Genomic DNA, 264,450 nt, shown 5'->3' with positions numbered 1-264,450 from the left:
CAGAGAAATGAGACTGTAATTTTGTAAAGTAGTGATGCACTTAATTCACTTGTTTAAAGGCCAATTTTTCCCATTTCAGGTAATTAGCCATCTGACCTTTTAATTATCATTTTTACTTCTAAATGCTCTGAAATACAAAAATAGTTTCCCATCAGTATGATAAAAGGCTGATAACTCAGAAGTTCCGATTCTGGATTGAGTAAATGTATCAGTTTGGTGCAAATTGCATCCTCAGCACTGCACAAAAATGGATGAGCACTGCTCTAATCCTTTCCAGTTTTTAATGCAGGAAAAATACTGAAATCACGACTAACCAGAGGTTTGTAGTGTTGACTACTTGCTCAAGAGCATTCAGTTGCATTTTCACCTGTTATCATAGTGCTGACTTGCAAAAGGAGACCAAAATGATGTGGTCAATTAAGTACTTCATGGTAGGGAGGAACATGGACAGCATTTCTATCTCCAGCATTGGGTTACAGTCATTGATCTGTAATGAATACTTTTATTACAAAATTAGACTTCTTAAAGCAGGATTATAGACAAGAGCCTTAGACTTTTCAGAACAACTGAATCACCAGGCAGTTTGTAGGAACTGGTTTTGTTTGAAGAAATGTTAGTGGTCATCTTTTGTTCTGGGGGAAGGTTATAGAGGGAGGGAAATTGGGAAAGCTTTTAATTTTTATTAAAACATGAAGTTGCTTCCTGATTAGCTTTTTCATATTTCTTTTCAGTCAATAATAAAGGCCTACTTTAGTTAAGAGAATTGAAGTATGAAAATTGTTAGAAGCCTTCCTAGTTCCAAGGCAAAATGGGTCTCAATTTTGTATTAGGTACGACTAGCTTTTTTATTCTATTGTTGCTCTTTTTTTACTCTAGTTTTGCATTAGATACTATACACTAGCGTTAGTTGTTCCCAGAAAGTAGAACCTTTAACATCCTGAAATCTCTCAAAACTGGAGATAACTGTGCTTGGTACCCAGAGCTGGGGCACAGAATATACCTTTTATTGCTGTGATCTAGCAGACCAGCAGAAACTCTGGGGTGAAAATTTCAGTTAGGGAAGAAGCAATACATTTTAATGTGATTACCTTAGATTCCTGCTTTGCTTGCTAAAGGAAGAATGCAAAAGGAGTTGGAGTAGTTGCAAATTGATTTAATTAAAAATTTGAAATATTTAGCCACCATCAGTAAGATCCAGTCTGAACCAACTACACAGTTAACAAAAATCAGAGCTTTGATCGGAAATCAAATAAAGTGATGCAGAATGCCATCAAACAGTTATTTAAGGTAACAGCTGCTCTACATAGATGGATCATAGTGATGACTTCACTATGGAAAGGAGAATACATCTTAGCTTTAAAAACCTAGCCTATGATTATGCCATTAGCATGCTGGAAAATGTAAAACTGCATGCAGAGTGATAAGAGTAAGGGCTGGCTGTGAAATTCCCTGTGCCATTTCTCAAGCAAGTGGCTGTGCTTGGTTATCTGCCTTCGTGTTGCCCAGTCCTGGGCTCTCCAAAAGGATGCCCCGTGTCTCTCTTTGCTCTCCTGAACGTGCTCCACAGGGGACCTTCCTCCTCGCTGCTCTCCTCAGAGCTGAAAATCCCAGCACCCATTTCTGTGCCGATTGGAGGCCTTTCGTAAGGGCCACTTCGGCATGAGATTTTCTCCTCTTGGCACACTTGCCCTTGTGGAAACTTAAGGCTTTCATTGAAGAAGGCAGAAGCCATGCACTCGGCTGCCGTCTTGTCACAAGCACATAGGAGTTTCTCACACAGGCTCCAACCAATACCTGAAAGAGAAATTTCAAAATTAATATTCAAAAGCAGTTACAATTAGTCAACGTGTAATTTGTCACAGGTCGATGAGCTTTGAAATAAAATTTTCAAATTCACTTTTAATCGTCTAAATATGCCCAACAGTGAGGTCGGAGCAGCTGAAGCTGTGACTGGCTTTTGCTGAATTTGTGAATGTAAAGACACCAACAGGTGTCTTTTGTCATCAGTCAAAAAATACAAATGCAATTCTCTCATCCTGACCTGATCACATCTTGCACAGTGATGTAGTAGCCTTTACCTCAACTAGGAAAAATACTTCAGCTTTGGACTAAACATTAACGAAATGTTGTGAGCCATTTTATTCTGTCTTCCTACTCAGAGCTAGCACATCACAGGTATGGTGATACTCAGTCTGTAATACTTTGATACAGTGTCATCAGAAAACAGCAAACATCCTCTAACCCAAACTTACATTTTGGCGTGTGATCAAAACATACAACTTCAGATCTTGAGGTTCTTTCTGCATGGCATCCAAGTTTCTTAACTTGTTCCATACAACAGTGATGAGAGAAGCAGCACCTAAAATAAACAGTAGATGTAACTGGACAATATTTCATTTTCCTGCATCAATCACAGTGCATTCCTAATTACTTTATCTATTTATTTTCAATGACCATTAAAACTAAGAAATTACAGTTTCCATATCATGGAAAAAAAATTCCATGAAGAAGAAAATAATAACATCTGCACTTTACAACCACCTTCCTAATTCATTTGGTATCAAGTGCTTAAAGGTGTTGCAGTTTTGTTTGTTAGTTTAATTTCAAGATTTAAAATAGAAATTGCAACTGTGTCCCAATGCTCCATTAGCATGGTCTTGAAGTGTTCAAATGCTGTTGGCTGAATGAAAACTGCAAGATGACCAGAGCCTTCACTAGCCTTGATCTAGCCTACTTTATCATGTGTGGGTAGTTTTATTTGTGTGCAAGTTCAGGAAAATTTTGTGTGCTGTACACTATACTTAGACCCCATGTGGCTCCCAACTATTATGAATTTCACCTAAGGAGAAGGTTAATTTGTAAATTAACTGATGGCAAAAGGCACACTGATCTTCATTGGTCCATAATGCCCGAAGCTAACCGCAGGTTAGAGAAGAGCCCACACCTGTCCAGGGCATCAGTAGGATAACCTCTGCCATCTTGTCCACAGTAGCAACCATAAGACTCAAATTCCTCTGGGCACCGCTCAGTTAAACAGAACAGCATTTCTCCTAGCTGCGGCAGCTCCCTCTTCACTCTTCCATTTCCTCTGTCTTGCAGAAAGGTTAATCGTTCGCATACTATAAAGCAAGAAGATGTTATTTCACATACCATGTTTTCAAAAGTTGAGGGCTCTCTTCTGATGATAAAAGTATTTTGGGAACCATCAATTATTTTCATTTATTTTTATTTTTTAAGACAATGTAATATTATTTCAAAATCAGTGCTTCAATCCGCAACCTATGCCTTTTATAATACCACTGAGCAAGTCAGCAAGAGAAATGGGGGGAAATATTTAATGGAAAGAGAGATTCCCTACACAGATATAAAATACAAGTCAAAATGGGTTGCAATGAGGGTAGTTTGCAACCCTTTGTAATCTTTCATATTTAAATATTACTTCCAGAACATTCAAGCCCAGCTGAGAGAAATGAGAATTCAGTAGCTTCTCTCTTAGCTAATTCAGAAAACGGAGTCCTAATGACTCTATATCACTCCACAGTGATAGCTGGGCAGTGACTAAATTGTGCTGAAAGAAACAAGTTTTGTCCTAACCTTTCAAATTTTTATCTGAAATGTCATCCATGTAGCATTAAGAGTATATTCAAACAAAGATGTGCAACAATTCCTTCATGGTACATGTCCATATGCACATGTCTGACTGGTTCAGAATAACTATAATCTTTAAGTGTAATACAATCCTACTTTTTGAAATAAAGGTACATTTTTCATTAGATGTAACTGAAAAAAAATAATCTTAATTTACCTTTTCCTTCGGGTCCATTGGGTCCCCTGTCAGATGGTGCCAGGTCCAGAGCTACCCCAGTGGGAGCTGTGCCCTGGACACCTCTTGCAGGGCTTGTCTCTGGAGATTACACGTGCCCAGGTTAGACATATAAAGATTAGACTTGCAAATCTAGAATAAACTTCTACAAGTAATGTGACCAGAAGTGCATGTTCTAAGCCATAATCAATTAGTATTCTTCCAACATTTGCTTAATTAATAGACTGAAGACTATTGATGGTTAATAAAATTTTCCTGGTCACTGTTAGAGAGTGAACTGCCCCTTTCAGTGTTGAACACCCTGTGTCCTTCTTTCCCTGTTGAACACCCTGTATCCTTTGTAATCTAACCAGCTTTAGGGAGAAAATTATGAGTCGGTGAGAAATGCTGGTTCTTCAGGAAGCTCTGAACAGAACGGTGTAAATTATGTTAGTGCAGATGCAGTGCAGCCTGTACTTGCCTTTTCCTTTCATCCGTGTAGATGTGCCTGCAGGAATATTCTCAGTAGGGACAATTTTGACTTCCACCGAGTTAACATCTGCTGGGGAGGAGGCTGGGGAGGTGGTTCTCACTCCCACAGGGACTACAGCTTCTGAAAATCTGTCCTTTCCTGAATAAGCAGAAAGAGAAAAGCAGAAGCATGGAGCAATAAACACTCAGATTTCCATTTCAGATAGCAGGTCAGGGTAATATCCTGGGGCAAGTGTGCTGTGAACTGATGGTCATAGAGAAAAAAATAATCAAGATGAAGATTAGAAAAGCAGAGTATCGACACTGATCACTTCTTCACATATCTTGCCTTTCAGAAAAAAAGTTGTGCTTGTTAAATATGACCAAGGTAACTGCTAGACTGGGCAGGAAGAGATTGGTTGGTTAAGAGATTGGTTACTTTTTAGTTAGTTAAGTTTGTTGTTGTTATTATTATTATTATTATATTTTATTATTATTATTATTTGTTCGTGGTTTTGTAAATTTTATATGTTGCATACTGTGGTAAAGAGCTATGCCAGTTATAAGGAAAAAAAAATGGGTTGCTGATTAGTCAGCCATACTGAGAAAAGAAGTGCAAGTGAGATAACATGAGATGCCATTTCTGAGTAAACAGCCTAAAAAAATATATAGTGTCAGTTCATACAAGGGTACCAAAACTAATAGCATTATTAGTGAAGGTAGAAAATGATTTGACTGATGCAGAGCTGGGCAAATGCAGGATTTACTGCTTTGTAACTGTAAGGAGATATTAAGGGGAAAATAATTTGAGGTTAAATAGCAGAATAATTTTAGGGAGGTTCTTTATCCTGTAAGTTACATTGGTCTTTATTTTTAGATTATTTTAAGCTGTAGCATTGACCAGGAATGTTTTGTTGAATTGGGGTGTTATTTATCTTTTTTTCTTCTTCTTTTTAAAATTTCACTATTAATATAAGCTAATTTGTAAATGAAAACTCTATTTTCAAATGGAAATCAACTTGTTTCATTTTTTTTCTAAATGTTAATACAAAGAACATGTTATTTCACATACAAAATAGTTCATTTTCAAAGTGACTATGTGTATAGTTTACACAATTTGAAAGCCCTTCCTTTTACATACCCCAGCTTAACTAATTAATTGAATTCAACTCAAATTCATTAATTTTATCCCTCTGAAGTTCTGTTTTTAGTACACATTGAAAATTAACTGTCTGAGGATCAGAGAATGGAAAAAAAAGGGTGAAAATACCGCTAAGAACACAGGGAAGCCCATGAAAGGATGCAGGAAGGGATCAATAGCAACATGCTGGTCCTGATGGCTCAGCAAGGTGCTCATTTCGTGACGCTTTGTTTGACAGTGATGTATTAAAATGAAAGTGATTCCTGCTAAATGTAGATAATATAACCAGAATTTGGGATATTCTGCACTTTGCCAAGAACAGACATTACAGATAACCTTCTAGTAGCCATGCAGACCTGCAACACAAGACATGCATATTTAGATATGTTCAAGCTCAGTGATTCTGAGCAGCACTCAGTACAGCAATGCCATTTTTCTGGTCTAGGAAGGAGGACATGGGTGTTTTCCAGAGAGTGCAATCTGAGTCAAAAAGCATCTCCTTCTTTCCCACCATATTCAATGTCATTTGACATTTTCTGGTGTATTTACTTCTTTCTGAATGATCATTTCCACGTAAATGGGCCATTGAAAACCTCCAAGACATGGTTCTCCACTTTTAGCTGTAGCTAATGGCATGAGTGTGCTTATAGCAATAATAACTGTAAAAGGTGTAAAAGCTGTTAGACCTGGAAAGAGTTCCATGAAATTCTATGTATTAAAGGAGGAGGTAAAATCAAAATGAACCCTTCAGGCAGCAAATGCTAGGAATGTAATTTAAAGGATCAACCATTGTATCAGAAAATATATTACATGAAGAGGTTTTGCAAGTACTTGCATGAGGAGTGCAAGCAAGTGGCTGGAGGCAATGAACAGCAAATACTTCTCAGTGTGATTTTACTGACTGTGTTTCTGCCACCTGACCCCAATCTAAATTTTCTTCTCCAGCAGCCCTGTCCTCACCATGTGTAATTTTGAACTGTGATGCTTCAGGTATAGTACTGCTATGCCAGTCAAAGGAAAAGAACAGCTCAGAGTCGCTGACCTTTCAGCAAGGGGACAGGAGGAGCAGGAGCAGTACCTCTGGGGTTCTTTGTGATAACTAGACAAAAAGCAGAGGCATCGTGGTAGTGGGATGATACCTGCTGCATCTCTGCAGTGTGTTTCCTGAGTGATTTTTAGTGAGAATGTTATATACTTTAACCAAATATCATTATTAACCTTTCTTTATAAAGAGGGTAACTAGGAGAAACAAAGTAGTTTGCTCAAGAATATTCAGGTCAGCAGAAGAACTAGAGGTATTATCCAGAAATCCTGAGGTGCAGATTTTTGCCTATGACAACAATAAAGCCTAATAAACCAAAACCTGTTATCACCTGGAGCCAGGAGTGCCCAATTTATCAACAAAAGTATAAGCAGACTCTTACCTTCCACATTGAAAGTCCCCAGGACCATCTCCTTGGGCTCAAAAGAAACCACTGCTGAGGACAGAAAATGTAAACTCAGAGAAGTTGCCAGCACAGACTTATGAAAAATCAAGCTGATGAGAAGAGATTTTTCAGCAGAGAAGGAAAGACCCCCAGCATTTCATTTATGGAGATTTGCCTGGTCTTGTCTGCAGTGCATTGATCGTTACAGACAAAGTGATACTCATAAAATAAGCTCATTGTACCTTTGAATAATGTGCTTTCAAAGAAGCAACATAAATATGAATGAAGCAGAAAATTCCTTATTAAATCCATCTGACAGACTACACTGGAGAGAATTAAGTGTAAAATCCTATTGTTGTGCACAGAACAGATGCATGCTCCTTGTGAACACCTTGTGTTTGACTGCATTGTAAATCAAAAATGGATGGGCAGCTACAAACCCAGATCCTTCCTTAACCTCTGATTTATTTGTTTACCTCATATGCTGATTTTTATATACCAGCTTATTTTTGATAAATTATAAACAGAGCTATCAGGTAATCAAAAAAAAAAATTAATCTCTGCATCTTTTTTGTGTGTGTGTTTTAGTATGTTGTGATATAAGGAAGTAGGTCTTTGCCTTTGAATGCATTTCTGCAGAGTATTTAGCTTCGGCTTAATACGGTTCACACAGCAATGTTGAAGCTCCTATGGTTTAAAATGGGGGCACAAGTAGTTAAATGGAAATGGTTCTCCAAATATTTCCTTTGCAGTCTGACTAGATATGTTATCTGTGTTATAAGTTCAGCTTTCTAAAATTTCTATTACAGGCTTTTATCCCTGAGCAATATATCGAGCTTTATGATGAACTATGCCAGTTCAGAGAGCACGAGTGATTGGTTTGGGGGAAGATTGGTGCAGATGTGCAAATACTGCGCATAGCTACTGCTTCATTTTGTATGATTAAACTCTTTCAAGACAAGGAGTATGCAACTGGCTGTGGGTGCAGCGGTTGGCAGCCACACAGCACAGCACTGCCAGGCAGCCTCCCTGCTGCAAGTTCTCTTCCCAGGGAATAAAGGTCTGTTCTGATGAAAGCAGGTTTTGCCACAGAGTTCTCAGTCTCAGCCCTAGGTAAACTTCGTGTAAACACCAGTTAAGCATGTTGAGCACACAAACTGAAAAATTGCACCTTCTCATTCAGTCCTGAATTGGGTCACCAAAACATTGTGTCTACTTTTATATCCGATCATCTAGAAGGGCTGTAAGAAAACAATCAGCCTGTTCTTCTGTTTTGTTCTTCCAGCTTTTGGAAGCTGAAAGCAGTGCTTCTTGCACTGTTAGTTGCAAACCTTCTTCTACGGATGCTGTTGCAGCCAGTGTTTTGTCAGTCCTGTGATGAGGGAGCTCTGCAAAAATAAAAGTATTCTTACTGCAAAGAGAATTGTGGCTTAGGATGCCTGTTAGACAGGAACTTGGTGTAACATGGTCAGAGTCAGCAGAATGAAACTTATTTGCAAATATTATTATGATTGTACTTTTCATAGGGCTATATTTATGATACAAATATAACAGGTATGAATCGAATTATTGTTAAAGTAACTATTAAAATACTTCCTTACTATCTATTGACTGCTGATAACAAATCCTACTCAAACAAGTACATTACAATTAGAAAAAGCCCTCAGTCTCTATCACAGTTTTAATCTAAACCAGAAAACCGATCAGCAGTGAGCATTCTTTACATTCTCATTTCAGCAAATGCTTAAATATGTGTCCTGTTGTGAAGATATGAGGATAAGAATTAAATATTTATACATGAAAAATGTTTTAATCCAGGCACTTGTCTAAGAATCTTACTGAAGCATGGCTTCCTAAATACTCGATTTATTTTTCTCAATGTATACATTCATCTTGATTTAATATACTCCAGTCATAGAGTTAAAGAGGTGGGGACATACCCTCCATGTGAAGTGTTGTCAGCTCTCTCTTGCTAGTTGTTTCTGAAAAGGAGAAAGCTCTTAGAGACTAAAGTGTAAGAAAGGGCTTTGTCAACATTTTATCTCAATAGTACAACAAAACAGGAGTTCACCGGATTTATTCCTATTAAAGTAAAGGTTTAGGCAAATATATCCCTATCTCATTCAAATTTTCTCTGTAATAAAGAATCAATATTTTCCTGGAAGTTTTGCCTTTTTTTTTTTTTTTTTTTTTAACAAAGCCTGAGCTGGACAGAACAGACACAGAAAGATAATAATATGAGCAAACACTAAATAAAAATGTTTCATTCAAAGGATTTATTTTTTCCAGTAAGAATTAAAATCAGGAGCCTAAAATTAGCAGAGATATTCAGTGAAATAAGATGTCATCTGTCTTTATCAGCAAGAGTAGCATGATTTTCCTGTTAACACTTGACAATTTCTCTTTTATTTGTAACATGTTGGAGCTGCCATATTTTATATTAGAGTCATCTGATCCCAGTGAAAGATTACTGGCTTACACAAAGCAATTTTCCGGCATCAATACAAACTTTGCTGTGGCATTTTCTTCTCCCTTGACCTCTTTACTCAGGGATGCACACATGCAGAGCCATAAACATGTATAGCTGTCCTTAACATTGACAAATATAAACAAAGGGATGAGAAAAACTAGCAGAGCTTTTTCGTATCTGGCTCAGCTTGGGTGTCTGAAGGTCCTCCCCCCACCATGCTCTGGTTGCAATCCATATGAATTAAGTTTTTAATCCAGCTCTGTTCCCACAGGCCGGGTATTCAGTCTTACCAGGTTGTAATTTCAGCTACAGAGCACAGGTCAGTGTATGACAATGGAGATAAATATCCCCTTCACCTTTATAGGGGATTTTTCCTTCCATAACGGAAAACAAGTAACAGAGCAGACTGGGTCTATTATTTTTTTTTCCCTTCTAGTTACTTTTTGCATGCTTTAAGGGGAGATCTAGCTAGCAATACTGTCAGTTTCACATTCCTGCTGGTGACCTCAGCAGGTTGCTATAACCCTAAGTAGTACCCAATAGCCAGATTGGCAGGAGCCTCCTGAAAAAAAATAAAGAAATGCTCATGTCTAATTGGACTTTCCCTTTTGCGGTTGTGACCCTTGCCTCTTGTCCTGTCCATGTGCATCTCCAAAATGAGTTTATCTCCTTCACCTCTGCACACTTCCACTTGGTAGTGGAGGAGAGCAATAAGACCCCCCCTGAGCCTTCTCCTCTTCCATCAGATTCTCCAGCCCCCTTCTGGCCTTGCTCCAGTATGGCAATTAGCCTTCTTTTTCTCTTCTTACATTAATTTGAGTATCAGTAAATGGAAAGGGCACATGAAATGGAGAACAGGACAGACCGCCAGATTTAGTGCAGGAAACCACCCAGCTACTGCTTCCTTCACCTTCGGTCAAACCCGATGCCAGCGGAGAAGCTGGCAGGAGGGAGCAGTCGGTCAGATCCTGATTGTTACCTGTAACCAGAGATGGACAGAGGGAGACATCCAGCCCATTCAAGGAAGAGTTAATATGGGTGCTCGCAAAACACTCAATGGCATCTTTGTCGCATGTGCAGAGGAACTGTTCACAGGGATCCCCAGTTTCTGGAAACAAAACAACAATCCAAACAAGGCGCTATTGAGATATCTTTTCCCTCCACCTGTTTTTCCTCCCTGTAAGGCTTGTGTCCATATTCATTAGCGCATACCTATTTATACTGTGATTCTTCACGTTAAACACGTTCACGTTTTGTAGTTTGGTTTTGAAACACGGCTCTGTGTAGCCTGCACGGCTGGCACAGAGCACTGGAGCAGCTCCTACTACAGAGCAGCAAGGAGCGCAGAGCAGGGCTTTGCTGCATCTAATTTTTCCATGGAAAACTTAAGCCAGCTGATACCGAGTTTGACATTTCACAGACTTCATTAAAATAGTCTGCCTAACCCCAGGACTTCACAGTCCTCAGGCGAAGTCTTTCATATAAAATGTGGTTTGCTCCTTATAAAGGCTATGAAAGAGTTTCCTGAAAAATACTGTTTTCCTACTTCAAAGCCTTCTACCTTTCAGAGCTTCAGAAAACATTGATCTTTCAGAGGGTTCTCACATCTTTCACATTTTTGACAGGGACTATTCATTTAGTCACTTTCTTTTTTCTTCCTTTTTTTTTTTTTTTTTTTTTTTTTTAGTTTGAACAAAATGTTTTCTGATTATTAAGCATAGAAAGAGCTAGAAGAAACACTACTGATGTTTAAATGTGCTTGGGTATTTATAGACTGGTTCAGAAAACAAAAATGGTTTTAATTTGGAACAAGAAGTGTAAATTGGATCAGATCATTATTTAAACAAGCTGTGAAGATCTTGGTTTTGTGATTCTGCTCTTTTTTGCTGGTAACCTCAAATCCTGTTCTAGAATATAGTCTTTCCTGAGTGCTAATACTAGGTGAAAAATTATATTAAAATGATTAGGGACACTCTACACTCACTGAGATTTTACTAGTAATGCATGGAGTAGCTCCTTTCACAACAGTGCGGTCTCTGCCCTTGCTGTTTATGCTGTTGTGCCTGAGGAGTGTATGTGACCCTGTGGACAAAACTTCAGAAGGAGCACTGCTTTTCAGGTCATTCCTCAGTATCATCTCCATTCCCGATGTGTGGAGATATCTCAAGCAATGCTCCATGGTCCTGCAATGGAGCCTGGAAACCTCATTAGGAGGCTGCCTGTTAGAGGAGTCCTGATAAATCCCTGAGCAGAACACTTAATCCCTCAAGAATCCACAGAGATGTTTTCTGCTTAATTTATATGTGTTTTTTGGTAGATGGACCAGAGTGAGCTTCTCAGCCACAGCGCGACTCTAGTATCATGCTTTTGTGACAAGGTAACCTTACCACAGGTCAGGTTTTCAGTAGAGCAGCTGACATCTGTAGAAATTTTTGATGGGTCCCACGTGCACTCCATCTCCATTGCTTCCTCATAGCATTTGCGGTGCTGGAAACAGCATCTTAAAGAGTGAAACAACACAAAGTTCAGACAATTTATTTTCCTTCCCATTCAAGGTCAGCCTCCAAGATCAGCAGTGGTCCCTAGGATAAAGAAAGGCTGAGTACTGCTTTTCCCCAAATCAGTCTGGTGGGATTACAAATACAAAACTCAGTGGTGGGAGCAGGTCTGCAGGCTGTGGGACACCACGCTTGCATTTTACTGCTACAGTACTTGAGGTCCCACAAAGACGCTAGAAGCAGTTTCAGTACCAAATCCAATGCCAATGCCCAAATATCTGCTGACAGCACACTGCCAGACAGAGCCCCACAGCTTGGCTTTGGAGGTCCTGTCTCCAGCTCTGGCACAAAGTTTCTCACTGCAGATTTGGAGAACTACGCAGGACCCAGCATTCAGAGGTAAAGGTCTCTGCAGTGCCTTGTGAATCACTGTGTCTCATTGGGGCTATATAAATGGGTGGGGTGTTATCCTCTCTTTCTTGTTCTTTCTCCTCAACGCAACAATTACAATTAAAATAAACGATTTAGCCATGAGAAGGGGCCTCAATGTGTTTCTTACAGCATAGTGAAGCAGCTTTCTCCTACCGCTATACTACACAGGCAGCTAGAAACCTCACCTTGTCCTACACAACTACTGTCAGGCAAACCCCAAATACCTGCATGGCCACTTTAGCTGTGAGTAGCAATGAAAGTTCAAACAAAACAAGATCCTCACCAGTTCTCTTTTCACTTCTCAGAAATATAAGTAGTAACCACTTTTGGGAGGGTGTCTTGAACCAAGAGACCGTATCTGTGCCAGTGGCAAAAGAATCATCAGTCTACATTTGCTGCAAACTGCAGTGGGGTTGCCATGCAGCTAGGGAAAGCTCACTGAGGGACGGCTAACACCTCTGTGCTCTTTTTGTACTGGTGCTGCTCTGCATTGAAATAGAGCTGAGTGAAGCAAAAGCCCAGGTGCTCAGCTCTTCAGGTATCAATCCATTGAGTTGCCTCGAGCTCTCATTTCAGAATGTCATTGTGTTTTGTTTTTTTTTTTTATTTTTTTCAATAGCAGGGTTAGATCTGCATTTTCCCAGCCATCCCATGCTGGAAAGTGGATGGACTAATTTCCATCTAGCTATAGGCAATAGCCATTGGTGTCTTCACTCAGGAAATTATTTTATTGCATTGCTGTAAATGCCTTTTTTTTTTTTCTCTATTTAGACGTAGATGTATCTCAATTTTCTTTTAATTTATTTTCCTAACTCCTGCTGGTAAAAGTGTATAGCCATTTGATTTTCTTGGCTATTTTACCTGATGTTATGTTTTTTTTTCTCACTAGCCCAGCCAGGGTCTGGAGCAGTATATCTTCAAAGCACAAACTGGGGTTTGGATGGTTTTGTTACTAGTGCATGGTACCTGGAAGAGCTTTTGAGCTACATTGCTCTTCTCTGTGCCCAGATGCTTCAGTGTCTCATACCTTTGGCACAGACAATCAGGGCAAGGTTTACTTAACCTCTTATCTGCCACTTGAAGTCACACTTAGCTGTAACCTGGTTCTGTTGATGCTTTATATCCCCCAGATGCTAACATTTCCATTAAAGTCTATGTGTGCTTACACTGCTGATGTATTACCCTGCTCCCAATAACAGCACTTTGGTAAGGCTGTAAACCCACTGAGAAGCTCAGATTTACATAATCCCACTTGTCTTATTAACAGGCCCTCCAAGTTTTGGCACCACAGTGTGATTTCAGGGTGAGATTGAGTTCCCCAGCACAAAGAAACAAATGATGTTTTGTTCATAAAGATATCACAGAATCACAGAATTTCTAGGTTGGAAGAGACCTCAAGATCATCGAGTCCAACCTCTAACCTAACACTAACAGTCCCCACTAAACCATATCCCTAAGCTCTACATCTAAACGTCTTTTGAAGACTTCCAGGGATGGTGACTCCACCACCTCCCTGGGCAGCCCGTTCCAGTGCCTAACAACCCTTTCAGTAAAGAAATTCTTCCTAACATCTAACCTAAAACTCCCCTGGCGTAACTTTAGCCCATTCCCCCTCGTCCTGTCACCAGGCACATGGGAGAACAGGCCAACCCCCACCTCGCTACAGCCTCCTTTAATGTACTTATACATAGCAATAAGGTCACCCCTGAGCCTCCTCTTCTCTAGGCTGAACAAGCCCAGCTCCTTCAGCCGCTCCTCATAGGACTTGCTCTCCAGGCCCCTCACCAGCTTCGTCGCCCTTCTTTGGACCCGCTCAAGCACCTCGATGTCCTTCTTGTAGCGAGGGGCCCAAAACTGAACACAGTACTCGAGGTGCGGCCTCACCAGAGCCGAGTACAGGGGGACGATCACCTCCCTAGCCCTGCTGGTCACAGTGTTTCTGATACAAGCCAGGATGCCGTTGGCCTTCTTGGCCACCTGAGCACACTGATGGCTCATATTCAGCCGACTGTCCACCATCACTCCCAGGTCCTTCTCTGCCTGGCAGCTCTCCAACCATTCCTCTCCCAGCCTGTAGTTCTGCTTGGGGTTATTGCGCCCCAGGTGCAGGACCCGGCACTTGGCCTTGTTGAACTTCATACAGTTGACCTCAGCCCATCGGTGCAGCCTATCCAGATATGCTCAGAATTTAGAGACACGTGGGTAAGAGATACCAAGAAGTTGGGTTTGATCCTTACTTTATTACAGGAGTGGCCATTCTTCACCACCAGTTTAAGACAGCTGTGCCACCGGTGAAATTATATGCAGGTGTGGGAGGATGTTTTTATTTCTAGGAAGTGTGTCTCCACATTGAAGTGTGGTGAAACCCTTAAATCATATAGGCAGGTGTTATGCTTCAGGATATCTGACATGCATAAGACTTACTCATCAGCTTCATCCACGGGGAGCCCTTCCATCTCAAACCGGCAAGAGCAGCCGTAGTCTTCAAAGTCCCTGGGACAAAAGCCACTAACACACTTCATTTTGTTCACGAAGTTGAGCAGGGCAGGGAAGTTAGTGAAGATGGACTGTAGCCAGGTGAAGTGAGAACCCAGGCAGTCTGGAAAGAGAGCAGCCATAAATGCTTGATGCACAGAGGTGAGCCAGGCAGGAACACACCTGGGTGGTGGGAACATGAAAGCAGAGCCTAAACAAGGCACTAAATGGGGGCATCAAACAGTGCTTGATATTCAGCAGTTTTCAGTATTATTACAGTCTGTGGAGAAATCTACAGCCTCAAAAATCCCTATCCCTTTTCAGTATATATAAAAGCAAACTCCACAGCTGGAGTACAACTGGAACATATACTTACCAAAAAATAATGCAACGCTTTCCACATTTTGAAAGACTCCATTCAGTAATGTGGCATTATCTAAATGAAAAAAAATATATATTTTTTAAAAAAGTAGGTGACAAGAATGGCCCCCAGAACACCCCTGACCTTGCTTCTGTTGTCAAAACACTTTGAGATAAGAGTTACTATCCATTTGCTAACTGCATGCTACCCTGCAATGTTCTGGGGCAAGAGTTATTCCCCACTGCAGTGCAATACTATAGAAAATAAAGCTTAAAACATTCTTACTCAAGATTCTTTCAGGTGTGTTAAGAAGCTCTGGCAGAAATATCGGTGGCTCCAATTCTTGGCCACCTACCTCGGCAAACAAATTTGAGAAGAAAAAAGATTTTAAAATTGAAAACATAATAATATACTTCATTATGACACATACACTGCATGCATTTTGAATATCTTCCTACACCAACAAGCTGATATAGAAAAACAATGAAACACTTTCTTGGCTCCATGTATACCCTGGGGAGTCCAGAAGCATACCTGTAAGTCACATTGGCTTCAACTTAAAAATCAGCCTCTGTTAAACTGTGGTGTGCTAAACCTCACATTCCTGTGCTCTTCTGAACAATAACACCTGCTAGAAATTATTATTATAATTGTATAAAACTGCTTTAGTTGTCCAACTACATGCATTGTTCCAGATGTTTCTACTTTGTAACCCTGTGCTCTTCAGCTGTTGGAAGTCAAGAGGTTTGCACAGACACCTCCACAGCTGTGTTTGCTGCATGCCTTTAGAAATCTTCCAGCAGAGATGGGAGCTGTGAGCCCAGTGCTTGAGTTCAGGGGAAGCACTCAAAGCCTGGTGGATGGAGCTTGGGTGGAATCAGTCCTGGGTTATGGAGAGAAGCAGCAGCTGACTTACCTTCTCTGTAGCATTAACTGCATCTCCCAGGCAATTATTCTATAGATAGCGAGACAGCTTTTGTATTAGACATATTAAGTGCTTCTCCACGTGATGTTTCACTTTGCTGTTTCACCAAGGTGCATAAGGGTTTACTGTCTAGATACATCTCCAACTATTTCAAGCCTTTGCTCTTCATTTAGCTAACAGGTCAGGTCAACAATTTTTCCCACCAAGATGATGTTTGCTAAATGGTACAAACATAGAAAAGAGAGACCTTCTCATGTAAAAGCGGAAGCTTCTCAGACTGATTTTGTGGAGAACTTACTGCCTGCAGTTTCTTCATATTAAGTCAATATTTTTTGTTTGTTTGTTTGTTTGTTTTTCACATTTGAAGATGCCACAGTATATTTTCTGCAGGTTTTTTTTTTTTTTTTTATAATACCTTGAATTAGGATAAAATATAGTACTCTTTCTTGCCTGTCCCACATATTGTCCTTGTTCTTATTTTCTGTACACTTTTAGGAGAGAATGTGTTACTTTGAATTGATTTAAACTTAACGTTATTATTATTTTATTATTATTATTATTATTATTATTAACAGATGAAAACTCGAGGGTATTTATTGGCTCAAGTATCTAAAGACTGAATTAAAAAAAAAATGATTTTAAAATCATGGCATAGGTTATCTCTCAGAATAACTGGCATTAGTAACTCTGTCCATTTTTTCTGTGAAAGACTCTGGGAAAAAGCTGACAGTTACTTTGTTATTCTGTTGTATTTTCCTGCAATAAATATAGGTGTAAGAGAATGAGGAGGAAAATGAGTAATTTTTTTATTTATTTTTTTTTAGATAATCCTTGATTTGAAGTTTAGCAAAGGATTAAGATTTTTATTTTTATTATTTTTTAAGACTATATAAATAGATCTTCTCAGGAATCTCAAGTTCACTACAACTTGCGGAGTGATCAAGATGTCCCCAGACATTGTCAGTATACCTCCAGCACTACATTTGTCAAGTTTGGTGGCAGAATAGGAAGACGTTTTTCCTTTTATGTTATTGTTTCCTGAAAGCCTTAGCCCCAATAAAAAGCTTTTAGATGAACAGCAAACAACCAGAAACGTCCCGCATTGCAACAGGATGGAGAGGAAGAGACTGCTTTCCACAGACCAGAAAAAGCCTCTCGATAAAGGCTGGTATTACAGTACTGGAACAAGTCTATTGAATGCTTGACAGCCACAAGACAATCAGACTCGAGCAAAATAATGATGTGCCTACCAAGAGAAACAGCATTTAGTGCTATAGATATGTGTACACATTAAGCCATGCTTGCTAAAGAAAAGCTGCCACTTATTTTGGGGTTTAAAACCTGTACTTCCTCTACATTCACAAACATCCTTGCCCAAAGCCATGGTCTGTCAAATGTATCTAGAGCCAGGTTTTGAAACACTGTTTATCTCCATAGCTCGAACTCATTGTTGATGTGTAGCCATTGATCATCTAGGCCTTTCAGCAAAGTTTTGGAAAGCATGAAAACTCCATAGACTTGAAAAGAGGCAGTGAAGAGGATTAATAAAGGCACATTACAGAGCTGCTGGAAGATGTCATTCTTCCAGCATCCACCATTTGCATGTAATTCTTCTCAGCAAACTTAATTTGCACACACCAAATTAACTCATAAGTCTCTGACATTCCCCTTGAGAAAAATTCCTACCACAGGGTCAGCTGCTTGGTAAACTTTTAGTTTTTCTAATCCTTTTGTTACTAAGAATGGTATTTCTGATTGTCAGTGAGTCAAGATCAATGAATCAATGTTTGCTAACAAGATTGTTTAATTTTGTTTAAATTTTGGGGTAGGGACAATGAGAAAATACCTTCTGCATTAATCACGCTCTTTTCTTCTTTTTCTATCATGTCTTTTGGGGCTCATGTTCCCACCTTGTTCCTTGTATAGTCAGTGAAAGATTGCAGTACAGAAATAAATCTTTTAAATCACAGAGCACCCTGGGGAGGTCAGCTTCTCTCACCTTTCTGTTCAACCTGCTAAATGACTTGGCAAATGTCCTGAAAAGACTTGTGTGATACATCAGCCCTTGGGCTTTCCGGTTGTATGCATTAGCCACGGAGTTTTGTTCATCATTCAAATGCATGTAAAAATAGATTCTGGACTGTGTCTGTGATGTTGATACTCTGACAATGCTTTTCAGAAGTGTTATACAAACAAAGCCCATAGAAAAATAAATAAATAAATAAATAAAAATATCAGTGTGCCTCCAGTTGTTCTTGCAGTCATGTTTAATTAAAATGTCAAAATATAGGGCATGGATGCATTCATTATAATACTTGGGGAGCAGAAACATTGATTGTGCTAGGAAAAATAAGGGTGCAGCAAACCCAACCTATTTGATTTATTCAAGATAAATCACATTAGCTCCTCACAAAGATACCAATTCATGCACAGATATTTGTTTCAATCTCAACATAGAGATTTGTAGAATGGATCCCACATAAGTATAAATCAAGAACCCTTTCCAAACCCACAAATGGTCTAGGGTAACAATTCAAAGCTTTGTGCTTAGACTGCTTAGCTGGATGAAACACATCTAACAACTGTGGCACATTTTTTTGAGGCTTTGAGCAAAAATGTCTTTCAAACACTATGTCAGGAAAATTTCTGGGTGCCCAGATATTTCTGAGTGACATAGATATTCACTATAGACATATATAGATATTCAGACTAGATATTATCAATATATGTAGTCACATTTACATCTGGAGACTAAAATCCCTTCTTTGAGACTAAATATCCCTTCTTTCTTCTTATTTATTTACTTTTATTATTTTTTCTCCTGTAAAAAAAAATGGTGCTTGCATTTTGGCATTCCCTGTCTTTGTAGTGGGAAAATGCTGAAACTGTTATTGATTTCTATTCATACAGTAGGAGTCTTAACACTTGTTTTCAATAACGTAATTTCTCCATGCATTTTGTGTTAGAACAGTTTCTTTACTGTGTTGTAATGCATGTGACACCTTAGAAGAGAGGCAATGAGAGAAGGTGAGGTAGGTCATTGTGGAATTTTGTGTGTGCAAAGGTGCTGGGCTTTCTTTTCACTTCAGAAGTAACATAGAATCATAGAATCATAGAATATCCTGAGTTGGAAGGGACCCTTAAGGATCATCAAGTCCAACTCTTGACACCGCACAGGTCTACCCAAAAGTTCAGACCATGTGACTAAGTGACTAACCCCACAGAACAACCAGAAATTGTGTAAGACCTTCTATGAACCCTTTTCTTCACCTGCACACGGCTAATTATAATGACATTCCCACACAAATGCAGGGATTGCAGAAATTTGAAATGTTTTCTCATTTCCATCCCTTTCACTAGATCACTTAGAAGCTCATTCACTTCATGACAGCAAAATCTGAAGAGTTATATGAAGAAAAAATAAATTAAATTAAATTAAAAAATCAAAGTAAAATTTCAAGGAAGAGCTTTAGCTGAGCATGAGTAATATTTCAGGACCCACTTAATTTTTATTTTTTTCAGTCTAAAGGACTTAGATCATGACCAAATGCTAGCAGAAGGGAAGTTGCAATTTTTTGTTTAAATATTTTAACCCTACTAAATGTTTCTTGCTTTACAACAAGTTCTGAGAAAAAAAAAAAAATTACAGCTACTCCATAATTACACTTATTTCAGTGCATTTGAATGTTGAACAACAAGGTTTGAAGGGGTAGAAGGTGTGTTTCTAGAGTTCTATTTCTATGTGCACATAAAACAGTATTTAGGAATAAATGCCAAGTAATCATAAAGAGTGAATGGTGACTTACCACTGTGCAACACCATTGACATAGACACCAGAAGAATTGCAATCATTTTTGGTTTAATCCAAAGATAAGAAAAAAATCACACAGAAGACTGACGTGCCTGATGAGTTAAATAAAATATTAGGCAGAATGTTATTTCTTGAATCTGAGAGTAGGAAGACATTAAATTAGAAAATTATTCTTTTATAATCTGGACACATTTCTGCTTGATGCAATATGTTTTTTATCCTTATCATAGGAAGTGTTCATATTGCAGCAAAGATTAGTCTTACGTATGCTCCACATTTTATCAACACTCTTTATAAACCTGAATAACAATATCTATTTGGGTATTGATATAAGTTAGTCATCAGGCTCCTCAAAAGTTCCATGGACAGAGCAAGTCCATAGAGCAAAAAAATGGTGTGCTTGAAGTATCTTTTGTTTTGCAAACAGTTTTCATACCTTACTTTATCTAACAGAATGTTCAAACTTCTTATAAATGAACAAAAATTCTGGAATTGATTCTATTGAACCCAGTTAATTTGTACTCCTACATATTAGTTTGTTTCACGTCATGGAAATCACTCCTACTTTGTAGTCACACATTTGCTCTGATCTGTGTTGAGACTGATCAAATGCATCATATATTTTACTAATCACAAATTCTATATTGCTTGAAGATCTTCAAAATCTGGGTATGCTTGTCCTTTTAGAAATGTAAGTAAGAAATTCTTCTGAAGCCAAAAGCTTTGCACCAGTATTCATTAAATGACAGAAAATTGGTTTTGAACTACACTTACAGTTCATCCCCAAATTAGAATAATTTTCTAAGTCAGGCATGGAGGTTTTTTATAACCAAATAAACGAACAATTATTTATCAGTTTTCAAATATGTACCTACTGTTGATTTCTGGTTTGTCAAGTATAAAGTCAAATATTGCATTCATTTTTATTTAAAAATCTTGTAATATTTAATCAGGATACGAGGTTATAAATCTAACAGCTCTAAATATTTATAATTTGCTGTCTGAAATCTCTTACCTTCACTTCAGTCTTACCTGTACTCCAGAGTGCTGAATAACTTTTTTTTTTTTCTCTACATTTTCCTCCTAATTTCTGTATTATAGAGTACATCTAGAAAAGCTTACCTTGAGGGATATTATTCGAAAGCAGTTGGATGAAAGACAAATGGATTTCAGCAAAGTCAGTACTAAGTGATTTATACCTGCTTGGATATATACCTCACCCATGTGATCACTTCCTTTTTCAAACCCACTTCAACATTTATTAATTAATCCTTCCATGAAGTTCCTAAGAGTCATTATGCCCACAGAGTATTTTAGTAATATAGCTCCAGCCATGTAAAGGATCTATACTGAGAGGTCTTTTCTGCAGGTGCATTCACCGTATAGTAACTTGCCCTAATACTCTGTGGCTGTAATTAAATAACAATCATTCCACTGTTATTAATCACAAAATCTCTGGGGCATGTGAATGTGCCTTAGCAAGAGGTAGTGTTCAGTGGTGAAAGATGAGTGAAAATTTATACAGCTTTAAACACTGGCATTCCTCGAGGTTGAGAAGTCTGCTCTTGTCTATCCACTGTGGCTCTGATCCAAAGCTGAGTGAAATCCAGGGGAAAGCTGAATCAATGAGCTGTGGCTCATTGGCTTTTCCTCCTCAGGAAGGTGTGCTTTCTGCCAGGGTCAGACACAGCTACCTTTCAAAAATACCTTAGCAAAGGTGTTTTTTGTTGTTGTTGTTTTTTCCAGAGATGTGTTTTTGGTGAAAGCTACTTCATCTGTCCTGAACTTCAGCAGGTGGCTGAAGTTGAAGCTGATGAGAAGACTTAGGTCCCAGTTGACATGGATGGTTCTAGTTTGTTGCTGCAGATATCCCATCACACACTCTCTGTGAGATGCACACCTTCAGTACTCACCCAAGGCCCTCCCCAAGGCTTGCTCAAAGCCCTTTCAGAGACGCAGTCTAGACAAAATTTTCCCAAAGTGCTGTAGCAGAAAGCAGTGTCAACAAGGTCTCCCAGAAATATCAATATCTCATCCTGATCCTCCCAAGACATAACTTGGACAAGAGGTCACATGGTCAGCAAATTAGGATGCCACAGCACTCTTAACTTCATTTAAGGCACTTTAGGCCAACTCTCCACTGAACTTTACCATAACGAAGAGAAAAGACTGGCAAAAGAACTATAACAATATAAAATATAAAATATAACTATAACAATATCTACATGAAGAAAAGTTTTGGCTCTTCCAAGATCCAGTGAACTACACTTGTCTGTATTGGTTCAGTACTGACATCTTGCCAGGAGAAGGACAAATATTTCTTGGTCCAGTCATACCAGCTCTGTGACCAGCTCTATCAAGGAACTTTAGACAAGAGGAAAATATGGCAGAGATTATACCAGAATGATATGAAAATAGATTTCCTACAACCTCCATGAGTTTTGATGTTTCCAGCTGGAGTCCTCAGCTACCTCAGGGGTTTCCTGTAGTGCATTTTTACTGTCTTGATGAAAAATTTCAACCTGACAAATCAGAGTGGGTTCAAGTGGGCATAATAGTAAACACAAGTCCTTTGAATTTCTGATGAATGGTGATGAATGCCATCATCTTTTATGAACTTCTGGCAAGGCATTGAGGCGTTTCAGGAATGAAAACCCTGGAATATGGAAACACGTTGTGTTTTTTTTTTTGTTTGTTTTTGTTTTGTTTTAAACAGAGTCTTGTTTTTTATTCCTTTTCATATTTAGATATTTAGTAGGTTTTTTTGTTCTTTCTTTTTTTTTTTTCTTTTTTTTTTCCCCATTAATTTTCATTATTCTCTTGGGCAAGCCAAGCAGTGAGTCTTAAGCAACTGTGACAAGAAGTTTGTCACTCAGGACACGTGCCTTTAGATCTTTTCACAAGACACCTTTAACTACATGGCATTCACTAATTCTCTCCCCATGAACACATTCAGGCAGTAGTTCCTAACCCTTTCTAGGACCTTAAATTGGAGACAGATGTGACCTACATGCAGTGCCAGACATGGCACTTGTTGTACCACACAGAGGTTAGTTAGCACTCTGCCCTAGGACTCACATTATTCCTGCAGCAAAAATGCAGAAGCCAGTGATTTCTGGACACAAAAGCCTCCTGTAGCATGGAGACCGTTGCTACAACTCAAAAACATTAAAATAATAATAATTAAAAAAAAATCTTCTCAAAGGGAAGATTTTGACAAAAATATATTTCTTTCAATTATTGAAAACCAGGAAGTCAAACAAAATCATTCTTCCTCCCCCACCTTATGTTCATCCTTGCATGTCCTTCTTCCTCAATTCTCAGGAAACGTAATGATGATAATGACTGTAAGAAGCAATATAGATTTACTTTTTTATCATGTCTTCAGACTTTACAATGTTTTTGTGGGTTTGAAAAGCAGCTGTTGCACAAAGTTGTTGTCACCCAGCCCTTCACAACAGAATTGATCTTGCCTTGGGTGAGGAGAGGTGCTGTGGTGCAGCTTTGCAGTATCATGGCCATATTTAACACTCCCTCCAATTTACACATCCACTATATCTTCATGCCTTTCTTTCACTGGCCTACATTGCAATATCAACTGCAATTGATGCTACTCCAGTCTGTCCTGCGCTTTGATACGAATGAAAGATTAATGCTTCCTTTGTGCCATTGGGCACAATAAATTAACCTTTTTTTGGGGAAAGAACTATCTTTCTCTGGGGTCAGCATTCCCTATGGTGCCACCTTTCTCTTACACATTATATTACTTTGAACACAAATTTCAGTGAAACATCAATGCATATCAGCTGTACTGCAAATATTCCTCTTTTGTTGGATGTTGTAATGACTTGATTATGTACTTTAGGCTGACTGAGGAATCATATTGCTGCAGTGAAGCAAAATACAGGACTGTGCCTTGTTTGACTATTCTTTTTTTTTTTTTTTTTTTTTTTTTTTAATAATTGTATTTTAGTTTACCAGAGGTGCAATTAAGGAAGAAAAGTCATGATTCTTGCTGAGCTCACACAAATGTGTCACAGAGTGAGGGTACCAGAGGTGTGAACATTTCCGGTTGAGCTCTGCACGAGATGAGTTGCTGAAATAGTGGGGGTATCTTGATTCAGAATCATGGACAGTCTGCATGGGTTTAGCCCCCAGGAAAAAATAAAAAATAAAAATGTTGTCTTTAATATTTCAACTTGTTTTAAAAGTATCTTATATTTGCTCATTTTGATAACTTTGTGTTAATTTTAAATTGTACTAGAGGAAACTAATTACATGCACTAACCAACCATATAAGAGTCCTTTATAAAATAAAATTTTAAAAAGCCTTCCAATGTTTTTATTGCAGTTACAACACTTGTATAAAATGCATCTGTTTTTACACATCATTTTTACATTGCTTCGAGGAAGACAGATTCCTAGGTTAACATCCAATTAATAACTTGTCTTGTTACAAATATTTGTAAATAACATATCACAATCTGATTTTTCTTACACTGAGAAATGAAAGAGACTACTAAAACTGCCACCGATCATCTGAATTCCAGTGAAATTCTTCAGTGCTCTAAACTGATTTACAGATGTTTTTAAGGCATTTCTGTTTTAATGCTGGAAGAACAAAGGAAAATTGCAGTCAGAACAGGTTTTACAAGGAGAATAATAACACTATACATGGTTCAATAAATCTCTTTTTAATACCTTAAAAAATCTTCATCAGGAGAAATAGCTATCTGAAGAAAGTCAGCAAATACTCTGTTATATATTCTTAAGGTATGTAGAGGTTTAGATAGAAAACATACTTACTGTGGGAATAAGCAACTCTTTTGACTCGTTCACAGACATAACTTGCATTTTTCAAGAACCAGGAATAGTATTCAACACAGTACCTAAAGAAGTAAAGTTAGGAGAGTACTGTCCTGCTATCTGACATAAGCATAGCTGAATGCACGTCATGCTGCTAATATTGCACTTTGAACATAGTAACAGAGAGATTCTGACCTCACCTATGCCATTAGATACTTGGAAAAATTTGGCTGAGCAACATTAACCTAGTCTGACAATTGGAGGCCAGATCAGTGCCCTGGGGGCCCACATGGGACTCAGCCAGTAGCCACAGACTTAAAAGTAAGTACTGGTGACTGAAAATTGTCATTTTTTTGCAAAAGCATGAAGGATTATTTTAAGAAGACAGAAGCAAGTGAAACTGCTGTCAGATTTTACCTCATGGCTTCCTTTCTGAAATATTTTCTTCGACCAACACAGAGGCACAGCTGGAAAAACCTGCACAGCTCCATCACACAAGGATTGATCTTCTGCACTATGACTGTGACAGGAGGCGAAGTCACACGGGACTCTTTGAAGATCGCTTGTGGACATCCTAGGAAAAACACAACTGTGAAATAATTCATAAATTTTTCCCATAAAATTTCCTACAATTACTTATCTGGGCTAAGGGACATATGCAGATTAAAGAGCTCACATAGGTATCTTAAAATCGAGTTGAGTGCGGCAGATAACTGAATAGAAAGCCACACAGTCTGGCAGTTGTTAGACTGATAGCACAGATGTTCTTTTCAATTTATTATTTATCATTTCTAGTTATTAAAGTCCATGTTGCTTTTATTTATCACAAATATAAGGAACAACTCTAAAGATGTAATTTATTTATTGTTACCTCTTTAGGTGGAGGTTCAGTTGCCATGGAAGTATCAGTTTTCCACAGCACAATGCAGTGAGATGGACAGCACCATATACTTATTATATTTGATATTTTCTATATGGATATGATACTTTAATGCAATACCCATTTCCATTGCCATACTCTTTAATACACACACCCTCTAAGTCTGAATCTTAGGCTAAATACAACGGCGATAATAAGCAGTCAGTCTTTCACTGTTCTTTTCATCTCCTTTTCAGCCTAATTAACAAAATAAACATGATTTATATGGAGGTTATGGCTTTCTTTCTGTCTATTTCTATATTTGTCTGCCATTTTCCCCCTCTTGCTTCCAGTAACTTGAATCATCATCTAATTTCAGATAACTTTTTAGAGAAAATTAAAAATCCTCTGGATAAATAGTTTCCTACAGGTTTCTTGAAAACTACCAAGAAACTGGAGGAGAAAAGGTCAATTTTTGCCTGTATTGAATCATTTCTCTATTTTACTCTTGGTCAGCTGCCAGTTGGTTAATCTATGTTTGTTTTTGTTTGGTTGGTTTTCCTACAAGTGACCATGATTATATTAATTTAACTTAAGAAAAATGCAGGAAAATTGTGTAGTGAGGGATGGACTCCCTCTCCCCTCTCTGAAGTCCACTAAAAGGAAAATATCTAGTTTATTCTGTTCATTGAATCTTCTGCAGTCAGCAGTGAGAGAGAAACATTTGTACACCAAACAGTTCACCCCACCAGAAAATGCACCTGTGCCAGGCTGCAGATAATATAATATAACAGAATAGGTGATGGCAGGTTATAAGAATTGCTATGTGTTTTTTTTTTCTTTCTTTTTTTTCTTTTTTTCCCCAATGTGAAATACAATCTCCTTTCAGCCTCCCTTTCAATTATATAAAAGAGAAAACAAAGCAAGGTGAAAATGAGGGAAACTTAGAAAGGGTAATGCAAAACTGAAGCTGCTTTCTTATATTTTTTTTCAGTGTTTTTCTTTACCATATTAAGAGAAAATATAACATTAGCTATAATCTTGTTTTCTTGAAGCCATACTCTGCCACACATCATCTTGAGTCTTTGCTGTTAGTTACATTAACTTAGTTAACAGTTGTGTTATGGTAGGTAAAAATCAAAGGGCTTTCAAGGAAAAATTAATGTGTCATTTAAACTGTGCTAAAAGGCTAGGAAGTGGCTGAAATGTGTGTGGAATCAACTCTCCTTTGTGAATTAAATATTGTCACTCTTGCAGAGGAGGTGCTGTGGGGAGGCACACTTGGGTCACTGTGGTGTGCAGATCGTGCTGCCCCCTGTGTGCAGCAAGCCTTCTAAAGGTGCTGACCCTGTGCCAGAGTTCCAAAAACTGAGGGACATCCCTGCAAACACCACTGGAACTGGAAGAAGATAACCAGGGACCATGACAGGAGAAGCCACATTTTGCATGACCTGGGTGTCCTTCTCCCTTCCACCCACTGGGGTGGAAGAGCCCAAATGTGGGGAGCAAAGGCAGCAGCTGTGGGATTGCTGGCTGGCTTTTTCATTTGTGAAACCAGCAGCAGGCTTTGGCCACATGCCTAGATAAACTGTCTTACCTGCAGAGCATAATCCCCTTAGACAGTGTAATTGCATTTCCAGGTTCACATGTCTCACATACTTTATAGCTTTGGGCCATCTTATGTTATGCGATAGGAGAGGTTACAGAGGTTAAATTTGGACTAATGAAGTTCTGTTGAAATAAGACTGAGTTGTCTAGTGCTGACAAGAAGTTTAATATAAAATGGCATCCGTGGGCAGAAGGAAAATAGAGGCACTGCCAAGCTGAAAGAGATTGCTACGAAACAATTTGTCTTCTGCCAGAGCTTGCCCGAGGTAGCAGAAATCATGGAGGAGTAATGGGCAGACCTTGCAGCTCTCACGCTCTTGGTCCCCTCTGAAAGAGGACCACTGGCTGTGTGTCACAGACAATGCGTTGTAATTAGTCAGTGACGGGCAAGAAGGAGCCCCATTTCCCTCAATCTCAGCAGTTTTGCATGATCGCTAGCACTTGACACATCTTGACATGTCTTGATTTTTTCCACTTACTGGCAATTAAAAATGACCGATGTCTTGTTTTAACAAACAACCTTCATGTTAATAACTGAACATCAGAGCTTGCAGTGATGAGTTTTTCGCGTAAGATATCCATTAAAAGGGATGTTAGAGTTGCTTGGAATAATTAAAACTTCCTAAAAGCCACCCTCCAATGAATCTCAACATCTCCACCAAGGTAGGTACTCACTATTCCATCGAACAGGTGTTAGTGCTTTGCTCAAGCTGTGCATTTTGCCAGCAGAAATTCAGCTCTATCTAAATGTAAATTGAATGACTGCAATTTCAATGTGGACTCATTTATGTAGGGAAAAGAAGTCAAATAAAAAAGTTGAAAGTTAAACAAATTGCTCTGGTTTTCATTTCTAACAATAATTTCATTTTAAAATGATGTATTTACATAGTATTGCATTTAAAGTTGAAATTCTTTTTCAATTAATATTAGATTTAATTTTACGTGTATTGGATACTACACTTACATGACAGCATTGAAATCAATATTTTCAGTGCTTCATAGTCATTTTTTATCTCACTGTAATAAATTTCTAATTTTTTTTTTTTTTAATTCCTAAAAATTCAGATTGAAGCAAAAAGATTTATATGCAGGAATTTATCTTAAAAGTTTCCTTTCTAATATTTTTATTTTCTAAGATAATGGGTTAGTCAATACAGACAAGAAAGCACAAAAACCAGTTTCCTATGCAGAGCTTTGCTCTTGCCCTTTTGAAATTACTACACTACTGTTGCAGGTAGATAAGTGACCAGTTCTTGCTGCACTAAAGAGCCTTTTCCACTAGGAACCAAATATCACCTCTCTTTGACACTGAGATTAAATTTTGCCGTCAGTGAAAAGCAATATCGTGGTTACCGTGAATAATTCAGGCTTACAATATCCCTCTCTGCATGCTATAATACACACTCACATATTTTATCAGTTGGCATGCAATAAATAAACAAGTAAATGAATAGATCCACTTTTGTGATTTAAGAAATGGCTTCATGGAATAATGTCTTCGTCTTCAGAGTACTGTGGCTGCTCTTCACTGCTGTGTGACCCCACTGTTTGATTTTATTTTTTTTTCTTCTCAAAATGCCATGATTTATATATGCAGCTATATAGCCTCTGCCACGGTTTCTGACAGACAGCAGTTTTGTGACTCTCCATTCACTGATTGCAACCTTTTCAAAAAGGTCTGGTTCCCAGTTTAAGGTTTTATAGGGTTTATAGTGCTGCCCACTAGACAGTACATTGCAGATTAACTTCTGGACAGCACACACCACAAATCCACTCACAGACTCCAGCAACGCTGTTTTCTGTGTGTGTGTGCAGAGTTATGTCTCGGTGGACAAGAATTACCATAGCATATTCATCTGATCCCTATTAAGATAAGAAGACATAGTTCATCTTAAATTCTTCCCTTTACACCATCAAGAGTGTAAAGAAATCAAATTATATTCATGATATTATACTGGTTCACTTTCTTCATACAATGTATTTCATGGGGGTTAAGATGAGGATGCTTTAAACAAAAACTCTTTAAACAGAAGTGAAAAGAAAGAAATATCAATAATTAAAAAAAAATAAAAAGTTGAAAGGATAACTAGCTCCTTAACAGAATGGTTTGAAAGGCCTCTTAACATCAAGAACTGTTTCTTGTCTCACCACCACCAAGTCCTCTCCTTAGAAATAAATCTCAGTAGACAGTGTTTTACTGAAGTTTTTCCAAGCCTCCCAGGCAACAGATTCCTCTCCATCCTCTTTGCCACTGCCTTTCTTGCAGGTCTTCCCCCACTGTGTTTGGTCATTTGATGCTGTTCTCAAAATCCTTTGTATTCATAATCATTATTTTTAATTAACTACAATAACATCAATAACATTATTTCCTCCAAGAATGGATGCCCCACTGAGTCCTACGCTCTCAAATGCTTTCTTTTCCTAATAGCATGATTGAAAAGAAAAAAAAAAAAAGAAGGAAAAAAAAAAAGAAAAAAAAAAGAAGAAAAAAAAAGAAAGAAAAAGAAAAAACAAACAAACCAACTTCTGCTAGTAAATTCAGACAACCAAAACTATGAAAAACCTGATCAGAATCAGTAAAAGCTACAAAAATTAACAGCAGAGGATGCTATTCTTGGGTTGCTGCAACAAGCAATGACATCAAAACCAAGGTAAAAAGCAGACAACACCAAAGATATGTTACTTCTCTCCTATTATGTGATTATTCCCAGTAACAGCAAACTGAAGAGCTACAACAGGACTTTTCTTGTCTGACACAATTGTGCTTATCCCCTCACAATAATCCTTTGCAAACAAATAAAGGTGGGTTAGAATACAACAATGAGCAGACAGAAGTCAGTATTTAAAATACCATTACAAACTGTGAGATTAACAGACAATCCAATGAAAGTCTTTGGCTTTAAGCCTCAAAGCAATCCCAAACAAAGACCTGAGGGTTGCCTGCATGGAGCTGGAGAACCAGCTGCATCTCTGATGTTCTGGGTTGGTTCCAGTAGCACAGAAGGAGACCACAAGGCTGCAGAGTGTCCCTTCACCTGCTGCTGATGCTCAGTTTTTCACTTTGCCTGTTCTGTTTTGACAGGACAGCAGCAGCTTTCTTGGTCAGACTTATTAGGAATTCATATCAAAGACATACATTTTTGTTTAACAATATCAGACAGTGCAGCTTATTTTTCCATCATCCCCATCAAAATATCACAAGCCATATAATCAGCACTTCTTTTTTTTTTCCATCCTTGCCTACTGACCTTCTGAATTTGCTGGCCCTAATTTGCTCAGATCATTTTTTTTTTTCTTCTTCTATTTCCTCTGTGTTCATACACACCATCTTAAAAGTATTATTTGATTGGCATTTTTGTCCTTTGGACAAATAGAAAATTCTTCTGTTTTTATCTATAATATCAAGACTAAATGATACTGAAGAGCCCCTGTAATTTAGTCTGATATATTACCATTGCACAGCCCAGCATCTATGCTTTTGGCATTAGACAGTCACTGCACAGAAACATGAGCGGGCAAGGAAGAGATTTCCAAAATCCCCTCTGGCAGTCCTCACAACCAAGCAAGACTCGTGTTCCTGCTCATCCTCTCCCAGGAACAATCACATCTCTGGTAGCAACACAGTCAACTTCACCGTGGGGACCAAAGACAGCCTCTTCCCAGAGCATCCCATCTGTTTGTATCTCTATCACAGCTCGGAGCAGCCAAATAGGTGGATTTAGGGTGCAAGAGGCTGAGAATACAATCCTAATGCCAGAAAACCTTGGAAATGAGCCATATGTTTATTCTGGTAAAGTGGGGACCATTTCTTCCCTTTCTAGTCTTCTTTTCAGCTGCAGACACTGATCCTGAATTATGTGCTACAAACTGACCTCAGTGGTAGCTACCAAGTTTCTCTAAAAAGATCATGTTAAACTGAATAGCAGATAATCACAATCCCAGTCTGGAATATAGGTATGAAGATTTTGTCTGGATCCAAGTGCAGGCAGTGTGGATTTTCCCTCCAAATACAGCAGCAATATGAAATCATAATAATGCTCAAGTGCTTTTCTATGCGAATACCAAAGCTGGACCGTGTACCCCAGCATATCCCTCAAATTTACTTTAATTCTATTAATTTACTTCCTAAACTCCATTAATTTAATTCCTTAATGCCATTAGCATTCTATGATTCTATGATTAATTAGCAGGGTAGCAGGGAGTGCAGTGCTTAATCAGGAGCTGAAATACACGCAACTTCTCTTGTCAGGAGAATCCTGCCCTAAGGTGTTGGCATTAGTCCACTGGAAGAGTTATTATTTCTTCCCTGTGATAAGCCCGTGAAAACCCAATTCAGAATTTATATTCTACCATTCTACCACTCCTGGCATTGTTGGAGCAAGCAGAAATTTTCTTCAGGTGACTGCTGATTTTGACTTTGATTGGGATTTGCAGCCAAGATTTATTCCCATTGTACTTCTGTACTATGCTTCTACTTTGCAAATTTGGGAGTGAGCAGCCTGGACTCATTCACATACTCAGAATCCAAAGTTGGGGATGGATTCTCCCAGAATGCAGATTCCCTTTCTGGAATTGTATCAGGGCCACTTTTTCAAAACATGTAACGTCTTACTAAATACCTTCATAGAAATGTACTTTTATCGCCTACATGACTAGATGACACTTATAAGTATAGTGGCATATCATCATATATTTACTACACTGAGCTCCTAAATTCCAATTGTTTTGGAATTTAGGAAAAAGGAAAAGTTCTTCCGTAAAAGGAAGAACTGAGTTCTCCTGAAAATCTAACTGATAACTGTCCTTCTTTAGCCAAAGAGGAACTTTGCAGAATTAAAAATTTGAGGTAATTCTGAAGATTGCATGTGGAAGGGATTGACTTAATCATTTTATTTGTACCAACAGGAGGATTTAAAGCATGACAATTTCTTTTGGAATAAAGGAATTTTAAGATTTCCCAATAGCCAATCCATATTAAAATTGACATGTAGACTACACAATTTAAATATAATATAATTTGTATTTTCAGTGTAAGACCATGTATGATTCAGAAATATGGAAGCAATCCCTTTGATGTTTTGTGTGTTTTACATTCATAAAATATACTATATAATATACTATATAGTACATTAAACATACACATTGTTTCGGCATGTGAAAAAGTGTACATGGTTATACTTTCAAACAGGCTACTATTTTTGCTGTATGCTCAACTACTACTTACGGGTAATTGAGTGAAGTTTCACTGTCACACCAGGCCGGTAGGGTGGAGTAGACAGTACAGAGGAAAGCAAATCTGAAGGAGGAAGAAGAATATAAAATGCTGTGACATGCTAACGAAAAAAAAAAGGAGAAAAGGAAGCTTGATGAAGAGTAAAAAAAAATACTGAAGTTGCAGACCACTAATACACACTTCTGTAGATGTTGATGCATAAATACATTCACACTCTCCTGTTTCTATACATATTATTATTATTATTATTATTTATTTATTTATTATTATTTTAATTTTCATGCATGTGCTGACCAACACACTGTTATTTTCCCAGATCAATCTCACCTGGCTCTGTTTGCATCTGTTTGCTGGCTTCTTGAGGAGGCATGGTCTGCATCCAATATGCATATATATCACCTGTGGGAACAGAAAGACACACCACATCATTCAGGAAATTTGTTATTTGTCAATTGAGAAGAATATCCTGCTATGTATGAGACTGCTCAACGGACAAGGGTCCTTACCCAATACTTGCAGTGGCTTATAAAAATGTCATGATGAAAAAGAAAGGTCAGAAGCTGTATTTATTAGAACTTGGAAAGCACACGGGCTAAAGAAAGAGGATTTAAAGAAGATATTTTTAGTAGAGACCTAGAGAATCAGCTCTATTTTATGGTCGGTTTTAGTTTTGGTGTTCCCTACCCCACCCCTGCCCAGGTCTATTCAGTGGATTTGGAGCAAAATGTGAGCAAAGAATTGAGTGGCAGATCTGTCCACGAGAAGCAGGACCTGTGTTTTTCCCCAAACAGTAGGAACTACGGGATGGTCCCTCTACGCTATGTTTGCAACTCTACAGTAAAGAAATCTACTCACTAGTGACCAAGAGTGGGTCTCCCTGAAGGGCCTCCTAACATCCACCTCTGAAACATGGTTTGGGTTGGGCTTTTGGCTAAACTCCAGAGCTAATGGGGTAAAGTAGGTTTTGGTCCTCTGTACAGAGCTCACCAGGGCTGGTCTGAAAGGCTGATGATGAGGCCAAGATCTCCTCAGCAGCAGGAGGGGTTCCAACTGTGCCTCTTGGTCCTGAAGCATCCAAGTGCAGCGATGGAAACCCTGATCCCTTCGCACCAACTGTTTTTGGCCATGGTCGGGACCTCGTGGTGGGAATGTCCTCCCCTTTCAGGGCAAGAGGGGTGCTGGTAGCTGGAGAAGCAGGAGAGACAGAGGGAAGGCACCATAAAAGTGCCTTCTGGTGCCCCATGGCAGCAGAGAACGTAACATGCTGGGGGAAAATACTACCTAAAATGCTTCAAGTGCTTCCACTGGCAGCTGAGATTCAATTTTTCACTTCATTTTAAAAATTATGGTTTTTATTTTTTTTTTATTTCCAGGAGGAAATATATGTTCATGAGGAGTAGCAATAAAGTTGGAACCTTTAACTGAGGACATAGAATTATAGAATGATTTGGATTGGAAGGGACCTTAAAAAATCATCTAATTCCCGCCTCACATTTCAATGTCCGAGTGTTCATAAACAAAAAAGAAAGTGTGGTGGTGTGGTGTTCCAGTGTTCCTTCAGAGTGTTTTTTTTTTGTTTGTTTTGTTTGTTTGTTTGTTTTTTTTCCTTTCTTCACATAAATTATTTTTTATTTCCTAGGCTTTTTTACTGTAGAGGAAAAGATGAAAGCTCTTGTCTATGTGAAGGGAAGCAGGCAGGTACTAGAGCACAGATAGTGGAATTGGAGAACTGATTACATTTTTGTGGCAGGAATAACAACCAGTAACTCATAAGTGAGGGCCATATAAAATCAAAGATGTTATCAATTTAAAATCAAAACCATTTTTTTTTTGTTTTGTTTTAATTTCAGTGATTTTAATTAAATAAAGTACATAAAAATGCCAATAAGAAGAAACAAAACAACAAAACTTTTTATTGGTTTAAAATAGACAGTTATTTTTTTCTTTACTTCTCTGTCTCCTAGAGAACTCCTAGATCACTAGTTGAGACATTAATAAAGGAGAATATAAAGGTCTGGCAATATTCACTCACTTTTAAATGTCCACTTGTGTTCTACTGATGGATCCATGGTTTTGTTTGAGTCTTCCTGTAATTTCATGAAGCTTGAAAACATTGAATCCAGATCTTAGAGGTAAGAGAAGATAATGTTAGTGCACTCAGCATTCATAGAATATCATACAATAAAAAGTAAATAAATCAGGTTCTGGTGCAAAAGGAATTGATGTATTTTTAAAATAAAGTTATTGGCAAAGTGTCTTGTATTTATTTATTTATTTATTATTTATTTTAAATTTATTTTTAAACAGTTGAGAGGCTTCCTACAGCTTTCAGCACAGGTGAACCTGCCACTGATTTCCATGTCTTCCTGTTTTAATCCACTGTTAAAAATGAGAAATACTGGCAGCAATAAGAGGTCAGTATCTACAGTCAGCTCAACCTGGCAAAGAAGTTACAGGTGGAGAAGCCATGCAGCACGCTGTCTGAGTATATCTGACTCCTTTCCAAAGGATACTCACATAAATTCAGATTACTTGTGCTGAGAGCTAAGGGAGATAACCATTTAGTTCAAGAATATTACAGAGCCTTCCCATCCCAGTGCTGAATCCGATGAAAGTTCTGATCCCAGGAGCTTTTGTTTGCTCTTCCAGTAGAAGATGTCATATTCAATAATTTAAATGTTTTTAAATTTTACTTATTTTTACAAGATGAAAAAGGAGCGTTCATTGCAAGTGCTACCTGGGCATTGTTTTCACTGTTGTTGCTGTTTCTTTTTATTCCCCAGGATGTACTTACCCAGGTCAGATGATGTGTTACTGGAAAATGTGTAATTAATAACAGGGGGCTTCTCCAATATTTCCCAAAAGTCAGACAGATTTCTCCCTGCAAATATAAATGATTAAAAATATGAAGACAGACTTGTTTCTAGTATAAGTCATCATTGAAAGTAAATAGGACAATATTTTGAACTAGAATGATTTTGTCATTTACCTGTTTGGCCTGTCATCACACAAATGTAGATACAATCTGAATCATTGCTCTGACGCACTAAAAGGCAAAAAAAATGTAAACCAGGTCATTGTTACCAGTTTTCATTATATGATATTATCTTAAACAGTGAAACACAAACCCAGAATGCTATGTGGCTACTACAATTAGTCAAATATTTTAATTCAGATTTGACTTTGACAAAATCTTAATCTTAATCCAGCACCAAATCCAAATGCTAACATTTCTAGGAGAAATGTTTCTCCTAGTATAAATTTTTAATTTAATTAAAATTCTTAATACAAGCATTTTTACAAGAAAAAAAAAAATCAAAAAATATAGCACGTAGGGTCATAATTTCCTAAAATATCAGTGTTCAATAACAATTCATCAAACTATCAAGTAAAACATATATGTTCATAGAAACATACATCTCTATACTACATATTTTAAATTTTATATATATGTATAGATTGTTCCCCTAAGGAGACTTTGTTTTACAGCTGCAGTCATGCTTTAGAGCATAAATGCTGCCAAATAAGAGCAATAAACTTTTATATGCATTTCTATGCTTGTTTCCATGTCAGAACTAAATCACACAAATAAGACAATGACAAATGTTTAAGAGGAAATGCAAACCTGAGAGAATAGAAGTAGATTTGAAAATTTCGGTGAGATAACTGGTGGAGTTTCCAATTATATCAACAAGTAAAGCTGTAAAATCTAGACAACAAAATTCAGAAAATTTATATTTGAAAACATATTCAACTATCCACATTATCAGAAATCATTTTTATAAGTGATCATATTTGGATATGTGCTTGTACATGAAAATGATTGAAATATGTAAAAGTTCAGAACTTTTCTGCTGTATAGGAGTAGACTTAGGAAGCCATTGGATTACTCTGTGGAAATACGTGTCAAAGTTTGTATGCAAAATAGCACCAATGTACGTAAATGAAAACTTAAATAGAATCTATCTGTTCAAGAGAGCTATTTAAAGTAACACTCTATTAAGGCTGCTTAAATATAGAAGAAGAGCCCAAGCCTGTAGGCTCTGTGGCAGTGATTGCCTATCTGCCACATGGGACCATGTGGGGACATGTGATTGTCCATCTACTCTGAAGTCTGCTTCAGAAAAACAGATACTGTTAGCTCAAAAAATGGTTAGTGGTGGAGTTTTTATTTATTTATTTATTTATTTATTTATTTATTTATTTATTTATTTATTTATTTTTAAACTAACAGGTTCTAGCAGTAACAGGTCAACATTCTAATTTAGGGAGTGACAGACACTAGCTCTTGCAACCTGTGTTGGGCCCACAATTTCCACTGCCTGGGAGGGTGCTCTAACAATCATATTTTGGATTTGGGACAGGAAGATTTAAGTGTCTGCACCGTCTTCCAGTGCAGACTGGGTCATTATGCTACAAGGCTTGTGAGCTGTGTGTGCCCAGAAAAATAACCACAAAACTCACTGTTTCTCTGTTGAAGGGTCAATAGCATTTGACACTTAATTAAACAGCTCTATGCAGGCATTAATCCTTACTTTTCACTCCTGTTTGGCTTATTGAGGTTACTGGATTCTGTTGGTATAAAGAAACCCTTGTTTGTCTTCTGTGAGTCAACTCAGGAGAGCGAAAGTGGCCAAGATAATGTATTAAAAAATGCTAAGTTGTCTGTCCTGCACTGCTTTTTGTACTCAGAGAAGGAAAGCAAGGTCCTTCCACCAGGCAAGCCACACTGCTCACTTGACTGATGGCTCCATCGCAGAGTGGCCGGTTGGGTGCAACCACCTGAGATTTTCATCAAGTTTCCCCAGAGGTTCATAGCAACACTCCTTATGAGTAATGGCTGCTGACTTCAGTATGGTGATGCTATTTGTACAAAAATAAAAAGCCTGCAGAGCTCAGGCTGCAGCCTTCAGCTCCTAAGGAAATAATTTACCTTAAGCACATTCAATTGCCAACCTCTTTTGTGTACCTACCTGCCAAGTCATTTGTCACATTGTTTAAACAGTAGCAGTAATGCATAGGAAACTTGCCAGGGTCAACATTTTTCAGGCTAGAAACTGTGGAGAGAGAAGGAGAAAATGGGTATCTTGATGCACGTGCCACGTGAGAGGAACCGCTCCTGTGCGGAGCAAAGCGCTGAGGCACTCACTGTTATAAACGGTGACTGACACTTTGTGGAAGGCAAACGAGCTGTAAGACGTGACACTCAGCAAAGAGAAGAGTTTTTTGGTACCTGCAGAAATACATGCCCATGCTATTAGCATTTGGAACAAATTATGCGAACAGAATGTTTCGGCTCTGCTCATTTGGTTTCTAAAAGACTCCTGAGGTGCTGATGCTCTACAGCTGCCTGAGACTCAATTCCTTTTCATTTCCACTGGGGGAAGGATCATTGGTATTACATTTTTTTTTTTTTTTTTAAGTCAGGCAGGCAAATCCGCACTGGGTTATACAGTGCTTTCTAAAGGCATCCCATAAGTAATTATGCTATGCCTATATATAAACACTCTAATTTCTAAATTCTTTTGGGGTAGACAGCTATCTGCACTATAAATATGCAAGTGTAGCTTGCTCTGAGAGTTAATTCTGGAGGCAGAGAGCATGCATTTATGACTTCCCCTGCTAACACCATCAGCCCTTTATCTCATTCACCGTGGGGCTGACTGCCTGCGTGACCTGCCCAGCCTCTGCAGCATTACCTCTGAGTGCCGTGCTCAGCATGCCGTTCACCAGCTCGGTCAGGTTAAGAGCAGCCAGATCCACAGACTTTGCAGGCAGCTCTGGAAAAGAAAGGGTCTCTGAGCAGCTGGAAATGGCTGCTAATCCCCTGATTGTGTACAGCAGAAAGCTGCCAAAACGGGAAAATGAAATAAGCGGTTTATGTATTGAGGCACACGGAAAGAAACTGTGGTTAGGAAAGGAATATTCCGGGAGTGCAGAGAGAAGTTGAGAAAATAACAAGATAGAGCAGGCAGTGCAATAGCAGGCCAAAATTCAGGCAGGGCTCTGTGTCCCCTGCTCCCTTGAGCATGCCCTGGAGCAGGCTGCCAGGAGCAGCAACCAGTCCTTGCGTTTTGGTGCCCCCTCGTGATGGCCAATGTGCATTTTCTTCAGAAATAAAAGCGGGTCTCTCTGTGCAGATCACAAATGGAGGTAAAAGTACCTGGGAAATCCCCAGTGCAATATAGAACGGTGATGAAAACACAGATATATATATATATTTTTTTCCAGCTACCTTGATGGCTACACCACTACCATAGATTCAACTGACTGCAGCTGAAACACATTTTTTATTTAAAAAGACATTTTCTTCCTGTTGATGTTGCTTGTCTGTTTTTCCCAAGCTGAACTTTCAAATATGATATTTTGCCTCCCTCCCATGAAGTCATATAAACGTAGAGTGCTGTGGTGCCTCTGTGTGTGCAAGGAGGAAGGTCTGTGTCTGCATGGCAGAGAGAGAAAAAACAGAGCAGGATGGAAAAAGAAGCACAGAAAGCCAGGACGAGAACAAAATCAAATTTGTGGAGAAATATGATTTTCTAATGACATCAGTATCGTTTTTAACCTGTTCCAAACTGAGTGTGTTAAGGCAAATGAGACTGGAGATGACAGCCCTGTCCTACAGACCATGGGAAGAAGAAAGAGACAACTCCACCTCACATTGCTGGAAGGACAGAGGTTAAAATGGATTAAGCAGGGATTTTCATAGTCCTGAGGAGCTGCCTGTGTTGGGGTTAGGAGCCCATGCAGTAGTGGTGGCTTTGTATTCACAGACTCCACAGGAGAAAGGCCCACCCGCCAACACCTCCCCGCTTGGTACAATATCTCCCACCCCATTAACACCCACACACAGGCTCGAGGGGAATCCTCAGGGGTTGCTTGTTACCTGCAGTAGCCAGCACCGCCGCTTGCTTCTCTCTCTTATGTTCTCTTCTTATGCATGAAGCTGTGAAGTGAAGAAAGAGACTTGAGGAACTGTTTTCCCCGTTGTGCTAGCAAGTGGCCCTCAATTGAGCTCTCCATAAACATTACTTTGCTGCTGTTATTCATTATAACCCAGGCACCCATGGACATAAGCACTGCAAAGCAGGACACTGAATATGTGTAACAGCAGCTGATCAGTTGCCTAAGAATAAGGATGTCCCAAAAAATCTGTCAGGTCCCCTAGCTGCCAGCTAAAGGAGGAGAACAGATTAAATATCAGAGCTTGTCCCTTTAACTCAAAAATCAAAACAAAATACTGTTTTTGCAGTCTGAAACTGGACTTGCAAGCAATACATTGCAATGTACGTAATGAAGCTTAACCAAAAGGGATCTACGTAGGCTGCGTGCATGTTTGTAATTCAGAGCAGGTGTTCAACTGAGGGCCACTCTAAAGAGACGTGATCTGGGAAACAGACTGGGGTGGGGCTCAGGAGTTTGGACTCACTTCAGTGACCAACAAAGAGATGATACAAAGCAGTGATTTAGCCATCGCAGGACAGGTTGAATAGCAGGACTTTTGTACTTAAGCTCCCTGTCCCACCACTGGAGATTTGAGAGCCCCCAAAGGGTAATCCAGAAGGCTCCTCAAATGAGCCAGCACTTGCTAACACTAAGCTCTCACATCTCTCTGAATCTTCAGTATCTCAGTCCATCCAAGATCACCAGAGAGAAGTCCTCTCCTGTAATCTGGTGCTGAGGGGGGCTCGCCTGGTGAAGCTGGTGATGCCCCTCTCTGCGTTATAGACTAATGGGCAGAGCTGTCACCAGAGGGTAGGAGACTTGGGGTCAGTTTCCTCTTCAGCAAGAGTAAAGCTGGAGGACTGGAAACAGCAGAAGAAAGGGTTGTTGAGACTACATAATCTGGTCATTTTTACCCAAATTGGTGAAACTTGGATGCTTATCCTAATTTTTTCAAAAATTCATGCCTTCTGCAGGATGGAATCTCATGATACACTTCTTATCATTCCTTCTTTATGTATGAATGCATAAAAAAGAAAAACAACCTGTGGATAATCGATGTTACAAGGACTGTAAGTCACGCCTCCTGATATGGTGCTAATCAGATGAGCCAAATTTATGAGACTTATGAGACAAATTTATTTAGACTGTCAATCTAGCTGGTAAGAAGTCTTCTAAGTCTTCTTTGTCTTTCTCTATAAAACCTTCTGACTCCATATTCATGGCTCATAAGTCACGAATAAACCTTTGCCATCACCTGCCTTGTCCTGCTGTATGGCACCAGTCCTGGAGCCCCAGCCCATCAGTCTTGCCTACGGAGGGAGAAAGAATACAGAACCAAGTCTGCTATGGATATGGGAGTGGGGAAATACTTCAGGCTATGGGAACAACTGGAAAAGAGATATCTTGGTGATTCCCTGCGGAGCACCAAACCACGTCCTTACCTGTGTTCCAAACCAGAAAGAGACACAGAAATCCCAGGCTCATCTTTGCTGGCACATGCCAACAGAACCACCGCATTATGAAGTCTGACTCCCAGTGGCTTTGGCAGCTCTAGGAGAAAGAAATGCTGTTTTGGTATTGGTAGTGTTTGTAGTGTTGTGCAGTTTTGTCTAGACCTTGTCCCAGAATGATGTGACCATGAGAGTAATATGGATGCAAAGAAAAGATTGGTGGCATAAATGGCAAAGAATCAGAAATCACACAATCAGTATTTTTTTTTTGTGTTTGTATGAGTATACAATCTCTTGCTCTGTGAGTACCAATTAACTGTCTCTTTACTGGAACTTGGTGAGGCTGTCTACAGAGTCTTCTTCTCTGGCAGGATGAACTGTACCTAAAGCACAATGACACACCAAGTACCCACTTTTTTATTGCTGTTGAAATGAGATGACATTTATTTAGGTTCAATCAGTTATCAATCAAGCTCCTTTTCTGAAGAACTGTTGCTTTCCCAGGCATTCTTAATCTTGTATTTCTACAGTTAATTATTCTCACCCAGCTGTGTCCTGTGCTACCTTAGAGATGGCTAGAAAAAAACAGAAGGAAGGTCCTTGCTTTCCTCCATTATTATTATTATTTAGAATATTGGAAAATACAAAATAAATAACTAGCTGTCAGAAAAGTAGGGAGTGTATGAAAATTAAAAACAACAACAAAAAAACACTTTTTTTTTTTATTAATATATCAGCCATCTCCTCTCTTAGTAGCACACAGTGAACCATTATATTGAAGACAGCACTTCTTGATTAACAATCTATTGCCATCATGTTTAAAATCTTTCTCATATTTAATTCACTGGAGGATTAACACAGTCTGAAAATAGTTTTGTACTTAGCAATGGTAAAGAAAACCTGCCTTGGGAGGATGAAATGATACAAAGCTTTTCTGTGTCTGAAACATCTGTGTTTGCTTGTCTGATGACTCTAAAGTGTTTAAGCACTAGCTCTGCAAATTCAAACAAAGCTCTGAGAAGCTATTCAGGTAATCCTTATCTATTAGGTCTATCTGGGTGATACTTTCTGTTTGGCCCCAAACCTAAGCTCATCCAGTTTCTGCATACCATGTACTGAAGAGTGAGGCTGAGGATGAGAGAAAGCCTTGGTCAAGTCTCATTCCCCAGATTTCATAACCCATCTTCTTTATGTGGGCTCAAAAAGTTATTCATAGGCAGAGTCCAGTGTCCAGTGGACAGATTTAACATCAACAATCCTAAACTTGGTTCTCCATGTAACGATGTTCAGGATCTGAGCAACAGGTAGACTATAGACCATGATTGTAATGCTGGCCTGACACCCAGGGAAGTTTAGCTGTCCTTCCACTGTCCAGACTACGAAGCTTAATGGGACTTCTAAGAGATTTTTCTCTGAATCTATGGACTCTTTAATAGGGAAGACTAGCAGGTTTGCTCAAGTCTGCTAACATGCTGACATGATGAAAGCAATGCTAATGTAGTCTGCATTGAAATAGGTATAAAACTAATTCAGACTTCTGGATTCTGCTCATTTGTGTGTCTCCCATTCCTCCCCTTTTGATTTGACCATATGAAATGGAAACGAGTTAGCAAGAGATACTCAATAGTTGTGCTAAAGGTGAAGAATTGGTGCTTTGCAAAGTGGCTGCTGGGGAGAGCAGGCTCTGGAGTTCAGGTGAGTTTGTGGAATGGAGAGCTGGGTGACCATGTCATGGGGAGGTTTGTCACTACACAGCTTTTGGAGCTGGAGGGCTACGGTGGCAGGTGCATGTAGTCAATGGAAGTGGCCTGAGAGCTCTCGTCAAGGGTGTGTTGTTGGGCTGTGTGTTTGACGGAGGCCAGCAGCAGTATGTTTTGCTGGATTTTTGTTTGTTTTTAAGAGAAATTCAAAAATTTTTATTCCTGTACTATGAGAAGTAACTGACACTTTAGCTCTGCGAGATCTCCTTTAGGATGAATCAAGCTTCACAAGGACAGTTCAGTGTTTATGGGCCATACACCTCCCCCTGAGCGTGCTCCTAATGACCCATTCCCTGCACATGGTGTATGACCAGGCTGCACTTCCCATGCTGGCTCTATGCATGATGGTCCAAGGGACACAAAACACAACCAACAGCCGTGCTGCCACTGCATTGCTCCTGCAACATAAGGCTAGCCTTGGCTAGAGGGTCTTTGTTGCTGACTGGGAGAAAAGCCCAAACTTCTGCCCTTCATGGGGATTTTGGCTGTGTGGCAAGAGAGAGACCCAAAGCTAGGAGGTGAGAAAAAAGGACTCCCTCTGCTCCACTTCATCTCCCCCTACAGTTACCAATCAATGCTTTCACCGAAGTGGGAAGACTTCATTTTCAGGACCTACTTTGAGGAGAGTGGGTTCTCCTGGGTCACCATGGAGCTAACCCCAAAGTCCTTGTTGTTCGTAAGAGTATTTTGCAAAATGATGTGCAAGAGCAGATGTTTTCTACGAAGATTCACAAGTAAAAGGGGTGATAGGCTGTAGATAACTTCATATCAAGGATTTTCCTTCATTACTAATTTATTTAAATTGTCCCAGAGCTGTTCATGCTGGTAGAACAGGGAAAACATCTGGCAGAGGACTCAATGCAGCATGTGAGAGAGCAGGGCCTATATGAAGAACATGTTTCCAAGAGACTGGGCAGGGGCTAACAAACACATTGGAAGAGAGGGAAGAAAACAAGAAGCTGTAAAAAGAGAAACAAAATAGAGAATGAAGTACAAAGGTGTGCTTAGAAGTATCTCGTGGACACTGAGAGACATTTTCCTGCTCATCTAAATGTGCAGCTCACAGTTGTCCTCCTAGCTGAGGTGCTCCTCCAGGCTTACCACCACAGCCAAGCTTCTCCACGTACAACGCTGCTTTGCAGCAGGAATTCAGAGCAAGTGTTAGTGTGGCCATTGCGCCTACACATAGCCGAGATTACATTCTATAGGCTACGGACTCAATCAAGTAAAATATTTGGTGATTGGGACAAAATGCAAACATAACCTTAAAGGATGGATCATAAACCAAATCCTGTCTACTTCTAACATGAAAATATTAAACAATATTGCTATGGAATTAATGGAAATTTCTCCATTCATGTGAAGGCTTGTTTCGACTGGATGTCTGCTTTAATTTTCTGCCCATTACAAGCTTCTTAAAAAGAAATTGCAGAGAAACTTTAGTACTAAAACAGTATCTTGGAAAGACTGCCACTAGTGCTCAACAGTTAGCCAGTGGTTTAAATTTGAAGCATTAGGTTTTAGCTGCTTTCCAAGATCTTTTCCGAGCATTACCTCTCTGAACATTTGTGCTGTCCAATTAAATTTTAAAGCCATCTATGACAAATATTCCTAGAATTTCTACCTGAAACATCTTATCTCTCAACAGTGTGCATATTAGTAATATTAACTCTTATGATACACGTCATGTTTGTGTTATTCTGGTTATCTGATTTCTAATTTTTAATCTACCAGGGACAAGTCTTTATTACTCTGTAACTGTATCTCTTTTGTTTGCCAACATAAGCGACACTACTGTGATGACTAAAATACATGTCCAGATTGCAAATATGAAACCCTCCCAATCACTCCCAATCACTAAAAATTTCTATTGCAAAAGATAGCGAGATTTGCAGGTGTTAAAGGAACAGGGGCCACACAACCATGAGCAGACAGATAAATTCCATAAACTGACTTTCAGTTAATATTTTTGTTCCAAAAATGTATCTGATACAAGATGTAGATCAGGCCTTTAGGTACAAATTCCCTTTTGCCACTACTGGATACTGGATACATTAATACAACTTTTGTGTTGGTTTTAAGCTGAACAATATTACTAAAATCCATTTTACTCAGAACTGTTGATCCTCCAGAGTTCCCTGACCTGCTGAACTGGGGGTTTAATCCAGTTCAGACTACCTTTATGCACTCATGAAGAACTCTTATTAAATGCCCCTGTGCTATTCTAGATTTTGGGATTAATTAACACGGTTATTAGCTATGCTTCATTGAAATCATTTTAATGCAGCAGGTAACCATGAAGTTTGAATTGTTTTCATTTATTTATTTTTTTTCCCCTGTATAAACAGCTGTCAAGTAATTTTTCCATATCTTCACTTTAAAAAGAGTGGGACAGAATTTAATAGACCAATAATAATAAAACTCCCCGAGTATTAATTTCCTTACCTTTGTTCAGTCTCACCATCTAAAGGTCACCTCTCATTTTAAACACACCATGATACACCCGGTCTAAAGAAATATTCCATGTTAATATGAAAATAAGCCTCTGTTACAATTACACACTTCATTAGATTGCTACAACCACTTTTTAAGTTAAGGTTTATTTGTACCAGAATTTAAGCAATCCTCTAATGAAATTACATTTTATTTTCTATATTCTCATTCAGTAATAATAGCACAGATATTGTACAATATGGTTCCCTCTAAGTACATTTGAAATGACAGATCTGGAATAATTAATATCAACTTACCCGACTTCTCTTGACAAAGATGATTATCTTCAAAGCCTATATAATACTGGAGGCTATCACCAGGTCTTAATAACCATTTAGTGAAAGACTTTGAGTAGATAGGCTTGATAATCTTGCTTTAAAATCCAGTGAAAATTGTCATCCTAATCCCAGAAATACTAACTAAAGGTAACACAATCATAAGCAAACACAATACCCACTGGAATCCCTCATGGAATGACTCTGTGGCACACCAGGTTAGGACTAGAAGCTCCTTTTGGCAGTAATGATTTGAACTGCAAAGTAGAAAGGATTTTTTTTTTTCCCCCCTTTTAAAGGGACAGCTCATTTTACTGCAATTAGGCCAATGACACCTTTACAGGGAGAGGTAGGCCAGATGAAACCCCTTTGATAAAGTTTTATCCATGCTTGGGATAGCAATTTAAACAAGGGGTGTTGTTGAGAGAATATGGAAGAAACTAGTGTGTGTCTTAACTGTAGAAAATCAAAAGGAACAAAATGACAGATTAAATCAGAAAATTGTCTGGCATTGTGTTGAAGTGGCGGGGAAGGAAGAGCAAGCTGGTCACAACAATGATGTAGAGCAATTTTGGTGGTGTTGAGTGATATTTAGCATAAGCCAAGAGATGATCGTCACTGGAAGCTGTGAGTAAAATTCTGTTCCATTTGCTCCAATGGCAAGTGATCCCTCTGAAATCAGTGGATTTAAGCCCAGCTTGGTTAAAAGCAGATACTTTACCATAAGCCACTGCAACATGTGAGGAATTCTGTCATTCAAAACCTTATGATAATTAAAGGAAAGAGAGGAAATTAAAAGGAATTTGCAAGCAGTCAGTCAATGGACTAAAAGGTGCTTTAAGAACCAGTTTAAAACCTCAGCCGAGGAGTACTCTGACCCCTGCTAGAGGACAAAGAAGACCTGGCAGATATCATGTATGACAAGGTGGCTGTACAGGATGGTCCCTGGCCTCTCCTCACCTCCCATATTCGTCCTGGGAAATGTTGAGGCTGCTGGCTGGCCTGGATCAGGAGTACTCCAAGACTTCCTATCAATGTCATGGTCTTATTAATGACAAAGGCATTTGGGTTGTAGGTCTGTTCCCCAGCACTACTTAATTGATTATTGTTGATATTGCCTGAGTAACTGGTGTGTCATCAGACTTGTTTTGTTTGTACTTTATTTAACTCTCTTCCTTTAATTGCATTGTCTCACTTTTTCACTTCCACTAATTATATCAGAAAGAGCTGTGCTGTTACCCAAAGACACTTACTGCAATGGCTAAAACACTGTAGTCCTCCAGAGTGTCAGATAAAAGAAAATGATTTTGCTGGGTTCTGATTTCAGTCATATACTTTCAGTTCTTGGTTTCCTACAGAAAAGAAATTTATGGGTCATGTTATGTGTGTGTTAGGGTGGTGTCTCCATCTGTCCTACAAGCCCAAGAACTTCCAAAGCTGGAACACAACGTGTAACAATTATATCTGGCAAACATTAAACTTAAACGTGTACACACACATGCACATTCTTACCTTTATCTTCTTTTACTTTGCTTTTCATAAAAAATTAAAAAAAAAATAAGAAAAAAAATATTCAGTGTGGTGTTATTGCATCTAGAATTATCTAATTCTATCTGGAAGTTACTGATATGATATACAGGAAAATTTTTGTGAATCGTGACTAAATGCTGCAGCTTGAGGAACTTGGAAACATCTTTTCTTTGACAAGACTTACTTTGCTTTTACTGACTTAATTACCAGTTGCTCAGTACCTCATCAACAAGACTGGGATGAAAGTTCTCTCTGTAGCGGCTCACAAAACCAGGTATAGCCAAGAAAATGTGTGTGCTGGGATCTGTTCCAACCGTTTGATGTTTGGCTATGAGGATAATTTGACTTTCAGCAGGTTTTCCCTCATGCTGTGTTTTGCCCTGGGACCCTGTAATTTTAACTTTGCTCAGCTGCAGAGCGATGCTCAGGTGACCGGGGAAGGTGCTATTGTTCAGCCCCAACTTTGACTCTTCAGGACAATGTGGTGTTCTCACTCAGAGCATCACTCTGAGCAAGCAGCTTTCTCAGGAGTATAGTCTTTACGTGCCTTCTTTTTTCAGTGCCTCTTTGTGTGGCAGAGCTGTGTCCATAACTGGCATCTCAAAATCCAGAACAAGTAAAGTCATTTTTAGTGTGTTCTCAGCAACATAATATATACGCGTAATTCATATAAATTACCACGTAAAAGCATTCATTTACTGAAAGCTACACAGAAGTCCTCCCTTAATACAAGTTAAATAAACACAGTTTCATGCCACAAGCCTTTGATTTACCTGTAAGAAAGAAGACTGGGAAGGAGGGAGAAAGCAAAGTCCGAATGTTGGTGCTTTATCTCCCTGGGCTGGGAACACAGCATGGAGATGATGCACTACTTTTTTCTTGTTAAAAGCATTGAACCATTTTTGTTAAATGGTTTCAAAACACCATGCTACGTAAGCAGTTGCAATGTGTATGAGTGATGGCAAGGGCTCCAGCATCATGTTCTTGTGACCTGAGCCAGAGTTAGCACCCAGCATCCCCTCCCACTTCTACTTTTTAGAAAATCTTAGCACTGTTTTTCTAATTATATGTTATTTATTTTTGCACAAATTTCATTAAGTACAATTCTCAAATGTAATCATGTTTCTTTGTTACTCTTCTTTCGGAAGAGTAAAATAAATTTAATCTCTTAAAGGGAAATTATGTATATATATTAACTTCTATTTATTCCTGTCCTTAAAATGTCTTTCCCATTTGGGGACATTTATTTAGAATTGCAAATGAATCCCATTCTTTATAATAGTATCTTTTTAATCTTTTTCATTAAGATTTTGCTAAGATTGGTACTAAGAACACAAAAGTCCCTGAAAAGAATGAATACCAAACTCTACAGCCATTTAACTTGAATGCTTCCAGTAAGAAAGTTTTATCTATTTGTATGTCTAAAGTAGCTAAAACATTTCTTTAAATTGTCAGATATTGTAAAAATTTTGTGAATTTAAGCATATTATTAAGGAAAGGAGGAAAGGGAGAGAAACAGGAAGAAAAAGAAGGTGTGGAAACTGAAAATTATATAATGACAATAGCAAGTAGTTATCACAGCTGATGTGGAAAAGGTCTAGGAGTTGTTTTTGCCATATTACAAGGCAGAAAATGACCTCAGCTGGAAGATTAGAAAGATGTTGTTTCTTGAACACATTTTTTTTTTCCACCTGTACTCTGGTTCACTTGGTTAAGCAGGCCAAGATTTAGCCACCCAGAATTTTGTCAGCTGAAGACTGCTATTGCTTGTCCAACAGAAGAAGAATTAAATGCGTAAGAACTGAGTAGCTGTGAGAGCTGAGTAGCTGAGTAGTAACTCAATTTCTCAATGGAGTTATTGGCATATTGTGACAAGAAAAAAATATAGGAGAGTCAGATGAGCTGCCTCAGTGGGTAGAGCAAAACATATTTACTGAGTTATACTCATTGCACTCTCATTAAAAGAACAAAGTTATTGCAAGTATTTGTTGAGGGATTTTTGAAACAGCAAGGAGGCCATGACTTGCTGCAGCTGAGCAAACCAAGCTACCAGGATGACTATGAGAAGTTCCCATGACAGTGTTCCCACATCCCACGATTGAGGAATTTAAAAAATATTGTTGCCAGCAGCTGGCTTCAAGGATGGGATCTACGTGACTGCTAATCACAAGAGGGTTGTTTTCTTGCAGGTGGCATTGTTTTCTTGCAGTTGTTTGTCTGAGTGCTTGTGTGAGACACTATCCGCCCCTGTTAAGTTTGCTATCAAAGTCAGGCTATTCAGTTAATAAAGGGAGAGCATGATCTGACCATACTAGTGTCTGTCATGTTTTCGGCTGTTCTTCCTGCAACAAGCATCTTTCTTCAGAGCTCTGTCACCAAATGTTCATTCATAGCATAAATGTTTCTCCAGAAAACGTAGTGAGCACAACGGCTGTTGCATTGACTGCATAAATTGTGTTTCCCAGTCTATAAAGCAACATGGAAACTACAGGGAATGTACTGAATCTCAAAACAAAGTTCATTTTTGGTGGGCTTCTGATGATTTTGTTTTCTTCTCTGCATAGTATAGAGATCCCACGAGATTTTTACAGACCCATGCAATGTCTTGCATTGCTCCTTTGGGGCTTCTAAAAACAACAGTCAGAGATCGAACACTTCACATTTGTAGATCTTGATTAGATAAAAAGAAGTTTCAGCAGTTCAGAACTTAGAAAATATTTAATGATTTATCCAGTGTTTTTATTTCTGATATACGTGTCAGACACACAGCTGTTCCCTGCAAACGTACCAAAATATTCACAGCATGTCTTACATCATATTCTCTTTTCATAAGCCCTGGTCTGTGTTCTGATGACCATCTGTGTCTGACACAAGGAAAAGGAGAGAAGCTGCAGTGCTGTCCTGAGTCCACTGGGCTAACAGCCATCAGGGCCATATGCCTGAAAAACCTTCTTGGAGTGCAATTTCTTTAATGGCAGTCTAGCTGACCTGCTGGTCTGTGCCATGCTACTTGGCTGTCTTGACTCCTTCTCTGCTCTGTGGTCCAACAGAATGCTTGACGTTAAAGGGCATTTTTTTTTTTTATTATTATTATATATTTTTTTTTCTGAGCTAATTTTCAAGACTGTGGAAAGAGTGCTAAAAATCAAAAGTCTCTGATAAGTCTGATAAGTACCCTGAGAAGTAGGGGAAGGATGCACTTGGAGAAGAATGCACTTGCAGAAGTGAATAAGCCAGTACCCCTGACAGCATTGCTTGGCTATACTGAAGGCATCAATACTAACCCATTATAAAACATTCAGAAGCCTCAGCCATGCTCTGCTCAGGCAGAGAACAACTATATATCGTCTCAGCAGTCCCATATAAACATAAGAAGAGTCTGAAAAAGTGGAAATCTCCCTGGATACAAGCTGGGCTCTTGTCTGAATATAGACATCATATTTTGTTCCCATTTTAGAAAATTGTTTCTTAGAAGATTTCTCTGAGCATCCTGGTCTAGTGGGAGGTGTCCCTGCCCATGGCAGAGGGTTGGAATTAGATCATTTTTAAGGTCCCTTCCAACCCAAACCACTTTATGACTACGATTCTTAGAGCAGAACCAGTGCCTTAGTGAAATCCAGTGATTTGGCATGTGTGCATATTTGGGTGGCTGCCAAAGGGAAATTTTAATGCAATATATTTCAGTTCAGGTGAACAAAAGCTGAGTGGTTCACCTATTGTGTCTGTGAAGTACTCATTTAAATGTCATTACTGTGGCTGTCTGTTTTGCTTTGCAAAAGAATTCTACTGCATAGGTAGCTATTCAGTCAGCTGTTCATTGCTAAGTAATGTTAATGCATGGTAATACTGCCTATAAAATGGTGTGAATACATTTAAAATAGCTTTGTATTTGCCTGGAGAGAAATGCAGAGAATAAAGAAAATGCTTGTGTCATTCTTTGAGGAAAACTGAAGCCAAGATATTCATAATTCCATGCTTTAGTTGATTTTTTTTTTTTTTTTAATATATATATATTTAATATTGTCAATCTCTGGAAAAATTGATAAAATTTGTTTGTAAGAGCCTGGCAATGATCCTATTTAAATTTAACCATTTTAAAACCAAAGAAACAAAATAAAACATAAACACTTGGAAACAATTGGATCTTGTGTTACTTTAAGATTTTTTGAATTACTCCTGATTTACAGAGGTGTAGAACTTAGATCACAAACTGGATTAATTGCTGAATACATTTTTACCTACCACAAAAATTAAAGAAAAAATTTTAGTTAAATTTCAATTTTTAAGCAGAGGTTGGTGAAAATCATGATGCTGATGACACAGGGAATGCCTTAAAATTATGCCATTGGGTCCAGCCATATTTTGGAAAAAGTTTATGTGCCATGTGCTCTCCTTTTGTCTTGTTCAGGACAGTTGCCTTTCAGCCTTCTCTCTGAACTGATTCTTTGCACATCTCAATCTCTCCATTTTAGGTTGTATATTAGGATAAATTTCTTTACTGACAGGGTCGTGCAGCATTGTAACAGGCTGCCAAGGGAAGTGGTTGAGTCACCATCCCTGAAGGTCTTCAAGAAATGTGTAGATGTAGACCTAAGTAGCATTTGTGGTATGGTGGTGGACTTGTCAGTAGTAGGTTAAAGGTTGGACTAGATGATCTTAGAGGTCTTTTCCAACCTGAATGATTCTGTGATTCTATGATTCTGTGAAAAGATATGATTCATCTCACCTCACCTAGCTATCTAAATTATATTTGTGTCTAAGTGGGTCATATTGAATTCTGTGGTTAAGAAAAACGCTGGTTAAAGACAGGCACCGCCCGAGAGAGGCACCACCTGAATCTGGTTCATTTGCAATATGACAGACTGAACCGTCCTCTGAAAAGCACTATTTTCCATCTATTCATTGCAAAAACTGTCTAACAAGAATAAAAACTTGTATCTTTGTGCGTTGAACTGTTACATGACTGTTGTCACTGAGAAAAATCAGACCTGCTGCACCTGATATTTCTGATACAGATGTGTATGATATTGCAGTTCCTTTTCCTTCCAATCATAGTGCTTTCAGGAAATATTTCCAGCTGAATGTATTTTCCACTAGTTTTCATTTTCCCACACATTTATGACCAAATATGTATAAGTTGCATGGCTACTAAATGAAAGGAAGTAATTAATAATTCAATCTACTATGCATTGTATTATAATGGACTAAGTACGGAAGAAGGATAAAGCTTACTCATAGTAAAATTTACTTATAGACTTTATATAGACTTTTACTTATAAACTTCATATACACTTTATGCTTTACTTATCGATAGCTTACTCACTCCTGCATGGATGATCTTTGCCAGTATCTGCTGGAAGGACATTTGATATCATGTTCCCTGAATGTGTGTGAATATATCACGCTTTAAATTGAAAGAAATTCCTCCACGTCATAATTGAAATTTCTATTTATTAATAAGTGGTGCAGTTTTTAAAGACAGAACATAAAAAATCAGTTAAGAAGTATTGTTTGCATAATATATTGAAATAAACATATTAAAGTTGTTCAAATATTGGACAGTGCCAGAATATAAATTACACATACAGTTTAAAAATTACAATAAATAATATAAAGAGCACTAAAGGCCACTTGTAAAAAAGTTGTGTTCCCTTGTCAGCCAGAATCTGAAAAGCATCTTTGTAGCATGGAGAAAATTTCAGTGAGCAAGGCACAAATACTAGTAATAATAAGATGCCATAACTAGAAAACAAAATGCAGTTGTCTATGTAACCTTCAATCTCAGCATATTCTGAAGGATGGAGATAGGATCCTGCTTTTTGCTTCACTTTACTTCAGAGGGAAGCTGCCGAAAGCTGAACAGGGAAGGATCAAATCTTACAGCCTAAATAATCAGAAGTAATAGTGATATCCAGTGTGTTCATTCTCATGGTGCCCAGCTAAAGACACTTCAAAATGGCCCCTTCTTCCTCTGCACCTCTGGAAATGGTCTTTTAAAGGCAATACCTGTGTTCAGTTGGCCTTCTGAAAAAGTGATACCACTTCAAATTCATGAGGTGCTGTAGAAAATTTTCATTTGCTCTTGGCACCTAAAGCTTAGTGGAGGGGTGCAAGGATCTAAGATCTGTCTCTTTCTCACATGCTTTGCACTAAGTGGGACAAATCTAGTTCCTGCAAAAACTGGACTCCCAGCAGGGATGAATTTGCTTCCTAATCTACATTTTCTGATTGCTTTAATTTACATTTTCTGATTGCTGATCCTGCAAACTGATCGGACCACGGTGCTCACCTGAAGGCCATGAGTCAGCCGTCCTGCTACACAAGGGTTCAGGCAGGAATTAGTTTGTGGAATTTCTGGGCCACAATTTGAAACAGAAAAATATATAACTATTTCCACTCTGAACCATAACAATGCAGCAAAGTTAGAGATAAGAATCAAATAAATATACCCAAAGTCAGCTCAGGGAAAGATACTATCAATACCTCTATATGTGTAGTCCCCAGTTATTTTAACAGGAGCCAAACCAACTAATTTAGCACAGGGAAAAGCCAAGGTAAGGACAACAGCCATTACCTGACTAGTTTTTTTCTTAAAGGAGCAATTTGCTAAATGGAGCATAAACCACATTTTCTACAACAGTGTGCTTAGCCTAGACATTCACTTCTGCATTAATGAAATATTCTTGGTTTAAATTTAAATTGTGGAAGCCTGACTGATGATAATGTTGCAAAGAGAGGTACAGAATGTAAACACATATTCACTTTTCCAAAAACTTACAGATAAGCTTCATTTACAGTGACAGAAAAATCAGTGTAAAAATATCTCAAAATCATTGAAATTCATAAATAAAGGCAGATTAGGACCTAATTCTGACCCAGTGCATTTGTTTGAGGCTTCTTACTGACTTAAAGGAGAGCAGAGAAAACCCCACACTTGCTAATTATAAAAATCATTTCAAGGTCTGAAATGTATTCTTGGTTACTCATAGGAGTCAGCAAAGAGCAGATCCCAACAATTAATTGTTTTCTTATGTTAACTATATATAAACAAAGATTCCAGAAAGATTTAACTCCAAGAAGACTAATAGCTGAAGACTGGAATGCCACACACTGATGAAAGACGGGTATGAAGAGTAATAATGGACCTGGATGACTCTCCCACCTGAAATTGTTAATAATTTTTTCTTTATTTGTGGAAAACCTACTCTGAGAAACAGTCTTAACCTTTTAAATGTTTCCAGGGTTAACAGCCACAGATACTTTATTTTGTTTGTTTTGCCCAGTATCTCTGGCAGACACACAAACTGCAACTCCTCGGTTGACACGCTTCTTGGACTCAACCTAAGCTGGAGTTTTATGAAGTTTTGGTGCACATCTCAGATCTGGGAAGATTTCCAGGTCTCACCTTACTGGTGATATCTAGACACATTTACATTGCCACCACAAAGAACAGAATGAATGCACTCTGTTTTTTGTTTTGTTTTGTTTTTTAATCCAGATGATCTAGAAAGACAGTGTTGCTGAGCACATTGCCTTTCTGAAGTGACCAGTGACTGGTTTCAATGGAAATAAGTGTGTTGGGTAAAATAAATAATAAAATAAGCTAGTAAGACCATACTTGACCCTCACCTAGTGTATTTTCCAGAGGACCCAGGGATGCCCACTGTACACAGCCTTTGTGAACTTGCCACCAGCACCTTTAGGATGAAGCAGGCCCTAACTGGTCACTTAGCAGGTCGTTAAATATTTCATGATGTAACTACAGACACCTGGCCCTGTGTTTTTAACCTACTTATGTAAATTGATACTGACAGTGCATTGCAAATGCAAATTTGAAGGTAGTTCAGCTGCTGCAGTGCACAGATTTTAGGGTAGCCCAAATCCTGATTTCCCTAGGGGTGCACTTTTGTGTGCAGATAAGACTGATCCCAATCCCTGCCTCTGCTTGGATTTTTTCTTAAAATTAATGTACCTTTATAATGAGTTGATTTACAACTTTTCAGCCAGGATTAATACTGAGAAAATATTCCTTTTATATGACCTGGCATAGGAGAGATTAGAAACCTGAACTGAAGAACTGGAGGGAGAATTGAGCAGAGAACTGCATGGCGTAGCCACTGTCAAAGGTCTTCACAAACAAATTTCTCAAATTGCACTTGGCTTTGGGCTGTCTTGATTTTTGATTTCTCATCTCTAGAAAGAATCTTAAGAAGGGCCAAACTCCACTGAAATCAGTAGGAATGTCAGGCACTTGGCATACTAGAAATATGAAACAAGCTTGTCTACCATATACTTACACACAACTTCAGAAGAAGTCTAGCAATGTTAATATAAGTTTTCATTACTTTTCATTCATCACATGAGGGTTAAGTTTTATGACTCACCATTGATATATATTATTACATTAAAAAGATTGCAGCAACTACAGTATAGGTATTTCCTAGAATCATTGGTGGCCAAAAGTTTTTTTCTCAACATGTCAGATTACAGTGAATTACACTTTCATCAGCTAGTTTTATTCTCTTTGAGTTTAGCCATGAAACTGCAGCAAACACAGACTATTTGTCAATTAAGTAATTACCAAAATTGTATCTTGTATTATCATAGTTACTGACCTCAGAATAGCCCATGGACTCAGCTCAGTCTTCAAAGGCTGTAATTGGTGTGCTTTGTTTACTCAAGTAACTACAGCAATTTCTTCTCCTTAAAGATTTGGCCCAGAAGGGTGTATCATGATTTTAGCTAAAAAGCAGATCCAGTCTTAAGAGTACAAAAATCCTAATCCTTTAGATGTCTCTTAAATAGAGAATAAATAATAGAGATGAAGGCAATGCCTACATCTGGAAAAGAAGAGAAGATGCCTGGATGAGATGTCAAAAATATGAAAGAATCAACAAACACAAAGTTTACTATAGTGGTAAAAACCCAACAAGGTGTCTTTCACCAAAGCAAACTCTATCCAGGCCTGTGCCTTATCCAGTTACAGATACACATGGGAATCCCAGTAGGGTGCATCTCTTTCTTGTGTTTTAATTGTATGTATCAATGATGCTCAGTTGTATAGCTGCAGTATAACAAGCAGTCACTACAGAAAAATCACTTTCTAATGTCTTTTTTTGGTCAAATACTTATTTCTTTGCTGGTCGGTGCTCTAGCCATGGTAGTACTCATTAGACATTTGGAGTGGCAGGGATGATTCTTAACAGAAAGTGGACAGGAGCCATGGTAGAGAGGCTGCACCATGGATCAAAGGGGTGGAGGTGAGAGCCTCATCCACTGACTGTGGGTGTTTGTGACATGCCTACTTCTAAGGAAATCACCCTCAGCTCCCTTTGAAGTCAATTGGCAATTGTAGATAATGGAGTTAAAGGTCTGATTAATCCTATCCTAAAGATGATGTATGCTTTGGTTCTTGTACCCTGCGCTCACTGACTGTATTGATGATTTTTCCACAGCTGTAAAGTGCATAGCAATAAAATTTGACATCAGATGGACACTATTTCATGGACTCCTGAACTGAGATCAGGTGAATCCTGCATAGGATATTTGGACAGATTGTTTGCACTAGCTGTGCAGATACTACATTCCCATTGTGGTGGTGAGATCTCAGTTTCATTTTTGCCTTGTGCCCAGTGGGCTGGATGGTTTCCTTGCTCTCCCTCAACACGTTTTCCAGTTCCCATGCAAAATGTTTGGCTGAGGCCTAATGAGTATATTTATACCTCTGTTGCTCAGGGACAGGACACAAGAATTATATTTATTTATTTGTACATTGATGTTAAATATGATACACATACATGGATTTGGAGCAGTCCATTTTGAAGAGAAACTGTAAGCCAAACCCTGGCATCTTCCTGCACTGTGGAACCCCCAGGGAACAAAACAGAGAGACTCTGCTCAAAGCACCTGACAAATATTAGAGAATTGAGTCTCACAACTTGTATATATGTAAGTATAACTCTGAATTAACAGATGGGAAACTGAAGCACACTTGCATTATGCAGCTTACTTAACATCATGTAAGACAATAAAAGAGTGGAGAGTAGAAACCTGGGGTTCCCTACATTGAATACCTTTTGAATACCTTTTTTTTTTTTTTTTTTAACAGAAAGAAACCTTGTCCCCATAAGAAACCAATGGGCTTGGCAAAAGTTTTTTCTACAAAACAGTATTGTAGTCGCACTTCCAGTAATTTTATAACCACTAGTGGAGATTTTCAAAGTATCTTGAGGAATTTATACAGTAAATAAATATCAGTGACTAACCTACCCCTAGTTTCATTTGGCATTGTATTTCATGGGTAGTTGTATAATAGAACACATGAGAAACATTTAGTTTACAAAACTGTTTCAGTAATGTTATTTACTTTGACTCAGCTTTTTCCCTTTGACTATTAGATCCTTTTGGCTAGGTTGGATAGAATTGATTTACTTATATTGGAAAATGGATTCAGACTTTTTATTTCCACAAAAGGATATTGCTTCTGGAACTGTTTTGACTTTGCTGCTCATTTTACAAAGCGTAGCAAGGACCATCATATCTTGGCTGTTATCAATCCACCTTGTATTGAAGAGTATCAAATAGATATGTATCATAGAAGAAATCAGCTGTACCATTTATATAGGGTAAAGTCATGCAAATCGTGCTCAAAACTAAGCTCCTTAGTTTTGGTAGCATGAAAAAAACTGCATTAGTAAATTGTATGAAATGGTGCAGAATGACTACCACTAATTACACATGCATCTTATGCAGCCATTGGTGTTTTGAACTAGTAAGCTTTGGGTGTAGAGTAAGAGAGATATACAAAGTATGCTTACATTACATGGAGAAGTCAACCAGTGACTAACCCTCCCCGACTTTTAAACTGGCTTATTTGAAGGGGTCCATATTGAATCTGAAATCCCATCCCCTGTTGAAGACAAAGGCATGGAGCCACTTGGTGTAAAAGGATCGGTGTCTGTGTCTGTTTCTCCCTCTGCTAGGTAGCGTTTCTCTCTCATCCATGCAGATCCCCCATTGGGGCCAAATGGAAAGTCATCTCTGTCTTGGGAGATACTGAAGCCACTTGGGGAGCGCTCAAGTTCCTCATGGTTGACAGAGAGAAGGGACAATGGCGTATCGCTGTCTCTTGTTAAGCTCCTTCTCTGCCTTGGAGACACTTTGTCTGAGTAAGGGCTTTGCAGGTCTCCTTGGGAGTGGTAGCTAACCTGCGAGTCCATCAACGTAAATATAGGCAAAACTGTTGGCCTTTCTGCATATGAAGTTGAGGAAGGTGTGGCTTGCAGTTTGCCAGAGTTTTGCCCACCCGTTGATAAATGTTGTGAATGAGTCATATGACCATGTGCTGAGAAACCATAAGGACTGACTTTGTTGACTGGAACCTGCTGGAAGCTGTATGGAGTTTCATGAGCACACTGCTCAGTGTATTTGTATATTATTGTTTTTAATTCAGAATACTTATTTTCTTCTCTCTTCTCCTTCGCAGGAGAAGCAGTTTCTTTCAATGGACTTATCTCAGCGACTTGTATTTGCAGCTGTTCCATATGATGCATATGCATATCGACAAGAAAATCCAGTTTCTTCCCCATGTCATTAACCTGAAAAATACCAATTTTATCATATTGTCTCAGTATTGTTATTTAATAAAATAATCAATGCTTTCATAGGTATGCTTCCCCCACAATTATGTGTTGCCATCTTTACTGGTCATGAAGGCAATTAAAAGATAATCATGAGACAATTGCAAGATAATCATGACTTTTTCTTGGAAGCTGGACTGCAGTGGATGTCAGTTTATATACTAATTGCCTCAGATTAATTGCTTATGAATTGTACCAGCATTTTTTCTGTATTGTTGGATATTTGTCAATCCACTATCCAATGCAACATTATGATCAAAGTTGTGATAGCATACTGTAAATAGCTATTACCAAAATGCAACAGAAGGAATTACCTTTGCACACAGACCTCCTCTCTAACTTAATAGTTCTACAACATAAGGGTTAAATATCAGCACTAATTTTCCTTTCTCTTTTGATAGTATATTGCACCTGAACATCTACATTCCACGATAAGATCTGTTGTGAATTAATGCAACTTGCCTCCATCTTAGTTATGTATTTAAAAATGAGAGTGTCATGTTTTTCTAAGCATAGGGTTAAAATGCATAAAGAAGACACAGAATATCCTGTGGAGGCAATAATTTTGAGTGCCAGACCCTGCAAGAGAACATTGTACTCACAGCAAAACACCAGCCATGATAAGCACGGAGTGAAAAAGTCTCACTTAAACATGCTGGTATGGGTCTTGCTGCCATACATAATTACAACCATTCAACAGGTCTCAAAATTTACTCTTCCCAGGTAATTACATTACTTCATGGAAAAATAATCAGATAGTTTTTTGATCATTAGTACAAGATCTTTGTGATGCTTGATCGCCAGCAATACAAATCTGCCTGGGTCAGACAAAGAATGACATATAATTGATATCAGTTTATTGTTTCTGTACAAGCACTTCAGTGTCCTTTGTTGTCATGAAATTACATACCTGTCGTTCAACTTTAACAAATTTTCCCATCATACTTTGGTCTTCAGTATCTGCTGTAGATGCTTTGGCTACATATGGATCATTTCTATAAAGAATTAATATATCTATTAGTGTTCCATTTTTCTTTGCATCACAGTGAGTAGTTTATATCAGAAAACAGAAATGCCATGTTAGTGGTATACTAACATAGCTCATTGGAACCCCATTTAAGAAAGGATTGGATCTGGTTATTTGCAATACAAATGGAATAAAAATATTGCTCTGTGCAATTTCAATGCATTTCTAAAGAATAGATTACTGATTTTGTGTTTAATTTTTTTTTTTGTGTGTGTGTTCAAAATCGAGACTAAGATTAAGGCAAAATAAAAGCAAACAAAAAAGCTCAAAATGGCAGTCAATGAAATTGATCTCAGAGTTGGTGGAAAAATTTCAGATTTGTGAAAAATGTTGCAGTCTATTCTGATAGTAGGTTTACAGATGGACATATGTTTTGAAATCTAATTCTTTCTAATTAGTTTGTGTGAAGACTTTGAGTATGAGTTTCATGGTTGAGTGTTTTTTTTCTCCATTTCATTAAACCAAATAGAAAGTGGCAGAGACTGGAAAAGCTGAAAAGAGAGTCTCGCCTGGATATTTAAAGTAGATTACTGAATACATTTTCTTCTACGTAATTTCCTACTGCTCATCTGTCAGATGAAGTAAGCTCAAGAGGTAGGAAGATAACCTCTGCTTAACTAAAGAACCTTGATTTATAACATCATGGGATCTGAGATGGTCATTGTCAAGCTAAATCTTTATCTAAACGGTTCCAAATCAACTTCAAAGGAAACTATGTCTTTCCGCAAACTGTGTCAAAGTCTAGAAAACTAATTTATAGGCTCCTGTTCTTAAGATGACTTAGAAAAAATATGTCCTAAAACTTTTGTTTTAACAGGTCCAGTTCTTGTCCTCTCTTTTTGACAAAATTCAAAAATCACAGCTGTGGATATATCTTAAAGCAGAAACTATAACTAAAACATGTCAGATTTTGCAGGTTGGGTTATCACTGATATGGCTCATGCAAATTTTGCAATCTGCTTTGTTTCCAAAATCATCATTGCCTCTTTCCATATAAGTAGGGCTCTGTCTTCATATTTTCATGTTTTCAGATTTTTCACTGGGTGGGATAAACCAGATAGAGCCAAGTTAATTTATTTTTTGTAAGATTACTTTTGTCCTGAGAAACCGTAACAGCTTTGGGGACAGATTGTTGATGGCTTTGTGTGGTTCTTCATGGGTATTTATTGACAGATTGATAGTTGTAAATAACAGAAGAAAAAAAAAGTCATTTATTATTGAATTTTTGCTACCAGGATTTCAAGAATACAATAACATGCTGTAACATTCATACCCAGAAACCTGTTGTTGCAATTTATTTTCAGCAGTTCCCTCTAATCATTGATTTTAAAGCTGCATCATTGAAACTCCATGTTTGTTGTCGGTGGGGGCTATAATGAAACTTTTTTCACTTCAGGAAATTTTAAGTTTTAATTTTACCTTAAAACTGTTGGCAATTTTTATTGAGTTTTTAACTGTTTTCACTAGTTGGGTGTTAGAAATTCAGCACTTCAGCAATCATAAATACATATTCTGTATAAAATCACATCTGCAAACCACAGAGAATCTAAGCTAGACAGTTAAGAAGCCATTAAGTTTATATTTCCATTATACATAATTCTTAGGAAAGCTAGTCTCATTCTAATCAACATTTACACATATGTATCTTATAGCATCATATCCGCTTAGTATTGTTACTATAACAGTGTTCTTTCTGGATTAATTAAGTGCATGCTTTTTGGTATGAGCAAACATTTATATCTGTTATGGTCTGTGCAAAATACTAAGCAGAATAATTTCACCTGGGAGACTGTTGTGAAGGGTAAGAAAAAGCTCCTCCCTTTTGGGATTTCTTATGCTTGGGAGTAGATGGAGGTCCAGGTGTAAAAATCATATCTACTCTGAAAAAAAAGAAAAGTGCAACTGCATAAGTCCACCTCTAAATGCTAGCACATGATAGAAACAACTATGGATCTCTGCAGAAAACAGTAACAAAGACTCAAAAGGGAGTTTTGGAAGTAGAGCTTAAAAAAGATCAAGGCAAAACTTGCAAAGCTAACTAGGTATTTCCTAGGCACCCAAGCATTGCAGGGACATGTTGTAGACACAGATTTCTAACATCATGAGCTCTCTTCAAATTTCTGAGCTCAAAAAATATTTTTGTATATGTTAATTTACATCTGAGCAAAGGGGATGTGAAACCTTCCAGGCTAATTTGTTTTTTCACTCATATAAGGTCTTTCACCAGGCACAGGTCAGCAGAGAATCCATCACAAAGGAAAGCTCTATGTAGTGTAATTACTGCTTTTACTGATTATCTGTGCAAAGGAGAGAAGGGGGAAAACTTCCCCATAATCAAATTAACCAATGGTCAAGAAAATTCTCATGATTTTTGATTTCCTTCTTCTAACTATGAGCCAGTGCTCTTTTCTACAGCTATGCCAGCTAGCTGCTCACTCACCTTTACTCTTTGGGGAAGAGGAAAGTGTAAAGATGTAGCTTCTGGATGGCCTTGTACACAAATAGACCAACTATGCTTTTGCCAGCACTATACATTTTCCCCACTTCACAGAGGATTCTTACCTTGCCTGAAGATACTTTATTCTGGAAAGCATATCAAGATGCCCTGCTGAGTATTGCTCTATCACATCCTTTACATCATAAGGCCTCAATGTCTCCTTGAATTTTTTTTTATAAAGACGAAACTGTAGTATTCTGTGAAATAAACAGGAAAAAAAATAATACTAAGTTCTTATATAAATTCCATAATGACCATTTGCAGCTTTATCAAATAATTGGTGAATACTCTGGATGTCTGAAAAGTGAAGTTGCTCACTAGACAAATACTAGAAAATAAAACATAAGCAGAGAATCTCCAATATCATACTATGTTTTAAACATACAATAGGTGGCTTTTCATAGCTAATAGGCTAGATTTTCCTAAAAATAATTATATACACATGATGTATCTTTTTCAGTACCATCTTCATAACTAGAAATTGTTCAAAGCAACTTATGATATGGAACTTGTTTTTGAACAGCACAGGTCACAGGAGATGTTGAAGCTGAAGGCAAGGTTCAGCATATTGTAAAGCTAATTTAGAGTGTATATATAGTGTTGAATCATTTTCAGCTTGTTTTTCATTTAGCACCTAGGAAAGTTTTTGATGGGAAATGTTAACTTGTTATAAACGTGGAAGTTAAGTAGTCAGCAGATCAAGTTGTGAAGAAAAAGAAAAAAATGTTAGAACTACTTGAAGTGCCCTTGAAAAAGTAGCAGTATAACACTATTGTAGTAGTGGTAGTAGTGGTGGTGGTAATAGTAGTAGTAGTAACAATGATGATGATATAAATTATTATTAAATGTCCTAGTAAGTAATAACAAAATCATGGATATAATAAGGAAGCATGACGGCAAGATTACTTGAAAACTGTTTTGCAATACTTTTGCAACCTTTTTTTTTTTTTTTTTTTTTTTTTTTACTTACTTTCTGTTTATACATTGTTCATGTGTGTCTTGGAAAATTAAACAAAGAGAAAAAATATATATGTAAAGAAGGAAAGTATTTTTTTTTTAATATGTTTTTGACTTGGAATTCACGGATTTTCTTCCTCAGTGTAATCTTCATGTTTTTCTTGGTCTAAATTGTGGAATTACTTTCATCAGTTATGGTTCTGACCTGTCTTTTATTCAAGTTATATGATAAATATATATATAAGGACTTTCATTTAGCAAAAATAATTCTAGCATGACTTTTAAAATCTTTTTGGACTACTTAAATTTGTTGCAAATAAGTCTTTAAATGTCCAAGATTTCAAAATTTTACCTATGCCTATTCCAGCCAAGATATATATGATTACACCAAAACTATACTTAAAATAGGAACCACACTGTTAGTGATTTAAATTTAAAATCTTCTTGATTATGGCACTGGAAACTCGTTAAGAGGTTTTGTCTGAAATAATTACTTCCTATTAACATTCTGGGTCTGGATAAACTGTACAGGGAAAAAGAAAAGAAGAAATAAATAAATAAATACATAAAAAAGCTTGGCATCTTGAGTCATAATTGAGTTTAAGAGGAAATTACATGAATCAATTAAGTTTACACAGAGTGTGAGAGAGGAAGTTTTGCAAAAGTAATACAGAGTCTTATGGAGTCTTAGTCTTATGCAGGTGGGGACTGTAAATAAAAGGCAGTGGTGTATTCTTTGAAAACAAGGAGATATCAGGGAAGGAAAAAGGGGAAGATTGTGGAGGAATCAAGGATGAAGGAACTTTCAGCAGGAGGGAAGCAGTCATGGATAACAAAAGCAAAGCCTGTGGCATATGGCTTTTGGCATGCTTGAGAAAATTTGAAATTTTAATATCTAGTTTTTCTGCACTGAGCTGGAAAGCAACAAGGAGAAAATACTGCTAATTTTAATTTTATCTGTAAATATAATATAATGCAGTCTTGGATTATTGGTAAAAATAAAATGAAAACAAACAGACACTATAGTTATACAGAATAAAATAAGTACTTAGATTCAGACCACTCATCAGTTATGGAAGCTCAGATGAGAGCAAAATGGAGTTACAGATAATTATATGTTGTGAAAGAAATACCATGTATACAGTGTTTTTCTTTCTCAGCCATTGCCCAGTTATTACAGACGTCTACTGTCGAGGAGAAGAGGAAGAATCTGACATTGGTTTTCAGTTATAATCCAGTAACACAACCTGTTAGTATAATATAGCATCCATAAATGGGGGAAAAAAAAAAAAAAAAAGCTCTTCAGAAGCTGTTAATTCAGCTCCTGCAAACGTATATTCTCTGGTAATACAGGACTTACTCTGTGTTACCATCAACTGAAAATTTGAAATAATACCTTTCATCACTTAGTAGTTGATTGGAAGTTATTATGGGCGGAAATAATCCACACTGAAATGGGGAGGAGGGCAGGTTGGCTAAGAGCCCTTGCATGGATTGGAAAAACATACAGTCATAACCAGTGACAATGGGACATTCATCTCATACACCTGCAGCTGATTTACAAACATTTCTAAATGTAGAATACACAATCATGTTCCCTGAACCTTTTTGAAGAAGATAGTTTGGGACACTCTAGACTTGAAATTCTTCTACTGGAAGGTGGTAACTCACTGAACTCACCGGTCTAAAACAACTGGTAGAATAAAAAAAGTGACTGCAATGAAAATAGAATATTTTTCCTCTGGGGGCTTTTTTTTTTTTTTTTTCCTTTTTATGTGTAGAGTAGAAAATTCACAGTGGAGAAGTAACAGAGCATAAGTGAACAAATTTCATGTTTTTGATGTTCTAAGCACATTACCAAGCCTTACCAGGAGTTTTTTAACCCCAGGGATAATATCTTGTGATGCAAAACTAGAGGTGACATATGTGACAGGCTGAAGACCGATGAAATGGAGACTTCAGCATCTATTAAAGCATGACAGACAAAAAATATATTGCAGACTCATACAATTGTAAATAAAGAAGAATTGAGTCAGCTAAGGATTTGCTACTAAGCTAGAATTCCAGCTGTACATAAATGTTACACTCAGTAACTTGGGCAAGATACTATATTTACAGCATATTTTAAAGATAAGCTGTATACTACATTGTTTTATAACAAATATGTTTATAGTGTCTTGCAAAAAATGGCATAATCAGTGTTACTGAAAAACATTTTCCTTTCCGCATATTTTGAAAGAGGACTTGTATAGGACTTTTTTTTTTTTTTTTTTTGCCTTTCAGTTATCTAGAATTATCCAGTCTATAGCATTTATAGTTCAAGTATTAAACTATGAATAACAACGAATCAACATGCAGCAATACAGTGGTGTGTTTTCCTGAAGCACAAACATTCAAAATCAAAGCCAAGCACCAAGAAGAAGTCAAAGACATTTACCTGACAGCTCGGATGGCTGTCTTGAATGTGGGGATCATATCTTCCATGAGGAAGTCACTACTGTCGCCTCTCTCTTCTCCCATGGGTTCCCCTGTACCTGCATCTGCAAGGCAGGTCAAAAAAAAAAAAAAAAAAAAAAAAAAAAAAAGGCGTGAACATCTGACTGCACAATATACAAAGGGATAAAATAAGTGTAATTTAATAAGGAAACATTTATTGTGGCTTCCTCTTTCTCTAGTCAACTTTTGAAATGATTTTCTTAATTCTGCTGGGATAGTAGTAGATCATTTGAGGCATCTCCTCTCAGATTCCAGCATTTTGAAAACATTGAGAACTTTTCTTCCTTTCAAATAAATTTAGAAGTTCCCACTTTTATGAATGTATATGGTGAAAAGTCTTTACCAATCTTATTTTACTTAGGGCTAGAACAGCTGTAGAAGCTACAGGCCAAGTTCTCCTACTTGCACTACTCTGAGCTCATGTTACTTCATGGAGGAGGATACTCAAGTCCCCAGCATGGACACCCAAGCTACAGCCATGGTAGTATGGATAGATGCACAGAAGCCAGCTGGCACAATAAAGGAGAAACTGTTCTTTAGACACCATTTAGACACAATAGACAATAACAGAAAAATGTGTTGAGAGAGACTGAGAGGAAAAAATATCCTCTCTTGTGGTATGGACACCACTAAATATAAACCTGCCGAGGGGCAGCAGTCTTAGGGAAAGTGGAAAGGGAACAGCAGTTCAGTCTATAAAATGTGGTTTTAAGGGATTTCAGTGAGGAGGTATTTGAGATGCCTAGACACAGGCTAATGCATGCCTGGATACAGTTTAGCAGGGAGCTGCCTTAGCATAGCATCCCTGATAATTAACAGACCCATGATGTCATGTGCTTTTGTGGGGACATCAGTTCACTGACTGGTGTGCCCTTTTGTTCAAGTTCAAATGGGTTGACTCCATTTATGGCCAAATCCAATATCAATAGCTCTTTTTTGGAGGGCCACTGCCTTATTTCATGTACTGTGTTGTCTGTACACCAGCATTCATTTCCTGGAGCTTCCCCAAATGTGCCACATGAAACCAGGAGGTGGCAATGCTTGGCCCAGAAAGTCACAAACCTTCAACAGAAGATGCAGAGGAAGAAAGTAAAATGAAGAGAAAAGGGGAGGGATAGAAAGAAATCAACACAGATGGGCTACCTTCTGAGCTTTGCCAAAAAGCGTACGCTTTCATTCGGAATGCAGTGCGAAAACGCTCCTTATTATTCAAGACAACATTCTTAGGCTCTTTTGAAGGACTTTCTTCAATGGCATCTACATTCAGAGGGGTAAATAGCTTTCCTTTAGTATTGGTACCACGAACCCGATCCAAGAGACCCAGCTTTTGGCTACAAAATAAGCAAAAGTAATCATTTTCCTCCTTTGTACACTTTTAACTTGTTTTCATGATGCTTTAAATATATAAGAGGCTAAATAAATGTTTTGTACACAAGGACACTGCTGGGGCTACCGTAATACATCAATGTCTTTGTAAGCAACAGCTAAGCTCCACATGTAATTAACTGCTTTTTATGAGCATTTTTTTGTATCAATGTTGAAAATGTTACCAGAGGGTTTTGCTGTCCTCTCTACGTAATGTATCACAGTGCTTCAGCTCCAGTACTATGTCTGAAGCATGAGATTTATTATTAAGAAGAGAAACACTACTACTTAGGCAGTTCTATTATCTAATGACAAGGATGCTTGGCCTTTCCTGTTCAGTGCTTCCTTTTTCTACTGGGTCCATGGCAGGCTATTAAATGTGACTACCAGGAGCAGAAGAAAAGTCAGATGTGCTGTGAACCAAATAAATTATCAGCAAAACACTGGAAAGGCATTGCCAAGCAATTACTAGGTACATGGTAGGGCAATCCACCTAGTTCTCTCCATTATTCAATTTCAGTCATCTCTCACTATTATAGGAATTGAGGTGTTGTAGACAAATAGTGGTAAAGTGACATATTTTGTTCCTCTGATGATTCCTTACACTGTCCTCTTATGGATTTATGGACCAAAGATCTTTGCCCTTCAGTGACAACTGCACTGAATTGCAATTGCATCTGCCTGTCATCTTACCAGCATCATTAACCCTTCTCACAGCCCAATGACCATAACAGTCTTAAAGGCAATTACCAATGTCACTGGAAACAGCAGCACAAAAGAATTTCCTAGTTAGTGCATCAGCTTAAATACACTCTGAGAGATGATATAAATGGTTTATTTGCTTGTTCATTTTACTACTAAAAATATCTGTTTATTGACCATTTGTTAAAAAATATAAATGAGGGGCTAAGGTTTGGGAAGAAAGCCTACTTCTAAACCCAGTCTTGGGCACTTCAGTGTGGGACAGCTTTGGGAAGAGATGTCTTGTGCACACATAGTAAAGAGGCACTTCTCTGTGGGAGAGCAGGTCAGAAGGGTTGAGCAGGGGGAGAGAAGAAGCCACAGCACCTGGCAGATTTCTGAGAGTCACGACTGGGAGAAGAGCTGAAGGAAGAGTTGCAATGGTGGCCAGAAGAAAGAGATTTCATAGGTATGCAGAGAGGTTTTTGTATGGTTTGTTCAGCTGAAGCCACTAAACTTGACTGGCATGAAAGAGCAAGGATGGGGAGGGTGCACCCTGCAAGGACATAGTGGTCGAAGACAGAGACTTGTGTGCAGACAATGCAAGTGAAGGGTCTCACAGAATGTTTTATTCTTTTTTAAGGGGTTACCTTGATCAGATGGGTTACTTTTGTGTTCTACTGATGTCTTTGTAAGCTAGGGGTCTCTGGTGCTACTGGTGCACCTCTTTGCCAGGAGTTGTTTCTACCTCAGAGAGGCAGTATCCTGATGCAGTATCCCACCACAGTGGAAGTTCTTGGAATATTCCTCTTAAAATGGCAAAGGTGAGAGGCATTTAAAAACATATGATGTCTTTGCTGTTTTCATAACAGTACTGACTGTAGTAGGAATACTGCAATTTACAGCATACAAAGTTCCTCCTTCATTTGAGCATTGCAGATCACAATTATTGCAGGGTATTGTTGTTATTGTTGTTGCTGTTTTTGTTTGTTTTAATATGAATTAGTGGTACTGTCATCTTTACTGTCAGATTCTTATTAATAAATCTTTGACCTAGGACGTAAGAAAATATGGGTATTCCTGCTTTAGAAGACTGAAGCACTAAAGATTACTGCAGACTGTTTTTTGGGGCTTTCCAAATCTTGTTGCTGACATCACAACAGTTGTGAATACAATTTCTGCAGCCTAGTAAATTCAGACACTTGCACTGTCATTGTCTGCATGAAGTGTGCAGGTGTGTGAAAGTATGGAAGTGGCAGTTAAGAAAGAATTGTGTAAGTATGGAGACACAACTAGTCCTGATATATCAGCAGTGCCAGGACTGAAGTCAATGACGTGAGAAGAGAAAATAATGTATTTGAGTGAAGAAATAGAGCAGTCTAAGTGAATGGTATTAATGTTACCAAAAGTTTATCGTAGTGTAGTTTCCTGAGAAATTAATGGCTATGGGGAAGATGCACAAAGTGCAGACAAATGCACACAGCAACAATTGCTTCCTTCTTTGGAGTAAAAATTAAAGATGCTACTTCTTGATACCTGTGACAAATTAGTCACCATAGAATATGTAGGGTAGTTTAATGTTAGGCCCTAAGCACTTATTTAAAAAGTAGTTTCCATAGTGTTTCTTTTTGGCCTGGACTTTTGATCTGGCTGATCTGCTACAGTGTTCTAAAAGGCTAAACTTATGATGAGTGCAAGATCCCAACAAGTGATTTGCTTTCCATTCAGACAGAGAATCCTGTGATGTCTTTTCTGCATTACTGCCATTTATCTACTCTCTCAGAGGCAGTGTTTGAGAACAACACTGCTTTGCAAGACAGATATCTTAACTACGTGGCACTGCTGTGAAATTTGGATTCTTCAAGCACTCATATATCATACTTAGGAAAAAATATTTACAGGAAAAGAATACAGCTAGCTTGAGCAAGTTTTGAAAGGGCATGACAAATAAAGTTGGGAACAATAAAGGCCAACTGAATGACTTGAGTGGGTTTTGGAGGGCAGAGTAGAAAAAACGCTAAAACAGATTTTACTGCAAAGGAAGGCACAAAAAATCTAGTTGAGTGATAACAAAGAGTCAGATGGGAAATATAAACTGATGGGCATGAGAATTAGAAGGAGTGAGCTTGTGAGGTCATCAATGTGAAGAAAGATAGAGCTGTTAAGCATGCTTGGCAAGGCAGTGATCTTTGTAGGATGAAGGAGACTGTAATGTACATTACAAAGAGGAAGAAACTCAAGAATTTTTAGGATGAGAACATCTAGAATGAAGAATTTTCATCTAGGTAGGAAACAATTATATGTACAGTAGGGTTGTTGTGAATATCAGTTTTTTCTGTTGGGAAGATTAACAGATTACCAATGAATGACACATGAACCTCAAATGAAGGTGGGGACTATATTGCACTTATACTTAGGATTTCAAAGTTGAGCATTTTAGTTCAAGGGCTTCTGCAAAGACATTCAACGATGTGAAAGAAACTCCTAGAAGGATGAAAGCTAAAAGTGAAACTCAGATGATTTCAGATGATGAGATAATTTTGTCAAAATTGGCCACACACAACACATTGCCTTGGAGCAACCTACCAAACTTCACAAGATTTGATTTGGTAACACTATATAAAAGTTCTAAATGGAAAAATATGTTTACAGCAGAGAACTTCAAAGCCAAAGAAGCAGAAAGATAGGTGAGACAGAGGGTTTCTATTGTTTATAAAAAGCTGTTAAATGTTGTATGAAAAGATAATTTTCATTACATGTGGTCTTTGAGTCTCAGAAATTTGCTCAGTCCTTCAAAATACATGTCCAGATCTCTCAAAGTTTGTCACTTAAAATTCCTTTATCAACTGTCTTCTTTACCAAAAGACAAGGAGGCACATAATGTGTTACAAGGTTTCACACAGATCAGATCAGCAGGAAAAGGGTCAGTGGACAATGCAAAGAATCCAACAGATTCATCTTGAATTTTATTTATTTTTTATTTTTTTCCCCAATGTAAGGCTCAAAATATCTGCCATGAACTGACCTCAGAATAGGAGTGATTAAGATTTAATATCTTCCTCACAGATCAAAACAGACCAAAATATTCCATTGCATTCAGCACAAAAGACTACTTATTTGTCTTGGTGTTCTTTATTGCATATCTACTAATCTAGTAACAATTTATTTATTTATTAATGGAGGTAGATAATTTGAACAGAAAGCGTTCCTAAATTCTCTTTCTAAGGTAACTTTCCCCATTAATAAGTGTCATTTCAAGAAGAAACCATTGTCCCAAGACTGTTGCTCAGGCATCTTAGGTTTAGCAGTTAGAACTCCTAAAGTTTAAAAAGTTGAATTTTTTGTCTAAGATTGACCTTTAGAGACCTTTTTATGCTGAGTGGGACTTTATTAACCTACTGAGATATGTTTCATTTTGGGGAGACTTTTTAACTGGGGGAACTTGTCTGTTAATTCTGATTACAGATAGATCTAGAAGAGAATTCATTTTAAAAGCAGATTTCTAGTCTCAGCTAAAGTTACGTAAGCTGAAGCTTTTATCAATAATTTAATGCTGATAATTAACCCTTAAAGTAACATTCAGACAGTATGTTTACACAATAATATAGACAATTGTGTTCATATCCAGGCAGCCAGAGCAGTAGAATACTCAGAAAATCATTAATCAGCTTCACATGAAAAAAATACAACAATATGTTGTATATAAAACAAAACCCAAGCTTCTTTCCAAATAAATGGATAGCTGTCATCACGGAAACAATGGACTTTATTCTCATTTCCAGGGGATGAAATCTGGGTCTGCTGGGGTTTTTGTTTACATTGTGCTTTTTAAAAACATTTAAGAAACATTTGTTTTCATGACACAATCTCCTTCAATAAATCAGCATGCGCATGGCTCAGTCTCAGAGTATGAAGCATGCGCAGATCACATCATCCTTCAATGAGAGTGGCTAGGACAGTGGTTCCCACCTACAGGTTTACATACTGCTGCTTATCTTTCAGACTCCTCTTACTGATATGAGCTGCTCTTCCTGTCCTTGGGGCAGTGGTCTCACTTCATTTGGCTTCCTCACATTCAGGAAAATATGATTGTGACTTCCAGTGTAATTCCAGAAGTTGTGGGGAATAACACATCTCAAAATATGCTGATATAAATGCAGAGTATTTTTTCTATCTTGTGATTGCTTGCCTTGCATGTCACTGCATCTGCTCCCTTGTGTTGGAATAAAAGTTTTCCCCAAAACTTCGCCTTTAAGGTAGAGTTCAAGGATGAGAACTTCATAACTATGGAAGATACAAACCACCACAAAGGGGAAAAGACATGCATTGCAAACAGTTTGGCTTGAAATCTTCACAACTAAAGAACAATTCAGCTCTCAGATTCTTGCTCTTCAAGAGCAGTGGGAATTATTTTGGAACATCTGAGAGAAGAATTTGCTTGCTGAATATACAAGAGATGGATGGCTTCTGCAGAAGATGTTTTACCCCTGCTCAGAATAAAGAGTGGGAACCACTGAACTAGAAATACTGTTTCAGAAACAGTCATGCAAGGAAATAATGCAGTTACATCCCATCATGCAAGCCAGATACTCTCCTCTCTGTTCTTTGCCTAGTATTGGAGTTTCATAAGCAAATGGTACATGTATGAGAAGAAAAATAATGAATTAATAATAAAAATGAATCAAACACAGCCCTCTTCCATGTATTAAACACTTTCAGCTCACATGGAGTAATAATATTCAGAAAATCTTTCCATATTTTTGCAGTTTAGCTAATCTGTAGGTTTATTTATTCCTGGTCTCAAGCAACTGGAAGCAAAAACAAGTCATGTTTACTTCAATATTTTTCTACATTATCTGCTGTCCTTATCTGGGTGAACATAGCTTTGGGAAATCAAGCATTCTAAATGAAGTTTTCAGAAATATTCTCCTTTGAACTTCTCCCAGTGGAAATTAGCACGAAACTAATATTATGAGGACAACAATGAGTCCTGCTGAAAATCTAACCCTCAGTAAATACATTGAACTGATCTCTAAGAGTCTATGTCTTTTCCCAACAAAGAACATTTTGCATTTCCAAAGTACTTGAAAACTTTAGCCAATCAGTTTTTCCTTTTAAGGAAATCAAATAACATTAATTTCTATAGAGAAGAACTCACAAAAATGTTCAACCTTAAAATAGTTGACTCTAACTTCCTGAAAACTAATGCCTTCTTTAAAAGCCACTTTGCACCATGGTCTAAATTTACAAGTGTCTGATTTATAATAGGAAAACACCCCATTTTAAGCAACTTTTCCTCACCCTCTTGTGTTTTATGTTCTTATTGGTATTTAAGTGTAGGCATAACTCTAAATCCAAACTCACCTACCATTCAAATTATTTGGTCAGAAACATGAGCACAAGTCCTTACTTAGGCTCATCTTTGATGCCCCTCAGGAAGAGAAAGAGCTGTTGTCCACACTAGAGGCTTTTGCTGAGTCCTTTTTCTCATATGCATTCACTAAAGTGAATGGAAATGGGCAAAAATAAGCAGTATCATGGCAATCCATGGAGAAAATAATCCAAATTCAATTCTTTGTGAAAACAGGATGGATATTTTTCACCAAAGGCTGCAGCCAGAAATGTAAATAGAAACCATGTGGATGTTGACTCACTCTTTACTTTGCAGTGAACATTTCTTCATGTATCAACCACTAGAAGCAAACCAAACTGAAAAAATCAATGTCTCTCAAATGTTTTGCATGGGCCAATCATTCAATGAAAAACGGAGTGCTTCACTAGCAGCTCTCCAAAAGTTGAAGGGCTTAGGCTAGGAAAGCTGTGTTGTGTGCTGATGATTTCATGTTTGTGGAATGAAGCAGAAATGAGAAGAACAAGCTAAAGTTGAATGGTAGGAAGATGTTTGTGCAGGATAAAATAGAATGTTTGACATTTTAGTCAAAATCTTAGTATTTCCAATGGTGTGTCCTTCAGATTTCTGAATTGCTACCAATTACTTCTATGTCCCATTGCAGGAAGATAAAGTTCTTGCCCCACATTTCAGGTCACGGTTCAGCAAGATGTTTAAGCATGTCATTAACATTACTGAGATGATAAAAATCCTCCACTTGTTTTCCATTTGCTGAACCAGTACCTGTAAATAAACATGCAGGGATGTTGATCCATTAAAATCAAATGCTATGTTACTTCTATGTATTTGTATTGACAGGGTTGGGACTGCAAAATAAACAGTTTTCATCTATTACAGAATGTTTTTCACCCATAGATTTCTGAATGCTTAGCAGAGTAGGTTAGTATCATTTCCATTCTATGAAAACAGTGAAAAGCAGTTGTTTCTAAGCAGTTCATTGGCAGAGCCAGGACTAGACCCAATGTTTTCTGAACAGAAGAACGATGAACTACCTGCAAAGTCATGCAAGTTTCTTTTTATGTTTAAATAATGTTTCAGTCTTATCTATCATTACTTTTCATGGTAGTTAGATGAACTACTGTAGTCAAAACAGAAAGTGCAGGCAGAGAATGGCATGCAAAAAATATGAAGAGTGAGACTTGATTGTTACTTGAATGTATATACCTAAGTTTTCTTGTGAGGCTTGATCCAAAGAATGACTCCCTACTAAACATGACATTACTGTAAAGTGAAGAAAAGTTATTAAGATGAGACGTTAATGATTACCCATGAAAAGCTCTATGAAAAAGAATGGGAACATCCTTTTGTTTGTAGTTAGTGTAGTGTACAGATCAGATTGGCTTTTTTCCCCTTTCTGTTTCAGGAAGTTGCATTAAAAGGAAATGCTGACAGTGAAATTTTCCAGCCTTGAAAAGAATGATTTAGTTGCATTATATTGTTACTTCTGGCAATATAAAAATGCACCACATTATATGCATTCTTTTATACTCACAGAATAGGCAGGACTAGTACAGGTTCTGCCACTTAAAGATCTCAAAACATCTTTCCAAAGACAGAGATATTATTTATCTTGTAGACATAAGGAAACAGGGATCAATGACTTTTCTGCAACCACGTAATGATGCATCTAGGAATAAACATGTTCTCCTGATGTCTAGTTCTATGTATGGGAAATGCTCTGTGCAGAAATTAAAAACCTGATTAGGAACAAGGCCCTAGGAGAAAGTTTAAAATCCTTCACTAAAGTGCCTGTATATACAAATGATTCAAAATTCATACACTAGTCCAAATCATTGCTAATAGCTGGTAACTGTGCTGAAAAAACAAGGCCACAATTCCAAACACATATGTAAAAAACTTGGTTCAATGTAAACAACATGTCCATCCTGTAAAGGCCTGCCCTAAATGTTGGGAAACATAGGTCAGGCACCCAAATATTTCCTGAATGAGAGCACTCCAACAGATATGAACATTCATGTATTTTTTCATAAATCTTCCTTCTTGTAAAGTAAATGAATACATACAGAAGTGCAACAGCACAGGAGTCTTCAGACCAAGTGGGAACAGGAGGTCCTCCTTTCTCTCCAGGTACAATTACTACCTGTAGTAATTCCACGTGCTCATAGTTTAAGGCATTGATCAAGGATTAAAAAAAACAGTGGCACCTGTAGCACGAAGTCAGCAGACTCCCCACCAGTAAGCAGTGAAAAGCACAGCCCCTGTTCCTCCTGGTTTGGGAGCCTGTGTAGGGACACCTAGTGAAAGCGCTGTTCTTAACAGAGCAGCATGATATATACCACGTCCCTTCACTGCTTATACAATCCACCCTACTGTCTGGGTCAACGTGCTCGTCATCATGTCTCACTTCTTCAGTTTTAGTTTCAAGTAAGCTTCAGTAAAACCATGGGCTGTTGCCACACTTTCATTGGCTTTCTGCTACCACAAGTGCTTTCTCAAGGCCTTGCTTTGGGTTACAAGTTTTGAAATGGACTCTTCCACACTGTTGTCTCCCCTGTGTTTCTTCCAAATGGTCTAAGAACATGGAGTTGCATCTCCCTGACAGTTTGTCATCCTGCTTAGAGGAGAGGTCCTCAAAGGATCTGCCATGGAGCTGGCTCTGTGGGGTTCCTAAAGAGCTTTTGAACTACAGAATAGAAAACTTGATGCTCAGAGCACTATCCATCCTCACAGCCTCATTTTTATTAACTAGTTACGTTTTAACTCTTCTGGGAAAGATTTGGACCAATTCTTCTTTCTCCATTATCAAACACCATTTAGAAAATGAACTTTATTACTACAGCTTGTCCATTAAGTACTCCACTGATGCAAGATCTTGGAGACAGAGTGTACTGATGGGCTGCTCTCTCCACTAGGACCACATTTCCTTATTGACCTTTTATTCCAGTACAGCCTCCAATACAAACTCCAGTGGAATACAAGTAATACTTTCCACACTAAATCACTGTAGGAAGACTTTATTTATTTATTTATTTAATTACATGGTCTGTAAATAAGAGCTTTATGAGAGATGGGAGGTGGGAATGTCAAAATAACCAGATTTTAGGTCTCAGTCCTATGTCTACTCAAGTCCATGGATGCTCCCAGAAGTACCACCATTTGCCAGTTTACCTGGAGAGCTTTCAATCCCTTTTAGTGAATGATTATTTCCATTAAAAAAGTCTTGCTAAAGCTCCAATGCAGGATTAATGATAGTTTTGGTGAAGGTCATTCTTATATAACAACATAAAAGTAATGCATAAAGTGCTAGAATGAGGGGCCCCGGGATTACAGTTTTAAAGATTCTGTGTTGAGAGTCATAATTTTCATGTTTTAATCCACTGCATCAGTGTTAAATGGCTTCCACTAACATGCAAGTTAGAGCAACTCAGAAGCTACTTCATGAACTGTTCTGTCATTGCAGGTGCAGGAACTTTTCTAGAAGGGCTGTGATTGACAGTAAACTTCAGTAATCATTCAGTTACACCATTTTAATCTGCTCTTGCATCTGAGTCAGAGCATGGGTTGGCTCAAAGTATAAAGTTACATATTTAAAAGGATTTCACATCCTAAAACCTCTCCTAGATATTAAAGGCCAACACTGGAAATGCCTAAAATCTCCAGACTTCTGCATTAATGAAGCTGAGTTTTCTCAAGCCTGCCTAGCCTGGGCAGTGTCATGGGTATGTAATAAGATTCAGAAAGATCCAGAAACTAAGAAGCTCCATCCAGGTAGTTTTTGAAGAGGAGAAGGTTAGCCCATGATGATGGTGATAGGATTATTGGGAAGCCATCCTTTTCCCAATAATTAATGACTACAGCACTTGTTGAATTGTAAGGAAAACTGGGTTTCTCTGCTCTGTTAAAGGAGATTTGTACCCTCATCATTCATAGGAGAACACCAAATATGAACCTGTTTTTTTTTTCAGCTTCCTTTGTTGAAGCTATGCTGTGTTATATAAAAAGTTTAAATAAATTATTAAAAATATATTAAAAAATATAAATAACTTTTCATCAAGTCTGGGACTGAAACCCAAGCCTCTTCTCTGGCAGTTTACAAAGTCTACTACAATTCTTGTTTTTCTTCTCTGTGTTTTAAATGGGGATGGAAATGGAAATAGTGACATCATGACTCTTTGTGGAACTATATATCCTTTAATATCTATTGACTTTCATTGTGGGTGATCCATTGCTAGTAGTTTAGCATTTAAGTCCTTCAGGATCTTGACCTAAAAAAGTTGAAATATTTGATGCGCTTTTGAATCTGTAACTTAGCTGGAGGGTTATGAAAACTTCATTTCCAAATATATTTGAGACCTTGCAGGTTCTCTCACGGTGACTGACCTGTTGTAGTGCTCAGTGACTGATCAGTATTAGGACTGGTGATTCTTTCATTCTCTTTGCTCATAAATTCCCAAAGTTACTGGGAACTTCCCCATCTATTTAAGCAGAGGTGGGAACAAGCCGTCAGTCTCCATGTAGCCTTTTTAGTACTGCCAGAGAGCTTGACTATCCTGCTGATCCATCTTAGCCTTCTATCTTACCATTTATCATCAAGAAATATGTGAATGTGGTGAAATAACACAGAGCTGATCCCTTACACCACAACATTGCTCTGCACAGAAGCACACATGAAGCAGAACTTTAAATTCACACCAGAACAACCTAGATGCTAATCCCTAGCTCTAAAGCATGGACCAGGAGAAATCTATATAGACCATGATTAATCATAATGAACAATAAAGCTGTTTACAGACAATCAGCAAGCAACACTTTGCATTTGTACAATTAGCATTTTAGCTGTGCTGTTAAATTGGAAAAAAAGCAAGCAATTAGAAAATGGATTGGTTAATCATTTTTAATGACTATCTGTGGTGTTAGTAGCATGTTTTGGTTAACAGCTCATAAATCCACAAAGAACCATTTAACATTCCCCAGTAACTGGATTAAAACAAGGCTATAATAATGACAGCTACATACCTGGCAGTACCATCCAATTGCTCTTTCCTTTTATACAAGAGCAGAAGCATGACAAGAAAGCAAGGGGAGAAGAATTACATAACAAATTCAGCAGATTCTTTTTATAGAAATTGTTAATCTATTGCTAATCACTTATACTTTTTCTGTTCTGTGACCATTACTGACAGCAAAAATAAAAGTCTTGACACTTCATTGTAAAGTACCCATAAAGCAAAGAAAGTGAAATAGCTTCTTGAAACTAATCTGTGCTACTTAGAATGGCAATCGAGTCTTTCATGAGAACTCAGCTCCCTTGCCCTCTCTCCCAGGACCTTATTTGCAAAACACCTATTAAATTTCAGGTTGCATTTGAATCACAGAAGAACCTACATACAATGAACAAGCTTGAAATCACAGTAATGAGTCTAGATGCCAGGTGAACCTGAAAATTACTCTCTGAGCAAAACCTGAGGTCAAGAAACCCTCTAGAAATCAGTCTGTAGTAGATAATGTGGGAATAGATACAGAGTGAGGAGGGATAACAAAAAGAAATGTACTGAGCCTTAATTAAACACTTGTTTTTTCTTAGAGATTTCCTTTGTGACCAATGTGAGATTAGTCCTAAAGAAACATATTGTAGATAAAACAAAGAAAGGGATAATATTTATGATTTTCCCTTTATGAAGGCAGAAGCCTGAAAAGTTTCTTCAAGTCAGTTTTGAGCAACAGCTGGTGCTGCAGTATTAGCTCAGTGAGTACAGCTTACCTGTGCTCAGATCTCTCACCTGAGCAGCGGTTTAAGAGCACCTTTTTTTAAGAATGATATATAACAGCAAGCCCAGAAGGAAAGTCTAAAACATATCTTTAGTTTGTTAATGCCCATCATTAGCAGCTGACAGTCTATAGCTAAAAGTTTTGGCTCTCATAGGGCCAGTTTTAATACCTCAAAGTGAGGAAGGGGCCTGTTTGACAGGCCAGAAAAGTGAGGATCAGACAGATCCATCCATTAGTATGTGAACATAGATTAAGTATGAATGTTTGATGCATGCAATGCTTTCACTGAACTCTGGAGTGGTGATTAAAATTAGTATTAAAAAAAAAAAAAAAAGAACTCTCGACTATCCAGAAAAGTTTTATTGTGTACTGTCAATGAATGGCTTCAGTGGGAGACAGTTTTAGACATTCTCTGGCTGTCCTCCATTGAATTATACCTGTAAGTAATTGGTATTGTCAAAAGGCAAGGATTTAATAAGAACTGATTTTTTTCTTGTGTCATGGCCACCTCCATGGCAACATAATTCTCAGTCTGGTTGAATTGGAGGGGAAATAATTTTCACTATAGCCCATATCTTAAAATACAGAACTGCATCCTAGAGGGTGTGAGTACAGGTGCCTGTGAAACTGAGGACTCAAACTTTCTTGGGATCAAAATTATGGAGGAAGAAATTGAGATATCCAGGTCAATAAACTCCAAAGTCTTACAAAATAAAGCTGACTGTGAGGCAACCATCTCCGTTGTTTAGCCTCATGAGAGGCTAAACACCAAGGGAGATATCCATGTGCTCCCGCTACATCCCACTAAGGGAATGGAGAAGAAATGGATCCAGAAACCAAAAGCGTGTTTTTCACTCTCAAACAGGAATACATTAATTGGCAACTCTCTGATACGTACAAAAGCCTCATTATATACAAAAATTCCATGTTTCCTGTCATGACTAATACTTCACAGAAAATGGTGATGGAGAGGTGGACAATGCACTTACCTAAAAAATGGAAATGATACAATTGATTCATAAAACCTCCAGGTAGCAACTAGATCAATCCTGTTGGGGTTAGTAGCATAGTATCTCCAGGCAGCCTGGAGACAGCAAGGGAGAGACAATAATTAGTATTAGGTAAAAAAATTCCTCAGACTGAAAACAGCCATATTGTTTCAAAGAATGTAATGATTCACCTGAGTTACTATCTGTAAATTAATTACTAATCAGCCATACCAAATGAGTGTCACTATATGGCAAAATTATTAACACAGGTTTATGATCTGGGAAGCCTCCTAAAGGAGACAGGACATGAGGGAGAATCACCAAGACAAACAACACAGCATACCTGACTAAACTGACTTCTTTCTTCTCTTGTAACCCTAAACACTGCTATATGTGTCCAGTACTTCCAGAAGTGCTTAAGCTAATTTACTATCTAATGTAACATCAAAGGAAATTTTGTTGAGCAACTTACTACTTCAGCACTTAGCTTCATCCAAAATTCTCTAAGCACAAAACTACAAATATTGTGGCTAAATTAGCTAGCTTCTAAGTGGATATACTTTAATTTAGAAGGTGGATTCCACTCAGTACTCATTCTTACAGTCTCTTCTGTTTTCTAAGCAGTGTTTTTAATGAAAGCTGTGTAATATGCCATTTGACCTTTTTCTCCTGAGTACTGGTTTGATCATAAGCAGTTCTGAGCGTCATCACTTCACTCTGATATTACAAGAAGTTTCTCTCTCCTTCTATGAAAATGCTACCATTTGCTTCACTGCCCTCAGGGTGTGCTCCACACCTACACTGAGCAACTCCTGTCAAATTCATCAGCCCCCAGATGAATCATTTTATGCTTGAATTTTTGAACTCATAGAAAAGGCCAGAACAAAAGTCCAAGTGAGCTAAGAAGACTCTTCCCATTGATTCATTTGTTCTTCCAATAATGTAATGGAAGATCCAACAGAATGTTTCAGCTTTTACAAACCACACATACTATTTATGTAATTTGACTTGATTGAACCAGTCACTGTCTATTGTGTTACTTCCATTGATGTTTTCACATCAATAACAGCATAACTTTGTTTACACATAAAACACTCTCTCAAAGGAACTGGCAAAACCTGGATTTTGCAAAGAATTTGTTTTTAACAGCTTGTTTTCTGTGATTTTGTGGCATTGACAGAGAAGTTGGTTGTTTTCCAGAAACTAGCAGATGAGTGCCTTTCTTCTAAAGACACCTTTCTTCTAAAAGATATTCTGGCAGTTGAAAGATTCCTCAAAAACTGCAAGGACCACTGGATTGTCTAACTCAATGCAAAAAACCAAAACAAAACAAAAAGCTACTCCTTTACAGATACTTCTCGACTCCAGCAATGGGAAATGAGAATTTGGGTGGGGGAAAGGGGTAGTCCTTGTTACATGATGTAACAGTCTTCATAACCAACATCTTTTCAATGAGAGAAGTGGTTGCAAACCTGAATGAGTTCAGCTGCTGGCTTTCTTCTTTTCTCAAAATGTTTTTGACGATGTTGTTCCTGGACCTTCAGTGCCAGCCCTGATCCCAGAATGCCCTGAAAGCATAGAGTGATGCAAGATTTCAGGCATTTCTTACTCAGGAAAAGTGTAGGGAGGAAGGAAAGGGAACATATGAGATTAATTGTTCTGCAGAGATGCATGGGTTAAAGGATGATCACTGCTCATCTACTCAGATGTAGATCTCTAGCTTGTAAATATTTAGAGCTAGGTAATATGGTCCCATCACTAATTATGAAATCAATGGGCCTCAAATCCTTTAAAAAGTTGTCTTGTGTGGCTATGTCAATACCAGTAAACTAACCTGGGCCAGGATACAGGCTTCTGAACTATCCTGTAATCACCCAGACTGTTCACTTGCTGGATTGATTTTGTCCTGTGCCAGCTAGCCCTGTCTCAGAGAAAGCCCACACATTCAGGAAGTATCAGGATGACATATTATTCCCAATAGTCTGTATGCGAAGTTGGGAAGAAGATTGTTTTATAGCAGTGTGCTACTTGCCACCAGAAAGCAGAGCACGAATCAGTTATTTACTAACATAGACCAGCTCGTGTCTGAGTCCTCCTTTAAAGGGAATTTTATTTTAACTGGCAGTTTTGATCACTTCACCTTTTTGCAAGCATACAGATCTGGGCTGTAGCTAAGAGGGTAGGAGGAAGGTACTTACTGCAGGAAGAGCAAAGAAAGACACTCCAATGAGAGAGAACGTAGCTGCAATCAGCCGGCCCTCCCATGTCTTGGGGGTCTTGTCACCATACCCAATCGTAGCAAGGGTGATCTGTGGGCAAAATGACCAGGCCTTCCCATAAGCAAAACAAAGCCAACAAATTGTCTTTAAACATCACCATCAAACCTGTGTAACTCACTTAGCTCTACGGGTGCTCACACACAACTTCTTAAAACGGGATCTTTATGATGGACCAGCCAATTTTTTTCATGGTATCCTAGTCCAGAGGCACTGCACCTGGGAGAATGGATTTAGTTTTAAATCAGCTGCCTCTCTAGGATACATTTGCTGAAAGGGAATTGATGTGGCACAAACAGTGAGCCCACTGTCAATGCACAGTTAGGAATAGGACTTTTCTATTAACATTTTGCAGAGCTTTAACAACCAGTCAGAGCTACCTCTTTTGAAGCCCCAGTCCCTACAAAGCAAATATGATTTTCTGAGAACTTATTCCTTTCTTGTACGTGTGCTAATCCTTGTTTTTCAGACATGTACATTTTCTTACCACTAACACTTTACCTGAAATTCCTACTAGACAAGGATATGAAAATATCCAACTGTTCTGTGCATCACCTTTTTGGTTAATGATGGAAAGGGGGGAAAAACAAAACAAACCCACAACTTGCCACTTATAAGTGAAGTGCATTAAATAATAATAATAAAAAAATGTTGAATCTTAGTCACAAAATGATACAGACAACTTCCATAACTATTGGTAGAAAAGAAATATAAATTCTATACACCAGGTGGCAGAAATCTTATGTGATCAAATAAGCAGAGGCACAAACCAATACTCCACTCTTCATGAGAAGCAACAAGATCAGATGTATTAAGGGTCCCTCTTGCTCAGTATCCTACCCCCCATGGAAATCCCTCACATATTCTTGAGAAATGCATATAAGACATAAACAAAGTGTTCATTATCCTTCGCAGAGACATCTTTCTACCTTTCCACGCTTGAATCCAGAGAACCCCTCCGTGGAAGGGTCTTGCTGTCTCTTTATAGACCTAACTTCCATGAATATCTACCTACAGTGGCCAAACCTATGCTGTAGTTTGCTAGACCTACAAAACAATCCTTTGGCCAGATCTGCTTTAGCCGTTTGCTGAAGGATGTAGCTCTCACAAGCAGGATACTGCTGTTGTGAAAACCAGGTCTCCCATAGGGATAGGCTCTGCCAGTGCAGTTATACAGACCCTCCTCCTCTGAGAGACTTCTCAGAAGCTAGGAACACAGACTGATTTCTGAAGAGGCTTTAAGCACCTAAGAGCCTTTGTCTGACTGAATATCAACAGGGATATCAATTCTGACAACTGGCTTTAGGGGTATCCTTACTATTGGTAATGTTATACCAAAAACATTCACCCAAATTCAGCAGCACTTATACTGTGGCCCTTAACATCATCTCTGATTATATACAGTTTTTAAGATCATAAGGTATTTTTGGAGTCACTTACCAGTCCCCACCACAATGCATCTGCATAGGTTTCAAACTCTTCCTTCATCTCCACACCATTAGCATCCTTTTCAGGCACATCTTTTTCAACCAGATAAACAAGAAACGAGGATAGGATGAGCGTCAGGAACCCGATGTACCAAGCAGTGATGAGTTCCTGCAAATGAAACAGATGGACAATGGAGGGGCTGAAAACAGACTCAGTACCCCACACTGGCAGAGTAAACGTCAGAAGAGGAAAGAAGCACTGGAGATAGCAGCAGAGCTGTCACTGCTGGCTTAGTCACAGTCCATGATCAGCCTGGCTCAGCACTTACTGGCAAAGTTGCAGTTCTGCGTAAAGCTGGGTTAAAAGTTTAGCTGCACTATGACACAGGGCTCTGTCCCTGACCTTGAGTCTTCTTTGCTTTTAACAGTCATGCCCATTCCTACTGCCCCCAGGCTGGATTTGTCTTGTCTGGCAAATCAACAGTTCTGCCCAAGTTCCACCTCCAGAGTGCCAAGGCTGTAGAATGCAGTTCCTTCTCTTTAGGCATATTAAAGCAGATTTCAAGGTATGTTTTCAGCCTGGAATGATGCAATAAAAACACACCTTTAAAAATGTTGGTGTTAAAACAAAACCTGACCTTGTTTTGGAGGGACTGACTACAGTGGAGTGTGTGGCTAATCTCATTAAGGTGGGAGACTCAGTGAACCAAATTACAATCCCAGAAATGTCTGAAACAGAGCAGAAAGTGTTCACAAGCAGCTAAAAATCAATATTCCACTTTCTTTCACCTTCTGAGAATGGCTCTTACCAAAGAAAGTGTTGTAGCTGAGAATTTCATAATTGAGTCTTGAGATAAGTCAACTTCTTTTCTGATTTCTGCTGTGCTACCACAAAATGTAATTTGTTGTCTATCCTTGTTATCAAAATTGTTTCTTTACTGTCTTCCAGTGAAGCAAATTTCTCTCAACCTTTTCTTATCTCTCTCATTCAGCTGAGACCCAAAGGGTAGTGATGGGGAATAAACGAGGAACAATTGGAAAAAAATCTCACACTGTGAAGCCTTAGACATTTCTAGACAATGTCTTTGGCATGTATATTTCTTCTATGATCTCAGTTTCCTGAGAAACATTTTTGACATAAGTGTTTATGTGCCACCTGCCTTGTAGCAAGTTTGTACAAGGAAGAAACAGAAGTTGGTTTGAAATGAAGCAGGGTATCCCTATCAGCCACTACAAAGACGCAAAGCCTAATTATGCTGTGCCAGCTGGCATTTTAATTTAAACAAAACAAGCCAAAAAAACAAAAAACAAAACAAAACAAAACAAAAAAACTAAAATGTCAGGAATGTCATTTATGGATACAAAAAAAAATAATAAAAAAAGTAAGTAGCACAGATTATATGCAGTTTTTCTACACCCAGTGCAGATGAGAAATCTCATCTACAGGGTTTTTATGCAGATAGTTTTTAACTTGTAATAGTGTTTGGTGAAAATGCAAGATCACAATGTATCTGTCGGGTGTGAGACAGAATGTCTGACTATAGCATCAAGTTAGACTGAGGAAAGATGATTTTAGAAATCCTGTCTGTCTGGATTCACACTGTGTGCATCTTTGTATTGTCTGACCCATGTTTCCAAAGAGAAATTATACCAGTAGCTCCTTCTGAAACCACATTTCTGCTAGCCAGCCTCTTTCCAACCTTCTGGAGTCCTGCTCCATCTGTTAATCAGGCAAGCCTGTGAAGCCACTAAAAATACGTTGCAACTACAGAGGCATTTCTGCCAAAGATTTCAATATATTTTACCATTAAAAGGATGTCCTTCCTCATATTCTGTGTCATGACAAAATTCCTGTTGTAATGAACATGGGAATGAACACTCAGTTTTGTCACTTCCCAACACCACTATTGAGTAGAGGAAGACAGAAATGGTTCATAGAACGGAAGAGGGAATAAAGCTGAAAAGGTGAAACAAAAGCCTGCGCTAGAAATAATCCTAAGGAATTGCTGCACCTGTGCTTCCCCTCTCTTCCACTTTAAAATCTCTCCCCCAAGACACAGGTAAGTCCTTCAAGCTCCTCACTTACTTTGCTATGTGCACAAATGGCCGATCCCAAAAGTTTCCATGTGCCACCCCGCCTGTCCATTCGGAGCATCCTTAAGATCTGAAGGAAGCGGAGGCTTCTGAGAGATGTGGCCAGAACATTGCCCTGGTTCCCAACAGCAACCACTGGCACTGAAGCAATCAGCACAAAGATATCTGCAAGGTGAAAAGAACAACAAAGCCTGCCAATAAAAGTGGCCCCATCACCCACTTCTTAATCCCATCTGGTTGTGCTGCAAATTTCCCTAGGCGAATCTTAAAGCTGCCTCAAAATGCCTCCTCATGCCAATTAAACAGATATCTGCACCTGCAGCAGTCAGAGTCATGCACAAAACCCACCAGAGAGCCTTGTAATCTATTTACAGATCAATGAACTGGACTTGAGACACTGGTTGAGCTAGCTTAGGGATGCACGAAAACAGTGTTGTAATGCTGACAGGAAAAAAAAAATATCTTATGTCCCTCAGGAAGGCCATAGTGAACACAGATTTATAGGTCAGCAGACAAGAAATTCAGTTTTTGATGGTGCATCTAGTATTCTCTTGGCTGAGTTTTCCTATTAAAATCTTTGTAAGCACTCACAGTGCCGATTCACTGATCAAATGAAGAGGTCTGAAATGCAAATCACATTGATTCTTGTTGGTGGTTGTTGTTGCTGTTTTTTTTTTTTTTTTCTCTTTCCTATTTTCCCCTTGTTTCCTCCCAATTTTTGATCTTACACATGTACAAGTAAAAAGTGGTATCAAAAGACTTCAAACGTTCTCTAGGCACTCATTCTTTAAATTGTCTTCATATTTTATTTCCAGCCAAAAAAGTGGCACCAGATGGATTTCAGATTTATTCACTTTCAATTACTCTCAAAACAAACTTGTGCCAATAACAAAAAGAAGAGATGACATTAATAAATCCAGTGGGGTCTATTCTTTTCTTTACTCAGATCTCAATGCAGATTCATTCTCAGAGTGAGATGGCACTTTTATTAAGAAGGCACGAGGTAATGTCAATCCCACTTGCTCACACAAGCTCTGCTGCTCTCACAATGCTCTTAGAAATATAAGTATTTATACAAAAGGTGCCATTTTTATGCACCATCCATTTCAAGCTATCACGGATGCACAAATAAAATTTGTTCCAATTTTCTCTATCATCTAGACCTATAAGATGAACAAAAGGGAAAGGGTAAGAGGGTGGTATGTATTTGTATAACTGCAGCACCACAGGTCCTGAGAGTGATATGTGATGCACAAATAGCAACCAATAAGTTAGTTGGCCCAAATAGCATCAAAAAAAAAAAAAAAAGGGAGTCCTGAGAAAAAATGAATGAATGTGGGTGTGCATGACAGGTGCTCAGGGCAGGGTGAGATCCTGCATATTGGCTAGTTGGTTTGTGGACCCAATGGGGAGTTTTAGGAGATTAAAAGGTGAATAATGAGTAGTTTTATGGATAGCTGTATGTGGTGCCTTCCAAGCTTGAAGGATAACATGGGGGAAATCACAAAGAAACATTTTTGCAAATGTAGACCAATATTACAAAGGTAAAACACAAAAAGTGAGTATGAAAGGGGGCTGGGAAAGATGGCACAGATCTGATGAGCTTTGAAACTGAAGGCAGATAATGTATATTTTGGGACGAACTTAAGAAAAAAGCCATTGGGCTTAGGACAAGGAACATGGATTTGAAGGGTAGTAGTATCCATTTGCTCACATTGGCCTGCCACCCAAGAGTCTCTTGAATGGATTGGTATTGTCAGGTACTTCAAACAAGTACTCCATGCTGGACACAGTTCCTAGCACAAAGGGCTGGGGTGATTTCAGTGCTTTTTTTTTTTTTTTTTAATTATTATTATTATTGACATTCACCATTTCCTGGACACCCTCCCAACGTGGCTCAGAAGTAGAAGGACATAATGAGGAAAACAACAGTAGAGCGTGTATGCCTACCCAGCATGCACAGAGGCTTTCTGGCAAATTTGAGTCTCCCCCTCCATCCTTTGTAGCGACAGCAACACCCAGCAGCCCAGATTCTTAAGGCAAACTCTGCTCCAAAGATGAAAATGGCAAAAGTTTCCTGTATTAAAGATGCAAATGAGATCATTATACAACAAATTTGCAGTAACCCTAGACACATGGAGATAGCTGAAGCAAGAAGAGGAGGTGCAAGTGTTGAGAGAGAGAGAGGAAGGAAGCAAGTAGGAAAGAGAATATAGATTGATGAGGGTCAAGGCAAAGTGGGACATAGCTTTACAACCTGATAAATTATCTGTGTAAAGGACGCGCCTCTGCTGTTGGGTATGTGTTGAAGTGCATACCCTGCCCTGACAGAAGGACCATTACTTCAAAAAAAACTACCAACCAACCAAATGAAATAAAAACAAACCAACAAACAAAAAAAAAAAAACAAAAAACCTTCCCATTCCCTATGAAATAAGAATACATGTGACTGCAAAGCTCCCTGTGCACTGCACACCTACACCCAGTTACCCACCAGCTGCTCCCTCATGCAGCTATGGGTAGAGAGATAGGGACAGGAGCAAGTGTATTCACATGGTCATATTTAAGGCAATAATAAAGGTATATATAAGACAAATTTAAGGCATATATTACCCCTTTAAGTTTATCATGCACAGAAAAATAGGATTTTCTTATGGGCTGCTTTAGGGATGGGGATATTTTCAATTCTTTTAAGTGTCAGGAGAAACTGGGAATGAGAGAACTTCTCTGAGGTGCTCAGTGGAGATGGCCCAAGGGCATTGTTTGTGCCTCTGAATAGCTGACAAGGAAGAAAGGGGGATTTTCCCTGATACTCATACCCACACTTGCTGAGTGCTTCTGAAAAATCACTGAAAGCCATGTGAAAGCAGGCAGAGAAGAAGAAAAATTGTTTCAGGCTTTCTCAAATGTGAAAGGTTAGGTCAGAGCAGGGTAAGAGGGACCAAGAGCAAGATTCACATACCCTAGGGGATGAAGGTGTTTTCATACAGGTACTTTTTGAGAAGGAACATGCAAGTGGAAATCACCCTCTAAGCCTCTTCGTGTTTAATTCTTATCTACACCTACATGTCTCTGGGGTACAAGGAGAAAATAGAAACTGAGATCCCAGAACTACTGCCGCTGGGCAGTTCACCTAGGGATGCTTTTCCACAAGACCAGGCTAAGTGAGGCAGACTGCTCTCAATTTCATGATATCTATGGGACCAGAGGAAGTTTGTTAAGGTAATTTTTATAAAATGATTAACATGTAATTTTTATACTTAGTGGGCTTTTCCTATTTTTTTTTCTCCTTTTGCCAAGTGGGAGGCATATAAAAATGATGTTGACTGGGGATTCTAGCATTTATAAAATAAGCACACTGGAAACTCAAGAGAAAGGAATAAATTTTCTTCAAATCCATTTTCTCTCTTTCATGGATACTAAACAGAGACACTGCTGGCAACAATTTCAGTTATGCTACTATCAGGCATGAGTTTAAGTCCAATGCTGACAAACTCCTCCAAAGAGATGCTGTGATTTACAGAATATTATAGAATAAATCAAAATTATTCAGAGATCCTCCCAATTTTTATTTATTTATTTATTTTTCAAAAATGCTTAGTTCTGGCCTGGTCAATGGGAAACTTATTGGTCCTTCAGTGAGAGAACTGTTGGGTACCTGCTGAAAATTCATTATTTAAAAGTTTTGGGCTTGTGTTTTTCCTCCTGCCTTTCTTCATTTTTACTCATTTGGTGTAAACTGTACACTTACATATTCTCTGTACCCTTATAGATTCTCTAGTATGCAAGGCTATAGTATATATTGGCCCCAGGACCAATGGAAGACATTTTACTGCATGCAGACCAATTTTTCATCGCTGCTGAAGGAACAGATTTGCACTGAAGGACATTAGCAGGGTGATGCACTGGCCACAGACTACTTACCAGCAAGAGGAGCCAGTCTCCTGAAACAGTTTCATATTCCTTGAAAGTTGTCAGGACAGCTAAGATCAAACACCCCAAGACAATCAGAAACCTGGAGTGAAAAAAGAAGAAATCAGGGCATTGTTATTGCTCTGTATTTGCATGGGACATTTTGCCTACAAAGTCCTAGATAAAGGTCTTCAGGAGGTGACTCCTTCAACTTGCATGAGCAGTGGGGTGAGCTCTCATGAAGATCAAAGGGAACTTCGAAGTCATGGAAAAATAATGAGAAATTCCTAAATCAGAATAGCCCTCTAAAAACACACACGAATTAGCTCTGTTGCATTCTTCACAAAGAAAATAGATAATATTGCATTTTAGGACAGGATTATATGATATGTAATACTCAGGAGGTCTATTCCAAGCTGATGTGCTGTGTGCTTCATAAAATGGCACTGCAGTTACAGAGAAATAAATCTACTTGGCACATGCTGAGACCTGAGAAACAGTAAATGCTTCAATAAAATGCAGCACTGGGACAAACCTTCCCTTGAAAATAACACTGCTTTTCTTTTTTCTTCTCTTTTTGCACTCCTTTTTATGTAGATGAAGAGATGAAAAGGCTTGAAAAAGAAACAATAGAGAGGGTAAAATTCTGCTCTCCAGTAAACCTAGTACGTGATAAATCACTGCCCTTGCGCTATTGTCTGTGAGGCCCTAGAACACAGAGATCTGTCAGAAAATTTAACTCCCACAGCTGGTAAATCCAATCTAGTCCAATCTAAATTCACGTTGATCTGCTTTATAAAACTATTCCCAGGTTCAAGCTATTCAAAATCTTTTATACATAAAGAAGTAAGAAAAATCAAGGGAGTCTCGTAAGTGATTGCTGTGAAGTAGAGTGGGAGAAGCTCATATTCTAGTACTTTATGTACCCAGATCATGGGCATTTGAACGTGTTCCAAAGCCCGATCAGGAACAGAGGGGCAGGTGGCCCTGGAAATATTTCAGAGCTTAGTGAATAAATTGGAAGGATGTCTCTGTAAAAGCTCTGGATCCTTGACTAGGAATCATCAGAGAAATGATAGGCATTAGGCATTGAAATCAGCCAAGGGGTGGAAAAACAAAAACAAAACAACAACAAACAACTTGTTAAGACTTGAACCGTATTTAGTGTGTAATTCCTGTTCTGAAATTCAGCCTGATACCTAAAGTGTCATTTCATTTCTTGCTGAATAAATCCCTGCTTTCTTTCACTGGGTGAAATGTCCAGAGCCCAAAGTCTGGGGCTTGGAGGCAGAGGGAATGATGGTGGTAAGGAAAGAAGGCTTAGCTCAGAGATGCACATCCTCTAACCTGTCCTGGGGATTTGTTTCCTTTGTGTATGGGGAAACCTAGGGCTAAGAGAGCATATTCTGACATTTTACAGAGTTTCTGCAGCTGGAACAGAAGGGGAGAGGCAAGCTCCAGGTATCTCTCCCTGCCTTTTGGGGAGGCATTTCCTCTAAACACCATTAATTAGTACCTTCATGCAAGGAATGGGCAGCAGTGAAACACCTCACAGCAAACCCTGAAAGATTACATTGCTGCCGCTTTCCGAGCCTTGTTCAGCCTCAGGTTTCCTATGCCAGGATAATCACCTGGAAATTTTCAGATCAGCCATTTTGAGCAAGGTTAGAACAGATCTAACTGGATTTGCTTGTGGTAACTGATTCTGGATTTCATTGACAAGTTTCACCTTCTCCCATTCACCAGCCATGTTCTAGAGCAAGGCTTATGTTTTTGGTAGAAGACAGTGCAGAATGTGTATTTTGCCATTAACCTACAGCCACGCTCATGCCACAACCAAGGCTTTAACCAGTTAACTTAGCAATTCTGTGATCACACTTGCTTTGTCACACCATAACTTGCTGCCCTCATCTTGAAATTAATCAAGACCCACAAGCCAGATACCCTACACCTCCCTGAGCAAAATGGTGAGAACTTAACCAAAAAAAATGTGATTCCTTCAATCAGCTATAAATCAGCTATGATTTGCCAAATTACAGCCATTACAGTGGCACCATCACTGATCCTCCCTTTGAAAGCTTGAGCTTGAGCTACATGATGCTTTCCATTACAGACATTTCTTTGCACCGTGTGGAAATTCAGTCACCCATCAGCTCATAAGTATCACTTAAATGATTTAATGAAAGGCAAATAACACTGAAAACAGTCCAAGGAAATTACATCATCAGCTACTTAAGACATGAATTTATGGTATCATGAAACAGAACAGCACTGTAACATAAAGATGATGTGCAGATTTTTGTTCAAAAGCAAGACAGAAGATAATTCAGTAGTGAACCTGATCTAGTGGGTGGCGTCACTGCCAATGGCAGGGGGGTTGGAACTAGATGATCTTTAACGTCTCTTCCAACCCAAACCATTCTGTGATTCTATTCAATTAAATAATCGTCTGCCAAAAAATGTCTGTGGTTTTACCACTAGAGGGTATCGGTGCTCCATATACTAGACAGATCCTGCTCATTCCAGTTTTACTTCCCCATGAAACAAACACATTGCAGGTGACGTTCAGGTGATCGCACCCCTGTATTTGATGTGCAAGAAAATGAATCTCGCAGTCGTGAAAAAGCTTGTTCGTGTTCACTAAAAGATAACAATAACAAACCACAAATATTGGCCTGAATGGGCCAGAGGCACTTCTTGCTTAATCACTCTGTGCAGCACAGCCCACACTGCAGGTTCTGCTGTTCCAAGTGAGAGCCCACCTTCAAAAACAACAGATCGTGGAAGATAAAAAAGGAAAACGAGGGTGGGAGGGTGAGACTGGAGATCACAAGTCACCATGAGTGATTTCAAAGGTGAATCCCAGCAGGGGACATGGTTTAACCCCCCGTCTGTAAAAATTTTCTGAATGCAGCCCAGAAGTGTTCCTGCTGAGATGCAACTTCTGAGCAGGAACCACTATCCCCCCAAAACTCTCAGCCCACAAAGCCAAGATGCTGCTCCTTCCTGCAGTAATCTGGGGTGCAGTGATGAAAAGGCTGTGCTGGGACACGTAAATGTAATCCATCTTGGAAGCATTAGATATCCTCCTACCTCACTGCTTCCGAAGGATAAACACCCACTGCAAGTTAATCAAATCACATCTCAGCAGTCCTCATTTACCATCTGAAATGATGATCATGTTCAGAGCACATTGTGAATTTTAATCTCCATTGATGCTATGAAACCCATTCCTTCCCTGCAGCCTGTCCTGTTTCTTTCTGATCTTGGTGTTTACAAAGTCCAGAACTATTCTTAAGTCCTTTTTATAGAAGATGTTACATGGGCTTTTTTTTTTTTTTTTTTTTTTTTTTTTTCCACTCTCTGTTGCTCAGCAAAGATGGCAACAAGGCTCACCTTCACCAACTGCCAACTATACCTTTTTTTCTTTCTTTTTTTTTTTTTTTTTTTTTTTTTTTTACTCATGTTGATGGCCTAGTAATCAGAAAAACTCAGACTTGCTTGACCATCGCTGAGCCTATACAGTCCCATGGAAATAGGAAAATAGCTGAGTCTGTACTGTCTAATCTCATATTTTAGAGGCAACACCATGGGCCTAGTTGTTAAGTCTGACTCTAAAATCATAAGGGGCAAATCACAGCAAAAGAAACAGTGCTGAAATCACAGGGGATGTGCAGAGGAGAGGCTAACAGTGACCTGGGAAATCATTTTCCAGAAAGGGAATCTGAAATTTACAGTTATAATGAAACCATCCAAGAGACATATTGCACTAAGGGTTAGAAGAAATAAATGGGTTAAAAGTCAAGGTTTAGCAATGAAAATTGAGTCCTATTAAACCTAAACTTTCTAATAACAGAGTTTCAGCAGGTGGCAGTCTGCACCTCTAGATTGTAATTTAGATATGCTAAATGAGGGTCTTAATTTACTTCTTCAGATTTAAAATTAACCTGGCTATCATTTTACATAATTTTTCACAGACCATTAAATTATACCTATTTGCAGGATTATTCCTAAAATCTTGATTATTTTGTTGTATGTGTAAGTTATAGACCACCAAATGGCAGTGCTCTTTTGTCACTGTCACAAGTAATATGCTATTCTAGGTAATAAATGTTCTTGCTATTGGGAATCACATTTAACACTCATATTTTCAAATCACACTATTTTGAGTTATTAAAAAGAGTATTCCAAAAACAATACATATTTCTTCCAGGAAAGAACAAGTAATTTATGACCATGCTAGATCATTAAACTAATCCTTCTTGGATGAACATCACAGATTGTTTTGTTGATAAATTTTGATTTCTTTTAATGTTTCATATTCTTTGAATGTTTCTTCCATAACTGTTTTTATATGAAGTCAACATAATGCAGATCTAACTGAGAACTTTTATATTTTCACCATATATAGGTTCTTGTCATGTATCCTGTTCAGAATATCTTCCTTCAAATTTTAACAGATCACATAGTAATTTGCTTATAATTTATTCCAATACTTAGCAGTTCTTTTGAAGCTGTCATGAGGACTAGATACATCATAGGCAGGTCAAACAGTATTTGCATCTGCCATCATTTTAGCAATTTTTTGTCCTATGTGAAGATCCTTGCCATTACATCACAATCTGTCTGCAAGAATTTTCTTGAGTATATACTTACATGCAATATTAATTTGATTTTTTATAGCTCTTTGCTATTATACATGTTACTTAAGCTAACAGTTGTATTGATGGAGTCTTGATCTTCTATAGTATCATCACCTATAGTGACATATATAATAGGACTATCTGTGGACATCAGCAATCAAATTCCTCAAGCAGACTTACAATTAACAGAGAGAAACATATGCTTCTAATATACAACTCATCTTATTTTGAAGTAGACAGTTCAAACTGGTCAGATGTACCTACAGAGATTATTTCTTCTCTAGATCTGTAAGAAAACCCTCTAGTGACTCATTCCAATGTGAGGGTGGTCAAACACTGGAAGAGGTGTCCTAGAGAGGTGGTTGATGCCCCATGCCTGTCCTCACTAATGTGCTTTAACTTTTGGTTAGCCCTGAAGAGGCCAGGCAGTTGGACTAAGATGGTCTCTGAAGGTCCTCTCCAACTGAACTATTCTATTCTATTCTATTCTATTCTATTCTATTCTATTCTATTCTATTCTATTCTATTCTATTCTATTCTATTCTACTCTACTCTACTCTACTCTACTCTACTCTACTCTACTCTACTCTACTCTACTCTACTCTACTCTACTCCATTCTATTTTAATTCTTTCAGTACCTAATGTGGGCTTACAGAAAAGCTGGGGAGGGGCTCTTTATCAGGGACTGTAGTGATAGGACAAGGTGTAATGGCTTTAAACTAAGACGGAGATTTATATTAGATATAAGGAAGAAATTATTTACACTGAGGGTGGTGAGGACCTGGAACATGTTGCTCAGAGAAGCTGTGAATGCCCCATCCCTGGAGGTGCTCAAGGCCAAATTGAACAGGATTCTGGGCAACCTGATCTAGTGGGTAGCAGCCCTGCCCATGGCAGTTGATCTTTAAGGTCCCTACCAACCCAAAATATTCTATGATTCTATTCTATGGAAATGTTTACTGTGTAAATTAGCTGAATGCCACACTTGATGTTCAGCACTATTTTGGATTTAATTACAAATCCTATATTTTAATAAAGTTTATATGGTTTTAGTACTGAAGGAATTAGCCTACTTGCTTTACCAATCCACTTCTTACACAATCAGATACCTCTGAAACCCCTTGTTGCAACTTTAGATATTATACTTACATGTGGTCCAGAATCCCACTTGCAAGATAATAATCCAGGCTCTGGGAAGGACAGCTTCTTGAACAAATACTACTAAGATATCCCCTTCAGTGGAACAGTGCATAGACTTGTATTTGCTTTCACATCTTCAGTACCATTTATTGCAAACCCATTGGAATTTCCAGTCTCCAAATGTTCAGTTGAATCTGAGATGGTTCTGCTTTGCTCCATTTGGTCCTTTCTTGTTTTCCCTTAAAACTTGTGAACTAGTTTCATTATGTTCTGCCACCTGGTAAATGCTAATGGATTTCTCTAAGATTGCATCAGGAAAACCCGGAAGAGCTTTGCACTTTTTTATTTTTATTTTTTTAATTTTTTTTATGATTCCTGATACAATATGGTCCTAAAAACAGGGTTCCTACAAGCTTTCCTAAATTTCATATTGGAAGGGTCTTTTTTCCTTCAGTTATTGGCTTTGGCCCATAAGGATTAAAATTGGATCTCACACTTCTTTAATTTTCTCCTTATTTCCACCCACCGTCTTTTTCTCTGTATCCAAATTTCAGCTTTCACAGAACATCTGCAGTATCCTGCACTGATTGTTTTATGGTTGTTAATGAGAGGCTTGAGTTGGGATGTTCAATGCTAAAGAAAAAAAAATATATATCAAATATTTGAGAAAAAATCTTTAGAGGGAAGGGAATGCACATCAGACTTTCACAGAGCTGAACTCACTATTTAATTTTTCAGTTCTTGCATCTCTTCCATTTCTCTTTCACTGCATCTATCAATTTTGCTGCATGCATATGCACAGCTCTGTGCAGGAACCCCTGGTCCAATGCCATCAGAGAGCAAGAACAGGGTAAAAATTACACATTCAATGGGCTAAATTGCACTCTTGCTATACTGTAATGGCAGAAAGAAGGAAAGATTCTCCACATATATCAGGAGGAAACCCTGAGAAGCAAGAAGAAATCCGCAAAGGGTTCCTGGTCTCAATGGGACACTACCAGATTCAGGAGACAATAACTGGTAGCCCAGAATGACATCAGTCTACTGGTAACAGAAGGGAGGACCATTATCAGTAGAAAACTGAGTTAGGAAAACTTTATTCACACCTAAGCAGTCTTTTATGTCCCTGGGTTCTGTATTGGCAGGAATTCCTGTGAATGGGTTTCATTGCCGGTTTCCTAACTTTGGAAAGCTTTTAAAAAGCAAAATCTGGGAAAGGAAAGCTGTGCTTCACACAAAGGAATTTAAGGCACTAAAAAACAGCTTTTAAGTCAGATGGTTCCTTCTTTCCTCCAAGCCAAGAGCCTGCTTAAGGCCTCCTCTTTTTGTTGCCTTTTCTTCTTGTCCATTGCTAAAAACATTTTACTTTGATACCCTTTTAATTTACCATTGACAGCTTTCTTAAAGAGTCTAGAATGCTCATACAAAATAGTTTGGGTTAGCAACATCAGATATCATGAATACCACCATCATGAATTTTCTGTTTTAGGAGATATTGCAGAACAATGGAATGTCATACTTAGCATATAAAAGTGAAAAATATAAACCCTGAGAAATGTCTGCCTGATAGTTCTCAGCTTGGAAGGCAAGTGTCATCCACCAAAACACCATTTCCATCTTGTCTTTGAGAAAAGTCTTGAAGATGCTCTGAGGGTCCTAGCATTCATACGTTCCAAGAAGAGGCCCAGATGTCTTAACACATGGGTGATTAGGGACAGGTTGCAGAAGCAAAGGGTAGGTAATAACAGAATTAGTTATCAAGGAGTTAGATGTGTTGTGTCCTCCTGTGGCCTGAACAAGGTTGGAAAAGACTGATTGTTGCAACTAAATACTCTGAATTGCTCTGTTAGTGGCTTTAAATTCTATTTTTATATTAAGTGAATGACATTGGACTGAACTATTGTTTGGGGCTTTTATCTGCCATGACTAGTATGCCTGTCCATGGCCTTATCTCTCTCTAGCAGCATGCTGCTAATTGAGTTGAGACACATAGACTATGAAACACGGTGGGCGATGCAACACAAAACAGCAGGAACAACAAAGAGACAAACTGCTTTACCCAGCAGCCCTAGCTACAGTAACTGCAAATCAAATGGGATTCAGAAATGGCTCTAACAGGACATTCTCCAAAGGACTTTAGCAAATTTGTGTGAAACCACTTGAAAGTAAACTTTAAGATTCATACATTGATTTCAGCTAAATTTTGTGAAATACACATATAGGACATTTGAAAGTCAACCTATAATTCAGCAGTCAAATGCCTGAAAACCCTGTAAAGAAGTAAAGTGAATTTAGAGTATATAATGAGTCTAAGGTAAGAGTATTAATCATCCACATCAATAGTTAAACATCCTGAGTAGGAATTTCCAGGAAGCTGTCTTTCTAAACATCACCAACACTGTTGTGTTCAGGGAGATGAAAGATCAAAAAGTCCACTTCCAAATGCAACAAAATCTCTGAGATACATCTCTCACACAGACATGCACTGGTATCAAACTCTTCCCATTTCTTTTAAAAAGGGGAAAGAAATGCTTTATGCACTCCCAGTTAATTTTTAGGAAGCTCCAAATAATGCAACAATGGCGAAACATCTGAACCCATTGTCCTATCATTTGCCTTCACTGCACACACTGTTGTGATATTTTCTGCCTCCCCATTTGAAATATCTGAAAATCAAAAACTGTAGGGGAGAAAATAAAAAGAACAGTCAAGCAACTTACCTACCCTTTCTTCTACCTGACAAAATTCCCTTTTCTGACAGGCATGCACATAAAATATATTATGTTGTCCACCAGCAATATTGTTGGGAGTGAATTTCTATCATCAGCAATACAGCTCCATCCTCAATAGCCTCTGTGGTCCCTAAAATAAGGTTTCTAGAGTGATAACATTAATTTGACAGCTGGCCAGATCCCTAGAGTGGGATGAAAAGAGAATCTTTACTATTTACCATTTACTTCTAACCGTTTTGGAGTTCTGATGACATATCATTTTTTTCTATTTTGGAAAAAGCATTGCAAAATAACATGCTTTTTAAGCAAAGCTAATACTTCAAACATAATCTAACTTTTTGGATAGGTGGGATCACCACATGAAAAAGTAATTTCCAGTTTGGACTATGCCATCTCAACATCCACCATACACTCAGCTCTATGTGTACACACTGGTACTTAAGACAACGATCTCAGTTTTTACATGGAGTAGAATATTCAGAAGAAATGTTTTCATGGTGGCATTTCCAATTGACTTTTTTGTATGGTCAGAGATTTGTCACTAGGTATGAAAAAGATGCATGGCCACACATGAACTGCATCCCCTGAAAATGGGATAATGTATAATTAAATATATAATATATTATATGAATAATATGTTTTATATAATATATGTATATTTATAAAAGTGTTTTTTCAATGTTTCATCTTTAAACTAACGAAAGCATGTCAGTAAAGTATGTCAAAAACTTTAAAGTGATTCAGTAAGGGGATCCATAGAGGCCTTGCCATGGGGAATTTCTATATGATCTGCACCTCCACGGGAAAGAGCAAGAGTGTCTGCAGCTCCCAGTGGGTTAAAAACCTATGGTGTTAACACAGCCACTGAGGTCAACAGAAGAACAGCTGAAGCATATAGAATTAATAAGTTGTATGTGCTCCACTTTCACCTCTAGTTCCCATTCATTAGTGAATTATGAGTTCCGTTAGCATGGCAAATGAATCACATCCTCCCTGAAGGTGAACTGCAGATAAGCACTTTAGAAGTCATTGTGCCACCAAAACTCTGTTTGCACAACCAAACATTAGCATGTGGTATTTGTACCTATGTAAATTTGATGCCATTTTAAAGTATTTCTGCTGCTTTGCATTACCATAAGCAATTAATCAGCATTCAAAATTCAGAACAATCATCTATAAGCATGTGATATTTCATTTGAAGTCTGAAGTTGAAGTCTTTGGAGAAGGTTATCAGCCTTTTCCAGATCTGCCCAATTTTATTTCTGTAGTGTTTCACCAGCATCTTTAACAATGTTGTTAAATGTAATGTATGATGGCCCTTTTGCTCAACTGACTTGTTAATATCTCAGATTACATTATCCTTGTTTAACCTGACAGTTTCAAATAAAGACAATCCTATAAAATCTTCAGAAAAAAAATGGCAATATGGAAGGGAATATTTTTATTTGTTTTTCTTTGAAGAAAGACCTCTGTTTAGTCAAGTCATTTGAAATAGAACAGAATTCAGCATACGTAAGTATATTCAGAAAAATAAAACCCAATTTGCAGTAATGGGAAATTCTGCATGCAGAATACAATCTAGCAAAGCAGTTAAGTCTGCACTAAGCAGCTCTATTGAGACTTGCATGTTTATATCCTCAAAGAAGATGAATCTTCAGTTCTTTCCTAAATGGAACAGCTAGCTTGACTGAAGGAGAGTTCTCTGTAACAAAGAAGTAATGGGCACAGTGGGACATAGCCTTGACAAGACTTGCCTATTCTTAATCAACATCCACGAGAACAGGACTTCCTGTTCCTAATTTGAGCTTTTCCACTTCCTTCTGTTTTGGCATCAGTGCAGAGAGGGTCTGGAATCTCAATGTTATAATGAATCTGTAAGACTAGAGAGTTAAATCCATTTTCAGGTACAGCATAACAGATCTGACCAGCAGCTAGCCAATAAAGCTCATTCAGTGAGCTGAAGTGCCCTCTGAGCTCTGAGCTCATCGACTGTACCAACTATTTATCTTTACTGGAATTGCAGATACTTAACTCACAAGTAGGCACACAAAAATATTTGGATGCATGAATTTAATTTCTTAATCACAAGTTGAATCTCCTCTGATTTAGGTGAACAGAAGCAGAAAGCCTGAAGCAGAAAGCAACAACTCTGATGTTATGCTCACAGTTTGCAATGCCTCTGCCAGTCCCAAATACCAGGATGACAGAGGGGGTTTGCATCAGACATACAGAGCATTTCCCTTTTGCCAAGCCTAATCAAGTGTGGCAGGGGATGAATGTCAGGTTTAGGCTTTTTAATCAGCATTCCAAATAACAGTGATGGTTGAAATAGACTTCCAAAGGGTTTAGAAAGGCAAATTTTCTCCCACCAGGACATCTCCAAGGATGGGGTGACACACTTGCCATGTGACTAGATAAAACATTAGTAAGTGAGCACTAGGCAGTAACTCTTCCTTGGATGAACTGAACAAAACAGACAATATGTCCAGTATCTCAAAGCACTGATTATATATACATGTAGATATACTGCTTGCCAGCAGTAGTAGTCATGCAAAGGCTCAGAAGACTGCTCTATACTCCAAACAGTCTATATTTTGTTTAAGCAAGAAATAAAGGTTTAGGGATACGTGCCTTTTTTTTGTTGTTGTTGTTTGTTTGTTTATTTGTTTTGTTTGTTTGTTTGTTTGTTTGTTTGAGTGTCAGAGTGCAGTTTTACCTGTTTGCTTGCATTTTGGTTCGATAAATATCAAGCCAGATGCACATGAAGTACAGTCCAGGATTTACCTCAGCTTGTTGCAGACATTGCCAGTGCAATCTCAGTGTGCTTGGCTCCCTTTAAAGTAGTACGGAAAACTGGGGACCTTAAAAGCATGATTCATTTCCTCTATTTTAGGTATCTACTTTTGGATTAGATTAACTATGTATTAGATGTGTCTACTTGCCAATCTAGAAAAAGCCCCAGGTGACTAGGTCAGATGAATCTCACTCACAATGTCAGATAACAAGCCATTGATCAAACTCCAGATTCTATCACAATGTAGGGAATGATAAAAAAGAGGTAAAAGGGAAGAAATTTTTCCATTGGGTCTCAGGGCACAAATGTCTAAATACAACCTTTAACAGCAGGAAGAAAAAAGTGTCGTATTTTCTTACTCTATCTTCCCAGTGTAACCACATATAGCATGTTTGACACTCAAATGTTTGCCAGACTGAAAAATGAAAACTCATTAGATGAAATCAAAATTAATTATGAGATATTCTTAAATATACTTTTCTCTCTCCCTTATTTTTGCCCCTTTATGTGTAAACATTCTAGTGTTTTTCCATAGCTAAGACAACTATTAAAGCAATTCTTTCTAAAGAATGAAAGTTTGTTTTCTCCTATGAAAGTAATGTTAGAGGAAAGTTGAAGAACCAGGTATTGCAATCCCCACTTCACCCAATAAAATTATGAGAGCTGGTAACTATTAGTCTACAAATTATTTGAATTCAGAGAGTGCTTTGGTAAGTTTGATGATAAAGTGAATTACTCACAAGGACAATGCTCAAAAGGTTTTGGTGGTATATACTTCACATTAAATTCTCAGCACCATTTCAGCCATTGTGACATTTTAAAAATAAACACAGTTACAGACAGCTTTCTTGTAAAGTTATTAGATGCATCTCAATGACCCCACATTAAGTGTATTCTAAACAGATGTAATGCAGCTGTAGATTTTATCTAACACAAATGATTCAATATGCCTGTAATAGAAAGCATATAAGTTCTGTATGCACCATTGTTGGAGTTATGGGGCAGCCTGAGAATATCTCATGCTTTAGCCTCTTGAGGGAACTTTTGCTCCCTCCTTCCTCCTGCATGGATCACTGCGTTCCTTCTTTCGCAGAAGGTCAAAAGGATACAAAAGCATGTGAAATCTTTCAAACCTAAGTATTTTTTTTTCCAAGAATTTCAAATCATTCTCCTTATATGAGGCACAGTTCCTTCTCTGTTTGTGCCACGCTGTGCGTGAACAGCCTTTCTCTAGGATCTGGGCAACTAAAGTAAATAATGCAGCAATTACCTTGTACATTCAGTTACATCTTTCTACTTTGCTCCAGTGCTTAAATTCATAATATCAGCTTTATTTTTTCTGTCACATTTTAGTATGTGGAAAATTTTATGCTGGAGGATGCTGTCACATACACATTTTTCCTTAGTTCCTGAAAGTGTCTGCTTGGCATTTCTGGAATGGCTTTTATTCATTCATTAGTTTACAAAGCACATGTATGTTCATTTGATCTTTATTACTGCATTAACCTTTCCATTATCCAAAAACGTACCTCAAAAGCAGAGTCTATATTACAAACAACAGGTCCAGCAGTGACTTTATAAGCTGATTTGGTAGCAATTCCTATCAATCAGTTGATGTCTCACAGACCCAAACTTCATGAGATAGATAAAAGAAGAAAAAAGAAGCAACAGCTAAAAACAGATTGGATTCAGGGGTTATTAGCTGCTCTGCATTTGCTTTCACGGTACAGCAAGCTAAATAGATTGGGTTCACACAAACAATTGCTTCAGCTAATTTTCCTAATTGATATCAGTGCATTGTGTCAGACATTTTTTGCATATGTGAGTTTCCTTTATTTTCTACTTCCAGCTAGGAACAAATTGAGGATAGATATATTTTCTGGGATTTACTCATTAAAATCCAAGTTACATTTTATTTCACATGTATATAGCCTTTTCAGTAGAATATGTAGTATTTTTGGGAGTGACCAATTATTATATCTTAATGAACCTCTAGAGTCAACATGCATCAATATGGTATGTTTCCAGTGTTTCTAGTTTGCTTTTAGTTTTTACTGTTCTAGTCTGTTATCAAAAGACAATCTCCCTATGCTGAGTCTGTTTTGCCTGTGGTGGTAATTGCTGAGTGATCTCCCTGTCCTTAGCTCAACCCATGAGTTTTTGTTTTCATTACATCTTCCCCCCCATCCTTTTGAAGATGTGGAGTGTGAGAGCTGTGTACTTATCATAGAATCATAGAATCATAGAATATCCTGAGTTGGAAGGGACCCTTAAGGATCATCAAGTCCAACTCTTGACACCGCACAGGTCTACCCAAGTTCAGACCATGTGACTAAGTGCACAGTCCAATCTCTTCTTAAATTCAGACAGGCTCGGTGCAGTGACCACTTCCCTGGGGAGCCTGTTCCAGTGTGCAACCACTTGTGTTGAGATACCTACTGGTGTGAAATCACCACATCCAGCTACCAGCATTCAGGAGAACTAGCATTAAGTGAAAGCATGACGAAGTTTTCCTGGGTTATCTGACTGTCTACTGTTGCTCCAGGTTAACAGTGCTGCTCCCAAAGAAATTCTAGCTGGAGAACAGTCAATGAAGCCTTTAGAAAAGTTTTTCATTCCTTGTTGCCTAGTAGCAACTGAGAAAACTTGAAATATCATTCTGAACATCCAGGTTGGTGAATTAATCAGACAACAATCTGCTTCCAGTACCATCGTATCCTGGCTGAAGCTAGTTCAGGTATTTCTACATCCCACTGAAACCTGTCTCATAGTCACATATTTATTTATTTATTTTTGTTTCTTAAATGCAGTACATATACAAAGGCCACCATTAAAGTAATGACAGCTTGAACAGAAGTGTCACAAAATCCAGGAAGTTTTTGATGTACAGGATGACATACTTCAAGTATTTTATCTTCCTCTTCTAAATTAAGCCAAGGAACAGAGTTGGCATCAGGAAGGATTATCTCTTTCACACCACACTAGCAATGAGCGTTGGCTTAGGCCTGGATGTTTTCTTTCCCCTGGAACATAAGGCACTGCCCATTTCTTAGGCTCATCTGAAAATTATTTTGTTATAGCAGAAAATGATAAAGGGCTCATTCTTCCTCATGTACATTACAGTTGAGAGTGCTGGTCTTTAATATAGACTGAAGAAAACAGCTTCAGGCTCATCACAGAGGTGTTGTTGTCATTGTGCAATGCATAAGTTGATAGTTTCAGATATTGCCTAGAGAAAACACCTAATTTTCTGTGATTGCTTATGTCTGAAGTTGTTTGTCATTGTAGCCTTTTCCAATGAAATGGAGGACCCCATCTTCAAAGCCAGAAACCTGACTCCAGTGGTTTTAACTCCAGCATATGCAGTGGCCATGCCATTGAAATGAATACAGAAAGAAGCACATCTGTCTCCTTGCTCCATCTTCTTGCACTTCCTCCACTTTCACTGCCCCGGCATCTATCCTTGGTTCTCAGGACATTGGTAAGAAGCAGATGAGGGAGCACAAAGTGTCAAATGTAAAGTGCTAAATAAAGGAAGCAGACATTGGTAGCTTTATCCTCCCCTCCCTTCACCCTCTTCATAAGGATTAAAATATCTTCTGATGAATAGAGAGAGTATCTTTTTTACGAGAACTAAAAATATTACAGGAAATTAAATAGGGCTGTGAAGATGTTAAATCGAGAAAGTATATTCAATCATTGTAACATCTTTTATGTCAGATTTGGTTCTGATTTAAGCTCAAAACCTCACAGCAAATGTAACTTCGGAGCCAGAGTGTATGTCGGTTGCTATATTTATAGATGGTGTTACAGAAGTGTTCTTCCCTCTTTACATGCAACTAGTCAGTAGACAGCATGCCAGTGGGTAGTACTCCAGAATACATCTGCTTGGTATAAAGGCTCTAAAGCGTCAGAAAGGTTTAATTTAGCAGCTTTAACTGCATGAGTTGTTGACATGGTTAGATGTGAGCAACCAGAAGTGATTTAATTATTTTTAATATGAATACCCAATTACTACAGGCAGGTTTGTGCATATGTGTGCACATCTGAATTTATTTTGTGGTAACTAAACATCCTTTGGGAGAGCTGAAAAATCTGAACTAACTTGATCATCACCTCTACCCTAAATAGGATTTTCCAAAATGCTTGAAGAAATCAGACAAATCAAATTATTCACTGCTTTTCTAAAGTCTTCCTACTCTTTAGCCAAAAAAATAAAAATAAAAAGAGAGAAAGACAGAAGTGACATCTGTGCATTGGGGAATGAAGCCTAGACAGAAACATTTGGGAAACTTAAGAAAGAGCATGAAAAAAAGTAAGAGCTTGATCTTATGCTTATGGAAATTGCTGGCAAAGTTCTCAGTGCCTGTAACTGAAGGATCAAAACTCAAAGCATGAGCCCAAGAGAGGAAGAAAAGAAACAGGATCTATGATGAAAAACAGCAGGCACAGAGAAATGGTGATAGTCACACAGAAAAGCCTGTAGCCACTTTCATGTAAAAAGCTTCATGCTTCAATGACCTACGCAAATCTGATGTCCAGTGCATTCCCTCTTTGGGGTAGATGGCCACAAATATACTGTTGCTATGCACTGAACTACAGGCATTCAAAGCTGATGATCATTTTTCTTTGACATTTTTATTTTCCTCTTTCTCTTATTTCACCCCCAGTCCATCTGGTGTCAGCTCAAGATTTTTTACCCTACCAATTCTGAATAGCCATTTCTCTGATGAATGAGAGAAGTCTTAAAGAATGATTTAAAGACAGATCTTACGATTGTAAGAAAACCTTCATATTGTAGTTGCTTGGAATACAGATGGCAAATTGAGATGCCCTTTAGCTAACGCTGTAGTTTCATGTGCTTTCCAACAGACAGATATGTACAGAATAGGAGAAACCTGCTGGAGCAATGAAAGGCTTGGAAGCAGACAGGATTTAGCTAAGGTTGTTTTAGGAAAAAGAATTAGTTCTGAATTTTACTGTAGCAGTTGTGAAGGCCTGGGGCTTTAATCCTACAAAGACTTTAAACATTCAATCTGTACTGGATATTGCAACACTATACAACCATTCCCTGTTCACGAGAGAATTCTTTTCTGATTGAGATTTCTGAAAAAAAAAAAAAAAAAGCAAAAAGAAAAAAAAAAAAAGCACATGATTCAGCTCTCATTGATCAGCTGAACTATACTATGCTGCAGAGCTTGTTAGGATGTAATCCTTTTGGGGGAGTTAAATTTTAACAGACTGCTGGGGTTATTTTCGGTTTGTCATGTGATAGCTGATTGTAATCTCATTGGTACCCACTGAAAAGGCAGGAAGGATGATGGCTGTGCTACAGCTGGTGGTGAAAGGTTATTCTTAATTTTGATCTGGCAAATGAGTTATCAACCATCATGAATGACAAGATTCCTTCTCCCACTCAACCAGTGATGAGCAGACTTTCAAACATATTGTCTTAAGAAGGAAAAATTACCACGCCACTTCAAAGACCAGGTTAAAAATCACAGATATTCATTGCCACATTGCAGGAGACTAAATTGCATCCACCTCTTTCAGCTCTGCCATCATAAACTATTCCTTAAAAACAAACAAACAAACAAAACAAAATAAAACAAACAAACAAACAAACAAAAAACACAACAAAAACAACAAAACACTGTAATTGTTGTTTAGGAAGAAACTGACAGTTAAAGAATAAGGACAATGTTTAACCTTAAACTGGAGAAAGAAAAGTGATAGAAAAATGGGGAGCTTTTGGCTAAATCAAATTCTGGATCAAATTAATTGACTATGGAATGGAGTTCTTTGCCAAGGTGCAAGAATAAATCAGGCCACTGGCCATTGGAAAAAGCTTCTTGGGACTGGAAAAGGCTTTATTTTCATTTAGAATGCAGTGATTCAATAAATATGAAAAGTGGAGATCATCTCATGGGTTTGTAGATGGCACACCAGAGCAAAGTAATGGAGTAAAGTTTTCCATCAATTCACTGACTTGAAACAATGCTGTTTTCAAAGTCGAACCATTCTGAGGGAAAAATAAATAACAAATGATTTCTGCAGTAAATCCTTCCATTCACCCTCAAGGAAATGTCGAAGAGAAACATGTAAGAGGATTGCTTGATCTAATTATATAATGTGAGCAAAACTCTGAATAACAGCTGCAGCACAAAGAGGGCATTAGTGTTAACTCTTCATGCCGGGCATCAATGCCTGATGATTATCACTCGCTAAAAACATGCAAAACCCAGTTGCTAAGGGGACCTAAGAACTAGTTAAAGCTAGAACATGGCAGGCGTTTGTGTTATGGTGTCTCTCTGCAAACCTATTAAACTTAATGCAAATATTTGTGGTGAGAGGTATAATCTAAGTCAGGTGTGATTTCTACAGTCTTGCATGTATGACAGAAGAAAGGAAGAACAATAAAAAAGAATGATATATGGTCAGCAGACATGTCTACGTTCAGAACAAGACACCGTTTTCTACATCATGGTGACAAACTGAAACAATTACATTTACTCTGCACAGCCATATTCAAAGCATTTTAAATCATACTGCTGATGAAGTCCTACAAAACCTCTTTATGGTGCATGTTCCATTGCCTTCCACTGACTGACAAATGAGAGACAAAAAGTTAACTTGTTCAACATTAAAAAGTTTGACCACTGATGAAAAGGGAAAAATCTAAAGGAGGAACTGAAATTGTGGGGAAGTGTCATTCCACACAAATACATGCTAAAAGCCTTCCAGTTACACTTTTCTGCCTTATAAGACTGGCCACACAATTCAAGGTACAATAATTCATGTAATCTGCTTGACTCTAATCACGTTGTTTAAAATGATGTTTTTATCTTTCTGGTATCAGTTTGATGTCTGTTTGTAAGTATTCTTAAAGCACTAGATCTCAGTATAAATTTGCAGATGTAGAGCTGAGATATATCCACATGAACAGCTTCTCAGCAGTCTCACAGCGTGCCTGAGATTCCCATAACTCTGAGATGCTCCACAGAGGTAAGACCCAAAACTGCAGAGTAATATTTGTGCTTCCCTTACAGTGAACATTTCTATCAGGAGGTTTCTATTGGAAATTGATTAATAATGCAAGAAATTCAATCTGATGTCTTCATAATTCTCCTAGGTGACGTCAGATGGTACCTAATGCTGCCTTCCCTGAGTTGTACAAGTAACCCAGCATGCAGCACAAAACTGGAGTTCAGCTAAAAGAGACAGACTCTGGGAAGAGCATATTTACACAGGGCCAGTACCTCCTGTAAAATTCAAGGAATGGGTAGGCTAAAAAAACTTTAATTAAAGGAGGCATAATAGCTTGTCAAGACAGTCCTGAAGCATGAGACATGAGGCTGGTACACAAAACTAATACCAAAATAAATAAATAAATAGATAGATAGATAGATAGATACATTTTCAGTGTTATTAACACACACTAGCTCAGTAATTTCCTTTGTATGACATTATTTAATCTGAAGCCAGGATGCAGTCTTGGAATATGAATTACCTTGTGGTAATCCTATCAATACCAAACACCCACAAGTGCTTTTCAATAGTAACTGGTGTCTTTATACAGCTTAAACTAAAACCTTCCATTGCTTTTCAGTGCTTATCACCTCAATGTCTGATTTCAGGAAAAATCCCATGGCCAAAAGGAGGTACTGAGTAGGAGATGAAGGTTATCTGCCAATTAACAACTCTCTGGATTTTCTAATGGTGCTGGTAATAAATCACTAATCACAAAGGAAACCTTGCAAAAGAGACAGTGGATCACAGTGTAAGGACGAGGTGCTCTGATGGTGAGAGCAATGCCTCCCGTCCCAGTTCCCTTCCCAATGTATACACAAGTACGACACATCCCCACAATTTCAGTTCCTCCTTTAGATTTTTTCCTTTTCACCAGTAGTCAAACTTTTTAATGTTGAACAAGTTAACCTTTTGTCTCACATTTGTCTGTCTGTGGAAAGCAAAAGAACATGCACCATAGAGAGGTTTTGTAGGACTTCATCAACAGTATGATTTAAAATGCTTTGAACACGGATGTGCAGAGTAAATGTAATTGTTTCAGTTTGTCACCATGATGTAGAAAATGGTGTCTTGTTCTGAACGCAGACATGTCATTCTTTTTTATTGTTCTTCCTTTCTTCTGTCATACATGCAAGACTGTAGAAATCATACCTGACTTAGATTATACCACCACGGGATCCAAGCACTGTCTGCTAGCACAGACTATTTTGATGGCCAGAGCTGTTGGTGGCACACCCGTCCCACTTCCAGGAGTGGAATCTTCCTGTGGAATGGGGCAAAAAACATCTCTAGTACATGCAATATGGCACTTAAGACCACAACACCATCTGGTGTAGAGGGGCTGCTTTGACCTTGGTGAAGGAGTAAGAATACTTTCTATCTGCCTCAGAAGTGTCATTTGGTATCCCTCTTCTTCTCCATGAGAGCCTAGCACCTGGTTGCTTTGGTCCCCACATCTTCACCAGTCTGTACTGCTTTTGAAACAACAAGATGGAATAGATTTTGCAAGGGGATCTTAACCCACAATTTTAGTCTTGTCTCTTTTCAGATTTTCTCTCTTCCTTGGCAATTCCTCATTACTTGCTGTGTATTTTCTCCAGCAGACTCCTAGCCTACATCTGTTGGTCAGTTTCTCTAAATCCCTTTAGCCATGGCTTTGTCCAGAAGCTGCAAAGCATAAAACATTACATCCCATCACAACCACAACCCAGAACTGATGACAGCTCCAGAGAGCATCTCAGGCTGTAAACCTATATCTAGTATTTAGGATTCATTTTATGTTATCTTTACACTGCAGGCCCAGTAGTAATTTTAATACATGAGCAAACACAAAGATTCAACACACCAAAGGAGAAAACATTCTCCTGGGATATACACAAAAGGCAATTTATTTATTTATTTCCTCTAGGGTTTGCCAATGCCAAAAGATTTTGAAATTTATCCTGTAACTGCCCACTGGTTGGGTGTTCTGTTGATTTATTTTATTTTAATTTTTTTTTCCCATCTTGCTGCTTCCTCCTTACCAGCCTGAGGACACATGGTACTTTACACTACAAAGAGATACAAAGCTTGTCCCAGAAAAACAAACAAACAAACAAACAAAAGAAAAACAACACCATTTTTTACTGAAAAAAAAAAAAAGAGTTGCTTTGAGAGACAAAGCAACTCTTTTCTCACCTTAACCAAACAGTGCTACTACCTTCAAAGCACCAAAATGAATCCTTCCTGAAATAATTTAAATATTCAACTTTCATTTTAAAATACATCCTTCTGGCTCTTAGATATTAACATTTAAAGGGGTGAAGTCTGCCATCACCTTCCAGCGCTCTTGGTTAATCCCTGCTCTGATGCTACTACGAAAGATATGCTATCTGCAGTCTTGGGTGGACTAAAATTCAGACCCTATAAAGTGCAACTTCTTTCTGTCTTCAGGTTACAGTATTTTATCGACTTTCAGCCACTAGATGTATGAGCTGTATGTCTGTATATCTCATTTCAAGTTAAACCCAAGAATATATAGTCAGGGAAGGTCTAATTGATTAATAAATAATGGCTGTGCAGGGGAAGGTAGGAATTCAACACCTTTTGCAAGTGCTTCCAAGGTTATCAGAAGTGCAATCAGGCAGCCCATGATGAGCAGCTCAGTCTGTCAGACAGGAGGACCAAGGGCACAGTATAGGCTTGAAGAAATGAGTAGTGTTCCCTTATGACAAAAAGTCATTCTTTGTTAATGAAATTTTAGGACTCAGGTGATTTAAATGCATTTTCAATGACCTGTGTTTCTCTCTGGGAGGTACCAGAAGTGTTTTAATGGCAAGACAGTAGGAGCCAAGTAAATGTCACAATGAAATCCTCTGAAGTTGTCACTTGCTATGATGGATAGGCTCCAAGAGGTGATACAGCTGAATCTGACTTGGCTCCTTCAGACAGAGCATGGTGATACATGATACTTGGCAAAGCCAGGAGTCCCCAAACCAGCCAACCCAAAATATATCTGTGAACGCGCTCAAAATCCGTTCCAAGCTATCCCCTAAAACGGCAGAGGCCGAGGGCTCTTAAATGCAGAAATGTGTTTCCCAGTCTCACCTCTATTTTCTGTTTCAGCCATCTGTTGCTCTCCTGGTTTCACCAGGGAGAGTTCAGCTCTCCCAGACTGCAGCAGCACACTTCTGGCTCTTGTGTAATGTGGCATGACAGAGACAACACGCTGCATCTTGCTGAGTGCCCCAGTAGACTTTCCTGCAAGATTGGCCCACTGACACAGTAATAAACAGACTTTCATAGTAGATGGTGGTCCCAGTTCTCACTTAGGAGCTGTCTCTTATGGAAGCCAAACACAGATATTCAGATAGAATAAGCTAGAAGAGAGGCTAGAAGTACTGCAGGTAACTTCTGGGCACTTTCAATGCAGAAGGCACCTCAGGGAAAAGAAATTTCCAAAAGGGCAGAGCAGGCACAGACTAAGGAGGAGGCTCAGGGCGAGGGAGAAGCAGCAGAGGGCCCAGGCCCCAGCAGGAGGAGGGCAGGAGGGGCTCCAGGCCCACAGGCAGCAGGGATTCCCCGGCAGCCCTGCAGAGCCCCCACTGGAGCAGATCTCTACTCTGCAGCCCGTGGAGCACCCATGCCACAGCAGGGGGACATTTCCTGAGGGAGCTGCGGCAGTGGGGAGCCCGTGCAGGAGCAGGGTGTTCCTGAAGGGCTGCAGCCCGGAGCAGGGCCCCCGCTGCAACAGGACCACGGGTGAGGAGGAATGGGTGGCGGAGAGGGGCTGGGGGGGGGCTGAGTGCAGCCCCCATCCCATCCCATCCCATCCCATCCCATCCCATCCCATCCCATCCCATCCCATCCCATCCCATCCCATCCCATCCCATCCCATCCCATCCCCTGTGCCACTGGGGGAAGAGGGGTTGGGATGAAGGGGGGACATTGAGCATGGAAAGGGAGGGTAGGAGAAGGTGTTTTTAAAATGTTTGTCTTTCACTATCTGAATTTATTTTAAGTGGAACTTAATTAAATTAGCTTTCCCCAAGTTGTCTCTGTTTTGCCCACAATGGTAACCAGTAAGTGATCTCTTCATCTTGACCCATGGGCTTGTCCACACTTTTTTCTTCCCCTGTCCTGTTGGGGAAGGGTAGTGAGAGAGCCAGTGGGTGGGATTTCAGCCCTTAACCAAGCCTGTCCCACCCCACTATTCAGTATTTTTCTGTTCATTCTTACTTGGATTCTGCAATCTCATGAAGAGAGGGGAACATGCAAGGCCCAGGTGTGCATGGCTGCTTGCAAATAATGCTTTCAGTCCACCCGCTTCCCTCTCAAAACTTGAGGCAGACATCACTGGTAAGTCCCATTACCCTAAGTGGGCCAAGTATAAGTTTATTTTGAATATTTTAATGTTTTCATTATTACTTAATCCAAAGTAAAAAGGAAGAAGATATTACTGGGACACTCATTCTAGATGATCTTCACCTATCTAAGTGTCCAGAAGCTACTTGATGAACAATTAGTGCTGTTCACGCTCTACTAGACATTGTTATAAATGTCTTTGTGTTCTTTGCCTTGAAAAAAGGAGGAAAAAAAATATTTCAAAGTTGTAGCTGTAACCCAATTATACCCCATGTCAGAGCAGAACAAAAGCAAATGTGATTTTGGCTTCAAGCCTGCCAGCATCATTCAGTGCTTCAGTGATTTTATTTCCCCTATGTCAGCAATATTTAAATTTCTCTGTAAATTATTCCTGGTAGTTTATTCATATCTAAGCAGCTGGGTTGTGGCACTGTGCCCTATACTGTATGAGTGTAGGGTGAGCACCACGGAGCCACAGGGCCACAGAAATCATCTACCAATTTATGTCTGACTCAGGCAGAATTTATTTTGGGATGACACAGAAAGAGGAAGACCACATTTGGCAGCAGGAGGAGAGCTGCCACTGCCTGGTGTATATATGGGGCATGCACAAACTCCAATTATGACAAGTATAAAAGGGATAGATGAAGGGTATTTTACTATAGCCAAAATTTAGGCCAGAAGTCTGAATGAGTTCTTAAACTAAAGTAATTAATGCATCATTATCTTAATAGGTTGCTATCATCTGGTTATGGTAACTGGCCATGAATACATCTGTAGCCCTCTACAGCTGTGAAATAAAACATGATAGCTTAGAGCAAGGACTTCTGAATGATGGAGCCATCAATGATTTCAGCCACGGCTTCAGCTTTGGTAATAGCTTTGGCTAGGTTGGCAATTATGGTAATAATCTTTATTGTGATGCTTTTTAGGCAGTGATTTTAGTGTCAGTCTCCAGCGTAATGTCTGAGCAGATTAATTTATAATTGTTCGTAATGTAGGGAAATGGCACAGTGACAACCTTTTTCTGGGTGGATGTGAAGAGTATTTCAACGTTTTATCAGATAAAACTTCCCTGTAGCCACCAAAGAAGGGCTTTGGTGTCCAGTGACAATGAAGTATTTAATGTTCTTAGTTCTGCTACAAATGGACTTCCTTACTCTTACTTTACTCATTTGTGAAATGGAAACCCTATGATTTATTCACATTTCATACCAATTACGTTTGCAATTTCAGCAATGTAAGATGAAATCAAGAAATGTTAGAATTTTATTCTTCTTGTTACAGGTTTTGTTGTTGTTGTTGTTTTGTTTTGTTTTTTACTCATGCAGGATATCTTTGAATAAATGCTATCACTGCATCCTATCTGGAAGGTCCACGGCAACAGAAAAACTCTCTGATGTTTCTGAAAATGCAGAAAAAGGAGTCTGCCATTGGCCCATCCTTCTTTCATATTGAACCCATACACTGTTTAAAATTATTCTATGCATTTATCAGCCCAGAACAATGCTGTCAACAGCATTTGCAGAACCTCCCTGGGATATGCCCAATACCTGAACATATGGGCTGTGAGTGTGCTTGTGTTTGAGATCTTGAGGGCACTGCACAGAGGTAAAGGGCCATGAGATTTAGCGCCAGCTGTAGAAAACATTGTTCAGACAACTCCCTGGCTGATTCTTCTTGTGTATATTCAACAGAAGAACAGGAAGAATAACTTTCCAGCTTCCATTTTCATGCACTGCCTGACACTGGACAAGTCATTTAACCTCCTTTTGCCTTTTTATGCCTGAGTTAAATGTATGAAGCACTTATGTTCCCTTTCTGGGTGTTGTGAAGTTTTGGTAATTTATACTTGTTAAGTGCTTCAGAATCCTTAGATGAAAGGTGTTAAAGGATCATTATTAATACCAATATAAGAAAGCAAAGCATAACGCAAACAACTTGAAAGCAGCTGTGTCCTTTGTTAAGTACAGATCTTAACAGCATTGGGTTAACGATTTTATTTCTCTTCTCTTTTGAGACAAGCATGATTGCAATAGCATCCTTTGCTGTTAGATCATTTAACAAGGACTATAGTTAACACTAATTGCATGTTTCACAAAAAGAAATAACAATCTGATACACATGGTACCCCAAATTTTGCCAAAACTGATGCATGCAACCTCTTGCAGAAGCACATGGAGATCTTGAATTTCAAACTCTCCAATGTCAGATAATTTATATCCATACATATCAAAAGAGGTGATATCTCCTGTCAAGTGATAACATCCTGGTAAGGTACCTTCAGTTTGGTTACACGTGGGTATATGTTCATTCATTTGATAGGGGTGGTCTGGTCCATGACCCCAATGTGAGCTTTCTCTGACATATGCTGAACACTTGGTTCAGTTACAAAATATGACTTCCAGGCACCTACCATGTCTCACAGTACACAAAGGTGCTCCTATCACTTTACAACACACTTGATTGCACTTCTGTGACAGAGGACATTGGACCTAAGGTTAGCTGATTTCTTAGATACCAGTCATATAGTCTGCCTAGCTCTTGGGAATGACAACATCAGGGACTGCATTGGTAGGACAATTTCTGTGGTCTGTAGTTCACTTCTAGGACACTGACCTTGAAAAACATGACAGCAGGTGATGGTAATATGGTCTGGATCTGTTTCACAGACACACCTACACTATATAATTCCTCAGCTTCTCTCTCATCATTTGCAGTCAGTCTTTTCTTGTTTGATCTGAAACACCATTAGTCTATTTTTTATAAAACTAACCACATGCTCCAGTTCCATAAGACTTTGTGCAGAATTCAGATCTGCTTAATGACTGACTGCATGGTCTGCAGTGAGTTACCTGGAGGGCTAATTGTTGTACATTATGATTCAAGCTTTATAGAGTAAATTTCTTTATTATTACTAGAAAACCACATCTTGTTGAGAGCCTGATTTAGTAACTGAAGCCAATTGAAACAGGGATTTCTTTCAGTAAGTCAGCCAATAAAGAGAGACGTGTAAGTTAGAGCTGCTTGCCCAAGTCAGGGCAGAGAGGATTTAGGATTGTCCTGTTGGATTTAGTGAGCACCAGATGCCTTGAAGAATTATCTCTCAACCCTCCAACATGAGTTGCTATAGTGCTAGTACCTAGTGCTACAGATGCTAGGTACATGGCCTGTCTAACAAAGACCAGATTATTTGCTTCTGTAGCTCTTCTTTATGCCTCACCAAACTTCCTTAAATACGGTAGGAGCAAAGAAGGCAGGAAAAAATCAAAAAACAGGCTTTTACATCTAGGAAAAAAAATAAATGTGTGTCCACTGGGCTGAGAGATGACTCCCCATGTTTTTCATAGTCTGATCACGTTCTCTAATTTCTCTGGTGATTTGTACTTAATCAAGACCATTCTCCTTTGCTGCCCATTTCCCTCCCCTGTCTGGCCCAGGGATGAAGTCACAGGCTAAATTTGTGATGATGACTGTCAATGACATAGTTATACGCCGTGTTTTGGTGAGGAATAGATCTGTGTTTTTATTGCAGGGTCAAACAGGAGAAACTGAGTGGGTGAGATAAAACCTTTAATATTTTTAAGGAAAGTAGCTCCTTCTCATCATGCTAGATGATAAAGCACGTAGAAATTACCCCAGATTAGAGGAGATTATTGAGAAGAGACACATTTCTGAGTGTAGGGTGTAATGCACTTGAGGGATTTATAGGAACCTATTTTCCATTCCCCCACTCCTCCTGGCACTCTACTTCAACTAATTAAGCATAAAGAAAATTACATGCAACTTCAGGATGATGTAATGCATCTGCGTAATTGAGCAGTGCATTGTCAAAGAGCATTCAGTGTAATGTTATGTATATTTGATGGAACAATTTCCACTATTAATATTCACTGAGGATTCCTAAAATTAACTGTAATTACTGAGGGAGAGGGCCTAGATATGACTGAGCACAGCTCAAAGAAAACATCTGTTCAGTGCTCTGTGCTGGGCAAAACCACAAGGATAATGTTAGTCTGCATTAGGAAAGTGCAAGGTAACAAAATATAAAAGGGGGCAATTGAAAACGAGAGATGAAATAATGAATGGCTTCAAATTAAAACCTAGTTATAAATTCTACTGCTGACCCTGAGAAATGAGAAAGCTGCAAGCTATTCACCCACAGTTACCTGCCTCTGTAAGTGTTGAAATAGCAAAGCACATCAATTTTCTTTTTGTCTTTTTTTCTTTTTTCCCCCAAGAAAAATTCCTGTAACAGTATAATTTAGGGTAATAAGTAAGAAGTGCATCTTATGAACAAAGTGACACGTTACCATATGTCTGTACTGCAAATCAGAACCCTAAAAACAAGCACCCCATGTGAAGGAAGGTTGTGAGGGACTGCAGTATGTTCTTTCATTTATTACACGTAGCCACACAGAAGTACTTTTTGATTCATTAACAGACCTGGTCAAAATCTGGCACAGAAAAGCTTGTCGTTTGTCTCCTGCTAGCTTGTAAAGTTCCTGCTGATTTTCACTAATGTTTCAAAATTTGACAGCTCTAATGAATTCATCTTTCAAGTGAATGGAAAAGGCTCCAAAAAGCATGTACTCGATGAAGTTGTATTTTTCTGTTATTGATGCTGCTACCTTTCTAGCATTAAGTTGTTGCCCTATCTCAATAATAAATTCTAGGTCTGGAGATTAGTTTTCTATTACGATCGTGCCATATCCATGACAGTGGAGCTTTGATATTGTCATCAATACAAAGAAATGCAGTGAGGAAGGTTGAACTGGCCACCATCTACTCTGTTTTTTGTTCTCCTTACACCAAGCATATGTTCTTTACTGGGTTGGGAGCCAGGTCTTGTGGATCTGGCTGAATAACTACATATTTTCAAGTTTCCTGGAGGTATGAATATACATGTACAACAGATCTAGTGGGTGTGGGAGGTGTCAGCATGTGACATCTGTGAATCTTCAAGGCATGGATTTGTTCTTTCTTGCTCTTTCTGACCTGGTCGTGAAGCAACTCCCTAGCACACTTTTCGGTTGCACACGTTGCATTTTGCTAAAGATCACGTCCTCATCAGCTGTGATCAGTCAGCAGCCAGGAAGAGCATGCTTTGCTCATTCTGTTGTCTTATCATGAACCTTATTATAGGTCACCCACTTTAAACTTCTCCCAGTGGAGTAGTAATGGCACATTTCATTCCCCGTGTGCTCACATTTTGGTTGTGATAGGTTGGATTCACATCTACAGATGCTGCTCACACTCCCTTTTTTTCAGAACTGAATTCTGACACATCTATTTCACAGTTGATCTCATTTGGCTAAAGAATTCCATGAAAGGCTACAGTCACCCATTATCGTAACTACCAGCACCCGCCCAACTGCACTGGTTGAACTTTACTCTCTCTTGGGCCCCACAGAGATGCAATGATCTGTGGAGATGCAAAAGTAGCCTTTGCTGCTTTGAGGGAAACATAAAGTCTGTGTGATAACACAGGCAACATTTTTTATCCTGTAGTAGCAAAATATCTGCCTTAACGTTGGTAGGAAGATTTTTCAACCTGACAGGCTATGGGATTAAAGGACCAGTGTGCAGTTAGGCAGATTACAGGAATATAAATCATCTGAGGGAAACTGACCCCTTGAGTCTTTACATCCCTGATGTCATAGCACACCACATAATCCTAGGCAAAAAAACAAGGCAGACTATCTTGGTTGTTGTTTTTGCTTTCCCTCAGGTACTTCTAATAGGAGAGTATCACAGAGTCTCACTCCCTAACTAGCTATAACCTTTCTTGTTATCATCTTAAAATATTTATGAGCAATATATTCACATTTGATTCTGTCAGCATTGTCCTGTTAGCTTAATAATTGTTTCTTGCCTCCCCAGTGATCACACATTGATGTACTGACAGACAGCATATATTTTTTCAGCCCCCACTTTGCTGCAGTTAAACAAGCTGATTCAGTTTCTCTTTCCTCATAATGAAATAATCTTTCTGTTTGCTTCATTGTTGTATAGCCCACCTCTGTGGCTGACCTAGTTTGAACTTCTGCACTCTGAATAAGGACAGTCAGAATGGTATATAGGCATGAGTAGTGGCTTTCTTAGTGTTTGGACCTCTGGACATTTCTGAATGGAGTTTGGGATCCTTTCTAAGTGACCAAAGGCCTATGGAAAACAAAGCTGATTTTCTGAATTGCCTTTTTGTTCACTACCTGCAAGAAGTCCCTGGACCACAAATGAAATACAGACCTGCAGTATTTTAGATGATATCTTAGCAATAGCTTGCTTCAATATTTCTCCCTTTCCAGTGGCAAAAACATGTCTGATGCACCCTGTAAGTACATTTGACCTTTCAGTCACCTTACATTTTCTGCTTATCTCTTTCTTTTTTTTAAGAAAGAAACTCTTACAGACATGTATGCTGCTGAGGCCAGGCTGCTAGGCAGTACCTCCACAGATCACCTTCTCAAAATTTGACTACAAGTAGCCTGCTGACTATTCCTCATGAATGTGCTGTCCCTCATTTTGACAGATCACAGAATCACAGAACAGAATCACAGAACTGAAGGGGCTGGAAGGGACGTTGAAAGATCATCGTGTCCAAACCCCCTGCCAAAGCAGGTTCCTTAGAGCAGGCTGCCCACGTAGGCATCCAGACAGGCCTTAAATATCTCCAGAGAGACTCCACATCTACTAAAGGTCTACTAAAAACTAAGATCTACTAAAAACACTCTTATGACAATCAATATGCCAATTTTTCCGGATTCTGGACAAAGAGTGTGATGTTCTCCTACTGTGAAAGCCTTATTTTCCTTGAGATTTGTTTCCATACCGGATATGATAAGTTCCTTTCATATATACTTTGTATTTTTTGGCTTGTACCCAAATAAGCTTTACTCTTGACCTCACTTTGCCTGCATTTCTGTTCTCACTCTCTTTATTTATATTGCTAGAAAACCTACTGTGATTACTTTCAATTTCTTTCACAAGGTTTAAGCGTCAGTTTGTTTTGCAATTGTCACATCATATCTTTATTTCCTGTAAAGACACTTCTTTTCTTACTCAATTCCTTTTCTAACTCTTAATCTAAATACCCCTTGATTGAGCTAACCCCATGCTTAGTTCAAATAATATTGATTTATTGATTTTTTCTTCTTTTTCTTTTTCTTTTTTTTTTTTTTTTTATTATTTTTATTTCTTGTGGTTCTATATCTTGATAGTTGTTTATACCCTTGGCAAAAGAAATGTCAAGTTTACACCACCTTCAGTTCACTGAGGTTTCCAGTCCCAATGGCTTCTCTAACTATACTCCCTCTCTTCTCAAGGAAAGATCTGTTGAAATCACAGCTCAGTAGGGACAGGTCTATTTTCATTTATTCTAAATTTACTCATTGCCAGTCACTTGACTTGGTAGTATTTGAAAAAGACAAAAAACACCCTTCAATAATGACCTCACTGTTTACAAAATAAAATCTAAAGTGGCACTTTCTTCTACTAGTTTAGTGACAATGTGATGAAAAAATGTCAACAACACAATCAAGAGTAGCCTGAACTTTCTGTTTTTATCTGCAGCTCTTCTCCAAACTGTACTGAAGATATTAAAATCTTCTTTATTGATTGTCCTTAGGAGCTTTTGCCCCTTTGATAACTTTACAGAGCTCTGTGTATATAATCAAGAAGGACCTACCCAAGGGAGCTTGTGACACATTCTTAGCACCACCATAGAGAAGTCATATAAAGTCATCCAACATGATATTACACAAAGGCAATTGTGTTCAAAACAGGAGGAGATACAAAAAGGAGTGCATAGAACAGAATAACAAAATCAAGTGATTTTGTTGAAAATATATATAGTGGCACTAGCTGCAGGATTACATTGAAGATCCTAGATATACCAGGAGTAGACATGTAGCCAAATGGTATGCAAGGAACAGAGATGAAAGATATTAATCAGAAGCATAAGTCCATGGTTTAATGAGTCATCACTTTATAGACATACTCACTACCGTTATTTTTATGCCTGCCATCCCTGAACAGGTGATTGACTTCAATGCCTGTATGTCAATCATTACAGCAACTCCAGTACATTTTTATTCCCATAATTGTTGATTTTCTCTTCCACATCAGTGGTTCTCATGCCCTCCTTCTACTGCCAGATTTAATGGACAAACATCTTAGGAGCTTCTTACCCTACCTGGATCAACCTATCAATAACACTGTTTTACCTAAAGCATTTATGACCAATTTGATACACCCATTTGTTTTCCGGTAAATAATCAAGACTGAGCTGTTGCATCCTTTCTCTTCAGGGCCTATGTATCTGTGTGTATGTGTTAATAGGATTAGCTTTGTCTTCTGTGCTGTTCAATGTGCTTCACCTCTATTGATAATTCACTTCATGAGTAAGCACTCGATAAGTTACACCAATTTATTTGTTCAAGTTTTGGTTGATACAATCTATATTTTCACATGTTTCAAAAACTTCTGACTTAAAATTTCAAATGTGAAATTAGGTCTTTGGTCTTTGTCCTTAGTTTGATATTATTACTATTGTTGTTGTTTTTGTATTATTATTATTATTATTATTATTATTATTATTATTATTATTATTATTATTATTATTATTTCTGTAGCTATGTTTTTAGAGTTTTTTCTTAAGTAAGCTTCAAGGACTAAAAGATCTTCTTTGCTTGGTAAATTCTGCTTGCTTTTTCAAGGACAATTTCTGCTGACCATTATGCACCAGATCCTTGTATCAGTCCAATATCGTCTCTCTGAAAAGATTAGCATCTCTTACCTTTTTTTCCCCACCATGCAAACTTGGATCTTCAAGATTAGAGGAGCTCTACTCCTTTGTAGGTTCATCTTTTTGTGTGATCTGTTTGGAATCTACTTGCTCATGTGTTTCATTTCCACTGAGAGTGTAGGTTTCTATGACAGCATTTCATATGCTGCTTATTCCAGCAGAGCAATAAATGGAAACTAGTTAAGTACTGAGTTTCAGAACTACATTTGATTCCTATTTACTAGTTCCTGTACCTTTCAGAAGTTACTGTGTAAAATCTTTCCATCTGTTAATCTGTATTTCCATGGAGTTTCAATTTGTTTTTTAACTTTTCCACTCTTTCCTCCATAGTGTTCTCTTACTTCATTGCACTACTAGTGCCGCTCCTTGTTCAGCATTAACGCAGACCAAACAGGTTTGCAGAGCTCTGAGCTATTCAGTGGTGACTTTTTGAAGGACCTGATGATTTTTCTTTAACTCTTCCAGATCTAAGTATGAACTTTAACCACTGGCTTCTGAGTGAAAGGAGCAGTGGCCATGGGAGACCTCTTGTATTGTGGAAAAAGCAGGACTGATTTTATGTAACTCTCCCCAGCCAGGCTTCATAGCCTAGTTGCAAATAAAAGGAGTATCTCTGGCCTGGTGTTAACAAACAAACAAACAAACAAACACTCCCAAAGCAAGTCAAAAGTTGGCCTTTTCTGATCTTCTCATGACTTTTTCTTGACTAAGTCACATGTTCATCTCTTTGCAACAGCAGACTAGCAAACCTTGCCCTTGGGCACCTAACTGTCTTCACATATCAGACGGTGGCTATGGGGTATCACCTAAGCTGTGAATTCAGATGGTTTTATAGGTGACAAAGAGTATATTCCAAAGCTATGTTTAAATTTCTGTGTTGGTCTTTCTGTACCCACAAATTAATTAAAAATGTCAGTCACAGAGTTAAAGAATCACAGAATGGTTAAGGTTGTAAGGGATTTCTGGAGGTCATCTGGTCCACTCAGAATTTGGCCCAGAGGAATATTTGTAGAGAAATGATACCAGAACCTGGGGGTCCCAGTCAATAACAATATCTGGAAAGAGAATTTTGTTGTAGCACCTCAAAGCTGGCAGGTTGTTTCAGGACTTGTTAGGAAGCATAATTGTCATTTTGTCTCTGTTCCAAATTGGAACAGATCATCAGTAAGAATCCAGTAATGAAGAGAGCCACAGGACTGTGGCCTTTAGAGTACATTAGAAATTAATCTTAATTTAAGTCTTCCTTAGGGACAGTTCCGGTTCCCTTGGATTTAATACGGGGATGAGAGTCAGGACTTGTGGATTCTGTTCAATTTCTGACAGTGAATCAAATGTTGTTCTCAGACAAGTTACTGAGGCCAAAGTATCAACATAGAAGCAAAATAAATTATCTAAAGTTTTCAGATGATGAACTGCATTTGGGTTATAAAGGATAGACAGCTCTATTTCCGACTTGCTTCTTTTACATAGAGGGAACTGTGCTTAACTTTGTTTCCCAGGACTGTAAAAAATAAAATTGGATTCCTTAAAAATAAAAATAAAATAAAGAAGAAAAGAGAAAAGAGAAGAAAAAAAAAAGAAAAAAAAAAAGAATGCTTCTCTGAAAAACAAAGCAAATGCCAGAATTCATACAATCATTTCAGGGATATAGAACAACATTGTGAGCTTTTTTTTGTCAGAAAGATCCTTTCTTGACTTAAAAATGATGGACTTAAACTATGAGAATATTTGAGTTTCCATTTGGAGGGTTAATAATAAAAGGAATATTTTGGCGTCTTCTGTAAATTCTCCTTAATGTCCAAAAAGAGCAGAATATGCTAAATCTGAAAGTCGATTTTTATACATCTTCCCTCGTATGTAAAGGACATCTGCTCTCTTTTACTTTAAGAATGAAATGGCTTTCTGCTTAACCTAAGTGCTTTATACTTGATCACTTTTCCTTGAAGTGCAGTTGCAAACCTTCCACAGGTAGGAGAATTTCATCAGGTGATTCTTGAGCTGTTTTGTATCTGCCTTTTATATATCACAGACGTCTTCTCCTCTCTTTCTTTAATGGCAACACATCTTTGTGCAGATCTGAGACTCAAACCACAGCTCTGAACCTGCCCAGCAATCTTTATCCAATTGAGGGCACTTACTTACCTCCCTTTTTAGAAGGAAAGCTGAAAGGTGATAGATTGCTCAGGAAGACCTAATTGTATTTGTGGGTCATTTTGACAAAAAGCAGGATAGGGAGAGTTTATACCACATCTTTTATAGTGGACCTGACAGGGTGGTGATTTCCAGGTCAAGGTGGGAAGTGAGAATTCAGTTGAGGTGGGTGAAAAGGCAGTAACCTCCTTCTCCTATATATATGCTTACAAGGCATGGTGTCTACAGTTTGAGAAGACATAAAATTTCTCCCTTGCCATTCTTCAGGTGAGTTGTGTGGCTTACCTGAATATGCATTGTCAAAGAAATGCCCTCTTAGCTCAGACCAGTGGTCCACCTAGGTGTTTTGTTTCCAGAAACAGCAGTACAAAATGCTCTGTAGGAACAGTACTGAGTGTGGAAAATATTTTGTAGTCTACTCCCTGAATTCTTCCAATATACACAACTGTTGTATTAGCAATGTTGCTAAAATCCAACTGTAAAAAGGAACTCTCCCTAAAAGTTTATCTTGCTTCTATCTGGCTCAGACAAGCTGACTTTATCATACCTTTGTAAAATGCAATTTGGACATAAAAACTTGAATGATGGTGACTGACTTACCGTAAAAGCTAATGTTTTGGGCCATAGATCTGGTGAACTCTGAAAAAGAGGCAGGAACGTGGGATCCCAGTGGCTACAGGCACAGCAGAACTCATGAGTCTAGGCTGCATAAGCTATAGGGTAATGTTTGTATGGCAGACAGCGTAAATTTGTGGCCTCCAAGTTTCTCCTGAAATAGGAAGAGGATGCAGCTGGGGTATGGTGGTGAAGGTGGCTCTCTACTTTCTATCTAGAGACAGGGTAACCTGTCTATCCAAATATCAGGGCAGGGTTACTTCTAAGACTAAACACAGATGTCTACCTGCGTGCTCAATCCACGTGTCTGCTAGATGTCTAAAGTTCCCATTAAGATGAGTGGAGATCTAGGGATTTGTTTATTTGCACAGACATGGTTACCATTTGAGCTGCCATGAAGGCTTTTCTTTGTATCCTATCTACCATCTCATACTGATATTTTGGGTCATTTTAAATGGCACTAGATGCTTGCATGTATACAACAGAGTCCAAAATGACAGCTCTTCTTTTCTCTGCCACCCCCCCCCCCCAAAACAAACAAACAAACAAACAAAAAACACCAGCAGACACAAACAAACAAAACCAAACATAACAAACCAATAAAAACAAACCCAAACTCCTCATTAACATGTTCCCTTATTTATAGTGTGAAGACTGGGTTCAGTGGGTAATATTGATGATTGAGGGACGGTTGGATCAGATATCTTGGAGATCTTTTCTGACCTTAATGATTCTTTGATTCTATGACACCTTATACCCATTTTTAATGTCAATTTCAGGTCAAGCCAATCTTCTGAAAGCCTGGAAATGGTGAGTTTTACCATTTGCTCACACAACCTTAAGTGAGAGATGCCTTGAATGTACTGATGCTCTTGTCTTGCCTGAGATCTGCGTGAACATGAAGTGTCATCATGTATGTGTATTTGTGTGCACGTGTGTGTGTTGTTAATGAAGTTCTGGAGTTGAATCTCCTCTATTCTTACTTTCTCATCCATTGTTTGACCTCTAATTTCTGATTGTAAAGGATGTTCCATACACTAATTTATTCTCAAGAAAGCTTAAAAATACCATCTACCCAGAAGTGCCAGTCTTCTTTCAGTAAACAATAATTTAATTACATTATTTCTTGAGCTTGTCATAGCATGCCATTCCACAAACCCCCTCATGTTATTGTCCTGATATAAATACATCCTCAGCTCATTTGCTCACATCTGACTGTTGGCAATCACAGCGGGAGCTGGGAAATAATGAATTTGATCACACAGTAAGGTAAGGAGGCTAGCCTAGCTTACAGAGAAGCTTTCTGAATACAGTGCTTCCATTAACCCCCTAATGACATCCTCAAGTGAATTTTTTTTAACCTAGAGCACAAATATAACAGCAGCATGCCTGTGCTTGCTGGAAATTGGATATGTTCACAGTATTTAGTTCACTTCCTTTGTGACATAAGTTAGGGTGCTGTTTTCTGCCCTTGGGCTTCCAAGACCTGCTAACAGAGGAGTTAACACTTGTATAGTGTTCATCAGAATTAGTGCCTAATTCAGTGAAATGTCTAAGCTAGTTAGCTGAGGTCCTCCTTAGAGAGAAACAGGTGCCTCCACAGGAAGAGCCAGCGGATCTTAGATATTCCTCACAGGGTGAAATGAATTGCTGTATTGCAGCAATTTTAATTTGGAAGTCTCAAATTAATTCAAACTCGCAACATCCCCCTGGTGTGCTGCAGAGTTGTGGTTTCTTTGAAAATAGAAACAGAGGAAAAAAGAAAGTTAAGCTGCTTGTCTTGGGCATCTAGTGAATCAGCAGCAGCTGGCAACTGAAGTGACAAGTCCTGGCTCCACACTGCAGTCTCTAATCAGCTGATATGAGATCTCTTTGGATCCTAAAGCCTGCCCCTTTGGAAACACAGAGGGCTATGGCAGGGAATTAAATGAGTGTCTGCAGATTGATGAGGTCCCACTTTGGCAGCATGGACCCACTGTTTCCTCTCTGGGTGGTCACTGGGGATCTGTGTGGTGAGGGTGGGCAGAGTCTGCAGCTCTGCACCTGGGAACAGTGCTGGAAGTGCATGATGAGAGGCTGATTCTCCATTTCATGAAGGGCTCTTATTCTGCTCTGGCAGAATAAAAGTTTGTCAACATGGCATGGAAATGGTCCTGCATAATATCCCCTGGCACAGGCTGCTGCAGTGTTGGAAGTGTGGCTGCAATACACCCCCCTGCAACTGCTCCCCGGTTCCAAATTTAGCCTCTGCCTAACACAGATATTGAGGGTATAGAAAACAGCCCAAGGTGTTGATCACTCTGCACACCTACTGAGAATCTGCTCCAGAATGTGCAATACTTGTTTTATTGCTCACATTTCAATTGCTGCAGAAAGCTGAGCATATGCAGCCCATGGGAGCTGTGAAACTGAGTTCATGGCTGGGGGGAATCCCTGTAAAGAAGTGAACTGAATGCCAGAGAGAGCTGAGTGCTTTCTGCATAGGGGAGCAAGGGTGAAGAAAGGAAATTCCTCCTTTAAGGTTGTCCCAAAATAATAATCATGGAACTATTCTATTGTATTCCCAGTGTAAGGATGAGAATTTATTCTGAATAATCTAAACTGAACCCCCTGTAGACATCAATTGCACAGAGAAGCAGTTCTTCTGACAAATTGTAACAATATAACATCGTATTCAGCATTTTTCTTAAGCCCCAGCTCCTTGAGTTATATGATTACAGAAGAATTTCTGTTTTTGCAAAATAAAGGGAAAAAAAATCGGTTGATGTGACAGCTATACAGAAAACTGGGTATATCAGATGTGGAAGCTCCAAATTCAGAAAGCTGGTAACATTCATTAGTTTAAAATTTTATGACTTCTTAATTTTTTTGTATTTTGGGGTCTGTACTCATCACCTCATTAACACCACTGGGGTAGTAGACAAATAATGGCAAGAAGATAGCAGATAATTGTTCACATTGCTGCATCTGTGCTGAACCATCTCCTCTTTATGTATCAGTATTGTTAGAAGAAACACAAAATATCTGGAGCAAAGCAGATCTCCATGCAGTATCCCAGAAACTGAAGACCAGTCTCTAAGCCATAAAATATGCTTGCCTAAATACAAGAAAAACTGAAAAACACATTAACCTCTGTGATAGAGAACACTAAGGCATGCCTTCGAGACTGAAGCAGCTCCGTGTTTGGCATTCTGCTCACGAGAATAAAAAACTGCAAAAAGCAGTGTGGCTTGTGCCATGGCTATGTAATTCACAGCCACTGCATGAGGCCTAAAATTGGCCCTAGGAGCACCAAGAACTCTAATAGGCTTCACGTTTGTAAGACATTGGAATAGCCCCCTGCCATACCTCAGTGAATAGAAGAATGTGACTGTGCTCCTTGTCTGCACAATCACCATTCCCACATGCTCCCACCACCTCCTCCCTGGTGGATCAGCCCACTCCCATGGCTCCCAGGCACCAGGAAAGCACTGCTCAGCTCCTCCTCATCTTCCCACCACCCCCTCCCAGTATTTAATTCCACTTGCTAAGATTCCAAGAGATATAAGCACTCTAAACTCATTTCTAAGATGAAAAACTTGTCAGAGACTTGTTAAAATTGTTCATGAGTTTGGTCACTGTGTCCTTCATTTTAAGAACACAGGTTTGATCATAACCAGAAGTAGCAGCACTCTTCACTGGGGTGGGAACAAGGCTAATTGACATGCAGTGTGTGGTGTCTCTATACAAAAGTGACTCCATAAACAGGATTATATCGATACAAACCAGTTCATTCAATGCAATGACATGAAACAGTTATGGCAGATAAAATTTCCTTCTTCAGTCTACAAAGAGTGCACTCTTGTTATGCTCAATTTGGAATCTGTATTCCTAAAACCTATCCAGTACTTAACCCATTGCTATGGAAGGACCCAGAAGGCAGTAAACAATGATTCTTTCATCACTTGGCTTAGCCGAAATTTGCATTGAAGCAATCTGTTTGGGTGTTGTTTGTTTGTTTTGTTTTTTATGACTTGGAATAGACAAGTGGTTCTTTCAACCGGTCTATGCAAGAGTCTGAGACCTGTTCTCTAGAACAGATGCTATTAAATACCAGTGCCTTGTACAAATGATTCACTCATTTAGGGCCTGATCCAAGAAGCAATGAACAGTTTTGTAAGCATAAGCAGTTCCCCTGACTTAAACCTGTGTGCTTTACTTTTGAAATGTATACATGTTTGAACTACAGATAGTTTAAATCTTTGTGCCTTTATTTGATGGAAAATTGTTCACTCCTAGGCATAGTCACACAGTGTTGCTGTGTTTGTAAACAAATCTCTCAGTTGTTTGTAAAGCTCTTAAAAAATTCAATATAAATGCTTTTGCTAAGTTATTTATTGCTGTGCCAGATACAGCTGTATGAAATGCAACTTCTGGTGTCACCAGTGTCCTATGAAATAAATGTCTATAAATCATTTGGAGACCCACCAGAATGAAAGATCCTATATAAGAAAAGACATAGTGGTTCAGATTCTCAATGTTCAAGTTCAAGTTTATAAATGGACTTTGCTCAGCTTACTCCAGCGAGGAGTTTGAACTCTTTTAAATAGTTATAGAAAGTAACAGAAAAATCCTAAAGAGGTTCAAAATAATTGTCTACAGCTCAGGTACTACATTGTTCCTTTGATCTAAAGTCATATTAATGCTGAACAAATTTCCTTAGAAGTTTGCCTCCCGTATTTGCACATAATGACCTTAAAAATCTCCTGATATTTTGTTCTATTGTTATAATTCCTGCTTTCTCAGTGACTTCCAACCTTTTTTCTTTGTGAATAGCCATTTTTTCAGAGGCATCACTATCATGCAGGGATGTATTATATCAATTTGCTTTTCCAAATTAATTTTAACCTCTTAGAAACATCCCTGAGGTCCTGCAGACCCCAAGCTGGAAACTACGGTAATGTTTGAAATGAAGCAAATATGTTTTCTGCACAGGCTGCTGAGAAAAAACAAGACAGGAGGGGAGAAAGGGAAGGAGAAGAGGAGGGAAGGGAGGAAAGGAGGCAGGAAGGACAGCAGGCATTGAGGCTGAAGAAGTCCCAGACTAATGTATTTTACAGGGAACCGGAAGAGTACACTGCCAAATAATGTCATTCTAATTAGACCTTTAATGATTAAACCTGAAGGAATTTTATAATAATTTCATTTCACAGTATTTCTAAGGTCCCTTTACTTAATTTAATGTAGACACTGAAGTCTGCTGCTTTTCACTATCAGTTTGGTTCTGCTTTGAATCAATTATGAATTAACTTTATAGGAAAGGAAAGGAAAGGAAAGGAAAGGAAAGGAAAGGAAAGGAAAGGAAAGGAAAGGAAAGGAAAGGAAAGGAAAGGAAAGGAAAGGAAAGGAAAGGAAAGGAAAGGAAAGGAAAGGAAAGGAAAGGAAAGGAAAGGAAAGGAAAGGAAAGGAAAGGAAAGGAAAGGAAAGGAAAGGAAAGGAATCTCACAACCAAACCAAACCAAACAAAAACAAAAACAAACAAAAAAAGCAAACTAAAAGAGGAAAACTAAGAGGGGAGGAGAACAGGACTGCAGCACAGGTTTCTGTGAGATGGACATCTTTCCTCTTGGAAAAATCACCTTCAGAACCAAGACGAAGAGCAGGAAAAGAGGTTATGGAAGTATACTGAAAATATAACTGTGCTTATCTCAATATTTCAAAGATAGTTCAAAAGCTAGTTCAAAGCTAGTTCAAAGGAAGAAAACCCAACAGTTTAGCACCGGTGTGTTACACCACATCAGATGTGCACAGAGGTGCAAACACATGGAGCCTTACCCATGAAAAGCCACATCCCAATGCACAGCTTCTGACCACAGGGACAGAACAACATGCAGATGAAAAGCAGTGACCCAGGAGAGAAATGCTGGCAGCATGACACCAAGCCAAAACCCTCAAGTTAACACCTCCCAAGCAGGGAGCTACTGGCTTGAGCACTGGGGCTTGGACAAGTGCCTTTCAGCTGTATGACCGCTGCCACTCCCAGGAAAATGGGGCTTTGCACATCTTGCAATTGATGAGGAATGCTTCAAAGAAAAAGCCCACCCTGTCTGTGGCCCCTCCTCCTGCACAGACTTGGAAAGGATCTGTCCATACAGGGCAAGAAGAGGGAGCAGCCTGTAAAGTCACTAGGTAAACTCTAGCACGCTTACTACCCCCCAAAAGCAGAAGGTTTATAACAGAAATGTTATAAACATTTTCCTGTCATGCCAACTGATTAGGATCTATTTCAAATGCGAGCTCAGTCATGCTACACAGATCTCTGGAGCAGTGGTGCAGGGCTGTTTGTTTTCCTAGCAGATTGTCTCATTTCATTAAACATTATAATAACATGATTTGGGAAACGTCTCTGGCCTTAAAACCTTGTTATTAAAAGAACTTGTCTTGGATGGCTCAGCTGGGTAACTAATGCTTTCAGTGACAATGAGCACCATGCAGTGACTTAGTGCAAAATACTGCAAGGGTTAGCCTGTACAGTGTTCAGATGAGAGCTGCTCAGTTTTCTGTCCATGTCAAAGGACTTTACTGTTTGAAAATCTGTAAAGAATTCCCTTATACAACACAGAGGACAATGAGAGCAATGCTACAGAGTTATATAAAACAGGACACGGGAATGATGTTTCCACTCTGAAATGCAGGTTGTGGCTAGATTGGCAGAGTCTAAGCATATACGTTCAGAAGAACTTCTGAAAATAACTGTATGGTTGTTCACTCGTAGGGGTGTATATATAAGTATACCAGGAAGACAGGACTGGGTGAGACCAGCTGGGCCTCTCCTCAGTCTTTGCAAATGCAGGTAACTATGGTGACATTTCATCTACAAGCACCCACAAAAACTGTTTCACAAGGCATCTTCGCATACTGTAACGATGTAGTAGTACAAAGGATCAAGAGTCACCAGAGCTACACAATACAGCAGAAAAGGACAGGAGAGGTTGAGGATTTTGTTCCTTAATTGCAAAAGCTTTTAGGTGAACATGGCCTGTTCTATGTGGGTAATGGATAATACACCAAATGACAAAAAAAGGGGGAAACAAAGAAACAAACAAACAAACAAAAAAAAAAAACAGTTTTGACCATCCAAAATGGAGAGCATTTTCTCCAAACCATATATCTGATAGTCAGTTTAATCCAGGTTGTATAAATAAAACTCTGCAACAAGTCATCTACCACCTGTAGGAACACCGGCATGTTTTGGCCATCATCCCATCTCATGACATAGCTGATCCTTCCTGTTTCACTAAAAGCTGTCAATCACTGTTTTCTTGGCAACCAAGTGATGCGCCAAGGGTGGAGAATATCCTCCCAAAATAAATGTTATAAATAAAATAAAAGCCGATCAAGGCTCAGCCGAGGAGAAACACAGCACAGAGCTGGATCCAACTATGGTTTTTGTATCTGGGTAACTGTGATGGCAGGACTTTATTCATAACCAGATCTGAAGTGTGGTCCCTATGCCGGGTAATCTGAATGGAAAAGGAAGGACAATCAGTAAATCTCCCTTGGGAGATTCATCCAAGATTCCTTCATGCTCTATGTAAAGAGCAAAACTAGCAATAGTGTAGGATGACCCCAAGTCTTATTCCACATAAAATAAATAAATAAATAAATAAATAAATAAATAAATAAATAAATAAATAAAGTCCTCCTTTCACTAACAAATCTGCTTAGTGACAATTATTCTCATATGACCTTGGTATGAAGGCTGTTCATTACCACAAAACTTGTGTATTCAAGTGTACAAAATAGCTTTTTATAAACCTATTCAGCTGAAGTGTTTTGCTGTACTGAAAGATGCGGAGCAAGGATAGTGCCATCCATCAGAACAGCAGAGGGTACTGAGCAATTTTCACTATTAACAATTTGTGTTCTGTCTTGCAGAAACTCAGGCACTCAAAGGTGGAAAAAAGCCAATGACACTGAGCCCCTCACACTTGAAAAGTGAACTCCAAAAGCCTGGGAAAAAGAGAGCTAGCCATTCTCAGAGTGAAACACCAGGCAGACAAGTTCAATAAAGTTCAGTGAAAAGAAACAGATTCCCAAAGATATTTCAAACTTCTACATTTCAAAACATTCTTTATCACAAAGCACCCAGTAATAGGCAGAGAACAATACTCCACTATCAGGGAGATGGAGAAAAGTCACATCCATACAATAGAAGAGCAAAGGGGGTGAAGCATGCTTTGTCAGGAAAGGTTGTTTTGTGATTATTGTATAAAGAAGAAATTCTCCTGCTGTAGGTTCTGCAGTTGGTTTTACCAGACATACTGAGTGTGTCTTTTGGCAAGTCAGATTGCCTGCTATTGAAACACTTGCTAATTTATCTGCTTTCCACCATGCATACTCATTATTTTAAGTATGCACCTGAGTTAACTTCAAGGATTTGCTTAGTATTATACAAGAATTTAAGATCTCTGCTAATTAAGGATAGGCTGAGACACGTAATTAAGTGTTTTGCTGAATCATACTTAACATGCATAGATCGCCTAGATGGAAAAGAGCTTTAACAAAACTTTCCTCTCCCATGGGGAAGAGGCACGTTTCATGTGTGGGGGTTGAGGTACAACAGCAGCACGTCACTCTAGTAAGCTGGCCCTGTTATCTTAGGTTGCCTCCAAAATGGCTACTTTTCCCAGGGTCTTCTAGTAGTAGATGAAGAGAAAGACACTTCTTGTGGGGATAATTCTGCCCATTTTTAGAGAAACCTGACCACTTCCAGCCCCTTTTCACAAGCAACTCTGGAGGTGCCTAAATCTCTTCCAATGAACATAAAGATCCTAACACAAGAGACTTCTCACCATAAACACCTGTCATGCTGTAAACTAGGCAGAATAAATTCTGGTTTAATTGGCAAGGAAAGGCACAATGTTATTTACTAGTTCACTTTTTGTCAATCCTGATATGCTTGTGATTAATAGGCTTTGTCTTCCTCTTTGGTTGAGCTACTCTGGTGTAATCAATAGTCAGTTTAAATTTCTTATTTTTCAGTGGCACTTGATTACCCACTAATCTACATACATATGTATGTTTTTATAACTTTCTCTACAGTTTTACAAAATTTCACAACCGAGTGAAACTAAGATAGGAACACTTTTTCAGAGCAATTTCTGTAATAAGCCTATATTTTCCAAAGCAATCCCAATGCAACTAATTTACTCCAAAGACCCAGCCTCCACTAAGTAACCATTAACAAAGAATACATCTGTAAGCCTGAGCATGGAATCTGGTACAGACACACGTTGTATACCTTCAATAAGAGATTTGACAGATAGGGAGACAAAACTGGGAACAAAAAAAAAAATCCATTTGAAAAAAAAAAAAAAAGGCTTTGTAAAGTCTATGTGTATTTTTTGAGAGGAAAGAGAGTTGGCAGATGGAATGAATCGTGAGATCAAAAAAACTTTTTCTTCTGTCACATCTGGTGATCCATGGTCCAACAGAAGCAGCAATTCTAGTTCTACCTTAGGTTTACGTGGTATGTTTCCAGCAATACAATATATCCCAAAAATATGTCTCCTAAAGATTTCCTTGTTGAGTACTTGATTATAACTTTATCCTTCAAAGCAATTGCTAAAAAGCTGTTACTGCCTAATGGCCCTGTAAAAATGCTGGTGTCATCCTCACTCAATCTAACCAGTTTTTCCTAGTGGTCATGACACGTAGGACACTAATCTAATACCCAAATCTTTCTCATTTATTGCCTGCATAACACTAAAGGACAAATGATTTTGGTGGAGTCCTGTGGATGGTTTTATGACAGAGAGAATAACAACAGACAAAACCTGCACATCAACGAGGATGTCCAATAACAGGGACATACTTGTAGTGCTCTGTTTCACAGGCAGTGACCACCTCCACCACTAGAAAACTGTAAGGACAGAGATCAAAATACTTTATGTTAAACTTTCCTTTAGGCAAAAAAAACCTGCCAAAGCAACTTCTCCAGGTCCTTTCCATCCTGATCTTATACCTGTTTTGGAGATAGGAAGCTGCAAACTGGAGTTCTGTCAGACAGGTCTTTTCAAAAGCCTGAAGATGCTCAGCAAAGTAATGAAATGAGTTCAGTAAAGGAAACACTTCGAAACTAAAATGGACAATGCTGAGATACAAAGAGCCTGCCTGAGTCTGTCAAAAGTCCCCATACTAATTTTGTAACACCTCATTTCACTTTCATTCACATGGGTGCTTGATCTTACCCTTTATGCACTTTAAGTGAATCAACTTCTGTAGCAATCACAGAGAAAGGAAAAACTACACATTTGAAGCTGGAGGTGCAGAGGAAGCATCTCTGCTTTGTTGCATCTTCTCAGCTATTGCCAGAGATAAAGATAATTCACCAGGGAAATGAAAGTCATTCCGAGAACTTGGAGTGGGGAGAAGTGATGAAACACCCAGCAGGACATCAACTGCATTAGGAGATGGAACGGAGAAAACTATATAAAATAAGATTTCCTAGAAAGGGACTATAAAGAACTGATGTGATAAAGAATGATTTGGCTATGTGAAATATTTCTTCCAGAATAAAATTTGATAACTGAACACTCCCTTAGAAAATATCACTGCACTCAATAAGGGGGAAAAAAAGCTATGGTACAGTCCTCTGTGTACCACAGCTCACCTAACATCTGAATAGTTCATATTCAATAATCGTTTTGACTCCTCCGCTAAGGTAGGTAATAAGGTATTAGCCTTATTTTGCTGAGGAGGAACGAAACCATAAAGTGGATTAAGTGAGCTACCCGAGAGTTTGCAGAACTGCTGGCTCATGATAGGCTCACTTGGGACATATCCAGCAAAAGAACCGGCAACAGCTGAACTGAGAATTAATCCCAGATCTCTTGAATCCAATTTACCAGATTAAATTTTATCAAAACTGTTACTGGGACTTCAGGACTTAGAGATGTGTCTGCACATTTCATTTGTTTCCATATGAAGGTAGATGCAAGTTCAGGGCGATGGCTTGGCAATAGAAAAAGGAAGTACTGTCCTCAGTGGCTGAATACAGATCTGTCCACTTTGGCTCTGCTTTAAATTCTGTGCAGAAAACACTGTTAATATCATAAAAATTATTAGCTACTATTTGTGATGTTAAAAAGAATGCCTCTACTTAAGGGAAAGCTCCTTTGGGTATGAGTAGGAAAATCAGATAAATCATAAGAGCAATAAAATCAGCCATAACCCCCAGGAAAACTCAGGCTGAGCAATCCTTCCTGCTTTCATGCTACCAGTGGACTGTTTCAGCTAATCTCCAATGAAAGCCCAAAACTTCATGCTGAAGAGTGAATAGAAAACAGCTAGCTCGTCTCCTAGCATGAAGCAAAAGCAGCCTTAGCAACTGCCTAGCAACTCCAAGCGGAGGAAGGCTGGAGCTCCTGGTCAGCAGGATGCTCTCTTGCGGGGGCGAACCCAGAGCCCACGCCAGACAGAGCCCAGCAGTCCCTGATACACAAACCGAACCTCAGCCTTGTCCCTTTCCCAGCCCTAGAAATACAAGGTGTTTCTGTCAATACAACAATGAACTTTCATAATGTGTTACATTTTCCTTTTTTTTTTTTCCCCTAAAAATCTGTAACTCTTTATTAGCAGTAATTCAGTGGTTAACAGCCAGTTCCAAGACTGACTTTTTATTTTATCTTCAATATATATAACCATGATTTCTTTTTTATTATTTTTATTTTTTTTATCCTGATTATAGAAAGGACAGGTGGTTGTGAACCCCTAACGGTCCTCTCAAATTCCTCCATGGAACATTGCGTGGGTGTAACTTCCACCTTTGCAGTTTATACCTTCCATAGTTCCTTTATGAACACTGTTACTGAACAGAAATATTACTTGGGGAATATATTGGTGCCCATTAGTATCACAGACTGAACATTATACATCATATTGTAATGTCTCTGATATCACAGCCAAAATGGTTCCAGGATGAATAAGGCTATTAACTCTAAGCACTGTGAGCAATTTGTATTCAAATGCTGCTCTACCTTGAAAAATATCCTTGCTGTGATCTTTGAGTTTGCAAACCAAATGTTAGCACTTTCCAGGTGGAAAGACGTTTCTATGAAAACTGGTGAAAGTAGAAACAAACTGAGAAGTGTAAGAAAAGTGTTCATTTAGGATGTCCGGGCGGGAAGTCATTTGGGGTAAGAGCAATTATTTGCAATGGTTTTCAAAAACTGAGCACAATTATAAATAAACCAGTGAGTCAATGACCAAGAATTCATCTTCTTTTACTTAATGTCTATTTTGCTATTTTAGTTTCAGAACTAAACTGGCAGGTGCCATTTCTGACAGTGAGGTCATTTAAATTACAGACTCAAGACTGTAAGATTTACCTCAAGTTCGCTGCCTACTGCAATACGTTTATGCAATTACATGGGATTTCCACAATCCCTTCTTTCTATATATGTATATATATATATTTTCTTTTTATATTAAATACGTTTTAAAAGGAAATGCCTTTACTTTTTAGTTAGGTCAACCTAATAGTGTTTTTTAAATTTCAAATCAGTTGTCCTTCAACTGGTAACTCCAGACACACTTATTAAGGAGCTAGAACTGTAACGTGTCTTAGAAAGCTCTTCATGAGAGCAGTTGGGATTTCACATCATATCTCCATAAAAGACCCTGGTGCTCACTCTAAGTGCCTTGATTCCATTGGTGCAGAGGTCAATTTTTGCCACTATTGATGTGTATTTTGTTTTTGTATTCATTTGCAGCCTAAATTTTCCCCAAAGCCCATAAAATGTCCTATTTAAATTGGCACCTTGCTTTAACCACTCAGTGCTCTATATTTAAGCAGTGAAAAATACACAGATAGTCAGACCAGATCCTTCATCCCTGATGCAACCCACAGTAATCCACTGGTATTTCAGTTTGCTAACCTGATTCTCAGTGGAGATGTAGGATTTGAATCTGGTTTGAATGTAAGGCAAGAGATTAATCCAGGATATTACTCCAGTTTCTACAGTGAAATGTATCCATGTAACAGAAGTGAAGTCCAAGAAAGTTGCCTTTTGTGTCAATGGCTTTTGGATAAGTGTCCAAGCCTTATTTCATTTACCAGTTTAATATAGATATTTCTAGTTTCAATGGTTTCCTGTACATGCAGTATCTTCAAACCCCACCACATGCTAAGAAATGAGTATGGCATAAGTGACCTTTCACTGTACAGCCAAATACTGAAATGAACCTATCAAACATTTTTTTTTTCTTTTCTTAGATTTCTAAATTATATTACATTTTGAATTTTAATTTGTCAAGAGCTGAAGGTGTTGCAGCTTATTTCATGCATCTGAATGCAAAACATTTCTAAATGTTTTCCCGTTTTACAGAAGACAAAGAATATAGCACTGACATTTACAATTTTAGATCAGCCCCCTCCACCCTCACCCCTCTCATGTTTGGACCTGAATTACTTTTCACCTCCCTAAAACTGCACAGGTGCTAATGCTCATCATTGCTGATCCCCAGCAGGAGCTCTGTGAATTTCTTTGTCTAGGTATCCCCACTCTGATAGAAAGGATGAGGCAGTATCCAGCTACTTAGTATAATTCCCTGACCAAGTGTACCTCAAATAGAGCAAAACAATGATTTAATGACTTCTGGGTATGGAATGGAATTTCTATGATCTCCAGGTTTGTCCCTACAAAATCCCTCAATTTAAATACCAAAAATACTGATATTTGATATAGAATTTGTTCTTGGATTGATTTTCCTAATGCTAAAATAGCACAAAGCTTCTAATGGAATCTTCTTTGGAGGCAATGATGAGGAATAATAAAACTTACACAGTATTATGGGAGTGAAAAGGGCTGGAGATCAAGTGAGGAGGAAGACAGGGTGTTTATCTGAAAATCACAAGTGCAAATGCTGCAGTCTCAGTCTTCCTTTAACTGCTAAACCAAGTTGTTATTTCAAAATCACAGTTAGTTTCCCTATTTCCCTTTAACATTTAGATCAGAAATTATAATAATTCCTTGAGCTATTTAGAGACTTTGCTATCTGCACAGGCTGCCTGCTGTCTTTTTTCACCCCTTCTTAAGGAAAGAAGGAGGTAAGTTATAGCAGAGACAAAGACCCACAGATCTTCTTCATGCTTCTTCAGCATAAAGTAGGTCTTAAGGGAGTAACTAAAAGAGCTGGAAAAAAAAAAAAAGGAATTACTAACCCAGCCACCTGCAGAATTCATTGCAGAGAAGCAGGAAGAGGACTAGGATACACTCACATGTCTATGGGAACAAAGGGGGCTGTTCCCCATCATTTTACTCAGGAAATCAGAGACTGTGGTTGTTGGGTAAGCACAAACTGCAAAGAGAGAAGGATTATCAAGGCTCACTATTAAAGCACTTGTTGACTGTCTTACTCCAGTGAGCAGAGAGGCAGAGACTCAGTGGGACAAAGCATTAAATATCTGTGTAGGTCAGACTCCCAGTCCTGCTTCTGGCTTGTTGTGGCCAAAAAAATAGAAAAAAAGAAAAGGAAAAAACAAACAAACAAACAAAAAAAACCCCATGTAAATCCAGACAGGATTTAAATGTAAAGCTCCATCTTACAAAAATGCATCTATCTTCTTGTTACCAGTGAAAACAAACAGCGTGGGGAATGAGTAAAATGCCACAGAAAACAAAACATGAGAGAAAAAATTCTGTATAAAAGTCAGGAAAACATCATGAAACAAGATCTGCTGGGTTGTGAAGTAGACTCACATTTAACCACTGCATTCAGAACAGGTTGATTTAGTCTAGGCCAGACAAAATATGGTAAGGAATAAATTTCTGAAGTGCTTAGAAAGAGCTAAATGATACACCATTTTGGCTTCAGCAAGCTTTTAATTTATGTCACTGTGAGCCAGCAAATCTCACAAAACATAGTGATTTCAGGTCTTGCTACTTCCAGGACTGCAGAGGCAATAAACATCATCAGAGGTTTCATTATGCATTATAGAAAGGAGATGAATAAAAAGAAAAAAACTTTATTTTTTATTTTTTTTAAGTCATCTGAGATGATTATTGTTACTTTTTTCCAAGAAACTTTCAATTTCATTATTTTTGAACATAAGTGCAGTTTTTGCAAGGCACTGGAATTTATATGCTGGCATATGAGTTTTACAGGTGAATCCAGAATATTTCTGTCCTTCATTCTTACTCCAGAATATACAGCAATAAATAATACAAAATTATAACATTAATGCTCCATGTGAAGACATCTGTATGTCTCTCAATATAGTACTTAATTGTAATAAACGCCAATCTTTTCAAACAGCACCCTATTTAAAATTTTATGTTGCAACTTTCAGAGGAATGTTTAGATTCATAATGACAACAACTAAAGGAAAATAAATCCTTATTAGTAAGACCACCAGTTCCCAGTAAATAAATATCTGCAGGTAGACTCAAGAGATCTGTCTGGAAGTGCTTCTGTCTGCCATGTATCAGCATGAGCATGTACCGGCTGCCTCACAATATAAAAAGAACTATATTCAATCAACAGACCAGACAAACCTTACTAAATTACCACATCTTTGGATCTGTGGTGGTGAGACTGCAATGATGGGAACCATTTCAATCCCACAGTTTTCATACTTATGTTTCCATGCACCTAGCTGACTTCTGCTAACTATAGATGTTTCCATAACTACCTAATTCCCATCTGCTTCACTTTGAAAGCAGAAGTAGCAGGGTTCCTTCCTCACCCCTCCCCACCCCACAAAAAATAAAATAATAAAAAAAAATGTTTATGTAGATCCCTGTAGGTAACAGTTTGAACAGTTATGGGCATTTGGAAAAGTGCACAGTATTCATATTGGGCATAAAAATCTACTTTTAATAAATTCTGAAAATTCCAGTGCCAGAAATAGCAACAAAGATCAGCAACAGCTGAAGATTCAACTCTTCTAGTCAGTGTCAAGGAAGCATCACTTAAGAAGCAACGTTCCAGTTCTCCAGGTAGTTTTTATCAATGAATGTCCATAAACCTTTAAATGGAAATTTACAAAAGCACTGAGATAAGTTAGTTCCCGATGTCTTGATCCAAAACCCACTCAGATAAATAAAAAGAGTCCCATTTGTTCCAGGCAGGTATGAATCTGACCCTATGTCCGTATAAATATTGACTTTTCTGCACAACATTTCCAACACACTGACATTTTGAGCCAACCTCAGGCCTAGGTGGTAGCAGTGCATGCTGCCAACAAAGTGCTTGTCCTGATGTTCTGATAGGGGAGTGATAAAGTACAAGAAAATATTGTTCCTGCTGTGGATGCTAAAAAGGATTTCCCTGTGCTTTTCTTGCTGGGCTGTGAAGTAAAGGAGCCATGGCTCCTTTTTTTTTTTTTTTTTTTTTTTTTTTTTTCTCTTTCAGCTTCATTTGTGTCACTCTCTAATGGTCTGTCCCCCCTGTGAGTCTGAGTCAGAAACGAAGCCATGTCATGCTTTCTTTCAGGTTCAGGCCATGTATTGTCATGGGTAATGGTCACCCGTTTGGAAATCTGAAGCTGTCCATAGAGATTGGCATTTAACCAAGGACTGTATTTTATTCCCAGACCCTCTGCACTCAGTAACAAATAGTCAGTCAAAGCTAGGTATGTTAAAGCAATAAAACACAATGCTGCTAAGGGAAATAACATCCTATGCAGCAGCACAAAGCGGTAAGAAGTCTTTTAACTTCACCTATGCATGATTGTTACAACAATCTCACAAATCATTTGTCTGGCTCATGCTGTCACTTTTGCCTTGACTCTTCAGATCTAGACTCGCTCCTTTGTCAATGGCTAGCCTGCTGCTCGGCTCTGTCATTAGCAAATATAGCACATATTCGCTTCTGAAACCTAATCCATCTTCCCACTGCACTGGGCAATGTTCAGAACAGCCCAGCTCTGGCATCAGCCTGCACAGCACTGCGGCTTCTCAGCTACCTCCTCGGTAAAAGACCTCCATGCCTCTGCTAACCCCGTGTCTCCACCTGCCAAGCAAGTCTTTCCCACAGCCACAGATTTCACCTGTGATGTTCTGACCTCACGCTGTTTTTCTCCTCCTGTGTATAGCATTCATTTTGATCGATAATCTCGCTCTTTCCTGTCCTCTATGGAGATTCCCTAACAGAATCAAGTAAATTTGGCTTTTCTGCATGTTTGTTTTGCCTGGCCTCCTTTTGGTATTTTTATTGGCTGCCTTTAACCACTTCATCTTACCCAATTTAGCAACAACGTGAAAAGCCAATAGTAGTTACTATTTCTGGTGCTCCTGTTTCCTGGCATTTAAAGCAAAAACCTTAGCCTTTCTAGGTTGCAAAGGAATGCCTGCAGCAACAACTGAGCACAGACATGTCTACAAATACTGATGCCTAGGAAAACAAGACTCAAAGGCGAAGCTTACACAGCTTATGCCCAAGTACTTCTGTTCCATGTGGGATAACTGACATTATTCTAAAGCAGAAAGGGTCAGAGTTTTTGGGAAGTCTCAAAAGGATGTTCTTTCCTACATGGGCTTGAAATCAGCAGGCAGAATGGGGCATGAATAGCAAGGAGGGAAAGTCATACAGGGTATGTAATGTAATATTCCCCAGCAGAGGAAAGAAAATAGAGAAGAATAGTGATACTGTAAAGATTATTTCAGCCATCAAAGTGAACAGTTTTTGTGGAGCACCTACGTAACACTGAAGAAACAAAGGTTTCCTCTTCTGTTGCTTGCCTATCTGCCTGGCCTTGCAATAGCACTCATGCTACAGACATAAAGGATGGAGTAGGCCTATTAAAGAAATAATGTTTAGTTCTGTGTAGAAGGATAATTCTACACAGAACACAGATAATTCTACATTTCAATGTCAAGATTTTTTTTTCCTTAAAAAAAAAAAAAAAAATTAAATTAAATCCAGTGATTTAATCAGGAACATCCAGATAATGTTTATATACTGCAAAAGGATTTCACTAAAACAATATGAAAGCTTTAAACAGGCATGTAAGTGAGAGGTCAGACAAATTCAGTAGGTATTTTGCTCTGTGTATATTCCCTGTCTTTTTCTCGTCTGTTTTCTCTATCCAGTGTGGGTACAGAAAGCTTGCTGGCTGAAGGGGGAATATATTTGTGGAAAAAGAGATTGGTGGAGTTTGGAAAATCTTTTGGCAGTGAAAGTGAGGAGACCTCAAAGAGGTCAAGTTTGGATGTATTTATAAAGATGAAACTGGCTGAAATCAACTCAACTGGCTCCACTTCAAGCTCTTCATGCAAATTTCTCGTAGCATGGAGGCCCTTAGAGAGCCCTGGAATCTGGCTCAGTAGTTTTTGTGACATCTCTATTTTCAGAAACTAAATGTTGGGCCTCATCTGCTTGGGTAGGGCTGGTCCATTGGCAGTAACTGCAGCACACTATAGTGATTTCTTTTGTGTTTCAAAGTTGTTACTTCAGCTACCCGTACTTGTTGGAAATCAGCATGTCTTCCATCCGCCGGCTAAGAAGTAAGGTGCTGATACCTCAGGTAGCTGATTTAAAGGCATCTTAGGTCCCCCCAGTGTGATGCTGCAGCCTTTTCTATCACTTAGTGTAGAATTTCCATCAGTGTTCCTGTGTTTAATATAGCCCACACTGGGGACCATAAAATAGTAAGCAACCTCATGTCTCTAGAGATACTGGCACTATGAAAACTCATTTCTGATGCTGGAATTCCTAGAGAGCCTTCATAAGCTTGAAGAATGCTTCATTTTTAGGGACTCAGCTTCTAAATCATGTCTGTTGCTATAAAAGTGATACACATTTAAGCTCCATACTGTTCATGCATTTTTTAATATTTCTATTTAATTATTTGCTTGCTTGCCTGGGCCAATTTCTTTTCTCTTAATAAGAGCAAAATGAAGTTAAAGTGTATGCATTATTAAATTTAATACGAAATTACAATTGAATTACAAAGTAGCAGTCATTTCTCTTATTTATTATGATGTACTGGTCTCTCTCATTCACTCACAATGTCTCTCCTTTTCTGCTTGCAAGATACGGGAGAACTGGTGTAATAAGCTGTCTTTTACAGCTGAGATTTTCAGAGCAACTTCAGATGTCTGGATGTCCTCATCCCATTTAATTTAATGAGGACTGAGAATCAAATCCCTTAAGAAACTACGAAAACTTCAGAAGGGAGGGAGAGTCCAGCAGCCAGGGCATCTGTGTGCTGCAGCTGTCTGGTCCATCAGGGGCTCCCTCTGTGATTTTATGGGTAACCTCAGTTTGTCATCTGCAGTGGGGACAACACATTTTGTCTCCCAATACAGAGACCTGTGGGTTGTGTGGGGAAGAAGACATTAAAGATGCTGAATTTTTAGCCTGCACAGAGACAGGGGTGGGTATCTACTACAGAAGTCCATGTTATTTCAGAATCATTTCCTTGCACTGACACTACAGTCCTGGCATTTTCTACATATTTGTCTTATTGCAGAAAGCTGTATAAATCAATATGACAGAACCTGTGCTATTTAATAGAAGAGGGCATCAATCCCCTGAACAAGAGAGAGGAAAATAATGATTCTTGTAGAAATGCTGAGAAGAAAAAGATGTTTAGGTTAAGAAACCATCCTGTCCCAAGGATTTAAAAAAAAAATGGCTAAGAACATTTTAGGCAACAAAATTGCTATTGTTTGGTATTGTTTAAATTGCAGAGGCTGTGAGAAGGAATTTCTGAAGGAGCAATAGGATCAAAAACATGTAGCATATTTATGATGTGGAGTCTACAAGGTGCAGCAGCAAACAGTTGGATATAAAAAGCAAGATCTCTTTCAATCCTATTGTGCTGAAAACCATGTGAAATTCCTTTCAGAGTGAAAGACTCTTTATAACCATAGTTACTTCTCTTATGTAATTCCTACATAATTTTGATTGAGAAGTGAAGAGAAATGAAGAGGAGCAAACACACATAGGTTTCTGAGGTATACTGGAAATAACTGAGGACCATAAATAAGAAAAGAAAGAGATGTAGGAAATATTCATCTATTAGAAAAATGCAAAACAAAATCAAAGGCTAATCAGAAATATCTGACTGGAAATAACATTGAAGTGTCTTAAGATGAAGGAGTAGGACAAATGTCTAAAAGGAATGGACTGGATTTCCTACTGCAGAAAGATCTCTTTCTCTTTCTCTCTCTCTCTGTAATAGCCTTTAGAAGATCCTTTCAGACTCTGAATTTGATGCCTATGAATATGAAGAAAAATATATTAATGATAGAATGACTTATTAAATCTTTTTCTTGTCTTGTCCAAGAAATACAGATAGTATGAGTTATACCAGATTAATGAAGGTAATATTAATTTAATCTTGCCTCATAAATTAGGGAAAAGAAAAAAAAAAGATTAGGAGCAAAACTACTGTGAATCTAGAATGAAATTATTTTCCCACTGAACTTGAGAAAAAAGAAGAGGAGAGGAGAGGTTGTGAAGAGGAGAGGAGAGGTTGTGACTCAGTTACTTGATCCATAACAGCAAAAGGAGCAAGTAGAAGATGTGACTAGAGACCAAAATTAACTTGTGAACTAGGCCAGACAGGACATATTTCAGCTTTTGCTAAGATAAAAATGGCAAAGATCAAACTTTGATACTGCAGTACACAGTCCTGAATTTTTGCCCCGAAAACCCTGAGATCTGGATCATAGAAAGTTCTGCAGTATTCTGAATTTACCTGACATGTATAAACTATTCTGCCTGAAAGCCCTGAGTGTGGTCTCAGCCCCTTATAGAAAACTCACAGACTTCTGTGAGTACCAGCCTAGTCATAAAACTCTGCTCCTCTGGATTTATTTGCAGGATTAAGGATTGTAAATCCATCTCACTGGGGAATGTCTGGCTCAGATGCTCAGCAACTGATATAGATGCTTTCCCATGTAGGTCATTGGACTGGATCTGCTCCAAGTCAGTAGCAGCCAAAGGTAAATGTTACCTCATTACAAAAGCTTACAGCAGATCCCATTAAAAACTTTAGATGGGTGATGGCTATTTTACCTGGTTCCTTATGTTAGGTCTAAAAATGTCTTGCAAATGCCATGACATGGAGGTTATTAGTTTAAAGACCAATTCTCAGTTATCCAGGATAATGGTGGGTTCAAATAACTGGGTTAACAGAAAGAATTGGTGATGCACATACAAGTAGCAAAGCTCTGGCTACTGAATGGAGTCAGCCTGGGTCCAGCAGTGTTCATTAGCTTCCAGCTCCAGTCCTCCATGATTTGGATTAGCTCCTGTCGAGCCACTGCCCATTCCAGTGCCCTGCAGTCCTGAAGGTGAATGTGCACCCCTGTGTGAATACACAGAGCCTGCTCCCTTGAGGTGCCTGCTGCTAATGACAAACCACTGCCAGCACAGTGCAGAAGTGCAGAGAGCTTACATTTAGGAGGACCTCTCTTGCTTAGTGTTTGCCAGGGTTTCTATCACAGCAGCTCCACGCAGAAACACTTGAGCTGGCTCTATACAGACCTAGCTCAGGTGATCACTTTGTGCTTCATTCCACACACAGGTGCCTCCAGTAAACCCTGCAAGGAGCATAGCTATACTTGGGCAGGTTGAATATTAGACCTAGCAAGCAGGGTCTGGCATTGGCAAGACCTTTAGTCAACAGATCAAAAAAAGGAAGGATGAGTTGCCTGTATTATGCCACCGGAACAATTTAATTATCACAGCCCAACACATTTGCCAATGGAAAGCCACCACCATATTTTAGCAACAGTTTTCCACCTTACTGGCCCACAGAAGAAGTTGCTATGATGCAGAGACCTCCAAATTTCACCAACTGTTGCTGAGCATCCTATTTCCAGAAGTTGACAACCCTTCCAGCTTGATAAAGGTGAAAGGGAGTGTGTATGGTTCAGCACTCTCCTACTTTAATCCACAGCGCCTGACTGCTGACAAGATAGACTGTTACAGCTCCTTTAGGGCTCTTCTGCGTGCTTGTGCCAGTTCTTAATCTACGGATCATTGACATGATGGAACATAACGGCAGCTTCAGAGCCCATTATATTTCCAGTTGTCAGATGGAACATGGGGAGACTTTCATCAACAGACGCTCGGTATAACGCTACATACATACATGAAGCCTTTAATCTTTCATACCAAAAAGGTACAAATCATATCACTCCATTTTTTTAAATTATTATTACAAAGGTCAAATTAAAAAGTATAATAAAACAAAATGATTTCATTAGAGTCATTTTTTTTTTCTTTTCTAAGCTAAAACATTACAATTACAAGACTGCTATAGATTCTGACTGCTGTTTTTGCTCCTTTGCCTTGTATCTGATTACAAAATAGTTTTTTAAAGGCTGCTTAAAATTGCTGTGCACCATTACAACTTTACTGACAGATCTCCCTTTCAAGCACATTAGTGTTTACAGGTAAAGGGTTAAGAGCTGCAAAGTGGGATCCAGAAAGGTAGCTCAATAGCATCCTGGTTAACATGCAGCTTAGAAGTGCAGTAGCCTAAGCAATCCATGCCTACTTGTACCTTAAAGATTTTAGCGGTGAATTTCAGATCTTCTCTCCAGTGCCTTTTGCATGAATTACAGTGGAGTGGGTAAAAACTGGCAGCTCTCTGATGAAATGACTGACAAGTATAGAGATGTTTCATGACCTAGCAGCTGACAGCAACAATGATTACTAAATGTGGTTTTATCATCAAAGCATTGATGGTCTTGGCTTTTTTCTACCTAACAAGCAAACAAACAAAAAACAGAACCTTTCCAACTTTCCATCCACTTAAACAAGTTCAAAAGGGGAAGGCTATAGCTTTTTCTTCATGAGACAGGAGTTTGAAATGGAGAATTTGTATGGAGGTCAGAATGAGTATAAAGGCTCAGTGAAATAAACTTCCACTGTAGCTTGATTCACTTTAGGTTCTTTCCCTTGTGTCTCAACTCGTCCCTTAAGATGACAGACAACCTTGATGGCAATATCTTGAGAGCCACTCCAAAGTAATTTCAAGCAATCAACAGGAGAGTGAAAGCTCCCAGCTTACAAAGAAATAACAGCTGTGTGAGATTTGGCCCATCTAGCAGGATGGTAGCCAGCTTCTCCAGCCTCCTTTGCAAGCAAATAGCTTACCCACTTGAAAACAATTCATTGAGGCTCCACAGGTTCTAACGCCCAGCTGTGTCTCTGCCTTCTTTTCCCCTGAGGAATCGACATTTCTCCAAGGACAAGTAGGCAGCAGTTTATGCTACTGAGGTGAATGCCAGTGGAAGGTGCAGACAGAGAGCTAGCAGGTAAGGAGCAAGGGCAGCCACAGCAAAGCTTCCTCACACTTGGCATAATCATGGTAGATCAACACTAATGGATATCTTGCTCAGTTCATTTCTGAGGAGACTAAGTTGTGGACAATTTTCCTGGACATTCATAATGATCCAAGCCAAACATCCAGATCCAAATATTCCTCCCTACTTGTGCCTATGGTTAAGACTTGTCAACTGCCAGCTGTGCCATGTGCTTAACTTTAGCATTTTGGATCCAGCACATCATGTTTCACATAGGCCATTAGAAGACAATAAACTTTAGCCATCACTGTCATCAGCCAGGCTTCAGCTCCCAAAGATGGGAGTTCCTCTTTGGACTCTTACTTTTGTGTTAATGAGAGAGGCATCAGATAGATACTAGATACTGGAGATGAGTCTTAAAATGATGCTGGAAAATAGCAATGACTCTTGTGGCACCTACCAAATTCATCTTCAAAATATTTTTTTACCATTTGAATTTATTCTCTCCCTAAAAATCTCATCCAATATGCACTTGTCTACTGATAAAAGTCCTCCCTCCCCCCCCCCCCCACCCCCCAACCATCCATGTACATTGCTCAGATAAGTGTTTTAGCAAGTGTTCAGGATTAATAGGTTAAGAGCTGAATATATATATTCATAAGTAAACAGATGGCTTTTCTCCAGAAGAAGTCACATCCAGAGTTGTATAACTTAGGAGGAGAAGCAGCTTTAATGATCAAGTAAAGTATCAGACCTGGAAAACAAATCACTGCAAAAGACCATTCATTTGTTTAACATTTCAGAAAGCTCACAACATAAACCCTTGTTCCCACATCCTATTTCTGCACTCCAATTACGCTGATTTTCATGCTTTGTTAATGTTCATCTGTGATATCCTTGAGCTATGGAACCAAACACCTCCCTGCTCAGGAAGGCCTACACACTGCTCTTGCTGAATCTGATTCCCTGCCCAGTCACTGATCCAAACAGTACGGGTCCAGATGCTGAGTTTGGCAGAAATGAAGCCCCACTGTCTGTATTTCTCTTCCATGAAAAGCAAACCCAAACCATGCAGTCAGCCTGAAAACATAACCGGTCACAGCCTGTAGGAAGAGTTACACATCTCAGATCATGAAAAGAACAAGATGATAAAAGTAGGGGCTATTTTTTTTTGCACTTATTTTATTATTTTGGCACACTGTGATGCTGGCCAGGGCAGGAGTTCAGCCCCCATGTTACCACCCAACCCCTGAGCATGCTTCCAGCATGGCACTGCCATTACTCTGCATGCTTGGCTGTGACTACATGGAGTGATTTGATCTTGCAAAAAATGCTGATGCCCATAGAATGGATTCCCAGTACTGACATGACAACCCAATTCATCCTCATGCCTGTGGTTCAAGGATACCCCTCTATTATACTGGTGAGACTGCACACTGATTGAGAAAACATCATGGTGAAATAACGGCGAAGTTCCTTAGTTCTCTTGAATGAACTATAATTACTGTGCTGTCTAGAAAAGTAGCTCAATTAACAGAGATACATGCATGGGGGATTACTGTGGTAAGAACACTCTCCTTCTAATGACTTTCTACAGGAATTTTTACGCAGAGGGGATTTTAAACATATTAAATGCTAGGCTATGGGAGCACTGCAGGTAAAGCTCAGCTGCATTATTGAATTTTGAAAGAAAGAGCAATTTATATTACTGGAACATTTAGAAACAATTGAGGCAGAGATAATAAATGATTAATGACTATCAATAAGTGGTTGGTCAGTGGTTATGATAGTTATGAGTCTAAGAGGTCAACAAATTTGCTAAAGTGATGGGACTGTACTGCATACAAAGTACATGCTATTCCTCTTTGTAGCATGCTTTTATCACCTCTTTATTTTTACTTAACATTTTTTTAATTATATATAAAGATGAACAAAATATTAATAATAAAAAAAATTGAATTTTGTTGGATCTACTGTAAAGATACAAGGATTTTGAACTCTTGTCATTCATTTTAAGCCATAAAGTCAGGCCAGGATCGAGCCCAACATCTGGTGTGTCAGTGAGAAGGGCAGTTGCAGAACACGCATGTTATCTATTGTCTGAGGACTTTTTCAGCTTGCCTCTCCATATTTACATGTGTTTTCCCTTCAGTTTAGACCAAGAGAGGTTTCTATCAGCTTCTGCAGCATTACAGACCTCTCTCTTGTCTACTTTCTCCACCCTGCATATTCAAGCTTTCTTGCTTGTAATGCAAAGTTGCAGCTACCCTCCACTATTGCAAAGATGGATTCGGGATCAATCCCTACCAAAGCAACACATCTAGGGCTACTACCCACCTTCATGGATGGGAAGCATCATTCCATGGACACTGTCAGTCTTTATTTGGCTATAAAAGTGATTCACTCTTCCTGCTACATTGCTGACCTTTTCAGAATTACACCCACAGCTCACCCTGAAGCCAATAAACTCTTAAAGCGAAGGGAAATAAACCTGCCTAAGCCCATTTCAGGGCTCTCTAATTATATCTGAAATGCCTTTGCACTTCCAGCAAATCTTGGGAGGTCATGGTACAATGGAGATGACACATGCAAGAGCTCCTCCCCAAACACAGGAATGCTACAAACCATGCAAAAAGAGCAGGCTGACAATGCCAAGTTTATTTCTGAGGACAGATAGATGCAAATGCCATCTCTCTACATAATATACACCAAGTACCTATTACCATGTGTGGGAAATAAAAATGTAGTTGACATAACTAAGGTGTCCTGGCTCTGCTACACCTGAGATATTTCCCAGACTTTCACTACTGAATCAAATAGAAGATCAACAGGGACCAAAATGTAGGACTAGGATAAGGCAAATTGCATCCTAAACTCCAGTGATCTTACTGGCCAACTCTTTCCTCAAACAGAACAGGAAGACAGGGACATTTGCTCAGTTATGAGTGTTTATTTTGTAGATCACAGTGTTACTTAAGTGAATTTCACTCTGTTTAATAACAGTCAATGGAAGGGAAAAGAGATTTCCCACTGCAGTTTCAGTCTGCATATAAAGGCCATGTCAAATTCTGGGGTTTCATCCCCCTTTACAGTCCTGCATTAAACAGTGAGGCAAAAACTTCTCACAGTATTTCACAGTAGGTTTTGTTTGTTTGATTGTTTGCTCTGCAACAGAGCTGCTTTTCATAAGAAAAGTTGAGAAAAGCCAAGCTATTGTCAGTAAGATTCAATTTTTTGCACAGGAGTGAACAAGTGTATTGACAAAAATCAATCAGTAAATCATGAAGTTGCTAACCTTTTTACTTAGATGCCTAGAATGTAGGGCGTGCTGTTTGATAGATATTCAATAACTCCATCTCCTTGCTGTGGAGAAAATCTCTGTACCAGGGGTTATATAAAGTTCTCAGTTCCCCCTCAAGGACTAGATTTCCCAAAGGACCCCACTTGGGATGACTTGGAATCCCACTTGGTCTGTCTTGAGAGGCACAAATCTTGAGTGGCATTCCCAGCAATGTTAGACATCCTAAACATCAGTGGCAGATGCAGGACACTGGAGAAAGAAAGTCTCATATGAATAATTATGAATAATAAGCACTGGACCAAGATTCACTCCAAGTGGCTTAAAGTACTTATTTACAGAGCCTAAACTAAGCATAGTGTCACTGTAGGCTCTTGTATGACAGTGCCATCAATTTGGTTTGGTTTTAATACCAAAAGCATCCTTCATGTTTTGTTGAGAACTACAAAGATAACATGGATGTACTCGAAGGTACCTCCAAAGTGCTTCAGTTGGTGTGGTTTATGCCCAAGACACATAGGCAGAAGTTCAGAGAAACCTGTCCAAGATAAAGTTCCCAACCTGGGATTATCTTGGTCACCCACTGCTTTTTAAACAAGGAGCACTGAATGTGGCAAGGACCACTGAAACCAAGGTAATGCATACAGCTAGAAGAAACTAAACAAAGCTTTATTATTAAAAAGCTCTATCTCTAGCCTGAGATCAAGATTAGATGCATATTATCCTTCCCAGTCAGGTGCTGTCTGCCCAGCACAATTATAATTGAGGATAGAGGTGTTCAGAAGTGGTCAAGGGAAATTATTCATATGTTATTTCAGATTCAGGTACAAATCAGGAACAAATTATTTGGTTTTCCAGCCTTTCTGTCTTATCTCATTAGAAAGTGAATCAAAGGCAGAACCACAGCTTCTCAGGACACTGCTGGAGCTACTAGTGATAACAAAATAATTAAATTCCACCCCACACTAGAGCTAAAACAGAAACTTTTCATGCTTCTGAGCTTGTTAAACCGACCAATACCAGAACACAGAAGCTTGTTAGTTCTAGGTAAATTACAAAGGCCTCTCAACAAAGGCACATTTCTATTTTCTATTTAGTCTTTTGTTTTGTTCCTCCATCATGATGCTCCCTCTTATACTTCATCTGACAAATTATATTTATTTACACTAATTCTGTATTGAAAAATAACTACATCTCATAAAATTACACCATTAGGATGTGAAGACCGGAAAATGCCTACGAAAGAAGAGCTGTGGAGTTCGTTATAAAGCATAATCAATTTTTAGATGGAAGTGCTTTGCTCTTCATAGCATCCATTTCTCCATTTGTTGTTGTTGGTGGTGTTCTTTCCTATAATTCAGCAATGTCCTTTTGTAGTTATTTAACCTTAACTCTGCCTTTAAATGTTTGAGCCTACACTTGACTGTCCTGGAGTTACATTAGTTAAACATATATTAAACATATTTCTAAGTTAAAATGGCATATATTGGGTAGAATCAGGTGCAAAGTGACAGCTAGAGAAAACCATTATCCTGTCATTGAAAAAAAAAAATAATTAAACAAGTACTTCTCAAAATGCGGACTTCTGTTTGTACTGGCTTTCTTTTCCTCATGTTTGGCATAACAGTAGCACTATCACTCATTGCCACATTGGAATGGTTAGTATTGCTCCTGCATACTTCCATTGTTTGTCATTAAAATTCACACACACAGAGGCACAGAGATGTATGCTGACCAAATAAAAAGACACAAAAGAATTTAAAACATTTTATTTTTAACATTTCAAGATTTTAAGCCAAGACACCAAAACCTGTGTATTTCAGGCTATCTTTAACTCAAATAAATATATAACGTTTTTACATGCTGAATGGTTATTAAAATGCCTTTGCAATTTACTGCCTAAAATAGCACAGCTGTTATAAGGTACATATATGCTCAAAACACCTATCAATTTGCTAAATACAAATGTAGATTCTGAAGTTTAGGTAAGTGCCACTGCTATTTGGCTTTGTTTTATGCAGCATTGAACACCCACAGTTATCTTTGCTGAGACAGAGAAAATAGAGGATAGACAAGGTTCTGGAACGACATTTTAGAATGAAGATGTGCCTATCCATAGAAGTGATACAACTCAGGCACTGCCCTGTATTTACCTACATTATGTCCTGGCTGTACTCCTTCATGACCTTCAAGGGAAAACTTTCTGAATGAAAGAGAATGTCTTCAGCATGTCCAAGACAGCCTTGGTCTCTGTTGGGACTTGCTATAAGGTTGCTAACTGGCATTAAACAAAGGCAAGTTCAACTTTGGAGAACTTTCTATTAGGAAGCGGTTCAAAGAAAGTAATCTCTGTTACCGTTTTCCATTCCGAAGTAAAAGAGGCAAGCACATGTGAAAGATGGCACCCCCAGCAACTGAAGTGCTATAGACACCTACTGACAGAAGCCAAGAGATAAAAGGTGGTAAGTGAACATGAGTTGAGTGTGGATTCACCTGTTTCCTCTGAACATCACAGTGGTGGCAGGACAGAATGGCTATGGTCTTCCATGCCTTGAGGAAACAGACCTTCACTGCATGAAAGGGAGGAAAGCCAGCCCAGCCCAGAGCCAAATTGTTCATCAGCTCTAATTTTGCTCTCCAGAGGGCAAGCTGAGACCCTCCAGCTTGTTAGAGTTATGAGCCTTGTGAGGGAAATAGGTAACAATCCTAACTCTCGCTGTCACTACACAGCCACAAACAAGGCTGTAATATCCTAAGGAGAAAATGTGATACACACGTTTCTGTGCCCTGTCCTCATATCATGGGTCACCATATGGTGGAGGCCCTCAGAGAAACTCACTGCTCTCTCTTTTATGCAGACTAGCAAAACGTGGCTGGGGAGTAAGTGCCTGACTACCGCTGTCTGCCATCTTACTACAATGGTCAGCAGAGCTAACCCTGTATGAGACAAAGAAAAGGCTAGTACAGATGGCTGCCCAGTTCAGCCTCATTCAGTCCCTGTTTCTCTCCTGCAGATAACAAGATCCTCCTTAGTTGTGGCAAATTGCAAACAATGCTTGTAGTCATCTACCTTCAGCCCCCTTAGAAAGGATTGAAGTAAACATCTTAACCAATTAACAGGCAATTCACTGGTGGGATTGCAGCCTTTGGGCCACAACAGAATTAGTCCAAGTGGAGCATTGTGCTTACAAATATACCATCCAAAAATAAAAAATAAAATAAAATAAATAAATAAATAAAAATAAATAAAGGAAAACAAAAGAAAATAAAGGAAAAATGCAAGTTTATTAAAACTTCACGGACTGTAAGGAAGACTTCAAATTGAGACCTTTCTAATACTGAACCACATGGGATGATTGCTGTAAGATTGCCTTTGCTGTAAGAGCATGAGTTGTTTAATGTTGCTCAGCTTCCATGAACTTTTATAAAGTTTACAGGTAACTTCTTCTGAAAATGACTTCCATCCACCATTGTGTTTGGTCAGTTCCCACTTGGTGGCACCTGCCAATTTCCTAAGCTGTTTCTCTATTCCATCTTTAAGTTAATTAGTAAAAATGTTAATAACTAGGCATGGTCCCAGGCCAGATACCTATCTAATCTTATTTAGTACACACCATCCCATCATTCATAATAAAACTCTTTGAATGGTTTTCCAGCCTATTATACAATTGTGTTCAAGAGGTTTTGCTCAAGCCTGGTATCTCTAGAGGGTTTATTATAATATTGCAACAGTAGTTTTAGTGGGGTGCCTAGTCTTATCTCGAAGACCAAAACCTTAACATTTCTTTCCTTACATGTTCATTTAAAGCTCTCTTCTTTCTTTCTCTGTTGCCTAGATTCTTCTTGAATGATGCCTCTAACTTTCTGTTTTGCCATCCTCTCTTCCCAGCACCAACTTTCCATTCCTTCTGTCATTTGTCTGTGATGTGGTCTGTAAGGCCTTTTGAATGCTTATTTTTGTGTGTGTAACTGTCTCATTGAGTCCACCAGAAAGTCCTTATTCCTTGAATTTCCACTGCCAAAAGAGAAACTGTGCACCCAAATAAACTGTTTGCATTAAAGTCAAATAAGTCAAATGAGAATCCAGCTAAAAATTGTTGATTGAGAGAGCTTTTGTTCTTTATTATTATTATTATTATTATTATTATTATTATTATTATTATTACTTACATTACAGATAGAATACTACACTATAAACACTTGTTCTTCGGAAACAGGTAAGTTCTTGGCATGGATTTATTTTGACTGGGACCCATAGCTGAAAATCTGCCTGTGGTTTGAACCCAACCTTCTACCCCATGAAAAAGCCAATATTGCTTTGGGTGGAAATCAATTCAAGAATAAGACACATATATATCCACATAGGTGCATGCCTGCATGCCAGGTGTTTTAAGCTCTTATTACAGCCAAGACATTTAGTCAATATAAGCAATGGGGCCTGAACAGTGATTCAGTCAACCAAACACAAGCTGTCTATTCTAGAGTACACTGAATTACTCCCTAGGCTGCATCAACATTACTGACCACATATCCATGGAAAACAATGAGATCCTTAGACACAATGGGCTCATTTTAATTGTCCATTTGCACCTTTACCCAGTGCCATTTGAGATGATTCAGGATATCCTTCATTTACTTCTGCTTGGGGTGCCTCATACAGCACTAAACGACTGCATCACACCTCTGCATGAAGTCCTATAAAAAATAAATGTTTTCTTCTCTTCCTTTAGACTAAAAGACCTAAGCTGGGCTAGCTGAACCAGGAAAATAAACTTGTGGTTTTTGTAGCCCTGCTCTAGGGTATATGTGACATTTCTATATGTGACTCAGGGATACAAAACCAGGAAGAGTTAACAGAATCATAAGTGTAGCAAACCGAGGGTTCACTTTGTTCCTCTCCTTGTAAAGGTGTCTGTAACAAGTCTGGGATAATGCCCAGAGGTACTGGACTACTACACCAGCAGTTTACCTATAAACCCACTCTTTTTCTTTTATGAATTCCTTTGGATATCACACTGCTGTACATTGGTCTTGCTTCACTACACTGTATAAAGAAACCTTCCATATATGTCATGAATCAGCAGAGATTATCGAATACAATAGGAATGTGTGCCTGAGAAGCATATCTGACACACAGAACCTTCTCTCCCACTATGTGGCAAGCTGCCCTGTTTGAAAGACATGGGTCTCATTAGCCTAAGGGTAATTGACAACGTTGTGTAGGTATTTGAAGAGCCCTGGATTTCACCCTCATACTGTCAATCAGTTCTTCTAAATGACATAATGCAAGCATGGGGAGAGGCATGCAGGGTAGATAATCTTTAAAAACCATCCTCCAGAAGTGCATTTGTTGTTGGGGTTTCTGATCAGGTCTTTCCCAGGTATGGCTCTTCATTTGTTACCTTGCCTGTCTCTGCCCTTCTGTTTCTGAGGTTTGAGCCATTGTTTATGCCAAAAGCCAAGTTCTGTGCTCTTAACAGAACAGTCAGCAATGGTAGCTATGAACCCTTTCCACTGACATCAGCAGGAAGTTATATGCCCATTAATGCTATTAATTTGTATATTATCAGTGTGAAAGAATGATTAGATTTGAAAAACAGATGAACCACAGTCTCCAAGGACTGTGTATACTAAATAAACTTCCTTAAATTTTCAAGATTTTTGGAAAGAACGCCCAGATCCATAGAGATATTTCCCTGCTTGGGTCACACTTGGGAGCCCAAAGAAAAGAGTGTTTTTGTGGATCTTGGCCAATGTGCCTGCACTCCAACACAGCTCCAAGGACTGGAGGCAATGGCAAACTTCCCATAAGGATCAGCGGAACAAGCTTCAAGATCCAGTTTGTTGTTAAAGCCTAGTATTAAGGCAGATCCTCAGTTGAAGTAGAGTGTCCCAGTCTTGTAGAAGACAGTGGGCCCTGAATAATCAATGCTTGCACTGAATTTTCCCACTTAGAATCACAGAATCATAATACGGTTAGGGTTGGAATGGATTACTGAAGATATTTAGTTCTAAGCCCCCTGCCATGGGCAGGGACACCTCCCACTAGACCAGGTTGCCCAAAGCCCCATCCAGCCTGGCCTTCAACACCTCCAGGGATGAGGCACCCACAGCTTCTCTAGGCAACCTATGCCAGTGCTCAGATATTGTCTAACACAAGGCTGCTAGCAGGGGCTGCACTAGAGTCCTGCTAGGCTGTGGGAAGAGTGAGACAGGCAGAGCCTGGTGGAGCAGACTTTGCACACCTTCTCCATCAGAGGACTTTTCCAAGGAGGATGGAGAAACAGAGCGATCTGAGATACATTCATGTTTGCTGACGTCTACAAGGTATTATTGAAATATTCCCACAGAAACTCTATATAAATGGATCAGCAAATGAGAAGCTAAGAATTCTGCTAAAACTCAGTGCTGGGTTATAGCATGGCTCCCCATCAGTTCCCCTGCAGAACGTTAGGTAATCGGCTTTTAAATATTTTATTTGCTGTGAATTTCAAACATTTCCCCAGTGTGCTGAAATGTGCCAAGGATTGTGGCTTTTGATATTTAAGCCAAAACCCAATAATCTGTTGACCTGTCAAATAAGATATTCCCAGTGTTTAATAATAATTTTTAAAATCCTGTAAAAGTCAATTCAGAAATTATTCCTGCTAAACACACACTAGTAGCTGCTTTAAATCCTTCACTTAAGGCCTATGTGGAGGAGAGTAAGAGATAAGACCAAAGCCAACATATCCTTTGAGCACAGTGATCAAAGTGCATAAGAGACACTTCAGCAGAATTGCTGTTGCTGTCAAAATTCTGATGCTACCCTAATGCATTCATAGTGCACCACTGGAGAGACTACTGAAGCATTTTCTCTTTTTAAAACACCAACTTCTCATCATAAAGCACACCAGTGAGACCCAAACCCCATAAATATCAGTGGATGTCTGACCAGTTGATTTTAAGAGGCTTTGGATCAGATTGCTAATGGCCTGACTGGACCATTAATGTTATGTTTTTAGTAGGACAGAATGTGTAACCAGTCCCATTGATAAGAACAGTTTAATCTTGGCTATTAAGTGTGGTGATGTGTATACAGACATGTCCAGAGCAGTCAGAACTTGTTGACAACAGTGACAAGCTGTACCAGCATTCCCAGAGACTAATGGCATTTTTTCAGACATGAGTTGCAGGATAGATGAGCTGCAAAAGACTCTTAAACTGTTGATCCCATTACTGAGCATACATATATACACAATGTGATGGTGACAGTCCTTCTTGTCTCCCCAAGTAAACACTTATTTCAGATTTTTTTATTTTTTTTAGAGTTAAGTGCATTGGAGCTGAACTGGGAACTGAAGACTTTTGAAAGCCAGCACTAATAGGTGGCACAATATGAGAATTCTGAGTCCATTACAAAAAAAAAGATGGGCCTTAGACAACAGTCTCCATCATTACTGAAATCAGAAACAATCACACAATGATACTGAAAAGGTAATCAGGAAGGGACACTGATAATACACAATGTAAGCTTGATTAATAGAAAGAGAATGACCATGTTTTACCTTTCAAATTCAGTTAGCAAACAAATTAAAATGACCTTCCTATTCAGAAGCAAACAGCATCTTGAATTATTTCCACCTTAATTAATCAAGGTGGTATTATTAGTAAAACCGGTGTCTTGTGGGATTAGCAGAGATTTAGACTGAGTAACATTTGTACTGGGGAAGTGCTAGTGGTTTCTGTTTTCTGAATAAATAGAAAAATAAGAGGTTCTCGAGGGATGCAGTGGTGGCTAAGAATTAATGCCTGTGTACGAGAAATGCAAACCAAGTCCTAAGCCAAGAGGCTGGATAAGTGTGCTGCTGTCCACTGCCAATGCAACAAAGTCTGGACAGAAAAATAAATAAATAAATAATAAAAAATCCTGAAATTGCTCACATTTAAAATGGGGTTAATTCTGAGGTCTCCAGTGTGCACGTGTGCCTAAGAATATCTTGGTTTGAGGAAGGAAGACAAACTAAGCCAGAGGAAAGATATTTGAAGTTTGTTCTTTGTCTTGTTTGACTTCCTTGTCTTTCTTGTGCACTATTCAATACTGTCTGGTTGGTGTTTCTCTCTGCTGATTCAGCCTCCCTGCCCAGATGGTATGCCATCTCACCTCTGCAGCAATGGGGACAGCAGAGCCTTGCCCTCAGCTCAGAAAGACAGCCACACTGCCATCCACATCTCAACACAAAAACACAGATGACATGTGGATAACGCCTTTCCCAAAAATAAGGTGCTGAAAGTCTATCCACTTGGTTTCTCTGAGCATATCAGAACTGTTAACATAAAGATGGGTAAAAAAAAAAAAAAAAAAAAAAAAGACAACATACGGAAACAATATGGAGACTAATGCCACTATCCTCATTATCAGTCCAGCTGAGGGAAAATAAAGTTGGTTATCTTTAGCAAAAGCATTTCAAAATCACAGAACCACAGAATGGTTGAGGTTGGAATGAGGTCATCTGGTCCAGACCCCTGCTCAAGCAGGGCCATCTAAAGCCATCTGCCCAGGAGCAAAATAAAAACAATTCTGCTGGTAGCTGCAGAACAGCAGTCTCCGAACAGCAACTGCAGCCAGCCTTCATGGAGGAACTTCATTGTACTGCAAACTGGAACCCCTAAGGTTTTAAACTTCCTTAGCAATTGCCTTCCTTCATGCTGTTTCAGTTCCCTGAAAGGGAAGAACAGGGCACAGTGAATTAGGAAATGCCGAGCCCTGTTCTCTTTGATTAGGGGTGTTTCTTGACACTGTTTTGTTTTCCTGGGGCTTCCAGGTCCCAGCCTTTATTTCAGCATTGTCAGAGAGGGAAGGACAAAGGGAGCAGGTTGGGTGATTCCAGGGAACGCAGGACACTGGGAGGTGATAGGAAAGCAACACCGGTTTAGACATGATGAATGTGGTGAGGGGGAGTGGTTGAATGTTTATCCATGTGACTCTACATGCAGACAGAAAAGCTTGGACAGACTCGGAACAAGTGGATGGAACTGATGTATGTTGTCTGATTCTAACCAATTATCACTTAAAAAACAAAAATAAAACAATTAAAAGAATTTACTTTCTCTTACAAGTGCAGATGCAGGCAAAAATAAACTGGAAAACTGGAAATGCAGCAGAGCAGTAACATGGGAAACAGCTATCTGACCCAGTTAAAGACATATGACCTGGCTAAATCACAGGCTAAAATGGTGACCTCAGCAGAACCATGGTGGTATGGAACTGCTCCAGCTGGAAGGGACATCAGGAGATCTCTAAATCAAGTTCCTGCTCAAAGAACTGAAATCAGGGCAAGTGCATTGTCTAGTTGAATCTTGGAAACCTCCAAGCAAGCACTGGAGATCACACAAGTTTTCTGTACAACCTGTTCCAGTGTTTAATTATTTTCATAGGAAAAAGGATAAAAAATGTCTGAACTTCAGTTGTTCCAATTTTATGATCACTGTCTCTCTCCCACTGGAACTCAGTGAAGAGCCTTTCTTCATCTGCTTGCTAACCCCATACATAGTGGAAGGCTGCCACAAAGCTATCCCTTCTCCAGACTGAACATGTCCTATTCCCTCAGCCTCTCCTCAATAGGCAAGTGCTTGAAACCTCTGTCATTGTGGTGATTCTTAACAGGGCTTATTCCAGTGTCTTTCTGGACATCTGGATCCCAAGCTTGGACACTGGACACAGTACAAAAGACAGTATCTAATGAGTGCAAAGTAAAAGGGAATAACCAGTCTACCTGCTATGCTCATGTTAACACAGCCCTCACTATATGCTGCAAACTTTTCTTCCCATCAGGGCATATCTCTGACTCTTGCTTGACCAGGACTTTCAGGTGCATTTTTTTTGTGTGTGTGTGTGTGTATTTATTTTTTATCTGTTGTATACACCCACTCTTACAGAAGCCATAAGCTATATTTAACCAGAAATATACCCGGCATCTGATTTCACCACTCCAGGGATCATGAGATTAGCTCACCAATTGCAACTGAAAACATAATCTGTACTTCTAAAAATTTGGTAAGTGAAGGACACCATAAAACAGACTACAAAATCCACACCACAAATATCTCTCACCACAGTTACCTCCCTTGTCCAGCAGAAATAATTTCATCTGCAGATATTGCCAGAAATCTGCTCACAGATAAACCCTCTCTTAACTCTTGATTCTTAATTCCTGATTCTTAATTCCTGATTCTGAGCAATGGCAGCCTCAGTGCTCCCAGCTTTCCAGCACCTTAGACTTTATTCTGCTACTCAACACCTTAATAAGAGGTATCAGTCTAAGCATAGTCCAGCCTGCCAAGCAGTAGTCACTGCAGTATTTGAAACCTCCCTCCACACTGCCCACTGGTAGCAGCAAGACTTCTGAAACCATCTGCCAAATTGCCAGCACAGGGTACCATGACTTCCAGTCCTCCCACCAGCCAGCTCCTGCTGTGGTGTTGGTGTAAGGCTGAGACACTTGGCTTCTGAGTCTTGGGAACTGATCTCCAAGTCATCTCACTGCAGCTTAACTCTAGCAGAGAGTTGCAAAGCTGCTCTGAAACAAGATATGGCCAATAAGAATGTGCCTGGTGACGGGATGAGGGGGAATGGGCTAAAGTTGCACGAGGGGAGGTTTAGGTTGGATATCAGATTGGATATTAGGTTGGATCTTAGGAAGAACTTCTTTACTGAAAGGGTTGTTAGGCATTGGAATGGGCTGCCCAGGGAAGTGGTTGAGTCACCATCCCTGGAGGTTTTTAAAATACATTTAGATGTAGAGCTTAGGGATATTGTTTAGTGGAGGACTTGATAGTGTTAGTTCAGAAGTTGCACTAGATGATCTTGGAAGTCTCTTCCAACCTAGATGATTCTGTCATTCTGTATTAAGAATAGCTGATAAAACAAACATTCCTCACTGGTCAAGGGAATGAAGCAGCAAACTTGTGTTTTTTTTTTGTTGGTCCTATTTTATCTGCCAGTCACAGAGATGAGCCCCTTTAAGACCCAGGAGACATTAATTAGCAACTCTAGCTCTGCGGGAATTGTTTATACAGGTCATTTCTGTGTTCTGGGTTTGGCTGTCCTCTTCTGCTTTGTACTTTGGATGCTCTTTCAGGGTTTTCATTAGTAGAAGTTCAGAGATGCTGCAGAGAGGCCTCATGGTGTCCTACATGTGGGGAGAAATGTGGCAGGCACCAACCTCTTCTCTCTGGTGATAGTGCCAGGACCAGAGGGAATGGCATGGAGCTGAGGGGAGGTTCAGGTTGGGTATTAGGGACCATCCACTATTAAACTATTAAAGGTAATAAAAGATTTTAATGTCTAGAATGTGGTTTAAACACATTTCTACTTTAAAAAAAAAAAAAAAAGTTACTTAAAAAAATAGAAAATAGCCTTAAATATGTCTATATATTCTTATATTTTCTGCATAAAATATAATTCTGCATGTAGATTTGCAGTTATGATCAGAAAATATAAGTTACATGACTTGCAAACGAACGTAGGATAAATGTGAAATATGCCCTTACATTTCTGTTTTAAAAGAAATGTCTTGCAATGGATTTTTTAGGGGGCTAAATTGACACATCAGTATTTGAAAACTTCATCCTGTGTGTCAGTAACATCAATAAATTTATTTCTTCCTTGCTCCAGAATAAAATCCACAGGAAGCATACAGTACTTTCTATATATCCCAGATTCACTGCCCTTTTCTATTCTTTCCATACTGTAAAGATATGCATATTACTAATAAGTGCTTTGTCAATAGAAGAAAATTTTGTGGAAGAGAAAGATTTCCCATCCCTGACAGAACATTTCTCAGATCTACAATGGTTTGTCCAGAAACATATTTTCATGAAAATTCCCCTTGCTGTAAATGCTACTGAAGCACTGAGTCCATTCAAAATAACATCAACTTTCATGAGGGTCGACTGTCAAGCACACAAATGCAGACAGCTTCTGTCAGGCCAATATTGCCAAACAATTTCTTCATTTAATATGTAATAAGAGACTAGCCATGCTGGCTCAGAGCATGTGGGCAAATAGAAAAGAGTTTTATATTGTACTTGCATTTGGTAAGGGCAGAGGGAAAATCATATGGCCATATGCAAGTAATGAGAAGAGGGACTACATTCATGACTCAAAAATGATAAAGAGTGAGAAGGACTGAGTCAATATGTTAGTCTAAAGTCAATTTACTAAGGGCTTATTCATGTCATAAGATAAGATTTCCAGCACGCAGTTCTGAAAAATGCTCAAGACAACCAAAATACACAACATCATAAAAAGATGAGTGAAAGCAATAGAAAAAAGGTTCCCTCTAGCTCATCCAGGGAAAATGCTCCAGCCTCAGCTCCAATGTCAGATCAGCATTTTATTCCCACTTTGAGTCAGAAGAGAGCAAGCAGACAGGTGCATCTGGCCCACGCTGCTCCCAGAAAACCACTGTGATTCACTGTTTGGGAACAACCAGCACCTTGAGCCTCTCAGATTTATGCAATAGGTAAACCTAAATGTTAAAAACAACCCTGTAAAAGGCTCTTATTTTTCAACATCTTTGTACCCCTTCCTGGGTTTGTGCTTTATGGCTATTGATTCTGATCTTCTCCAGAAGATATTGGCCAGATGGAGACTGTGGATGTATGTAATGTCAGAAACTATTTACATCTGACCTACATAAGCCCTGATGCACAGTGCAGTGAAGTCAATGACAGGCTTTTCTTTCCTTCCTGTAGTGTTGGGTTGGTTTTGAGAAACTCAGACTTACAACGAGAAAGAACAAGCTGCACGAGTGATTACCTTAGGACACAAAATACGTTTCTTTTACCTTTCTGTTTTTAGGTGTAGTTGAACCTATTCTTTCAATCTGAAATCATGTTTTCACCCTAGAAACTGGGAGACACAGTCACACTTGTATACAGCCCAAGTAGGGCATGCAAGCTGTGGGCAGTAACGCATAGTCTCCATCAGACCAAAAAGTAGGGGATAGAACAGAAGCAACAGCAAACATTGGTTCTAAGAAAGCAGAAGTCTTTCTCATTGTGAATCTCTCTTTTTAATGCATGTCTTAGCTTCTGTTTACATCTTGTTTTCTTGTGAAATATGATTGTATATGGTTCTATGATTGAAGCTGGAAAATCTCAAGTTTGGGAAGGTCTATGTCAATGGATCTGAAGGACAAGAACACCAGCACACAACACTGAAGAAATAAAGAGGTGAGGTGGTGGGAAGTCAACCCATTTAGTCCTAAAACTAAACATTTTAGAGATATTCTTGACTCCTATGTCACTACTGTTCAAACTGGAGAGAGTAGGAGAGAGGCAACAAGTAACCTTACAGACTCACAGAATACATGTATGTGTGCCACATGCAGTTGGCAAGCCACAACTGTGACAGAATGATTTCCTGGTGCTGGCATAGAGGGATGAAAAACAAAAGAAAAGTTTCTCATTGACTAGAGCTGTTGGTGCTTTGTGGGCTGCAATGAGGAAGGGAATTTTGCAGAAATGCCCACTCCTCCACACTGCCGCTGCCTCAGCCTCTCTCTTGTCACCAGACAAGGTATGTGGCTAGCACCTGACTTGATTTGCAAATGTGTGCTGTCCTGGCACTGATAGTTTGGGGCAGAGATATGATGGTTTCCAGGAGAAAGAGGAAAAAGCAAACAAACCAAACAAAAATCCATCAATGCAAACATTTGATAGTAAAATTTTGCCATGTTTTGAAATTTCTCTTGTAAACAACATCTCTCATTTCTTTCTCCGGGAGATGATTCCTACAGAGTCTTTTATACTGGATACAACTGCTTCTGGGGAAGAAGAAAGAGATAGGAATGAACTCTGTTGCTCTTACTAGGATCCTAGCTGGTTTCTTTGGACAGAGTAACACAGAATACACATAGGAGAGAGAAAAGAACAGTAAAGATAAAAACTGTAATTTCTGATTTTGGTGCTAACTCTTGTAAACATGTTCACTGTAGAAGAAAGATAGACACAACATACTTTCAGGCCACCTGGAGACCTGGCAAACTTATGTCATTATGTTGCTTTTTAGAGCAATGCTATTCAGCTGCCTTTTCAGTGATGAGTTTACAGCCAAGTGTTCACTGAAAACAATCCATTTATAAACACATAAAAAGAAGACATGGGAAAAAGTAACAGTAGAAAGGGAAAAGAAATGTAATATAATGTCCCTATTCCTAGGTGTGTTCAAGCTTTAGCAGCAGCCAATCCAAAACCAGTCTTGGATGACTCCCTTAGGCTCATCCAGTCCTGCATCCTTAAACATGGTCCTTGTTCTGAGAATGTCTGAATGAGATGGACAAGAAGATGTATGAGAGAGGCAGACATAAGGAGACACGTCAATAAATATGTTTAATTTGCAAGTGAAATTATCCCCACATACCCACAGCAAGTGCCAGCCTTGCAGATGTAATTGGAGATCTGAAAGTCAAATTGTGACCTTTATGTCTTCTTTCCCTTCACCAGGAATAACGATATTTGTGATATTTGTGACCAGAATTTAGCTGATTTTTTTTTTTTTTTTGTAGTAATACTTGAAGCAGAATATCATCACCTCCCTCACCTAGAGATATGTTCACTCTATGAATCAGATTTTGTGTGTGGCAGACAAGAAACGTGCCTGAACCACACAGAAAAGTTAGATTTAATGACTCACTACATGCTATTTTTACACAGATCCATGGGTTCTTCTTTTATTTCTTTACAGCCACTTTTTGTATGATTTGTGTTCAGCTGCATTACAAGATAGCTCAGAAAGGCAATATAGGTCAAATTAGAGACTCAGATGAATTTTCACCCTGCGACTGATTCAAATCATCTAGCAAATTGCAGAAGATGGACAGATGTCTGATTAACCTTGCTCTGTTATACGAATTCACAGCTGAATGCACCAACATAGCTTTGCTATAGAAACACCTATGGTGATGTCTCCATCTATTACCTACACAGAAGCTTAAATAATGACAAAAACTGTCCTAGATGACCTAATGCATAGTTGTCAAATGCAGACTCTATGAATCTAAGATGAAACTACTAGTCAGAGAGAAAGAAAGAAAAAAATGAAATAAAAGGAGGGCAAAATGGGCCAAAAGAAGTATAAGAATGATCTCAGTGCTGAATATAATGTGTTCTAATAATAAATTAATCATCTGTGTGATAAAAATCCATAGGGAAAGCTGTTAACATAAACGAGGCAAAATCTGACTTTCAACATCTTTCACAGAGCAGTTTCCTAGGTTAGTATATAGGTCAACTGATACACTGAAGCTCAGCATTCAGAAGAGTGAAATGAATCATATGAGAACTCTAGGCTCTTTAGTCAATAATCCATTAATGTAGACAAGCCATACTTGATTTATGGTTAAAGACATTCACAGACATTATTTTTCTGTCATTGGAAGCATGGCACATAACTCACAAGAAGTTAAAGGAAAATACAGTCATTGACTCCTCTGTGAGACAATGTCTGCAGTGAAGGTGGAAGGCTCTAGATCTTCCTGCAATGGTTAATTACACCACCAAAAAAGATATTTCTAGCACTTACTCATAGGCCATAGCACCCTAAAGACTGAATTCTGAGAGTCATCAAATGTCTGGCCTGTCAGTTTGGTTTGACGATAATGCAACTCCCAGGAAAATCCACAGAATATTTTTCAAAAGTAATAAACCATAAGGTTTGGATGAGAAGTACATAAGAATAAAAAGGTTGATTGCCATAGCTAGTAGGATAAAATAAAATGCGTAAATTGGTATTAACTAATATATATATATATATAAATTAAAAAAGAAAAGGGAATAAGAAAGAAAGAAAGAAAGAAAGAAAGAAAGAAAGAAAGAAAGAAAGAAAGAAAGAAAGAAAGAAAGAAAGAAAGAAAAGAAGAGAAGGAGATAAGGAAGGAAGGAAGGAAGGAAGGAAGGAAGGAAGGAAGGAAGGAAGGAAGGAAGGAAGGAAGGAAGGAAGGAAGGAAGGAAGGAAGGAAGGAAAGCTAAATAAAGAATCCCAGGTTGAATATGAGTAAATAATGTTACCAATTACTGTTTTCCACTCAGCAGTCAACTGTAGGAAATTTGTTGTTCAAATTTGAGATTGATAACAGGAAACACATTTGATGATTTTCTGAGTTGTTGAAAACAGGCAATGGGATTTAGGTAGTTAAACTAGTGTATACCTGTTCCAGTTCATTGCCAACTTCAGGGGAAACTGATTCTAGACTCAATCCAAATTTATTTCTCTTTGTTATAGTTAGAAAAATGAACTTCAGAAAGCTGTGTTTTTTATAATTCTCCAGTTAAAATGATTACATACTTCCCAATTCATTCTACAGGTAGAAACATAAAAAAAAAAAAAAAAAAAGAGGACATGAAAAGTCTTTGAGGGGCCATCTAGTATACACTCATGCACCTAAATCTACTCTTATCTAAACTTCTTCCAATTACAGCATTCACCACTGCTGAAATATACTATTTGGATGTGTCAGCGTCTTGGCAAAATGTAAGCAAGTGAAAAAAAGAGTAATCTTTCCTCCGCGTTAGGGTTTGCAATCGACTCCTTTAGCATTCTGCTCATGTTAGGCTATTTTATTTTTCTAATGTAATCTTCCTAAGGTCCTCGTTTTCAGCTGAACTTTAAAATATGAAATCCACACATTTACTGAATTTAAAACTTCTTACTGAAATGTCTTTCCATGTTCATTTCTCTTCATTTCAGAACAGAAGGCATTAACCTTATGCACTTCTAGACAGTCTGCAAAGTCTCTATACAATAACAAACTTGGTGAAGACCTAACACAATCTAAAGCATACATCATTATAGGTACTACTGACCATGAGAGATGGGGCAGAATAGAAAACAGTGAACGAAGGCTTTGCACATTTACCCTTTCATTGCTATCTTCACTTTCCCACTGAAAGCAGAGACAAAGATTTCTAAAATTATTCTCAGTATGACCTTGCAGACCAAGTGAAAAAGTCTTCAAGCACCAAAGCAAGGAGTATTCACTCACTGAGTTTGCAACTAAATGGTACTTTTAATCTGAAACAGTCACCTGTGTGGAAAAAAAAAAAAAAAAAGCTTGAGGCTGTCTTCTTCAAAAAACAACTGAAGAATAAAATTTGAAAACAAACAAACAAACAAAAAAGAACACAAACTTCCAAAATTAAATTTCTTTATTTTCAGTCCAGATTATCGTAGTCTAACTTTATCTGTGTTGCTGTTTGGCTCGATATCAATGACCATGTTTACTTTCAAACAAAATGGCTGTTGGTAGGACATATGACTCCCTGCAGTATGAATGCCCTATTTTCCAACAAGAAAATCTGCTACTTTCCATTTGTCCTAGGGCAGCCAAAAATCTACTTACTAAATAGTCTTAGCTCCTACCGTGTGTGCCCTACTTTGTGATACCAGGATATGCTATTATCTGTCTAATCTACCATGATTTCAAAGGAACAATGTTGTTAGCCATCCTGCATGTCTAAACACTATACCAGTATGTTCTCAAGATTGACTGAGATTCCCTTAACAGTACTAAATTAATCTATAGATTGCAGCCAATCCTTGGAACTGTATTTTTAATTATTTTTGTATTGAAGGTCTTCCTTTTGTCACTTATTCTTATCCTATGTGTTTAAAAAGGATATATTTTTCTGAATTTCTAGACCCCTGACTAAAGTGAACTTCATAGGAAGATTTAGATAACTTGTAGTTTTAAAATCAAAGGGTAATGAATGTTAAATTCATGATCTAAAAATGAAAAGAAATATTTTTAATCCTAAAATCCTGATTTTTGCATGTATTCTGCCAAGCACTCTTCCCGTCAATGAGAATATGGTAATACAACCTCTTTCTCTATGAGATGGTTGATCACTGGCTTGCTTGATAAGGAACTTCTCGTTGACTGGTGACAAAGGATTCATCTTATTTCATGGGCAGATCTATTCCACGGGCAGATCTATATGTTTCTGCACAAATCAACAGAGGCTCCCATGTAGTCAACAGAGATCAAACTAGGGTGTTCAATGGAATTTGGGGTGAAATTCATCTTAAAAGATTCTTACTATTCATAAAATCTATGAGTTATATGAATTCTCTTCATACATGACAAGATGAACTCAAGAAGAGATAAAATTAATGATATACCTTATCTACACTGACTACAATGGCAGTCGTGATTAAATCTGAACCCGCTTCATAGCTATGATACCTATTTTATTAGGGGAATTTCACCCCAGGTAGTTAAAAGTTTAAGGTATTCTCCCTGTACAACAAAAATTGCAGCTCGTGGAGAGAGACACCTCCATAAGACAATATGTCCTATTGTTGTGAGACACTCTCCCTGGGATCATTGCCTTTCAGAAGTGCTTATCTCTCTTTAGGATTATAACTGGAGCATGGATGACTAGTGCAGGGGACCTACCTATCAAAAAGCTAATGCCAGGTGAAGTGAGATCTGCACTTATGTTCTATGACCTTAATGGGCAGGGACATTAAATTGGATAAAAATAATGCTTTTAGGAATGATTGTGCACAGTGGATCAGCCATAGTTCTGCACCAGGAAGTGCTAAGAGATGGTTCCTCAGTAAGTAAGCTATGCCATGTTTTTCTTTCACAGAATTCCTCTTTCCTTCCTTGAAAGTTTGGTGGTCACCCTGTTTTTAAAAAATAATTGAACCGAACAGCTTCCAGTGTCAACACTGTGATACAACGTTTATCTGTTTAACAGAATGGGGGAGGGGGGGGAGGGGGCATGACTAGTTAGGAAATCTGCAAATGGACTCACTTAGCTCATCTCTTTGAAAAAAAAAGGCTTCACAGTCTTCTTGACTTGCCCAATATATATGTAACTATCCAGGCTTCCTAATATTGCTGCCTGCTCTGCAAATCTTGTCTGTCTGCCACTGTGCTCTAAAATTAAAACATGAGGCAACCATGACAAATCATAACAACCTCAGTCCTACTAAAGGCAAAAGAAGAATTAGCACACACCTGAGACTGCCTTTCTAAGAGATGTGGTTTCACAGGCTGAGCACTAAAAAGACCATGCAATGGCATCCCACTGTTTTATGCAAAGGACTATGAGGATTTGTTTCAGCCTTTCTGAGGTTTGGTTTTCAAATCCACACTCCAATATTCCTGCTGTTCTTATTTGCATGATAATAAGTGCATGTATTTTCTCACATGGTAGGTACATGGCATTTCTATCTAGTTATTCTTTAAAGTTTGCACAAGAAACTGCAGAGATTGTGTTTATGGTAACAACATGGATGAAATACGCCCCGTTTAGCATGGTGTTGAGAGGTGCTGGATCTGGTTCCTTAATTCTCTAGCCCGAGCTCCAGTTCAAGCAGCCAACAGACTGCATACCCGCTGAGAACCATCAGAAAACACAACAGCACACTGTGGCTTCTTCTCCCTACCACAGCCTGACAACAGAGTGACAAGAGCTCTAGCTAGCCTGGTACAACAGCTATAGGGGAGTTTGGCATGCTACTCTGATGAGCAGACTGTTTGGGAGCATCTGCCCCTGGAAGCAAAAGAGAAGAAACAAGAGTGAGGATAATGCAGAAGCACTCTTGGACAAGCCAGAGAATCCTACTGATGCACAGGCATGAACAAAGGGTCATTCTGCTCCATCCCCTGTAATCCAATCAGCTAATATCCCTTTTTAATTAGCTACAATCAAGTTAGCATAATAAGTGCCTTCTCTGTTTACCAGCTTCATCTGTCCTCTTCCATTCTTGCATTTAAATCTGCAGTGCAGCTATGGCTGTTTTTTAATGATACATGCTAAGCAGCTTGATTGAGGGTTGTCCCAACCTTCCCATTAACCTTAGGGGAAATGCACCCACATAGCGACTTAGGCACTGCAAGGGATATTCCTGCTACTCTCACTCCTAGTTAATGCATTGCCCTCTAGATGACAACCCCTACCTTTCTGAATATTCACGTACCATCAACAACCTCATCTAACATGAGTCGTGCACAACCCTTTTACTTGTGCACAAGTAGAAATATGGAGGACATTGAAGGAGAGTTTAGACAAGAATAGCTGTCCTTGAAATGTAAGGTGTCACCTATATTTATTTGTACAAGAAAGGCATTAAAATACACAAGATATTTCAAAGACTTAAAGGGCATTTGTAGCAATAGTCAAAGACAAAGTCTGTTTTTTAAGAATTTGCTATGGATCTTCCCATTAATGCAACAAAATAATTCTTTCATTTCACAGCTCATGATTCTTTGTCAGATTATTGCACAGATTGCTTTTTTATTGTTCAGTGGTTTCTAATTGGTGTATATTGTGGGAAAGGAAATATCAATTCAAGAATGACTTAGAAATGCAAAATAACTAGGTTATTATCCTATTTTACAGTAAGACTTCTTTTAATAGCCAGTCATTTCTGCTGTTCAAGCAGCCCCTGTGAAAAGGGATTTTGTCCTTCAGCCAGAATAAAAGACATCTTCATGCTAAAAATAAAAGAAACGGGAATCACTTGGTGGAGCTGGAATCCTCCCCTGCAAGAAGGCTGTGACGGTGCTGAGGCTGGCAGAGGAGCGTTGTGATGGAACAAAGACAACAACAGCCCTGAGACATCTCCCCTGCACAGCAGGAAGGAAATATTCATAAGGGTCTCTATTTCTTAGAAACCACACAGTGATGCTATGTCTAACGTCAGGCTCACTTAAAATAAAACAAACCTTCTCATCAGCTTCACGAAGCTTAGCCGAAGATTTTCTAATAATTAATCCCCATAAACCATCATAGTCCAGTTATGCCAGTGTAAACAGGGCCAAAATAAGATTTTGCAGAGTAAAATAGAACATAATTAAAGCAACAAACTGCCAGTCTTTTGCCTTTATTTTACACTTTCCTTGTTCTCCCTATTTTATCGCTCCCTCTCTCCTTCAGCTGAGTAGTATTAGTATGCTGACTCTCAAGATATGGCACATACAAAATTGAACATTCCCATTGTAAGAAATGTTTACCTAAAGACAGTCTGCACCTGCACTCAGATAATGATGACGACTAAAATGGGAGATTCCCCTTTGTAATGTATCAGCTTTTCAAAATACACCTAAGCAAGCTGCTTTGTGTCACATACCAGCTCAGCCACCAAGCGTGCAGCAGCTAATTAAAATGCACAGCTCCAGCTAGGAAGCTTGTTCTGACTTCTTGCTATAACTGGCAGGCTTCAGCCTGCTTAGATAAAGGATGATGGGGAAAAAGTAATGTAATGTCAGACAGTTCTCTCTTCGGCTTTGTTCCTTTGCTTGCACTCACCAGAGGCCAACCTGCAAAGGGTCAGAAGTCTGTAGCTACCCAGTCTTTCTCTTCTCATCTTGCACACTCTCTCCAGTTCCTCAGCTCTCATCCTAACAAGCAAGCCTAGTTCAGATAAGTGCAAATCAATTTTTATTATGTCATATTTGAGAGACTTGATAAGCATGATGCAATGACATCAAATCCATTGGCATTCTCAGGGGACAGGTGGAAAGTCCACGAGTCACCTGCCTCATGGGCGGGTTCTTTTATGAGTTGGCTGGCATTGCAGCATAAATTGTTCTGAAGACTGTCTCCAGTGTGCTGATGACAAGAGACTTAAAAAGACTGACACACCCCCAGCCAGGCCTCTCCAAAAGCCAAGAGGACTGCACATACAATGCACCCAGCTGCCAGGTCTACCTGCAGCAGCTGGAACAAGGGCTGTGCCCAGCAAGCTCTGGCTCCCAGGATGAGATTGGTGGTGGGCAAGGAACATCACCAGTCACAGAGATATCTTACTTAAAGACACATTGAATTATAGAATCATTTGGGTTGGAAAAGATGTCTAAGATCACATGGTCCAACCTTTAACCTAGCACTACCAAGTCACTTTTTGTAACTCCTTTGGCTTTCTTTACTTCCTCCATAACCTTCTTTGGGGTAAACCAGAGAATAACATAGAGTGAGAAATGGCATGAGGCACAGAGGTTTCTCTCTAAGAGATGTTCCTCACTTCTCTTGCTGTGTTGGACATGCAGGAAAGCATGTTAGTTCTGGTCCCCTGTTCTTTAGTTGAAAAGCAGGTTCACATCTGTTTTTAAACAGCATTTACTGAATGACAAAAAGAGGGCTCAGCTGCCATTGTACAGAGTACATGAAAGAACTTTGAAACCATAATTACACAGTAATGACAATACATCCCTTCCTGTCTTTCAGGATTAATTGTAAAACACAGGCAAGCTGTAACTCAACACTGTTCCAGTGATACCTACAAATATCTGTGTTAATCCTGAACTGTGCAATGCCATGATGTTCCTTAGTATGTCTAGAACATTTATTTCTTTTCTCACAGTAACAGCAGCATACAGACTATGGGTCTGATTCTTGTCTGCTCAGGATTGTTATCTCCATTTGATTCTAAAATCTGGTTTGACATTACCACCATTTTCTTTTCGTAGTGTTTTTTTCTCAGCTACTACAGAGACAGCAGCTCAGATAAAACGATGCCAAAGTAACTCTAAAAGCATGGAGAAGCCTGAATGGAAATACATTAGGACTGAGAAGAGTCATACTGAAGGTAGAAAGCTAGAGATGACCTCAGAGAAAGGAACGATCTGGATCCACAAGGAAAAAGTCTCCATTTTAGTGAGGTCTGCCTTTCTGGGTTCTGCTGTAAAGAACTCTAAAGTTCCCTAATTCCTTTCTTGGCAATTCTTCCATACACTGGTATGCTGCTAGCACACTGCAGGGACACAAATTTCCATGATGCAAGTTGCTTATTTTTCCTTAGTCCTTCTCTGTTTGTTTAACTTTGTCTATATGCTTCCCATGGCAATCTCCACTTTGATGACAGAATTATTAACAGTGGTGAGGGCTGATGGAGAATCTCAAGCAGAGTAAACACAAACACATACTGTGTAGCACAGTGTTTGTTATTGCACGTGTCATGGTAAAGCTTTATGAAAAGAAAATGAAATGTTCCACTTCTTATAAAACTGGTCTCATGGGAAGTAAGCCATTCCATCAAGAAGCTTTAAGAGAATACTGTAAATTAGTTTTCTAGCCCTAATGAATTAATGTTTATTACCACTCATATTCAGAAATGTATGTTACACAATAGCAAGTTTTAAGGTCAAAGCATTCAAAAGTCAAGAAATTACCAAAAATGGAATAGCCATTTTATCCTCTGTTCTTTCTTATTCTATACCCCTTCTTCATGGGTACTATGATAGTCTTTAACTACATAACAACACACTACTTTTCCCTCTGGGCCTCAACCTCATTCTTTGCATATAAAACATGATGTGCACCAACCAGGTAGCTATTCAATACTCCAATTTATTGTCATTGTACAATTTTTGTCATGATTCATTTAATCTCTGCATAGTTTCTATTCTTTATTCACTTTTTTTTTTTTTTCTGAGTGCATCATGATTGTCCTTATCTGCTTGAAGAGGAAGTTATCTTCATAAGACTTCAAGAATATTATTATCCCCATTTTAAATATGGCATGCTGGGCCCAGTTTGTTGTGCCTATGGCTTGATATTTCTGAATAACTGACATTTTTGTAGCGCTTCTATCCACAATTTGTTTCACAGACACTTGTGGACAAAATATTTATCAAAAAGAAAAACTAATTTACTGAGATCTTGGCATAGAAATTGCTCGTATGAGGAATCAGATCTCCCAAACAAGGATAGTTACTTGTTGTCCACTGATAATGAGGGAGGGAATCTCCTTTGCAAATAGCCTTGCAGCAACATCTTTGTCCTGGATTGGTAATGCTGTTCTGCTCAGTTCCTTTATCCCAGCTGGCCTGTAGTCCTACGTGACCACCCCAGCATGCACATAATTCACCAATATCATTATGTCATAAATGCATATAAAATATTTCTCATATATCATAACTACACTAAAAAGACTGCTCCATATAACCAAGTCTGCAGCTGCAGGAATAACTTTTATTGACTGTTTACAAATGTCTTATCTAAGCACAACTTTATCACTGCAGGAATATATACTTTTTTGATCTCCTGTCTGGTCATTCCACACAGGATGCTAAACAACATATGTAAGTGTATAAACTGTGTCTAGTCAGAGCAGGAGTCACCAGGGGAGATCTCTATAACTGTCTGAAATTTCCAGATGGATGGCTCCTATAGCCCTCAGTCAGTTCTTAATTCTGAAGGTTCAGTTAACGCCTACTTTCAAGTCAGTCCACTGTCCAAAATCAGCTCATAATCTCATCTTCACAGATGACTAGTGTGGTGGTTTTACCGTGCTAGGCAGCTAAACACCACAATCGATCTCTCAGTCCCCCTCCTTAGATGAGGAGGTGGAGAAGTAAAGTAAAGAGCAACTCACGGGTTGAGATAAAAATAATTTAATTAAAGGGAAAAATAATAATAATAATAATAATAATTATTATTATTATTATTATTGAAAGATTATTATTAACTAAACAATGTACCTAAATGGAAAAAAAAAGGGAGGGGGGGGGGAACGGGGAAAGGGAACAAGGGAGAGGGAAAGGGAAATAAAAATGCTATGTGGAAGTGCAGAGGAAAGAAATTACTCTCTGCTTCCCATAAATGAGCAATGTTTGACCACATCCTTGAAGCAGGGCCTCAACGCACGTAGCCAGTGCTTGGGAGGAGGACTGACGTTTTCACAATGAGAGCCCACGCCTCCCCTCTTCTTCCTGTTTCCACCTTTTATTGCTGAGTGTGACATCATATGGTATGGAATATCACTTTGCTTGGTTTAGGTCAGCTGCCCTGGTGATGTTTCTTTTCTCACTTTTTTGCCCATTCCCTAGGAGGGTTAGAGAGAGTCCTGATGCTGTGCCAGCACTGCTCAGCAGTAGACACAACACTAGTGTGATACTACTGCTGTTCTAGCTACAAGTGCAGAGCACAGCACTGTATGGGCTGCTGCAGGGAAAGTTAACATCCCAGCCAGACCCAATACAACTAGCCAAGCTCTTGGACTGCCCAGAAAACAAATCACTTATGTAAAGTGGGTGTGAACACACAAGCTACACCACAACTGCAGTTAAAGAACAACTTGATTTTCACACATTTAACTCACCAGTAACTTCAGCTCTATAAATCTTGCCACCAGTTCCCACTGACTTCATCTAAAGCTACCACTGCTTGACCTTTCTTCAGACAAACCCCAAACCACATATGTTGCACACCCCATTAAAAAAAAATAAAAATAAAATAAAATAAAAAATCACTTTGAGTTAAGTATAACTTATTAGTCTTAAATTAAGACACATTTTAAGGCTGAATAAGAATCTGGTGTGTGCATGTGCAGTTGTCTGGTTAACCATGTCATCTTGTCCCCTGCATTACTCATCATACAACTAGAAACCTTCAGAAGATCTTCACTTCACATAAAAATATCCATCCCCTTCAAGAGTGAAACAGAGATCTTTTCTCTCATCTTCCACATAACCTAAGTAAAAAAATAAGAGGTTCTGTGAACATTACCCATTGTCTTCCTGTTCTTGAGTGCTTACAAACTAATCCTAGTGTCAAGGATCAGAAAAAAAGGGACAAATCTTTCTAGACCTCTGACTTGATGCTTGCCCAGTAGCAAACAGGCTGAATGCAGAGCCTTACAATGCAGTAGAAGAAGAGGATGGAGTAAGTCTAGCATATTCAGAAATGTAGAAGAATTCATGCCCACAGTCTCCAGGAAAACCACAGAAAAATCGATAATCCTTGACAGATTCAGGCAAATTTTCACAGCATTGAAACATCCAAACAAGAGGTTAAAGCCACAGCTGAAACCTGTGTTTCAAGGTAGGTGATCCCTCTACTACTTCTGAAACTTCTCAGAGTGATACATAAAAAAAGTTCCATTTCTTTCTGTGGGCTTAATCTTCAGATTTGCAGCTGACAAGGGCAAAACTCCTCATGAGCTCACTCAAGAGGAAAGAAGATTTAGCACTTGAATGTCTCCTTACCTTTGCCTATACATATCTGGGTGGAGTGAAAGCTGGGATCATTACAAAGTCTTAGTCTGAGCATGGAGAAATTTCAGCTCAAGCCCCTGCTCATCCTCAGCCTTCCTTTTATATCTTTGAGAAATCCCACAGTCCCAGGGCTTTAAAGTTACTTAAGAATCTGCTTACATTTTAAATGCCTACTTTAGTCTGGATATCATTTCACTTAGATACCTTTGAAGATCAAGGCCTCACCCACACTGTTTCAGCTCCCCATCTCTAAAATAACAGTGGTATTCCCTGGCCTTATGGCACAATAATGAAGATAAATGAACCACGACTGGTAACATGCTTGCCAAACCAAGTTAACCAGGAGACTGAGGAAGTTCTGCACACTTTTTTGTCATTACTACAAGCATTTTAATTTACCTGTATGCACACTGCGCTGGATGGCTGGGGAAATGTAAACCTAAACAAAACAAATACAACATGTCAACATTAAATGAACAACAATGAATTCTTTGGGAAATAAATGGGTTGTATGGTTTATGGAAAGCTGCTTGCTGCTGTCCACATAGTTCATTTTTCCCATGCTTACAGCAAGATTGGTAGGGAACACTTTACCACACCTGGCTTGTGATTAAAAGGCTTTAGTGTTGGTAGAAGTTGTGCAGACACATGGAGCCCAGTGCACATGCAGAAGAAGATGTGAGAATGTTTCATGATGTACTGTCTCCTGAACAGGGACAAGGGTTGCTTGGCTGACTGGGATTTATGAGAGTACAGTAGGACTTTCATGGTTTGCATTAGCCAAATATGCACACAGGCCTGTGCTCCTTTCCCCATTACTCAGTTTGCCATGAAACTTTGGGTGAAAAGATAATGTTTTGCTATGAAGAAGCTGTCAAAGGAAGAAAAGGACATTTAGGCACCAAGTGCCAAAAAAACATGGCTGAGAAATGTGTCCCTATGGAGACTTAGTCTCTGAGAGAGAGGGACACTGTGATGGAGAGGAAACGTCATGAACCCAAACCTGATGTTTATGGACTGCATGAGCAGGACTAAAGGTAGGCTGCAGTTAGTCCTCTTAGCTAAAAGCAACATCCACACACCATGGAAAATTAAAATTAAAATGGACTAATGTGGCATTTGCTACTTGACCTCTTCTTTTTCCATTTTAAATCATTTCTCCTACAGGTCTGGGTTTTCCTCATTTTTTTTATGACTGAGCCTGTTTTGCATTGTGGGAATGTACTGATCCTACAGCATGTGGTCCTGATGTCTAGCATGGATTTGGGTATTATTTTAATTAACAGCAATGGCAGTAGTGACTACCAAAAGGACTGAAGGCCAGCTTAAAGCACCATTTAACATTAAAATAAATTAGATCTCAGGAAATGGGACCACAAGTACATAATACTTTATGGACAGACACTGCTAAGCAGACAGCTCCACTGACCTGAAGAGATTAATCTGATGTATGCATAGCATTCCCCTTTTAAAGTATCACTCATACTAGAACACTGTTTTTCTCTATTCTTTTGACTTTGCACCAGAATGAGAGAGAAAATAGCCAGCCAAGTTGTCTAGCTTTAAGAAAAGTAGACCTTCAAACACACTATCAGCAGATTTGTGCAGTAACATATTTTGTAGCAAGACTGGTGAACCCAAAAGCCATAGGACAATTTGTGTTTTAATTCATGCAGCAAATAGCCTTGTGAGAAACTCAGTATTAACTCATTTATCATCTTCTCTCTCTCTCTTTTTTTTTTTTTTTCTTCTGCTCAGCTCACAAGCTACAGCTTTATTTGCAGCCTAAATGCTGCACTATAGATAGCTTGAGAGGCAGAATTTGAAATGAAAAATGAATACACCTTAAAAACTTAGCACCCTGTGTGGTGATCTTGTCAAGCCTTACAAACTAAGCAAAATTGAATTAGGTCTGCTGTGAAAAGAGAGCTATCAGGAAGGTGAGGCAAGAGCAATCTTTGGGATTCAGAAGGTGACATTCAGCTTCACTTTCACCTGTGCAGCAGAGAAACAATTCTCTGGTGTGGCACTGAACAGGTTATGAAGACAAGCCATAGGATGGAGCATATTAATGCTGTTAACTTTGGTTCTCAAGGTGTTAAAGGAGATTTTTGCATTGAAAAGTGTTATGAATGCATTTTTTTTCATTCCTCCCTTCACAATGCATCCTCCTTTTGCAGTATTTGCAAGTCTGACTTGTAGTTTCCAACTACTGAAGCAACAGTACTCGTGTCTACAGCAAAGTCCAGTGCTGTCCATCTGAGGCATCTTGTGCATTTGTGTGTCTGTTTTCTGCTAAAATAAATGAGGAATGCAACTGTTACAAAGCTTGGTCTGCTTAAAAACAAAATAATATGTTTGCAAGGAACAACACAAAATGTATTCTATATATAAAATTTGTGACAATTACAAACATGGTACAAGACTGATAAGAAAGAAAATATATATTTATGTGACATCCATACTGATGCTAAGATTTTTATTTTTTTTAAACAATATTTAAATTTTATCCAAAGAAAACATACTTTTTGAAGTCATTAAAACAGTTCCAGTTCTTAGCCTGGCTTCATTTGAAACCAGAGATTATACAATCTGTCTGCCACACATTCCTCCATCCTTTTCTCCCAATGCATTTCTACCCTCTTCCAATTTGTGATGAATTTAAAGATGAAAGAGATAAATTTAAAGACAGAAATTCCCACAATCTTCCTCAGTCAGTATCCATAAAGAGGAAGGGGACCTGAATGAGTTTCTGCAGTGAAAGAAAAGCTGCTCTGGGAATTAACCTACCAAAGTCATGTTACACAGTCATGTACCCACAAGCTGGCCATGCAGAATGAATACAAGCCAACCATCCAGCAAATGCAGTGTCCCTGTCTTGGGCATGCCTGCTGCATTAGCTGCCACATGCCCAGCCAGCAATGAGAAAGCATGGGAGATGGGCTGAACGAAACATGGGAGATGGGTTGAAATATTATGTGTCTAGAATGGAAATCTTGGTGTATGCAAGCGTTGCTGGGTTCAGAGAGAGAGAGGGCTCCTGTGGGGAAAAAATAAAAATAAAAATCCATGTTCTCAAAATTTAGGTTTTTAGTTACACTGGAATGATTTTGTCAGATATTTATTTGATATTTGCCACCAGAACAAAATCCTCATGACAGTTTTAAGATTAAGGTGCCAAAAAGCTCAAGTACGATGGTTCTCAGCCATAATACTGATTGCAGGTGCCAAAAACTACTGATGAAAGATAGGATCAGTAAATCCAAAAATGAAGCTCCTTACAGACAGGAGTGGAACCAGCTGTAGCCTTTGAAAACATTTTATCTGGTAGGCATTTTGTTGTGACTGCTTGGGTATGCTCCACTGTTCAATTCAGATGGTACCTTTAATTTTCTGTTTAACTTTTTTACTTTAGGAGTAAAATTTCACCCTGGAGGGGTTTCTACCTCATTGCTGAGAAGGACCTTCATGCCTATTAGTGCTATGGCATGAAAGTGGTCTTTCCAATCATTTCCTGGTATTCTTTATGCTTAAACGCCTTTGTTACTTAGTAGGAGAATAACAAAATCTTCCTTCAGGTAAAAGAGGGTCCTGAAAAGCTAAAACCTCTGAAATTCCTTTTTGAAGTTATATACCTTCCCAGAAGTCTGTTTTCTATTTAAATAAAAGTCAAGAGACATTTAAATCAGCTAGTGCACCCTCTACCAAGCCAGTGTCCTTGGCATGCACACTTCCATAAAACAGGCTAATAACAAAAAAAAAAGCTACTGTTTCATAAAATTAAAGAGGATGGATGGTCTTGGTAATAAACATGAATTCGATTCTTACCAGCTTCCTCAGCAAATCAAGTTATGTCACTGAGGCAACTTTTCAACATTTGCCACTAATAGGAACAGCAAAGTCCTCAGGGAGTTGATCTAGCATAACAGATGACAAGAAACACATGGGGCAATTGGTTATGATAAAAACTGCACATTTGTAAACGTTGAGTGATCTGCACAAGAAATGAACAAAAACGAAAAAAAAAAAAAGGAATATTTTATCGTGGATGTAATAGGTTAAGTAGGTCAGATAGAGGTCTGAGGGGTGCTCCAAGAAGCAGAAAGAGCAGGTGTCTGGGTGCAAAATGCAGGCAGGAGGCTGAGGCTGGGGAATCTGACCGCCCTCTTTCGGCAGCAACGACCCAAACCCAGCTGTGTGCTTGAGCTGTTTCCCTTACACCAGCAAATTCATCCTTTGTACTTCACAGCTGCTTCTGAAGCAGTGTGTGGTGGGGAGAATCCGAGACAGTGCTGTGAACTTCTTTAGAGCACCGAGTTGCTGCAGAAGTATCATATGTTTTATCTAGACAAAAACAACAAACAAACAAACAAACAAACAAAAAAAACAATAGATGCTGAAAAAACAAACAAACAAACAAAACAAGTACTGGTTTGTCTTTGCACAGGTACTTTCCCAATGACTCCTGGCTGTACGTTGAGATGCAGCAACAAGCAAACGAAAAGTGGAGATGTTTCCCATGAACACCTTCATTCAAAACCCCTGTCAGTCGCTGATAATGAAACAAAACAGGGCAAAATAAAAAGCCCAGCAGGTTAAGAAGGGCATGGGGAGTACCATTCAAAACAATTGCTGGACCTGGACAGAAAAAAAAATCATTGTGAAGGTATGATCTGAGACACGTGCATTTTAATCAGACCGTTTCTGAAGCTGAATAGCGGCCATGATTGAAAGCAATTGCTAGAAAAGGGACAAGTTTTTCTTAAGCAACAGTTTGTCCTGCAAATACATCTCAGTGAAGTATTGCAAAACATTTTGCAAAACATGGACAAAGCCTCATCATGCTCAGAAAGGCAATCAGTGTAATTCAGCAAGAAAAAAGCTGTTGAGAGATGAAGTTTCTTGACAGTAGTCATACACTGCTATCTCCTCTAACTCCTCAGTTAGTAGTTTTCTACTGTATAGTGACTAATTTACTGAACCCCCTGACAGCAGAAACTGTGTGCAGATTTATGCTCTTTCGCTGCTACATTTTCCCTCTTACAAAGCTTCTCAGTACAAACTTTGCCTATGGCACACATGGTGGGCTCTTTTATTTCCTGACTATCCATCACAGGCATGAGTCTGGTTGTGTGGACCGATGGAGTCCCCCCAGCATCTCCAAAAGAGGTCATGCAGCCTACACTGCTCAACTGGTCCCAGAAAAAAATGCTAATCTAACAGAAGCTATTTAATTTAGTCTCTTAATCAATATATCAGGAATATAAAATACCATTTAACTAACCAACATAAGAAGGATTTATAGCAACCCTAGGTACTAAAGAGGAATATTAAATAACTATGGCCTTCCTTGATTTAGAATTTAGACCCCAGTCCCTCAAAGGATGAAATATGTGGTTGTCTGCCTCCTCACTTACTGGAACTGAAGTGTGTTATGAAGTAACTAATGAATCAAGATAAATTTAAATATAATTCTGACAGTTTCACTTTAAAAGCAATGGATAACTCTTTTGACAACATATTATAATCTGTATGCCATGTTACTCACAGCCATAGTTTACCACAGCATCATAAGTGGTGCTTGTACACAAAATGTGTTCCTTGCTTCTACCAACCACTTCCCAAGGGCTGAAGCTGACAGCTTATACTTCATATAAAGGGGGGACAGCAAAAAGTGCAAACATGACCAACCACCGCCAGGCCATCACAGCACTCGTTAAACTGCACTAATTCACTTCTCAGTTCTCCTGTGACCATGGCCCAAGCCACGCTGTGTGAGTAGCCCAAGGTCACGTAGAAATATTGTGGCAGAAAAATGAATGGGCTGCAGGAGTTCCCTGGCTAGTGAAAGCGCTCTTGTTGCTGGATCGTCCTTCATCTGTAATCGCTTCCAAGGAAACCTGGACAGATGCAACACAGAGAATGCCAGTGAGCATAAAACATTACAAAGAGGTCAACAAGAGCTCAATTTTTCACACCTGTCCCCTAGTGCTGCTACCTCTTCCCAGTAAATCTTCAGTACCCAAATGCTGAATTGCAACTGGGAGCAATGCAGGTAAGCTGGAATACGAGTCTCTAAGTATATTTGTCCAAACTAATTCAACCCCTTTCTTTTGTGTCCTTGACAGTGGGACAGAATGGAAGAAAATGTGTCATTTGATGACACATTACTTTTCTCCATCTTAATCCATCTTCCCCAATGCTTATTCAATAGTTACATGACTTGAATTCATCACGTCAAGTGTACACTAAAATTGAATTAAAACAATCTGAGTCAGAAAGCATACAGATGCTCCTATGTTTCCTATAGCTAAGAACATCCTGTTACAGTAGCACAGCTGCAAATTTTGAAACATTTAAAAAGAAAATTGCTTTGCATGGGGGAAGGGAAGGAACAAAAAGATGACTGAATTTAAGCAATTCATGCTCTGCATTATGCTGGCTGGTATATTTCTGAAGTTTTAGAAATGGGAATGCTGGGTAGAAAGGAGGAAAATTCCATTAGTGCCTCCATAAAGTGTTTTAAAGATGTTCTGTAAAGTGTTTCAGCACTGAAGAGCATTTTCTAGCCATGTTCCGCATGGGTAAATTAGACACATTCTTCTTCCACTGAGAATTTAAAATATAATTGAAGAATGCATGTTCACAGCAGCTTTAAGAAAGGGATTTCTAATCAAATCTAGGTGACAAAACAATGCTGGGGGCATATTCTCAGCTGGTGCAAAGGACAGTGTGATGTTGCCGAGAATTTAACCAAGAGTACCTGATTTTTTTATAAGTATCATTTGTCATTTTTACATGTATTTGCATGACAGCAGGAGGGAGGTTACTTGCATTTACTGTTTATTTAATAGCATTAAGAAGTATATGGTGAACAGATTTTTATCAGGGAAAAGGATTAGACAAGAAATAGATTTTGCAATCAAGACCTCCTCCATATAAATACACTGCCGTACAACAGAGACAGCAGTCACAATCATGATTTAAGATTTGCCTCCATGAATTTTGTCCTGAACCTAAACTTCTTATGAGAGAATGAGGACCCCACCTTTTGCATGTTCAAGCTCTTGCCTGTGCATTGTGTCTGTGAACAAGGGTATCATTTACTTCTATCAGTTCTTAAGAGCTGACATGTTATAATTATCTAGATATAGCTTCTTATTCATTTGGCCTTACATATATATGTATATATATATATCTCATACCATCAGGGTTTTGTTCCTGCAGAACTTCTTGTTTGTCTGCATCCTGTTTGACACAGAATTTCTATCAGAAGAATACAGTTGAAAATCTTGGCTTCACCAAAAACAATAGGTCTTTTGTATTTGTTTTCTGATGTAGCATAAGAGAAAAGGAGAAATTTTTCATTTCAGCTCTTTGGAGGAAAACTACTGTGAAGTTAGTCTGTCTTTTATCCTATTTATCAGTGTGTTTTCTTTTCATTTACTGCAAATAAAGGAGGAGATTGAGAAATACAGTTTTCAGGGAGCCTATGCGAGTCCCCAACCCTTTGCCTTTCTTTACTCCTGAAGAAATAAATGGATATTCAACCAGCAAAATCTTTTGTCCAAACCTTTGTTCTTTATGGATAAATAATAGCAGCTGAGAGAACCATTCATAAGGTTCACTCTTCTGTGGCAATCAAAAAATAAAAGTCTCCATATCACTGCTGTGAGCATTTTATGATACCTACAGCCACAAAGATGGGGAACAGCACCTTCTGTAAGAGAAAGTCATTACATGTTTGCTTTTAAAAAGCACCATTAGTAAGGAACAAAAATTGTTTGTGGTAGGGAGCTGAATAGGACCCTCATGAAGCTACCTGTAACACCCAACTAGCCTGAACAGTTCTGTGGCCACTTTGGCTGCAAAAGTTCCTTTTTAGCCCAGAGGATTTGGCCTTGTAAGTGAAGAATGTGAGCATGAACCATGGATGCAGGTATGATTTTAACTCTGGAGGTTACAAGGACTTTGGAAATGGACTAGTCCATTTGAATTGAAACCTCCTCTTTCAGAAAAATGTATCACAGGTTGTTTAGTGATTGTGTATCTCCAGGACAACGTCCTGCATTGCCTGAGAAGAACAAATGTAACACTCAGCTGTCTTGTATAGCTGATACATATTAAATCATCAACCTGCCAATACTCCCAGGATTAATTTCTAAAGGCATTTTATCCAAGTTCTAACTTGGCTTTATATCAATTAATTCGAGAGATATAACAAGATCACAACAGGAGATGAAATGGCTGTCTTCACATGCCCCAGTTCTTAACCATTGTATTTTCTAATTAAAAATGCATAAATAAAGAAGATATCCAAGAGCTTGTAGGTTCTTTTAATGAAAACATACAAATAAACTCACATAAGATTACCCAGAGAAATAACAGTAATGTTTACCAAATGTGGATTCATTAAACAGTTGTTTACAGCACAGCTGGAGCTCCCTTTTATTCATATAGATTAGGATTAAAAAGATGGTTGTGTGTAAGTGAAAAACACGGATACAACTTTCTTAGAATCAGAATCATAGAATAGGCTGGGTTTGAAGGAACCTTAAAGATCTAGTTCCACTCCCCCCACCACAGGCAGGGACACCTTCAACTAGACCGGGTTGCTCAAATTCAGACCAGATTGCTCAAATTGCTTCAGTTCTTAAACTGAAATACCTGAAAGCCAGCACCTGATTCCTTATTTGGGTACCTTCATTAAAAAATGCTAATTTCCAGTGCTGTAGGGTGTTTGAGGTATCAATGACTTCACAAGATTTGGAACAAGTACTATATAGCTACAAATATTAAGATTTTCATACTATATTTAGGTTTGGTGTTTGTCTTTTTTTTTTTTTTACATCATAGCTTTTGACCTCTAGGTTATATGCAAATCCTAGTAATGATAGTTTCATTATTACTTTAAAACATGTTGCCACTTGGAGAGAATTGAAGAAAAATATTATATTGCTGTTTTCACTGATTTGATAAGCAACGCTTTTTTAATGTTTCAAGAGAATGACTTGCAAGCACGAGGGGTTGTTTTTTATTATACCATGGTGCTTCTCTGGCCGTCCTTGGCTTCCCAGTAGCTTTCTGGAAATCAGGCTAGACTCCTAATTTTGAAGTGGACAATACTGGTAAGATTGAACCAACCTGATGTTAGATTCAGTTTCATGTTCACCATGAAGCATAAAGAGGTGAAGTGTACAAAGCAAATCCATGTCATTCCCTGGAAGTGCTGGGCTCTGTATGTCTGTAGCCAGTTCCTTGCTTTCCCTTTACTTCGTAAATTACAAGAGAAGAATCTCTTGCCGAAAGAAGGCAGTAAATATCACATGGCATATCCTCTGGTGTCCAATCTGTCCTTGAGGAACTATTGAAGAAGGCTTCAGTCCCTTTCATATCTCATCTCTTTTCTACTACCCTATGTAGTTATTTCAGATAACCTAGGACTTCTCATTGTAGACTTATGTTTAGGCAACTGACTCATTCCATCGAACATTTCCATCAGGCAGTGCTGGTAATTCAAGACTTTTGGAAAGCCAATATTGGTTCCCGATTGAAGAAACTGATTACTTCAGACAAACTTTACAAAGCAAATTAAAATTTTTATATACTCCAACTACTCCCAGGAGAAAGCTGTAACATCACTAACATGGTCCATTCCACCATACGATTATATCTCTCGAAGTACAGTTATAGCCTGAGAAGCAGGAATTATTTCTTTTTTTTTTTGCCTGGAGATGAAACAATTTATATGAAAAAGGTTTCTGATTTCATAAGTAGCAGAGACAGTGAAAAGCCAGACAACTGCAACCCATCTTTTCCAACAAAATACAAGGAATAGCATAAAACCATCAACTACCAGTTGAAAAACAAAGAAAAAAAATAATTTTTTACAAACAATCTTTACAAGAGACTGCAATACTAGAAACCATTTAATTTCAAAACTCATCTAGACATTAATGGAAGTGAAACCAGATAGGCACTGCAAAAACAAGAATCCAGAAGTATCCTTTGCCTCCAGAAATTTCTGAGCCAGAAGCCTCAGGAAACTGAGAAAGTATCCTCAGAAAATATCAGGATATTGTTGCTATATCTCTTTCCCTGCATCCAGTTCAGGTGAGTATTGGGAAGATGAGCTGGTCAATTTTCCTGATAATGAACACTCTTAAATTATAAAAATGCATGTGTAATAAATGCTGCAAATGTACACTGGAAAGAAAGAAACGATATTGACAAAAATAACCAAAATGAGTCTTGATTTCCCTTTATCTTTATTGCTGTAGTTTATCCACATCACAGGGTGCTAATTAGTAGGTACTAATAGGTGCTAATCCCAGGCAGTGGACAGAGGTACAGTGCCAGAAGCTGGGGAAAGAGATTTGGGAACTGGTTAGACCCTGCAAATATTATGTTGGGTCATGGACTCTGGGATGCATAAGAAGGTTTATGAAATTTGAACTTAGCAGTTTTCCCTTTTTCTTCTGAAAAAAAAAAAAAGTGGTTCTTGCAATAATCTTACCTTTTCATCCAGTGATTCTGAAAAGTTTTATTTATATGCCTGTGCTACTATCTTATTTACTATCTTATTTACCCAAAGCAGCTTCCAATTCTGCCTTTTCATGTACACCACAGCTGTGCATTGTCCCACTGCTAGTGCTCAGCCCTGCAAGGTTTGGCATTCTTAACAGACGGTTAATTCCCACAAATTCAAGTGAAAAAAAAAAAAATAAAAAAAATAAAAAATGCTTCAGCACCATCAGAACTGGACTTTAATCCTTACAGGAAATGGCAATGAGAGAGTGGTGTTTAAACTGTGGGAGTCAATCGCCTAATTTGTGCTTATGTAGCACCTAGCACAGTAGGGGTTCCCATTTCACTTGATTCATACATGCAACACTGTAATAGAAATAAATAATACTAAGATTGCAGTACTGATCTTGCTGTTCCCTGCCACTGGTTAATGAACTCTCATTATTATATTATGGAAATCCAAGTGTGTGTTCTGTAATTAGTCTTCTATCTGCCGCATACCATAACTAGTCCTTACATTCTCCCTAATGACATGCATCCTAGCATGGGGGCTTACAAATGCATTCCTCTTTAAAGACAGACTATATGTTTCACTTCTTTTAATTACCCTTATTTTAAAATATGTGAAACAACAGTACTTTCACATCTGGTCTTCCTATAATTTTATCTAACAGCTCCCCACACCCTCAGAAGGAAAATCTTTCAATTGCAAATTAGACTTGATTTTTGTAGGGGCATACAGCTATTTATTTATTCAGCTATTTCCTCTAAGAAACAAAGCAGTCCAGCATTCACTGAGTTAAGTGTAGAGTAGCTGCTGCCACTGCCAGTGACATTTCAGACCCCTGGGAATATGTTTCTTCAAATTCCCCTAAGTAAGTCTAGAGCCTCTCTACCAACTTTAGCGGGAAAACAGAGAATAGGATTGCCAGTACCATTTGGTCTCATATTTCCACTCTTCTAGCTCCTGTAGCTAAGCTTATCATTGCTGAAGATGTGATATGTGCCTATTTGTCAGGAAAGAAACAAGAAGAGTCTGACAAAATTGGAAGATCTGGTGTGCTATAAAATACCTGGCAATGCAAAGCACAATTATATACACAAGTGACTCCTAGAAACCACAGATCTTAACTGAGGGTTCATTACCTAGAATAAAAAGTTTTTTCCCAAGACAAGCAATATCTGCATTAAAGCAAAGAAACCGGTTCTGTTTAGTTTTGACTAAAAAGAGGGGAGGGAAGAGGAAAGTGAAGAGCAGGCAGGAACAGAAATGCAGACACTAGATGAAAGGAATAAAGGTGTTCCTGGTGAGAAAATCTCCTCATTAGGTTTATTGGTGACTGTATGATGCTTGCATTCAAAACTTTTGCTGATAAGCTTACAGCACTCACAGTTTTGTATATTACTGACTGATTTCCTATACAGATGGCATAAGTCAAGTCTGTCTCTCCCCATGAGACCAGTCTATCCAGGTGTGTTTCTCACAGCCCCTTCCAGAGAAATGGGTGAATTGAGTGTCAGTCCTGAATTTAAAGAAGAAATACCAAAAGTCAAAAGAATCACACAGTTAATGTGATGGGACCCAGATGGGTCATAAATGCTCATAACAGAAGGAAGAGGCATTGTTGTGCACATTGTCACGAGGCTCTGAATCATTGCCCAGGCAAAGACAGACATTCTTGCAGCCAACACACATCTTCATCTTTGAATCTTCATCTTCCTCCCCAGTGTCTTTCCTAATGTTTTTGTTCTTGCATCCTGGCAGGCTTTGCCAGTACAGTGTATTTCCCTTGAGGAATCAAGACCTGCTCTGTTAACAGAAATGAGCAGCTGGTCTTCCACAAGCAGGGATTGCCAGGAAAAAAAAAAAAAATGGAGGATTTTCTAGCATTTACCACTAATATGAGTTTTGGCAGGTTGGCAGGAAAATAAGAATCATTCACAATAAAGCTTTTTTTTTTTTTTTTAGGGATGCCTGTACCAATTTAAACAGAAACAAAATATTTGATTATAATGAAAAAGGAAAAGAGAAATGTCACAAAGAAATTGGTTGATAAGCCAGACTCTCCCTGGTGTCTTCAGTTTCCTGTGGGAGTTGCTCTACTTTGCTTATATAAGAGATGTTGTGCAGTTATTACCATGGCCTCTTTTGTTCTTCATCAACATCTCAGGCACTGTTACATACACCTGTCATGTGTGACATGATTCCCGTGCTTAATGTAGGGTTATTTTGTGGTACTTCAGCTTTAGCTGAGAAATTATAGCTTGGAGGTGAGGTCCATAGGGTCCATGATTTGAATCCCACATATCAGGAAGCAGAATCTCTGACCCCATCTCCTATCATTACACCATCATCTGAGAAGAATCCCTCTTTGAAAGGCTTGTGCTAGTTATGATGGAAAACAGGGAAGTCTTGCTTCCTACAGACTTTGCCAAGTGGGAAACCACTTCTGTAACATCTTTAGTTTCTTCTAGAGATGTATTAGCAATTAGATTCCAGTCTATCTAATTCCAGAATCAGGATGTCCTTTCTAATATTTATAACTACATACAAGCAAAAGCATTTGTTTTACTCTAAATGAGTATTTACTCTAAACGAGTATGCGATTTCTCTCTATTTAACTAATTTACATGAAATTCAATTCAAGTTTTTGATGTGTTTTTTGTTTGTTTGTTTGATTGATTGATTGATTGATTTTTTTTTTCTCTCTGTGAGAGAAATATCCAAGGGAATAAGGGCGTTCTCAAAAACTAAAAATAAAAATGTTAGCATTAACCAATGATGCTTCACTTTTTTTTCTTTTTTGGCTGGGTTGTTCATGAAGTTGCCTTGGCATGAAAGGACTCTAAGCTATAGCTCCTGCTCTAACAGGTTATTTACATCTATGGTGTATGGGCAGCACAGCAAATCAGTGGAGTAAATTCAGGTTTCCATAGAAGAGTTGAATTTACTGGACATTCAATGGACACCATATTCATTGGACATGAAAACAGTAGATTTGTACTGACCTCAACAGCAACAGCCAACAGTCAGCCTTAATCTTCAAAGCATTTTGGAATGAAGCAGAGAACAGTAGGTGAAATTAACACTGCTCCAATGGTGGTAACCAACTCCTAACTCCCTATTTGCTGGCTATCAGGCACAAACCTATAACACGACAGGAAAGGTACCAAAGAGAGAAGGCTAGAGGTATAAACCCACTCTGTAAACATCATACACTACCTTGTTGCTGCACAACTTTTTCTTAAAGGACAATTTCTACCATTGCAATAGCACTACTCCAAGCAATCTAGGGGACTCTTCCACAGTTTCACCATGTCAGTGCTCCCAATCATTCCCCTACAACCTGCCTACATCTTCATTTCAGTAATTCCAGCCTGTTATATACAATTATACCACCTTGTACCATCCTCTGTAATTCCCCTTCCTCCTTGCTGTTTACACTTTTCAGAGATGCGTGGGTTGCCCACAGCAAGAACTTCACTCTGGCTCATTAACATTTAAAACCTCCAGCTAAATGTTTACAAGGTTACTTTTCTTCTAAGCTAACCTAATGTATGAGTTTTTCTATGCAGTTACACGTTAAGGGAATTCAAAAATACAGGAATTGACAGGAAAATGGAAGGCATAACAAAAGGAACAGAAAGCGTTTCCAACAATGCTAAAATGTAGCCTAATTTTTCTCTATTTTATCTCTCAATTAGCTCATTTCATTGCTATCTCTAAACTCTTGTTTAGGGCATTAGAGAATATTAGGACAAATAAGAAGGCATGCATTTGTTATTTTCTGTTACAGATTTTCTGTGGTCAGGTTACTCCTAATACAGAGTATCAAGTTTAAATCGTGATAAATACTGAACATTTTACAAAACAAAACAAAATAAGAAATTCCATCAGCTCTGATCATCCTGATGGTCTGTATGTTTCCTGATCTGAAGTCACAAACTCCTGTTGTTTTGGATATACAAATAGTTCATTAGTAAGGGCTTTATGGAACCAAAGAAAAGCCCGTCTGAGAAATGAAGAACTCTACATGTGACACCCAAATTCTCTGCTTCTACTTTTTCCATCAAAAGTAAGGGAAGAAATAAAAAATTCTTCCCTAAACAAGTAAGGGAAGAAATACAAATTTCTTCCCTAAAGAAATAGGGAAGAAAGAGCCTGAATCCAGAGGCATATTTCTATATAAAAATAGTCCTGCTTTCCTTTCATCCTTGAATGACTTATGACACACAGGTGCTCAGCTGTTACATGGAACTGTAATTAAGACACCTGCTCAGTAGAGATCTGTGCCAGCAGCTCTGGCTGGCAGATGCATGCAGCTCATCGGATGTTGCTTGCTGGGGCAGTAGTAACAGGGAGGAGAAAGTTCCTGCAATTCCCAATGAAATGTGGGAGGCAAGTAAGCAGAATCAGCCAATGAATGAAACAATCATGTGAAGGTCAGCCATGGTCCACAGGATGCTGAAAATGTGATTCTGCACAATCAGAATGCCAGAAAACAAAAGAAAAAACAAACAAACAAACAAACAAACAAACAAGAAAAACAGCCAAGGTTCTTATCACTTGACACTGGTTGTTTGGGTTTTGTTTGTTGGTTTGTTTGATTGATTTTGTTTGTTTGTTTGTTTTTGTTGTTGTTGTTCTTTTGGAGATCACAGTTCAGAAGATCAGCTTTGATTCTAATTTCCTGTATTTGCAATAAACTTTTATAAAAAGAGGCTCCTTTCTCTCTTAAAATGTCAAGAAGAGGGATTATTTTTCTACTTTTAATAGAAACACTGCAATGTGTGCAGAGCAGTACAAATGAATGACTCAATAAATTTACCCATATCCACGTATGGATGCCACTGATGCCACTGGAGATGGCCAGGGCCCCTGGCACATCTGCAGGGCTAGCTTATTTGGCACAGGATCAGAGCCTTCTAAGTGGGGAAAATAAGGGCAGCTAAGATGCCCTAGGGCATCTCACGTGGTCCATGTGGCTGAACCTGATGCTAAAGGATGAGACCACTCCTATCTATAGATGCTGTATCTGAGCAATTGGCCTTGGCTTGTTTTTACGTTCAATGAAGAGAAGGAGGTGCAGTTAGATCAGAGTTTTCACAGTTTCTCTGCCCTGTTCTAGGGTAAGAGAAATCTTTCCCCAAAGACCTGTCTCTCCTCATTGATGAGACTGGGAGCTCTGATGTGGTGTGGTCTAACTGGAAGTGGGATATCTAACCTGCAGGCATGTAACATCTGAGCATCATTTGCTACTGATGGCTACAAAAGCTGAAAGCTCATGCCTACATCCCCCCCCCTTCTTGAAGAAAGGCTTGTGTATAGGCAGAAAGTTTAGAACCATTCATCCCGAAGTAGATGCTTGCCTTTGCTGAGATCATTTATGCATTCACCCAGATGAACATCACCTGAGGATTGGTCTAAGCCTGGGGCTGGAAAAGAGTGCTGAGAAGAGTAAAGATACACAACTGAGGGAAAATAAAATGTGCTACCACTGTCTGAAGTCCAACCTTATATATTAAAGGGGTAAGCATTCACCCCCCTGTAGCTCTATGTCGTCCATAAGGCCTTATTTAGTTTAAGAACTCCAGAGAAAAAATATGCAAAAGAGACAAAAAAAAAAATAAAAAAAAATCAGAGGGACCTAATCTCTACCCACTTCTTTTCCTTAAAAAAATCATGGTCAACATGAAGTTCTGCTGCTCTTGCATGTCTGTATTCTCACCCTACCAAGTTTAGTTTGAAGTTCAGAGTAAATCAGCTTTTTTAATGAATCATTTAGTACTTACAAAATAGTAAAACATCCCACATTATTAAGTTAGCTGTGATTAATGTTCCATAAAAGATTTCTGCATGTATGGATATCTCCTGCAATATTTATCACAACCCCACAAGTGACTGGGTCAGCACTTTTATGGTGAACCTCTAAAGCTTCTAATCTCACACTGGTATAAATCAAGAATAGTGTGGAAGGCTCAGAATATTTTTCTCCCCTGTGTGGGAGAGTTACAGTGTTATAAAAATATTAATTGTACAATATTTAATGGTTTCAAATTTAGAAAATAAGTCTTGAGGTTGCACGTTATTATTCCTCATCATGATTTTTGGGGAGAACAAGAACTGATTTCCACCCTATTTCATTCACTGAGTAAAGAAGGAAATATATGCATTTTCATTAGGGTTCCTAATCTGGAGTGTTCCTGCATTCTTAGTAAGGAGGTTTACTTGGATAAGGATTTACTTGGATAAGGATACTTGGATTCCACGAATTCTCAAGGTTTTCCTGCCCTGGATATCCACATGATCACCTCTTCTCCTGGAAAAAAAAGGAATAAGTTTTCTTTCTAGGGAAAATTCTTCTGAGATAATTAAAGACCAACTTTTATCCAGTCTTTGACTAGAGGGTGTTTTACATCCATGAAACTAATAGCCTTGATGCACCTCAGGGAGTCAGGCAAGTGTCTCTACAAGTAGACGATAGCTCAGTGCAATCTTCTTTCAATGCAACTCAGAGAATGATGCAGATTTACACACTCACTATTCCAAAAAGCAGGCTGTGAAAGGGTGCCAAAAAGTTGCCCTGGCATCCCAGTTAGATTCAAGGTGAAGTGTTTTGTATAAGATGGATTTCCTGCGACTTACTCCCTCAGAGATCAATTTTATGAACTATTGCCTGCCAAACTCAGAGCAGAAGCAGGGCTAAAAAGCAAAGCTAGTGGGAGTCACCTAAACTCGATTATCAATGGCTTTCAGGTTCAGGGGAATAGTGATATCCCTTCCTTCTTGCATCATTGTGCTGCCTGGCTCTCTTCCTTCATGATCTATCAAGAATGGTTGTTAAATGAGAGGACAAGACTGACAAAGGTCAGGGTCTGGTTTGTTGTAAATGCACAGTGAGTGTTTTCCCCATCTGGCCCTGTTTGAGCATACGAGATGCCACCTGGGGGAATGCCAGCCCCATGATGAGACTCCATCTCAGTGCCTTCAGTGGAGGTGTCCATCTGGGAGCAGCCTGTGGAAACCCATCACAGACATTCACAGAGAAATCCTGCAAACCCAGACTGGTATCTGCCAGCCCCACAGAGATTCCTCAAATATTCTTGGGTATTTGATGTTATCTAACATTAGATAACATGAACTACGTGTGTAGATAAATTCAGACCTAGACCTCCATCTGATATGAGAGTGTAAACACCTAGAGCACGTTGTAGACATTCAAATGTCTGAACCTGAAGGTGAGTCATACCCCTGGGACTCAGCTCAGGAGCATCTGAGGACCTTTGAGAGAGCTAAATCCTTCTGGACAGGCTGCTGGAGGCTGGTCTGGATAGCCCAGGGCAGCTCAAATGTTTCAAAGGGCTAAAGAGTGAGTGTCTTTATCATCTTTGGTCAGTGAGTCAGCACTGAGGCCAGTTGCAGAACTTTCACTATGTTTTTTGTTTGGGAGATTTTTGTCTTTTAATCTTTTAATCTTAAGCATTATTAGTTTAGTTATGCATATTTGCATATTAAGGAAGGACTTTAGCCTCGCTTCATTTATTTTCCATAGGAAAAGTTGAAAGCAGTAGTCTGTGCAGTACAGATTGTTAAAAATGAAATATTTCCTTTGGTTGTCAAAAAAAACCCTGCATTAAAAATGAAAAGGTTTCCAACAAAATGTTAAATTAATGACATCTTTTTTCCCTCTTTATGTCTTTTCTCATTGTCTCACACTTTCTTTTTCAGTCATGAAATATAACCAAAAAGAAGAGAAAACAGAAGCTGGGATCACAGGAGAAAACATAGAGCCCCCAACAAAATGAAGGAGAAAACAGCAGAAAGCAAATGCTTTTCTGAGCTTTTCAGTTCAATCACAACAACAAAAGTTTCTTTCTGGAGCCCACTGAACAGCGGTTATTTCAGCTGTCTGCTTGTTTTCTGAAAAGAACTTTTAAATGAATTTTCAGCTACTTTCAGACTGAACTAAAACAGCATTCAGACAAGCTGATCTGCACTAACGAACCAAATGTGATTTCCGATGTGAAAGGCAGTTCCTCCGTTTGCTTTAGAAGCCCTTCATGTCACTATAAGTATTTATGGACATTAAAACAAGCCAGACAGAGACTGGCCACTATAGAGGTAGTTCCCAAACAAGAAGCTTCACATTCATGCAACTCAGATGCCATTTACCAGTGCTCTGCTGCTGGTCCACAAAGCACACCTGACTTTGCAGTACAATGGGCTGTTTCAGGTTTACCTGTCCATCCTAGTATCATGATTTGTCTCCTTCCTTTTGGCATATGCAGGGGAAAACATGTCTCTGGATACACCACATATATAGCTGTAAGCTGCACTTTTGTCTAAAATACATACTAGTTGCTGACAAAATATACTTTAAAACCATTGCTCAAGCTTTCTATGAAGTGTCAAGTCCTAAAATAGTGTCAAGTCTACTGTACAGATTAGACAACCAAAGAAAGTATATTCATGTCTTTATTACAAACTGTTTTCTTCTAGTTTAGTTCATTTAAACTTCCACATTCTGATGTCTTGATATTGCACATGCATGTTGCATTGCATATTGCAAACTGTCTGCTTCATGACCTAAACAAACATGGGTGTGCCAGAGGTTACAGACCCCAGTGACATGTCCTGTGGCTTCTCAGTGACCTCTGATAACAGAACCTGGCATCTCAAGGTTTGATCTCTGCTTCAGCCCCTCTATAAATGCAAGAGTTCAGAGGCCATTAGGCTCTTCATTATTCACTTAAATTGGAAAAATATGTGAACATATACTGAAATATAAAAGGTACAATATGCACAAGGACTCTAATATAAAATGAATGTGGTAGGCTATCTACTAGAAAATTGTGAGACAAACTCTGAGGCTATGTCCACGTTAACAAGTAAAGCAAGCCCACAAAGATCAGACTTGCAGGCTCATGCCAGGAACCTGATGTTGCTGCATTGTGCATCAGGAGGTTTTACATTAGATTGTCCCCAGTCTAATCCATGCAACTAGATGCTTGTTAGTGTGTGGAGTGTGTTACGTGTGCTTGGGGTATGTGTTTTTTTTAAAGCAATGCAGTTTATGCATCACTGCTCCCCTATGCAAACAGAAGACAGTAAATGGAGGTGATTGGGACATTAGCTCTAATAGAGCATTCTTGTTCCAGACTGGAAGGGTAATGTAAAAGTATCCTGGTAAAACAAAAAGGAAGTTGATGGCCATTTGTTAGTTAAAAACAAACATACAAACAAACAAAAAAACTTTTCACGTACCATTATTTTGCAAAGATTTTGCCTCAGAGAAGTTCTTTCTCCCTTTGTAACACAAGGGGTGATGAGACAGACTGAAAACCATAGTGTTCAATTAAAAGGCAAGCAGTTGGGATTTAAGTTTAGGTTAGGTGAACTGGAGGAGAAATTGACTTTTTTTTGGCTGATAGGGCTATCACTAGGCTAAGGTATGGGAAACAAGGCCCGTGGCTTCTCCTTGGTATTTGGCATAGTCTTGGTCCAGAGAGGAAATCAAAACTGGGGCCGCAGTAACTAAAACTGTTTGTCCACATTCACAGGAAACCAAGCAGAAACAATTGCAGAAACATTTGCAGAAACAATTTTTACCGAATATACGCTGAAGTTTTCAGAAGCTGGAGCTCACTTCTGTCAGTGAGCCCTATAGCCTTCATCTCACAGATAACAAGCATTGTTGCAAGCTTTAGTGCATTTTGGAGTGACTCCTGAATCCTTAGTTCTTCTGATGTGTTTTTAAAAATCAGCCTTTAACCAGGTCTAAAATGTGTTCGATATTCAGTTCTTTTGGGAATGTGTTAACAAGTTTTTCGTATTTACTTTGTAGGTTACAGTGCCATCCATAACATGTCATTTGTCTCAAATGTACAAAGATTTTGTGACTCAGATCTCTTGTTCCTTCTTTGGACTTCTCAGTATCACATTACATAGACATTAAATGTCTTTAAAACATTAGTCCTGAAGTTAAAAAACAGAATAAAGAACACAATTGCAGAGAAGTTATTTTCATATTATTGGGGAAAAAAAACAAAAGTTTTTCTCAAACAAAAGCAACATCATGAAAAGGCAATGCATCTGAGAAAAACACTGTGTCTGGAGCACTTCATTTTGAATAATGGATTTGTTCTTTGTTCAAAAATCTTCTGTCCTGACTTTAATTCTCAGTGAGAAAGCTAAGTTTATATTATACTAAATTTAAAAGCTATAAACCCAGATGTTCCCTGATGTACTTCTATATTTTATCCCAAATCAGATTATAGTGGCCTTGAATATAGTTATGTGACAAAACCTGTACTATATTATGCCATATTAATCCCTCTGTAAGAAAATAAATATTCTGCTCCCATTAAAATGGATCTTATTCATAGAAATAACCAATAAAACATTCTCAGCCATGAACACAACCTGAGAAGTCTGTGAATGTATTAATGAAATATATTAAGGAAGTATAATATCATCATAATACAAATCATGCTTCACTTTCATCAGATTTATTTTATTTTATTTTTTCAAAACCAAAGAGAGAGAGAGCTCAGAGGAATTTGCCAAAGTTTGATACCTCAGAAGTCATTCATCTTTCCAGTCTTGGCATGCATACACACGCCACAGGGTACTCCAGGAGAAGGAGGGGAACACACAGCTAGCTGGAACTCCTGAAGGCAGCACAGCCCACGAAGTCCACAGATGATTATCTCCTGGCTGCTGTCTTCTGCCTCTGCATCTGTTCACAGGAACTACCTGTCCTTTCCAATAAGACCGAGGTACAGATGGTAAAAAGTACTCTCTCAACAACTCCTTTTGATGTCACTCTGAGTTTTCTACCATGCAAAAGAGATGAAGAAAAATCTGATTTTTCATCTGTAAACTCATGTTTCCTAAAGAGCTCTTCCCCATAAAGTTCCAGCACTTTGGAGCTGAATGATTTTCAGGTTTGGAGGAAAATGCTCCTTTTACTTGGTAGAAGACAGCATCCTACCTGTGCCCACACAATGCAGGGTGCTCTGAGCCACTCCAGTCAGGAGCTTTTGGGGACAGTGTCATCTTGTCTGGACCACACTTCTGCCACAAGTCTCTACACACTGACTGGGGCCCAGACAGATAATGAGTAAGCTCTAATACTCAATAAATCAATGAAAGACTCAATGACAGAAACCAGACTTCTGATTCCAGTTCAGTGCATTCTTTATTAGAGTGAGAATATGCAGTTACTTACATCCTGATAACCTGCTGGACAATCCCCTAATACACACAGCAGTGCTGTGAATGTGTGGACAGCTGAAGCTCCTGCTGTCTAAATTGTCATTCACAATTGGAACATGAATACTTTTAACCAGCTTTAAAGAAATTAGTCTTATCAGTAGCAAGCCCATTTGCATGATTTAAGAGTAGATTCTCTCTGATTAGTCCACCATCCACAGTTGCACAGACTGAAAGCTTGTTTTTGATATTGTATTTTCTCAACATCCATAACCCTAATAATTCTAATAAATATAATTTGAGCCCAGATCAGGAATTTGTTTTCCCGTGAAGTGTTTCTTCTTCTTTTATGCTGTTCTGTTTATTTTATTATGAATTGGTCTTTGTTGGAGCTACTTGGGATTAAACACCCAACACAGATAAATAACATGCAATGCAGTATTACTCCCTTATTAGACTTTGGACCTCTGGAACTCAAAAAATAGAATTATGCCACTATTACATTTCATGTTTTACTAGTGGTTTATTAAGACTAGCAAAGCAATACTTAGGAACAAACTTGTCAATGCTTTGACACACACTGCACCTAAGAAAAGACTCAGCATCTAACACTATAACATAAAGACTCTTAAAACTACTGCCTGCTTCCTTAGGCTAGGATGGCAGTCAAAAAACCCTGCTTAACTTGCCTTCTCACATCCTCTTCACCTTCCAGGCACCTGCTTTGCTTATTAGTTTTGTTTAACTGTTAAGATCCCTGGGAAAGGGACTGCATTGGATATTTTGCATTGCTTGCAGAGTACCCATTAGATAAGGTCTTTATACTAGAGAGATGTTATTAGGCACTATGACAATGAATCTAAGCAGCCTTGCCAAGCATATAAATCTTATTTTCCTCTTCACCATATGCTGCTCCTTCTTCGCTCATTTGACAATAGGAAGAGAGGGTAATGTAATACAATTTTTAGTATGATGGATCTTATGTGTATGACAAGGACTAAGGAAAGATGATCCCAAATGCCCATATTCTTGCACAGAGAACACATGAACCTGGTGGCCATACTGGGACTTGCTAACGATCTACACGGTGCACCAGAACTTGTAGATATGCTTATCCTTTCCTAGTAGGGTTTTCTTAGGTTTCTTTCTAAATGTTTTGGAAAAGAACTTGACAGGTAGATGCCAGAGGCTAAAAGCACTGTAGCAAGTTTTTCCATGTTGGACTTGGGTTGCCACAGCAGAGAAGAGAAACTTTATGTGGCTAGGGCACTCAGACCCAATTCACCTGAACTTCAGCACAGTGATCTCGTCTCTGAGCCCAGCAAAGGTCACTGCAGATGAGAACACAAGGACTATCCATGCTGACATAACCTTGCTTAGGGCTCTTAAATGGGTCAGAATAAATGTAGTTTCATGCTGATATTCAGGGTAAAGACTGACTTCTCCAATGTCTGAGAGAAGGGGAATGCAGTAACAGAATCACAGAATTGTAGGAGTTGGAAGGGACCTCAAGAGATCATCAGGTCCAACCCCCCTGCCAAAGCAGGTTCCCTAGAGCAGGTTGCCCAGGTAGGCATAACCCATTTTATGGTGTGCTCTTTATGGATGGGTTTTACACACAGTCAGAGGGTATTAACTGCCCAGATCCCTCTACTGTATTTAGACAAACCTTCTAACTTAGGCTTTCTGGCATATTTCCTATGGAAATGGAAGGCAGGTACTGCTTTTGCATAACAGCACCAATTTCAGAAACCAAAGATAAGAATATACAGGTGAGGCTAAAAATATCTGTATGAACCTTCACGAGAGAATGAAATGTAGCAGAAAAAGGCATCATGTTTACAGCTAAATGCTCTTTCCCACACTGAAGGCAAAAATCCAGTTTTGTTTAAAGCTATGAAGAAATTTAGTTTACATGGAGCCAAGATTTCACCCCAGTTTCCTTCCTCCAGTACAATGTCTTCATGGAGAAGTAGAAATTAAATCCAAATAGTCCATATTTGATGTAGAGACATATTTTCACCTTCTGAGGCTTTCAAAAGGACTCACTGTTAAATTGTGTACACACATCCTGAGAAAACTGATGTTGAAAATTTCCATAGGAAAAAAAAAAAAGGATATTTTTCCTTTAACTATGACCAAGCCTAACATAATAAACTGTAATACAGGCCTCTTTAAAACAGAGATGTTCTTACATACACATAAACATACAATTACACTGCAATTTGAAGCTCAGAATATTGCTTATTATAATTGATAGGGTAAGACCAAAAGGCCACTGGTGTCCAGTAATATAAAAATGCAAAGCAGCAACTGGTATCTACCCTATAGAAAGGACTAAAGATTATTTTCACTTTTCTTTTCTTGAATCTAGAACAGATAAAATGAAGTAAATATCCTGAGATTTGGTAAACATAATAAAATCATGTTGTAGGAAGGAAGAATACCTATGCACAGAATGGTATTATAGACCTTTTCCATCACTCACTAAATTAGCCTGATTCTCTAGCTGCGTTAGCAACATGCTATAATTTAGAAAGTTATTCAATAATTGCACACACATAAACCTTCATTTGACTCCCCTGTGCTCATGCATTGCAATGAAGCCCTTAATTACAAATGAACATATATTATTATTTTCACAATGTTCACAACTCAATGCACAGAGAGAATGGGGCACAGTAGACAAAACTCTGTGTAACATTTCCTTACATCTGCACCAGGTATAACCTTGCTGCACACTTCAAAACCCTGCTAGGAAAGCACAATTATTGGTTTCCTCACATCCAGTGCTACACACCTCTGCAAGCTTCAGATACACACAAAAAAATGTCTCCTCATAACTCTGCTGCCACATGAGTGGTCGTGGATTTATTTTATTGAAGGGGGAGCTGAGACCCAGAGGACTGGATCAACAAAACAATTTCATTTTTGACATCTTAGAATAAGGACATGGAATTTCATTTTTCTCAGACTTTTCATCAATCCACAGCACAGCTCTCATTGACTTTGGCTGCAGCTAGAAGCGATAAGCACTTCTGCAAGTTAGATGTGCTGTCCCGCTTCCTCCCACGCACACACCCAGCCCTCCTCCTCTCCAGGGCATCAAGAAGGAAAATCTGTTCTCCTCTTCAAGCCTCCTGCCACTCTTTCTGGAAGAAATTGTGTCCCAGAGAGTCCAGCTGAGACCCTGCAGCTCAAGAAAAAAAAAAAAAGAAAAAAAATGAAAAAAAAAAACAGAGCTGCCAGAATCTGGGAACAAGTTAGCTGCCTAATTTCAATGATCATTTTTTTTAACCAGGATTCTCCAAAAGTCACAGTTTCTCCATTTATGGACTCTCCTACTGGGGCAGCAAACAGAACATTTAAGATAAAGACAGTGTTTCTTACCAGTTCTGAGCCCATAATAATAAAGATGCTATAAATTCCTATGTAGCATCCTTCTTTAACACCAAGGGAAAGAGTGGGTGGGAGGGGGTGTGGGAGGGGGTGATTCTAACTGAATTTCCTGAAATAGCTTTTTTTTTTTTTTTTTTTTTTTTTTCTGAAAATGTAAGAAGTTCTGGTAGCAGCAGACTTCCACCTGGGGAAATACAACCCAATTATCAACACTTTGGCAGTACTGTCTAACTAGCATTAATGACAGACATCAGAAGCAGTCCTGCCTATATCTGACACAGAATGAGCTCAAAACACCTGGACCTGTCTACTTAATGCCACTAGAGAATACAGAAATGCAGCAGTTTTGGGGAGAAAAAAAAAAAAAAAATCAGATTCCTACTCTAGCCATTAAGTCTCTTATTTTAGCTAGTACCTAAATTTTAAAAGGCAGGAGGAAGATGGGACTTTGAAGCTCCAAGACACCATGAGTTAAGGGGGATTTTGCATCCTGACTGGAACAGCTGGATGAGCTCCACATTCCCATAGCCTGCTCTTGCCTCTGCCAGCTCCTACTGCTACTGCTGATGCAATTGCCCCAAAATATAGTGTGCGACTTTTTCTTCAGGCAGTCAACAATCAGCTCATTAATTAACAGTTACGGCACTGCTTCCAGCTGCCACTTCAGTTGAAGGCAATTCTCTCCTCACTTTTGCAAGAAATCAGGGCTGGGGTCAGGAAAGGCATGCCCAGAACTACATTAAAAACAGCAGGAAAGGGGGCTGCAAAGTGCTGACAGTAACAGACATGAAAATAGTATCACACCAAAATATATGGTTATAGGTTTGAGTTACTCTGCATGGAAGTTGTCTGTTCCGAGCATGCATTTGGTGTTTTGCAGGATGTTGTGTGTTCATAATATGCTGTCCAAACATACCATGGCATGGTCTGCAAACCAAAGCAGGTATGGGATGGTCAATAACATTCTCCACACAGGTATAATAATGTTTTGCTCACCCTGAGGCAAGCAAAAGCCAGGTAGGACAGCACCAAGCCTAAGATTAGGAGCCTGTTGGGATGGGTGCATTGGCAGAGGCTGAGCAAACAACTCCCACCTTCCTGCAGCAGGCCCAGCCTTCCTAAATGGGCTCGCGCACTGCACTTTTCATCAGCACATCTGAAGCATTCAGGAAAAGAAGGCTCAACATCCCACCTACGCTGGGGACGTCATGCCATGCTCTGGGCTAGCCAGCAGGGCACTGTCAAAGCTGAGCATTGAAAACTGCTCTTCCAGGCTGAAATCAAGAGTACTGAAGTGTTCTGTAAAGCCACAGCGCTCGGCTGGCAATGCTTTTAACTGTGGCTTTGTTGTGTTTTGTTTTGTTTATGTGCTCAAAGACCAGCTCTTGGGAACGGTGGGATAAATATTCAGAGAAATGTCACCACCTAGATTAAATATACAATAAAAAATATGATGGAAAGAGGCTCATTTAAAAGGGGATGGTTTATTTTTCTGATTACACTGTGCTTCCAATGTACTCTGGCAGGTTAACAACAAGAAACTTCTGTTTACCTTTCTCATCTCTATTTGTATTGAGTTGGACTTTTTCACAGGCAGTGAAGAGAGTAGGGTACCCAAACAGAAAGGGAAAAGACATGCCTGTGTAACATCCTGAACTTCATCCTCCATTTTATAAACTCCATCACCTTTAAGCTGTTAGATCTAAGAATCAGTCATTGGGAAGAGGAGGGAAGGGAAGCCTAATCTGTTGATCTGTTAAAACATGTTATCACTTGATCTTGTAAACCTTGAACAGGATGTGTGTAGTCAGTTGTTTGCATCTGCACAATGTCCTATTCATGGCTGAAAGGAGAGAGAAGTTCAGCACTGGCAGGGGAAGTGGGGATTGCTTTCACCCAACTGATGTGCAAAAAACATCTTGTACTTGCAGAAAATTATGTGTTCTTGTTCTTTTGGCCCCTCCTGGCACATTTACACTGTCAGACAGCTTAGTATCACAGCTCATGCCCAGGTGACCACTGCCTGGAACAGCAGTGTAGATGTAGCCCTACAGGTTGGCTCAGCTGTGGTCTCTGATGAGCCTTTTGGGCACTGCTTCTCCAAAGCAGGATTTCAACATCCTGTCTGTGGGCTCCTTCAGCACTCAGAAAAAAAAAAAAAAAAAAATCTGCACTGCTGTCTCAGCTGCAGTCAGTTGAGGATGCCAAAATGAGATATTAAATGCTGTATATTATGTTTGTTGACATCAGCAATCGATATGACAGTGTATGTGAGTAAAAACCCACAAACATAAGTACAGTGATTCCACCTTACACATTTCCATCAGTCTCTCTTAAGCCACATGGAAACAGTACATCAGGCTACTGGTTCACATTGGGAAGGTTTCCCTCCTGTCAGCAAATCACAGAAAATAGCTGAAACTCACAGAAAATAGCTGAAATGTTGATGTGTTTCAGCTATTTTCTGTGATTTGCTTTTTCAGCCCAAGATCAGATTTTACAGCTCTTGACTGTAGCTTGAAATCCAATAACCTTGGTGATGTATCAGATGGTATCTTTAGCTTCAGCTGTGGTTTGGTTAACTCTGGAACATCTCAGCTGGGTATTGGTGGGACTCTGAATGACCTCTTTTGAATATCTTAAGAGGAAATTTAATACACAACCTTTGGGAACACTGACACAAATGAAGATTGATATGGTAGTAGTTTATTCTTCCCTCAAATGGTCCTTCCCTTAAGTTATCCAAAGAAATTTTAATTCAGGAATGTCAGTTTTGACTAAAAGTCATTTTCAAAGAAGTATCTGAAATTCTCAATGATGAGTCAACAATCCTTTTCAGTTTGGTCATAGAACTTGATACTTCTTGTTTTGCTGTTTCCAAGAAGAAAATATTCCTGAACACTTTCTAAAATGAAAAATTTGTAATTTTAACTTTAATTTCCAGTTACAGATAAGTACCTGAAAACATTGAAATTTGTCATAGTGAAGAAGCTTTGTTTTCCTTTCAGCTCAGCTGCTGGTGTAAGACCAGTGAGGACTATGCAGTTTTCTTGCTCAGGTAAATGAACTTTATTTATTGATTGAGGAACACTTAACAAGACTAGGAAAAAATAGCAAAGAAACTATTAGCAAAGAAGAGGATGATGGTGAACATCAGAACACACAAAACCATTTGTACTTTCATTTTTTTTTCTCATAATGTTACCGCTGACACTCAGTTGTGATTAAGGATAAATTTACCCTCTTTCCCAGCAAGTGTCACCAAGAAAAGATTCATATCCTAGTCTCTGATGAGAAGCTTTCAAACAGAGAAGAGGAAATGGGACAGATGTTACAGTAAGTCTGTTTTACTCCTACAAGGAACACTTCTGTGCAACCAACTTGCAGAAGCTGCTGTTTTCACCTACAGCTGGGAAAGGTTCAAAATAGATTTGATTCCTAGAATGATGTCAGGCTTGAATATTGAGTTCTGTCCTCTTTGAGATGAAACACTCTGTGAAACGTTCCTTTTGCTGCATGAAATTGCTCATTTCAGAAATATCCCCACTAGGTCTATCAGTGTCAGAAAACTTCAACAGAGAATAGTCAGGGTCAACTTACAAATGCAATACACATCCAAAATGGAAAAACATCTCTGTGACTTAGAATTGTAATTGAAGTGCCTGATCCTGCAGCACATGCATTTTCTTACTTGTGCCAAAGAGGTGACATTGGGACCTTTCATTACATTTCTGATTGCAAGGAAAACATGTGGGGATAAACTTTGTCCTCAGATTTGCACTGTGCTGCTTATGTCACAGCTTCTGGAAAACAGAAAGCCAATGCAGCCTAACAGCTCAAAGACTGGTAGGTTCCTGACTTTTAGAAGTCTTGTGATGTTTATTCATTTGGGTCTTGACTTTTCAAAGCCTGAGAGTTTCCTTCTGAGGCCTCATGATGGCCCTGACATATCTCACTGTGCTGGGACTTTGTTTTGAGTGGCAGGAACCTACCTGAAGCTCTTTTTGTTGAAACAAAAGCCAGAGTAATCAGAAGTAATCAATGTCTTTTCCAACTGCAGTCTTTTATCTTGATGACCCCCAGCTGAAAGGGATCCCACAAGTTTCTGGGATCCACTACCCCCTCTGCACTGGACCTATCAACCCCATATGCCCGTCCACCTACATCAATATGAATGATGCAGATCCATGAATCATATAACATATAGTCACATAGAGAAGCACAGTCTCAGGCTGAGCAGACTCACCCTCTCTCCTTTTTCAGGGTCAGTAGGTTTCTGCTGTGGGGTCAGCTGAGTCACTCTCTGGAATTCATTGGTTGTGCTGTGCTCACACCGAAATTGTTCAGTGCCCTTTGAGCTGTCCCCTTGGCATCCCACCTGGCCTCTAGCTGACCAGTTCAGAAAGCTTTGGGTTTTCTGCAAGTCCCATATCAATCTCAAAGCCTGCAGCTGCCCACTCCATGGTGATGTCTCTTATGCTCAGATGCCTACATACAGGCATCTGAACCAAGCCCCAGGTCAACACTGACTAAAATGCAAGCTGAGACTACAAAGCATCTCCCTGTAGGTGTTTTAAATTTCAACTGAATGCCATCATAATTTTGACTCTTAATATTTGTGCATCTGTTTTGAAAATGGGAGAAAAAACAACTTAAATAGCCAAAAACAAGGGTACCATGCAAGTTGTTCTTTTTCTCATATGGCGTTGTTTTTTGAGTGGTTGAAGTAGATATACTATAGTCAAAAAATGTGTTATTCATTCATAAAAACAGAAAGGGAAAAAGAGGGAAATTTCTGTTTCCACAGATGTTCTCCTGAGGGCATAAGTGAAAAGTCCTGATAGCCTTCCTTAGTCTGTTATACCGTATGTTTTGGGAGAAACAGTATCTTATTTTAGATATGTGGATCTTTTAAGCTTTGAGTTCATGTAGGGTATTCTTGACCTCCTGCATCACACAGGCCACAGTTCCTCTCGACAGACCTTCCCTCAAGCACACAATTCCATTTGATAACTCTTGCTACATTTCTTGGAAACCTTTTGACTTTTTCTCAACAACATCTATTAAGCTTGGGCAGCTTAATAGACGGTTAACTCCATGTACCAAATTAAGCAGCCTCCTTGATATTCTTCTACTCCCACAGTAAGGGTCCCATTTTCCATGTAACTAAGGTTCCCCAGCAAATTATTTTGAAAATAATTCACTAGAGGATGTTCTATAAGTATTTTACTACATTCTTCACATATAGGAAGGGAAAGAGTTGTTTCATGAATTCAACAGCATTTGTCATCCGTATTTGCCAAATTAAAAGTAAATAAGACAACACTACAACTAAAATATTCTTTGCTCCTCTTTTTTTTTTTTTTTTTTCCTTCTCTATGCTTTATGCCTTTTGCCACAAAACAGAAATGGGTCTGAAAGCAAACCAGCAGACATTCAGGGCTGCATTAATTGGGCTCCCTGTCTCTTTGCCACAGCAAAACATAGCTCTGTTTACAGCCAGATGCTAAGAATTAATTACATCCGTGGCTGAATGGAAACCTGCAAGCAGCTTCTAGTGCAAACAGAAGAACAGAGATACAGAGGTTATTGTTTTCATATGTCAAGTGACAACAGACTGGGAAGCCTTATGCAGTTCCCACCAACAAACTAATTAGAATAGAGGACATTTCTCAGAATATGGTGGTGGAGTTTCTGGTGGTTTTACCCAGTTGGGCAGCTGAGCTCCACCACACCACTCACTCACTCCCCCTCCTGAAAGGGAAAGGGGGAGAAAATACAATGGAAAGGGCTCAAGGGTTCAGACAAGAACAAGGAGTTCACCCTACAATTATCATAGGCAAAACAGACTCAGTATAGGGAGATTAATGTAATTGATTACTTATCACTAACAAGCTAGAGGAGTGAGATACTTAAAAACAAACAAACAAACCAACAAAAAACTAAAAGCACCTCCACAGGCTGCAGGCCCAAATCACTTCAAACTTTACACCCAGTTTAACCAAGCTTCATATCATTGATTGTTATGGTGTCACTCCAAGAGGAGAGGCAAATTCTCCATGCCTGATTACCACATATTTCACAGGTCCCTGATCCACATGTAGGAAATGCTCATTACTAAGTGAGCAGTGTTCCCTGGGGTATTACAGAATGGCGTTGCCCTTTGGTCCTTTACCATCCCCTCCACCATCCTCTGGTTTGGTCATCAGGACTTTTTGTTCCTGCTTGTGATACAATGACAAGACAACTCTCACCATCCGGACTGCAGTCTGCAGTAAAATAGCTCTTCAGTGAACTGTTATAAAATTATTGACTGGGAAAATAGAAAAAAGTCAGCTGGCTAACTGATTGCATAAAATAATGATTAATGACAATATTTGAGCTATTTTCTTGCAAACGAGGTTATTGTGAAGGACACACTGAAATCAACTTTCTTCATTTACTTACTCCATTTTTAGGAATTAATTTTGGGTCTAGAAAGCAAGACATAAAAGTCTGTTAAAACTACAGAAGATCTTAACAAAATGGCCACAAGCCAAAGCCATGTACTCTGATAGAAGCTGTCAAGTTGCATGATAGGGTGAAAAAACAAGGTGAAAGATTAGCTAAAGAAATGGCAAAGCTAGAAAGATTGTTGTACCATTGCTCCTGATCCAGTATCTTGGGGGATATGCTGAGTAGTAGAATCATCCAAGCTAGCAAGGGTATTTGGGAACTGTCACTGGCAACAGGAGCAGCAGATCTAGCAACAGCAATGGAACTCCAGTAGAAATCTCATCTAAGAGTTGCATTTATAAGGCTCAGGTGCTCAAACTGAGCTGAAAATTCTGCTATGTGCACCAGCAGGTCATTACCATGCTGCAGCAGGTCTCATTGCATCATTTGTTCTATGCCTCTGGAGCCAAGGAGAAAAAGAAAATGGTGGTGACGCACGGCATCTACACTAGACTACTTTCCAGTCAATGCCTGTGTCTTACATACATGGAAGTGCAGTTATGACTGATCTTTTGTCCCCAGATACCACAGAATAAACCAAACTGCTTCGCCAATTGCGTGCCACCTGTCCCCAACAAGTAAGGGAAAAGACCTCAGTACAAGTGGTGCTTGTGGCAGGAGAGGAGCATGGCATGCTCAGAAGAACCCTCATAAATGGATCATTTCCCCCACTTCAACCTCACCTCCCAGTGACAGCTTAGTGCTGCAGCCACTCTCCCATCATCCAGCTAGACATGGGTCCCGCACAGTGCAGTCCCATCCCCTGAAGAAGAAAATCATTCAGAGGTCAGACATCCAAATGCAGAGGGAGAGAAAAGTTTGGACATAATATGCATCACCTGAAAGGGAAGAGTTAGAACCAGATGGAGTGAGATAAAGGGGCTCCAGCTACGATCATCAATGAGTACAGATATTATCAATGCACAGCAGGTCTGAGACTATTCGTGAATGCAGGAATGACTCAGCCAGTCCTGCTGCAGAGACCATGCAGCTGATATATCCTTTACATAGAAGATAAAAGATTAACAAAAAAGCCAACAGACCCAATAACAAAGGAAAAATCTGATGTAGGCACTGACTGCAAGAGCAGAAAACATCCAGAGGAAATTTTGTAACTTGAAGGAAGAGGGAAAAAATAAATAAAATAAAATAAAATAAAATAAAATAAAATAAAATAAAATAAAATAAAATAAAATAAAGATTCACCCATTTTAGATCCATTTCCAGGGAGATTTAAAAGCTTTGGAAACAGGGAGTAGCCAAAATGCATATCCAGGACTGACAAACTGAAAAGATGAATAAGCTGGACCTACAGTTTTGAAAAGAGACTGACACTGATTACTTTGTTCTGAGAAGGGGACTTTCCGATGAGGACAGTCATTTTTCTTGCATGCCTGAGACAGGTATCTCAGACCATCTGAATTATAAAGTCATGATGAATCAAATCTCAGAATTATGAAACTATATCCTTCCATGGACAAAGGAGCATCAGGAAGTGTTAGGACAGGATAAAACTTTAAGGAGATGAACACTTCTTACTTTTATTGGCAAATGAAACTGGAAAAGAAGAGGTACCAACAGAAGCACTAACAAGAGCTGTACCAATACAAAAGGTCACAATTTGAAACAGCATCAGAACTTAAAATCCCCCATGGACCTCCTTCTGATGCCTGTCCAAATGTGTTTGACCCAATCCCAGCTTAGCAGGTGTTTAAAACAGGTTTAAAATTAGAGCATTAAATATCAGATGTCTAAAATCATCTCTAAACTAAGAGCATGTCTGACTGTTTGTGTTATTTGGATATCATGTCCCTTTTAGGCAATTTTTGGGAAGCCACCCAAGGTCAGCATGACTTAAAGATATTCTCATTTTCTTTGTGTGATGGATCTATGCACATGTTGTAAGCATTTAAGAGTTTTGCTAACATAAAGCTTTAATCTCCTTGTAAATCACACCCCACCTCCAGACTGGAGACAATAATGTTTTCCTTCCTTCCATCATTTGTCTATCTTTTTAATTGCAATTTATTTGGCTGTAAAGTCTTTGGTTGCAAGGGCTGAAAATTCCCTAGAGCAAGAATTGTATCTCATTATCTATTTTAATAATGCATAACAAGGGATTGGCAATATCCTAAGACAAAAAGCAAGACCAAACAAACAAAAATTTTCTTTAACAAAATTAAAACCTTCTCAGATATACATTCCCTGTTCCTCAAAAGATCAAAAACAGATGTTTGTGGGTTTTTTTGTTTTTTTTTTTTTTGTTGTTGTTTGTTTGTTTTATTTTTTAATATATATAAAATATTTCCAGAAAGCATTTCATCTTTTGTTCTAAACAGCAAGAGCTAGCATATGTGTTTTGCAATTGAACGGGGACAGAAATTCTAAGATACTAGCCATAAACGGTTTATCTTCCCAATAAATTAAAATTCTTAAATTTATTCCTCTTCCTTTCCTCTGTGAACAGTCAGGAAATGTATTTCACCACAATGTGCTTCTTGAGGAAGAAGCAACAGCTCTTACAAAACCAGAGACTCACTCCATATGAATTCTGCAACATATATCTGCTGGTAATGCTGACTCATGATGTATACAAAAGCCATATTCACAGCATTTAATATGCAACATTTAAAGTACCAATATGTGGATTGAATAAAAGGGAAAAATAGAAAGTCTGTCAGAGAGCTGAATTCAGATGTTCTTTTCAAAATGTACCCATCAAAAAATTCCCTGAAAAGAAAATAAATAAATAAATAAAATCTGTACCTCAGCTCAAGCATGGGGAATTCAGTCTTGTTTCTTTACAGCAATACATTTCACCAAGAGACTAAACTTCTTTATTCGTATTCATGTCCAGAAGTTCCCAATTGCCCTCCAGAGAGTCATCAGCTCAGGTATCCCTTCTTTGGGCCAAACACTAGGGCATAATAGCTGTCCATGTCAGGTGTGGGTCCAAGTCTTGGGCTTGCCCTTATGTCCCACCTCTTCTCATGCCTGCTGCCACTCTTCTCACCCACAGAGATCCTTCTTTTCCAGTAATCCACACCTATCCCTGTTGGCTAATAATGAATGAAAAAACACCATCTCCACTGATCAGATTGACAATTTCTCACTTTTTAAAATTTAAGGGAGAAGGCACTTTGACAGCTCACAGTTGGGCATCCAAGCCCTTGAAAGGGGGCATAGTGCAGAGAACTTTGCCACCTCCCTTCAAGGCTCCCAACAGTTTTTTGCGAAGTCCCTTTTTGGACCTAAAGGAATGGAGTCCTTCCACTGGTGGTCTCTGCTTTGATGGTACATTACTATGGGATAATCCTTGTATCCCTGTGATGAGGATTAGGCCTGATCCTATCTCTGATATTCATTTATTCTGTCATTATTCCTGAAAAGTGCTGGCCTGTTCACTCCTGGAATACTGGAAGGCTGAGCCCTCTGCCTGTTTTTCACTGAGTTGTACTGATGTGGCACAGTCTCATACTTAATCCCACTGAGGACTAACTTTGACTGAGAATATATCATTTCCCAATGTAAATACATAATTTCCTGACACTCAGCATCAAACTGAGTCAGGCACCAGAGTAATATTGCCCTGCTTCATACCTCCCACCCAGGATGCTAATGAGTCAAGCTATGGAAGTGCCTATGCAACAAGGAAGGGCACCGGGGCACGGAATAGAAGCACAAATCATTCAGGATGGAAAAGACCTCTAAGATCATCTAGTCCAACCTACTACTGACAAGCCAACCATTATACAATGCTACTTAGGTCTACATCTATACATTTCTTGAAAACCTCCAGGGATGGTGACTCAAGCACTTTCCTGGGCAGCCTGTTCCAGTGCTGCACAACCCTTTCAGTGAAGCAATTTCTCCTAATATCCAACCTAAAATGGAGAGGCCGAGATGTACGAGGAGACCTAAGGAAGTCTGTTGCCCTGTTCCCAAAAGTCTCATTTGGTGCAGGTGAGACATCTATAACCACTTTCCCCTCTCAAAAGTGTAGCCTACACAAACTACCTGAACCATCTGTACAAGCAGTCCAGACACCTAGTCTCAATTTCTGGAGCTGACCTGCATTAACTGGTGTCCCGAGAGCTGCTGCCTGCTAGGATTAAAAATAAATTAATTAATTAAATTAAAAAAAAAAAAAAAAAAAAAAAGAATTGCTTCTACACCTACCTGCATCGCATGAATTTAGAGGGAGACAGGGAAAATCATTTTCTCTTTTTCTTACACATCAACCTCCTTTGGAAAGCACTTTGGGAAGCCTTGCAAAGAAGGGTTATATAACAGCTATAAATTATTATTATTACTGTTACTATTATTGTTATTATTATTGGTGGTGGTTTTGCAGTTGCTAGAAACTCTCCAGATAGCACAGCACAATGCAACATTGAGCAGTCAAAAAAAGAGGTTTTACCCCAAGAAATATCTTTTAGACAAGCTTAGTGATGAAACACCTAAGTGTCACATTTTGTTGTACCATTCTATGCAGCACAAAAAAAAATATGAATTAATCCTCACACCAGCAGAAGGGGAAGAAATGTCAGTTCAAATCAGCCTTTAGGTCTCCCCAGTTACAACACCTCACCTCCCTCAACAAAGATGTTGAGAGGACAGCATAAGAAGCCACACAGCCACCCAGAACAGAGGAATCTAACCCCAAGGCAATTCTCTTTGTAACTTCATGCCATTTGGAAGCTACAGCTGAATGGAAGAGGCATTGTTCCTTGTGCAAGGCAGGCAGGTAGCACCTTGTCAGTCTGACAGCTAAAAGAGACAGGGATGCTAAATGATTTGCTGAAGGCATTTGGGCCATGTTTGTATGGAGGAAACTCCCTACAATGCGACCACATCAGTGGAAATTCTGTAATGCAGTCGTCTGCACTGGCTCAGGGCTTAGAGAGCTGCAAGCCCCGCTGAACTCTGCTTTCAGATTAAAATATGCCACCTGCATGTACAAGCTGCCCTTAATGACCTCTCCCAGCACCATCCCCTCTAGCTCAAACCCACACTAAACCTCAGTCCTGCACTCAATCAACAGAACTTGAGCAAAATCCCAGTCCAATAGTGTGAGATTTTGATCCAGCTGAAGCTTGTGGAGCGATTTATTCGACCTGCAGCACAATGATCAAAAGCAAATCACTTGGATGGGAAGAGCCTTCCCTTTCTCATGGCTCCCCTAATTCACGCTGTGCAGCACTGCAGCAGTCAGCAACAGGCTGAGCTGTGTCACAGGGAAACCCCTCTGCTCTCGTCACAGATTTATGGCTGCCCGTGACAAGCAGATGTATCTTTAGCTCTGGCTAGAAGACGCTTGTGAGGTTGTCTAAATAATTCATCTTTCAGAGCTGATGTCAGCCTTTCCAAAGCCACGCTCCAGCGGGAGCTGCTTCCTGCAGCTAACAGCCCAAAGTCCCCACCGTGCATAAAGCAGCCTTCGGCTCATATGGAAAACATGCAATGAGACAAAGGCAGCTCATCGTACTGCATTGCAAAAGCCAGGCATAATGAATAAATTCACATGCCTGAGACCGACCGCTGTCTTATTTTGCTCCCACTGTCTGCAGTACTGCTGCTGTTTTGCTATTTGCACAACAAACACAGCCCTGATCTGCTCGATACGCTGGAATCAATATTGCTGTTTGGCAGGCTATGCAATTATGTGCAGCAATGAAAGCTAAAAGAAGATAATTGGGGCTTCCCAGGTAAACAGAAAACTATTTTATCACCACTAGGACCCCACTGGTAAAGGGTTGTTAACAATATTCTAATAATTTCTTCATCCAGTCCACAAATGCAGCTACAGCACATCTTTCAAGAAGATGCTAGGCTGGATGTAAAGGTCTCAAATGACTGCAAATCTTCTGTTCTCTTACTAAGCCCTGACACTTTCAGCCAGACCAGCTGCATTGCACCCATTTCACAAAGGACTAAGTTCAGAGCCAATGCTGAAGTGACTTCTGAAGGTCACACAGAACATGTGGTAGCAGAAAGAAGATGTTCTCCACCTTGATCCTGTTTCTAACCAAGACCCAAGACTGAGTCAAATGTGTCCCACGATTCTGCTTGTGACACTCCAGCCTCAGCCCTCTTAAAAACCATCTAGATCTCTTCAGTGTTTTAGTAATGCAGATGAGGGAATGTTAAGCTGGTTAATAAAATCCTGGGCAGTGTCCTCAGCTCGCATGGTGTGTCCCAAAGCCATCAACAGCGTATCCCAGAAGGAAATACAGTTTACTGAATGGAGATAAACATTCAAAGTGAACAAAATAAACAAGCAAGTTGAATAAAGTGAGGAAGACGCTGCCTCCTGGCTAACTGAGATTTAGACTAGACTCGGAACAGGTCCCCACCAATAAACTGAGGGGGTTGATTTTGAAAAAAAACTAGCTGCAGCTCCTTTTTTTCCTTTGTGAAGGCTTCGCCTGCCTCATCCCAGACAGTCCATTTTCAGGCACACAGCTCCTGCACAGCTACGAGGCAGGGAAACCCCCATCTGCTCCCCTTGGATTTACGCTCAGCCATGACAAATGACTCCGGCTTCAACTTTCTGCGAGGAGACGCATATAGAAAATGAGGTCAAAAAAGGCTCGCTTTAAATTATTCATCGTGAAAAATGTGCCCTGGCTTTTTCGAAGACTGCGCAGCCAGAGAGGAACCACCAGCTCCCTGGAGCCAGAAGAGCTGAGCTGTGCATCTGCTCTGCCGCCTCTCGCTCGGCTCTGCGGGAGGGACAGCGAGCGCGGCACCACAGCAGGGCTGTGGGAGTCGGGGATCTGGATGACTCTGTTCCAAGAGCTGCCAACTGTCTCCGTGTGTCAGCCCGGGAGAGTCGGAGGCATCGATTCGGAGAGCAGAAGGGACTGGGTTGATGCTAGAAAAATCTCTCCACAGTGAAATCTCCCTGGTCTGCGCTAGGCGAGAGGTCAGACTGATTGACTGGGGTGGGGGGAGTGCAGGAAAAGCTCTGGGAGACTACTAGGATCATCTGGACTGTTTTTTGTAGGGTAATACAGACCAGGAATTAACACACAAATTTTCTGGAATTCAATTCAGTTATTTTTAGTTAGACGAAATAGAAAGAGAGCTATCCTCAGTGAAAAAACTGCTGGCAGACAGTGTTTGCAGTGAATCACTCACACTTTCAACACATAGACCCTTCTTTCTTCATACACAGACCTTAATTCTTCACCACTCAAATGTCATTGACTTGACTTTGCCCGTCCTTGTGTACAGGGGCCTCTCTCCTCACAGTTATTTCAGTTTGACTGAAGCACAGTATTCACTGGTGGAGACGGCCTGCCAGGTGTTGAAAGGCAGAGAAAGAAAAAAAAATAAAGCAAATAAAACAGGAAAACAAGATTTGAGCACTGATGGAAGCCAAAAAGTTTGAAGTCAGTACCAGTGCAACGTGGCGAAAGGCAGAGGGAATCCTCATCACAAGATGTGCTAGGCTGGGAAACTCTGGTGCCATAAAATCAATTGCATGTAATCTGCAGCAGAGATGCTATTCGTGCTGTAATGTATTTGCGTGGTTTGTTGGCTATTTGTGTAGGCTTGCTATCCTTCCAGCTGACTTCCTCTTTCCAGAGGGATTAATAAATTCTCTCATTTTTCCTCAGGCCCTACATACTCTTTCACAAGCACCTTACGTGACACAACATCCTAATTTCAGTTTATTTTTCTGAGCAAAGTGTGGCATGTCTGCAGTCTGGTGCTAGGTGAATCTAAACCAAGCAACTGCTTTGGTATAAGCCAGTGCGTTATTGATCCCCACTGGGAAATTGCAAAGGGTTATTGCAAAGTGTAAGCAACTGCCAGGGTTCCATCAGCTCTGCAAACCCTCTGTGTCTCAGGGTTGGGCTCTTATAATTACTTTATTTTGCGTTGTTACTGATCTTATTTTAATTAATTTCAGTATATGCATATGCTTTCATATGCATATATGCATATATATATATATATATGCTTCATAAAGCATACGCATATGCTTTCATCTCTGCCTATATCATTTTATTTTGAGCATCAAGACAAACAAAATTCTAAATAATGAAAGCTTTCTTTCCAAAGTGATACAAAGACAGTGTTTTCTCAGGAACCATGTGCACCACTATGTGCACCACCACGTGCACACTTTTTGCCTGGGACCACTTTTCAGAGACCAAATCCTAGAAGATACTGATTGCAGGGATGTGCAAACACTAATATCAGCAAACATGTAATCTTGTTCTATTGGTTACAGCAGTGTGCAGCTGCCTTTTTTAATGACTTCCAAACAAGCATTCCTTGCAGACAGCTATTTTGTAAATGAAGTACAAGGGAAAAAAATAAAAAAATAAAAAAATATTCCAAGCATAAAGGTTAGAAGAAAAAAATGTGAAATCTTGACTTTGCCAAGCATACCAAAATGCTCCCCTACGTGGTGTGTACATTAGTTTGTTAATCAGATAATGAGTCTCATCAGTGCAGTTCACAAAAGGGGCTGGAAAGGCAAAGGCAGTATCAGTTCTGCATTGAACACCATCAGCTGCGATGGGAATGAATATTAGAAACAGCCTCACAGCCTCTCAGTCTTACACTTTGGGAACTGGAGCCCAGTCTTGGAGGGCAGGGAAGGTCCCCAGTGCCATTCATTTCAGTAGCAGCTGAAGAAATTTAATACTCTCTGGGAGTCACGACTCTGTGCACGAGGTTGGGTCTTTGTATCAAATAGAGAGCAAAGGAAGGAGGGAGAGAAAATAATGCTATAATGACAAACGCCGAACAGGCTTTATTTACTCTCCTGGAACTACATAAATACCAGTCTGCAGCCAGCTAAATGCATCGCCTGCTCAAACGTTTTTATAAGCATGAAATTTACTCAGCTGTACCCGTAACTTAATAGGCCAATTATTGATAAGAACACACCATCTACACCAGGATTAAGAGCTAAACACAGGATTTCTTAAAAATGCATTGAGAAATTAAAAAGCTATGTGGTTGTTACAGTTAATAATACCAGCATGAAGGCAATGCCTGGAGACATAGCTGGGATCAGGAACAAGTGCACCAGGAACCGTGTAAGAAAAAGGCAGGACAATGTACACCCAGATGGGCTGAGAAGAACGGAAGAGGCAGAGAAAAGGCTGAAGAAGGGCAGCATGCAAGCAGCAGCAGATCTGCAAGGGTAATGCAACTGCCATGAGTTGTCTAACCCCAGCTTTCTCTATGGGGTAGGTAAAATGCAGAGGTGAGGAGAGCAGTGTGGACATTGCTGGGAAGGTGAAGGGGAGACCAATGGGTAGTGGGGCAATGCTGGAAAGGCCATGATGAAGGAGGTAGGATTTCTGGTGAAGTGATAAATGGATGGTCAGTCAAAAAGTAAGCAGCCAAGATAAGCATGGCCCACCTTACAGGAGCACACAGAGAGCAGAACATGTTGGCACCTTCTCACCAGCCCACAGACTGAGTGTCCTGGGAGCCTGTGGGGGGTCCAGCATGGATTCACTTCTGTTAGGATCCCACAGGCTCTCACAGGCTCCCAGCTGCTTTGTTCCCATTGCCTTTTTTTAAGATCTGCAAGTCTCTGAGCCTGGTAACGCTTCTGCTTACTTAGCAGTCGCTTTTCCTCCCTCAGCTGTCGCATTCCTTTCGTGCCCTCCCAAGGGTGCTTTCCTCAGCTTTCTTTATGTCCTTGCTGATCTGTTCAGCGAGTCCTAAATCTCACAGCGCTGCTTCTCTTCTCATCACTGGGAGGTGGGAAGTGCACCACAAGTCACACACATTGCCTTCTGCTCCCAGCAGCAGGACGATGTTTGAACTACACAAGTAGGGACGTGTATCTGCTCTTGTCTGTGATGCAAGTCCCACCCTGTCAACGGCATCTGAAGCCCCATGTAGACAACAGTTTGGAGTGAAAATCAGGAACCCACCTGAAAGAGCCTGTGTGTTTCAGTGCCAGCCCCTGAACAGGCCACCTATTTTTTCTTTCTTGCAAACACTTCTCCTCAAGAGCAACCTGAATCTGGATTTGCCACCTGTCCACACTTTGCACATGCTCCAGGGTGATCACCTGGTGTTGGGGGATGAAATAGAAGAGCACCCTCTTCAAACAATCCATGGGAGCACAGTTCCCTGGTGGGGGCACAAGACCAGTGCTCACCTCTTGCTCCAGCAGAACCATCTGTCCCGGATGTCTTCATTGTAATAGTCCCAACTGATGTTTGGCAGAGACAAGGGCTCCTTAAAATTACTCTGAGATTGTCTGCCACAAGATTGCTAGAATTTGGGCACAGGCTCATATAAGGGTTAGCTCCAGCTACCTATAGAAATAGGAGCACAAGGCATGGGTGATAGGAGCTCGGGTACAGCACATCAACTGAGCTACTGCATCTCTGGTCCGCCACCAATAAAAGAAGGCTGGGATTTTTACTGATCTTCTCCCTTTGTGTTAATTGGGACTGTTTGTGTAATTTTTGTTGTTATTTTGTTATTTTCAGTGTAAGAATGTATATAACTATGTGCACCACTAGATTCAGACAGTCCAAGCTTGTTCCTCCACAACATTAGGATTCATCTTGGAACCTACCTTGGACCAGCTCTCTGGAGGCTCATGACTTCATTCCTCATCTCCCATTTGGGGACAAATAATCTCAAAAGACTTTCAGGGAGCACAGGGAAAGATAATAGACTGTCATTTTAAGGAGTCCTAAGGTATAAGGCACTGGGCACATAAGTATGCATGCTGTTCACCATGCATTGTATGATTGCAGCTATTTTAATTATTCATTTGCATATGTATTAATCCACATTATGTATGAACAAGTGGTACTCGCAGAGACAAATTAGGCATGCAATACAATGGCTAAATTGTTTAAATAACATGAATGTTTATCATTCAGTTCCCTGTGTGCAAGACAGGGCTGTTAATAATTAGTTTCCTACCTCCAAAAGAGCACACATGTTAATTAATTAATAGTTTCAAAGCACTTTGAAGTTGCAAAGCACCATAAGAAAGCTATCCATTATTATGTACAGTAAATGTATTTTTAAATGAAATAATTTGGCTATTTAAAATCATTTCCCTTCCCAAAATCCCCTAGAATCTCTTATCCATAATATTAATTAGCATCTAATAAAAATATATGGGTTTAAATATTCATTTGGAGTTTCAGGAGCAGAACTAGTTTTCCATCCCCAAAGTGTACAGATAAGACAGAGTAGCATATTCAAGTACATGTACAAATACAGCTGTACAAGCCAGGTACCACAGACGGTGAAGTAAAAGATCTAGGAGAGAAGAGGCCCTCCAGACTTACGCTAGCCAGGACCAGGAGCCAGCAGCTCTGAGGTGACTTTCTGTACCACCTTCGTATTGTCTCATGACCTTCAGGTTGGATGTATCAGTCACCTCACCAAATTGCAGCCCCCTCCTCAGACCCAGTCTCAGGATGTATCAGAAAAGAGTTCTGGAGCTTTTTCACAAGTCCTGTATCAGCTTTTATCATGGCTATACTGTCTCTTGTCTGTGGACTTCAGGCCTCAGAAACTCATGGTGTACAGTACTTTGGTGATTTCCTGTTGCCTCACAAGGAAAAGTGTGTTCTCCTAACTCATATCCTAGGTGAATACTTATTGAACACCTGAAAAATTGCATAAAATGTGAAGAGGCAACCAGGCTAAGAATGAAATATCTCAGCAGGCCCTCAAGAGCTTGCAGGTGGTTTTAATTTGCTGCTGCAGGAGCACTCTGAAAGGAAAACAATCACCACCACAATGCCACTGTGCTCCCTGAAAGAGGTATTTGATATTCAGAAGGCTGAAAAGAGGACTTCCAGCATGGAAGCTTATGGGGTTCACCTTAGGATTTTCCATGCCTTCCAGGTGCCAAGAAATTTCTAAAGGGCTTTGTGCTGCAATAAGGAGTGGGCCCTTAAAATCTGATGAAATCTGTCAGCCTGGTAAGCCCTCCTCAGGGACAAGGATGATGGTTACCTCTCTGCAAAAAAAGAAATCTTACACTTTCCACATCCTCAGTCTTCAGTGTTTTGATATTTCTTAGCTGTAACATGGTTAAAGGATAGGAATAAGCTCTCCTCCTATACCTGCTATCAACTCACTGAATGTCAGCAAACAAGACATTTCATTTCTTTGGTTCATACTTCCACATGAAGAAGGAAGACTGGATATCTGTTATCAATTCTTAAATCTCACTGGAGAAGTTAGTGATTTTATGCATAGGCATTAGCCTGTAAAGTACAGAAAAATTCATTATAGGTACCTCACTTGAGAGCACGCTTTGATGAGTGCAATCAGTGCAAACTCCCCAGATATTCTAAAAATAATAGTTAATTTCTTGAAAAATGAAATCTTCCATGCAGCACGGTGTAACTTAATACTGGACCTCACTTTGTTGGCAAAGAAAAGTCAACTGATAACCTAAAAATGTGTGGTTGCTTAGATACTGATGATTATTAGAATGACCTGATTACTTTTGTTGTGTGCAAATAGAACATGCCAGTGACCAGTCATCTAAGAATTTCTAAAAGGGCTATTTTTTGCCGATCTACTGAAATTGTCAACATGACTGTCAGGAACTCAAATTTAAAGTGAGAAATTCTAATAGGGGACAGTAGTGGAATTTGTCCTCAAATTTCCTGCTTAAGGCTCCAAAAGCCAGAATCCTTGTGCTCTGCTGGAAATATATATAGAGTAAATGTTAAAAGGGGATATGGAAGTGACAGGATAGCATTTATTTATATATATATATATATATTTTTTTTTTTATAAAACACATTTATAGAATCAGTCAGAAAGCAAAAAGGAAGTAGCAATTGATATAAATTTAAAAACACATGATTGATAATGGGGAAGTGAAGGGAGCAAAGAAATGACCAATACAGCTGGAAATAATTACAATACATTTTCCAGTGTGAATATTGCTTGATGCATACAGCAAAACTGTTCTTAGGCAAGTAGAAAAAGCAGATTTTTGCAAAGGATAGATATTTCTGTCTGTATTTCAAACTGAGCAGGAATTTTATACCGAGGGTGGAACAGAAAGTTTGCCATCTGTGATGAAAAGAGGATGTGAGGTAGCATTTGCTAAAATTAAACATTTTTTAAAAAACAACAGACACATCTTGCACCAAGAGACTTTAAGGGATGGAAAAGTCTCAGTAAAGCTAATGTTAGTTTCAACAAGTCTCGAGAAACAAGGAAAATTTCAAATGGCTGCAGGACTGCCAACATCGTTTGAATATTTAAAAAGTGCAAAAGATGAGAACCTAAGCAATTACAAACCAACCAAGCTGATGTTGATCCTGAATAAAGATTTTGATGCTGAATCCTAGACAATATCAACAAAAATTATGAAGCAAAATTGTAATTAAACCCTTCAGCATGATCTCATGGCAAGTGGGTTTTGCCAAACCATCCCTTTTTTGGATTAAAGAACAATTGATCAATTAATTATAGTGTTTGGATTTAAAAGCATGTGACTTAGTAGTACCACACAGCATTCTGAATTTAAAATTGCAGTAACATACAATAAATGGATTACAACTGGCTTACTGACAGATCTCAAAAGACACATACTAATGGTAGATAGTTAGTATAAGATCTCAAGAACTGGTCTGTGATCCAGCACTGTTTTCATTTTTATTCCAATGGCCACTGACAGAATGCCTTTACCAGTAACGTTTGCAGTCAGTAGGCAGTAAGCAAGAACATTACAATGAAATGACAATGAAAGAACTATTACAAAACATATCAACCGCCCTATCTAGAAAGCCAACCATGATCCCAAATAAGGTGATTCAGATGGAAATTCTTCCTAGATTATGGTCACACTACGAACTCCTGCTGCAATAATAAAAAGGAGCAGAGGAATCTTATTTATGAAAGTAATGTCAAACAAAAGTGATGGTATATAGAGAAAAACAAAAGAAGAAATGGGTTTAATTTACAGCAAATTCAAATAGACATAGATGGATACTGTCCCACAGGAGAGGTAAGGAAATGGATGTAGATTGTCTAAGATATTTTTTGCTCACCGTTATTTAAGATTTTTAAGAACAGGTCAGGCAAACACTTTTCAGAAATGACACAAGTAATATGACCTCCTTTCACTTTTGATCTAAGGATGGACAACATGACCAGCTTAAGTGCTATCCAGTCTTACCTACACTCACTATAACCTCAAAATGTAAGACTTTGTAGTCTCTAGAATACCTTTAGTCTGGGTGTTTGGAAGAACATCAAAAGATTGGGGGGAGCTCAAGGAAGTGTTATAGAAAGATAATGTACTTGGGGGTTTCACACAGTCTTACTCTCAAATTCCATTTCCCTCTAAATTGGAGAAAATGTCCTCTAAGCTCATTTAATGAAACTGGACTCCAGAGGCAAGAAAAGGTTACTTTTCATGTTGTTTTTCTTTTTTTTTTTTTCAGCCCTACACCACTACAGTGATTTTTTAATGTTCCTAAACTCCACATGACGTCTAGTGAAGCTTGTTAATAACACAGGATAATCATCCACTGGATTCTAATGAAATTTTAGAAGCTATTAAAAAAAAAAAAAAAAGATTAAAATATCCTGATGTCTATTAGTTACTTGGAGTTTCTTCCTCCTCCTTCTCCATCAAATCATTGGCCCCAAACTTAACACAAAGGGGCTAGTCAATCACAGTCATTTTTATCTGATCTCTTTGTCATCATTTATCTGCACAGCTTTAAAAACAAAAGCTGTACGTGGCAGCGTCAGATGCTTCCCCTTTGTGCATGCTCTCATCACCTGTCCCACTTTTCTTGTTAAATCTCTTTGATAGGAATCTTCAGCACTCCTGCAAAATAATTTATGCATTCTTCCCACCTCTGCAACTACCTTGTGACAAGAACAAGAAGAAATCAAGGAGGAGGCTGTAATTAATGCATTTCCACCGTCTGAAATTAATGCCACAAAATCAGTGCCCAGCCTTGTCACAAACATACAGTGATTTTGTCTCTACTGACAGAGCAGTGCAGCTACAAACACGGATTGCTCCGGCCGTGACTCATCAGTGAATCCCAGTCACACCTTAGTCCATGTCTGGGATTAATTCCACAGTTTATCGTAAAGGAAGACTATAAATCTGATATCTGTGCAAAGATAATCTGTTTGACTGATCCCTTCCCAGAGCTGGAGCTTAACGTCACTGAACAACTCCACACATTTAATCCTCAAGATGTGATATTATATATCAGAGCAAACCCTTCCACGACCACCACCACCCCCAACCCCCCCCCCCAAAAAAAAAAAAAAAGTAAATTGTTCCATTAAGGTTGTTAAGGTTATCACTTAGAGGAAATACTGATCTGTTCTCAATAATACAGAGAAGTGGAAATTAGGGTTAGAGGTGTCCAAAGAGGAGATGTAAGAAGAAATGTATTAAGTGAAGAGCAAAACAGCAATAGAATTATACCCAGAACAACTTCAAGCAGTTTGGAAGAGTTCATAAGGGAAATTATGGGAATTCATAAGGATATCATATGGGAACTGCTAATCAGAGAGGCAAAATCTCCTTGGCACCATCTCAAGGAGCTGGGCTGTAACAAATGTTGTAGCCTGCTTTTGTAAAGCAGGTGAGCTAAAACTTGTAGGCTTCATTGGAGACATAGGTAAGGTGCCAGTGAAACACAGGCTGCTGTGTTTCACACTCCCTTGGTGCCACTGCCTCTGCTTCCCAGCACTCATACCACAGAACTGGATGGAGACCTCAAGAGTCTCCAGTGGTCAAGATCCAACTCATGCCAGAGTATCCATGTTTTTACATTTCCAGTATTCTAAGGTATAAAGTAAGATTAAAAAAAAAAAAAAAAAAAAAAGCAGTTTGTATATTTTTAGGCACTCTTCCTGCCTATATTACTCTTCCTATAATAAATCATGAGGGAATAAAAAGAAGCCAAGTTCAAATTTCACTAGCTATTTTCAAGCAACCTTTAGGAGGATAAAGTACATCCATTAAGAAGGTCTCTCATGCCCCCTATTTCTGGAATCTCTCTCATTTGTTATAATCATAAACTGGGCAGGTGGGAGGAGTGTTCTTATCCTGTGTGCGTATGCAGTGCCTTGGAAAATTAGAAGTTTGATCTTGACTGGGGACTTAAATACATTAATGCTAATAAATCACAAGACAGTAAGGGTTTGTCTTAGTTAACTTCTCGTTCATATGTTACAGAAGAAGACAGTAAAAATTGTGAAGAGGTCCCCCCAAAAAGTCACAAGGTTGGCTTTTGGTCTTTTCCTCTTAGATCCACAAATGTTATCTGTTCAGTAAGCTGAACAGTTAAAATAGAATATGACTGTTTCCTTTAATTATGCTGGGAAAGTGAGGAATGGGGGAAGCAGAAGAGCTGTTTGAACTGAAAACCAGTACTGGCAAAAGACAGAAATGAATATACACAGGCTGTGCATAAATATAGATATGGAATTGAAAGGTTCTGAGCCACTAAAATAGTGAAAGCCTTGAAGAGCCTTCAAATAGCAGCTGTGGGAGCAAACCAGCGGGATCCATGTACCCGGCAGAGATGTGCGGATGTGCCCAGGCTCTCGGCACACTCTTCACTCTTGGGAACTGCCTGGCTACAGAAGTGTGGACCTCAGTTCAGGTTAATTTACAGAGTATTGCAGCCTTTTTGCCTCCTTCTCAGCCTCCTTCATGACCCCTGTAGAGCTCCATTCTGTAGCTGCTACAGACACCTGAGCTAATCATTCGAAGCTAGTGCCAGCCCAGTACTGCACTGCAGTCCTCTTCCAAGTCCAGTATGGACAGCCTCTAATTAGCTTTCACAAAGACTTTATTCATTTAAGGAAAAGATCACATTATGTGATTGCCTTGGATGGAAGAGGACAGAGCTCAGTCACTGCAAAATTTCCTTCCTGTCCTGGATTCTCACTTCGCCGGCTGCTTCTTTTCAGAGAAACAAATTAAACTCTCCTCATCTCTATAGTTCAGTCATGAGCTTGCCAAGGGAGTCTGAGAGTAACAAAGTCCTCCTGATGTCCAAATGAAAGCAGAGCTTCCTGAGCACATCAAGGGAGGATCCAATTTTACCCTGTGGGCACTCACCAGGTGCTCTTGTAATGTCAGAGAAGTAAATGGGATATTGTCTCACACAATATCTACTGAACAGACTTGTCATTTTTTCCTCTTAACTACATCAGCTATTTCTCCTTCTGTCCTCAAAATCTCACCCACACCATTTTTTTTAGACGATGAACCTGTTATGTTTCAAAAAACTTCTTCTGCATTTTTGCTTTTCTGGAAAGACACAATAGCAGCAGCCCTTTGCAGGCAAAATCTGAACCAAGTCCCTGGGAGAAATGAGAAGATTATGATTCCTTTTTTTATCAAAGTAATAATAATAATAATAATAATAATAATAAAAAGAAAATGCATATTAGAGAGAGCTAGACGTATTTACTTTCCAGTTTTGTATCTTGGAGGGCTTATGCACACATCTCTGTGACTGCTTGGAAACGTAAACCTTCCAAAGGCAAAAAGAATAAATAAAGAAGATTAACATATATGTAAAAAGCTGCTATAATTAGCACAAAAAGAGTCTTGTGGTTAGAACTGCAAGAAACACTGCGAGTATCTTGGGATCTGTACTGAAAGTGAGATTCAGGACCACTTTTTGAAAAGATAGATGGGTCATCTCTAACTGAAAATTCAACAAAGGAATGTGTTCAAATTTATTTCAAATGGTGTTTTCCAGTGATGCAATAAAGACACTGCAGGTTTAAAGTTGTTTTTTTTTTTGTTTTTTTTTTTCCTGTTTATGAGCACATAGAAAAGAGGCATTTATTTGGAAATGGCTTTGCAACTTTTAACTCTTGAATAGGTGTTAGTGACAACCACCATGTATCTAATTCTTTTAGAAGGATGAATGTGCTTCCTGCAAACACCTAGGTACAGACAATGCTAGAAAATAATAGATATATGTTAAACACTGTGCCTTTCTGCTTAAAAAAAATAAATAAAAATAAATGCCGTTTTATAACCTAGAGGAAAATAGGAAGATTTGACTGATCTTTATAATCTGCTCATTTTCAGTACCTACCTTTTCATTTTTTCCGGCTATAAATAATCCTCCCTCACATGACCCAGCGCACCCACAGATCCCTTGTGCCTTCACTCACATAGACACCCAAAGTGTGCAAGGGGCCCTGATTGCTTTTTTAGAAGCTTCCTGAGCTGGCCATATTTCAAGAAGAACATGGACACGGGAATGGGCATGAATCAGGAGAAGCCACAGAGAAGCCATGTGCTCCAAAGGGCAGTTGTCCCACAGGCACAATCTCCTCTGCTGTAGGATCTGGTCCTGACTGCAGAGCATGCCACACCAGTATCACGTGTTGCAAAACCATAATTAACGTTTAAAACAGCAGCTACAGTTAAGTCCCTGCTTGTAAAAGATGCCCAAACCTGTTTTCAATAAAAGCATTTTAATTGCTTTAAAGGTTTTATTAAAATCCCAGCAGACCCATTATAGTCAATTGTTTCCAGCCTCTACCTACCTAGTAATCACTCAGTTCACAATAGTGAAAGATATGTGCTCCATTACGTGCTCTCCTCTCCCTCTCTCTGGTAACCGCAATTTTTTATTGACTGCTGTTCCCCAGGTAGTTTAGCAAATTTGGATCATCAACCTCTTTTGCTAACAATAGTCTACTTTACATTGAATTCAGGGGCTCAGATATCAAAGGATTTAGGGCATCTAAAAACAACGAAAGATCATTTTGAAACAAAGCAGCTTAAGCATTATACCCAGAAAAAAAAAAAAGAAAAAAAAAGACAATTTGTAGAAAATATTATCTTTGAAACACCAATGACAACTTTAAGCAGACAGCAGAAATTCTGGGTGAAATATTCTTTGCTATGGAAGCTTTAAGTCTCCTACGATGAAAAAGCAGGCAAATCCTCACCATTCACATAATCACCCATTCAGCTCTTCATGCCATGGCAACAATGTCATTAAATTAAGCATCCTGTCAAACAGAAGAGGCTGGTGAGGAAGAACTGCCCTGGGTTGCATCAGAAGCCCACAGCAGGCAGGTAGGGTGGTATGGCACGGGGAACTGCAACAAGGACATGTCCTGCTCAGGGGGACCATGCCCCTGCACCCAACAGCCATAAAGGGCCCTGAGAGGTGATTAAAAGTGTGTAAAAGGAGATGGCAACTTGGAAATGCTTCTTCAGTCTGAGATGTAAGGGGCTGAGTCTGTGCTGTGCAGGGCTGCGAGGTTACCTGAGTGTTCCTGGTAGTGACAGTGCTTGCACAAATACCATACACACCAGGGAATAGGACTCATAGATAATATCTGTGGTGAGACGGTGGCATTGGGCTAGTCTTGGAAACATTTCCTTACATCACATTTAGTAGTGGAGGCTAGCAGCTGTTTTAATGACATTAACACACACAAAATGGGGAAAAAAAATCAGTGCAAGATGACTTGGAGATTTTTCTTGCCTACAATATGTGTAGCCACACTGTTTGACACCAATAGAGTCATTTGTACAATGTGGTGGCATTTAAAATACTTATACTTCAAGCTAAGCTGCATGCAGGTACACTGAGCAGATTCTCCTGCTGCCTTCTCAGCTTGCCAAGGCTCAAGTGTAGCTTCAAAACTTTCAATGTCTTGGAAGACGTTGTTTTTTTTTGGAGGAGGTCATTTGTTGATTTATTTTATTTTATTCTAATTTTAAATGATTATTACAAGAACTCATGGAAATCTGAAAGAAGCTTTATTCTGCTTCCTTTTGATGTTTTCAACTGTTGTCACCAGAATGAACCCTCTCTATTAATTCCTGCACGACCACTACTTTTCTAGCCAGAGATTTAAATAAAGCAGTGAGCAGCGATGTGCCATATTGGCATTTCTAAAATTAGCTGCACACTGATAATTCTGATTTCCAACCTCTGCTCCTTGCTGCAACAGAGCCAAAGGACATGATACTGAAAGCTGCTGATAGGCAGAATGTCTCATGGCTTTGCCAGAAGTATTTTGGGGGGGGCTGTATTTTTGCATTATAGGCCTCTGCGCAGCAAGTTCTTAGTTCACTTGATCTTCACCAGAAGATGCAGCTAGCTTCCAGCTCAGCTCATGATACATGGAGATGCCACTGTTTCTTCTGAGGGCAAGCTCCTCAGTGTGCTGCTCGGAGTTGCTAACTCAGTTTTCCTTCCATTCATGTTGTCAGTGATAATTTCCAATTCACTAGCAGGCTAGACAAGGATCCTTCTAGAAAAAAACATCTGCAGATGAATTGAGAGAGGTACTGGGGCCTGGGGCTTGTTTTTTTTTTTTGTTTGTTTGTTTTTTTTAACTGAGACACAACAAGAATCTTGCAGCAGAAAGTGCTAATTTGTACAATGCTGAAGTGAGCTCTTCAGAGTCCTGCAAGGTACCCCCTAGGATCTCTCAATATTTGCCAGCTGAGACTGAGGAGCAGACACCGAGCAGAGGTGCCCTTTTTGGAGCGTTTCATTACCTTTTGCAAAGCACAGCACGATGTTGTTGTTAGGAAAGCTTTGCCATTGAGGGCTGGGCTTCAGCACAGCTCTGAAAGCGGAGCACAGCCCAGACACTAGGAGACCATCTTGACTCAGAAATGTACCTCTGAGTCACGGTTCCTCCTGCGCTTTCTTTTGCTTCTGGCTGGGAATATCAGTTTGTCCCAGATCTGTGTCAGCCCCAATTGATCACGTGCCAAATCTTTACTGTGCATCAGTGGCACTGGCATAAGCTGGAAGATGCAAAGGTGGATGAAGCTACCTCAGTGACTACTGAGGTAGCTATCTTTCTTCAAACTTTCCTCTCCTGTGGCATCTGCAGCATTAATAACAGTATATACTGACAGCAAACTGGGAGCACTGGCAATGATTTTTGTGTTTCACCCCTCTTCCCCTGGATCTGACCCTTAATTCCTCTCTCACACTGAAATTGTAAGGTTTTGGGGGCAAAGATCAGTTATTCTGAGTTCATACAGATTTTCGCCTGTTGAGATCATAGATTGAAACTGTGTCCTTGCTGCTACCGCCACAAAAACATCTTTAATTAAAGTCCTACTTCTGAGGAACTGGTCTTCCATTTTCTTTGCTTTCTCCTCTCTCCCCTAATTATTGAAAAAAAATAGCAAAGTTCAGAAATTGGCCCTTTGTCTTCTAATTATCACTGTCATCCCACTGTAACAAGTTTCGGACATTGAAATTACAAAATCAACCCCCTGCACTATCTTGCCAGCCCTTCTGGCCCATCTCTCCTCACCGTAACTTTCCTTCCCAGTTGAAGCAGACACCTCGCACCCCAAGCCCCTTGCTGAGAAGACAGATTGCTGCTTGTGAGAGCTAGACGGGCAGGTGTAACCCAGCACCTGCACGAACACTGCCCACGTCGCCTGCACGCAGCGGCACCACATAACAGATCCAGACATATGCAAAACTGGCTTTGCTTTCCAGAGATGCTAGAAACAAAGCCAACCGCAACCTATCTGCGCAAATCAACAACATAAACAACACACATGAGCTGAGCACTTGCCAGCTGGAGGATCACAAACCCACCTTGAGATCTGTGCATAGGATTCAGCCCATACATCTCCCAAAATGCAGCAGCAGCTGCTATTTTTCACCAGCTTGTGGTGGCCCAGAAGAGGGTGAAACTCTCTATGTTGCACAATTCTGTGTTCGCAGCCACCTCCCTAGATCCTCTGCATTTCCATCAAAAATGGAAACTCAGCAGTCCAGGAAGGGCAGAGATGAGACAGATCACAGAGGGGGAACAGACTAAGCACACAGCATTTATCTCCTACCTTTTTAAGTCCCCAAGTGTCTGTAGGCCCACAGAAACATGAGGGGACACCTTTTGCTATCCGTGAGTCCCACCTAGGCTTGGAGTCCACTCTCTAAAGAGGAGTGACAAAGCAGAGGTGCCCTAAGAAAATCTCCTAATCTGTGGCCTAACTGAAGACACTAGCAGCGTAGTTGTTATAGGGGTGGCTTTTGACTGTTGTTTCATGGCCAGTTAGAGGGAACAGACTTCCCATTAGTACCTGACTTTTCGTTCTCAGTGTCTTCCCAGATTACCCCCCAAATGGCTGAAACCCCAGTACTCAAAGAATATTTACTAATGTTGAACCCATTGCTATGCCTAGAGTGGCAGCACTCTCTTTTCCACCAGTGATGCCAACTTCCCCTACTTACTAATACACATTTTTCACACTCTTCTTTTCTATCCAGGGCTGTCTGTCCCTCAAGCCAGGAAGGAGCAGTCTGTGAGAATCAGCACCATGCTCCTTCCAGTCTTCCCTTGCAAGAAGCTTGTCTCTGTGCCACACATGCAAACCACTAATCATACTGAGACCAATGTTTATTACTGTAATGATAACTATTTTCTTGTTAAATTATGCCTGCCTCAGCTGGCAATGTCTCTGAGGAGGTCAGGTATGTCTGAGTCTCACCAGGAAGAAGGTTGGAAGATTTATGGAAGCAACAGAAAGGAACCTAAAATGTTGGCAGGAGCCTGGGGCTCTCTGGGTGGTACGAGGATGTCTCCTGGTGGTTCTGCATAACCCAAAAAGCCTTCATCTCTGCTTGGCCCTGAAAGTACTTCTATAGAGTGTATAAATACATTATAAATAATAATTTCTGAATTCATAAAAAGGCACTTCCTTAATCCAAATAGAATATGAGCTGCAGTGACTGTGGTCCTCTGCTATTTCAAACACACATTCACAGGTATGTCAAATGTAACCTTTGCCATCCCATTCATTTTGGCTTATCACATGACTGCACACTGCTAATAATTTTCTTATCTCCACTAAAAATGATTCTGGGGCTGAAAAAGGGTGCCATGACATCAAGATTAATCTCCAACTAAAAGCCTGATTTTAAACTAGATTTGCTGAACCAGGACAAGGCCAGTGATTTTCCTCTACCTAATCTTTAAATAATAATAAAAAGAAAAAACTGCAAGGAATGTCCTGTACATGATATACAAACCAGAAAGAGGGAATTATAATTTGTCTTGTACCTCACTACCGTGTTTCAGAGCAGTGCATTACATGAGTTGCAGAAGTGAATAAACTTATTGAAAAATGCGCTATCAAGCCATGTGAACAGAGAGATGTGCTCTTACTAAAATCATCACCCCTCTTTTGTTCCTTTCCCAGTCCTACAAACCCTCAGGCTTACCATTGTTTCCCTGAGTCCCCCAGCTTGTGAATAACCCACCGCAGTCACAGCTTTCCTTAAAGAAAGGAAGAAGTAGAAGTCTCACTTCATTGTTGCAAAGAAAAGCTGAAAAACCTGACCAGGTGGTACCATCCTGAGGAACCACAACCCAGCCATTAGAAAAAATCCACACCAAGATAGTCATTTCAACAAGCAGTGTTTAAGACAGATATAGTTTTAGGCCTGATGTGGCATGGGGCTGCTTTCCCCTTGCAAAGGTGCAGGGACCATGGAAGATGTTTCTCCAGGACCATGCCTCCAAAGCCACTAAAGCTCTAGCATCAGGGAGAAGGAAGAGGAACAAGGAATCACTTGTGAACCTTTTCTGAGCCATCACACTGCTGCACAGCAAGGACTAAATGGGATGCCATCATTGGCTTCTTTCTGGGTCAAGGAGTCAAAGCTCTAACCTTGTTTTCTCTTTCTAGATAAGCGTTTGTGGTTGTTATTTGAGGTAACAGGCAGACTACTCCTGAGAGCATTTAAGAACAAGTGCAATCTGACTTCTATCTCATTGACATCCCTTTTTATAGCTCAAGAGCAGATGAAGCTATTCCTCTCATTTCCCCCTGAAGTTACATTCAATATGCCTTGAAATGGTGTTCCTTTAGTCTTCCTCTTTATTCTTTAGACCTTCTTCAGGATTTGTATCTAAACCATGTGTCTAGGAGAAAGAGGAAGGCTCACTGTCCCAAACAAATTGCCACAAAGCACACTGCCCTCTGATTTCAATTCTGGCCAAGATGTCCCACTGCTGACCGGGTTTTACGGTTGTTCTCAGTCCACCCAGAGTGTACAAAGTCCACCATGTAGGCCAACAGAAACAGTAGGTTTTAGACTAAAGATGCTTCACATTTACAGAAGTTGTGCAACTCACCTGACACAGGCAACAAAGTGCCTGTAGGGCAATGAAGCAGCATCTTTGTTACATAGCTCCTAACTTGTTCACCTACCAGAATAACCTTAATTCCCCTCCTCTTTGCATTTCACCTCTTGCAACCCCGTTACTCTTCATCCTCCTCCGTTTTGCAGCTTTATTTCCAACAGTCCCCTCACCTCCTCCTCCAGCTAGGCTGCTGTTTTGTCATCATCACTGAAGCTGCCTTCACAGCTGCCAGCTCCTTCCCTGTAACATTGCTGCTCTTACCTCACTCTAATAAAGCTCTGACTTTATGGTTTTGGTTAGGTGTGTGTGTGTGTGTGTTTTTTAAATGGAGTGGGTTGAAAACCATTCTTTTTTTCCCTCCGGACAAAGCAGAAAACTGACAGGTCCATCTGTTCTCCTTGCAGGATCAGTGGCAAAGAACTGCATGGACACCCAAAAATTACATCCCACTCTTCAATAGAGCTGACAGCTCTGAAAGACTGACCATATTGTAATTACTTTTTACATAACTCAGAGATATAGCTAGATATTTGTGCTCTGGGGAGGATAACATTGAGTTGGGACCCTTTCCAGGCAGAAGAAAAAAAAAAAAAAGAAGAAAAAAAGTAAAAATAAAATAAACATTTTTACAGTTATTATCTAACTATCAGTAAGGCCTAAAGCAACAATTTCTAACCCCTGTCCTGCAAAGCTGTATGACATGATCTTTGATTTCTGCATGCACATGGAGCTTGGGAGACATCATCAGAGTCCCACAGGAACACAAGCTCAACCTACAAGATTTAGGTACAAGACTGAACCAGGATCCAAAGCTGCAAAAATTCGGAGATGTTGGTTCCTCTATTTACCTTCTCTGGAGGGAGAAAGGTGTCCCAGACTCAAGACAGTTAGAGATCTTAATATTTGGCAGCCATCTTAAGGGCAAAAAGGATGGATTCTTTTCACCTATTGTCCAGAGAACTTTGTGAAGTTATTATCCCCATAAGACTTTCAGCAATGTGATTAGGATGAAGTTGATTCATTTAAATTTACTATTGATAATGCAGTCGTCTATGTCTAAGCCATGTTTTAATGCTCCTATTATAGACAAAGGAGATCTATTTATTTGGTATCATCTTTAGTTATCAGGGTGTGATTTATCGATGTCATTATTTGCTTCAGGAGAAGTTGAGCAATCACCAATATGCCCATATCCATTATTTATACCAACAGCTGAGGAGATAGAAATGACCTGGTATAGACACCCACCGGGAAGAAGCCCACCTAGGCTTCTAGGAATCCCAGCCCTATTGTACTGCTGTTTCTATTACAGTTATTACTTATTACTTATGCTATGTTACATTTTAATATTAACAATTTGGTTAGGAAACAAGTGAATCTCTTCTTCCTGAGTTACTTCATCACCCATTTGTTTGTTTATCTGTTGATAAATTAAAATGCACACACACACATATTCCTAGTTATAACTGAGTCCTGCTTAATGGCAGCCAAGGATACCCCGAATTATTGATTTAAGCCCGTCTTTTGCAGCTATGCTACAGCCTACAGCCTTTGTTTGAGGAATTTGCCAAGGTTGGTTTAAAAATGATAAGTGGAAAATTGGTAATTTGCAAATTCTTCCAGCAGCAATCTTTCCTGCTGTTAAATCTTATCTCTAGACTGAATCTATCTTGCACCATCTTCCAAACATTACTGTGTCATCGTTTATGCAGTTAAAAAGTCTTCTAATAACAAAAACTATTAGTCTTCATAGCCTCAAACAAATACTGATGCAGCACTCAGATTAATGCTTATAAGTACATTATCTATTTCAAGTTGCTTGGAAATTAACTCATGGTAGAATATGTGAAAACAAGCCCTGCCAATGAAGATGAGCACTGACACATTTCCATCTGCCCCAAATCTCTTTTCATCATTCATCCTAATAATGTTTCCTTTAGAGCTGCTGTTTCCAGAAAACCATAAGACATAACTCTATAACAGAAAAACTGTTTTATGGTCTCCAGCAAAATGTTGCTTACGAGGTGATAATGCCCTGCTTTGGTCTCTGGGAGCAATGATGTGTTCTCATCCCACTTGCTGGGGAATGTGATAATTTGGGCAGCAAGACACGACCTTCAGTCCTGGGTATATGCTCGTTCACTAGAGAATGTTGTTGTCCAGGTGTTGTTGCAGCAGGAGCTGCTATCATTTATTTTTTGGGAGATACCAGCTCTGGCAACAAATGGCTCTGCAAACCAAGACTTTGCATTGTTACTGGGTCTCTGGGAGCAATGGATGCAGGTGTGGTTCAAGCTGGGTATGAAATATTATGCAGATCTTGGGTTAGTCTGTAAGTGGTGCACCTAAAAATCTTCCTCTGTGCCTGGTTACACTCAAGGGACAGATATTGGCTCAGACACCAATAAATCGCTCGTTCCCTAACACCGCCATCACCCCTAGAGCAAAGAGTGATCACGAACAATGAGTCAGAAGTGTGTGGGTCTGAATCACAGCTCTAAGAGCTCCTCCTACAGTGATGTTGCTTGTACGGTGACGCTAACTTAGGGCTGTGCCCAGCCACACGCTGGTCCAGAGGGAGTACCTCACCACCGGATGCTGAATTCTGCATCAGGGAGCTGTGCAACCAAAAAAGAAGCACTAATGATGATGAAACACAAGGTGACTCAGAATTCCAGCACCTAGACTGCCTTGCATGATATGGACAAAATAATTCCTATTTAGTCCCTATTCTGCGGGAATGAGAGGCCTGCTCTTAATGCTGACATAAGTCTCTTGGGTGTGTTGGCACTACCAAAGCAAGTAGCAGAATCGAGCGTTTGCTATCTAAAGTGAGCTCAAAGCCAAAGTCCAGTATTAAAAAGACCAAAAAGTAAATACAACTATTTATGCAAGTCTGGATAGGAGATAAAATTGTCATGTCAGCCCTGCCAACCTGCTATCAGAGCACTTAGGCTACCTGAATTTGAGTCAGACAGTTATGGCTGGACTCTACTCTTGTAGTGGCATAGAGCATGACAGGCTGAGGGGTCTCTCAAAAAGCACAGCCTGATGGCTTCCTCAAGTGATAATCCAGCAAACAGTTCTCGGTGCTGCTCTTCAGCAGGTGTTAAATGCCACCAAAGGAAAAAGATGGGAGCAGGTGAGGAAGGGACAGGGACAAGGAGATGAGAAAGTCAGGAGGAGCTGTAGAGTGGGGATAAATTATTGAAAACTGAATGATTCTGCCTCCTGTACTTGGAGAATTTGATGAAGAATTGGTGGAAATGTCAAATTACAACAGCATCAGTAAAAAAAAAAAAAAAAAAAAGTCCTTGAGAAAGGACTATTTTCAATGAACTTAGTTGATTACCCTAAAGATCATCCCTAGCATTTCCCAGTGTCAGCACTCCAAATATAGACGACATTGGTGCTAGTTAGCCTAGCAGCAAGCAGCTTTGTTTGTGGTTAATATGAGGGTTGTTGCCTCCATGGTGGGTTGACCTGCCCAGCATCTCTGGCCAGATGTTACAGTTCATTTCTGTCTATGCATATTCAGGATTGAACGGAGTGGGAAGGGAAGAAGACATACCGTAATTCTGGCCCAGAAGTCATTCTGTTTTAAGAAATATATAAACTGACATACTGTGGGAAAACCAGATAAATACCTAAATAAATAAAAATAAAATCTATCAGCCCTCACAATATAAAATATTTCAATCTTCAAGATGCACAAAATTTAACACGACACAACCCTGTGGAGCAATTTGGTTTGACTTTGAAGTGAGCCCTGCTCTGTAGATTGGACTGGAGACCTCTGAAGATCCTTGATATACTAAATGGTTTTATGGCTGCTCCTTCCGACAGCCCCATCAGGATCTACACCAAAAAAACAAACAGAGAGATGATGCTTTGCTTGCTCAACTTCCCCAGGCTCTATCTGGGGAATATCCTCTCTCAACACTGGGGAGCAGGGAGAGAAGGAACACTCCACGTCTGCATAAGCCAACTCCTGAGGCAAAGGAAAGAAGCCACAAACACTGCTGTGTGAGTACATCTGAGTCCCTGGCAAGTCCCTGCGACAAGTCAGTGCTCCCTCACTACCCTGCATCTCTACCTCTCCTGTTTGCCCTCAAGCTCTCTTGCCTTACAGGGAGTTTGTTTTGAGCAGAGAAGCTGAAGCTCCTCACCAGAGGTGCAGGCCCTTAACCTTGGCCTCTGTCACTAACAGAAAAATCAGTAAAAAAAAAAACAAAAAACTTTTGTAGTGGATCCAGAACATGCTCACGTTGCAGCAGCCAAATCCAATTGTTCTTCTAGCTTTAATAGATTTACTCTACATTTGTACTGACATGACTAAAAGAGGTTGCTGGCTCAGTATTTCTGTGAAAACAAGCAAAATACAAACTAGCAGCTGTTAAAGGAATACACCACCACCTAAAAACCGTTCCTTATGTCAGAGGCATTTTCATGCATTCAAATACGGAGTAGCTCTCTGATGATTTCAATGTTACGTTCAATTCTTACTACTGATTCAGCCGGTGTATGAAGGTGAGTATGCCCTCTAAAACTACTGAGTGGTGCTTGCATACCTACAGAGTTTCCAGCTTCACGGAGGAAACTATAGCACATAAAAATTGGTGTTGCTAAAAAGACACCTTCTAGAAAGCAGTGCTATCTGTTCATTGGTATGGGGGGCTGAGTGGCAGAGCAGAAGGAGAGGAGGAGAAGTAGAGAGAAGCAATGCCAGTGGACAAAAATTCAGGAACAGGAAGAATTAGGACCGCTGCTTGCAAACTCCCACCCCAGTAATTCCTGTGCCCAAGTGAATCTCCTACTCCACACCAGTAACTCCTGTGCCCAAATAGCCACAAGAAGGTCCCAGGAAAACCAAGTCGATCACAGCCCTCGGTTTTAAAGCTTAGTTCAAAAGGTAGTTAAGTGTGGGTTTGAGCATGATCTCAACTGCAATTGTGATTATAAAATAAACTCCAAGCAGCATCAAGAGCAACGTATGGGAGAGCTCAGGGAGATAGACACCATAGCAAAACAGAGACCAGAGGGAACATGAAGGGATAAACTCTAGATTCCCAACTAGGGAAAGATCTTAAAGCTACTGAAATGAGCACCGTAAGTGGGATACCAGAACTGAGAACAGCTACACCATCATTTTTTTCTTTGGCATAATGTCAGGGATGACTGTGGGCCCCTCATGGCCTGCAATAATAAGCAGCCACATATACATGTACACAGCCCTTCAGGAAAGGGAATCAGAATTTTATATAGAGCCTAATATTAATAAAAGCCCATCTAATAAGACTAAAATTTCTCCTGCCTTTATAGACAAGACTCATCTGTCTGAAAGTGGCTTTTACTGCAGACTTTTGCTAGATATCGAGCCACCTTGGCTCATACTATAGACAACGGAATGGAGCTGAAGCTGTGATTTATCCCCATGTAAAACAGACCCCTACAACTGGTTGGACGAATTGCACCATAAAATGTATTGACTGTATTGACTAGATCTCCAGTGACTATAAAGAGAACTGAAATACCTATTGCAGGCACAGAACATTACATGTACATATCTAAATTTAGTTATCTTAATGTGGCTCTGAGTCCCATCTCTCAGGTCAGGTGAAAAGTTTCCCATCCTTCAAGTGTTTTCATCATAGACACCTAAATTCATGTTCATTACCCAATGCATCTTCTGTAGTCAGTGAGAAGTTTCAGGCACTGCAAGAAGTGATCAATCTCACTTATTTTAAGAACCATCTTCAGGATTAGATTAACTGCACTCCAGAAACTTCTATTTCCTATTTTTCTTCTGCAAATACAAAAAGAGTCCAGACAGCTACCTCAGATAAGGCACTAGATGGATGGATCCCATTGTGAATGTTGATAAACAGCCTCTCAAGCCCTGAGGGAAAGCAGGGAAAACAAGTTGTTTTAAGTAATTTAGCACTAAATAGAGTAGCATGTTTGTGAATGTACGGTGTGATAATGCTATATTCTGGGAGCAGAAACTGCCATGAGCTTCAGCTGGCAGACCTCTGCACAGTGTCACTGCACGCAGGACCTGACAAGATAATGGAGCAACATCTCCTACAATGAGTTAGACAAAACTGGGAAAAATATCCAAATAGCAGCAACAATGCAACTTAGCAATATCTTCTGTGTTGTACAGAAATCATAAGTTTGGTACTGAATGATCAGTGGTCTCTATCTCCTGGATTAATACCACAAAAAAATATTGGGCTTTGTTGACATGCCAAGATGTGGAGCTTGAAGTATCTGAACCTCCATGGGAGTTTGATCAGCACAAGAAGTGTTGAAACAGAAAAGGTAAAAGCCTTGACAAAGTTTCATGAGTAGGAAAATGAAAAACTATAGAAAATACAAAGTGTCATTAGACATACACAGAGGGCAAAACCCAAATTATTTCATTGGGGTAGGATTTCCTGAGTCTTATCCCAAAGAAAAGCAGCCATTTGCATAGACCCAGGAGGGTACCCTCAAGGTGTCCATTTAGTTGTCTAGGACTACAGCCATGGCACAGGTCATCTAGCCATGCTGTTACTTGCCTGTGTGTGCCACTGCTCGGGAAAATCGCCAGCATGGCTTTGCCAATTAGTCTAGACGTACTTAATGGCTGTGGTAGGCATGGGTGAAGATGTTGCCACAGTGCAAGGCTGGTCCAGAGCCATGGTCCTACACATCTGATGCCACTGTGTAAACAATATCTGATCAAGGAGCCTTGCCAGTTGTGTGCATTGAAATTCTCCCAGCAGCATCTCACAAGCAGCAGTATTAGCAAAGGTAGAAGAGCAAATTCCAGTTCTTGTAATTACCTTCATAAATTAATTCCCCTGTAATTTCAATCAGCTGCTCTTGACATTCCCTCCTCAGGGTGTAATCCCTCCTTGTAAATGCTCTGAGAACTGCATGGAGAGGCATGAGTGGAGCAAAGATAAGCAGAGCTGATGCTGCACTGCTGAGCACCTGGTGGGCAGCTCCCCACCATGCACTTTGGGGATTTTACTATCAGACCCTCAACACCTGTACCTACTTCTCCTTCATCCCCATTGAAAACAGAAATTTTTTGATTTTTTGCATTTACAGTCAGTGGGAAATGCCCTGTAAAGAGTCTTATGTTTTAGGATGAACATCTCTGTCCTTCATCTGAAGTAAGGTATAGCCTAAACCGAATGGTTCCTATAAAATGTATAAGAATTGTGACTTGGATGGATTGGGGCATTTAAGCTTTCAGCGTTGCTTTAGCTCTGCTTTGGTGGAGGACAGCACTAGAAACACCAAATTGTTATATGAGTTGCAAACTTAATATATCAAAAGGTCAGAAATCTGAGATGGGAAGGTAAACAAATTCATACATTGAACTGAACAGATAAAAGTAGCCCAACAATCAGGTCTAAACAAAAGGAAATGAGGAAATAATTGCTGTTTAAACATAGGTGCAGTGTCTCATGAAGTCCTAGTTCTTGTATTAATTCAGTTGACTAGCAGAAACTAGATGCAATTAAAAACTGGCTTCAGAGATATAAATAAAGCCATAACAAATGATATCATATTAACCAGGAGGGGGAGAAGTTGTTATTTAGTGAAATGCTGAATGGATTTTCTTAGTTCTGGTTTTATTAAATGCTTCCTTAATGATCTATAAAAATAATTAAATTGAACGTTAACAAAATTACCAGACACTAATCTGGAAGGTGATCAAAACACCAGTGAGGACAGAAGAAAGTAAATATGAAAAACATCTGAGATTAGAAAACAACACTGGAGAGTCAACACAACCAAATACAGCTTGGCAAGGGAATGCAAAACACAACCATACAGCTCTCAGCAGCAACTCTGAAAACAAGGAGGACAAATGAAATGCAAATATCCAGAAAATGACATAAGGTCTAGAAAGTCTAGAAAGTCAAAGGAAGCAAAAGATAACACCTAACATGGACAGGATTAGGGTTCCTGCACTGTTGCTGCCATAAAATGGACTACTGTGTACCAGCAACCTAGAAAAAGGAAATTAGGAAAGATTTTGGCAAGGCTGATGTATGCAGAAGGACGTGCACGCCACCTCAAGAGATATAGGATGCTTCTGAAATCAGGGTCTCAGCATCTCCCAAACGGAGACTCAGCAGGGCTGGAGAAACACATCTCCACTTCTGCATGGTTTTTAAGACCCACCCACGAACCAGAAAAAGTCAGCGCCAGGTTGGTTGTGCAGAGGAAGATGATGACACCTAGCGCTGCCTTCCACCACACCTCAATCATACTCCTTCACTGAGGCTGACCTCAGTGTCACCTTGGGTAGGTTTCTCCTGACTTCAGTGGCACCTTTCACTGGCTCCAAGTTAACCAGGCTCTTAAGTAGTTTGCATGCTTGAGGCTGGGGAAGGCAATTTACTTATTTCCAGCCTGAAAATTCTCCCAATGCGCCTTTTTCTAAGTAGGTTGCCATGAAACTAAATATCCCTGGGCATGTCCCTTTCTCCACAGAAAATGCTAGGTTTCCCCGCTATCACCCTAAGACAGGAGGAGGCATACACGTAACAGCTCTTGTGGCCCATATTCCTTGTAATGCTATTAATATTTAAGTTATCTCTTTTAATACAGGATCTGCCTGAAGCAGTAGAGGAAGCACTGGCTCCATGGCTCCATTCCTTCTGTAAAGCTTCACACACAAGAAGGGAATCTTGCATTATTAAATACAAAAATAAACATAATCATTTTTTTATACCATACAAGACTGATCACAATAGTGTCCTACCACCCAGCTGCCTGGATATATCTAAGGTTACCGCTCTATCATGCTTCAAAACAACATATAAATAATCTGTAACACTCATGTTACTGATTTTGATTGGAAATTTTCTTTGAGCTGTTAAGTTATGACCAAATCACTTAAGTCCAGACCTTGACCTTGAATGTGCATTATTATCACCTGACCTTGCACACACATCAGTGCTGGAAAGGACTTCTTACTATCCATGTACGCACATGCACAGGTTTGTATCTTGGCTACACTGTGAATAAAGATGAATAAAGAGGATTTAGTCAAGTAATGTTTGAGGATGGGGAGCCCCAAAGAAAGAACAGGAAGATGCCAGGTGAGTAGCCTTTGGTGGGATGTTTGGGAGCAGCAGGCACTGCCAAGGCACCTTCATGTTCACTTACACACTGAAACACAGTGGTATATAACAAGGTAGATATGTGAGGTTTTTTTTTTATCCAGCAGTTAATATACATCAGCTTCAGTTACTATTTTTTCCATTGGATTTGTCTTGTAGGTTCCTGTGTTCTGTACCAAATGAAGCAAAACATATGTGGGGAGGCTCTCCCAGCTCAGTTTTAAAACATCTCAGACAAAATTAAGAAATAAAACCTGTGTGACCTCTCCACCAGGCAGCCGACCCACAGGTGTCCAGACCTGCGAGGTGCAAGGAGCGAAGCAAGGCATGAGAAGGGACTGAACTGTGCACTGCCTCCAACCTGAGCCCAGCTGTTGTGCTGGGGACACCACAACATGTCTAGCACAGGGTTTTTCTGGAAATGGTGCCTCCAGGACTGGCAGGACAGCACTGCGACAGTGCTACTCCTCACTTCTGAGTTTCTCAGAAGAGGAGAAAAACCCAGGTTGGTGGCTGCTGGAGGGGTTCTGCTGCACCCCCTCTGGACAGGATGATGAAATTTGGGACAGTTTGGTTTTATAGAAATTACAGTAGGGACTCTGGCATCTTTCTGAGGGGCTCATTGCTGGTGGAGTTGATGGCCTGAGGAGCTGCTGAGGGTTTGCTGTCACTGGTGGTGCTGATGCTCCCCAGCACTGAGCTCTCTGCCCACCTGAACGAGCCCAGCCGCTGCTTTACCTGGCCATGACCCACACCCCTGGGGATTTAGGGCCCTCAGAGGAGCACATCTGCACTACAGACATCTGTGTGTCCGCAGCTCCTGCCAGCCCTCCCAGGCAGGCGTTTGCAGCACCAAAATTCGGCAAGTTAGCGGCGTAGCCATGGAAACACTGAGCACTGCAGGCTGACCGACCCGGCACCGATCCCCGAGCAGGTCTCGCTGTCAACACCAAAGCCCTGGTGAGGAGTTCTGGGGCTGTAGGTGATGGCAAGCTGAAAACACACATCTTCACCCAGACCCCTGCCTACCAGAGGGCCAGGTCTGTAGTCTCAGAGCCAGTTTGGGCTCTTAAGGAAGCGCTGGGAACCCATGAGTTTTGTTGCACCTGCCAAAGTGACTCCAAATCAGGACCGTAACCCTCTGGTGCTCCACAGACAGACAAGATTTCCCCAGGCTCTGCCTCCCCTTCCCCACCACCACAAACAAACATCAGCTCACAGCACTGCTGATCCTGGTGGAGGAAACAGTCACATCCTCATGCCAGCCCTGGGCAGCCCCTGCAAGCCTTGGCAGCAGAGGTGTGCGGTAAGGTCTCCAATGAGTAAGACTCCGTTATTTTTTACAAAGTACAGAGCAGAATATTTATCCGTGCATTACGATGGATTAGGATAAATAATTAAAACAGGGCTTGCACTGGCGAACGCATTCACAAAGGGAGCTTGCTAATGGACCAGGCTGCTCCAGGGATTCAGAGACCAGTCCATGCCAGACAGGCCAAGGAAGGGATCTGATTTATCCTCCTTCTTCCCCCCAGCCTGTTCCCAGCTCACCTTAGGGTGATGGCTCAGTGCATCTTATGGAGCATCTCCTGAAGGGCCAAGAGGAAAATAATGGAAAGTCCCCAGACACCCAACCTGTTCCTCAAGTCCCTCAACACCCTTTCCCACAAACAGCCCACCCAGGATCAGTCATCCAAGAGGTTCCCAGAAACACCAATGATCGTATCCCTCTGCCTCCTCTGTTTGTTCCAGGTGGTATTGAAATATGATTAGATGAGAAATAGGGAAGGGCGTTCACGTGTTCCCCACGGTTTCCCCTTTCCCATCAGGAGGTATTCTGTGGTGATCCACAGCAGCAGAGATCAGCCAATATCGCACACTCTTCAAAAAAAAAATAAAAAAGGAAAATCCAGTCCTGAGCCTTTTCCTAGTCTTATTTTTCTGTGAAAGTAACGGCTGCAGTTGTCTCGGGGGATGGTATGAAAATAAGAATATCTCCTAGCTACCTCTCCTTCAGCCTCTCTTTTCATTAAGTCAGGCTGAAAATTTTCCACAAATTGCCATTGCAAAGTTGATCTGAATTCTGTTACCTTTCTGGAGTCTGTCCATCATCCACCAAATTCTTTCTATTTATAATTAAAAATAAACAGAAAAATCAAAATCTTACTTTATTTCTTTTTTTTTTTTTTCCATTAAATTAATTTGTGTTTTTGTGCATAAATAAAGCTCAAGTCAGCCATCCTGGCCAAACCACTCATCCCACAAGGCTCAGCATCAGGGGATTCCTGCTATACAGCGTGATGCTCGGCACAAAGGAAAGCTCAGTGCACCACGGGAGCTGTAGTTACACCTACAGGGAGAAAAGAGCAGGGATAGCTTGTAGCCTGACCTGCCACCCCCACAAACCATTTCCAAATCAAAAATCTCAAAGATTTCAACAGTTGTGTGTTTTGTTTTTATATTATATATATAATAATATATATATACACACACATGTGCATATATATATATATATATATATTCCTGCAAATGTGCAGTAGGTGTTCAGCTTTGAGTAGGTGAATTTTTTCATGGGGAAAGTCAATATTTTCTCTTACCAACCACCCCAACAAGATATTGCCATATTGCCACCAGGTCTGAGACCACTGGTGTTCTGGCAGAGCAAACTTTAAAGGTATTAGGTAAATCTGCCCAGCAGTACGTACAGGGAACAGATGTTTTCAAGGGAAGGAAATGGAGTCAGCTTCTTTGGAACCAAATCACCTTTCTCTGTGCTATAAGCAGAAGCCTAGGGCAAACTCAGATGTGCAGGACTAGGGAGGGGGAAGAATCACAAGAAATCTCTCTCCTATCTCTTTCTGCAAATCACTGCCACTGAAGGCTGAACGCCAAAACTGACACCAGAAATTCCCCTTCATCTTGTCCCTATGGCCTGGTTGGGCCTGATCATATTTTTGCATTCTCATTCAGTTATTTCAAGGGATTGAATCATTTCAGTAGATCCAACTGCACCTAAAACAAAGGAACTGTTTACACCAGGAACCGTGTCAAGCCTTATTTATGTGCACATTAGAACAGGGAGCTGCATGAAGGATCATGACCCCTTTGCAGCCATATGGGCATCACTGTACAATTTAATGAGTTCCCATCTGCACTACCCTTTTAAAAGGTAGGTTTTTTTTTCTGGCATCCAAATTTTGCAAAAACCTTTGCAAAACCCCTTCCTGCCCTCACACAACATCCTCAGAGTGTCTGAAAAATGCAAGCCTCTTCCCACCTCTGAAATCCTGGGATAGGCAGCACCAAAGTCCTTTGCATCAGTCCTTCCTTAAGCACCTTATGAGGAATCCATCACATCCACCCATGCTGCAACCCCTTTTGTTCCTCAGTTGTTTATTCTCTCAGTCCTACAGACATGAGAGCAACCGTCTTACTCTTAATTTGGTTGTATTGCAAAAATATTGATATCTGCTGAAAGGTGACTCTGAGTGAGATGAAGTATGATGTTTTATTAGGATAAATGGGACTTTCCTTCCTAAGTAAAATGGCAAATTTGTAGACTTTATGGAAAGGTTGGCGATCAATCTCTCAGCAACCCAAAAGAGAGTGTAAAGCGTTCTCGTGTGAAAAGCAGCAGTGGGGAGCTGCCAGGACAGCACTGCACGGCATCACAGCAGCACCTCCAGCCTGAGAGGGACTCCTTTTCAGAAAGAAAAAGGCTAAAAGGCATTTCATCTGAAAGCAAGAACAAAGACTTCAGACATCAACTCAGAGTGCGGCTTCCCTGCTGCACTGCTCCTGCTCTCGAGCAGGTCATTGCTCTCCAGATACAGGAACAAGCTCAGAAAGCTGGCAGCAAGATCTCAGCATGCTGCTCCATCACTTTCAGAGGGTTTCTTTTGTAGGGCCTCATTGTGTAGCGAGGTAGGAGCCCACAGCTTCTGCTGAGTTCAAAAAGATGCTGAGACTGAGCAGAAACTTGGGCTGCAGAGCACCCCTGGGTGACTCAGGAGGGGATGGGCTGGCAGAGCCCAGGCAGAGCACTGGGTGGCTGCTCAAGGTGTTCCGTGCTCATACCTCCTAGGGGACAGGACACATATTCCAACTAGAGGCACTGCCGTGCTCTCTGCTGAGCCAGCATTGCTCATCTGGAAGCCTGTTCTCCTCAACCTTAATGCCATAAAAACCCCACAGAGCAGCATTCTCTCATCTCCCCATCAAGTTCGATAAAGTTTGGGGAGGATCTGGCCCAGAAAGCACTTTTGGGTTCCTGCCTAGAGGACAGTGTCTTCCCCACTGATGTTCAAAAGGGCACAGCAGAACCTTCACCGAAAGAAGTGGAACCATGGTAGGAGTTGTGTGTTTTACTTCCCTTAAGGATAAAGACTCCTAGAGGTGTTTTTTCATTAATGTTGATTGACTGGCCAATACTCTTACTGATTTGTGTGGGAGCACATCAGGATCACATCTCAGCGTTTTGCAGGACTGCAGTCACCAAGGAGCTGTTGGCCACACAGAACATTGGGGCCACTCCTAAGAAGGATCAAACCCTACAAAATTACATTTTTGCCCATTCTACAGTCCAGGTTACATAGGGATTTGAAGGGTAGCCACACACCTAGGCAGCTAATTAAAATTAATGTTGTAATGTGGAAATTTTTATACCCACTGCACACAAATGTGACTTAGCCCACCTTAGCCTCTCTAGCCCCATCCACCACCCCATTGCTTGCTCCCAGGCAGGAGCCTGGGCATGGATTTGACCCAGCTGCCATGGCTGTCCACAGAGAGATGCCATGCTCTTGTAAGGTTCTGTCGTGTGCCAAAGCTTCTTTTATGCAGCCTGCGTGGGCTGAGCAAGGCGGGAGGAGCGAGAGGTGCACCTCCGTCCAGACACAGCTCTCCCCAGGCAGGAACCGTGTTATGCAATACCGAGCACAACCCAACAGCGAGCTCTGTGCAAAAAGCCTCCCCCAGCACAGCATCTTCCCCCAGCCCCAAATGCTGTCTCTCCCTGCCTGCTACCACAATTTATTCCAAAGGAAAAAAAAAAAAAGAAAACAAAAAAGAAAAAAAAAAACACATGATGGTAGCTGGTGTCCACATTGTCACAAAAAACAAGCTGGAAAACAGGAGCCTTTGTCCCAAGACACACTTCACGAAAACACTGAGCAGAGGGGGGTAGCGATAGGTGAATGGCACATAACGCTGCCTTCTACTTCTCGCCCAGGGCTAAATCCCTGCAAACATCCACGAGAAATTTGCCGGAAGGTAGAATCACAGCCCTACACTCAAGGTGTTTATCTGCAAGTGCAAGAACTACACTGGTGATCAGGGCTTCCCAAAATCCAGCTCCAGGCTCGCAGCCCATGCAGCCCAGAGCACTTTGTCTTTGGCAAATGAAGCAATTTCAGAAATCACTGCTTAAAGCCTCTATCACACAGAGCTCTGTATACGTTACAGCTTTCAAGAGAAATAGTACACCACGATCACTGATAATCCCTGGGGTTTTCAAACACATTCATAACACTAAAAACGCGCACATTTATTTTAATAGGACTCTGCCAACTTCATTGTATGCTGTAAGCAGCCTTATTTTTTTCTATTTTCTTACGAAAGCTTAAGGGATCTGAATTTTTAGGAATGCCAGTGGTCATTAATTTACCTTGGCACCTTTGGGCCAGAAAACGAGTTTGTTTCGACTCTGCCTGTGGCTGGTTCAACTTTCTGGTGGAAAGGGCTGCAGTGCCTGGGCTTCATGCCCTGCAGGGTAACACTCGGTGGACTGAAACCTGGTGGCTTTCGTTTGCCACCTTCAGCTACTGTAGGAGCTGGCTCACCCGGGGTTTACAAAAGCTCGTTTAGCCACATGTAATGCTCTGCGCTGAACTGAAGCCGGCAGTGTCCCCTTAAGCACTTCGAGCCTTAAACCCGCTCAGAGCTGGCTCCCGCTCCCCTATCCCGCTTCCAGGGGTTGAGGCGCGCAGGTTTGGGCACAGCGCCCTGAGGCGTCGCGGGGGCACGGCCAGAGGGAGCCACGGGCTCGAAAGAAACCGTTTGTTTTGGGAAACCAGAGAGAAAAAAAATAATAATAAGAAAAAATAATAATAAGAAGAATAAGAATAAGAAAAGAATAATAAGAAGATAATAAAAATAAGAAAAATAATAATAAGTAGAAAATAGTAAGAAAAAAATAGTAAGAAGGAAATAATAAGAAAATTGAATAAGAATAAGAATAAAAGAATAAGAAAAAAAGAATAAGAATAAGGAGTCAGAGTAATAATAAGAAAACCACTCAGCCAGCACATCCCTTAGTGAGGTCCCTGCCGTTCCCCCGGCGCTGGGAGCGAATCCCCCGGCCGGGGATGATGAAGCAAAAAGGAGCCCCCAGGCGCATCCTCCCGGGGATCCCCGGGGGCCGGGGGTCCCGCTCCCGCTGCCTGTACTCACACGAAGCCGTGGTAGAGCAGCGCCCAGCCTCGGGGTCGCTCCAGGGCGTCGTAGATCAAAGTTTGGACCCGTCGGTACTTGGCGTGGTTCCTCTTCACCGGGCGGCTCAGGGGGGTCTTGGCCAGCAGCCCCAAGCCCGGCGGGCTCCGCTTGCCCCCCTCTTCTTTCCCGCCGCCCTCCAGCAGCAGAGTCCCGTCGCGATCGGCTCCGGACCCCAGGGCCAGCGAGCCCTGCTCGGGGTCTCCACCGCCGCCACCTCCGCCGCCACCGCCGCCACCTCCAGTCGCCGCCCGGCCGCCCGATGTCGCCGCCGCCCCGCTAGCGCCGCGCCGAGCCTTCAGCCCCATGGCCGGGCCCCGGAGGCGAGCTGCGGCTCGGCGGCAGCCCCGGGAGCCCCAAGGCCATGATCCGAGCTCCCCGCCCTCCCCCCCACCCCCCCCAGCTCCCCCCCCGGATGGTTGGGTGGTGTGTTTGTATATATATATATATATATATGTATATATATATACGTGGATAGGGGTATATATATACGTATATATATAAAATAAGGGGAAGGGGGGATGGAGGGGGGGGAGGCGGTCACATCCCCCTCAGGTCATCCCCGCCGGCGGGCGGAGGGGAGGCTGGAGCAGCGCGGTAGGCACCTGGGAGGGGAAGCATCGCGGAGTTTATTTACCAGCCCGATGCCCGAGCCCCTTCCTCCCCCCTTCTACCCCTCCTCCTCTTCCTCCTCCTCCTCCCAGCTCCTGCCTGCCTCCCCCCTTCCCCCCCCCCACCCCCCCCAGCCTTCACGTTAGGGAGTGGCCCATTGTATGCACCAGCAAATAGCCGCCTGCCCCCCCCTCTCTCCCAGCCCTGGGGGGGGAGCTTTTCAGCCCCCTGTCCCCCCAAACCCGTCCATCACCCCCCCCAAATAAAAAAAAACACCGGCTGTCAGCCCCCCGCTCCCCTCCTGCATCCCCCCATCAGCCGCCGGAGGATCCGAGCGGGGAGATCCCGGCAGGCGGCGGGAGGGGGAGACCCCTCTCGACACCGGGGGATCCCCCCGCAGCATCACAGCCCACCCACACCCCCCCCATCCGCACACACACCACCCCCCCGAGGGGAGGGGAGGGAGGGGGAGGGCATCCCCGGCCCCCCGCGGAGCAGGAAGGAGGAGGAGGAGGAGGATGAAGGATGCCGGGAGAGGCGGCTGGAGGCGCTGCCCGCCGAGCAGGGCTCGCTCGGAGCCGAGCCGAGCCGAGCCGAGCCCCTAAGCACGGAGGTGGGGGGGGGGCAGCACGCCCGGGCAGCCCCCAGCCCCCCAGGGCTCAGGTTTGGGCACGGTTCTCTCGGGGAGGGGATGCTGCTTCTGCCCCAGGGCTCTGGGGCTGGGATCCAGCAGCTTCACAACACCCCACAACCTGCCCCACAACACCCCACAACCTGCCCCACAACACCCCACAACCTTCCCCCAAATGTGTATCAGCCCCCGGGTCCTGCCCCGACCCTAAATCCAGAGGGGGTTTGATGGTCACTCTCCTTTCCCACTCAGTTTGGTGGCTGAAAAGCCGGGAGGAGACAGCTTTTGTGTGCTCTGCAGCCCGCATGCCCTGGGATTTCCGCCACAGCGCAGCAGGAGGATCCCCTTTCCTCCTAGAGGTGTTTTTCCGTGAAAAAACTCTCTGCGGGGCTGAGCATTCACATAGCTTGGGAGGATACCAAGGGTCTGATCGAATCTTTCTTGTCAGATAATATCTGAAAAAAAAAAAAAAAAAAAAGAATAGAAAGAGGGAGAGGGAAAAAAAAAAAAAAAAAAAAAAAAAAAAAAAAAAAACACACAAGACAAAGCCCTACAGATTGCTGGTTGTTTTCCTGAGAAGTCCCCCTCCTCCAGATGGGGGAGTTTTCCTGGTATCTCCTGAAGAGATGCCAAGACACCCAAAAGCCCTTCCAGATTTATAAGGGAAGCAGATTTGCCACCTACTCGAGCAGCTCCTGCTCCCCCAAAGGATTTAGGATCCGAGCGGTCCCTTCTCTTTCGCATACCAGGAAAAGATAAAAAAATGAAAAGGGAGCTCCTGGAGGTGGACCCACAGGAGGCTTGCAGGGGCCATTTCACAGCACCCTGTCGGAGATGTCACAGGCATGTCTGTCACTGCAAGAAGATGCTGGGGAGGAAGGACTTTATTCCCTTGGGTATTTGGACCTTCTGAAGAATCGAGCAGCTTCTGTGTCAAAGAAAAAAGGCTCTGAGAGTCCACAGCTCCCCTTTGCTACCATTCCCCTCCCAGCCTGCAGCCACCACCTCTGCCCTCCACTCACCAGCGAGCTCCAGTGTTAACACCACCTCGGACACCAGCCTTTTTCCAGCCTTCACATCCCTGAGGGGTTTGTCCAAGGGCAGATGTGAACAGGCACCATGGGGTCTCACCTGCACACCTGTGGCATCAGCAGCCAGGGGCAGGCTTCCCAAAATCCCCATGGCCCCAAGACCATTCCCGAAATCGCTACCCTGGCGTGGCACCAGGAACATGCAAGTTCTGCTCCCTGCTCTGCTGACATCTATCAGCATCATCCGAATGGCATTTGTAGGCTATATTCCCAATGAGGGCTGTGGGAGGCTAGGAAGTTTGGATAACTAGGCCATTTATCTCTCTCCAGCTCCTGTTCTACCTCAGTACAATAGCGATGATGCTTTCCAATACCACAGGGGAGCCGTAAGCATTAGCGAGGATGTATGGGGCACTGAGAAGAGAGTGCTTATCCAGATAACCCCCTGTGCCTTAACCTTCATCCCAGCACTGCATGGGAAGAGGCAGGAGGAGAAGGAAGAAGGAGAGAAAATTTATAGCTAACCAATTCATCACAATTTTGAACCACAACAGTGAATGTTCAACAAGAAATGGGAATGGTAAATTACTTTTTTTTTTGGGGGGGAGGATGTAAATTATTTCCATTAACCAAGGGTTGTACCAATGTCAAATAGCAATCAGTGATTGATAGGCCGGCACACGAGCTTGTTTGGCCTTTACACAACACTTTTCAGTATCAATTACAAGCCGTTTTTTGTTGTTGTTGTTGCTGTTGTTGTTGTTTTTTTTTCAGTTGCATCCTCCAAAAGGCAGTCCCTCAGACATTTTCATGTTCCAAATTACCCCCATACAAACTAGCCATTAGGACCAAAGAGGATATGAGTTTCCATCTCCTCTCCAAATTTAAAATCCCATTGCTCAGTGTCAGGAATTCTCCTCCTCCATGCTCCATCTGGGATAACTATTGTGAAGATGTATCTGCACTATCTGGGAAGCAGTTTAACACAGGGGGAGTTAGCTAAAACCTTATAAATCAGTGCACAGACAGCCAGTAGTTTTGAGGGGCTCTGAATCAGCCCCTATTTCTGCCCCAGATAACCTCGCTGCTCCTTGGGTCCCCAGCCCTATTGCACACCTGCTGGCAAAAAGCTCCCAGCAACTTCCAAGGGAGCTTGGACAGATGGAGCACTCCAGGCTATGATTTGGCTTGATGAGCAATTACGCTCCATTACTATTATTTATGATGTGTTGCTGGCAGCACCCAATGTGCACAAGTTTGATATCCACCTCCTTGGCTGACACTGGAGGTCTTGGTAATCAAAAGCAAGTGCTTCTTGCCGAGCTGGAGTTTGCAGCCAGGAGGCTGCAACAGGCTCTGCTGGGGGAGTGCAGAGGGACTGGTGGTAAACATCTCCAGTGGGTTATGCTGGCCTTTGTCAAAAAAAAAAAAAAAAAAAGGTTTGGTCAGACAATTTACACTCTAAAATCATAGGAAAACAGGAAGGGATTGTATCTGCTGGTCAAGACAGCATGGTTTGTTTTGGCTTATTAACAGATCTGATGGATTCAACTGGAGCATCTGAATCACGCTTACAAGAAGGAAAAATGCAAATGGAAATTCAGGAAGATTCAGTTACGCTGAAAAAAAATATATATATATATATATATAAATGGGAGTGGAATGAACAACCAGCAAACAAAATTTGGGAGTGGAATGGACAACCAGCTGCTCATGAGCTTCAGTGGCAGGGCGCAGAGATCTGGTACCTGAAAAAAGTGCAGAGGAATATCTAGGAGTCAGGAAGAGAAAGCAATGCTATCTATATCATGAGTGAAACAGTCCTTAAAATGCCATGTCCTATTTTAGTAGGACATGCTTTGAGAAAGGTGCTGGAGAGCAGAACCATAGGGATCATCTCCTGGAATGAAAGATCTGGAGCTCGAGGACCTCTTGACCTAGATGTTCTAGATACAGCAAGACCCACTGCGGAGGATGAAGCTGGACCTCTATCTATAACTAGACCTCTATCTATCTATAGAGGTAAGTGGGATCTCAGTGTCAGTGCTGTGTAGAAGGTGTTGAATATTTTTGCCCTTCTCTTTCTGTCCTTCTGCTGGCTCCCCTATCTTATCAAGCACAATGTTTGCAGTGCTTCATGGTCTCTTTTTTTCTCATTTCCCAATTAATTTTATTTCTGTCTGGTCTCTAGCACCAACCTCCGCTCAACCTTGATAGAAGCTACATCAAGCACCCTCATGCTCTCATCTCCAACGGCTTCAAGGAGGTCTCCAGTCACATACAAACCTACCTCATGATCCATTTAAAGTATTATTTTTTTTTTAAACTTCAATACGGGGATGTCCACGAAATCAACCAAAGTGCTTGCCCACAGTCTGGAAGTACCCACTCCTCATGAATGAGACAGCACCAATACCCCAGCTAATTCCAGCAGTAGGAGCAGTCCGCTCATAAAAGAGACTGAAGCTCCACGGGACTGATTTCCAGGATTGCTGTCCCAGTCACATCACTGTGCTGCAGCAGCTACACTGTTCAAACACCCACCTAGCTTCATACTGCAATTTCAGTGTTCAGCAGCAGAGAGATGTTCAGGTATTTTCTCTCTCATCTCTACACATCCATCTCCTCATCCTTCCCTTCAGTTATATGTGAAACTTATTTTCAGGGCTTGTGTTTTAAGGCTTAGCACTGGGGGAATCTAAGCTATGGCTATGGCTACTGCCTGCTAAGCTAACACAAAATGAAGCTTAGCAGCTACCACGTGGAACAGCCTACAGTCATGCACAAAACACTCTCAGACTTGGTCTTAAGTCAGAGTTGCAGGTTTGATCTTTATTTTTAAAAGCTGTGACCTAGTTTAACCCAAAGTTACAGTCTGTGATCTGCAGATGGTCCAAGTGATCAAAATGTCACCTTCTGGCTTCCAGATCATTGCATGACCTCCATGAAATCAGGCCAAGGAAAAGGGCACAAAAAAGTGTTACTGGGGAGAGTGACATCAGTGTCTGCTCCTTGAAACTGCCAGTGGAAAAAGGGGGGGAGAAGCTTAGGAAATCTCAAAGCTGTGCAGAAAAATAAAAGGTAGTTATGACAGCCAGCTCTTCCTTCCCTAGACTACAGATAAGCCTGATGAAAAGTAGTTGCTGCCTCAAGCTGTTTTCCTTTCCTCTGCAGCAACAAGATGCAGCTGAAAACCAGAGCCTATATTAGCACCTCTGTGGCTGAGGAACTGTGGCTGGGGTCCCAAAACATCAGTGCCTGTAGACCTATCCTCTTCTCCTTCTTTGTGAATTGTGTAGGGTGGTTTCACTGTCTTGGAAATTGCTGAGGCTCTATAGCTGGCAAGAGTTCAGCCTTTGGGCATGACATTTACCTTGGTGAAACTGCAGGGAATAGACAAAACACATTTTAAAAAAAAAAAAAAAATATATATATATATATTTATTTACTTTCTCCATAGGAAAGATGCTCACTTGAGGGCCAGATTCCTTGGTCTGGGAGAAAGCAGGACAAATGTTTCCTGTACTGCAACTGCGCAACAACACATAAATAGCATGTCACCTGTTTCTGTGGCACCCTTAACAATGGTAGGCCACAACTGCTAGATTTCATTGGCCTCACTGCCTACAAGCTTCACGAAAAAAAAAAAAAAAGAAAAGAAAAATAAATCTTCACCTCTATAAATTATGGCACAGACAAAAGAAGATCAATAAACTGTATCTTCACACTGTCTCAATGCCATTAAAAGAGCATCTTAAACCAATCAAAAGAGCATTCATAATTCACTCATGCACACCTTTCTGAGCCCATGGCACAGTGCAGAAAGCACATGTGCACCTGTAATCTTGTCCAATCATTTCATATAGTGAGACAGGAGGAAGGATTTCCTCCAGCAATGTTAATGCATTGTAGAGGTCTTGTCCATCAGCAGCTCCAAACCTCGGACTACTGGGGTCCTTCTGAGCTCTGACTATCTCAGTCCTTGGATTTCCTGGGGGGGGGGGAGGGGGGGGGGAGTGAAAAAAAAAAAAGTCTCAAACTTCTTTATTTCTCAACCCACTGAGCAGAGCAGGTTTAAACTTTCCAGGCTGTTGGATTGCCTTACCACAGTTCAATTTCAGGCATGCCCCTTGAGCACAGGTGGCAGGGCAGAACTGTGACATTAAAAGTTAAAAAGCTGACTTGAAAAAATGACAAAGTTCTTCAGAGAGGGAAAGCAAACAAATAAAGATGGTTCTTCGTGGCTTTTTCTCTCATCTAGTCTCGTGTTTTATGACTTTCCATCAGCTGCTTGGAATTTCTCACTCCCCCTGCTGACTGTAAGTGAAGGCAAGTAAGGTGAGAATCTCACTTCCACGTGTGGGGACATCACAGGATCAACCTGAAATCCTGACGTCTGAACTCTCACTGCTACAGCTGACAACTCCAAGGAATATGTAGTGGACTCATTACTGGCTGAAATGATTTTTCTATTTCTTTTCAGATAATTGTTAGGCTTGCAGATTGTGCCTAATATAATGCAGTGTCTGTTAAAGCAAGTCTATCAATCTGACACTTTCTCCTACCATCAAAATAATGAATTGAAATGCCAGTACTGGAAGTCTGATCATGTTGGGGATTCAACAACAGATGAGGACACTCTAGATTCAGGCCTTTAGACCTGAAGAAATTGTGTTTTCAAAGATGTGCCTCACAGGGAACCTACCCAGTGATTTCCTTTACACTTTCTACTTTCAAACAAGGGAGTAGCCTGGCTTACTCAAGTAACTCTGTTTAGCCAACAGTAACTCTTCTGGGTGTTTTCTGGGGGAAAAACAAATATCCAAAAACTTATTCTAAACTTATACAGAATATAAATATTCACATGACATAATTGAAATAATAAAAGAGGGAGAAAGGGCGGCCACATATAGGAAGAACCATTGAATATCAGTTAATATTTGATATAAATTGACCCATCGCAGTTTCTTCTAGTAGAGTGCTTTGAGTGTCTCGAATGCCAGAAGCATGCTTCTCTGTGACACGGGCTTCATCAGTATTGGTAAAATGAAATGTTTGAATACTGGTACAAAATTAGTACCAGCTTTGGGTAGGATCATAACATAACTTGGTTGTATGAAGCACCACACAAACTGACATGGAGATGATGGCTGCCAAGCCATCATGGTACAGTCTACTTTGCAATACTCAATAGCCTTATGCCAGTAGACTCCTAATAGTTTCAGTGAGAGCTCTGATGAGTAGGAAGGGGTCTTCAGACATTATCTCAATGCTGTGTCTGACTTCTGAACACCCAGCTGGACAGGACTGGTGGAAGGACCTGGCATATATTTTAATTTCAAGGAACTTTACCCAGAAGTGCACTATAATTCACAGATGTCAGCCTTTTATATGTGGAATCCAACTCTGATTTGCAAGGCTATCCCACTCCTACTTCACATTCAGCCCTTGAGAGAAGAACATTCTTTGAAAGAGGCTGTGGGCTGGCAATGATCCTATGGGCAAAGTTTGTGTTCAGCATCTTTGGTAAATTATAGTCCTCCAAAGATGCCACTTACCACCTTCCCCAAGCACAGGAAGAAGATGCCCTGTGTTAAGACACCCTCTGATTTCACAAGTGTAGAAGTAAAAATCTATTTCCAGCCTCCCTTTCCCTGCCCAGTTATCTATAAGATGACACAAAACCACAGCCAAATTCCCCCTCTCATCAGCAGCCATCTACTGACAAACAGCTTCATGAGGGCTTCCAAAACACGGCAGCTGTGAAGGCTCAGCAAAAGCCTTGAAGGCACCACCACACACATATCCTAGTTTTCAGATGGTTTCCCTTAGGGCAAGCGCAGCCCTCATACCTATGCAGTCTCTTCATGCTGAAGACAACAGAGAGCTGCACAATGCCACAAGAACACTTTTTTTTTTTTTTTTTTTCTACTTGGTTTCCAGCTGGACACCCTCCCCAGAAGTGATATCCCCTTTGAATTATAGCCTAAAATATATGGTTTCTGTTATTCTAAAATGTCCCCTTTCCACTTCATAATTTGCATCTTCTGACTGTTTGTTTTCCGTAGAACAGATTGTCATTGGTTGTAGAAACCTGTATTTTGGTGCATAGAGATAAAAACTGATCAGCCTGCACATCACTAAAGCCAGCTTTAGGTAAGGAAGCACAGCATGACTTTGTTCTTCTTGCAGGCCCAGCCATAGCACAAGGCTTGTTGTGCAAGGGATGGCTGCACTGGGAGTCTGCCATACTGAACGACTACCCAACTTTTCTGGAGAGGAAATGTCTTCACCTGGTAAAGAGGGGCCTGGGTGAGTTCACAGCTTTCCAGTGACGATATGGGCATACTCCTTAAATCATGTTATTGCTAAGTATTGCATACTCCTTAAATCATATTATTGCTAAGTTTGATTGCAGAATGGAATATCAAAAATAAATAAATAAATAAATAAATACTGTAAAAAAAGACAGTGTGTCTAGTGGATACAGGAGGAAGGAATAAGATTTGCTCTCATCAGTTCAGAAGGAGAGTTGATTTGGCATTTGAGGAGATGTAGCACTTTAAAGATCTTGTTGTTTCTTCCTTCTATTACTTTTTCTCCATGTGGCTGTGCTCAACACAACCCCATGCCCCACCAAGGCAGCAGCTGTTTGTCTCAGTTCCTTGGGACTCAGTCTTGTGCTTGACTTCCTTCCAAGGCCAGAGCAGAAAGTTCTTGGGAACACCGGGGCCTTAGTGCTTTGAGACTGCAATGTCTGGCACTGCACAAGGCCTAGAATGAGGAATGGGATCCCTCAGTGCTGCAAGAACAGAAGTGCTACATTATTAATAAGCAGGTGAACAAGAACTTATATCACTGTGCAGTTCTTAAGTATGTGTATTGAGGCTCTGGCAGTGAAAGCACATCTGTTAGTCTCATCTCCACCAGATGGTTCCTTTCAGCGCCCGAAGTTGCTGTCATTTATTTCATCACTAATTTTGTTCAGGGGCTGCTGAGGAGTGGGCAGTGGTCTGATACCTGAAAAATTTGCCAGGAGCACAAATCTGTAGGAATTCTTCAGCAATAAGTTTAAGCCTCTGTCAGGGTTTTCTTCCCTTTGAATGGTTTTGAACAGATTAAAGAAGCGAAATATCTCTTTTTAATAAATATATGAATTTTGAGTTAAACCCTTATTTATTTATTTATTTACTTTATTGGAAACAAGTTCTAGAAGAAGACAAATCACTTTTTTCACTACAAAAAATGGTTTGTAAAGCTGGTTCTTTTTCAGTTTTAAATAAATAAATAAAGAAAGAAAGAAAGAAAGGTAAATTTCATAGTAAGTTGTTAAAACTAAGGCTAAGCAAACAATAATTCAAAGTTTAAGTGTCTGAGCAGTTCTTAATGCCCAGGATTTTGGGGAGGTTTATACCAGGGTACTATTTTTTTCCTTGGGGAGGACTCTGAGGACATGCATGGCTGGCCATGGCAGCACCACTGAGCAGCAGGGACCGAATAGGACGTTCTCAGTCAGTCAAATGTCTGTTTGTTGATCTGTGGGCCCTGTGAACTGGGAAGACTTGCTGCAATTTTAGCTGAGGTTCAGTAGCAAGGCCACATATCCATATGCCTGCTTGAATCTTTAGACAGCCTGAAATCACATTCCATCTTGTAAAGTTTCACCTTTTAAAGACAATGTTATAAAATTCCGGGCCCCCAAGCTAAACGTCAGTTTTATTCTCTGGCTTTCTGATTAAAAAAATAAATAAAATCTTCCTTGCACGTATATCTGTTCATCTATCTGCCCTATTTCATTTTCACAGCAGCATACCCGAGCTTTGAATGAGTCTGGAAATTAGTTTGTAAAAGGAGTTTGAAGCCAAACTGAGGAGCACTCAAAGTTAATTCCAGCTTGATCCTCTATGATACGCAGAAGATCATTTGTGATATCTAGATTCATTACAAATCCTTTTGCTGAAGACTTTGATAGTTGCTCCTAGAAGGTTAAAAGAACAAAATCATAATCAGATGAATAGATTGAGTCTCTTGAGTTCATGATAGGACTTAAGCAGAACTGAGGGATTTTTTTTTTTAATTATTTTTATTTTTTTGGTCAAACTCAAAACATATTACTGGGAAAACTACTATATAGATAGAATTGTGTGGAATTTTTTTTCTACCTATTTCTCCAAAAGTTTAGACAGAGTCAAATTTTCTCATTTTAAGGTTCACTGGAGGAGTATATTTGTATGTTTTACCATTGCAAAGTTCTCTTTTAGAGGTTCAAACCAGAAGTAGTATAATTAGAAAGTTGGGAAAAATAAGTAAATAAATAAATAAATAAATAAATATTTTCAAACAGACAGAAAAAAAATGACTCCCACTGCCCTTTCTAACATCTCCTTCCATGCCTTGAGGTTGCTTGTTCTTGCGTTGAAGTTGCACAATGTTCTTTAATGGTGTCGTTCTGCATCTAGCAACCAACAGCAGCCAGAAACCATTTTTTTTTTCCCTTTCTGGTGTGGTAGTTCTCTCTCCTGGCTTATAACATAATCCATCAGTGTGACTGTAACATCCTAATAGGCTCAGATACCGAAAACACCACCCACCTAAGCTGATAACCGTGAGGCATTCCTGGAGAAGCTGGAGTTCAGGATGCTGTTGATTTTTAACTAGTGCACAAGGAAACTTAATTCTGCCCACAGAGAAATGACTTTTGACTCTGCTGTAGCAATAGTTTTTGGCTACCTAATCTGGTCATTGCTCTAGGTTAAAATGTCATTTGTTAGTAAAAATGTCATTTGTGGGTAAAAAAGTAATTTGTTAAGGTAAAGACATCCTTTTTTGGTAGTAAAATATTTAAGAGAAATTAGAGCTTGGGGGATCTGATGGCCTCTCTTTTCTGTCATGTGGATTTACCATTCCAGAAGGGTAATCCCCATGATGTGGGGACATTTCCTGGGAACAAGGGCTGATAACTTTTCTGTAGCTTCAGGTGATCACTTAAATACACTCTTCTGATTTCATGGGCCAGTGGGGGGGAAGTGAATTAAAAAATAATAATTATAGGTTTGGTCCATGTAGAGGGATATTCCTTAAGTTTGTTTCAGAAAGGATCACTTTCTCTTAATGACACAGTGTGAAGATACGGAAATTGCAGTCTCCTGCAGGACTGAAGCCTTGGACATTTCAAAAGCCAGAGCACATCCCAGACTTTGCTATCACTTGCAGAGGATCATTCTGCAGCCTCTAGTTCAGCAGACTCTTGCATCCCATGGTTGAATCTCACCAAGAGCTCTTCATGCGTTAAAATGTCTTCTCAGGCATTATCTTGTTCGTTTGAGTCCTGCTGGCACTTTTAAATGTAGCAGAGTACAGCATAGGTGCCAGTTAGTGAATGGGGACAGATTTACTACAGGAAAAAGAGCTAAAGGGAAGAGCTGTACATGAGGAGCTGTTTTGCCATATCACCACCTACTTTCAGGCCATATTAGACCTGTTTTGCTCCTACCTTGGACCAATCATTCTGTCATTAAAGAATGTTCTATGAAAGAAAATCTAAATGTATCTAACCCTGGAAAAATTGCTCCCAGCAATTCGTCATTGAGGTAAGTGACAGAGCAGTTTAAAGGTATTCTTGGTGCAGATCCTTCGCCTGTAGCTGACCTTTCTGCTTGAAAAGAGACTTAATTCTTTCTGACTGTCAGGACTCCATTCTTCAGAAGCATCACTCTTCACTAAAAGGGAAAGTGCTCGCACCACAAGATATTTTTGTTCATACCAGGAAACTACAAGAGCATTAATTTAAATGCATTAGCAAGGCATTACACACTTGTGCACATCAGAGAGAAGCCTGCATTCCTCCTAATGACCTCAGCTGCTTTTTGGTGTTTCTGTCTATCACATAGTTCTGCTGGACCAGAAGTGTCACTTGCTCCTACCAAAGGATGAAAGCTAGAGGGGCAGGAGACCTGGGAGGTTGCATCTAGAATTCCCAGGTCTCATCTCACCAGCTCAAAGCACAGCAAGGGACAAGCCACTTGGCTGATGGTTTCCAACACTTGCCCATAAATCACTTGGGTATAAGGTGCATTAACCACCAGAAGTTCTGCATTAATGCAAGTTATCAAAAGCTAAGGGTAAGGATGACTTAGCCAAACCAAAAGGCCTCAGTCAGGTCTTTTGAATACCTCTATATTTCCCTGACAGATTTCCAGCAAGCTTGGAAAGCCCAGAACACTGCAATCAGTTGGACATTTTCCATACAGGTTTTAGTGTCCAGGCTGGGAGTTACTGTTTGAAAGCCCCAGTGCTTACTGATCCATGCCTTCATTTCCCTACTTTCTAATAGGAATAATAGTCCTGTGGCAATAATTACTATCTGCAAAGCACTTCAGAAGCTTGTACAGAGCATTCCCTAGAGCCAGCTACCTACAATCAATGGGATATAATGGCCTCATACTATCACAATAATTAAATACTTCCAACTCTTCACTTAACCAATGTTTACAGTGCACCAGTGAGACACAGGAAATCTTAACTTTATCTGGTTGACAGAGAACAAATGTAAAGGAAAAATTTGTACAATGTTCAGAACATCTCGATAATGTGTGTAAAACCTCGGGCTTCTGAGCAATTACATTCAAAAGAGCTGTTAGGCAGCTCAGACTACTTAATTTTAAGACTGCAGGAGTCCCCCTTGCAGCTCAGAGAAGTGCATCCATGCACTGTATGTCCTATGCTTGGATCCTGGCAATCAAAATTTTACAGAATATGGCTGGAGCAGTGAGACTTCTCTGGACCTCTTCAAGATGTTCACTATCTGTTTCTAAAGAGAGACCTTCAATAACTTATTTCTGGGACAGGAGAAATGTTCTCTAAAGTATGTCTTAATAGCCATTTGCAAGGGACAGTATTATATGTTTCTAAACAAGAGATTTTTAATTCACACAACAATTTCAAGATTTTGGCCTTTATCATATGTATACGGTATCAAAAGTGGAAGTCTGTACTGATGGAATTAAGAATAGATGATAGAGGCATTTTGTAGGTAAAGGTATGTAGGGCCACAAGAAAAATAATTAAATAAATAAATAAATAAATAGTTTTAGCATTCTGTATCTGAATATCTGCATTAAATTCTGCCTCCCTTGTCCATCCTCCAACAACCTGGAAGAGAAAGGATAATTCTGGAGTTTCTGAGTTTGTAGTGTAGCTACATATGTTTCCATTTCTTTTACTATAAACAAACACACAGGCTAGACCCATAATCACAAATGCTGTCTCACCAAAACCTGACCTTCTGTTGACCTGCCCCCGTGTTTTGCGTATTTGAAAGAAAGCAGAGACTAAAAAGATGGATCTGAATGAGGAGTGTTCTGTGCATAGCATGGTGCAAAGTGCATCCCCAATGTGATTACCAGGAACCAAGTGGGACTGTGCTATTTCAAAGTGATTCTGAGTCATATAATGTATCCCCCGGAGAATTTACTGCAACATAACAGCAGACAGACCATCCTGTGTTTGGAAAACACTCCATTTGATGCATCTTCAGAGTAATGCTGAATAATAGAAGATATTGTGTATCATCTTAATTTTTTATGATACAGCACCACAATACAGGTCAAACAGAAACATTTGCTCTTAAAACACCACAGACAACTCTAGGAAGTCAGAGTGGGGATTTTTGCTTTGACTTCTGTGTACTTTGCTAAATCAGGTTTTTTATAACATCAAAATTTGCTCAAAATGCTTTGAAAATGGCATCTGCTGCCATTTTTTAAATTTAAGATTAAGAACTTTTCTGGCAGCTTCTGAATGAAAAAAATTAAAGGAACATCTGCTGGCCATTTGTTTCTACCTCCTCTTGTTACACTCATATATTAAACTGCGCATAATCATTCACAAAAAAATTACTATTTGACCTCAAGTAACAAGAAAGATCTTTTCCTTATGCCTGACCAAAGTCGACCTAATAATTCCACCATACCTAATGGACTTTTCTTTCAGATACTTCCACAAGTTTTGCTGAAACCTACAGCAAGCTCTGTGCAGTTTCAAGCGGAGAAAATTTTATCAGTGTGTAGTGAAGACCCCTGGACTTTTGACAGACACCCTTTCCCCAACATTATGTCCTTCATGCCTTCAGATCCAAAACTCACACCTCTTATTAAATTCCTACTTTGGGTTAAGTGTCAGTGTCATTAAGCATGAGCCAAATTCTGCTTTACGTGAATAAACAATAGAAGATAAATTCTGTTGGCTTAGAGGGACACTAAAAGCAAGGGGGAAGATATAAGGAACTCAACTTTAACAACATCTATGTCTGTGCACTACATGTGATTTGAGAAGCATTAGCATTTTGTTTTGTTTCAGTCTTGTAATTAGAAGGATTGTGTTTCATTATCCTACTGTAGCTCTTGCTGTGACATGGTCCCAGTTATCTTTCTGAAAGAAATATTTCATACACAGTATCCAATTCTATTGGTTGATCACAAAAGCTTTGGAAGTTTCTCCATTTCTTATATCAAGACAGAAAGAAATAAAAAACCAACCATTTATTCTTAAGCACTTATTGTATTCTTGAGGATGATATACGGACGCATTTCGAACAAGACAGTTCATATCCATAGAACTGAATGCTTGGAATATTCACAGAAGAGGTATATATTTGGTGGCTTGTTTTTCCCCTTTTCTTTGCAGGATATCTCATTAAAGTGGGGGTGGGGAGGAACAGTCTGCATTAATTGTCTGACATAAATGTATGGGGAAAGGGTTTGGGTTTGTTTGTTTTTTATTTATTTTTATTTTTTATTTTTTCCAAAAGATCCTGAAGACATTGTTCCCCATACTGTATAGAAAAACAGTTTTCTATTGCAGAAGCCTCCCAGGTTGCCTCTGTAAACAGTACCCAAAGTGTTCTGTCTTCTGCTTTTCTCCTCACCTCATATGCCAGTATTCTGCCCTTCCTTTAACAAAGTCCTTCCTCATGCAAACCATATGTTCATAGCTAATAAGATGATGTTGCCAGTGATACATATAATCTTATGTTCCTGTGTGCATATGCTAACTACAGTATTCATTTTGAATATTCTCATATTCAGAAGGGAAAAGGTCTTTCCTATATTTATGCTAATTAGCATAACATACTCTACCCAGAATTCATCATATTCTGCTAAGCTCTGCCAAAGAAAATGTATTAATAGCTGAACTGTTGCAACCCTTTATTAATATCGACTTTGCAAGCTCTGTACCAATTTTAAGGCACACCACGAAGACAGGATTTTTGTCCTCATTCCTTAAATCTTTATGACTAAGTAATCAGAGACAATGAAAAAATGCTCCAGGCAAAACAGCTTGGGTGTAAAGACAAGCAGTGTTTAACTCTGCACTGGGTCGTTCTGTCTTATAGCTGTTGATCAGTGACATGACTCTGTGTCTTCCCTTAAAAAAAGGATCTAATTATGCTTCATCAGCTCCTGACATTCATGAAAGAAGGATTCCTAAAGACAATGACTACTTCCAAGAACTGCCTGATGTGAGTGGAATCTATATGTACAAATACATATATTTGTGTGATGATGGTATTGTCCAATATGCCATACACTCTCTCTGCCTGGGGGATCACTCTTCTACCGAAGATTTTTAGCAAAGGACCTGTTTTGCCTGCGTGTTGAAAGGGATCATTCTTCTTGGGTTCCTGGGTACAAACTGACACAACCATAATTAATAGAAACCTCCCCAGATTATTATTGTTTCAAAAAAGAACATTCATTAAGATACACAGGGAGAATGTGAAAATATGGACAGAAAGATTAAGAAAAAGGAGGTGCATTATAATTTGTACAAAAACAGACGCATGGCTATAAAGCAGAAAGACAAACAACATGAAAGAACCACAAAACATCCTTGCATATGAGCTACTTTCCGTTGTCTCAGTATTGGAAGAAGAAAAAATTGTGGCAAGACTTGTAGGTGAGCACCATAACAAGGCAACAAGTTCATCAAGGTTTTACCAGCTATCTTGACCAAGAACAGGAAAAAAATATATAGTAATAGCTACATAGCTCTATTTGGCATATTTTTTAAGACAGTCCCTGGTTCTGAAGTATCTCACCTAGCAAAACAAAAACTCTACAACTTCTGCTGGTAAACACCACAGCCACTTTTGGTTCCCAAACTAAAGCATGAGGGCTGCCTCCTGAGGTGCTAACAACCTTCCTCTGCCTTTGTTTTCTACTATACTTTTTATTCTGATTTGACAGGGCTTTTGAGATCCCACTGGGTTTAATGAGGTCTAATTTTAGACTAAAGTCTTTCCCATTCTGTTAATACTTTATTGAAGACTATTGGTTTTGTAAGATACTGTCTCTCCATCTTCCTCACATTGTTCTATTTTATCAATATAGCTCTTTTTTTTTTTTAAGGTGTTATTTTTTATTTTTTTATTTTTTAGGTTTATTCATTAAGCACTGATATGAACAGGGAGATACATATTTGAAGGCTGCTAACCCTGGCCATTTTACTTTAATGCAACAAATATACTTGCTTTTTAGTAGAAAACTTGTCAGACAATATCATTGGGATCACAGAGCTGTGATGGGATAGTTTAGGTGACTGAAGTGCTGCAGATGGACAGAAGCTCTTCAGGAAGGACAGGCTGGAAAGGCAAGCAAGTTGCCCTGTATGTGGGAGCAGCAGAAAGGCATAAAGCTCTGCCTAGGGA

General features: G+C 39.6%; 3 protein-coding genes across 4 annotated transcripts; all 3 read right to left on the bottom strand.

Moving 5' to 3' along the window:
* Positions 1 to 1,295: 1,295 nt before the first annotated feature.
* Positions 1,296 to 19,854, bottom strand: OC90 (otoconin 90). The gene is made up of 15 exons (XM_038175149.2): positions 19,812 to 19,854; positions 19,003 to 19,004; positions 15,363 to 15,432; positions 15,093 to 15,152; positions 14,666 to 14,840; positions 11,699 to 11,811; positions 10,291 to 10,419; positions 8,782 to 8,823; positions 8,173 to 8,229; positions 6,839 to 6,889; positions 4,284 to 4,433; positions 3,806 to 3,904; positions 2,945 to 3,119; positions 2,253 to 2,359; positions 1,296 to 1,794 (listed from the first exon to the last, which is right to left on the bottom strand). The coding sequence occupies exons 1-15, from the start codon at positions 19,852 to 19,854 to the stop codon at positions 1,484 to 1,486; spliced, it is 1,584 nt and encodes a 527-aa protein (XP_038031077.1). The 3' UTR covers positions 1,296 to 1,483.
* Positions 19,855 to 24,151: 4,297 nt separating this feature from the next.
* On the bottom strand, positions 24,152 to 39,383 carry HHLA1 (HHLA1 neighbor of OC90). Its single transcript, XM_038175304.2, has 14 exons — positions 39,206 to 39,383; positions 38,019 to 38,099; positions 37,469 to 37,552; positions 37,293 to 37,376; positions 35,945 to 36,028; positions 35,309 to 35,365; positions 35,114 to 35,200; positions 34,352 to 34,444; positions 33,307 to 33,504; positions 32,647 to 32,718; positions 32,311 to 32,382; positions 25,037 to 25,193; positions 24,620 to 24,702; positions 24,152 to 24,424 (listed from the first exon to the last, which is right to left on the bottom strand). Exons 2-14 carry the CDS (start codon positions 38,038 to 38,040, stop codon positions 24,381 to 24,383), a joined length of 1,137 nt encoding a protein of 378 aa, XP_038031232.2. The 5' UTR covers positions 38,041 to 38,099; positions 39,206 to 39,383; the 3' UTR covers positions 24,152 to 24,380.
* A 12,824-nt stretch (positions 39,384 to 52,207) lies between these two features.
* Positions 52,208 to 247,853, bottom strand: KCNQ3 (potassium voltage-gated channel subfamily Q member 3). 2 transcript variants are annotated; one of them, XM_027452720.3, is made up of 15 exons: positions 247,431 to 247,853; positions 89,286 to 89,376; positions 87,312 to 87,438; positions 85,354 to 85,526; positions 83,281 to 83,436; positions 81,763 to 81,873; positions 81,037 to 81,132; positions 79,565 to 79,659; positions 77,823 to 77,849; positions 66,533 to 66,720; positions 65,331 to 65,433; positions 62,002 to 62,133; positions 61,221 to 61,319; positions 59,323 to 59,407; positions 52,208 to 58,370 (listed from the first exon to the last, which is right to left on the bottom strand). In XM_027452720.3, the coding sequence occupies exons 1-15, from the start codon at positions 247,775 to 247,777 to the stop codon at positions 57,633 to 57,635; spliced, it is 2,568 nt and encodes an 855-aa protein (XP_027308521.1). In that variant the 5' UTR covers positions 247,778 to 247,853; the 3' UTR covers positions 52,208 to 57,632. The 2 variants fall into 2 exon arrangements, with proteins under 2 accessions (XP_027308521.1, XP_027308522.1); XM_027452721.3 differs by lacking the exon at positions 77,823 to 77,849.
* Between the last annotated feature and the right edge of the window lie 16,597 nt (positions 247,854 to 264,450).

Source organism: Anas platyrhynchos, chromosome 2 (genome assembly GCF_047663525.1).
Source record: "Anas platyrhynchos isolate ZD024472 breed Pekin duck chromosome 2, IASCAAS_PekinDuck_T2T, whole genome shotgun sequence".
Classification (NCBI taxonomy): domain Eukaryota; kingdom Metazoa; phylum Chordata; class Aves; order Anseriformes; family Anatidae; genus Anas; species Anas platyrhynchos.
Note: the sequence above shows the minus strand (reverse complement) of the source record. Positions and strands in the feature narration are given on the sequence as shown.

Bases quoted from the DNA above. Each gene is read 5' to 3' on its own strand.
- HHLA1 (XM_038175304.2), bottom strand. From the start codon at position 38,040: ATGCTGAGCACGGCACTCAGAG. The intron at 37,553-38,018 runs GTAATGCTGCAG...GTATTTCTGCAG, and splicing joins GCTGAGCACGGCACTCAGAG to GTACCAAAAAACTCTTCTCT. The intron at 32,719-33,306 runs GTGAGCTCTGTA...CTGTTCCCACAG, and splicing joins AGCCTTTCAGACCAGCCCTG to GTGATATATATGCATATTGG.
- KCNQ3 (XM_027452720.3), bottom strand. From the start codon at position 247,777: ATGGGGCTGAAGGCTCGGCGCGGCGCTAGCGGGGCGGCGGCGACATCG. The intron at 66,721-77,822 runs GTATGTAGCTGT...CTTATTTTGTAG, and splicing joins CAATTGGATGGTACTGCCAG to CCAAAAGCTGGGTCTCTTGG. The intron at 65,434-66,532 runs GTAGCCCATCTG...CCTGCCTTGCAG, and splicing joins TTTTTGGCAAAGCTCAGAAG to ATGCAGGTACAGGGGAACCC.
- OC90 (XM_038175149.2), bottom strand. From the start codon at position 19,854: ATGATTGCAATTCTTCTGGTGTCTATGTCAATGGTGTTGCACA. The intron at 8,824-10,290 runs GTAACAATCAGG...TCTCCTTTTCAG, and splicing joins CTGTCCATCTCTGGTTACAG to AAACAACTAGCAAGAGAGAG. The intron at 3,120-3,805 runs GTAAATTAAGAT...CTTGCTTTATAG, and splicing joins CAATGGACCCGAAGGAAAAG to TATGCGAACGATTAACCTTT.